The sequence below is a fragment of the Mugil cephalus genome, chromosome 1 (genome assembly GCF_022458985.1).
Source record: "Mugil cephalus isolate CIBA_MC_2020 chromosome 1, CIBA_Mcephalus_1.1, whole genome shotgun sequence".
Taxonomy (NCBI): domain Eukaryota; kingdom Metazoa; phylum Chordata; class Actinopteri; order Mugiliformes; family Mugilidae; genus Mugil; species Mugil cephalus.
The window spans coordinates 49634571-49893680 of record NC_061770.1 but is presented as its reverse complement, the minus strand read 5'-3'; the positions used below and the strand labels follow the sequence as shown (position 1 = coordinate 49893680).

General features: G+C 39.4%; 10 protein-coding genes and 1 long non-coding RNA gene across 18 annotated transcripts; 7 read left to right on the top strand and 4 right to left on the bottom strand.

The window, feature by feature from the left end:
- The first annotated feature begins 6203 nt into the window (after window positions 1-6203).
- LOC125018263 (macrophage mannose receptor 1-like) lies at window positions 6204-16696 on the top strand. Of its 3 annotated transcripts, XM_047602064.1 has the most exons (8): window positions 6204-6418; window positions 8285-8337; window positions 8432-8470; window positions 9421-9765; window positions 11636-11980; window positions 12066-12157; window positions 12347-12460; window positions 12837-13596. In XM_047602064.1, the coding sequence occupies exons 2-8, from the start codon at window positions 8304-8306 to the stop codon at window positions 12843-12845; spliced, it is 978 nt and encodes a 325-aa protein (XP_047458020.1). In that variant the 5' UTR covers window positions 6204-6418; window positions 8285-8303; the 3' UTR covers window positions 12846-13596. The 3 variants fall into 3 exon arrangements, with proteins under 3 accessions (XP_047458020.1, XP_047458029.1, XP_047458011.1); XM_047602073.1 differs by lacking the exons at window positions 6204-6418; window positions 12837-13596 and adding an exon at window positions 16624-16696 and having other exon boundaries at window positions 8175-8337; XM_047602055.1 differs by lacking the exon at window positions 6204-6418 and having other exon boundaries at window positions 8175-8337.
- Window positions 16697-20168: 3472 nt separating this feature from the next.
- LOC125018252 (sterile alpha motif domain-containing protein 9-like) lies at window positions 20169-23967 on the top strand. The gene is made up of 2 exons (XM_047602043.1): window positions 20169-20186; window positions 21421-23967. Exon 2 carries the CDS (start codon window positions 21463-21465, stop codon window positions 23638-23640), a length of 2178 nt encoding a protein of 725 aa, XP_047457999.1. The 5' UTR covers window positions 20169-20186; window positions 21421-21462; the 3' UTR covers window positions 23641-23967.
- A 10391-nt stretch (window positions 23968-34358) lies between these two features.
- Window positions 34359-57288, top strand: LOC125013905 (sterile alpha motif domain-containing protein 9-like). The gene is made up of 2 exons (XM_047594884.1): window positions 34359-36375; window positions 56667-57288. Exons 1-2 carry the CDS (start codon window positions 34515-34517, stop codon window positions 56978-56980), a joined length of 2175 nt encoding a protein of 724 aa, XP_047450840.1. The 5' UTR covers window positions 34359-34514; the 3' UTR covers window positions 56981-57288.
- An 18811-nt stretch (window positions 57289-76099) lies between these two features.
- LOC125013827 (sterile alpha motif domain-containing protein 9-like) lies at window positions 76100-77974 on the top strand. Its single transcript, XM_047594765.1, has one exon. The coding sequence runs from the start codon at window positions 76100-76102 to the stop codon at window positions 77972-77974; it is 1875 nt and encodes a 624-aa protein (XP_047450721.1).
- A 966-nt stretch (window positions 77975-78940) lies between these two features.
- On the top strand, window positions 78941-88541 carry zgc:92594 (uncharacterized protein LOC436996 homolog). Of its 3 annotated transcripts, none has more exons than XM_047577662.1 (8): window positions 78941-79746; window positions 81419-82066; window positions 83469-83577; window positions 84537-84632; window positions 85649-85882; window positions 86126-86148; window positions 86817-86965; window positions 87127-88541. In XM_047577662.1, the coding sequence occupies exons 2-8, from the start codon at window positions 81432-81434 to the stop codon at window positions 87426-87428; spliced, it is 1548 nt and encodes a 515-aa protein (XP_047433618.1). In that variant the 5' UTR covers window positions 78941-79746; window positions 81419-81431; the 3' UTR covers window positions 87429-88541. The 3 variants fall into 3 exon arrangements, with proteins under 3 accessions (XP_047433618.1, XP_047433709.1, XP_047433797.1); XM_047577753.1 differs by lacking the exon at window positions 78941-79746 and adding an exon at window positions 79776-80055; XM_047577841.1 differs by lacking the exon at window positions 78941-79746 and adding an exon at window positions 80749-81205.
- A 354-nt stretch (window positions 88542-88895) lies between these two features.
- mrpl48 (mitochondrial ribosomal protein L48) lies at window positions 88896-92245 on the top strand. Of its 2 annotated transcripts, none has more exons than XM_047568009.1 (8): window positions 88896-89069; window positions 89278-89330; window positions 89732-89763; window positions 89852-89937; window positions 90824-90993; window positions 91090-91197; window positions 91278-91362; window positions 92037-92245. In XM_047568009.1, the coding sequence occupies exons 1-8, from the start codon at window positions 89049-89051 to the stop codon at window positions 92124-92126; spliced, it is 645 nt and encodes a 214-aa protein (XP_047423965.1). In that variant the 5' UTR covers window positions 88896-89048; the 3' UTR covers window positions 92127-92245. The 2 variants fall into 2 exon arrangements, with proteins under 2 accessions (XP_047423965.1, XP_047423954.1); XM_047567998.1 differs by having other exon boundaries at window positions 88897-89069; window positions 91090-91192; window positions 91273-91362.
- An 881-nt stretch (window positions 92246-93126) lies between these two features.
- Window positions 93127-111839, bottom strand: LOC124995551 (sterile alpha motif domain-containing protein 9-like). The gene is made up of 10 exons (XM_047567984.1): window positions 111582-111839; window positions 97631-100434; window positions 96674-96702; window positions 96508-96572; window positions 96102-96310; window positions 95741-95991; window positions 95493-95618; window positions 94071-94209; window positions 93938-93973; window positions 93127-93838 (listed from the first exon to the last, which is right to left on the bottom strand). Exons 2-10 carry the CDS (start codon window positions 100407-100409, stop codon window positions 93804-93806), a joined length of 3669 nt encoding a protein of 1222 aa, XP_047423940.1. The 5' UTR covers window positions 100410-100434; window positions 111582-111839; the 3' UTR covers window positions 93127-93803.
- Window positions 111840-116980: 5141 nt separating this feature from the next.
- Window positions 116981-135337, bottom strand: LOC124999932. Of its 2 annotated transcripts, XR_007111258.1 has the most exons (5): window positions 135298-135337; window positions 122267-122352; window positions 120115-120200; window positions 118116-118201; window positions 116981-117968 (listed from the first exon to the last, which is right to left on the bottom strand). It is a non-coding gene; the product is annotated as an uncharacterized LOC124999932 (long non-coding RNA). The 2 variants fall into 2 exon arrangements; XR_007111252.1 differs by lacking the exon at window positions 135298-135337 and having other exon boundaries at window positions 122267-122722.
- Window positions 135338-153679: 18342 nt separating this feature from the next.
- LOC124999863 (sterile alpha motif domain-containing protein 9-like) lies at window positions 153680-160640 on the bottom strand. Its single transcript, XM_047575096.1, has 4 exons — window positions 160220-160640; window positions 158866-158950; window positions 156092-158726; window positions 153680-155708 (listed from the first exon to the last, which is right to left on the bottom strand). Exon 3 carries the CDS (start codon window positions 158707-158709, stop codon window positions 156100-156102), a length of 2610 nt encoding a protein of 869 aa, XP_047431052.1. The 5' UTR covers window positions 158710-158726; window positions 158866-158950; window positions 160220-160640; the 3' UTR covers window positions 153680-155708; window positions 156092-156099.
- Window positions 160641-162745: 2105 nt separating this feature from the next.
- LOC125003994 (astrocytic phosphoprotein PEA-15) lies at window positions 162746-212528 on the bottom strand. Its single transcript, XM_047578295.1, has 4 exons — window positions 212116-212528; window positions 172241-172415; window positions 171966-172121; window positions 162746-171028 (listed from the first exon to the last, which is right to left on the bottom strand). The coding sequence occupies exons 2-4, from the start codon at window positions 172410-172412 to the stop codon at window positions 170964-170966; spliced, it is 393 nt and encodes a 130-aa protein (XP_047434251.1). The 5' UTR covers window positions 172413-172415; window positions 212116-212528; the 3' UTR covers window positions 162746-170963.
- Window positions 212529-234650: 22122 nt separating this feature from the next.
- On the top strand, window positions 234651-255768 carry casq1b (calsequestrin 1b). 2 transcript variants are annotated; one of them, XM_047605442.1, is made up of 12 exons: window positions 234651-235073; window positions 248428-248460; window positions 250396-250489; window positions 251408-251508; window positions 251638-251749; window positions 253071-253144; window positions 253355-253485; window positions 253653-253698; window positions 253834-253888; window positions 254000-254100; window positions 254229-254303; window positions 254842-255768. In XM_047605442.1, exons 1-12 carry the CDS (start codon window positions 234837-234839, stop codon window positions 255181-255183), a joined length of 1401 nt encoding a protein of 466 aa, XP_047461398.1. In that variant the 5' UTR covers window positions 234651-234836; the 3' UTR covers window positions 255184-255768. The 2 variants fall into 2 exon arrangements, with proteins under 2 accessions (XP_047461398.1, XP_047461407.1); XM_047605451.1 differs by lacking the exon at window positions 248428-248460 and having other exon boundaries at window positions 234653-235073.
- Window positions 255769-259110: the final 3342 nt, after the last annotated feature.

Genomic DNA, 259110 nt, shown 5'->3' with positions numbered 1-259110 from the left:
TTGTTTTTTGTTTTTTATCAACATCAAGTATTGCAGTACACTCTGGAGATCTATTAAACCCCTTAGAAACATATTATTGGCATTAAACAAAATGTTTTCCACTTGCCTTTTACAGAACTAATATTGTCTTATTGATGTTTTCAAATCTTTTTGTCTTCACAAGAAAATGTGGCTTTGAGAGGTGTGGCTTTTCAATCTTCAGCGGGTAAAGCCAGCAGGGTCCTTGATGGCATTCACTCAACTTGCAGCATGACTGAAGACAAGCCCGGCCAGTGGGTAAAGGTAGATCTACTGGCTCCCTACAGTGTGAAAGTGATCCAGCTCGCCTTCAAGGAGGATTGCTGCTATAATATTGAGGTCTATATAGATGACACAAGGTATTCTCTTGCTCGACAAGGTTGAACTTGCCCAGTGTGTTGAATGTATGATCTAAAACGATTTTTGTGTTTATGTGACAAAGTAGGATTTTGAGCTGCTTACTCTTGAGGAAATAATATGGGCATCACACACTTCAAATATTAAGGAAAACTATTTTGTAATTCTTGCTAATTATCTAATTGTTTGACATGTCTGAAATGGCTTCCAAACATGCTATCATAATATCATGCTAAACATGAATGCATGTTCTGGGCTCTGAGTTTTAATCTGTCTTCAGGAGGTGTGCAAACCCATCTACCTAAGAAATGTCCTGAGTTCCTTCTTCTTTTTCTGTGTGTTAATCTCTTTTTCAGATGTTCCACTATGTTCAGTACTTCAAATTCTCTAGTGACCATGTATTGTGGTGGTACTGTGGGTCGCAGTGTGAAAGTAATCCACCCTGATAAACCACTGACTCTGTGTGAGGTAGAGGTCTACACCACCTGGGAGAATCCTCAGAATGTGTTCCCCCAGCTACCGCCCCCCCATGGTAAAAACTTTATGCAGTTTCACAAAATGATTCAGTGTAGACTTCCAGTTGAACAGGACAGGGTAGCCACATTTGTAGATGATGCTACCATTTACATTATTGTCTTGTAATGAATGGCGTAGCATTTCCAGGCATAAATGTTGATTTCTTTCAGTTTTCCAACAGTAATACTTGAACTGCACTTAATTCTTGGATACTTTTCCAATATTTAAATGGTCTTTGCTGATATTTTATTGTTTAAGCCTGAAGATTACATTCCACGTTGCCAAATACAATTATTATTGCATTTTCTCATTTCTACCAACAGAACACTGTTCCACTGATAAATGTAGCCGCAACTACATTATTGTTCATCATGAACCTATGACATGGTTTCAAGCTCAGACCTACTGCAGAGAGATGCACAGTGACCTAGCTTCCATCAACAACGCACAGGACATGAACACACTTGTTGATGAAATGTATGAACACAGCGTATACCAGTTCTGGATTGGGTTATATGAAGATGTCGTAACCTGGAGGTGGTCTCTGACAGACCACCGTTACTATCAAGCTGATGAAGCTGAGTTCAGGAACTGGGGCACTGGGGAACCCAACAACGTAGGGGGCATGGAGCACTGTGCAGGCATACGAGAGACGGGTCAATGGGAAGACCTGGATTGTGACTTACCTCACTACTTCATATGTTTTGACGGTAATACTATAGATCACCATTCATTTTTGTCAACAAAGCATCTGTAACTGATAAGCTGGTGTCTACAGTGTCAAAGAAACTTTGTTTAATAACTAATAAAATCCAAAAGCTGGAAAGCTCTTCAGTTTTAGATATTAGAAAGTCCTTTGGGCCACCAGCAGGGATTTTAAAAGTATTCCTACTGGCAATCATTTCAGTTTTAGACATGCTACTGATGACTGTTTAGTCCATGGCCACACTGAAATGCATCAACAATTTGTCAGGATGACAGTTTTGTATTTACACGCAGATTAAAGGACCACAAGGATTGTGGTGATTGAAGTGAACATAATAGATAACCACTGGATGGATTGCTGTATATGGTTCACACTCACTCATGTGAGTTGCTTATTTTTAAGTATGGAAATCCCTTAAATTAAAATCTCCATCATCATTTAACGACATTTTACGACTATGGTAAGCACATTGGCTTCCAAATGTCAGGAGGCAGAAATACTCAGAGGTATTTTCAAAGCACAAGTCTGCATGCATTCAATGACATCACAGGTTAACAGGCCAGAGGACTACTTGGAGAACTTGCTGTTGAATCTTTATTATTCTGATCATCACAGGTAGAACCGGTGCATCTCAAACCCAAATTCTCATAACCACACCAATGAGATGGGCTGATGCTCAGTGGTACTGCAGACGGACCTACACAGACCTGGTCAGTGTGAGGAGTCTTGCAGAAAACAAGGAGATCCAGAGCATGGTGCCTGCAGGGAAGCTGGCCTGGATTGGCCTGTTCGGAGACTCCTGGAAGTGGTCTGATGGAAGTAGCTCCTCATTCAGATTCTGGAAGGAACGGCAACCTGTCAGCTCAGGAGGCGGATCAAGATGTGCACACTTTAATGGTGAAACATGGAGCCCAACGCCCTGCGACACCAAATCTATGTTTGTCTGCTACAGTAAGTCCACCTTAGTCCTTAGGTGATGCCTTGACTAACTGAGGAACTCACTGATTAGAAGTCTGGTGATTCTAGGTTTTCATGATGATTTGCAACATTCATGTATTGGGTTTGATTAATAGAATGAGATTTTACATTTTTCTATTAATTATATTATTTTGTCTTTGATTGCAGCTAGCAGTCCTGCTACATTAAAAGTGCACATTTCTATGGGAAGTTAAAAATAAAACAAAATTGCTTTTATTTTTGGACATGAAAAAAGCTGATGCTAATTTTTATAGCATAATTAAATAAACTGAAATCAGGTTGCCTGGACTGTGAAATAATGTTTTCAGTCATCCTCAATCCATGTGCTAATAACTATGGTAATTCCCTTGAACTCATACCATTCAAATCCCACTCCGCCAGTTACGACAGCAACTATTTTTCAGGTTATAAGAGGAAATCTCTGGTGAAGATCAGCACTGACATTGATGTTAGGGACCCTGTGATCCAACAACAAATCCAGAAGAAGGTGAAGGAGAGAGGACTTTTATTAGCATTATTATTTCTTGATATGTTTTGTATGTGCATTTGTAGAGTTGACTCACTTTCATGTCTGGTGTTAAAGAAACTGGTGCGGTCACTTATAGAAGTTAGAATAAATAAATTTAGAGACTTTTTTGTTTGTCTTAGCTGGAGGCAGCGATGGAAAGAAAGGGCATCCGTGATTTCAATCTTCGCTGGAGGCGGAGTGGAGTTCTACACAAGGCAGCACAGTGAGACCTAAATTCTCTCTCTCTCTCTATTTTGTAGTTTTCATTTTTCAAGTTTCAAGTAATTTTCTCAGCCCTAGAGTGAGTTAAGATCCAAATGAAAACTGCTGTGCAAAGAAGTAGGATATCGCAGCTACTTATGATGATGTTGGGAACCTTGACGAACAGACATGTAAAACACATTGTTCTTTTTATTGGCAAGTGAAATGTGGGCTGCCTGTAACAGGTCAATCCAAAAGTACAGCGCATCTTTGCCCAGTTCACTTTCATATGTTTACATCTGGTTGAAGTCAGACCCCGAGTGCTTTGCTTCCTTTAACAGGTCTGTGACAACTAATGCAGAGAAAACAAGTGCTGAAGACGAATGCAAGGTGAACATCGTGGACTGATGTGAACTGGGTTTCAGGAAGGGAATGAATGGGGAACGAAGAGGAAGCTGGCAATGGATTATATTAATGTTTAACCATCTGATGCATAGTGGTCACTGCAATTCTTTTCTATGGTAGAACTGCATTGCGGCCTCTGGAGTGCTCTACGCTGCACCACTCCATTGTGGGTTATTCAGTGGTCAGTTGTTGTAGCCGTAAATTTAGTTTCTCTGAATCCATTATGGTCACCAGACAGCCACACTTGTTGACCATTGCTCGTATATCCTGGTCAGTCTCTCTATTCCTAAAGAATTATAGAGTTTAAAAAAAATGATGATGATGTACAGTAACATCCAAGTAATACTATTATTCTTTTATTTTAGGAAACTGTATTTTAGATACTCTAAGTAGTAAATTATGATAAACCACGTGTATGCTGAAGTGGATGTTCTACATCACCAAGTATATATATTTTTCAACACAATTCATGTAATTGCTTCATCTTTTCTTGTGATTGTTTTGGATATAGTACAGTGTAGTGTATTGGCTATTCATTTAAATATTCACTTTTGTGCAGATTAGCTGTATTCTGTGTGAGTAACAATTATTATTTTGTCATATTTTGTAGTCCTTTAGCTCAGCAAAAAATAGGAAAGCTAGAATAGTCTAAGAAATTCCTTCTGACTCCAGTGCTGATGAGCATAGTGACAGCAGAGGAGGGACCTCTGTGGATCATCCCACAGATACTTGATCCGTTTGGGATCTGGTGAATTTGGAAGCCACGTCAACATCTTGTGCCATTCTTCATGTTTTTTTGGGTTGTTCCTAAATTGTTTGTGTGCGTGTGTCTGCATCAGGCTGCATCCTGCTGGAGATGGCTTATAAATAATTTATTAAGGCTCAGTTAGCAGGAAATAAATACAAACACAAAACAGTGATACAGAACATGGGAGTATTCATTTCTACCTTAGATTCAACATACAATGAAAAAAATCATCTGCAATCTCATATAAAAATGACAGAAATATTAGACCAAAGAAAAAAATGTAATAAGTGTTTTACTTATTTTGTTCATTTTGAATATAATATAACTTATTTTGGTGTCGTCACAAGGTTTCTTGCAAGGGTAAATGTGGTGAACATTTGGCGCCAACAGTGAGATATCCCTAGTAAAATGTTTAAGCATGGCAAAATTCAAATGCATTCTGCATTCAAAATGGAAGACTCAACAAATATACTCAATACATACTCAACAAAACATGAGATTTGCATTCTATGGAAGCAAAGCAATGGGAAAACTGGGAGTTTTCCTCTCCCATTAATGCTTGCTGCAACAAAAATGATTACTCCTATTCAAGCAGTTTATTAAGTCAAATCTATTACTAAAGGTAACACATCTGCGGCCTCATTCCTAAAAATTCTTATTGCACAGAGTTGCTCCTAGTGGCCAAATTCTAGAATATCCCCCCTTTTCTGTAGGCTAATTGTGAAGTATAGCTTGCTATTCATTCAACAGAGATTTTCTTTTTATGTAAATTATTATTTACTATTACACAGTCTTCATAGAGATCAGATTCCAAGATTTACTCAGTCTATCGATTTGATGGTTCATCCTATGCATATTACGACCAAAACTGTATTTTTTATCTAGATTTTATGTGTCACAACACAGTGAGGTTTTGGTTTTGTTCCATTTTTGTCTCATGACTTCCGATTTCAGGTCTCTTGTTTCAGGTCACTTGTCCTTCCCTTGTGTGTCACCAGTCTGTCTTCCCTGATTTCTGATTGTTTCCACCTGTTCCCCATTTCCCCATTTGTGTATAGTCTGCATCTCCCCTTGTCCTGTGCATGAGTGTTTCGTCTGCCTTCATGCGATCACCCCAGCCATCCATTGTCCTCAAATTGTCACAGCTAAGTGCTAAGAGTTCTAGCCTGTTTTTCCTGTACCTTGCTTTCAGAGACTTTTGGTTCCCCTCCATTGGAGTGGGCTTGTTTTGAGATGTTTAGGCTGGGTTTTATTTGCATTTTTTCCACTCTATTGTTTTTTCCTCCATCAGGAGTGTATTTTTGTTATTTCAATAAAGTCGGCTTCAGCCATATCCCTTTCTTTGTGTTTGAGTTCTGTTCTGAGTCCTGGCCTGACATTAGGACCAACCAATCACACCTTTTGAAATGATGATTCATACCAAGTAACAGGGTCAACCACACCTCCCTGCTAAGATCAGAGATTCTGTCCATTTGTAAGCGAAGACTCCTTGCTAAGAATGTTTGGGCTAAGTTGGGAGCTCGCAGAGGACACCATTGCAGTCTGTTTGGATCATCAAGAGCAGCGGTGGGGGTGCCAGAGGCAAAATGGCGAAAATGGATCAATTTTTAGTATACTACCTCAAGTGAAAAAGAGACAGGACACAGAGTCTGGGACGAGCAGAAAATGGAGGAAGTGTGACACTGATTATTTAAAGTTTTGTAAAGTTTGGCTTTTTGATTTATTCATGGGTTTCATGTGACGTCACACCGTCTCAAAGGCGCCATCTTTAGGACCGTCAGATACCGGAAGTACGCTGTCAATATGCCGTCTATCTGCTGTGCAGTCGGCTGCGATAGAGCTAAGGCTAAAAATACAGGACTTACGTTTTACAATATCCCCAAAAACAATGAAAGAAGACAGAGGTGGGTCGCTGCCATTAAAAGGGATCACTGGACTCCCACAGAACACTCTAGACTCTGTGCTGACCACTTCATCTCAAGTAAGTTATGTTTACGTACGTAGCCAAGCGTTAGCATGCTAACAATCGCAATATTAGTTTTAATATTAATCAACGCTTCAGTATTGTTTCAGATAATTAAGATTACTTCTTTGTGAGAGAATGGCACTTCTCTTTGGCTTGGACTCATGATTCTCACTGTCCTGGAGCATCTGAAAGAATTTCTGGCGCCCCTCATACGATGGTCTAATGTCAGGACCAGGAGCTGGAATGTGTCAGGGCTCTTTAAGAGAAAAGCTGATGTTTCGAAGTTCTTCATAAGGAACCCCCTCTGACTTGACTGAGTCCATCACAGGGCTTCTGTGTGCAAGCCTGTCCATTTCTGATGTCAAGAGCAGCTAGGACTGAATACATGAGGGCTGCTGCACCAGAGCCCACCTCTCCAAAGCCTGCCTTACAGGGGTGTGTGGGGTCACGGTCAGGCTCTGTGAATGTTTTACCTGCAGTTTAAAAAAAAAAAAACACGAAACGTAGGCTTAGTATGTCAGCAAGAATACTACATTGCAATAACGATCCTTTCATTAAGCGCAGTGGGGTATTTTGCCATCAATTATAATGATGTTGGTTCGTTGATCTATTATAAGAACCATGGGTTGGTTAAAACGACCTCTCAACCTGTATCAATGATACACTGACACAGATACAATGACCTCGCAACCATTACTTTTACATAGCAGCCACATAGCAGCGAATATATTGGTAAATAAACACTTAGCTAGCCAAAAACAAGCTAGCAAATGTAACGTTTGTGGTAGTTTTAATCGGCCAGAAAGCTCGTAAAGTAGTAAATAAATACATAACTTACCTTTCCCATGATCACAATCACTTTTTGGTCCTCCAGGTGATAAAGTTTTACCTCGGTGACCAGGGGGGATTGAAGGGGAATTAGCATTCCAAGGGCAATTGAGTAGGGATCGAAAGCCAAAATACCAATTTTCTTTAAATAGCGTTGTTTTTTGGAAGGTGAAAGATGCGCATTTGCCGTTTGACTGGCCATTTTTCTCTGGGACCGGGTGGTGGCGCTAGGTCCTAAAGATGGCGGCCGCAACAAAAACGTGACGTCACTGAAACCATGAATACCCCTGTGGAATGCTGAGGAACCGTAGGACTGTGACATCATCAGTGACTTACTCATGGAATGTGACATCATCAGTGAGCGCTGAGAGGACTTAACTCCATTCTATTGTGAGATCTACATATCTACAGTGTCTATAGAATCAGGGCTTTATCCTACAGCAAGATAATGATCCAAAACTTTAGTCCAAGCTATACCAGAACGACCTCAGTATAAAAAGACGGAGGACACAGAGTCTGGGGCGAGCAAAAGTCGGAGGAAGATTGACCCTGACCCTGCAACAGAGAAAATTGAATAAATCCACACTAGGTGGATATATATAACCTGTCCACAACAATCCACAACCTATCCAGGGTGTTCGTCCCCAGTGGGGATAAGCGGTAGTAGAAGATGAGATGAGATATCTTTAGGCATTCACAGTATACAGTGAAATAATGTTATGCTGGTACCTTAGACGTTAGGAGGAAGCATGCCAAGCCTGGAAAAGCAGGGTTGCTGATAAGTGACGCAAAAACAAAGGTGGGCAACCAAATGAACTTGCCAGAAGACCACTGGACCATGGATAAGCAAATTTGGTAGCCCAACACCCCCCCCCCCCCCCCCCCCCCACATCCATCTTGCATAAGATGGAAAACTGTTTTTACATACACATAAACATGGACTGGGTTTAGGGTAAGGCTAAACAGACAAGGTGCGTGGTGTCATACAGATGAATTATTTTAATGCAAGTCTTTTTCTTACTTTCTACATGTGTCTTCTTTTCTTTTTTTTAGAATAACAATAACAGCATAAATGGTTCAGCAACAGAGAGTTTTTCCCTTCATTGGTAGGTGCAATTAAGAACTTACTAGAGTGGCAGTTTCTATAGTATTGACTTGAATGTCTTAAATGACATAAAACTAACAGCACTGACTTCACAGGGATTCTTCTTTGGTTTCTGAGGATCACTACTCAGCTGGGTAAGTACCCAAAATGAGTTAAGAGGTTTTTGTTAATGTTGTCTATTAAATCAGTCTCAGCGGAGCCAGTCTCTTACTTGTAAGAGTGAGCCCTGACATCACTTAAGCTTTAGATTTGATTCATGAAATGAAGTTCATAAAAAAATAAAAAATACCATTTTAAACAGAAGAACATACATGTACTTTGACCAATAATATTAGCTGACAGAACTGATTATTATTGTATGTTATATTATTAATTTTATTTGCACATTTAAACTAGACTTGACCAAAAAATACTTAGACTCTATGGAGGACCAAAGCTGTCCTAATAAAAAATGAATAAAAATAAAAAGTACACACACACAAAGTATATAAACAAATAAAAAATAATGACAATGCATCTGACAATTCTATGGTAACGTAAGTAAAGAAAGGAATTAAGGAAATGGTACATAAAAATAGAAACATGCGTTTACCAATTATTATAATTTAATGAATTTGTCTTCTATGTTTTAAAATTTTTGGTACACATAATGGTTCATATATTAATTAGTATGTGACGAAGCTCTTCTGAGGCTGTTAACTCCGACACTGAAGAAGATGACTTCAGTGGTTTCAGTGCGCAGGAGGAGGATGAATAAACCAATAACTTTTCTGTTTTGTTTGATCAGCACTTTTACTTTTATGTTACAGGCACCGTCCGGAAACTGATCAGTTCAGTTATGTTCAGTTAAACTCATCAGTTCAGTAGATATCAGTGGCTTATATATGTACATTTCCATTTAAAAAAAAACAACAAAACGGCTTATATTGAGGTGCGCCCTATAGTCCGGAAAATACGGGTATATATATATATATATATATATATATATATATTTTTTTTTTTTTTTTTTTTTTTTTTTTTTTTAAAGAAGATAGGCAAAACATTTTTATATACTGTAAATATATCGCAATGTCTTTTCCTAAAGCACCTGAGCAGTACCACCTCATCAATGAATCCTTAACCTGGTATGAGGCCCAGAGCTTCTGCAGACTTAAGTATACCGACCTGGCCACAGTGAACAACATGGATGATCAAAAAAGGCTGGTAAACACCCTGGGAAGTCATGTGACAAATACCTGGATCGGTCTTCAAAAAGGTGGCTATGCCAGATGGATGTGGTCCGATGGGAGCGGCTTGGCAGCGTTCATCAAGTGGAACCAAGATGAGCCCAACAACCACGGAGAGCAAGAACGGTGTGCGGAGATGAGCAACACGAGCTTGTGGAATGACGTTTCATGCCTAGACATACAAGATTTTGTGTGTTACGAACGTGAGTAATTTAAGGCTCAGGATTCAAATTTGACAGTTCTTATACACCGTCATTATTAATACAGGAAGCAAAGTCGAACTTTATTCAAACACATTGTCGAGGAGGATATTTTCCTCTCCTTCAGCCCAGGACCTTTATACCTTTTGGAAAGGATAGTCCATCTATGCACAAATCACGCAACAATTTGTCACATTTAGGTTATTTATTTGGTACACAGAGAATAGGTATTGATTCAGCGCTGAGACTAAAGCCTATCCTATTAATGGTAGAAAAAAACAAAGCCCTCATCCAATCAGACACAGTGACCTTGTTCTACCTAGGCTCCGCCCATACAAAAGGGAGGAGCGCTGCCTCGTCTGTGTCATGTGTAGCCAATTGGCTTTATCTGGCTTGTGTGTTATCTGGATGTGTCCTAGTCTGTGAGAAAGCTGCAGCAAAGCAGAAAGGCCTCACTTAACCCCTTAAAACCCAATAACATTTATTTATTTTATTATTTTATTTTTTTTAGCAATGCTAATATTGTAACTAACACTGAAATAGATGGACATACTTTATTTATCCTAGGGACATTCAGTGTCCAGTCACTTCATCACATATATAACCATAACAGGATTGGTGATCTTTTAACTCATACTAAATTCTTTCCTGAGGCTGATGTGGATGTCATGTCATTTTGTTATATTTGCTATGAGATTTATAGAAATTCACATGACCCAGAGATTGCATTCATTTCATTCATTCGTTCATTTCATTTCAATTTGATGCAGCCGGCAGAACTTTTTTCTCATGAGGTGTTCAACAACGATTCTGTGATTTGTCAGAAATTTCAGCTGGGCTTGTTAATGTGGAAAGGTTGCTAGGAGCCACTCTGTGAGCTCCCAGATGCTAACATTCACCATCGGACCGTTCGTTTTGATCAGTCATAAAAATGACATCCAAAAATAATAATAAAACTGCATCTAGTCATCTGTCTGCTCTGCTTTCTGCCTCTGGCTGCTTCTCCATCTCCACAATTTTTAAAATGATTTACTTGGATCAATAAAGATGGAACACATGAAGCGAAGGTTAACTGAGGAGGTTCAGAGATACAAACATTTGTACTTTTATTGAAATTTCTGCAGATATTGTTGAAAGTGAAGCAACAAGTAGAACGTGGAGCAGGAAGTAGAAACAACAATGAACCCAACTGGGAAAAAAAGACAGTATTAAATTAAATTAAAATTTTGAAAGACGGAATCGGGACTTCGGCTTGAATATTATTATTTCTTTGAAATTTAAATTATGCATTAGATATTATGTGGTTGTTTTCTCCAAACACTGGATTTTAAGTTAAAAAAAAAAAGTTTCATTCCTACTGTTCTTTCTTTCTTTAGTCATTAGATTTGGTGTAGGGTTAACATAGGCCTTTTAACATATGTGGTATGGGCATGAAAGACACAATCATTTAAACTGTTCACAGTTGTGCCCTGTGTCACTGTTATGGAAATTCTTTTATCAAGTACGACTGAGTCACTGGAGTCTGGAGCCAATACATGCACTACAGCAAGTACAGAATCGACTGACCATAGCGAGTTTGCTTTCAGTTTTATACAGTAGATTCTGTCCTAGAATGGAGAAAACCTTAGAGAGACAGGCTGTCAGCCTCATTGGAATTCAACTAGTCACAACAAAGGGGCTGTAGGTTGGATGCCTCTATGCCTTATCTGTGGGACCGTCCTCCTATTATTTGGTGAAGAGGATAAGAGAGGCTATCTTGCGAAACAGTAACCCTTCAAACTACAGCTACGTAACATAGGATGTTGTCTGTCTGCTTTCATGTTCCCTGTTTTTTATTTTATATTAATCTGTGAAATTCACCTATGTTTTTTAGGTCGGGATGGAAAGAAAAGATTTGTGTATTACACAAGCAAACGAAACTGGGTGGACAGTCAAGAGCTCTGCAGAGCCAAGTACATTGACCTGGCCTACATAGGGTCAGAGGGGGACAACTCACAAGTATTCAGCTTAGCCAAGTGGGTCGATGCCAGTATGACCACTACGTGGATTGGACTCTTTAAAGACTCCTGGTACTGGTCGGATGGAAGAGAAACCTCCTTCAGGTACTGGCTGACAGGGAGGCCTGGTCTGGGAAACTGTTCTGCGGTTGCATGGACTCAGCAGAAACGCTGGGTTGCAGCTGTTTGTGACAATAAGGTCACGTTTTTGTGTGAAGGAGGTGCGTTTCTGAAATGCCAAATTCTTTTTAAATGATATCGTTCTTTGTTTTAGTGACTCATTCTGACACTGTTTGGATTCCGCAGGCCTCAAATTAAGGAAGAAGTTTATAAGGGTAACGGTGCACTCTGATGTGGATCTCAATGATTTCACAGCCACTGATGTCCTGCTGACAAAGGTACAAAAATAATTGACAACGTGATTCATTCAAATCATTAAAACTAGAACTTCTATTATTAGTTTTTATTTTTATTTTTTAGAATAGTTTCATTTTCAGAATAATTTACACATTACACATGATGTTATATGCAACTGGAGAGTATGACAGTGATAATAAAAACAGAGTTGTCTTTTTGTTTGACCTAAGTTGGAGATAAACCTAAGACAACAGGGTGTGACTGATATCAAGCTTGGTTGGCAAGGGGACAAACATGGACTCATCTTCCAACGTCAGAAGCAGATGAGGGTCTCGGGAAGACAGGTAAGAGTAGCTCTGTCAAAATCAGGCCGCAAGTAGGTTATTGTATGTATAGATCTACATTGATCAGCCACAACATTAAAATCACAGGCCTCTAAAATCACTAGATCCCAAACTGATTAAGTATCTGTGGGATGATCCACAGAAGCCCCTTCCCTTAACTCATAGGACCCAAAGGTGCCCACTATTAACCCTCCATTCTCTGATGAGTCACAACTGTTTTGGAGGTACAAGGGCCTACACAATATTAGGGAGGTGGTCATAATTTTATGCCTGATCGTTATAGGTTCATCTCCTACTGACTCACATTACATGTACAGCCTTTTTTTTTTTATCAGAACAGTGATTTTCTCAAAGCTTTTGTTCTCTCTCCTCACAGGGTTGTTAAAGCCTGGTGTGGTACTTCTCAAAATTTGGATCTGGGTCGTGTTTCAATCGCTACAGAAAGAAATGCCAAAAAAAGAAAAAGTGTAGTGATAGGTAGAATCCACTCAGATAAGGATTGTGAGCATTTGTAATGAATCCTCTCTCACTATCATTTTTCCAAGTCCAAGGTTATTCAATAGATCCACAAAGTCTTCAAGAAAGGTCCTGGAGATAGGCAGAGTTTCAGTTTGAAGGGTTTCTTGAGCTGGAGGCAACTGAAGAAAATGCTCTGATCATCCCCCCTTTATTTCCAGACTTTTTCTATTCTCTGTTAGAAAAACTAAATAAAAATGAAGTCAGTTTTCCAAGTTTATTGGTGTATTTTTAGGGCCTTCCTATTCTTCACCTTCATCTTTTAACGGTGTCCCAGCTTCTGAAAATGAAAACCTGCCCAAACAATTTGATTGTCCTGCTAAAATATTTGCTGGGCATGATGAACTTTGGACAGAGTGACTCCATACTGAAATTCCCCCACAAAAATTTGGTTTACCAGGGAAACTTCAGGCTAAAATTAAATTACTGAGACTGCTCATATTATAGCTGTGCTGTATAAAGCAGTGTGTTTATTTATTTCGTATTCATGTCTATGCTTTCATTTATATTAACATATTATGTTCCATGATGTTTTCCATATTATATTCCATGCACACAATCTGCATCTACATGTACATTGTGTTTATTTATTATTAATATTAAACATTTATTCACCATAATATTAGTTATTTGTTCATTCTGTCTCCCACTCCACCCTCCTCAATTGCCTCTCTGACAACCTTGGTAAACAATTTCAGCTCTCAGCTGGTTTCAAGTCAAGACACAGTTCGTCACCCTCAACTACTTCAACTCCCAACCTATCCCAGTCAGTCAAGGTGTGCCTCAAGGCTCTGTCCTTGGACCTCTACTTCACCGTCTACTTGCCCCTCAGTCAGGTCATTCACCACCACGACTCAATTTCCACTGCTACGCTGATGATACTAAGCTATATCTCAGCACTACACCATCTACTCAGCTTCCACTCAGATCGCTGGTCATCTGCCTACATGTCACAAAATCATGGATGTCATCCAATCTGCTGAAACTCGCTTTTAAATGCCATTACTTCTTTGTATGGCAGGAATTTGCTCAATGATTTTGATGTGTTACATCGCTCCATTGTATAATGTTTCAGCAGTTTATTCTGCTCCCTGGTGGATGAACCTTTGCTCTCTTCAACACCTTGGATACTAACTATCAAATATTATCTTGTGACTATCCAGCTAACTGACTGTAATTGTGCTATCAATATTCTGCTAATTTGCTACACAGCACTACACAGTCAGGATAACACAATACAACAAATAGATAAAATATGGATCACAGTTCAGACAGCATAGAAATGATACAACAGCATTAGAACAACACAATAGGCAAATAATCATTCAAGTAAGTCTGGTCAGTGGTCACACTTTTGGCTAGTTTTAAGCCATTGTTTGAGGTTTCCTTTAAAACAAGAGTATGTAGGACACCTTTTTGTGGAGGGAAGACTGTTCCAGACCTTCTTGCTGCGAGGAATCAGTGCTAACCACCAAGCCACATTTAGACAACATGGAGGAGCAAATGCAACTGATAGAGAGCATTAGTAGAGAATGAAGGTGGAGAAGTGGGTGTGGTCTGACAGAAGCACTACCTCTTTCAGAAACTGAGATTAAACCAACCCTAATAATTAGGGAGGACTTAAGAAGTGAGAGCTTTCATCAGTGGATTGATGCTGAGTTTAAAAACAGACAGCCTTTTGTCTGTAACTGGTTTATCACAGATGGCGACAGAGGTTAAAACACAATACTTGGTGAGATGCTGTATATTTGGGGCACCTTTTATGAGAGAGACCCATAGTGTATTATAGGAAATGGGATTAGGGTTAGGAGGTTAGGTTCTATAACCTCATTTTCAGAGGGATTTTGACATTTTAGGATGCTGTTTTCTTATCAAGAGTTAGGTGAGAAGATTGATAACACAATGGGGAAGATCACACTATAGTAACAGGATAATAATTAATAGTTGGTATCCAAGGTGTTCAAGTGGGCAAAGGTTCATCCTGAAGGGAGCATAATAAACACAAACATTCAAATCTGCTCCTTAGAGTTTAAGATTTCTATTCTATTTCAAGTTCATATTTTATAAAAGTCAACGTACTCTGAAAAATGCAACGCACTGCTAATTCAAAAGTATCAATCAGTCAGTATATATTTCATAATTTTATCCCCTTCTGAGTCTAGTGTATATTGTTAGACGTAGAAAGACTGTATGTCATGAGCAAGAAGCAAAGTCAGTAGTGGATCTAACTTATGTGACAATGCTGTACTCGTCTTGAAATTTGAATCATGCAAAACAAGACCTGCTCGTAAAGAGTCTATTTACAGGAAAGCAGGCAGCACTTGGTTTTCATTTCTCAAGAAACAGTACATCAACACAACTGACACCCAAGATCAACAAGGAGGAACGACACCCAACACAATGAGACACTATGACTTATCCAAGATATAAGAATGAAAAGTATGTAGGAGGCGTGTCTCAAACAGCTTATAAATATGCTATCTGTTCTTTAGACAACCACAAACCTACTGAACTTAGGTACGTAATCAATTCAGACCCCTCCAGTCCATGGCCCTGCAATATCTCTCAGACCTCCTCCACCCACACACTCCATGCCTCCTAAGAGATACACATCGCCCCAACTTATCAAATTATCAATTATCTGAATGTTATCACAATTACAGTTATAGAAGGACAGACTCTGACAACCTTCAGTTGATATTGACGATGTAATGTCATTAATAAGTATTTGACAGAAAAAAGAAAAAGAAAAAAAAGAAAATATTATCTCTTCAATCCAAGCCCAAGTTGGAATTTTTGTGTGTGTGTGTGTCTATGAACATTGCAGTGTAATGAAATTTCCGTCCTGCCAGAAAGTCTGGAGTTCCACAGTACGTGTTGCAGTCCAAGGCCTGCAACAAACCCACCTCACCGTGTCAGTTTAGCATTCTGAGAATATAATTTATTCCTCACTGTTTGTGAGTTTTTTTTTTTGTTTTGTTTTGTTTTTTTGATATACTATGTTGACCCCCGAGAGGAAATTCTGTCCTGCTGTTTGACCCAGCCCACAGAGTTCTGTTGGTGTTTGGCAGCAGACCCACTACATCACAGCAGGTATGTTTAAAACTTAGTGCTGTTAATTGATAGAACATTATTATTTCTTTTCAGATTCCACCTTAATACACTTTTAACTTCATATTAAAAAGGGAGAACGCTGACGCTTTCTTGTACTTGTGCAGAGACAGACCATAATCACCATCTATCATTCATGCATCATTTAAATAATATATCTTTATAATCCACTACAATAATAATAATACACAAAACCAAGCAGAATTTGTATCGTGCATACATTAAGTAAGCGTGTGCGGTACAGTGTACAGTCACAGCACTTTTCTGTAATAAACCAGGTAAGAGAATTCAAAACACATATTCTACAGTAGTTCCTCCTTAAATCTCTGCATTTAAAGTTTTAAAAACTTTGCAACTGCACAGCGTAAATTTATCATTTTACAGGCACGACCAACACGAGACATATGACATGACTTTTTCCAGTAATCGTGAACATGGAGGACACATGAACAATAATTTAAGTGGAAATTTGACATAGTTACTTAAAGAAAATGTTAAAATCACATTTCTCTAATGGGCATCTGTTGTATTTTCAGAAGTAACCACCAGGAGTCACTGCTTCCACTCTGCCAATGCTCAGCTGTCCTATGGTGATGTTTGAGGCAGCGCTAGTCTCTCCAGGTGAGCTTTGAGCTGCAGTAGAAAACGAATAGTTAAGAGATACGATCAGAGTTAATTACATGTTGTTGACACTTGAACAGATTTTGTGCATGATAAGGCAACAAAGTTAAAATGGGTTTGGAAGTTGTGTAATCAGGGAAAAGAAGATTGAAATTAAACACAGAACACATGGGACAAAACCTGCAAACTGATCAATGTAGTCTTACACAATAATTACTTATTAATGGAATGTAACATAAATAGGGTGTGAAATATAAGAGAGTCAATTTCATACAGCTGATTTTAAAAAAAATCTATAAAAAATAATTGTCAAGTTTGGTGCAAACCAAGTTTGTCAATACTAGTCCTTGAATCCTAGCAGTGCATGGTTTACATCTTCATTTGGTGTAAAATTTGTTGTTATTGAATTGACTTGTGTGATTTCAGGGATGTATATACATTCTTATGTTGCCGATGGCTAATGAGAGTGTGTGTGTGCATGAGTTGGTGGGTTTTATACCATCAGATTAAGGACATTAGTGCAAAGTGAGGACCTCACTTGTCCAGTAGTGGTGTGTGTTGTGGGGTGGGGGGCGTGAAGAGTCCTTGGTTAGTGTGAGTTGGTGAGCAGCGGGGGGAGGGGGTCAGAGCAGGTAGAGAGTTCAGTTTTTCTGACAGCCTGGTGGATGAAGCTGTCCCTCAGTCTGCTGGTCCTGGCCCACAGACTCCACAGTCTCCTCCCTGATGGCAGCAGACTCAGGAAACTGTGTGACGGGTGGGTGACATCACCCACAATGCAGAGGGCTTTGTGTGTGAGTCGGCGGTTGTAAATGTCCTGGAGGGATGAGAGAGAGGCACAGATTATCCTTTCAGCTGCTCTCACTGTGCGCTGGAGGCTCTGTACCAAACAGTGATGCAGCTGGTCAGGATGCTCTCGATGGTGCCTCTGTAGACGTTGCACATGATGGGGGCTGGGGCTCTGGCTCTCCTCAGTTTGCGGAGGAAGTAGTCACGCTGTTGAGCCTTCTTGGCCAGTGATGCCGTGTTGGTATCCCAGGAGAGGTCCTCTGTGACGTGCACACCCAGGAACTTGGTGCTGCTCACCATCTCCACAGCAGCACCGTTGATGGACAGAGTCCACAACAATCATCCCCGTTGCTGATGAGACCCACTGAGATCAGGACATTTTATATTTTTTGAGGTCATGTTCCCTCCGTTTTTTTTTGAGGCGACAGGTGACAGGTGTGTTAATGAGGGAGACTTTGGTGATGAAGTTTATACAGTTAATACCAATGTTTACATCAGATCACTGCTCTGTGTGTGTATGTGCACACTGACTGATCGTCACTGGTCAGTGAAGTAAATGTAAATGAATGAATGAATGTAACTAACTTCACATTGTAAGGCTATGGTTCCCCTTTAATTTTCATAAACGGATTTTATAGTGTAAAACCCTTTGTTACACTTACTTGTCTTAGAGACAGAATGATAGTTGGTTGATTAGTATTTGTAGTTACTGCCAAGCATGTAAACAGAAGAGAAGATAAAAATAGCTTTCCGATAAAATTGTTTCGTCCCACTGAGCCAGTTGAAATTCAAATTTAAAACCCGAAGAACAAGGAAGTAGGGAAGGGCTGTACTCACGGTCTCCAGTTATCACAATTATGCATCGAAGTCCAGAGTGTTACTTCGTGAGACTGAAGAGATAATCAATACAGTAGCTCCATTATATAATCATACGGTTTGGTAACAGCATAGTGGAACTGGTAAAATTCTTGACATTGAATAGCATAAGACTGCATTCACATTATACTTTATCATTGAGGTTGTGGAGAGTTATCTGTTCATTGGTCACAAATAGTATGGTTTGTGTTTAGTATAATTCATGCAATTTGAAATCTATTTTATGTCAGGCCAATGTTTACTGAGTATCCACTTACTATCTTTTTATCGATTTTCTACTGTATCTTGCATCTTGTGCATTTTAGGATTTTATTTTTGAGGCTGCTTCCTATCTCAATGAAGATTTCACTAAAATGTTTACAGATATTAAAAGTGACTAGAGGGTCGATCTTAATGTTAAGTGGTTAACAACTTCTTTGCCATGAATTCTCTTGTGGTGTCAGTATGAGCACCTTTCTTTTTAATTTCTTAACATTTCTCAACATCTACTTTAGGTTTCACTAAAACAGCATGTAATGCACTGCCAATACAAACGCATCTATCCGTCAGTGTGTGTTTGATAATTTTATCTCCTTCTCAGTCTACCATGTATTGTTAGACTTAGAAAGACTGTATGTCATGAGCTAGAAGCAAAGTCAGTAGTGGATCTAACTTATGTGACAATGTTGTACTTGTCTTGAAATTTGAATCATGCAAAATAAGACCTGCTGGTAAAGAGCCCATTTACAGGAAAGCAGGCAGCCTTTGGTTTTCATTTCAGTACATCAACACAACTGACAACCAACACAATGAGACATTATGACTTATCCAAGATATAAGAATGAAAAGTATGTAGGAGACGTGTCTCAAACAGCTTATAAATATTCTATCTGTTCTTTAGACAACCACAAACCTACTGAACTTAGGTACGTAATCTATTCAGACCCCTCCAGTCCATGGCCCTGCAATATCTCTCAGACCCCCTCCACCCACACACTTCATGCCTCCTAAGAGATACACATCGCCCCAACTTATCAAATTATCAATTATCTGAATGTTATCACAATTACAGTTATAGAAGGACAGACTCTGACAACCTTCAGTTGATATTGACGATGTAATGTCATTAATAAGTATTTGACAGAAAAAAGAAAAAGAAAAAACAGAAAATATAATCTCTTCAATCCAAGCCCAAGTTTGAATTTTTGTGTGTGTGTGTGTCTATGAACATTGCAGTGTAATGAAATTTCCGTCCTGCCAGGAAGTCTGGAGTTCCACAGTACATGTTGCAGTCCAAGGCCTGCAACAAACCCACCTCACCGTGTCAGTTTAGCATTCTGAGAATATAATTTATTCCTCACTGTTTGTGAGGTTTTTTTTTGTTTTGTTTTTTTGATAACATTTCTCAACATCTACTTTAGGTTTCACTAAAACAGCATGTAATGCACTACCAATACAAACGCATCTATCCGTCAGTGTGTGTTTGATAATTTCATCTCCTTCTCAGTCTACCATGTATTGTTAGACTTAGAAAGACTGTATGTCATGAGCTAGAAGCAAAGTCAGAAGTGGATCTAACTTATGTGACAATGTTGTACTTGTCTTGAAATTTGAATCATGCAAAATAAGACCTGCTGGTAAAGAGCCCATTTACAGGAAAGCAGGCAGCCTTTGGTTTTCATTTCTCAAGAAACAGTACATCAACACAACTGACACCCAACACAATGAGACACTATGACTTATCCAAGATATAAGAATGAAAAGTATGTAGGAGGCGTGTCTCAAACAGCTTATAAATATTCTTTAGACGACCACAAACCTACTGAACTTCAAACAGGTAATCATTTCTTTCTATTACAAAATATGGATTTAATAATGTTGAATACAATGTGTTTAAGTATATGTGCAGTTACTTTACCAGACTACTGTTCATCACTATTACTAATAATAGTTTCTTTCTACTAAATTCATTGAATTGGCTGTTAATAGATCACTGTAATAATATTAACATAACATCACATAAGGAATAATTATGTGGACTGTTTCAGTTTATGGAGGCAAGGTTTGATTAGTTGTGATTTTTTGTCTGTTCATACGCTCTTGTGAACCTCTTGTTGTTAGTAATTTCTTTTCTTGGTCCTCAGGTTAGAAAGCCACATTGCATGAGAACTGAAATTATAGGTTAGCTACCATAAAAGTTTTGTTAGTCTTATGTAATGTTTTATTTAATAATACTTTAAAATCTGCAGTAAATAATGAGATGAATAATGAGAACAAGCGCTACTTTTTTAAATAACTGTTACTTATATTTTCTTATATTTCTGAAATTCTAACTATCAATAAGTAAATAAATGCTGAGAATAGTTTGTAATTACATTTGTAGATGTTGACAGAATAATCCCTATTGAGGTTGGCAGTTTGCAGCTAGGTCTTAAAATACATCCACAGGTTCACTGCTCGTTGATTCAAATGATAATCAGCAGAAGCTCCTAAAGCCATTTCCAGATCTCTGAGGACAGAGTCAGCTGAGTGTATGTAAACCTCTAACCCACTGGGATTAAATTCTAAATGACACAATCCATCTGTTACAAATGGACAACAAAGAAAAAAAAACACCTCTGGAAAAATCAACACTAAATCAGTAAGATTCATCCTCTGGATACATTGTATAAGTGAAACAAATTTTAGGGCAGTCTATCATAAATCCTACCTATCCTCCAGGAAAAAAGTGACAATCTCACAGTGACACTACAGGAAAATCACATGTCTTCAATAAACAACCCAGTCTCATGAGACTGGGTTGTAATAAAAGCCAAACCACGTCACACACCAATCTACACCACGGTTTAGGCCAATATATCCTAGTTAATGAAATATTTCACTGAAAACTTAACAATGGCTCTTCAGAAACAGTTAGCTACCACTAAAGTCCTCCTCTGGGTATTTGCACCACATTTACACTAATCTGTTTGGGGGAAAAAAAGACTGGATAAAAAAAGACAATATATAATGAAATGATAAATTCTTGAGATTAAGCGATGATCATCACACTCTTCTCCTCACCTTCTCAGGCATTTGGACACTGCTGAACAATCATTCATCTTCATATTGCAATGGAGCACAACTCAACACAAACTGTGACCCCAGATGATAGTGTTGTGAATGTTGAGGAAGAGTCAAGGATGGAATTTAATAGTTGTAAAGAAACACTTAAACAGTATATAAAAGATCATCGACAGGCCCCCAACACAAAACTCTTCTCGTTTCTGGCTCTCTTGAATGCGTACGTCCCTGACTCCTACATCACGATGGATGAGTGTCAACGCATCCTTGGACCACCTGATCCCATCCATGGAGGCCCCCCCTTTGAAGAAAGAATGAAGCCTTTTACTGTCTTCATCAAAATGTCTGGTCCACTCCCTGGAAGAGTTTGTATGATTCACCCAGAGATCGCAAAGAGCGCTGTGGAGCTACTGGCTGACTTGAATATTTCCAGGGGCCGTACAGCGAGGCAATTCTTCCGCTCATTTTGTAACAACGAGACCGAAGATATGGTCCAATTCATCAAAGATCTGTTAACAAAGAGAGAAATGGGAGAGCATGGTAAAGCCAAGTTCTCCAGTTTAATCCTTGATATATGTGAGAATCAGGACTTTCATCAGGCTCTTTCTGTCTTGGAAATGGCATCAGATACTTTCGGACAGAACCCAAATTTTCCACAAACCATTGCTCGTCTATATTATCTAGAGAGTGGTGACTATAACAAGACTGAAGAATGGGCACAGGAAGCTATCAGAAGAGCTCCAAACAACTCATATGTGGCTGACACTCTTGGACAAATTCATAAAAACAATTTATTGAGGAGAGTCAGTGATCAGAGGGATGTTGAGGAAATAGCAGAAAAGGCCTATTCAGCATTTAAAGATGTGGAGGAGAAAGCTGAGAGGGAAGAGGGCCCAGAGATGGAGGGCACACCTGGTGTTGTAAGCACTTCAGATTCCTTCAACAACAGAGGCCTTTTTGGCTTCATTCAAGTGGCAAAGATAGTCTTTAAAAAACTTGGTAAAACACGTGCTGCAGCTTCTTATCCAAACTTACAAAAGGAAGTAGAAGACAAGTTTGACTTCTTTGAATGGTACCTGACCTACTCCAAGCCTGATATGAAAACCTTTGAGCCAGATTACTTCTGGAGGGACGTTGCACTGTGTTATGAATATTACACTGGCAAAACAGCAGCTGAATCCACCAGCTTCCCAGGTCTTCTCAACTGTCTGGATCGTGGCCTTTTCTCCTCAAAGGGAAGCCGTGCTCGATTTCAGGAGACTGAGAACGATTTACAGCAAATCCGGGACGAGTTAAAAACTATGTATGAGACAAATGTTGATGATGTCAAAGTGGCAGAGAGGTACATCCTCTCCAACATCGTCTTGAGCAACAAGGAGCCTGATTCTGCTTCACTCAGTCCGGTCCAAGAACTCCAAACAGTCATTCACAAATTCCTGTGCGAGGTGGGGTGTAGAAGCCCTGAGTTTTACCTTTTGGTTCTGTTGTTGTTTTGGCCTGAAGAGCCTGTTGAGGTCAAGCAAGAAGAGGATGTTGAGGTCAAGCAAGAACCTGAACTAGAGGCCACAGAGGAGGACGGATCACAAGACAAAACCTGGGAGGATGTGAACACTGATGAGGACCAAGACACAGGAGGAGAGGCTGCACAGCCATCTCCTGATCTCATGTCTGACCCTGACCTACAAGATATTGTGACACTCATGAAGGAAGAATTTGCGAGGGCCAAGTATGCCAAGTACCTTCGGGGCCGTTACCTGTTGCCTCTGTTTTTTCTGGGAAAAGGCTCCGGACTGAGCAGATGGATTCACAAATCGAAGCTGGATGTGGTGGTGGAAACAATGGTTTTGGACAAGTTAGAAGCTCAAACTGATGAAGAAGATGAAAGAGAACAACTAAAGAAGGAGCTAGATACTCAAACAGATGAAGAGGAAAGTCAACAACAGAAGAAGAAAATGAGGCTGTTTCATGATATGTGGATCAAAGGGGAAGTGTGGCAGAACTCACAAATCAAAGAGATGCTTCTTCCAGTCCAGGTGGAGCCATGCAACTCTTCTATGACACTGGAGGAGCAGGAGGAAGTGTTTGTTTTGGCAGGAGGGAAGAAAATAAAGGCCAGAGTAGAGGACGAAGCAGATGAAAGACCACTGAGCACCATGCTTTACTACCTTGGCTTCACCATTCAGGGTCCTGTGGTCTTCAGAGTGGGGGCCCCTCACAGTGAACAATAATCATCCATGGACACCTTGGATAAAGGTGTAATAAAGACGCACTGGATATTAGCTTCATAGGTTTGGTACACTTACTGTGATAGTCATTTAAACAGATGCAAAGTTATATGTTATTTTTGGGCAGATAAGTATTTTTTTATTCACTTTGGATTTGGGACCTCTTGGATTATACAAATTTGTCTAAATGACAAAGTCTGTCTAAAAACTAAGTGCGCTCACAAGAAAATTTAGAGTTTTATGAAATTCTGTGGGTTGATGTTTGTGTGCCTGTAATCAATCAATCCAATGTATCCAATAGTTCTGGCAATAAATTTAAGTTTAATTATTTTCTTTGTGTTTTTTTGAAGATCTGAACGAAGGCTTGAAAGGACCAGATAATGTGCTGAGGTTTGCTGCCTTCATGTACAGTTGGAAATATCAGATCTAAAATGCGTCTACGCACTTGATGGGTGGGATGGGACAGGGAGGTCTTTTTTTTTTTTAATGTATGATATTTTATTCATCTCCCCAGGCATTGGTTATTTAAGTCTTTTTTTTCTTTTCTTTTTTACCCATTTTTTCCCAAATTTCCAAAATTACAGTTTTACAATGTGTTGGTTATAAGGTAAATAATTCAATGTTTCGAGAAAAATTATAATACTGTTTATTTAAGTATTTTTTTTTTTTTCCCAATTTTGCATGTACATTACAATTTTACAATGTTACAACGTGTTGGTTATAAGGGCAATGGGGCAATGTTTATTTTTTCTTAAAAAATTACGTCTATGAGTTATTTCGCTGGCATATGACAAACTAGGAATTAGACCTATGTTTATTTTTTCATTCTTTACACCTTCTGCTTGGTAAATGCATATATGTTGTATGGTACAAAAAATAAACAATAACTTAAAACACTACAGAATTGTCTTTCAATCATACCTAGCAGCCTACTGGAAGAAGTACATTGATTCTTTACTCGTAAGTAAAAGAGGCAATAAGGTTATGTAAAAATATTATACTATATTGGTATACAGTTCAGCACAGTGGTTCCCTTAAAGGGTCACAAGATGAATCTGAGAATCTGAGGGGAGATGACTTATGGAAGAAAAAGAAGAAATGAAAATAATAATAATAATAAGAAGAAGAAAATAACATGATTAATACTAGAATAAATACCTCTAAACTTAACCCAAATAAAAAGGATGGCATACATTCAATTTACTTCAAGACAGTTATTTTTCCATGTTGAAATTTGCTGCTTTACAGGGAGCTCATGTCTTTTTTGAGCTGAACTTCACTTTTAATTATGAACCCTTTTAACGACTATTAATACATTTTTGTAAATATACTTATTAGTTAAAATGCTAAAAATAGAATAGAATACTCATAGTATATAATGCATAATACACTGCATAATACATATGAGATAGAGATATATAGTTATAATGATATGTTAGGCTACCATCAGCAGGAGGATAACGTAGGGCTAGAGTCGAACCTAGTGTAAGGTTCGACTCTTGGAGCCATGTGAGGATTAATGAAACACAGGACACAGAACGGATGTTACTGGTATTATATTGAATATACAGCAGGTAAAATAAGTATTGAACACGTCACAATTTTTCATAGTAAACATATTTTGAAATTTTCACCAGGTGTTGGTAACAACCCAAGTAATCCATACACAGAAAGAAACCAAAACAAATAAGTTCAGAAATTAAGTTATATGTAATAATGTAAAATAACAGAGGGAAAAAGCATTGAACACACTTACTGATATTTAATACTTCGTACTAGGGGTGTAACGATTCGTTTAAACAACGATTCGATTCACGATTCATGGTTGCCGATACAATTCAAGGACGATTTTGGTTCATTTAGAATGATACGATCCGAAATGTTTCGGAAACGAAACGATTCAGTGACTTGAAATTGATTCCGTAACTTTTTAGCCAAAAATTAAACCAGTGTGACTGAAATAAATACCTACTCAGTGTTTACTCTACATCCATTTAGGAGTGTCGGGCCGCCAACAGATAACTATCTTGCTCAGTATCTATTCTTTGGGGCATTTAATCTACCGGTTACCGTCACTTTTTAAACTTCCTCAAGTGTCTCAATCCGCTGGAAGGCGCTCGGTTTATCAATAAAGAATGAGGTTATTATGGCCCAGAAGTTGAACACCACATGGCCGTTTCTGTTTATTATCTCATTTGAACGCTGACGTTCTCACTATTCAATTCAATTCAATTCAGTTTTATTTATATAGCGCCAATAACAATACAAATCGTCTCAAGACGCTTCACAAAAACCAGCCTGCAACCTCCAGAGCAAGCCTGAGGGCGACGGTGGCAAGGAAAAACTCCCTTTTAATAGAAAGAAACCTTGAGCAGAACCAAGCTCATATGGAGGGACCCATCTGCCGAAGGCCAGCTGGTTAGAAACAGAGAAGATAGAGACAAAAGAAGAGCAGGAGAAACAAGATAAACTTCTGTCATAGATACATACATCAAGCAGAAGGAAACATGTAGGGTCTAGTAATATAACACATAGCTGATGATCTGTGACAGTTTGTGAGTATAACAGGAATCATGGTCAGGTTGGTGAATTGTTCATCTAGGTAGGAGTGGACAACTGGAGGAGGCCATGATGACTGGGGCAGATGCAGTTTATGGAGCTCCACAGGTCTGATACACAGCACTCCAGACCATGAAGACTGGGCTGGTTGATGAGGCCACGGCAGCAGATGTAGCTTAAAACTCCACAGGTCAGATATTCAGCACTCCAGACCAGAGACCCTCACAAGATGATGGAGGGGAAGGGGAGAGGAGGGGAAAGAGTAAGACACAGTGGTTAGTAAATTATAAGAGATAGAAAATAAAATGATAAGATATTAGAGGACAGGAGCCAAAGAAGAAAGAGGAGAGGACATGTCCTCAGTGCATCGTCCCCCTGCAGCCTAGGCCAATAGCAGCATAACTAAGGGATGGTTAACTCCAGCCCTAACTATAAGCTTTGTCAAAAAGGAAAGTCTTAAGCCTGACCTTAAACGTGAAGACTGTGTCTGCCTCCCGAACCCAAACTGGGAGCTGGTTCCATAGGAGAGGAGCCTGATAGCTGAAAGCTCTACCTCCCATTCTACTTTTAGAAACTCTAGGAACCACAAGCAGACCTGCACTTAGAGATCGTAGTGATCTGTTGGGACAGTATGGTACTATGAGGTCTTTCATATATGATGGAGCTAGGCCTTTCAGGGCCTTGTATGTAAGGAGGAGGATTTTAAATTCAATTCTAGATTTTAAAGGGAGCCAATGAAGAGAAGCTAATACTGGAGTAATATGATCTCTCTTGCTAATTCCTGTCAGTGCTCTTGCTGCAGCGTTTTGAATCAATTGGAGGCTTTTTAAAGAGCTACTTGGACAGACAGTAACGAGTTACAATAATCCAGCCTGGAAGACACAAATGCATGAACTAGTTTTTCCGTATCACTCTGAGAAAGGATGCTCCTAATTTTGATGATATTACGAAGGTGAAAGAAAGCAGTCCTGGTCACCTGCTTTATGTGAGAATTAAAGGACATATCCTGGTCAAATATAACACCAAGGTTTTTCACAGTAGTACTGGAGGCCAAGGTAATGCCATCCAACAAAAGCAGGTGATTAGAAATGAATCTCTGACATGTTTAGAGCCAAATACAATAACTTCAGATTTGTCTGAGTTTAAAAGTAGAAAATTACAGGTCATCCAAGCCTTTATGTCTTTAAGGCATGCTTGGAGTTTAACTAGCGGATTAGTTTCATCTGGTTTCATGGATAAATATAGCTGGGTATCATCTGCGTAGCAATGGAAGTTTATGCCGTGCTTTCTAATAATATTGCCTAAGGGAAGCATGTATAATGTGAATAATATTGGTCCTAGCACAGAACCCTGAGGAACTCCATAGCTTACTTTGGTATATACAGAAGAGTTGTTGTTTACATGGACAAACTGGAATCTGTCTGACAGATATGATTCAAACCAGTCTAGTGCAGTTCCTGTAATTTTGATCACACTTTCAAGTCTCTGTAGTAGAATATTGTGATCAATAGTGTCAAATGCAGCACTGAGATCTAGCAGGACAAGTATAGAGACAAGTCCATTATCTGAAGCCATGAGGAGATCATTGGTAACTTTAACCAGAGCTGTTTCTGTGCTATGATGAGCTCTAAAACCTGACTGAAACTCTTCAAACAAACCATTCCTGTTTAAATGATCAAACAACTGATTGACAACAACACTTTCCAAAACTTTAGAGATAAAGGGAAGGTTGGAAATTGGCCTATAGTTGACTAAAACATCTGGGTCAAGAGTGGGTTTTTTAAGTAATGGTTTAATTACAGCAGTTTTAAAAGACTGGTGCACATATCCTGTTAATAAAGATAAGTTTATCTGATTACACTACACTACACTAGACTACACACTAGTCTGTTGACAATATCGCATGATGGTGGTGACAGATGCTGCATGTTAAATTATCCAACGTTTCATCAGGTTGTTTTCTTTTTGCTCAGGTCACTGTGTGTCACTGGTGGGACGAGGTGGGGAGGCGGTGAGGAGACGTGAACGCGAATGTTAGCATTAGCATATACATTCATTTTGACATATATGTTAGCCAGAAGCTAACGCATATTTGTATAACTGTGTTTTCGGTATATAAAACTAATTTGTAAATTTTATTTGTCCAGTTTTACAGTGTTTTTCAAGTAAATACGTTAAGCTGATCCTCTGACGTGCTTAATCCAATGCGTTATTTCCTAGTATGTTACAATCGATTGATTACCTTTTAAATCGATATTAGATCGATGTATGTCGTCCGGAAAACCAACTTGCCGAGCACAGATCGATGTAGTTTGATCGTAGGAAAATAAACTGATTCATCGATGTAGTGGATGAATCGTTACACCCCTACTTTGTACAAAAGCTTTCGTCGGTAATGACAGCTTCAAACGCCTCCTGTATGGAGAAACTAGTCTCATGCATTGTTCTGGTGTGATTTTAGTCCGTTCTTCCACACAAATAGTCTTTCCATAGTTCTTTCCATAGATTTTCAACTGGATTCAAGGCAGGTGATTGGCTGGGCCATTCTAGCATCTTTATTTTCTTTCTCTGAGTCCAGTTGAGAGTTCAATTATATGAGGTTTGCCAGTACCATATGCAGAAAAACGTGGTGTGTATTATGGCAACTAACGAGTTCAGTTTTGCTCTAATCTGACCAGACTTGACATGTTCTCCCAGTACTATACAGGCTTGTCCAAATGTTGTACAGCAAACTTTAAACGAGCTTCGACATGCTTTTTTTTTCAGACACGTCTTGTCTTGCGTGGTGAGTTTGCATACGGGTCGTGGCTTATTTTTCTCTTTGAAACAATTGTACCTGCTAATTCCAAGTCTTTCTGAAACTCTCCACAAGTGGTCCTGGACTCTTGGACAACTCTTCTGATAATTCTTTTCACTCCTCAGAAATCTTGGTCGTGATCAGTTTATGGTCTAATGATGTTCTTTTTACTTCAAGATTCTGGCCCCAACATTGCTCACTGGAGCATTCAGAAGTTTAGAAATCCTTCTGTAACCAATGCCATCAGAATGTTTACAACAATAAGGTTGGGAAGGTCTTGAGTTCTTTGCTTTTAGGCCATCAGTTTGGACTGAACCAGCTGATATATATTTGCACTGACAAGGGGGAGGATGACTTTCTGATCACTGATAGATTTCAGCTGGTGTCTTGGCTTTCCATGCCTTTTTCCACCTCCCTCTGCGTGTATTCAGTACTTTTCCCCTCTGTTATTTTACATTATTACACATAAGTTAATTTGTGAATTTATTTGTTTTGATTTCTTTGCTTTCTTCTTGGGTTGTATCCACCACCTGGTGAAAAATATGTTTACTATGAAAAATTGTGATGTGTTCAATACTTATTTTACCCGTTGTACATACAATAGAAAATACTTGAAGTCAAGGAAAACAATGAGCAAAATAATAAAGCAAAACAGTAACACAATTTCTACTGGTAGTGGTTCAATATAGTTTTTGTCAGTGTTCCTTTAAGTTCAGAATCTCAGAATAATAAAGTAAACAAATCCTACCACACCACTACACCACAAGGGATAAAGCTTTTACTTTTGAGGCCTGCCAAGGAGTGGATTGGGTGAAGGGGTGAATCTTCTCAGTTCAGTTCATCTTGGTTCTTCCAAACAGCAGCTCATTATCATCACCCTCATCACCTGTCTGTCTATATTAACATATTTACCCAATTTCGTGTCATGCGTATGCAGCAAAATGTTTGTCCCACAGCAGTGACACTTCAGCACATCCAGAAATCCAAGGCAGCAATAGAAATGTTTGGGCAGTGTTGGAGCAATAGCAGCTTCCAACTTGGTTAGGGTGATATTTGACTTCAAGGGGTGAATATAAAAGAAAAAAACATTTTCCTGCTTCCAGTTGGTTTAAGGTTTAAAGTGATTGTTTCCAGTATGCAGGTATCAAGTGGCTGCTGTGTGTGTGTGTGTGTGTGTGTGTGTGTGTGTGTGTGTGTGTGTGTGTGTGTGTGTTAAGGCTCCGCTTAAGGGCTCCATAGTTTTCCTCAGCTGCGATGGATGTAAGTGCAATAGACCTGTAATTTGATGGATTTGATGGGTCTTTCCCTGGTTTTGGTATTGGAATAATTACCAATTCCTTCCAATTTGCTGGTATTTTGCCCGTATCCCATATTCTACTGAACCATTTTAACACCACCCTCAGTGCTCTATCACTCATGTGTGCTAACATATAGGACATATGTCCTTCCCCGGTGATGTCTGTTTTGCATTAGCTATTCTTTCTATGTTATGCTTTCTTTAGCTCAAACAAATCAAATGATGTATCTATAACCTCCCCTAATGATGGTCTTCTGTTTCTTATTCCTGGATTATGTTCCATTGTCTTTTATCTACAATTCTTTGCTTTTGTAGATAAGTTTTCAGAACTATGAATCTTTACAAAAGCTTTTGCCAGAACCTCTGGTCTATCGGTACCAACTGCAGCTTAACTTCCTACCTGTAGCACTGGCATTACTTTTTAATCCATTCATTTTCCTTATCATTCCCCATATGTCTTTTAACTGTGTTTCTCTCCCTGTCTTACTGCAGTATTGCTTCCAGTGTGTGTTCTTTGCCAATCTTAGTTTTTCAGACTATTGCTTGTGCTTTTCTATACTGTATTAATGTATCTAGTGTATGATGTTTTTCAGCTGTCTGAATGCTCTATTTCTTCATTTTATTGCTTTGCTAATCCTCATTCCACCATCACTGATGACCCTGAATGCTTCCCAGTCAGCTCCTTCCAATTTCCACTTTGACAGTTTTTGTTCACTATCCTGACTTGGGTCAACTCCAAACGTACTGCCGTATAGTGATCACTCTCTAGTGCTGACTGATTTAACACTTCCTAAGTGCTCACTCTTGCCATTTCAGAACATGTAAGAGCTAAGTCAGTAACACTTTATATATTCAGTGAGTTATAATATCTTTTACCCCTTCCATCATTAATGCAGACCAACTCTCATACTCATACTCATAATATTTAAACGTGCATCTGTCCACTTGCCTCATTTAGATTGTCCTTGCTTAGTCTATTCCCAGTGTTATAATTATTAACTACAGCCACAATGCTCCTCCCTATCCCTATGTTGATTACAAATGATTCATGCTCTTTGCTTACTTTTTCCAAATTATAATTTATGTACTCTCCCTATCATTTCTCATAGCAACATAATCATTTATTCTAAAGTTCCACTGTGGCTTTAACCATGTCTCTTGGATACAAATTACATGTGGTGTTTCAGATAATTCTGACAAAAAGACCCCTGGCATGCCCCTGTAGGATGGTTAGGACCATGAGGAGTCACCAACCCACGCTTGATAGTTAGGAGTTTCTGCAGCTAACACTTCCTTGACAGTTTCCCAGCTCAGCCCCTTAATGCTAACATATGTCTACGCTGCCTTCACAGTGATTTCAGTCTTTTCCATTTTGTTTCTTGTTTGAGCCGAACAGTTGATCAATTCCACCTTGCGCAAGACAAAGTCATTCTTACTCACTATTAGAGCATCCTCCTTTATTTTTAACCATCACCCACATGATCTATTGCGACTCTCCACTCTCATTGTTTTGTAATCTTGCTAAGTTGTCCCCACTTTATTCACCGCTTCTGCATATGATACTCCCTGGGAGACTCTTGGCTATACTGCTGCAACCTTCTTACCTGCTTCACATCCTCTATAGGCCAAAGCATGCTATCCCCCACAATTGCAGTTCTTCAGTTTAGCTCCCTTTTCACAGTACCCGGCTGGCCTTCAGCAGATGGGTCCCTCCATATGAGCTGGGTTCTGCTCAAGGTTCCTTCCTGTTAAAAGGGAGTTTTTCCTTGCCACTGTCACCCTCAGGCTTGCTCTGGAGGTTGCAGGCTGGTTTTTGTAAAGTGTCTTGAGACAATTTGTATTGTTATTGGCGCTATATAAATAAAACTGAATTGAATTGAATTGACCTTTCCATACTCCAGATTCCCCGCACATCTTCCACCTCTTTGTTTTCTCTTGAAGAAACTGCCACTATATGTCCATACTTCTGGCATTTATAACATCTCATTGGTTGAGGGATGAATGGTCTAACTTCATAACTCATGTGCCCAGTATATCTATATTATTAAGTAGGTTCCTGAAAATGATTACTCTCAAACATGGTGCAGAAATTCAGGGTTCCCCATCAATGAATCTTCCTCACAGTAATAAACACATGACCTTTCTTCTAAGTCCACCATGTCATTTTTATTTTTAAGTATATCTCTTAAAAGGATGGGGTGCTGTAAAATTTGGGTCAGATTTTAGGTTTGCCAGAGGATGAATTTTAATGACTATAGTACCAAGATACCAAGAACCTACAAGCCACAAGCTCCTTATTTACCCACTAGGTACATACTGGTGTTGGCTTTCATTTGGATTTGTGATTGGAAACATGTCACAAACAGAATACTCACTCTAGTGCTGTTAATTTGTGCTCTAATAATTCCTGAAGGAACTATCAGATTATTTTGCCACTAAAGGCTGAAAACTAAGTTTGTTAGAGCAGTTATCATGAACTTAATCAGGAATCTGCTCTACATGTTGAGCAGAGTAATGATTCTCAGTTGATATATTACAACTGTACTTAAGTCACTGCTAATATTAAAGTATGTATCGGTCAGTGTGTGGTTGATAAATATATGATCCTTTGACACTACCATATGTTTTTAGACTTAGAAAAACTGTGACCTAGAATCTCATTAGCAATAAATATAACAAGTGTTATGTCAGAACTGTAAAAAGTGCTACTGAATAATAGTAGAAGAATATATATATTTAACATTACAAGCACAATCGTTGTTTTGGATCTGTGACAAAGCTGTACTCATCTTGAAATTTGAATCATGCAAAATAAGACCTGCTGGTAAAGAGCACATTTATAGGAAAACAGGCAGCACTTGGTTTTCATTTCTCAAGAAAGACTACATAACAACAAATGACGTCTAACATCACCAAGGAGAAACGACACCCAATGCAATGAGACACTAGGCTTATTCAAGATGTAAGAATGAAAAGTATGTAGGAGGCGTGTTTCTAACAGCTTATAAATATGCTATCTGTTCTTTAGACAACCACAAACCTACTGAACTTCAAACAGGTAATCATTTCTTTCTATTACTTACAAAATACGGAGTTAATAATGTTGAATATGAATGTGTTTGTTAAGAATATGTGCAGCCCCGTTTAGCTATGTGCAGCTACCCTCTTCACCCTAGTTAAAGTCCATCTGCATGCCATGATATTTTCACACATTTAAATTACTGTTTTAAAACGTGGACACACACAAAAGAAAGTACATTAAAACCTCAATCAAGGTTAATTCAAATCACATACATATAATATTTTTAAATGCTCTTGCCCCAACACCACTGAATGAATTCATCCAGAGGAAAAAAAAAAAAAAAAAAAAAAAAGAACAAGAGCTGTAACTAGAGGTGATTGAAATGTACCTTGGCACAGGACTAAATTTTCTTAAATGGTCGTATCAGTAAGAGGAACACATTCCTCCACCACTCACATCAGACCACTTACTCAAAAAACAATACATTGGTCAAAAATGAATCAGACATGTACTCATTTAGCTTAAATACTGTTCTTAATCTGATGCCTGTCCTGGGTTCTTGGTCCATTAATCTTTTTGTCTGTAATTTTTTTATTACTTTATTTTTTTGGTTTGTTTTTTTCATTTTCTATTGTATGATTTGATGATTTGTAGTTGTGAGGTCTTAAAGTCTTTTGTGTAAGTACCTGCTTTGGGACTACAACTGAGATTTAGCATTTGTGCTAAATCCAGTTTATTTACGTTGATGCCTTTTGCACCAATTCTGATTAAAGTGCATTGTCTCAATTCAATAAATTAATAAATGAAAAGAAACAAAAAGTGACAATCTCACAGTGACACTTAAGGAAAATGGCATGTCCTCAATAGAAGCATTAAGATTCATCCTCTGGGCACCCTGAATAACTACATCAAAATTTAGGCCAATATATCATAGTTAATGAAAACTTTCATGAAGAAACAAAACCTTCAACTTCGCAACGGTTCAGGTCTCACTGAAGTCAATCACATTTGTCTTCTGGGTTCCCTGAATATATGCAACATATTTAGAATAATCTGTTTAGGGTTAAAAACAAAACAAAAAAAACAACAAAAAACAAAAAAAGAATATATAATGGAATGATAAGTTGTTGGGAATTTAATTATGATCCTCATCTTCTCAGGCATTTGGACACTGCTGAACAATCATTCATCTTCATATTGCAATGGAGCACAACTCAACACAAACTGTGGCCTCAGACGCTGTGATTTTATTTGATAGCTGTCAAGTACAACTTTCACAGTATGTACAACAGCATCGCCTGGCCACAAACACAAAACTCTTCTCGTTTCTGGCTCTCTTGAACGCGTACGTTCCTGACTCCTACATCACGATGGATGACTGTCGACGCATCCTTGGACCACCTGATCCCATCCATGGAGGCCCCCCCTTTGAAGAAAGAATGGAGCCTTTTACTGTCTTGATCAAAACGTCCGGTCCAGTCCCTGGAAGTGTTTGTATGATTCACCCAGAGATCGCAAAGAGCGCTGTCAAGCTACTTGCTTGCATGAAAATTTCCAGGACTGATACAACGAAACAGTTCTTGTACTCACAATATAAGGCCCGGCCCTATATGGTAGAATTCATCAAAGATTTGTTAACAAAGAGAGAAATGGCAGAGCATGGTAAAGACATGTTCTCAAGATTGATCCATGATATATATGAAAGACAGGGCTTTAAGGAGTCTCGTTCTGTTAATAAGGAGCAGGAATTCAAGCAGGCTGATTCTGTTTATGAGAAAAAGAACTTTCATCAGGCTCTTTCTGTCTTGGAAATGGCATCATATAAATTCAGGCATAAGCGAAATTTTCCACAAACCATTGCTCGTCTATATTATCTAAAGAAACGTGACTATAACAAGGCTGAAGAATGGGCACAGGAAGCCATCGCAAGAGCTCCAAACAACTCATATGTGGCTGACACTCTTGGACAAATTCATAAAAACAATTTATTAAAGAAAGTCAAACAACAGAAGGATGTTGAGGAAATAGCAAAAAAGGCCTATTCAGCATTTAAAGATGTGGAGGAGAAAGCTGAGAGGGAAGAGGGCCCAGAGATGGAGGGCACACCTGGTGTTGTAAGCACTTCAGACTCCTTCAACAACAGAGGCCTTTTTGGCTTCATTCAAGTGGCAAAGATAGTCTTTGAAGAACTTGGTGAAACACGTGCTGCAGCTTCTTATCCAAACTTACAAATGGAAGTAGAAGACAAGTTTGACTTCTTTGAATGGTACCTGACCTACTCCAAGCCTGATATGAAAACCTTTGAACCACATTTCTTCTGGAGGGACGTTGCACTCTGTTATAAACAGTACACTGGCAAAACAGCAGCTGAATCCACCAGCTTCCCAGGTCTTCTCAACTGTCTGGATCATGGCCTTTTCTCCTCAAAGGGAAGCCGTGCTCGATTTGAGGAGCCTGAGAACGGTTTACAGCAAATCCGGGATGAGTTAAAAACTATGTATGAGACAAATGTTGATGATGTCAAAGTGGCAGAGAGGTACATCCTCTCCAACATCGTCTTGAGCAACAAGGAGCCTGATTCTGCTTCACTCAGTCCGGTCCAAGAACTCCAAGAAGTCATTCACAACTTCCTGCGCATAGACAGGAGACGTAGGAGTCCTGAGTTTTACCTTTTGGTTCTGTTGTTGTTTTGGCCTGAAGAACCTGATGAGGTCAAGCAAGAAGAGGATGTTGAGGTCAAGCAAGAACCTGAACTAGAGGCCACAGAGGAGGACGGATCACAAGATAAAACCTGGGAGGATGTGAACACTGATGAGGACCAAGACACAGGAGGAGAGGCTGCACAGCCATCTCCTGATCTCATGTCTGACCCTGACCTACAAGACATCGTGACACTCATGGAGAACTCATTTGAGAGAGCCAAGTATGCCAAGTACCTTCGGGGCCGTTACCTGTTGCCTCTGTTTTTTCTGGGAAAAGGCTCCGGACTGAGCAGATGGATTCACAAATCGAAGCTGGATGTGGTGGTGGAAACAATGGTTTTGGACAAGTTAGAAGCTCAAACTGATGAAGAAAACAAGAAAATGAGGATGTTTCATGATATGTGGATCAAAGGGGACGTGTGGCAGGACCAACAAATCAAAGAGATGCTTCTTCCAGTCCAGGTGGAGCCATGCAACTCTTCTATGACTGGAGGAGGAGCAGGAGGAAGTGTTTGTTTTGGCAGGAGGGAAGAAAATAAAAGCCAGAGTAGAGGAGAAAGTATATGGACAACCACTGAGCACCATGCTTTACTATCTTGGCTTCACCATTCAGGGTCCTGTGGTCTTCAGAGTGGGGGCCCCTCACAGTGAACAATAATCATCCATGTACACCTTGTATAAAGGTGTAATAAAGACGCACTGGATATTAGCTTCATAGGTTTGGTACACTTACTGTGATAGTCATTTAAACAGATGTAAAGTTATATATATATATATATATTTTTTTTTTGGCAGATAATGTGCTGAAGTTGCCTTCATGTACCATTGGAAATATCAGATCTAAAATACATCTATGAGTTATTTCACTTGAATATGTCAAACTAGGAATTAGGCCCATGTTTATTGTTTCATTATTACATCTTCTGTTTGGTAATTGCATATATGTTGTCCAAAAAAGAAAGAAATAAACTTATCACATTACAACATTGTCTTTAATTGTACCTAGCAGCCTACCGGAAGAAGTACTTTGATTCTTTAGTCATAAGTAAATATATTTTGTTGGTCCATAGTTCAGTGGTTCCCAAAGTAGGCTTAACTTAACTTTTAACTATGAATCTATATGTAATTTATCTAAACTATTTATTTATTTATTGTGCTAAAGTTGTGTGTACTACTGAGATAATATGGCTGGGGCTTAAGTAATTATGGTAGCTCTAAAGTGTAACAAATCACAATAATGAAAATAAAAACCAAACACAAAACCTCAGAAAGGTACATCCCATTTGCACCCCCAGGAGCTTAAATGTCTCCACTGGCTCCAGGATGATTTAAAATTAAGCTTAAGATCTTACAGATTCCTTTTAAAGCTCTTCACATCTGTGCCCCATGGCTATATTACCAGTGTTGGGCAAGTTACTTCCAAAATGTAATATATTTCATATTACAAGTTACTTGCATTTGAAAGTAATACGTTTCTTTACAATACTTTCTGTGTAGAGTAATAAGTTACTTATTACTTTTTAGTTACTTTCACTAAGATAAACATTTAGGACAAGGCATTACAAAATAAAGGCAATATTTTGTTATGGTGAATAGCCCGTTTAATATTTTCACCTTATTCTTTTAATCTACTACAAGTATATGAACTGCAATTTACATTGCAGTTTTAAAGGTTGTCTTCCGTGAATGATTTTTACTCAGACACAGAGACACAAATCTCTAGTGACTCATAACTTTATATATTTCTATCCATATTTTTTCTTAGTTAGAGCTTTGTTCATTACCACCCACAGTCTCATTTATGAGTACTGTAAAACATGTATTATTGTTACTGTTAAAGTATTCTGAGATGATGTGACAATAACAACCATGAAAATCCCTCTGCAAACACAACTGACTTAACAAATTAAAACAATTTTTAATCATTAAATCACCTCTAACACCACCTGCAGTGTCTCATCTTAAATGAACTATCTGTGGAAATGTGTTTATACCTTAACAATAGGACTATATCATTATAGATTTGTTTTTACCTTGTCACTTGATCGAACAGGGATTTTGCCGACAAGCTTTTGAAACGCCGGCGACTCAACTGTAGAAAGAGACAGCACATCATCCACGACCCACGCAGCCACCAGCCTCCTCACTGCTCCTGGGTCAAACATCTTCACCTCTGGTCTGGAGAAATACAACTTTCCTTGTTTAGATTTGCTCGCCCCGTCATCTTCCGTCTGTTTGCTAGCAAGAGGTCGTTTAGCCTCTAACTCCAGGGGTTTCTTCAGGTTACTTGTACTATTTTTAGCCATAGACAGTTCACTCAGCCTCTAACCAGCACATAAAGCTCAAATCGTGGCATTGGCAACTAGCTGTGACATTTCCGGTGGCATCCCCAGATGCCACGGCCGATGCCACTGTCAGGGTAGATGCCGCTGCTTCTGCTATTGGGATTTTAGTATTATTTTTCAGGGTTTTCCTGATTAACCATGAACCAGGTACCACCTTAATTGTACTGGCATTAATATTGCTTGAGACCCAAAATCCCCTTGCAGTTGCATTAAAAACAACTGATATTTGTTCTGCTATTTTTGCACAATGTTCTTAAACCTCTTCTGCCCTGTCCATACATTTTTTCATAATTTTGAGGCACTTAAGACTATATGTCAATGAAGCTTCATTGATTTGTGTGTGTATGAGTGAGTGAGTGACACTCTGTTGTTTACCAGATGTTGCTCTTTTCCCATTATGGGCATATGTATGAAATACTTGTCACTTCTTACATACAGATACAGAAAGTATCTGCAAAAACACTGAAGTAAATCTATTCCCACAGAAATTGTTTTTTCGCAACATTTATTATCAAATACAATCCTCAATCATACAGAGTCAAACTAAACAAACATTTCAATATTTGAATGAAAGAATCAAAAAAGGTGTGTGTGTGTCCGTATGAGGATCAATCACACTTCCTCAAATCTTGCAAATATTGTTAATTTTTTTTTTTTTTTTTTTGACCAGTTCCACATTGAACTTTTCAAAGTCCTTTTTTTCGAATGCAAAAGTCAGCAGTTCTGCTGGAGAAGACTCATCATTTTCTTCCTCCCAGCTGTCCAGTTCCTGGAGCACTTGTTTTTTCTCCTCCTCATCCATGGAAAGGACAGCAGGCAGTTTGAGTGCCCCCTCAAACTGTGTCTGGCGGCACCACTCAGCTGCAGCCGCAACATCTCTTAAATTCACGTTTTCCTGTAGTAAAGATGAAAAAAAAAATTGTATATTCATGTCATTCCTAATTGTTATTTTAAAAATGGGAAAGTATATTGTACACCATCATATTTTCTAAGAATGCTGTTTTTATGAATAATTGTGTCATTCTGCAACCTAAATTCAAATGTTCATTCACAGAAATAAAAAATGGACTGAAAATGTGACTGAATGAACACATAGCAAGACTAAGTGGGTCCCGTGATGTCTTCTCTGTTGTCCGGCGTGTTCCTTTTGTATGACTTCATTTCCTGTTTTATTGTGAAATCTACACCTTATGTCTACCACCTGTGTATTGTTGCTTCTGTATTTCAACCCTGTGTTTTCCCTCTGCCTTTCTCAGATGGTCTGTGCCTAGCAGTCCTGGTCTGTTTGTTTGTCTTCTGACTTCATCTACCAGGTTTGTATTCAGCTCCATTGTTATTTATTAACATGCATAAAGTATGAATCTTGCATAATCTTGCAAAATCTACCTATTTGAGTTTGATGTGATATCATTTAATATTAATTAATGTTTTGATGTTAGGAAATGTACTGTACGGCTTCCACCATCAGTGTGCTATGACATAAAAGTTGTGAATCAAGATTCTTATGCTATGCAATATGTATTTGTAGAGGCAATATGTATTTTAAGGTTTTTTGTTAAGTGCAACAATAAAGCAACTTGTTACCTCTTCCGTTTCTCTCATTTCACATAGTAGTAGATAGTAGTAGATAGTATGTAAATGGACAGGTGCACAACCACTATATGCCATGATAGCAGAATGAAAATTTTAATGCCACACATGGGCACGTACACCCACAATGCCAACAATGCTGAGTACCCTTTCTCTTCCTTGGCAGGTGTGCTCTCCAGAAGAACTGATTCAGCTCGATATCGGCACATGTCACCATTGTTTTGCAACCACTGAATCAATACCTGAAAAATAGTAGCAACGAGCAAGTGTGTAAGACAGTGAAAGCCTTAACCAATTTGAATTCATTCATGAATTATTCATGTTGTGCATATCCTCATTGGCTCACCTCTGGCAAAAGGACCTCCGTAATAAACAGCTGCTTGTCAGATGCTGTTCCAGGCATGGACAACAGTTTCTCCAAGCGCTGGATAATCTGGTCTGTCTGGGGTAACAAGTAGAGAAACATGAAAATATATATGCAGATAGTGGAGATTATTATTCAACTATTAAAGGCTTAAAAGCTGTGTGAAACTGGCATCCAGACAAATTGCAAACTGACAAGTTAACATTTTCTTTATCTGTTCCCTCCCCCCATCTAAAAAGCATGCATGAAAATTATATATATATATAATTATTGTCATCAACAAATTGTATATCTTGCTATACAAATGCTTCTCTTTTATTGTTTTGTTTTGAGGGGGATTAATTTTTATAATTGTATTTTTACATTTCATAATATATATATGTATATATATATATATATACACATATATATTTCAATGGCTGCAGTGGGTCTGACATGAGATTATGCTTACACATCTTGTGCAAGGTCACATCCACAAAAGAAATCTTTACACACCAGCACACTCAAAATGCAGCCAGTTTTTACGAACTGTGCATTGCACACATGAGTATGCCTTGACGTGGTCATGGTTTCAAATTTTGAAATGGATATAACCATAAGTGGCTTTAAAATAAATGAGCTGGTCAACTGTGTCATGTGCACAATACTATGGTGTCTTTTCTACATACCAGTTGCTCACTGAAACAAGCAAGATTTTAATTTTCAGGCCAGGCAATGGCTGCTGGAGTCTGACTCTTTGGCTCTGCTTTCTGCAGCTTTTTGTTCTACTTTTAACAACTCATCCTTTGTAGGTGGAAAGTCCTGAATAACAAAGACCTTTGATGTAATCATAGCGTTACTCTTATTAACAGTGAAGATTATGACATATTAAAACACCAGCTAGTCTAACCTCAGTCTTCAGGTTTTTGGATTTCTCAGAGGCATGGTGCAGACGCAGAGTCCTGCACTGGTTCAGGCTCAGGGCCTCCACAGTAACCTCCCAATTCTGAAATTAATTTTCAGCTGCCTAGAACAAAAACAATTTATACTTATGAACCCACAGACCACTCATGCACTGAAGAAAAAGAGAAGCAGGTCACACAAGTGGCAACTCACAGAACACACAAAAACACCACAGTTAACTGAGTCCTGCTGCTTCCACTGCGGAGGATACCCGACACTCCAACCTTAGAACCACCAGGTAATCGGAAGAAATTTCTAGACAAAGGTGGCAATATTTTAGTAATTACATTACTAATAGATGATAAAGCTACTCTCTGTTTACCTGAGGATGTCTATGTCATTGTCTTCCATACTTGTATAAAGGCAAGTGAATCATAGATCCTAATTTGTTTGACTTTGAAGTCAAACACCTATAGTAAAATCAATCTGTTATCACTACATAACATAACACATAACAAAGTAGCTCTACAGACATACGTGTATATGTACTTCGTGGGATTCACGGGTTTCATGTGACGTCACACATGAAAAAAAACAAACGGACACAATCCCAAAGGAGAAAGTGCCGTAAAGCCTAACGGGAACCTCCAGAAATGCGCCTCCACAGCATGTCACCTAACCCTGACAGGTGAACAAAAGACCTCTTGCTACTCTGTAACAAAACTCAAAACAAGGTAACGTAACCGAGACGCGGACGAGCCCCCATTTGTTACAACCTGGCTCAGGGGTTACAACAAAGCACATGGGAGGGACAAGAGGGGGAGCGAATTTACCAGTACTTTATTTAGCAGAAAATAATCGAATACCCAAAACATAACGAGTTAAACCAGTGGGATGTGAAAATCAGTGGAATCAGTAGTGAGGGTGTGGATGCCTGGGTAAATGTAATGTGTGCGAGTGTTGTAATGAAGAACAAAAGCATAGACGCTGGCTGTGAGTTGGGTTGGAGCAGGGAGAAGAGAAGAGAATGAGACCATCGGAGGCAAGGCTGAAGTAGCTGCGGAACACTGGGCCCAGGTGCTCCACATCAGGTGTCAATCAGTCACTCGGGTTCCATGGCAACCTTAGGGAAACACAGGTAGTGAGACACACCCACCATACGTCATTTCCACAATTCAGACGCCCACGAAAGGGGTCGTCACACAGATACAATGACCTTGCAACCATTACTTTTACGTTTTAAACACAGCAGTGAATACATAGGTAAATAAACACTTAGCTAACCAAAAACAAGCTAGCAAATGTAACGTTCGTGGTAGTTTTAATCGGCCAGAAAGCTCGTGAAGTAGTAAATAAATACATAACTTACCTTTCCCATGATCAAAAACATTTTGAGGTAGATTGAAGGGGAATTAGCATTTCAAGGGCAATTAAGTAGGGATCGAAACCCAAAATACCAATGTTCTTTAAATAGCGTTGTTTTTTGGAAGGTGAAAGATGCGCATTTGCAGTTTGACTGGCCTTTGGAGGCGCTAGGTCCAAAAGATGGCGGCCGCAACACTGTTTATTCCGCAACAAACGTGACGTCACTGAAACCCATGAATTGGTTGAAGCTTTTGGTGTTTCTGCATCATTTAATGTAGGCTGCTGAACAAAACCACTTCTGACAAAAATGTCACAATGACATATTCACCCATCCAAATTTATTAAAGTTAAACAATAAAATAAGACTTTTAAAGTTGTGGTGGCTCACCCAAAGAATGAAGTGGTTCCCTGTTTCTGGGGTTGAATGACACAAATAAAATTCAAACAAACAAACAAAAAGATGATCTTACAGGGGTGCACTTCATAACATGGTCACTGACAGCTCCACTGCTTTGCCATTCACGGTGCCACAAAATGAAGTCATACTAAGCCAAGGAGCTGCACTAAAACAGTAAACATTGCATTTATATATAAACAAACCTTGATTACACATTACAAATCATATTGGTAACGGAGAAAATTTAAATCTATTACCATGTGTCCTTGAGCCAGCTCTGACACTCAATAGTTTACAGACTTCAATTCAATGTACTTGTTAAAGTACATCTCTGAAGTTGTGATAAACATAAAGAAAAAAAAATAAACAAACACTGCTGTAACTGTCATATCATTGCAGTATGATTCATCTTCTCTTACATCATCAGTCAGCCATGGCATAAACAGTAAAGACTGTCCCAACAACTCCGGTGGGCACACACTGCAAAGGTCCCTTATAGACAATGGAAACCTCCTTGAGGCATGAGCCAGGGCTTGACTTTCATCCCGAGAGCCAGTGAATAGGTCCTTGAGTTTTGCCTTAATAGACACATTATAATGAAATTGGAATTGTTAACATTCATAATTTATGACTTTCTAAGATCAAAGAAAGTAAAACAGAGATTACCTTGTCATTATCCCAAACAGTATATGATTGTGCAACAAATGAGGATTCCAGATTGGGAATCAACAGAGGCAGACTGAAGACCTTCTCCTTAAAAAAACAAAACAAACAAAAAAAAAAACACATCAGCTGTACATTCTTAATATTTGCTCACTTTGTCTACTTTTATATTATCATAAATTAGTCTGCAATATCATATACTGACCAAACTTACCAGCTGGCTGGAGTCCCAGCATCCCATGCAGGCCAATACATAACTGGGTGTTGCACAAGGCCTCCATTTCCGCCTTAAAGCTCCTGTTGATTTTGTCATCGTGCAAGTCAATCAGTTTTCTTGCAGTCTGCTTGAAATGTACCTCTTTCATCTGGCACAATGAATATCTCACAGATGCAAGTTCACAATTGAGCTGTTCCACAACAAAAGAGTTCACTTCTCTTCGTAGGGTGGGGCAGATGTTGAGGCTTCTCAACTTCTCTTCTGCACGTTTTTGATTTTTCTGATGGAACCTATCATACAGGGAGTACCTATCACATGTCCCTGTGATTGGATGTCTTCTTGTGAATCTGACGCTGTCAGGCAGTCCCTGTAGTGGGTATGGGAACCGGAGGTTCTTAACCCACTCCATGTCAACCTTTAGTTCCTTCTGGGCTGCTAGTTTCATATTTTCAGAGGTTGGGGCACACAGTCTTCCATCATGTGGATGGAAAAACAACTGTTTGGTGCGGTTGTTTGTGTGTCGAGCAATGTGTGTCGAGTATATCTGAAATGTAACACATAGGAACGTTTTTGAAACTAAGCAGGCCGTCAGTGTGGTCTCTTGCTGACTCGATCCAAAAGAAAAAATTCAGATAGTACACAACACCGTGAAAAAAAAAACAAAAAAAACATGGAGCACCACATTAATGTTATTGGAACATAACAACAAAACAGCAAATTAATTAACCACGGTATGTCTTACCACCAGCTTTCTGTAGCTTCACGAAAAGCTTTGGATATACATCCTTGAAGTTTAACATTTCCTGAAGCCTGTTCATCAGATCAGCAATGGAACCCTCAGAGGACACACCCAGGGCATAACAAGCCTCCTGGAGTTCTTTTTTTTTTTTGAGGCTGCAAATTCACCATTTACATTAGATGAAGCAGCTATTACAGCATGTTGTAGTCAACACACACAAAAAAATAATTTAGTAGGACTGAACACTGCATGGAGTACGATGTCTATATAGTCAATGATACATAGACTACCATTATCCATACCTTCTTTGAGTCAATGATGTCTAATATTATGTCCTCATTAATCTTTCTTGTGGGTTGCTTTATGTCATCTGTCCTTTTTCTTAGTGCCTTTTTAACTTCAGTTTTAGGCAGAATATTTCCCACTCTGGTGTACTCTCCCATCCATGGTGCCAACGTGGAGTGGTCAACAGATGTGGAATATGGGTTGGTCAGAGATGCTCCTATTAGTTAAAAATATAATGTTGTAAATTTTTTTTTGAAGAAGAATTTAAGAATGTAGCATACATTTACCCAAAACTGTATGGTTGAGATCACTGATCCTTTTGCTCTATTACACATTTACGATAATCGAGATTACTAAGAAGTCCATACCTGATATAAGACCTTCTGCTATGAGTGACCTGTCCAGATCTGACCAGGCCTTGACTATGTCCACTTCAATGTCTTTATCTGTTATAGTTTCTGGATCAGGTCGTTTAAATGTCCCAACTACAAGTAAAATTTTTAACACTATTACAAAACCATAACAGCCACGCAAACTTTCACAAAGAAACATATTTACTGCCATCAATACTTAATTCCAACAAAGAAGTGGAGAATTCCATAACAAAATTAGAATAAGTTGTTAAATATTATATCATTGCCTCCCAAACTTATTTGACATGACTGCATGTTTTCATGTGTGCATCATTTATCACAATTAGCATCATTTATTCATTGGTAAAATACAGACTTACATATGGAAAAAAAAATACTTATGTGGGACATCGAAGGCTAATTTCCAATTTGCATCTCCTGACCACGGCTGGGTGGTATCCACATTCGTTACAGTAGAAGTTATATTAAAAATCGGTCAGGGACAAAAAATGGTGGAATGCCCTCCTCACTAACTGATGATGGTAGCGGTTGTCACTGAAGAATGACAGAGTGTCCAGCATGCGTCCATTGATTGTCTTGTTCTGTAGTTACACATATTTAATTGATATACGTAACAAAAAAAAATCATAGAAGCCCGATTTCCTCACATAATATATATAAGCGATTTTTTCCCATTATTAACTGTATTACACAAGGTTTTAATGGCTCTCTTACCGCCTAACCTCGCAGCAGAAGCTCACACAGTGGCAGTGTTAGGATCACACGGTTGTTGAAGTATGAAGATGAGTAAAACTGTATTACGTAAACAGAACACTGTTTAACATCTCATTGAAGTCATGTAATAACATGATGGATACAACCATGATAAACTATACAGTTTATACGTTTTTCATGAACTTACCTTTTATTGCGTAATTCATCCCATACACCGTTGCTTGGGTGGTCACCACTTTGTAGGGATTAAGTGCTGGAGGGGTGGGCCCTGGACAGTAGGGGCAGGTGTTCTCAGAGGGTACAAAACAGGGTGGTGTTTTTTCCTCCTTTGTTCTCAGCTTTGTCGGTAAGTCCTGCACGCATGGGATGCGCCTTTGTTTTTCAAGTAATCTGTCATTGTGCATATTTTTGGTGCATTCATGAGTTGTGGATCACAGGTGATGCTGCTTTCCACCATATGACTTTCTAAGTCATCAATGTCATCCACTTGGATGTCTGAGGTGGCCACTAGGGTGCTAGGAGACTCCTGGAAAATCCACCACATTCCCATCATACGATGGATGCAACGGTGGGATCTTCCAGTCGACCGACATGGACAGTTCCACTGCCCTGCCACTGAATCAAATGTAAGTCTTGTGCGCCCAAATTGACACCAGCTTCATTGGTGAAAACCGAGAAGAAGTACCAATGTTGAGGTGTTTCCTTATTTTCAAAAACAATAGGAAAAACACTGTCAACTCCACTGTTCATTGCAGCAGTGTTCAGTTCTGCACACTTTTCACCCCACTCAGATGACATCAACCCTTTGCTCAACATTTCCTGTAGTGAGCTACATGTGAGGACTGCAGGCTTGATGTATGGTTTTGCCTTGCTAGTCCTTTCCAGATGTGAGCACTCTCTTCCAGGGTTTCCAGATGACCACCCAATTTGCATAAATGTTCTGCATTTCTCTGCTTCACTGTCTATTTTCTGTAAACTTGTGGACTTTATGACATGAATGTGGAACACTGGACTGTGGTTATATTTGGGTGTGACATAAATTCTGTCCTTCCATCAACACATAACATTGGTGTGCAGTCAATGTCATGGACATCTCTGATGTGCCGTTTGAGGTTTTTCTGTGCACTTAACACAGCTGTGCAGTGCGGACAAGCAAAATCCCCAGGCTTGGACTTCTCTGTTGAGTTATCTGTCATGTTGTTGGCTTTTCTCTTCGTAGCAGTGCTTCTTCTCTCTGCAAAAAACAACAACAAAAACAAGAATAAACAACTGTTAGTGTAAAACAGGTTAACACTGAGAAAACAACAACAATGAAGCATTATTACAGCCATGTATTACCATGTCTCCTGTGTGATTCAATACCTGCAGGAGATAGACATTGTGAAAAAGCAGCACACATTAGGATTACATGACTATATAGGGTATACAACATTAAAATGTTTATAGATGCTAAAACAGAACACCTACCATGTATGCAGTTTAAATGTTTTATGAATACAATTGACCGTGTAAAAGCATTAAATCGACACAAGTGGCAATGGTAGTGGCCTCTGGATTTTTGCTTGCTGTCCTTGCAGAAACAGGCAGGCTATTCAAAATTAAATGCATATTGAAAAACAATGGAAATGCAGAAAAAAAGGCATATGGCACATTGTGTCAACTGGAATGGGTGTTGAGGTGAGGACCCAGATACAGGACTATTGATGAGACAGGGAGTTCCAAGGAAAAGGGGGTATTTAATAATTGACAAACAAAAGGCACTGCAAGCAAGGCAGGAAAATCCAAAATTCAAAAGAATCATGAAACATGGCATGGTAACATGAAACAAGACAGGGAAACATGGCGTGGAGACATTAAACGACGCGACCAGGAACAAAGGGAAAGGCAGGGCTATATATACACAAGAGGACTGAGGGATGAAAAGACACAGGTGAGACGCATGAGAACAATCAATGCAGGTAAGACAAATTAACAATCAAGAGACAAAGAGGCACAAGACAGGAAATCTGGAACTTAACAAAATAAAACAGGAAACACGACACAAACAGACAGACATGACAAAACCACAAGGAAACACGATGGACAGGAAACATGACAAAATAAAACAGGAAACTTCAAAACATGATCACAAAATAAAAGACAAACATAAAACCTTGACAAATTGTTGGTTAACCAAGTCTGTCTTTACACAAATTTTGAAGGAAAAAAAAAAATCAAATATGTCAACAGAACACTGTGAAACAAAATTACCATGCTCTTGTAACCTTAGCAACAAAAATGTCTGTCAGCCATGGCACAAAAAAAAAAATCATTCATTCCGCAAGGTTTTATTTATGAGAAAATGCTCAAATTTGTCATTTTTAGTATTCAACACTACAATCTGTCATTTCGCTGTTACAGGGCCAATGCAGAACATGTTTGTTATTTCTTTAGTTTCATTCGCAGTCTGTATGGATACATTATCAGTCATGATTTCTATTAGAGCAATTCATTTATTGTTTCCAAATGACATAATCTTAGTTTTCTTCAAATCAAAAGATAATTTAGAAACCTCTGCAGGGACTTTCTACAATTAAAAAAAATAAATAATAAGGACAAAATCGATTTTTATATACCTCAGCTGGACACCATACCTTGGTGTCCAGCAGCAAAATTGAATTGCTTGTTCAAGATGCTTTTTCTTGAGGTGTTCTTTATTTGCCAGTTCCTTTTTCTCACAGAACATACATTCAGAACCAGCACAGGCCAACAACGCGGCGACATCACAGAGCGAATGATGTACACCTGTGATGAATAGTAACAACGTCGGTTAATAAATCACCCCCCTCCCCCAACCCCCTGCCCCCGACTCCAACTTTGGAATTACCATTTAAAGTTAAAATCAGAGTCAGAATATCCTACAAGATTTATTACACATTTTCTTTCATTTGATTGTAAAGTAGGCCTATTGGTCCTTTCATCATCAGAATTAAAATGTGTGTAGCAATTCTTACCTTCCATTGTGAGAGTCAGACCAAGCCAATAACTCAAAACTCTGTGGATATATTAAAGGGAATGGTCAACAAGAAATTACATCAAATGAATGAATATCACTTGTCCTTTTACATAATCACGAATTATCCATGCATGTAGCAAAGTCATTATTTATTGTTTCTAGCAAATGTTTGTTACTGCACTGTGGTTAGATTTGAATTTGATTTCAAACATTTGGATTTTTTTAAAAACAAGAGAAAGGTTTTAACTTTTCCATGACATTTCTCTGCACAGTTGGCTGTACTGTGTAAAATTCTAAAACTTTTTCGTAATACATGATGCATAATGACAGTCGCCATTAGCCTGCTGTTGAACCTTCTCATACTAAACTATGTGTAGTGGACTTAAAGACTGCTGTTTTCGTGCAAACGTTGTTATAAATGAAAATGACTCTCTTCCTTTTAAACACCTGAGCAAAACCCGTAAGAGTGAGTAGCCTTGCTAGGTTCAATTGTGAATTGTAGCCTACTTAACTGTCTATTAAGTTGTGGAGAAATAATAATAATAATAATGATAAGACATTCTTTAAAAATGTTTAAATATATATATATAATAAAATAAAGGCAGACTTTGACTAAATCTGCTTACCTACCAAGGTTTCTCCAGTGGTTCTCCTGTCTTTCAGGTTTACAAATACACAGGACTAACCAATGTGTTGTAAAGGTTGATGTGACAAACTGTGGGCCAGTCATCACTCTGATTTGACGGCCTGCAGGGTTGCCAGGTGTGGTGGGTAAGGTTACGTAGACATATTGCCGCTACAATTCCGTGGTGGGTTATGTTATTGACATCGTGATTTGTTTACTATTTCCTAGTAATTTAGTACTTCCTTTTTATCATCAAAATCAGCCTATTTTCTTTTGTAGCACTATGCCAACATACACTGTGTTTATGAGTAATTCTCATCTAATATATAGACTACTTTCAAAATGTGACCTTTAATATCCCTTTGTGTCATGAAGTGTCATAAACTCTATGGTAAGTGTTGCCTCTGCAGTTGGTATTTTCAGTCAAACTGTAATGGATAAAGTAAGAGAAAATAAACATCACCCCTCATTTTTGTGTTAAGCATTCAATTACCCAAAGTAACAGGAAAAAAACAAACATGGCAACCAGTTACATATGTATTCTGTAAATGTAACCCTTTTAATCCCAAGCAGTTTCGGGACGTTTTTTGTTTCTGTCACATTTTTACTCACTGTGGTCTAATGTGTATGTGCGATTTTATTTTGTGAAGATTAAAAGAAATTATTAATTAGTGTATACTATACACTTAAGGTACCCTGAAGCCTAAGGAACATAGGAAAAAACATTGGTGATGTAACTACGTGAACACAAGACTTAGCATGAAAGACAAAAGAATTGGTGAACTAGAACTACATTATTACAACCTATTACACGAATTTAGTCTTTACAAAATACTATTTATACGAACACAAACAAATTTAGGCACTCAGGGTGCTTCTTCTCCATCTGTAATCCCACTGTTGTAAATCACTCAAACTCCGTCCCACTGCTGGACACTCATACAAGCCCCCTTCCCCCTCCAGCCACATACACACACCCTGACTTGCCTTTGGACATAAACATACATACTCACAACTCCTCCTGCGTTTCACAAATGATTAAGATTAAGCCATTTTGTGGTCATGGGATTGAATGTTCACTCTGACTGTACTGTTGTGCAGTACACATGCTGGTTTCTTGGCAAGAGTTAGATGAGATGATTGATAGTGCAATTACAGTGGCACAGTAAAAGCCACTAGCTAGCATCTAGGCATCAGTTAGCTTAACTAGTGTCAGTGTTCGAATCTTGATGAATGAAAGTAGCTCAACCTAATTTACCAAACAAAACAGCAACAATCACAAAACAGTACATATTAAAAGTCTCCTTTTGGTTTCAGAAGTGAAGCTCAAGAGATTTGTGGTGAAAGTGAAACTAAGTTCCTGCGTAAACCTGAGCCTTTTTACAGGCGGTGCTTCACTCCTGCAGCAGGTGAGAGGAAGAAAAACAAAATGATTCAGGGAAAATGCAACTAATCTTTATATATTCATACCTGCTTACAGTTTCACTTACTGTTATAGCACAGTGTGTCTTGTTTTACAATAAGCTGGCATGGTAATTATAAACCAATCTTTCATCATCAACAAAAACACAACGAGGGAACAAGTAAAACAGGTACGTTCAAGTTTGATCTCTTTAGCCGTAAACTCCACTTTTGTTACTTATGTTTTTCTAAACTAGTAGCTGGGTGGTGGAACCGGTTCGTATGTCATTCCTTACTCTTGACTGGTTGAGTAATGTATTTCATTTATCCTCTAATTCTAAATACGTATTAGTGAATGAAGGAAGCATTCAAAGATATATATAATGCGGTTGTGGAGAGTTATCTGTTCACTTGTGACAAATACTTGTAACATGGTTTGTGCTTAGTTTGTTTAATTCATATAATTTAAAAATCTATTTTATGTCAGGCCAGTGTTTACTGAGTATCCACTTACTACTTCTATACTGACTTTCTACTGTGTCTTGTTGATTTATTCATTTATTTATTTTTAAAATGGGACAGTTGATATTAATGATATGTTTACATGTAAATACAAGAGATTACAGCCATGCAGCTAATTTCCATCTCTAGTCCCAAGAACTTGACTGACCTGCACAGAGTCCTGACCTCAACCTGATAGAGCACATTTGCAATGAATTAGATAAGACTATGAGCCAGGCCTTGTCATTCAACATCAGTGTCTGACTGAATGGAAGAATTCTGGAAGAATCGTCAAAATTGACATCGTATTAAACCCTATGGATCAAGAATGGGACGACACTTAAGTTCAAATGTGTGTAAAGGAAGGTGAGCAAATACTTTTGGCAATATAGTGTATGCGGTTATCTCAAGACATTTCCTATAGTGCCACCATGTGGTTTGTCATTTCTCAGCAATGTAGAGAGATTTGACAGATTGTCCTAAACACTGGCATGGATATTCAGGGTGACCAGAGGATGAATCTTAATAACTTTAGCGACACCATCATTTCTCTTTTGGTGTCAAAATGTAGTTGCCGTTTTACTCAACATTTGGTTTAGGTTTCACTAAAATTTAGTACAGATACTAAGGCTTCTCAGAGGATGAATTCCTGTGTCAGCAGCAATCATGTGACTTCTCCTGTGTTTCAACTGTGATTCACATTTTTTCTTAAAACCCTTCCTGAAAACGATGGCTTACTCTCAAACATGGTGCAGAAATTCAGGGTTCCCCGTCGATGAATCTTCATCACAGTAACAAACACATGACCTTTCTTCTAGGTTGAACAGAGTAATGATTCTCAGTTGATACATTACAACAGTATTTAATTCACTGCTAATTTGAAAGTATCTTCTGGTCAGTATGTAACTGATAAATATATGTCCCTTTGACACTACCATATGTTTTTAGACTTAGATAAACTGTGACCTAGAATCTCATTAGCAATAAACACACCAAGTGTTATGTCAGAACTGTAAAAAGTGCTACTGAATAATAGTAGTAGAATATATATATTTAACATTACAAGCGCAATCGTTGTTTTGGATCTTTGATCTTTTTCATTCTGAAATTTGAATGATGCAAAATAAGACCTACTGGTAAAGAGCCTATTTACAGGAAAGCAGGCAGCACTTGGTTCTCATTTCTCAAGAAAGACTACATAACAACAAATGACGTCTAAGTTCACCAAGGAGGAATGACACCCAATGCAATGAGACACTAGGCTTATTCAAGATGTAAGAATGAAAAGTATGTAGGAGGCGTGTCTCTAACAGCTTATAAATATGCTATCTGTTCTTTAGACAACCACAAACCTACTGAACTTCAAACAGGTAATCATTTCTTTCTATTACAAAATATGGATTTAATAATGTTGAATACAATGTGTTAAGAATAAGTGCAGTTTGCTGTTTATCACTATTACTAATAATGTTGAATAATAATAATGTCAATAATGTTGACAACAATTAGTTAAAAAAAAAATCTGTGCAAAGGTTAAAAAAAAAACAAAACAAAAAAAAAAAAAAAAACAGTTTTTCATGATCTATAGATCAACCGTGTCGCTTATAATTTAATCCCAGTGGGTTTACATACACTCAGGTGACTCTGTCTTTAGAGATCTGGAAATTCCAGGAAAACAACGGCTTTAGAAGCTTCTGTTAATTATCATTTAACGTGCCTGCCTCACTTTGGATTATTACAATAACATTGGACATAACATTTGCTAAGTAATGGCCTATTCTCATCTTTTATCAATTTATTTAAAGTTTGAATTGAAAAAAAAAATATATAACAGTTATTAAAAATAAATGTTAGTAGTGATTGTTATCATTAAAGGATTACAGGATGGGCAGCAAAAATAGATGTTGAATGTATTGTTCTCAATATGACTGTTTCCCCTAAAATGTCTTTCACTAGGATATGTCTGTACCAACCTCTTTCTTCTAAAAATACATTTTATGATCATCTTAAAACCATCTTAAAATACAGCAATTTTAAAAGAGAAACTTATTGTATATTAGTGATTTTAATATTAACTTGAACAATAAATCTGACAGAAAAAAAACAGTGGAGGGAGATCAACCATCTGTAGGAGTCAACGGAGATAGTGTTGATGTAGTGGAAGAGTTTAAATATTTCAGAGTGACTTTTGACACAAAACTACAATTTAGAGGAAATGTTAAAAATACCATTAAATTCAGTCTGGCAAATTTCTTTTATATGAGACAAAACGCATAAATCACTGTTTTACAACATGGACACACAAAAGAAAGTACATTAAAACCTCAATCAAGTCTCTGTTTAAGAAGGTAGTTAAAATTTTGGACAAGATACCTCCTCATTTTCATTGTTGTAATATTTTTAAATGTCTTGCCCCAACACCACTGAATGAATTCATCCAGAGACAAAAAAAACAAAAGACGAAGAACGAGAGCTGTAACTAGAGGTGATTGAAATGTACCTTGGCACAGGACTAAATTTTCCTAAATGGTCGTATCAGTAAAAGGCACACATTCCTCCACCACACACTCCACATCAGAAACTATACAAATACTGACCTTTTAAAAAAAAATTTAATTAAGTTAAAAAAAAAAAAATAAACCTTGGTCAAAAATGAATCGGACATGTACTCATTTAGCCTAAATACTGTTCTTAATCTGATAGTCCTGGGTTCTTGGTTCATTAATCTTTTTTTTTTTATTATTTGGTTTGTTTTGACATTGTCTCTTGCATGATTTGTAGTTGTGAGGTCTTAAAGTCTTTTGTGTAAGTACCTGCTTTGGGACTACGACTGTGATTTAGCATTTGTGCTAAGTCCAGTTCATTTACACTGATGCCTGTTGCACCAATGCTGATTTACGTGCATTATCTCAATGCAATAAATTATTAAATGGAATTAAACAAAAAGTGACAATCTCACAATAACACTTAAGGAAAATGGCATGTCCTCAATAGAAGTATAGAATTAAGATTCATCCTCTGAGCACCCTGAATCAAATTTTAAGCCAATATATCCTAGTTAATGAAAACTTTCATGAAGAAACAAAACCAACTTCGCAACTGTTCAGGTCTCACTGAAGTCAGTCACAATTGTCTTTTGGGTTCCCTGAATATATGCAACATATTTAGGATAACCTGTTTAGGATTAAAAAACTACAACAACAAAAAAAGAAAGAATATATAATGGAATGATAAGTTGCTGTGAATTTAATTATGATCCTCATCTTCTTAGGCATTTGGACACTGCTGAACAATCTTTCATCTTCATATTGCAATGGAGCACAACTCAACACAAACTGTGGCCTCAGACGCTGTGACTTTATTTGATAGCCATAAAGAATTACTTTCACAGTATGTACAACAGTATCGACGGGCCAAAAACGCAAAACTCTTCTCTTTTCTGGCTCTCTTGAATGCGTACGTTCCTGACTCCTACATCACGATGGATGAGTGTCAACGCATCCTTGGGCCACCTGATCCCATCCATGGAGGCCCCCCCTTTGAAGAAAGAATGGAGCCTTTTACTGTCCTGATCAAAACGTCCGGTCCAGTCCCTGGAAGTGTTTGTATGATTCACCCAGAGATCGCAAAGAGCGCTGTGGAGCTACTGGCTGACTTGAATATTTCCAGGGGCCGTACAGCGAGGCAATTCTTCCGCTCATTTTGTGACAACATGACCGAAGATATGGTCCAATTCATCAAAGATCTGTTAACAAAGAGAGAAATGGGAGAGCATGGTAAAGCCAAGTTTTCAAGGTTCATCAGTGATATACTCTGTTGTGTTAAAAAGAAACAGGCCTTTTATCAGGCTCGCTCTGTCTTGAAATTGGCATCAGATACTTTCGGACAGAACCCGATTTTTCCACAAACCATTGCTCGTCTATATTATCTAGAGAGTAGTGACTATAAGAGGGCTGAAGAATGGGCACAGGAAGCCATCACAAGAGCTCCAAACAACTCATATGTGGCTGACACTCTTGGACAAATTCATAAAAACAATTTATTGAGGAAAGTCAAAAAACAGAGGGATGTGGAGGAAATATCAGTAAAAGCCTATTCAGCATTTAGAGATGAAGAGGAGAAAGCTGAGAGGGAAGAGGGCCCAGAGATGGAGGGCACACCTGGTGTTGTAAGCACTTCAGACTCCTTCAACAACAGAGGCCTTTTTGGCTTCATTCAAGTGGCAAAGATAGTCCTTAAAAAACTTGAACGTGAAACACGTGCTGCAGCTTCTTATCCAAACTTACAAAAGAAAGTAGAAGACAAGTTTGACTTCTTTGAATGGTACCTGACCTACTCCAAGCCTGATATCAAAACCGTCGAGCCACATTTCTTCTGGAAGGAAGTTGCACTGTGTTATAAAGATTACACTGGCAAAACAGCAGCTGAATCCACCAGCTTCCCAGGTCTTCTCAACTGTCTGGATCATGGCCTTTTCTCCTCAAAGGGAAGCCGTGCTCGATTTGAGGAGGATGAGAATGATTTACAGCAAATCCGGCATGATTTAAAAACTATGTATGAGACAAATGTTGATGATGTCAAAGTGGCAGAGAGGTACATCCTCTCCAACATCATCTTGAGTAACAAGGAGCCTGATTCTGCTTCACTTAGCCTGGTCAAAAAGCTCCAAACAGTCATTCGCAAATTCCTGTGCATAGACAGAAGACGTAGGAGTCCTGAGTTTTACCTTTTGGTTCTGTTGTTGTTTTGGCCTGAAGAGCCTGTTGAGGTCAAGCAAGAAGAGCCTGTTGAGGTCAAGCAAGAAGAGGATGTTGAGGTCAAGCAAGAACCTGAACTAGAGGCCACAGAGGAGGACGGATCACAAGACAAAACCTGGGAGGATGTGAACACTGATGAGGACCAAGACACAGGAGGAGAGGACAGTGCACAGTCATCTCCTGATCTCATGTTTGACCCTGACCTACAAGATATTGTGACACTCATGGAGGAAGAATTTGAGAGAGCCAAGTATGCCAAGTACCTTCGGGGCCGTTACCTGTTGCCTCTGTTTTTTCTGGGAAAAGGCTCTGGACTGAGCAGATGGATTCACAAATCGAGGCTGGATAAGAGGGTGGAAAGAATGGTTTTGGACAAGTTTGAAGCTCAAACTGATGAAGAAGAGGAAAGAGAACTAAATAAGGAGCTAGATACTCAAACAGATGAAGAAGAGGAAAAGGAACAACAAAAGAAGAAAATGAGGCTGTTTCATGATGTGTGGATCAAAGGGGAAGTGTGGCATCACCCACAAATCAAAGAGTTGCTTCTTCCAGTCCAGGTGGAGCCATGCAACTCTTCCATGACACTGGAGGAGCAGGAAGAAGTGTTTGTTTGTGTAGGAGAGAAGAAAATAAAGGCCAGAGTGGAAGAGAAAGTGGATGAAAGACCACTGAGCACCATTCTTTACTATCTTGGCTTCACCATTCAGGGTCCTGTGGTCTTCAGAGTGGGGGCCCCTCACAGTGAACAATAATCATCCATGGACACCTTGGATAAAAGGTGTAATAAAGATGCACCAGATATTAGCTTCATAGGTTTGGTACACTTAATATGATTTATACAGATACAAAGTTATGTTATTTTTTGGCAGATAATGTGCTGAGGTTTGCTGCCTTCATGTACCTTTGGAAATATCAGATCTAAAATACGTCTTTGAGTTATTTCACTGGAATATGACAAACTAGGAATTAGACCCATGTTTATTGTTTCATTATTACATCTTTTGTTTGGTAATTGCATATGTTGTCCAAAAAAGAAAGAAATAAACTTATCACATTACAACATTGTCTTTGATTCTACCTAGCAGTCTACTGAAAGAAGTACTTTGATTCTTTAGTCATAAGTAAAAATATTATGTTGGTCCATAGTTCAGTGGTTCCCAAAGTAGGCTTAACTTAACTTTTAACTATGAATCTATATGTAATCTATCTAAACTATTTATTTATTTATTGTGCTAAAGTTGTGTGTACTACTGAGATAATATGGCTGGGGCTTAAGTAATTATGGTAGCTCTAAAGTGTAACAAATCACAATAATGAAAATAAAAACCAAACACAAAACCTCAGAAAGGTACATCCCATTTGCACCCCCAGGAGCTTAAATGTCTCCACTGGCTCCAGGATGTTTTAGAATTAAGCTTAAGATCTTACAGATTCCTTTTAAAGCTCTTCACATCTGTGCCCCATGGCGATATCACCAGTGTTGGGCAAGTTACTTCCAAAATGTAATATATATTTCATATTACAAGTTACTTGCATTTGAAAGTAATACATTTCTTTACAATATTACCTTCTGTGTAGAGTAATAAGTTACTTATTACTTTTTAGTTACTTTCACCAAAATAAACATTTTGAACAAGGCATTACAAAATAAAGGCAATATTTTGTTATGGTGAATAGCCCATATATATATATATGATGTAGTTTTACAGTTAGATTACATCACTAGCCAGAATGGTATGAACAAACAGGAAATGTTATACCAAAAATAGTACTATTAATTGGAGAAAATGTACACTATATGTTATTATCATTATCTGTCCGTCAGAAAGAATGTCATCTGCTTCAGAGGACTTCAGAATGTTGTCTCTTTTTTAGACAAAGCATTGCCAAGATTTGATGGATAAATATTTATATTTTGTTTTACTTTAACAATATACACTTCAAATGACCAAATATATGAAATTGTTAATTGATAATATTGTCAGTATTTAAGTCTTAGTCAGTATTAGTCTGTTGTCTGATTATATGTTTCTAATAACCTTTTATGTGAGTAGCTTATTATGGCATCAAAAGGTATTTAATTGTTAATTTAGTTCTTTGAAATAATTTATGTTCTTTGCCAGAATACCTCCTCCTGTGAACCCACAATGAGTTTTTCCTTAACATTTAATGTAAAGGAAGTGAAAATGACTGGACACTTAAAGGTAAATTCCTCTTTAATCTTACTACTACGGAGTTATCCCATTGATTCAATGGCTGCGGTGGGTCTGACATGAGATTATGCTTACACATCTTGTGCAAGGTCACATGCACAAAAGAAATCTTTAGATGTCCAGTCGCCCTCCACACCAGCACACTCAAAATGCAGCCAGTTTTTACAAACTGTGCATTGCACCCATGAGTATGCCTTGCCGTGTTCATGGAAAACACTGGTGAAAAACAGAAGTGGGAAAGCTTCACCAATATTCCTCAAGACAAGATGTACAGTCAAGTTTATCCATTTCAAATTTTGCAAAAATTGTTCTTACCTATAACCATAAGTGGCTTAAAAATTAGCTTGTCAACTGTGTCATGTATACAATGCTATGGTGTCTTTTCTACATTACAGTTGCTCACTGAAACAAGCAAGATTTTAATTTCCAGTCTGGGCAATGGCTGCTGGAGTCTGACTCTTTTGCTTCTGCTTTCTGCAGCTTTGACTCTTTTTGTTTCACTTTTAACAACTCATCCTTTGTAGGTGGAAAGTCCTGAATAAGACCTTTGACGTAATCATAGCATTTCTCTCATTACCAGTATAGATTATGACATATTAAAACACCAGCTAGTCTAACCTCAGTCTTCAGGTTTTTGGACTTATGAGTGGCATGGTGCGGACGCAGAGTCCTGCACTGGTTCAGGCTCAGGGCCTCCACAGTAACCTCCTGATTCTGAAATTAATTTTCAGCTGCCTTGAACAAAAACAATTTATACTTATGAACGCAGAGACCACACCTGCACTGAAGAAAAAGAGAAGCAGGTCACAGAAGTGCCAACTCACAGAACACACACAGTTAACCGAGTCCTGCTGCTTCCACTGCGGAGGATACCCGACACTCCAACCTTACAACCACCAGGTAATGTGAAGACATTTCTAGACAAAGGTGGCAATATTTTAGTAATTACATTACTAATAGATAATAAAGCTACTCCCTGTTTACCTGAGAATGTCCATGTCATTGTCTTCGATACTTGTGTAAAGTGCAAGTGAGTCATAGATCCTAATTTGTTTGACTTTGAAGGCAAATACCTATAATAAAATCAATCTGTTATCACTACATAACATAACACATAACAAAGCAGGTCTGCAGACATACGTTTATATGTACCGTATTTTCCGGACTATAAGCCGCTACTTTTTCCCACGCTTTGAACCATGCGGCTTATGCAAAGATGCGGCTTTTCTGTGGATTTTTTTTTTTTTTTTTGCGATAAATCCTTCACAAAAACTGGCCGCATGCGAAAAGCATCATTTTCAGCCAGCTTTACCCCAGGATGACAGCGACACGGAGAGCAACACTGACATAGACAAAGAAAAGGTATGTGACGAAGCGACAGTGGTTTCAGTGCGTAGGAGGATGAATAAACCAATCAATAACTTTTCTGTTTTGTTTGATCAGCACTTTTACTTTTATGTTACAGGCACTGATTAAACTGAAACTGATCAGTTCGGTTATGTTCAGTTAAACTCATCAGTTCAGATATCAGTGGCTTATAGCCCGATGCGGTTTTCATATGTATATTTCCTTTTTTTTTTTTAAACTTCGTGGGTGCGGCTTATATTGAGGTGCGCTCTATAGTCCGGAAAATACCGGTACTTCGTGGTATTCATGGGTTTCATGTGACATCACATCGTCTCAACGGCGCCATCTTTAGGACCGTCAGATACCGGAAGTACGCTGTCAATATGCCGTCTATCTGCTGTGCGGTCGGCAGCGATAGAGCTAAAGCTACAAATACAGGACTTACGTTTTACAGTATCCCCAAAAACAATGAAAGAAGACAGAGGTGGGTCGCTGCCATTAAATGGATCACTGGACTCCCACAGAACACTCTAGACTCTGTGCTGACCACTTCATCTCAAGTAAATTATGTTTACGTACGTAGCCAAGCGTTAGCATGCTAAGAATCGCAATATTAGTCACAGAATAACAATAGCCGCGGTAAATCAACGCTTCTGTATTGTTTCAGAAAATTAAGATTACTTTGTTGTGTTTGATTCACATTGAATTACTAGTTAGTGTTGATGACCTTTCTGATGTCAACATCAGCCAGGACTGAATACACGAGGGCTGCTGCATGAGAGTGTAACAATTCACTTTTTCGGGTTGAAGTTACTTACACACAAGGGGGTTCTTTTCAGGATAATTATTTCCCTTTAAGTGAAATGAATAATATACAGAAAGTATAACCCAAACCTTTTCCATAAACCCATAGAAAAAAAAAACACAAAAATCCGTCATGGAATTATGGGGTCCCTCATTTAATTAACAGAAATAAGGTTTCGTTTTATAGTACGTATATTCAGGACAAATCACCATCTAACGAAAAAACTTAAATTCCCTTTTAACCCCTCTTGAATGTCTTTTAAATTATGTTAAATTAGTCCGACTCCGCGGCCGCCGATGCCGTATAATCCAATGGGCGCTGGTGTCCAGATGAAAAATAAGCAATAAGTTCGTTCCAAAAGGAACAGGAGAAAAACAAAAATGTGCGATCGATCGCTAGTGGTATGTCAGAACATAAAAGACAACAAAAGCCTTGATCTCACCCGGATCCAGACAGAGCGATAAATCCCTCCGGGTAAGGCTATCCCGTCCGCTCCTCGCTTGGCTCGCCGAGGGTCGGTCGGGTAGGGGGGGGAGAGACCCGCCGGAACGATCCAAAGTAGATGATGCCCGTAGCCCGCTCGCCAATGTCTTTTGTTAAGGTTACTTGAATTTTTTTCGGTTGGGCTTTCGCGGTCTCCCGCTTCTCCCCCCTACCGCCACGACACATCCTCCATATATAACCTTTCCGGTTATCACATAGACCAATTAAAGTACAATTACAATCAGACAAACCACCCATATAATACCTCGTCATATACAGTGAAAGTGTAATTCTTCATATGATAGAGAAAACACGCCGTTTTACTACAACTTCCATTTTATTGCTTTACGGGCTACACTTGATTAATTTTTTATTTATTTTGGTGACACCGTCTAAGCCTGCCTTACAGGTGCAGTGAGCCATGACAACTGTTCCATCCTCCTGCACTGTGATCCAGGGGTGTGGGGTGGTCACACTCAGGCTCTGTGAATGTTTAACTGCAGTTTTAAAAAAATCTGAAACGTAGGCTTAGTATGTCAGCAAGAATACTACCTTGCAATAACGATCCTTTCATTAGGCGCAGCGGGGTATTTTGCCATCAATTATAATGAGGTTGGTTCATGGATCTATTATAAGAACCACGGGTTGGTTAAAACGACCTCTCAACCTGTATCATTGATACAGTGACACAGATGTGACAACCCAGCTCAGGGGTTACAACAAAGCACATGGGAGGGACAAGAGCGGGAGCGAATTTACCAGTACCGGCACCAACACACAAGGAGATGCCCAGCTGGACGCAGATGGGACGGTAATACCAATTTTCAACATGTAATCTATTTCAGTGTTCAGATGTTCAAGTTTTTCAGGACTCATGTGGTAAAACCGCTGTCTGATCAGCTGCGCCTCTCCCACATCAATATCGTGCTCAATCCAAGATGTGCACGATGGAACATCCCCAAACAGCTGCGGAAATCTACCGACTAGCTCCAACAACTCAACACGCTGTTCTTCGGTCAGATGTAACAACCAGGAACGCAGATTACACAAAGACTCAGAATTCTTTAACCTACCACTCAACAGACTATCATCTGGCTCAGGAACGCCGTCTTTCTCCTGCACCATACCACAGGCGTCCACGGCGAGCGCTGGACCCACGTCACTTTTTACGCACTCACCTTGCCCCGAGCGCTGGTAATACGGCTTCAGTAGGTTTACATGATATAGCTGAGACGACTTCCTTCGACCTGGTGTAGCGACACAATAGTTAATATCAGAAACCTTTTCAGACACAGTATATGGGCCTGAAATGGCGATGTGACCAGCAGTGTCAGCGCGAGGACCTGGTCCCCAGGACTATACTCATGGCGCACCGTAGTCTGGTCATACCGGGCTTTCATTTTCACCTGAGCCTGCTCCAGTTTTTCTTTTGCCAACATACAAAGTCCTGGGAGGACGGTCTCCCCTGGACCGTCCTCCCAGTCTCGATCCAACTCTACAGTAAGCGCGCAGCAGGGATTTCAGCATCTGATGGAATCGTTCTAACGCACCCTGACCCTGAGTGGACTGATTGTGGCTCACCCCCAGCGTTTTTAACACTTTAGCAAACATATGCGAAGTAAAATTTGACCCCCGATCACTCTGTATGACCTTGGGTATTCCAAACACTGAAATAAACTGTGATGGTGATGGAACGAAGCGGATAAGCCGCTGGGTAACGAGTACACTGACACATTAAAGTCAACAGATACTTAGAACCTGACTTAGCATTAGGCAAAGGCCCCACACAGTCTATAATCTAGTATTCGAAGGGTTCCCTCACAACAGAGATGGGCTGCAATGGTGCCGACTTTAAGCGCTGGTTGGGTTTCCCCGTCAGCTGGCACACATGACACGTCTTAATATACCCAGCTACATCTTTCTTGGCCCGTGGCCAGAAAAATGTTTGAGCACCGACAGATAGGTTTTACGCACACCAAGGTGACCACTTTCATCATGTGCGGTTCTCAAAACTTGGGAACGAAAATCCCTTGGCACCACAACTTGAAACACAGGCGCTCCCACAACATCACCACAAGGCAACAACTTACGGAGCAAGACCCCATCCTGAACAAAGTAGCCCTGGGCTACCTCGCCAACCTGGTGATGCGGCACAACCTGCTCCCACAGGGAAAACAACGATTCATCAAACTTTTGTGCCTCAACCCACTCATCTCTGGACACAAGTGGAGGCATTTCAGGCAGCATAACAAGTTCCACTGAGGCCACAGCCTCCGATGACGCAGCTGCACATTTACTTTGAGCGTGCGTCATGGCACAAACAGGAACTTTCAGCGCCACACTGTCAGACGCCACCGCTAACGGTTTGGACACCACCATAGGCGGTGGGGGACTACCAGTCCAAACCCGGCCCACACAGATATCATTGCCCAGGATCATCGACACGCCCGGCAAAGGTAACTGGGGACGCACACCCACCGAAAACACACCTTTAGCCAGATCACAATCCAACACTACATTGTGGCGTGGCACGGGGACGAAACCAAGCTCCATCCCCCTCATCACAATGAAATCCCCGGTCTGCGCAGAAGAAAAGGAGAGCGCTGACTGCACAATAAAAGAACGCAACACTCTGACACAAACACGCTCAGCGCTGGCCACCAAAGACACCTGTGCGTCTATGATGAAAGGCTCAAACCCAGAACTGTCACTCATCTCTACCTCCAGTTCCAGTGGAAGCTGCAACAACTCTTTCTGCTGCTCAAACGTGAGCAAACTGTCCTGACCCGCAGACACCAGTGCTGACTCAGACTTGGCTGCCACCGCAGCCACCGGCTCAGTAACAGGCTCGTTCTCAAACACACCTCTCTTAGCCAACGTCAACAACACCAACATTTTTAACTCATCCTTAAGCAACCCCTCTTGTACCACAATCCCATAGTGCTGGGCAATTTCGACCAACTGATCCTTCTTACATCAGTCCAAAAACACCGCACAAGGCGCTTCGTAAAAAGAGAGAGCCGGATCGACACTGCTGGATGCACAAATGAGCAACAATGCCCCCCAGAGTGTTCCCTTAACTGCCTAACCCAGAATCTGACTAAACTCAATCCTGGTCTTCATGCGGTCTGCAGCAGGTCGATTAAGCACAAAACCAGCGGGACCGCCACAAGCAATCCCACGGAGTGCCCCAAGATGGTTGCTTGCGCAACCAACACTAGCTGCTCCCCACAACACTGAAAAAAAAAAAACAAACGGACACAATCCCAAAGGAGAAAGTGCCGTGAAGCCTAACGGGAACCTCCAGAAATGCGCCTCCACAGCATGTCACCTAACCCTGACAGGTGAACAAAAGACCTCTTGCTACTCTGTAACAAAACTCAAAACAAGGTAACGTAACCGAGACGCGGACGAGCCCCCATTTGTTACAACCTGGCTCAGGGGTTACAACAAAGCACATGGGAGGGACAAGAGGGGGAGCGAATTTACCAGTACTTTATTTAGCAGAAAATAATCGAATACCCAAAACATAACGAGTTAAACCGGTGGGATGTGAATATCAGTGGAATCAGTAGTGAGGGTGTGGATGCCTGGGTAAATGTAATGTGTGCGAGTGTTGTAACAAAGAACAAAAGCATAGACGCTGGCTGTGAGTTGGGTCGGAGCAGGGAGAAGAGAAGAGAATGAGACCATCGGAGGCAGGGCTGAAGTAGCTGCAGAACACCGGGCCCAGGTGCTCCACATCAGGTGTCAATCAGTCACTCGGGTTCCATGGCAACCTCAGGGAAACACAGGTAGTGAGACACACCCACCATACGTCATTTCCACAATTCAGACGCCCACGAAAGGGGTCGTCACACAGATACAATGACCTCGCAACCATTACTTTTACGTTTTAAACACAGCAGTGAATATATTGGTAAATAAACACTTAGCTAACCAAAAACAAGCTAGCAAATGTAACGTTCGTGGTAGTTTTAATCGGCCAGAAAGCTCGTGAAGTAGTAAATAAATACATAACTTACCTTTCCCATGATCAAAAACATTTTTTGGTCCTCCTGTAGGCCGGTAGGCTTCCGTGCTCTTGTAATTTTTCAGGGACTCGCCGGTATAGGGGGATTGATTATGAATTAGATAAATGTGCCAAATTTGGGGTAGATTGAAGGGGATTTAGCATTTCAAGGGCAATTAAGTAGGGATCGAAACCCAAAATACCAATGTTCTTTAAATAGCGTTGTTTTTTGGAAGGTGAAAGATGCACATTTGCAGTTTGACTGGCCATTTTTCTCCGGGACCGGGTGGTGGCGCTAGGTCCTAAAGATGGCGGCTGCAACACTGTTTATTCTGCAACAAACGTGACGTCACTGAAACCCATGAATTGTTTGAGGCTTTTGGTGTTTCTGCATCATTTAATGTAGGCTGCTGAACAAAACCACTTCTGACAAAAATGTCACAATGACATATTCACCTATCCAAATTTATTAAAGTCAAACAATAAAATAAGACTTTTAAAGTTGTGGTGGCTCACCCAAAGAATGAAGTGGTTCCCTGTTTCTGGGGTTGAATGACCCACTATTCTCGGAAGGAGGATCTTGTCTGCGACCTATAGCACAACAACAACATTAGGTGGGACAACACATTCCATGTTTAGAGCAGATGTGTTTTGTTAATTTTCTACAAAATCTCTTCTACCATGCCACACAAATAAAATTCAAACAAACAAACAAAAAGATGATCTTACAGGGATGCACTTCATAACATGGTCACTGACAGCTCCACTGCTTTGCCATTCACGGTGCCACAAAATGAAGTCATACTGAGCCAAGGAGCTGCACTAAAACAGTAAACATTGCATTTATATATTAGCAAACCTTGATTAGACATTACAAATCATATTGGTAACGGAGAAAATTTAAATCTATTACCATGTGTTCTTGAGCCAGCTGTGACACTAGATAGTTTACAGACTTCAATTCAATGTTAAAGTACATCTCTGAAGTTGTGATAAACATAAAGAAAAAAAAATAAACAAACACTGCTGTAACTGTCATATCAGTGCAGTATGATTCACCTTCTCTTACATCATTCGTCAGCCATGGCATAAACAGTAAAGACTGTCCCAACAACTTCGGTGGGCACACACTGCGAAGGTCCCTATAGACAATGGAAACCTCCTTGAGGCATGAGCCAGGGCTTGACTTTCATCCCGAGAGCCAGTGAATAGGTCCTTGAGTTTTGCCTTAATAGACACATTATAATGAAATTGGAATTGTTAACATTCATAATTTATGACTTTCTAAGATCAAAGAAAGTAAGACAGAGATTACCTTGTCATTATCCCAAACAGTATATGATTGTGCAACAAATGAGGATTCCAGATTGGGAATCAACAGAGGCAGACTGAAGACCTTCTCCTTAAAAAAAAACAAAAACAAACAAACAAACAAAAAAAAACACATCAGCTGTACATTCTTAATATTTGCTCACTTTGTCTACTTTTATATTATCATAAATTAGTCTGCAATATCATATACTGACCAAATTTACCAGCTGGCTGGAGTCCCAGCATCCCATGCAGACCAATACATAACTGGGTGTTGCACAAGGCCTCCATTTCCGCCTTGAAGCTCCTGTTGATTTTGTCATCGTGCAAGTCAATCAGTACTCTTGCAGTCTGCTTGAAATGTGCCTCTTTCATCTGGCACAATGAATATCTCACAGATGCAAGTTCACAATTGAGCTGTTCCACAACAAAAGAGTTCACTTCTCTTCGTAGGGTGGGGCAGATGTTGAGGTTTCTCAACTTCTCTTCTGCACGTTTTTGATTTTTCTGATGGAACCTATCATACAGGGAGTACCTATCACATGTCCCTGTGATTGGATGTCTTCTTGTGAATCTGACGCTGTCAGGCAGTCCCTGTAGTGGGTATGGGAACCGGAGGTTCTTAACCCACTTAACCTTTAGTTCCTTCTGGGCTGCTAGTTTCATATTTTCAGAGGTTGGGGCACACAGTCTTCCATCATGTGGATGGAAAAACAACTGTTTGGTGCGGTTATTTGTGTGTCGAGCAATGTGTGTCGAGTATATCTGAAATGTAACACATAGGAACGTTTTTGAAACTAAGCAGGCCGTCAGCGTGGTCTCTTGCTGACTCGGTCCAAAAGAGAAAATTCAGATAGTACACAACGCCGTGAAAAAAACAAACAAAAAAACATGGAGCACCACATTAATGTTATTGGAAGATAACAACAAAACAGCAAATGAATTAACCACGGTATGTCTTACCACCAGCTTTCTGTAGCTTCACGAAAAGCTTTGGATATACATCCTTGAAGTTTAACATTTCCTGAAGCCTGTTCATCAGATCAGCAATGGAACCCTCAGAGGACACACCCAGGGCATAACAAGGCTGCAAATTAACCATTTACATTAGATGAAGCAGCTATTACAGCATGTTGTAGTGAACACACACAAAAAAATAATTTAGTAGGACTGAACACTGCATGGAGTACGATGTCTATATAGTCAATGATACATAGACTACCATTATCCATACCTTCTTTGAGTCAATGATGTCTAATATTATGTCCTCATTAATTTTTCTTGTGGGTTGCTTTATGTCATCTGTCCTTTTTCTTAGTGCCTTTTTAACTTCAGTTTTAGGCAGAATATTTCCCACTCTGGTGTACTCTCCCATCCATGGTGCCAACGTGGAGTGGTCAACAGATGTGAAATATGGGTTGGTCAGAGATGCTCTTATTAGTAAAAAATATAATGTTGTAAATTTTTTTGAAGAAGAAGAATTTAAGAATGTAGCATACATTTACCCAAAACTGTATGGTTGAGATCACTGATCCTTTTGCTCTATTACACATTTACGATAAAGGAGATTACTAACAAGTCCATACCTGATATAAGACCTTCTGCTATGAGTGACCTGTCCAGATCTGACCAGGCCTTGACTATGTCCACTTCAATGTCTTTATCTGTTATAGTTTCTGGATCAGGTCGTTTAAATGTCCCAACTACAAGTAAAATTTTTAACACTATTACAAAACCATAATAGCCATGCAAACTTTCACAAAGAAACATATTTACTGCCATCAATACTTAATTCCAACAAAGAAGTGGAGAATTCCATAACAAAACTAGAATAAGTTGTTAAATATTATATCCTTGCCTCCCAAACTTATTTGACATGACTGCATGTTTTCATATGTGCATCATTCATTGGTAAAATACAGACTTACATATGGAAAAAAAAATACTTATGTGGGACATCGAAGGCCAATTTCCAATTTGCATCTCCTGGCACCACAGCTGGGTGGTATCCACATTCGTTACAGTAGAAGTTATATTAAAAATCAGTCAGGGACAAAAAATGGTGGAATGCCCTCCTCACTAACTGATGGTGGTAGCGGTTGTTACTTTTATTGCGTAATTCCTCCCATACACTGTTGCTTGGGTGGTCACCACTTTGTAGGGATTAAGTGCTGGAGGGGTGGGCCCTGGACAGTACAAAACAGGGTGGTGGTTGTTCCTCCTTTGTTCTCAGCTTTGTCGGTAAGTCCTGCATGCATGGGATGCGCCTTTGTTTTTCAAGTAATCTGTCATTGTGCATATTTTTGGTGCATTCATGAGATGTGGATCACAGGTGATGCTGCTTTCCACCATATGACTTTCCAAGTCATCAGTGTCGTCCACTTGGATGTCTGAGGTGGCCACTAGGGTGCTAGGAGACTCCTGGAAAATCCACCACATTCCCATCATACGATGGATGCAACGGTGGGATCTTCCAGTCCCCTGACATGGACAGTTCCACTGCCCTGCCACTGAATCAAGGGTAAGTCTTGTGCACCCAAATTGACACCAGCTGTCATTGGTGAAAACCGAGAAGAAGTACCAACATTGAGGTGTTTCCATATTTTCAAAAACAGTAGGAAAAACACTGTCAACTCCACTGTTCATTGCAGCAGTGTTCAGTTCTGCACACTTTTCACCCCACTCAGATGACATCAACCCTTTGCTCAACATTTCCTGTAGTGAGCTACATGTGAGGACTGCAGGCTTGATGTATGGTTTTGCCTTGCTAGTCCTTTCCAGATGTGAGCACTCTCTTCCAGGGTTTCCAGATGACCACCCAATTTGCATAAATGTTCTGCATTTCTCTGCTTTAATGTCTATTTTCTGTAAACTTGTGGATTTTATGAGATGAATGTGGAACACTGGACTGTGGTTATATTTGGGTCTGACATAAATTCTGTCCTTCCATTAACACATAACATTGGTGTGCAGTCAATGTCATGGACATCTCTGATGTGCCGTTTGAGGTTTTTCTGTGCACTTAACACAGCTGTGCAGTGCGGACAAGCAAAATCCCCAGGCTTGGACTTCTCTGTTGAGTCATCTGTCATGTTGTTGGCTTTTCTCTTTGTAGCAGTGCTTCTTCTCTCTGCAAAAAACAACAACAAAAACAAGAATAAACAGCTGTTAGTGTAAAACAGGTTAACACTGAGAAAAGTTAAAGCCATACCCAACCTACAGTATATGTTACATGTCTTGAGAATCAAAACAATTACAAAAAAGAAAAACAACCAACAACAATGAAGCATTATTACGGCCATGTATCACCTTGTCTCCTGTGTGATTCAATACCTGCAGGAGATAGACATTGTGAAAAAGCAGCACACATTAGGATTACATGACTATATAGGGTATACAAAATTAAAATGTTTATAGATGCCACAACAGAACACCTACCATGTATGCAGTTTAAATGTTTTATGAATACAATTGACCGTGTAAAAGCACTAAATCGACACAAGTGGCAATGGTAGTGGCCTCTGGATTTTTGCTTGCTGTCCTTGCAGAACCAGGCAGACTATTCAAAAGAAGAGAAAAGAATCAAATGCATATTGAAAAACAATGGAAATGCAGAAAAAAAGGCATACGGCACATTGTGTCAAGTGGAAAAAGTGTTGAGGTGAGGACTCAGATGCAGGACTATTGATGAGACAGGGAGTTCCAAGGAAAAGGGGGTATTTAATAATTGGCAAACAAAAGGCACTGCAAGCAAGGCAGGAAAATCCAAAATTCAAAAGAATCATGAAACATGGCATGGTGGCATGGTAGCATGGCAACATGAAACAAGACATGGAAACATGGCGTGGAGACATTAAACAACGCGACCTGGAACAAAGGGAAAGGCAGGGCTATATACACAAGAGGACTGAGGGATGAAAAGACACAGGTGAGACGCATGAGAACAATCAATGCAGGTGAGACAAATTAACAATCAAGAGACAAAGAGGCACAAAACAGGAAATCTGGAACTTAACAAAATAAAACAGGAAACACGACACAGACAGACATGACAAAACCACAAGGAAACACGATGGACAGGAAACATGACAAAATAAAACAGAAAACTTCAAAACATGATCACAAAATAAAAGACAAACATAAAACCTTGACAAATTGTTGGTTAACCAAGTCTGTCTTTACACAAATTTTGAAGGAAAAAAAAAAAGAAATTCAAATATGTCAACAGAACACTGTGAAACAAAATTACCATGCTCTTGTAACCTTAGCAACAAAAATGTCTGTCAGCCATGGCACAAAAAAAAATAATCATTCATTCCGCAAGGTTTTATTTATGAGAAAATGCTCAAATTTGTCTTTTTTAGTATTCAACACTACAATCTGTCATTTCGCTGTTACAGGGCCAATGCAGAACATGTTTGTTATTTCTTTAGTTTCATTCGCAGTCTGTATGGATACATTATCAGTCATGATTTCTATTAGAGCAATTCATTTATTGTTTCCAAATGACATAATCTTAGTTTTCTTCAAATCAAAAGATAATTTAGAAACCTCTGCAGGGACTTTCTACAATTAAGAAAAATAATAATAATAAGGACAAAATCGATTTTTATATCAGCTGGACACCATACCTTTGTTGTTTTCCAAAAATTGAATTGCTTGTTCAAGATGCTTTTTCTTGAGGTGTTCTTTATTTGCCAGTTCCTTTTTCTCACAGAACATACATTCAGAACCAGCACAGGCCAACAACGCGTCGACATCACAGAGCTAATGATGTGCACCTGTGATGAATTGTAACGTCGGTTAATAAATCACTTAAAGAATGCTGTTTTCGTGCAAATGTTGTTATAAATGAAAATGACTGTCTTCCTTTTTAACACGTGAGCAAAACCCGTTAGAGTGAGTAGCCTTGCTAGGTGCAATTGTGAATTCTAGCCTACTTAACTGTCTATTAAATTGTGGAGAAATAATAATAAGACATGCTTTAAAATGTATTAAAAAACATGAATAAAATAAAGGCAGACCTTTGACTAAATCTGCTTACCTACCAAGGTTTCTCCAGTTCTCCTGTCTTTCAGGTTTACAAATACACAGGACTAACCAATGTGTTGTAAGGGTTGATGTGACAAACTGTGGGCCAGTCATCACTCTGATTTGACGGCCTGCAGGGTTGCCAGGTGTGGTGGGTAAGGTTACGTAGACCTATTGCCGCTACAATTCCGTGGTGGGTTATGTTATTGACATCGTGATTTGTTTACTGTTTCCTAGTAATTTAGTACTTCCTTTTTATCATCAAAATCAGCCTATTTTCTTTTGTAGCACTATGCCAACATACACTGTGTCTCATCTAATATATAGACTACTTTCAAAATGTGACCTTTAATATCCCCTTGTGTCATGAAGTGTCATAAACTCTATGGTAAGTGTTGCCTCTGCAGTTGGTATTTTCAGTCAAACTGTAATGGATAAAGTAAGAGAAAATAAACATCACCCCTCTTTTTTGGGTTAAGCATTCAATTACCCAAAGTAACAGGAAAAAAACAAACATGGCAACCAGTTACATATGTATTCTGTAAATGTAACCCTTTTAATCCCAAGCAGTTTCGGGACGTTTTTTGTTTCTGTCACATTTTTACTCACTGTGGTCTAATGTGTATGTGCGATTTTATTTTGTGAAGATTAAAAAAATTAATGAATTAGTGCATACTATACACTTAAGGTACCCTGAGGAACAGGAAAAAAACACTGGTGATGTAACTACGTGCACACAAGACTTAGCATTAAAGACAAAAGAATTGGTGAACTAGACAAAATACTTATAAAAAATAAAAAATTTACAAAATTCTATTTATACAAACACAAACAAACTTAGGCACTCAGGGTGCTTCTTCTCCATCTGTAATCCCACTGCTGTAAATCACTCACGCTCCGTCCCACTGCTGGACACTCATACAAGCCCCCTTCCCCCTCCAGCCACATACACACACCCTGACTTGCCTTCGGACATAAACATACATCCTCACAACTCCTCCTGCGTTTCACACTTTGAATGAGGGAAGAAGTTTGAATTTGCACTGAAACAAGGCTGTAAGGCACATAGAGCCTGTTCATTGATACTGAGCAGCTCAGTGAATTGTCGAAGTGCTTTTATTCATCTAATTTAATTAATATAGAGCGAACGATATATTTTCTGCAAATTTCCGAGGACGACATTAGACTGTTCCAAATGCAGCTGATAGACACCATTAGCCCTGATGTGACGAGTCACCCTACTTATGTGCAAACAATTAAGATTAAGCCATTTTGTGGTCATGGGATTTAATGTTCACTCTGACTGGTTCACATGCTGGTTTCTTGGCAAGAGTTAGATGATTGATACTGCAATTACAGTGGCACAGTAAAAGCCACTAGCTAGCATCTAGGCATCAGTTAGCTTAACTAGTGTCAGTGTTCGAATCTTGATGAATGAAAGTAACTTAACCTAATTTACCGAACAAAACAGCAACAATCACAAAAGAGTACATATTAAAAGTCTCTTTTTGGTTTCAGAAGTAAAGCTCAAGAGATTTTCGGTGAAAGTGAAACTAAGCTCCTGCGTAAACCTGAGCCTTTTTACAGGCGGTGCTTCACTCCTGCATCAGGTGAGAGGAAGAAAAACAAAAAGATTCAGGGAAAATGCAACTAATCTTTATATATTCATACCTGCTTACAGTTTCACTTACTGTTATAGCACATTGTGTCTTGTTTTACAATAAGCTGGCATGGTAATTATAAACCAATCTTTCATCATCAACAAAAACACAACGAGGGAACAAGTAAAACAGGTACGTGCAAGTTTGATCTCTTTAGCCGTAAACTCCACTTTTGTTACTTATGTTTTTCTAAACTAGTAGCTGGGTGGTGGAACCGGTTTGTCTGTATGTCATTCCTTACTCTTGACTTGCTGAGTAATGTATTTCATTCATCTTTTAATTCTAAATGTATGTTGCTGAATGAAGGAAGCATTCAAAGAATCCCGTATAGTGAGGTTGTGGAGAGTTATCTGTTCACTTGTGACAAATACTTGTAACATGGTTTGTGCTTAGTTTGTTTAATTCATATATTTTGAAATCTATTTTATGTCAGGCCAGTGTTCACTGAGTATCCACTTACTATTTTTATTGATGACTTTCTATTGTGTCTTGTTGATTTATTGATTTATTTATTTTTAAAATGGGACAGTTCATTAATGTTACGTTTACATGTAAATATGAGAGATTAGGGAAGATTGTCAGGAGCTGGGTTTGGCCCCTTAGTCCCAGTGAAAGGAACTCTTCACAATGCCAAGAGATTTTGGACAATCGTATGCTCCAAACTTTGTGGGAACAGTTTTGGGATGACCCCTTCCTGTTCCAACATGACTGTGCACTAGTGCACAAAGAAAGGTCCATAAAGACACGGATGAGCCAGTTTGGTGTGGAAGAACTTGAATGGCCTGCACACTCCTGACTGTTATGTCTAAATATGCACTTAACAGCCGTGATGTCACGCTGTCGTAACTTTACATGCTGTGGCATACAGTCAGATGCTACACTGACTTCAACCCAATAACACCTTTGGGATGAATTAAATGATGACTGTGGGCCAGGCCTTCGTGGCCAACATTAGTGTCTGACCTCACAAATGTGCTTCTGGAAGAATAATAACTCCTGACAGAACTATCAGATTATTTTGCCACTAGAGGCTGAAAACTAAGTTTGCTAGAGCAGTGAGCATGAACTTAACCAGGAATCTGCTCTACATGTAGCAATGAATATAACAAGTGTTATATCAGAACTGTAAAAAAAAAACAAAAAAAAGGGCTACTGAATAATAGTCGTAGAATATATATATTTAACACGTGTAATATTACGTTGTGTTGGATTGGTGACAATGCTGTACTCATTTTGAAATTTGAATCATGCAAAATAAGACCTGCTGGTAAAGTGTCCATTTACAGGAAAGCAGGCAGCACTTGGTTTTCATTTCTCAAGAAAGACTACATCACAACAAGTGACGTCTAAGATCACCAAGGAGGAATGACACCCAATGCAATGACACACTATGGCTTATCCAAGATGTAAGAATGAAAAGTATGTAGGAGGCGTGTCTCAAACAGCTTATAAATATCCACCCGTTGTTTAGCCAACATCACACCTACTGAACTTCAAACAGGTAATCATTTCTTTCCATTACTTACAAAATATGGATTTAATAATGTTGACTACAAATGTGTTTGTTAAGAATATGTGCAGTTTACTGTTCATCACTAACAATGTAGATGTAGATGAACAAGGTTTTCTTTGATCTTTCCACTAAACTGATTTGACTGCTAACAGACAACTGAAGAACAACCTAATATCACATAGAATAATTATGTGTATATTCAGGGTGCCCTTAATGGGTGACTTTCCATCTAATTCATCAGGACTCTATTCTTGGGGGAAAAAAACTTGTATGCTGACTCCTCAGAGATCTGGAAATTCCAGGAAAACAATGGCTTTAGAAGCTTCTTTAAGCTTTGAATCAATTAGACCTGTACCTTTAATATCTTTGTTCGAGAGGCTTCAGACCACACTTCGTCCCCTCTGTGTCTGTCAAGTTCTGCCTTGTTTTACGCAGCTTCCCCACTTGAAAGGCATATGGTAGGTCTATGCGGAATTAAACTGGATTCCACTTGAATGACCAAACAGTTTCTTCTTTGCATCATCCATTTATTTTCAGTTTCAATAGTTTGACAATCTTGGTTGTGAAGCAGGTGAAAACCTTCAAACAAACCCACAAAGAGAAGAAAAGACATTATAAATAGTGTACATGTATTGTAATTGCAAAATCTTATATTACCCTTACTCGCAACAACAGAATAAATAAACAAATAAATACCTACAAATCCACAGTCCATCCCTTCCCCTGAGGGTGCTAAAATAAAAGTTTTGGTGCACTTAAAGTGAGCAGTTCATAATCATGTGTAGCAGACAATGTAACCAGCAAATATTTTAATTAATGATTTAAAAATTGCACTGTATTAAGATACTGTATATAGTTATTAAATGTCTGCATTTTAAATTTATATTCCATTCTTCCATTTACACTTCTTTAACCATCACCAGCTTACTTTAGATACATGAAATCATGAAATGTTTTTTAAATCACATACTTTAAACTGTATATTTTATTATATTTTTAACTATGTTCTAATGTAATTAAGTAAATTAGTAAATACTTATGATATGAAACATAATAAAGAAATAAAGTGTCACACTGAATTCGTCCATCTAGTGAGTGTAGGGGTCGGTGAATATAGTCCCATCAATCTCTAAGATGCATTTTCCTCATCCATTCTTGCTGAAATATGCTAAGGTTTAAGGTTTTTTAAAAAAAGAATATATAATGGAATGATAAGTTGTTGTAAATTAAATTATGATCCTCATCTTCTCAGGTATTTGGACACTGCTGAACAATCTTTCATCTTCATATTGCAATGGAGCACAACTCAACACAAACTGGGACCCCAGACACTAGGGTTGTGAAAGCTGACGAAAAGTCAAGAGCAAAGATTTTATTTGATATCTGTCAGGAATTACTTTCACAGTATGTACAAAACAATCAAGATGCCACAAACACCAAACTCTTCTCTTTTCTGGCTCTCTTGAATGCGTACGTCCCTGGTTCCTACATCACAATGGATGAGTGTCAGCGCATCCTTGGAGGCCCCCCCTTTGAAAAAAGAATGGAGCCTTTTACTGTCTTGATCAAAAAGTCCGGTCCAGTCCCTGAAAGAGTTTGTATGATTCACCCAGAGATCGCAAAGAGCGCTGTGGAGCTACTGGCTGACTTGAATATTTCCAGGAGTGATACAATGCGCCAGTTCTTGGACCAATGTGAGGCCAAACCCCATATGGTCAAATTGATCAAAAATTTGTTAACAAGGAGAAAAAAGGGAGAGCATGGTAAAGACAAGTTCTCCAGGTTGATCATTGATATATATGAGAATCAGGACTTTCATCAGGCTCTTTCTGTCTTGGAAATGGCATCAGATACATTCAGAAAGAACCCAATTTTTCCACAAACCACTGCTCGTCTATATTATCTAGAGGTACGTGACTATAACAGTGCTGAAGAATGGGCACAGGAAGCTATCACAAGAGCTCAAAACAACTCATATGTGGCTGACACTCTTGGACAAATTCATAAAAACAATTTATTGAGGAAAGCCAAAAAACAGAGGGATGTGGAGGAAATAGCAAAAAAGGGGTATTCAGCATTTAAACATGTAGAGAGGAAAGCTGAGAGGGAAGAGGGCCCAGAGAAGAAGGACACACTTGGTGTTGTAAGCACTCCAGACTCCTTCAACAACAGAGGCCTTTTTGGCTTCATTCAAGTGGCAAAGATAGTCTTTGAAAAACTTGGTAAAACACGTGCTGCAGCTTCTTATCCAAACTTACAAAAGGAAGTAAAAGACAAGTTTGACTTCTTTGAATGGTACCTGACCTACTCCAAGCCTGATATGAAAACCTTCGAGCCAGATTACTTCTGGAGGGACGTTGCAGTCTGTTATAAACATTACACTGGCAAAACAGCAGCTGAATCCACCAGCTTCCCAGGTCTTCTCAACTGTCTGGATCATGGCCTTTTCTCCTCAAAGGGAAGCCGTGCTCGATTTGAGGAGACTGAGAACGATTTACAGCGAATCCGGGACGAGTTAAAAACTACGTATAAGAAAAATGTTAATGATGTCAAAGTGGCAGAGAGGTACATCCTCTCCAACATCACCTTGAGCAACAAGGAGCCTGATTCTGCTTCACTCAGTCCGGTCAAAGAACTCCAAAAAGTAATTCGCAAATTCCTGTGTGAGGTGGAGTGTAGAAGCCCTGAATTTTACCTTTTGGTTCTGTTGTTGTTTTGGCCTGAAGAACCTGATGAGGTCAAGCAAGAAGAGGATGTTGAGGTCAAGCAAGAACCTGAACTAGAGGCCACAGAGGAGGACGGATCACAAGACAAAACCTGGGAGGATGTGAACACTGATGAGGACCAAGACACAGGAGGAGAGGCTGACAATGACCCTGACCCTGACCCACAAGCTATGGTGACACTCATGAAGGAAGAATTTGAGAGAGCCAAGTATGCCAAGTACCTTCGGGGCCGTTACCTGTTGCCTCTGTTTTTTCTGGGAAAAGGCTCCGGACTGAGCAGATGGATTCACAAATCGAAGCTGGATGTGGTGGTGGAAAGAATGGTTTTGGACAAGTTAAAAGCTCAAACAGACAAAAGAAACAAGAAAATGAGGATGTTTCATGATGTGTGGATCAAAGGGGAAGTGTGGCATCACCCACGAATCAGAGCAATGCTTCTTCCAGTCCAGGTGGAACCATGCAACTCTTCTACAACATCACAGAGGCATGAGGAAGTGTTTGTTTGTGTAGGAGAGAAGAAAATAAAGGCCAAAGTGGAGGAGAAAGTATATGGACCACCACTGAGCACCATGCTTTACTATCTTGGCTTCACCATTCAGGGTCCTGTGGTCTTCAGAGTGGGGGCTCCTCACAGTGAACAATAATCATCCATGGACACCTTGGATAAAGGTGTAATAAAGACGCACCAGATATTAGCTTAATAGGTTTGATACACTTACTATGATAGTCATTTAAACAGATGTAAAGGTATATGTCATTTTTGGGCAGATAAGTAAATTAATAAAATGTATTTTTACATCAGATTTTCATATAAATATACAAACTAAATGCACTTGCCTGCATGATAATTTGGTTTGGGTGGATTGATGTTTGAGTTCCTGTTATGAATCAATTCAGTGTACAGAATAGTTGTGGCACTAGACCCATGTTTATTGTTTCATTCATTACATCTTCTGTTTGGTAATTGCATATATGTTGTCCATAAAAGAAAAAGAAATAAACTTATAACATACCAGCAATGTCTTGAATCGTACCCGGCAGCCTACTGGAAGAATTACTTTGTTTCTTTAATCATAAGTAAAATACTATACATAGTACACAGTACACAGTGGTTCCCAACAATGGGGTCTTCTCCCCTGAAAGGATCACAAGACGAATCTCAGGTCTAATCTTTTGGAATCATAAATATCCTTAAACTAAACTTAAATAAAACATTGGTTTATTATATTATTTTTTTCCATTTTTTTTTAAATTAACATTTAACTATGAACAATGATTAACTTCTATTTCTTTTCTTTTTTAAATATTGTTATTACCTAAAAAGGCTAAAAAAATATTATTCTTGGTCTTTTGTTAAATTCATTTATTTGTTTAATCATAGTGCTAAAGTTGTTTGCATTACCAGGATCAAATGACGGGGGCTTAATTAGATTTAGACTTAGACAGATTAGATTTGAGAACATGAAACAAAACACAAATATCAACATTTCAAACTAAACACTGGTATTATTGAGTTTTGAAATTTTTCACACTTTTAAACAAGCTTGTCTGGTTTATAAATTCCTTCACGGTCTCGCACCCCCGCCCCTGGAGAAATTCATAAATTGCAGTTCAGACTAACTACCACAGGTCAAAACACCATGTCTGTCAAAGGTTGTCTGAGTTGGAATAGTCCCAAGTACTATTTGAGAAAGTTTGTCATTCCCTGTTTTTTACAGCTGCTTCACAACTGTGAACATCTGTGAAGTCTCATCAGCACTTCTATACTCTAAAAGTAGAAGCCCACTTTTAAGCAGTCTTTTATTTATTCTACTGAAATGTTATGTGTTGCTTTTTGTAAGTTATATGTATGTATGTTTATGTTATGTCTGAGGACTACGGGTGGAAATGAGCTTGTAGCTAAATCCGGCATATTTACACAAGGTCATACATTTGTAACAAGCGTTCATTAATTTAAATAAATAAAATAAATAAACACAAAGCATGTCAGAAAGGTAGGCTAATTTCCAGCAGCGCTCCCCAGTGGTTACATGTTGCAGTGATCGCAGAATATCATTACCAAATTTCCGAGGAGCCGTGAAGGCAGCGTTTTCCCCGCATTAACCTGCTCAGTTTCAGTCCTCGCTGCCTCCGTCTCTGTCGCGCAGGTGAGAGCGTTTCGACTCGTTTGTGTCACATACAGAAAACTCCAGATGGGAAACTGAAAGGCCCGCCACTGGAACATTTCCTCGGACGAGAGCGGACTGTCGGGGGACAAAAACCGGCCGAGCTAACGGCTGGTGACATGTTAGCCCCAGCACCACGACAGGTGCACCGCGGAGATTTGAGACGTTAGCCTCTTTGATAAACCGCCTCCACAGCCTGGAGATTTGGGGGTTTCAGCTCTGAACGAAGCCAGCCTGCATTTTAAATAAAGGTAAGAATGTATTTGTCGTGTTTCTTTTTAGCCTAACTCCGGAAACTCAGCCAGGAGGGGAGATTAGTGAAGCAGGCAAGTTAGCCAATTGTCCGTTGACCCCTTTCACCGAGAGTTCGTGAAGGCACCAGGAAGAAAAACACTACACACAAATTGAAGATGTATTGTTTTCTATCAAGTCTTTAAATAACACCGTTTCCAGCGCTGCTTTATAGGCCCGTGTGACAGGTCGAGGACGGGAAACAAGCGCTGACTACTCCTGATGTAAACAACCGACAGTAGATTGGCAGGTTTCCACGTTATCTCGAGGTCAGAGCCTTTAAACAAACTGTTTTCAAGTTGAAGCTTGTAGGGGAGACTCGGCGTGGGTGTCAGGCCTCCATACTTTCATATTTCAGCCTTTATTGAGGCACAGACAGGAAGAAGGAAGTGACACTGACACTGAGCAGTGTGATTATTCACACATGTGCTTCTTTAAATATTTGAAATGAGTCAAAGTAACAAGTGACAGAGCAGTTGGTTTCATCGCGCATGTCAGAAAACAGAAAAACAAGAAAAACGTACCCAGACAGTTCATTTTATCCAAACTATTAGTCCAAAAGCCAAAGAGATTTTATTTACTGTGACACGAGAAGTGGTAACTTTGCATGTAAGACACTTGGACTAGTAGATTGAAGCTTTTTTTTTATTATTATTTATTTTATTTATTTACTTTTAAAAAACAGTTTAAACTGGTGAAATTAAACAACGTGTGTTTGTTTTAAAAATATAAAGTGCAGCAACTAGTGATCTGTGTCCAACATTTAGGTGGTTTGTAGGATTATAGTTAAAGTGTAGCTTGTACCTTGGCTCCAAGAAAACCCATGTTCTCTACTCCAGAAATGTTCTGGTCATCCAACCCTGCTGTCATCTGCCTAACCCTTCGTCACCTTGACGCCGTCTCTTTTTTTTTTTGAAAAACGCAGCGTTCAGTGTTTGCCGTGGTTGTTTCGTTGCAGCTTTTCGTTGCAGGAAAAAGAATGACACAAGACACACAACTCAAAAAGTTTGTGTACCCCAGCTTCATTATCACAAGACAGCATCAGTTGAGGTTGGCTCACCACAGCCTAGTGCATTTTATGTGAAATAATTCAGTTATAAAACAGTTAAAAGTGATAATAGTAGGTGTCAAAATGTTCCTCGTCCTGAAGTGACATCGGTCTGAGACTCAAGCGATTTTTGATTTACTCTGAAACGTGGCAAAACCTCATTGGTTTTACACCGCGCCTTATCATAGACACTCAAAGTGCTTTACAATTGATTGCATTATTCGTCCGCTTGCACAGTCACACCCTGGTGGTGATGAACTACCTCAGTAGTTGCAACTGACAGAAACGTGGCTGCCAATCAACGCCTCCGGCCTCCGACCGCCACCGACGTCACTCACACCCAGTGAACAGCAGTTCACACTGGGAGCAAGGTGCGTTGTATGTCTTGCCTAAGTGCACAACAACAGACTAGGGATAGGACGGAATCAAGCCGCCAACCTTTTGGTTATTAGACGACCTCTCTACCTCCTAAGCTACTGCCTCAATCAATGCTCCAAACCAAGAAACCAAACTATCATGTTTATCCCTTTATTGCCGTTCACCTTCTCTTCCATCCCTAACCTCTTTCCTCCCTCTCCTCACAGTCTGAGCGGCGCCATGGCTTCGGCCCAGTCCGAGCGCTCCAGCGTCCTGCAGGAGGAGCTCACCTGCCCGGTGTGCTTGGACCTGTACCGCGACCCCCACCTGCTCCCCTGCGGCCACAACTTCTGTAAGACGTGCCTGGATCGGCTGAAGCGGCAAGCGGACCGAGGCCGCTTCCGCTGCCCCGAGTGCCGCGACAGCCACCGCTGCGGCACCAACTTCCAGAAGAACTTCAAACTGGCCAACATCGCTGACGATTACCGGCACAGGCGCAGAGCCACCTCCGCAGCGGCCACCGCTTTAAAGTCCAGGGAACTGCTGCCGTCTTCTCTGTCGCCGCACCAGGCCAGGAGCATGTTCGCAGTCCCGTGCGACTACTGCCCTCCGGCCGCGGCCGATGCGCCGGGCGTCAGCGCCGCCGGGGGTGAGTCCTCGGCTGCTTCCGACTCTCAGGAGCGAGGTGACAAGCAGGAAGCCCCCGCCGCTGCGCCGATGTTCGCCGTCAAGACGTGCCTGAAGTGTGAGGTGTCGATGTGCCAGGAGCACGTGAAGCCGCATCTGGAGCTGCCGGCGTTCCGCGAGCATCCCCTCACCGAGCCCATGAACGACTTCTGGAAGAGGAAGTGCCCCGACCATGACGAGATATTCAGGTAACGGAGGAACCCTGTCCCGTGAGGATCACTCATTAACTAATTAGTCCAGAGATAACTATACAAACATCTTTTCACCTCCTATCAGTTCAGGCACCTGCTGATGGAGGTTCCCAAATCTGTACATCATGTGAGAGGGACTGCTTGTTGTTATACTGGTTAGATGGTATTTTATCACTATAAACTGCAGATACAGAGTTAGACTCCACGAGGGCCACCCTTTCAGGTGCATTTTTCAAAAAAAAAAAAATTCTGTTATTTTTGTTTTTTGCAACTTTCATTTATCTTTATTGTCAGCTATTCTGTTGATTGCTTACAGTTGAGAAAAGTCCTGTTGATGTCACCATCAGTCCGAATCCCCAAATTCTTCAATTAACCGTCGCATGTGGGGAAAATAAAGAACTTACATCTGAATGTGTTAAAATCGTAGACTGGACAAATACGGACAACGTCTCCCCACTTCCTTGCATTGCACAAACTGGTGCTATTTTACCGGGATACGGGGGTCGCCATGTTGCGGGTTTGGAGCCAGAGTCTCTGCAGTACAGTCTGAGAGCGGGACTCTCATTATCGATGAGCCGCCCACACTTCCTACAGACTCACTTGCGTTTTCGTTTAATAATACTGCACTTTGCTCTACCTCCGCCACAAGGAAATGTTGGATTATACACTGCACTTTTTTTTATTTTTCTCACTGGTTCCACAGGACTGGTTCACTGAGCGGTTGGCATGGCAATAGCTGGTTGCCACTATGTGTCAAATAACTAAGACAAAACTTTTACAGAAAACCAGGAGGAGCTCTGCTCGCTTTGGCTTCACTTTTGAGGGACTGTTCCGCATCCATCTTTATACAGACTGTGGTTACAGACAGTACACAGACAGTTAAAAACGGCTTTATATATTTGAAATTTATTTGCAACTGCTTGGCTGCATTCATTCTTGTGTGAGATGACGTGAGGCCAGTGATTCCTGTGGCGTTTTAATGTAACGAACCGGTTTAACCTGTAATGCTATTGCTGTTTTATAATGCTTTTTGTACCAAATTACCTCTAGTGCTTCTTTTTTTACTTTTAACCTTTACAAATGAAATGGAGCAAATACTCGCTTTTTCAGTTTATTTGTCACCTCAGTGACAACAAATGCATTATAATTAAGAGCCACAAAGGTTCAGATACTCAGTGTTTCACCTGTGTGTCTAGTCATGAGCCCGTGGTTTATAGTGCTACTAGTGCTATTCTGTTGCAGGACTGTTACAATAGAATGCATTTGTCTTCACAAGGGTTTCTAATGATCAGTCAAGTGAGCGTCTTTTAACACGCTTTACTCTGAAAGTGGTCGTATCCGTTATTTCCTTAACGATTTGATCTGAACGCCCATGTTTTAATTTGGTGTGAATTTCCAGATACTACTGCATCGACGACAAGATGTGTGTGTGCAACGCCTGCACCATAGAGGGGGGACACTCGGGACACACAATCAAGACCCTGAAGAACACGATGAAGGATCTCAAGGTACACGTTTCACGGCAGACAAGCTTTCTTTATGGTCTGAATTAGGGCTGCGATGACTGGTAAAAATGTTGATTTGTGTCAAATACATATGCACAACGCAAAAAACCTTACTCAAATGTTGGGAAAACGGGTTTATTTTACAGAGGGCAGTGGCCTTTAAGATCCTAACCCTAATTCAATCCCTAACCTGTTGGAGGGTTTTAGCAATAGCTCTCTTAGCACAGTCATATGTTTTGTGTAGGAAAACAGAAATATGCACATTGAAGATACTGAAATAAATCTACTGGAGTTGAGAGTTGTGGTTCCTCTTCCACTCTGTTCCCCCGCCCTTTCTTTAGTTTTAGGCTTAGACACATTCCTGGGATGAATGTGGAATCCTGCTGAATGACTGCTGTCAGCTGTTCAGCTTTGTGGGAGACACATGACGCTGTGGCCTTTCCATAGGGGAGTTAAATCCACTTCCTGTTCTTTCAGTCTCCTGAACAGAGTGCAGCGTTGAGATGCTTCCAGTTCATTGCACGACCTGTTGAACAATGGACTGATGACCAGTGCCATTAGGTACATGAGTGAAAACACAATTATTCGCAGATAAATGTTATTGGAGCGTCTGGTGAACCCGGGTGAAGCTGTACTGTCGAAACTTTGGTGACACCACAAAGAGCTAGCTCTGTCCAAACAGTAGCTGTATCTTTATGCTCTGCTTGTTTCACAAGCAGGGACACACTTGGGTTGTGAAGTAAACAAAAGGGTTACCTAGGCAACCCGATCCTGAAACATCCACTGTCGGCTACAAAGAGATGGACCACGAGTAAATCCCGTCATATGTGGGCAGAGCTTTAGAAAGTGAATCAGAAAGTTAATCAGATCTGAGATCAAGTGTTGCTCCAGGTTGAATAATGGCAATAAAAAATAAAAAAAAACAATACAAATGTCAACGTTCATGTCTTCATGTTCCCCAGGTCACGCTGGATAAGCAGCTGTACAGGGTAGAGAGGAAGTACAGCATGGCAGAGAAAAAACTCCAGGAGCAGAGGGAAAAGGAGAGACAGAATAAGGTAAAATTACACATTTTGAAAACCGTTCCATATTTGCCCAAGTTTGATTTCGAGCTTCCTTCAGTGTGTAACATGTTCCATGTGGGGAAAAAAACTCAATGCATCCGTGTTATTAAGCATAACCTGCTTTCAATCAATCAGAGTGTTACACACCAATGAGCCACAACATAAAGCCATCGGTACGACAAGTAAATAACATTGACCGTGTTGTGACAATTTGTTCTGCTGAGAAACTTTTGGACCTGGTATTTACTCGTGTGAATGTTACATCTACCCCCCGACCCATAGCAATGACACTCCTTGATGGCAGCAGCCATCCCCAGCAGGATGCAGCCTGACACACACACACACACACACACACACACACACACACACACACACACACACACACAAACGCTTCAGGAACAACTCAGAAAACATGAAGAACAGCACCAGGTATTGACCTGGCCTCCAAATTCTCTAGACTAAAAACTGATCAAGTGACCGTGGGATGATCCACAGAGTCCCCTCCCCTCAACTCATAGGAACCAAAGACCCCCACTAACAACATTCAGTCTCAGGACCTGTTATATTCCTCTATGCACCAGTGAATGTGCATTTATTTTTTATAGCTTGTGTATTCTTTACGTATAAGAATGGCATGCAGTGATTTCCTGAAGCATTTCAGCACCATGGACAGCAACACGAGCTCGCTGCTGCTCTGCTTTAATAAAGACAGTTAAATATAAAAATGTTTTTAATGTTGCTTACTGGTTGCTACATGGCAACATTTATGGCCTCTGTTTAACCTGTAATTCATCAGGCTTCATGAGTCTCCTTGTTGTGTCACCCAGAGTTACTAAGAAAGTACTGTTATTTAAATAGTCTCAAGCCAGAGATGCCGAGGTTTACAACTTATTGTTGATAAACAATATACTTTTGTCATTACACTAAGTTCCTACATAGAATTTGGGAGTAACATTCGACGATCGTGCTGACTTTGCGTGTCCCCTCCACCTCCACCACCGCCCACCTAGAAGTTCATGGATGACTCTGAGCAGTGCTTGACCAGACTGGGAGAGGACATGAAGGCCAAAGTGCTGCGCTTCGTCATGAGATTGCGAGAATGTGCACGTGCTCACTACGACACCAACGGGTTGGCCATTCAGAAGAACACCTCCAAGATCTGTCAGGACAAGGCCCGTCTCCAGGAGGTCCGCCTCGGCATTGAACGCCTCATGGAGGAAAACGACCCTTTCCGCTTCATCGAGGTGAGATTGGTCACACAACACACCATGTGTTAATATGTGTGTCTTACATGTAACGGAGATATATGTTTGTACAGTTTATTTTTATTAATGCACTTATCATTTGTAGCACAATTTCTGAATAAATTCCTTCAGTCTTAACCTTTGTGCACAGGACTCCACCACAGAATCTTTATTTATCTCCATCCTAAAGATTAGGATCATTTGGGAGTTTTTTTTTATGTGTTTACTTTGTTCCATTTTCAGGCTTACAAGACAACAGGAAAACAGTAAGTACTGCTATTGGATTTATTCACTTGCATATATCATTTCTGAATATCAGTTAGAAAACCCATTCTTCACCTAGCAGACTAAAATCACCAACAACAACCACGGTAACTCTGTGCATGACAATACCAGTACAACAGAACATTCGCACATTTCTTTTAACGTGAAGAAGACATTTTTATGATTAGCAAGAAATAAGAACAACACAGATGAGAACAAGAACAATGATTTTTACATTTATAAATGATGTGAACTGAGTTACCACCAGAGTCTTAAAGGTCAATTTCTGGATTGATGCAACATATTTTTTGAGCATTTACTACCTTTGAGGTTATCCCAGACAATATTTTGACAGTGTTTAGTGTGGGAGGGTTTAATAATTATAATAATGATAATATTTTAATCAACTGGTATGAACGGTACAACAACATACCTCTTAGCACGTCTCTGACACACACAAGACTGATTTTAGCCATTTTAGCCTGATTTTTCTTCACTACAAATCAGATCAGGAGGAAGACGAACAGCAATTTAAATAAAAGGACAAAGAAACCGCATGCATGTTTTTCACGCTATACTATTAACTTGTTTGTGTGTACCAGTGGATCAAATTCACTCATGTACTGATTCCTCCAGATGTACTCTGACCCACTTCTTATGTGTGCTTTAGGTGTCGTAGGCAGCTGAGGAAAAACATGTTCTACCCCGAGTACGTCGACATGGAGACGGAGGTTCTGGGAGTGATGATGGAAGAGGAAATGAGAAAATTCCTTGACGAGGAGCTAGCGTGCCACATTGTTGCTACCATTAATTCCCTGTGTAAGACAGCTACATTCATACAGTCGTACACTCTGTCAGAAAACCTGTAGCTGCATGAGCTGTGAAGACGAACATCATGTCATTTTTGTTGGAGCATGAGAACATCTTTCACATAACACAAATCTGACAATAGGTAAATCTTTTTTTTTCCCTCTCATCAGGTCATATTTCTGATCTTGAGGAGGAGGAGGAGCAGGAAGACAATGAGGAGGAGGCCGGCGAGGAGGAGGAGGACGACGACGACGATGACGACCTGGATGACAGCAGTGAGGAGGAGATAAGGACTGAGGGGGAGGAGGAGGAGGAGGAGGAAGACGACGAGGATGAGGATGAAGACTTAAATGATCGGGACACTCTTTACAGTCCCAGGGATGAGGACGATGAGGACGAGGAGGAGGAGGACGAAGATGAGGAGGACGTGGAAGAGGAGGAGGAGGAGGACGAGGAGGAGAGAGGGGTTTGACCGAGGACTTGATTCGTACACATATAGTTTTACACACAATAAAGCACTTTGAACTGGATCCTTACCTGTGGACGCCTGTTTTAGCGTTGCACACATCGTCTCCTCCAGTGTCTCATGTACAGATAAGGACTGAGCCGCTGACACCTCCTGCCTCAAACCCACCATGATATTCAGAGACACACCGGTTACTGACGTTTGATTCAACTGGACCGAACTGCAACAAGAATTTTACAACGTGAATCTCATGCTAAACCTGTGTTGCATATTGCTAAATGTAATTAAGGTGCTTTATTTTCAAAGACATTTGCTGTATACAGAACATACTCATGTGAAAGTGAATGTATAAGACAGAACATTACTGGAAGGATTCAAACTTAATTTGGCAGTGTCTGTTTTTTCTTTTCTTTTTTTTTTTTTACCACTTTGCTAAAAACTTTTACAAACTGAGAAATTTAACCTGAGTTTTTGATACAACAAAAGGTGCAGAGAAAGAATGGCCGCAGACAGACCATTTCTGAGTGACCTCCCTTGAATTTAGATGAGATAGGAATTTGAAATCCCCTACATTTTCCCTTTTCACACAGAAAGCCTTTTGTGCAGAGTTCTCGATTTTGTCGGGATAGTTGACTTGGGAGACCCAGCAAATACACCAGGCCATTAACGGTCTACTTGAAATCCTGTGGGTAGGGTTGTGATTGTTTCATGCTAAAGTTAAACATTGCGAGCCAAAGAGAAAGGATGTGTGCATGGTTAATTTAAAAAAAAAAACAAAAAAAACAGCAACTTGCTTGGCATGATATTAGAAAAAGAAAAGCAATTTGTTAACATAACCCCACATAATGGCTTTGCTTTCCATAGCTGTGCTTTAAAAGCAGCTAATGCATTGTTTTAAAAAAAAAAATCCTATGCACATGTCATTGGTCTTAAAATATCGTTTTCAGGTGATGTGGAGTTTTGCACTTTACTACAAAAAAAAGAAGAAGAAGAAGAAGAAGAGAAGAAGCTGTGTCAGCCCAGAAATATTTGAATGTTGAAAGATAATTTTTATTTTGATACAGGTGATTCTGCAAGGGGCCAAACCGAAGTAAATAATAATAAAGCTTGTTGAATGCACACATTAATTGTCTTTGATGGAACTATTGAAATCATCTACACAGAAAGACAATGGGTTACAAGCTGCCCTGTAGCCTGATTGTCTAAGAAGATGGATAAACTAAATGGAAGTTTAAACTCTTAAAAAGTTTAAATCACAAACTGATGAAAACGACAACAAAAAGCATTCAAACGTTATTATAAATGCGTAGTGGTGTAAATTATTAGCTTTATTTATTATCGTTTTTTGTTTTGTAAATACTTTCTTTTTGTTTACCACAATATGTAGGATCTGAATGTCACTTGCGCTTTACATTTTCTGTCCCGGAACCTTTGTTTTTTTCCGCGTTTATTCAACGGACGTAATAGACGGACGCGCTAGTTTCCTGTGAACACTTCCGGGATCAGCAATTGCACAGTCCATGCGACATTTTTTTTGACATCATTTATCCTTGCTACATGGACTTTAGTTACTAAATCCCGCTTCGGCATATTGTGTGAATTTTATTTTCTTTAAAGAGGAAAACTATGAATCATATTTTGCGAAAGGTAACGTCACTTTATGCTCACAAAAATATTTGTGTTCGCCTCAGAGGTCACAGTAACGTACTGCCTTTGCGCTAAACCCACTATTCACTGCGTGTACTATATTGTACTATGTTAAAGTACGCGGCGGTGGTGTGCTTTACAATTTACGTTCCGTTTCTAATGTCGACAAACGTAATAGTTATGACCGTTGTGTCTTGTCCGGCTGCAGGTGTCGGTCGTGCGGCAGGCGGTTGTGTTGAATCAAGCTCTTACGTCATGCAGGTGAGTCTATGGATTTTATTTAAAGCTATAATTCACTCACAGTTCAGTAGGTGTTATTTACTTCTCCTGTCGCTGGTTTTAATGTTATGGCTGATCAGTGTGTAGTCATATAGTCAGTTATTCTAAAACAGAGTTATTATGTAGAGTCAAGGAACACATTCAGCAACAATTACTTTCATTGTCTGCCTTCAAGACTAAAATCTATTTTCTAAAAGAGACGTGGCCGAGATAGCAGCAGTACATGCAGGAAATAAAAACAATTAAAACAAGACAAAGACAAAGTCAAGTACAATTTGATAGCCAGGTTAAACTACCTATATTTCGCCATGAAATTGCAAGAATTTCTCCTCTCTTCCATAATATGTATGACTTTTTTAACCCTCTTCCTTTAATCTTTAAAGGGCCACACCATCCATCCAGCATCCTGTTTGGTGTAAGTATTTAAAGACCAGTGGTACTGCTGCCAGATTAGCTTGTAATGCTACACAAAATGTGTTTAAGCGGTTCATTGTTTCCTTCAGGCGCGGCATCCGTTAATGAAAGGCAGTACAGGAGCATGCCAACGCACGGGATCGGGAGGTGGAAGCATCTTTTAACTAAACGGCCGGTACGTTCCTAGAGACTGGACGACAGACGCACCTGTTGTTCGGGCTGCATTGATGAATGAGCTGGAAACATGTGACTTTGGTTCGACACAATGTGAGACTGTGATGTCGATGTGTGAAGACTAAAACTGATTAGACAAACTAAAATGCATGAGATCTCATTTAGATACCTGCAACATAGTATTTCTCATATGGGGCTGGATTTATCAAAAGCAATATATTCTGCAGGATTCTTCTTTTTTTTTTTCTACAGTAGCCTGAACTATGGTGCTGAAGAGAGCTCACGGCTCAAGAAAACACATGCAAATTCACGAAACACAAGCAAATATGGCAACACAAATAATCACAACTAGTGCAGGGTATCGTGGCGATTCAGTATCAGTTCAGTTAGAGGTATTTGGATATTGATATTGATATAATTATCAATCAACTAATTGTCAATCAGAATCAAGAAAATTGTTTTTTTTTTTAAACTTGCTCACAACACCAGCGAATACAAGCAAACTATGCCAGCAGCACAAACCTCAACGGTAATGCTAAAAAAGGATGAACCTGGCTGGTCGTTCAGAGCTTTAGGACTCTTGTACTTCACGGACGACTTACTTTGTTTGCATTTTGTCTATTTGCATTTGTTTTGAAGAGCATCAGCTCTCTCAGCTCTCCATAGTAACCATACCTTTAATCCCTCCAAATTAAAATATTAAGTGGGAGAATGAAAAATGGAATTTGCTGATATTTACTCTGCTGTTACCCATTTCACCCATCTGCTGTTAATCTGTTTTATAAATACCTTCCACACACCTTCACCACAGTTTGTCAGATCTGGACTTAAAGTATAAACGTCCAAGATTTAATACATGGATGTCTTGTGTTTTCTTTTTGTTTCAGCCAAGGAAAAAGAAAGGCCCGATCCAGATGAGACCAATCCTTCCTGCGACATCCCAGGCCTACGGGACTCTTAATGTGAAAGTGTCTGGTTATGACATGACACTGGTGGAGCATTACTACCAGTATGTCCACAACCTCTGCATCCGGCTCGGCATCAAAGTTGCATACAGGTGAAGATGAAAAGTTTTATTTTTATTATTTGGCATTTTAGCCCTTTACACCGCCCTGAAACGGTTATTTTTAATGTTTTCTTTCCCCAAATACAGCTATGCTTTACCAACCAAGAGCACAGAGGTCATGCTGATGCAAGAGCAAAGCAGCAAAATGTACATTGACTCCGTCCTGAAGACTCATGAACGAGTGGTCCAGGTAAAGCTCAGATTTTGCTGCTGGCTTTGTTGGAAGGTTGAAGATCAGTCCATTGAAGCTTGTCATTTACATTCGTCTAGTTGAGCCGTCTGAAAGCCACGACGTGTCCCATCTTCATAGAAGTTCTGTTAAAGAATCAACCAGAGGGGGTCCAACTGTCTGTGACGGAGGTGAGTTAGCATGAAGACACATCACAATGGCTGGGACTGTTACTTTTGAACTGAGATTTTTGTCTAGTAATGTCAAGAAAAACGGCTGTTATAATTTCCCATACACCAAGTGATGTCTTCGGATGTCCAAAATCCAAAATGTCCTCAGTTTACTCCTGTGTATGGGAAATAAATTCCTCTCTTTTCAGGAGCTGAAAATTGGCAAAACTTTATGATTTGCTTAAAAATAGTGTCTAAAACTATTGGAGCTGTGACCAACCAATAGGTCAAGAACTGACTTCAGGCTTTGAATAGCAGCCCCCTCTTTTGTATAACAGATTTAAAAAAAATTATAAATAAATAAACAATAAACTATTAAATGAATAAGGGAAAATAATACAAAGTTTAATAAAAACAGAACAAAATGAGAATTTTCACAATTAGTTTTATTTTGAAAAGCTTTAACATGTTCAGTAATCCGTCTCCCTCTTTGTTTTATTTTGAAAAGCTTTAACGTGTTCAGTTACCCGTCTCCCTCTTTGTTTTATTTTGAAAAGCTTTAACGTGTTCAGTAACCCGTCTCCCTCTTTGTTTTATTTTGAAAAGCTTTAACATGTTCAGTAACCCGTCTCTCTTTGTTTTATTTTGAAAAGCTTTAACGTGTTCAGTAACCCGTCTCCCTCTTTGTCTCTCAGCACACCGAAGCTGATTTCCACGCCCGCTTCAAGGTGCGTCCACAGCTGCAGGAACTCAGGGCTCAGATCACTTCCAAAGCTTCTCTGTGATCCCTAACTTTCCACCTCGCTAGCGACAAAATACCTGTTTGACTTTAATTATTGTCCAGCATTACTCAGTCAAATGCTGTTAAAGTTCATCATGTGAATTAAACAACTGTACATTCATATTCTTTTGTGGTCCTTCCTTTTTTCAGCTTAATACATTAATGCTTCAGTCCTTTATTATATCGATATGAAATTATGAAATAAAATACATTTAGATCATTTGGTGCTCACTTTATAAGCCCTAAGGTTTTAATGTAGTAAAGCAGCACAAAACACAACAAAAGGAATTTACATTATTTTTTCTTGTATTGCTGTATTAATGCTAGAAATGCAGTTTGCTGCGTCACATCCCTAAGAAATAATAACTGAACAAAATTTTCCAAAACACTGATGTATTTCTGTGCTCTAAGGTATATTATGCTGCATCTTCCTAAAAGCCAGTGTTTACACTACGTGATCATTCTCGATCGTCCCTTGTCAACAACTAAAAGTGAGGCTCTCTGCATGTACTCCCTTTATTCTTATTTTGGTGATTGGTGATCTGAAGAATCGCACAATGATAAAACAGAACCCCTCAGGTACCGTCTGCTTTTGATGATGTGAATTTCACACCATTTAGCTTTAAGAAGATAGGCTGGCGTAGTGACACTCCATTCACATTTAATTATGCAATGGCACCTGTTAATGAAATTTAACTGCATTGCGCTCAGGTGACAAGTGCAACTCCTTTTGCTGTTATTCGTCTGGCCATCGTCCAACGAGTTGATTGGTCAGGCAGGTCTTTGATGAAGCAGCATCAGTCCCCAAAAAGTCCCACCGTTGCCTTTGTGCCTGCTCTGTGGGTTTCAGGTCATGCACATAGGGGTCATAACGATCCCTTTTGCTTGGAAAAACTCTTAATGGATGAACCAGTTGTCAAAAAGTTGCTTGTTATTCCTCTTAATTGTTTCAGTTTTACTAAGTGCACAATTAACTCAGTTTGTAGATACATTATTTCAAAAACAACTTTTCATAGTTTAATGTTAAAAAGTAAAAGTCTTTTGTTCTTAATCACAGAGAAATTCACATTTACACCCACTTGCCAGCTCATTGAGTAATTAAACTTTTACATTCTAACTCTATGCTCTTGTAAATCCTCGTGACTCAAGAGGAATGGACCTTGTAGGGGTTTTGTATGTAGTGACGTACATTTTCGAGCCCCTCTTAAATTTTTTTCATTTTGAAATTGGCTTAAAATCGTCTATAAATGCACTATAATACTCACACTAAATACTCACATTGAAGAAAGAAAGAAAAAATATGAATTAATACAACAAAAGTAAAATACGCCTGCAGCGTTTGGCTGGGAGATACAACAGAAGCCATACTGCCAATAAGAGAAGCTCCAGTGACAATGTAGCCAAACACTCGTCTCCAGTCTTGCACTGAATAATGGGAACTGTTGTTCCAGAGATACCTCACAGTATCGTTTTTCTGCCTTGGTTAGCTGGCAATGCAAGCAGGATCTTTTTCTACAGACACAGTCACATATTTTATGTGTGGACTTCCTTGGAAATGTCTTCATTAAAGTTCACATGCACTTTTGTGCAGAGCATGACTTATTTCTTCCTCCTCTGTGAGCTGGGACGTCAGAAATCTCATGATCTTCGTCTCTTTGAGGATTGTGTAGGGAGCATCTTTTCACATGAGCAAGTGCATATCTGAGGCCATTGTCTCTGCGGATAAAAGGAATGGAAAGAAAACAACAGTAAAATACAAAACTGAGAAGTTGGCATTTGGCATTTTTACTTGCATACTGTGTCTATTTTTCTTACCTTGTCCATCATTGCTGCATGTGTTTTGATAGTCTCCTGAAATGAAATGCAGGCCCCAGGCTTGATTAGGATATATAAATATGGACGGATGGGTTTTCTGGCAATAAGCGTATAAATATAAAGTAACACTGACCTTTCCGTATAGTACAGGTCCACAGAGTGTCCTCTAGACTGTTTCTCTTTTCCTTTTCAAGTTTCAGGATAAAACTGTGGTCTGCATTCCTGATGAACATCTCAAAGTAGTTGGTCCATTCATGTCTTAGTTTTAATTTCTGTGAAGGAAAGATTGTGTTATTGGGCTTTAGATGCTATTTTTTTGCTTCTGGCTAATCAAAAGCAAAAAATAAGACATTTGGTCCTACCACTGAAACACACTAACTCGAACCCTGTTTTTTTTTTTTTTTTTTTTTTCCATTTCAGAGAGACAACACAGCAGCATCTAGATGCACTTTTGTGATGACAAAAACTGTAAAGCAAAGTGTAGTATTTGCCAGATTGCTATAGAAGTATAATGGAGAGCGTAGCTGCCTTCCAGAATTTACAAACTAGTAAGTATCTATCTAGAATTCATATTTCAGAATGATAAATGTCAGACTGCCCACCAACAGAACATATTTTGAGATAAGTTTGAACAATTCCTGCATAAAATAAGGGTTAGGGTAGGAAGGGTAGGAAAATAAACAAAAGTCAAAATGAGCCTGTCTTCTGGACGGCTCTATAATAGAACGGATCCTCAAGATCAGATGCGCTACTGACAAAATTCACAGTGTGGCACTCAGAGCTATGTTCAAAATTCGACTTTCTGACTACAGTCCTTGTCCCAGTTTACATGCAGCGCAAGAAAATCGAATAACTGTTCTCCTCTTCCACACTAGGTGGCGATACGTGTCTTTTCAGCGGGATAATACCACGTTAATACGGCCCGATTTCAGGTTGACCTATTACGTGATATAATAAACAAGAGACGTTGATGCAGCAGACCGGCATTTCAAACAACAACCATAGGGACAATACTACATTTTTTAATCTCGTATGTAATGTTCCCACTACTTCTGCTGCAGATAAGTTGCGCGATATCCTTCAAACGGTTATTCTGGCGGCTCTGTTTAGCTTCTTGTTCTGCGACTAAATGTTTTCGTGACGGGGTCACCACGCCAGCGCAGTGGTTGTGCAGCATGTGCACATGCATTATCTGATTGGAAAACTGCGGTTACCATATACATGTCGGAGAAAATCGAATTCCAATTGCATTATCTTGGTGTCTCAATCGGATAATGAGAATTCCGATCGGAGACGGACCTTTCCACACAAACTGACCCGTCCTGGGGAATTCTTTACTGCATTTTACCCAACCATACTGGGCATAGTTAGTAGATGCAGCCATAGATGCTCACTTATTTTACTTACCTATTTACTTTAAATGCAGTATTTTAAATTAATTTATATTACTGTACAAATTATTGTTAAAAGACCTAAAGGATGAGTATAGGATGGATACTTTTTATAGGCACTGTACTAATACTGAGCCAGATATTTTAAACTGTTAAAACCTCACATCAGGCTGAACGGCAGCAACCGGATCTGCCTTCAGGACAAAATGATCCCACATTTGCAGAGACTCGTTTGGGCTCAGTTTTGGGATTCTTATTGATCCATACGATTCCTCTTTTTTCTCCACTTTCTGTGAAATAAAATATACAATTAGCAGAAAGTACAATCAAAGTGGCTTTGGGGTCTCTTAAAAAGAATTGAGATCTTGGAGCATATCTGTTCCATCTTTCAATCATTAATGGAGGAACAAACCTGTTGTAAATCACGATCTGGTGGAACCAGGTACACACGCAATGTGAGGAAATCCTGTTTTGTCTTGAATATCAGCGCATCACAGTAAACCTTTAAACCCAGCTTCCTCTGGATTATGGCTCCTATTGGAGAGCGAGCTGGGTGGAGCAACTTGACGTGGGATGCTGTCACTTCAGACACAGATTCCACAGAATCACCACAGGTATCCACATGTAGAACTGCAAACATGTCTACACTTGTAGAGTCACAATCTGATTTAATGAAAATCAAAACAGACTTATTAAGTGATGAGACGAGGGTTGCATTTATTCAGTCAATCACACACACAAACTATTTTCATTATACCTGTGTGTCTACTCACCTATCCAGTGTGGCAGGTGCACCATGTCCAACTTTCCAGCCTTGACCGAAATCTTCAGTAGGGGTCCAGCTGGCATGTAATCCATGCATGCAGGACTCTCTCTATGTTCCTCCCAAGAGCAGAACTGGTACTCAATTCTGACCCTTTCCTTGCAAACCCAGCGCAGGGCAGACACACTGCATTCATAGCATCCTCTGCAAGACTGAAGGCTATGGAAGGAACAATGGACAGAAATGTTAACTAAACAACAAACAACTGGTTTGCTGAACTCCCTGATATAGGAAGATTAGTTCTAATAACCCAGACAGTAACATCTGTTCTTCTTCTGCGATAACATTAGCCATTATAAGATCCTTGTATGGTAATTGTTCCTCTATGCTCTGACATATAGTAATAACATCTTCACCTGTAGGTTTGGATGTCACCCTTAGTTTCGACCTCCGGAACAAGTTTAGTCCAGTGAGTGGATCCCTGTTTCAATAATACATGTTGTAATTGTTGTTGTAATTGTTGGTTATTTTAGAAAGGAGTGAAACAAACAATTAATGACAACCAATCAAACAAGCACTTACCACAACATCGACACAAGCTCCCAGCTTTCCTGAAGACACATTAGTGAACATTAAAACATGTTTAATTTGGGACAAAGTGGGATTAAAATTGGTACTTGTCAGTATTGGAAAACATGGCTGACTTACAAAAATCCTCAAATCCACATACAGCAAATGGACAATGTTGGTTGAAACAGAAATTTAACAAAATACTTTAAATGTTTTCACAGATTGCACTATATTTGTTTGGAGGGAAAAGTCAAAGAAACCAAACTGACTAAAGGGATAGTTTTGGTCAGCCACGTCATGTCCATGTCCATGGCCGAGGTGCCTCAAGCAAGTTCCTAACCCCCAAATGGCTCTCTGGGCCCACTACTGTATGAACAAATGGATGAGTGGATGGATTAAATGTGGAGAAAGAACTTCCCCATGAGGGATGAATACAGATTAGACTATACAATTGGTTTCATTTTGTAAATCCATGTGCACAGCAAGTGCCCACATTTCATCTGGTGCAGACAGGAATCTTCTGTCATGTAAAGCAACCATTTGTAGTTAAATATTTTAATTTAAAGTTGAAAATGTTAATGAACCTAACAACCACAGTAGTGTCTAGTGGTGTTAGCATGTTAATCATGTTGTCCTAGCCCATCATGTCTTCTAGTACTGCTTTATACCTGAAGAGGCAACAGCGAGCCTCTATACTCTAGGGCTATAAATGTGTCTTTTATGCAGTCCACGTTTCCAGTATTTATGACTATTAAAATGACTAAAACTGTTGCCATAACTGACTACCCTTACACTACTACACTAGTTTTTCATGTTGTGGATGGCCTGGAATTGTGTTTTGCTTTGTACTTACAGGTCGACCAGATTACTATTCAGTTTTCTTAAAGCCTGGCACTTTTGCTAGATTATAATAATGGCATTCTAGGACAGAAAATTAATCTTTGTTTGGGATAAAATCTACTTTCTTACCCTTAGTGGTAGTTCTCCTCTGGATGTCAAAAGCTACAGGTCCTCTGATAGTAAATCCGAGGTAAAAGGACACCTGACCTGATTTCCAGAGTCTGTCTCTTCGGTTGGCCTCAACCTCAATCTCTGTTCCTCCGAACATTGCATGTAGCCGGTAATTTTGCACCACTCCTTGAACTTTGAGAAGGTGCTCCTGAACAGTGGGATCTTTGAAAATACTCTCATTCCTCCAAATAGCATTCGACTCCTTTAGAGCGTCTTTAAGCCACCGGATTTCAAGCACCCGCCTGTGGACAAATCTGTTCAGGCCTTTCCCCGTTCCAATAAAAAACAGAGGACGAAGGTACCTTGACTGCAAGAGTCTCTTGTATTCATGTTCGTAGGATTGCTGAACATTTTTAATCAATCCGCAGAGGTCAGAGATACATCTGTCTTCATCAAATGTTGGCCAACACACAAGCAGGGCTAACATGTGAAACTCAGGTTGCGCCTCAGAGGCCAGATGGGTTTTCTCTTTAAAAGCACTTTGATAGTCAGGACTGGTTGGGGGTTCATTCATGTTTTCCAGCATGATGTTAGCAAGGATGTAGTTGGCTAAATCATGTTTAGAGGAATCCTTCCTTTGACAGATTTCTTTCCACCATGCGGCAATGTTTTTAACATCCAATATAGAACATCTTCTGTCGAGGCACGACAGCACTCCGGCTGAGGTGGCAGCCAATTTTTGTTTAAGTTTGTGAAGGGTTTGCGAGAGTTTGTCTTTTTGTTTGGGTGCTGAGTCTCCAACGTACTTTTTGTAGCATTCCGCTGTCTCGCTAGAAATGTAAGATTCATCGTCCTTTTTCATGACAGACTGTGAGTAAGTCAAAAAGGTATCAAAGAATTCAACTTTTTTCTCAACGGTGTCTCTGAGGCTGTTTATTAGATCATTAAACTTGCTCAGTTTGTTGTCGCCAAGTGATTCCAGGACAGAGCCCATGGACACATTCTTTGTGAGTACTTGCTTCCAAATTTCGCCGCGTTTGATAAGATGATTATACAAAAGGTTGCAAACCTGCAAATAACCAAAGTGCCCGCTGCTGTTAAAAGCTCGCAGCTCTTTTGTTTTCTTGTCTTCGTTCATACCTTTCCCATGCTCATATTCAGCAAGTTCTTCCTCATCTTCAAATGCTTTAATAGCCTTTTGGGCCAGCTGCAAAATTTCTCTTGGTGTGGTAGAAGGACCTTTGCTCTTTAGATGGTGCTTATGGACTTGGCCCAGCGTGTCAGCAATGAATGACTTTTTGGGATCTCTTTGCTTGGCTGTAATTGCCCACTTTTCAGCCTTGTTATAGTCTTTTAGTTCTCCATAGTAAAAACGAGCAAGTGCCTGAGGGAACACAGAGTTCTGGACAAATTTATTCGATGCAACTTTTAGTAGGGTTGCACTCTGCTTTTTCTCTTCCTTCTCCTTAATATCTAAAATCAGTCTGGAAAACTTCTCTTGAGTATCTTCTCTTCTCGGTCTTCCTTCAAACTTTTCTTCATTTTCCATGCTTTCCTCTTTTTTCATTTCTCTTTTGGTTAACATGTCTTTGATGAACCCAAATGTACATGGAGGGACTTCATCTTTGCAAAAACAGGTCAAGAATTGTATTGCTGTGTCACTTCTGGCCACTCCTGCTTCGTCTGCCATCAGTTCAGTACAACACTGTGCTATCAAAGGGTGAACCATGCGGACCTTTTTTTCAGCTCTTACATCTTGTTGGAAGGTGACAATGAGGTGAGTAAAAGGCTTCATCAGGTCTTCCAGTGGAAGGTATCCATAGATGTCGTCATCGTGTTCGAGGAGGTCTAGGCACTGAGACTCCAGGAGATATGAACCTGGGACATAGGCATTCAGCAGGGATAGGAAAGCAGCAAGCTGAGTCTGAGGTTTATTTGTTTTCTTGATTGTTTTAAAAATCTCACATGAATCCTGGATGTAATCCTGAGAGAAATTTGTTTGCAATATGTTAAAACCATGAAACAGTTTGCATCTATCACCATATCTTCTCCTAAGCTCCTCCTTCTTCTCATTGAACTGTTGCTTCTCTGTATCTGAGAGGGTTCTTTTGAGGATGACATATTTTCTTTCATTCCTCTTGAATTTTTGTTTCATTTCGTAAGACTGCTCTTTTTTAAGGATGACCTGCTCACTCGTTCGCACGCAGCTGAGAAAAACGACCACAGGGATATCGATCTCTATCTCCTGCTCAACAATCTCTTCCATAATGGCGTCCCGAAGTCTGTCTACAATGAAATCATCATTCAGTAACAGCAGCACAGTCTTTTGGTGGCCTCGACTGCCCGCTGTGAAAAGGCAGACCACCTGCTTTGCAACCTCTCGGATATCTAAGGTTGAGCCTGTCAAGACAGCACACATGAAGGTTTTCCTCAAGTCCCACAACACCTGCATAGCCAGCGTAGTGCCCCCACACCCTTGTTGGTGGAGCAATTTAATTGCTGATGTTCCAGGGCCTTCTCTTCGTCTGTGAATCTGTTGTACAAGTGTTTGATATCCATCTCGTTTAATAAAAGGAGTTCCAGTGCCATCTGCCTGGTGGCTAATGTGAAAGTTCAACCAGTTGGGTGGAGCTCCTCTGTAAAAGTTTTCCTCCGTCCGTTCAAGAGTTTCTTGACTGATGAATTCTCCTTCAAACTGATCTTCATAGACAACATCCAGAAGAGAAAGAGAATCTTTGATTTCATCCATGTAATATTTTCCAGCAGTGGCATAACAAGGAGTCGGTCTTCTGGCCATTTCAGACTTCCCGTGTTGTGAACTTCTGTAAAAATATAGAAATAAAATGGTAATGTTACACTGTATAAATGAGAATCACAAACATCACAACAGCTATAATCTTCACACCATTCATTCTCTGCACCCAGCGTCTTATTTCTTTTGGTTCTCAAAGCAGTTCCAGGTATTTATGCAAATATGCAAAACACAAGCAAATTAATCTTTCTAATATCAAAGTTGCACACACTGCAGGATACAATTTTGAATATCTTGCCAGATCAAGAACCACTGAACACAGCACCTCAAATGATCTCAAACCAAAACTGATCTGAACGAAACCGAGCTGGTTTGTCCATCCCAAACAAAACCCAAAAATAGGCCACAACAGAAGAAGAACTGAAAAAGAACAGAGCAGAAGGCTAACTGTGGATGAGAAAATGGTTACGGACACATTTTAACATCTGTCAACAGTAATATGCTAGCTCACGTAGGGGTGGGCGATATGACGATGATAAATCGTGAACGATTACAAAATGAAGACGATCTGTCAAACTGCAGAGATCGTAGGATTGTCTAGGGCACATTCTATAAATTGCAGTTCTATGCTGATGCACCGATGCACCAGACATATTACGTTGTCAACCTGACCCACCAATCATAGCGAATTAGGGGCAGTGACGTGCTTTCTTACCCGCCTCCTTCTTTATTTGTGTAGCAGTAGCCGCATGGAGAGCCATGGCTGTAAGGCAAATGGAGTTGGTCACTAAAAAAAAATCCAAAAACCCACTTCCATTATACGGAATAGGTTTGGATTTTCCTCAACTGATGAAGTGCAGGCAAATGTTCTGTGCAAAGTTTGCACAAACCAGGTTCGCACGTCAGGTGGCAACACGACAAACCTGTTCAATCATTTGAAGAGGAAGCACCCCAAACAATATACTGAGAGCCAAACAGCGAGGGGCCCGGCGGCACCAGCACTGCAGGCGGAGGCAGCAGCTAGTGTAAGACCAAAACAGTCAACATTAACACAGGCATTTAACAAAGGCACTCCGTATGACAAGTCAAGCAAGCGATAGAAAGAGGTAACAGAAGCAGTTATCTTTTATCTTGCAAAAGATATGGTACCATTCAAGACGGTAGAAAACGAGGGGTTCCAACGCCTGCTTGTAGTAGTTGGCCCACGGTAAGAGCTGCCCAACCGAAAATACTTCTCCAACACTGCCATGCCACGTCTCCTAAACTTGATTGTTTGCACATGCAGGCAAACTGTGACTATTTAAAATAAAATCGGTTAAGAAAGGTTCTTTGGACTAAATTGTCTGTTTTTCATTTTTCAATTTAACGTCATCAACTGCTCTGTCTTTTAAGGGCTGCTTTTGCTCATTGCTTATTGTGGAAGTACTGATGTAGTCATAGAAACCTTAAGTCCAATTAATCTGGACATCACAGACTGGTGTGCTATCGGTTTAGGAGCTTTAATAATGGGTCTGTTAACCCTCACACACCAGAACTTACCTGAACTTCAGAAGAGAGCGAGGTAAAGACATATAAGCATTTCTAGGCAGATTGTTTAGAGGGATCAATGCAGGGATAAATTGGATCAAAACTTCTGACATTATACCTAATGCCTGGCTAATGCCTGGCATTAGGTATGTCCTAATGTGTCCATCTCAGGCGTTTTCTTTGACTGTAAGTAACTAGGGAGTGCATCACCTAACCACTTCATTCAAAAATATTATTCCACGCTGCATACAGGCTTTATTCCCATGACTAAAACATAATGACATGATAGCAACAAACACATCTACGTTCAATATCCAGCTAATCTACTCTCACAAATGAACTGTCTTTGTTGTGGTAACAGACTGAGAAATGTGAGAAAGGAAATACAAAAGCAGAACTGAAACCTAAATCAGACATTTGTTGGTATTCATTGAATCTCCTTTCGCATTGTTCTATTCATTAATTCTACCAATGAAGTAAGGCCAATAATGACAAGGCAAATAATTGGAGAAGACCGGGCTCTCTGAATAAGGATGAAATGTGTGCTTGGCACAAAAGCTACCCATAAGTAAAAGTACTGCAAAGCTGTACTTTGTTTTCTTTGTGCACTAAGTCAAGAAAAGTATTGATTTACAGAAGCTATATGGTGCAAACTAAAATCTAAATTGTAATTATTTGCTGGTAATTACTTTTAATGAAAATATAGACACTTGAAATATGAATGTCTGGGTAGCAGTCATTTAACTGTAATATAAACTTACATATCATGTACTTAGCTCAGTGTAACATTCCACACAAAAATGTTTCTTACCTTTCTGGAAACGTCTCTGACTACAGTCTGTATCTAAATCAGGTGAGTGGAGATGGGGGTCGATTCAGTTAAAGATAGTTTCCATAGGTACACAGGCATAGGGAGTGTCAGACAGTTTGAGATCATCACTGCAATCACAGAGGGAGTGATTTGATAAAGTAAACTGAAACAGGCTCAGCAAGGTTACAAGTCAGGTCGTGACACACCATGTGATGACACGTCATGCCCAGGATAAGTCAATACCTGTTTTGTATTTATCACATTTGCAAAACAAATTCCGTTCCATTCATTTTTGTTTTTCATTAAACCTTTATTTAAAGAGTGGCAACTGACAGCTGTCAACCTTTTACAAGGACAACTAGACTAAAGCACTTTTAAGTAAGCACATATACCAAACAGGCCAAGGGCAGGATTGTATGCACTGCACAGAGACAATAAAAGGAATCTTCATCTTGATCTAATATAAAAGACAAAGTCCAGACAAGATAAACTGCTCTGCATCAGTCTAAAAAGTTTCAAGTACAGTATTCTAAAAAAAACAACATTAATATTAACATGTAGACCATGTTTAGTTGATGTCTCATACTGTATATTTAGCAATATATGTATAATATAAAAAAACAAACAACATTGAACCAAACAATATAATAGAGAAAACAATCAAGATAATAATACACAGCCATAACATTATGACAGGAGACATGGATAAGACTGATTATTTTGGCAGCAAGTCAACATTTTGTTCCCAAAGTAAAATTGACAAATGCAAAACATTTGAGCGACTTGGACAGAGGCCAAATTGTGATGGCTGGAAGACTGGGTTGGAACATTTCCAAAAAGACTGAAGCCATGGAATGCTCTTGGTAATGTCGGCTGTTCTGTGAGAAAAACACCTTGATACTGTTTCTTCTTTTTAGAATAACTGCAGCTCTCTCGAAAGACATGAATCCACCTCACAGAGATCAGTGATCAGAGCCTGAATAGCTGTTAAACCTTTTCTTCGCACCATGTCGATCACCTCCCTGGCTTTATCTGACGTTGACATGGTTGCAGGAAACTCGATTTCATTATCATTCATCAAACCACGTTCTAGGAGTTTATCCAGCAGTTGATCTAGAACAGCCTTAGACACTTTTTTGACAAACTGAGCCCGAACAGACATCAGCTTTGTTTCTGCTAAGACACTGGTAGTCTCTCTCACCTGGAAGATGAAACAAGACAAGCATTTTTTAATAACCGTGTTGTTATTGAATGAGCTAAAAGAACTTAGTTCGTTCAACCTTTCACACTCTTAACCCTCAGGCATCATTAGGGACATTTCTGCCTGCATTTTTGTAAAGTAAACTATTATTACTATTATTTTCTTGTTTTGATAGCTGCAAGCAAACATAGTAAAAAATAATTTCCCTGGTGTAATCAATACATTTTTCTGATTAAAAACTCATACATTTGATTTCTGAAGCATGTGCAGTACGTTTATTTAATGGCACACATACGTGTGCATATCTGACTACTTAAAGGGGACTATCAACTGCATTTGGCATTTGGTCCCTAACCCAACCCAAGCTTAGGCTACAGCTTAATCCATATCCTTGCAGTCAGTCTATGTGGAGCCTATGTCAAAGGGGCCTACACCAGTGAAAGGATTTATATCTGTGTACTGTATGTCAGCAATGTTCTGTAAAACACTAGGAAGCAACTAGTCAACTGTGATGAGTTTCACTCTGTAGGCGTAGTCTGTGTATATAATGGCACACATATAATTGTACACATCAAACTATCTTTGTGGGGACTATCATTGGCATAATGCATTACTTGGTTCCTAACCCTAAAGGCCAACACTGAGTTGACCATTTTCAGGTATGGGCTGGTGAACATCTCTGACACTTGTTTTGTCTATCTCTGTGAGATAGATCACTTTGATTAGCTGTTTGTGCAGCAGAAGAAGAAGGGAAGTCACGAAGTGAACAAAATAACAAAGCTAAAAAGGGAACAGAGAAGGTGATGTTTAGTCTAAACATTTAATATGAATATATGTGATGTGAATATTCAACATCATGATCATCTACAATGAATAAACTGTAGACCAACTGATCAGTATGATTAACAGCTCCGTCCATCGGTTTGTAGCTGTGAATCTTCTTAGTTTCCTAGCCTCCCAGCTAATAATAGGGTTTTCAGTTTCCCATTTTGAACCACTGCCACCTGATGATATGAAGAGTAATTCCCTTTCATTCATCCACTGGCTGTAGTCTTTGTGATGTGTGCAAGTGCAGCATTTTCGTCCACACAGAGGATGCGAGTTTGTTGATAGACCTTTTTGATATCAGTTTGGTGTGTCCGTATAGCAGTATAGCTCATAAGACCCACCTCCATGTTAGTGGATGGCACTTCCGCTAAACAAAACTCTAAGCTACATGTCTAATCTTTTGTTTTTTTTTGCACGAAAATGGCCTCCCAAAAAAATGTCAACCATTTGTAGTAAGTCTTTATAAAGTCTGAATTCATAAAGGTGCTTTCATTAAAAAAAATAAGTGGGCCATTGAGCCTCTTTCTATCATGTTAAAATCATTTTCAGAAATAAATGGAATTTCTAGATGGAGATGGGAACACAAGGTAGCTCTATATGCCGATGACTTACTGTTGTATGTGTCTGACCCGGTGCGGTGTGTTTCCTACATAGCTCAGTTGTTGCATAGGTTTGGTATCTTTTCGGGATATAAGACTAATCTTACGAAAAGTGAATGCTTTCCAGTAAACAACCTAGCTCTTGCAATCCCACAAAGGGATTTCACAAAAAAAAATTCAAATTTCACAAAATTGGTCACAATTTCGAAACCACTTCAGTTTAACAGACTTCTCTTTTCTGGCCCCTATCTGTAACAACCACCTTTTTGTCCCATCTAGATTAGACAACATGTTTACCCTGTGGAAAAGACTTGGCCTGTCCAAATTTAAAGATCTCCACAGCGATGGTGTCTTCTCCACCTTTGGTCGTCTCCTCCCTGGCTCTAGTCATTTTCAATATTTCCAGGTCCGATATTTTATGCAAAATCTACTTCCAAACTTCCCCAATGTACCTCACCTTACTGCTATGGATGATATCCTCCAAATTCCCTCCAATCTTACAGGCTTCATTTTGAGAATCGATTCCAACGTATCACCTCTCAGAGACATCTCTCTCAATAAAATTAATGAGAAATCGGAGGAGGAACAGGAGAACTTGACCTTTGACTGGATTTGTGTTGTTCCAAAACCTCTTTATCTTCAGTGGCTCTAGGATGCTCATTCCATCATCAGAGATGTGGACAACAGACAGAAGTCCTTCACAGAACAGAGCTATAAAAACACAATCAGTTGACATCTGTCTTACTCAGTGCGTTTACATGCAGGGCTTTATCGAGCTATGCTCAAAATTCGACTTTCTGACTACAGTCCTTGTCCCAGTTTGCATGCAGCACAAGAAAATCGAATAACTGTTCTCCTCTTCCACACCAGGTGGCGATATGTGTCTTTCAGCGGGTTAATACCACGTTAATACGACCCGATTTCCGGGTTGACCTTTTAGGCGGTATAATAAACTAGAGTCGTTCATGCAGCAATTTTTTAATTTTGTACGGAATGTTGGCGCTACTTCTGGTGCAGGTAAGATCCGTGCTATCCCTCAGACGGCTCCGTTTCTCTTCTTCTTCTGCAACCGACTTTCTTGGACGTTTTTGTTCTGGGGTCACATGCCAGTGCAGCGGTCGTGGAGTATGCACAACACGCATTATCCGATTGAAAACTCAGATTCAATTGCATTATCTGGGTGTCTCAAACGGATAATGAGAACTCTGATTTTAATCGAAGCAACGTGTGTACATGCACTTAAGTTCTCCTGTTATAGTCCGATTAAGGCAATAATTCGTTTTTTTCACGTGCATGTAAACGCACTGACTGACTGACAACAATCTCTCAGCTCTCTTTCCAGCTGATTGAAGGAGGCGCTCATCCCACTGGATTGTCCTGTATAGCAGCTCTCTCTTCTGAGCCATATCAAACACCAGTCCAGTCAGAGAACACTCAAAGAAAACCTGGACCAGGATTCCTGAAGCTGTACGACACAGACGTGATGAATAACAACAATTGTTAAGTCGTACAATTAAAGTTTCAGACAGACAGAATGAGTATCCTGCTCAGATCATATTTACTAAAATGATCCAAAAATGATGCAGAGATGGAACTCCCAACGGCTAACAGCTAGCTACAACTTTATATATTAAACATATATAGTACAGCGCACAATTAGGTCCATATCAATCATGAAACCCAGACGCTCTGGAAAGTTTATCTGGGAAGATGGGGGACGGTGTGCAAAATGGTTATAATTCCCTACACCATTCTTACAGCTGTGGATTGTGGAGATGTGTAACCCCCCAAATTTAAGCTAGTAATCACTTGTCAACTCTGCAAGGACAGACAGACTGAAAACTGTACAAACTGTGATTTGATTACCTGTATGAGATTTGTGCAGTTTTATTTTGGGCCTCAGGTGTGAAGCTTGATGGAGACTGGAAGTCAGAGAGGAACATTTACTGTGTTATGACAGTATTCAGTGAATAAAATAAATCTTACACTGTCCAGATATTAAAATTGAAGCACAATGTACATGTTAGTTGAAAGATGCTTTTTGGATTTTACCACCACTTGTTGTAGCATATATGTAATTGATTTTCCTACACAATTAGTGGTATACTGAGTTGCATTAATATTCTGGCTTGAGATAGGGTCAAATTCTCTGCCAAAATTATTGTTTCAGTCCTTCTTAAGAGGCCTCCAGTGTGCACAATTCCTGTCATGTATCAGATACTCCAAAAACAAAGTAAACAAATGGCTTAAAAATGTGAGTAAAATTATGTATTGAAAATAAATAGAAATAATTATTGCACAGGGACATACAATGGGTGTGTGGTTTCAAGCTGCAAGGTTGATGTAACCAGCTAATATTAAACTTACAGATGCATCTATGACTGTAAAAATCTTTGAGTACCAATATGTAGAAAAGCGCCATAAAAAAGCAAATAAAGGCAAGACCATTTATACAGTATGCTAAAGCTTTGTTATCGGTTCTGTCATAAAGCGTTCAAGTAGTTGTTTCCCTCACCTTCAGTTTGGTGTCATCCAGGTACAAACCAGACTTTGTGCTTTTTGAGTTTGGTTCCAGTTTGGCGCCTAACGACGGAAGACAAATGTCATAAAACTAAGTTCCTTTCTTTATCAGATCTGAATTGTGAAAATGCAAAACTGGCGAAATTGTATCTGACAGCAGCAGACACATGGGAATCTCTGCTACTGTTTCATCTTAATCCTGTGTAATCCTTTTTAACTTCAGTTGTTTATAGGTGCCTTTGCTGAGTGCTATTGTGACATTCTGCAACTAAAGAAACATCTTGTACTAAAGATGTGTACTGAACTTAAGAGTTGGTGACAACAAGTAGCTACAGAGCTACCAATTATACAACATCAACATAGAATATATGGTGGGCAAAATTAATGTTTTGTGCTAACTCACATAGTAACTAATGTACATTTTCCATCTTGACATGCAAATACAAAGAGCAAATGTAATGAAAAAAGGAAATAACAATTAAACCTAGGACAGTTGACTGTATTTAATTTTCTGCCATGTATATATTTAATGATGGTTAAGAAACAGTATCTTACCACTGTATTCAGTTGTGGTCTGGATGCCAAAGGCCACAGGACCTCCGATGGTAAATCCATCTTGCCGTGGTTTCCAGAGACTGTTGCAGGTTGACATTCACCTCGATCTCTGTGCCACCAACAGTTGCATACACTCTGTAATTTCGTACCACCCCTTCAACAGTGAGAAGGTGCTCCTGGATCCTGGGATTTTTGAAAATTTTCTCACTCCTCCAGTTATTGGTCCAATCTGCTTTTTCTTGACTTCGTTCAAAAAACAATTCTTCAAGGACTTTTCTGTGAACAGTCCTATTCAGACCTTGACCTTTTCCAATGAAAAACAGAGGGCAAAGATACCTTGAACGAAGGTATGTCTGGTATGTATGTTCATAAGACTGATGCATTTGCTGAATTAACTGATTCAGGTCAAAGGTACATTTCTCTTCTTTGTCAGGCCAGTACAGGAGGAGGGCTAACATGTGCTGCTCAGGTGGATCCTTTGGACATTTTCTCTCTAAATGCTGTTAATAAACTGGATTTAAGAGGAAGGTTCACTCCTGTGTTCATTAACATGATATGAGCAAAGATGTAGTTGACCAGAACTGTTCCTGAATCTTTGCTACAGATTTCTCCATGCCATTTAATGATTTCCACTAGCTCTGGTTCAGAGTATTCTCTATCAAGACATGACAGTACTCCCAACGAAAGGGTAAACCAGGGATTGTTTAAGCTTCTGGATGATTTCAGCACCTTTTTGTTTAATGTCCTTCAGTGGTGACTCTCCAACGTACTTCCTGTAGCAGTCAGAGGTGTCTTTAGAAATGTATTCAGGATCCTCTTTCTCCATGCTAAGCGTTGAGTAAGTCAGATATTTGTCAAAAAAAAACACATTTTCTCTCTACGTCATCTCTCAGGCTGTTTATTAGAGTGTTAAATCCGTAGAGTTTCTTGTCTCCAACTGATTCCAAGACAGAGATCATAGACACTTTCTTTGTGAGAACTTCTCCCCATGTTATGTTTTGACTGACAAGTTTGTCATACAGAATGTTGCAAACCTGCAGGTAACCAAACTGTCCTCTGGAGTTATAAAAATGTGAGACTTTAGTTTGGCGATCGTCTTTCATTTCTTCTCCAAGTTCTACTTCAGCAAGTTGCTCTTCATGTTTGAATGCTTCAGTTGCCTTTTTGGCCAGTTCTAAGATTTCTGTAGGTTGGATCGAAAGCTCTTTGCTCTTCAGGTGGTTCTTATGGACGTGGCCCAGTGTATCAGCAACAAATGAACTTTGAGGATCTCTTTGCTTTGCTCTCTTTGCCCACATTTCTTTGATGCCACCTTTAAAACTGATGCACTCTGGATATTTCCTTCCAGAATCAGCCTAGAAAACCTTTCTTTGTCCTCTTTAATGTCTGTACCGCCGACTGGGTTCTCTTCTTTTTTTCATGACTCTTTTGTTTAGCATGTCTTTGACAAAACCAAGCAACTATGGAGGAACCCAGGTCCCAGGGTGAAAAAGAAATATATGGAGCCTATGCGGTTCCTTCTGGAACTCCTTTCCATTCCCATATCCAGAACATTAACTCCCTCACCACATTCAAAACCACCTTAAAGACCCATCTATTCACGTTGGCCTTTTTTCATTGTAAAGTGACCTTGAGGTTCCGAAAGGTGCTTATAAATGAAATGTATTAATATTATTATAATATCATTATTATTATTATTAATAATATTTGTGTAGAATATAAAAACGTCTTTTTCTTCTGGCATGTGCTCTCTACCCACACACTGATACCTGTGCACACAACAGCAGGCCTGTCAGTCACAACTTCACAGGAGAATGAAAGAGAATTAAAGAAGCACACAGAAGACAGAAAACGAAACTTTTTTCATAAAGTGATTAGGTGTCCAGGTTGGCCTGTTGTGCCATCTCCTGGTGCAGAGTCTCAAGGCGTGGAGATTGGGGGGCTACTGACTACTCATCTCACTAAGGTCACAGGGACCATGACAGAGACAGACAACTGCCACTCACACTCACTCACCCAGGGTCAATTTAGAATCACCAAACAATCTAACCTAAACCGAGTCTTTGGAGGGGAGGCATCAGTGCTAACCACAGAGCCACTCTGCTGCCCTCTACTGGCTACTTAGAAGGAGTTTATCACAGCACACCAAGGTGATCTAACACTTTCAAAGAGTCACACTGATTTTGTTGACTGGGGGAGGCCTAGAGGAAGAAGATCGTCAAAAGCAATCCAAAGGGTGTTGCCAAGCTCGAAAGCTGGCCTGCTCTTTGACTGGGGACTCCCTGACCTCTGCTCAAGTGCAAGAACAAGTTAACACTACGAAAAGAGAAGTACAGTTTAATGTGTTTTGGCTAGGTAACACTGCTTAAATCTGGTTCCTTGTCACCTGCTGTATAGTTATATATTAAAGTATGATTCCAGACACTTTGTTTGGACTTGTAAGAGTGGGGCGTGTCAGACTGTGGCAGCATATTTCATTTGTTTCTCTCTCCCTCACTGCTAAAATACAGTCAGTACACAGTCAACACAAGTCACACACGTCTTAATAAAAATATGTATAGTGTATGTGTGTATATGTATTTAAATGTACTTGACTTTATGTATTCACCTCAATTATATTTGAATTGTGTTAACTGCACATTTCCATTCAATGCCAAATATATTTTCTGAGCATTATAACTATGGCAGGCTCTATGGACCCTAACTTAAAATTGATGTATCTTAAAAGTGGAGTAAAATGTACTTGAAGTTGAAACCAAGCACATCTGTAAAAAGTGCACTCTGTATCGTCACAGTGATGTCACAAAATACAGTCAAGTACACTTATTGCAACTTAATTATATCTTAAGTGATATATGACATGCGCTAGCAGATAAAGGGCATTATTAGCATAGCAAAAGTAGAAAACTTTAGTACTTTCATCAGCATTTAAGTATAAGCAGGGAAATATATAGATATTACATAACAAATGATAATAAATCATCCCAGAATTCCCAGTAAGGAGTCACAAGTGTTCAGAGCACCGGAATTTACTACAGACCTGACACCTGCCATCAACACCAGGAGAATCACGCCCTTCCTGGTTCTTGCTGCGTTTGTTAAAATCAAATCTTCACACGAGTCGTAACAGGAATACAAATAATAATGAAGGTATAGCTCTGTCTTTGTTTACTTACTTTCACCGTGGATTCTCTAAATCATCATGGTCTCCAATACGTGCTGCAGCTACTTTGTTAAAATACCGACTCACATCCACTATTCACTCTCATTTCAAAACTGAAGGAAACGAAACCAAAATGCACTTTCATGTTGTAACGGCCAGTTGCCTCGAGGTGTTACCGTTATACTACACAACACCGCCACCTTTTGACCACAGTTAGTTACATCAGGTACAATGGTGACTGTTTACACTGTGCATCACATGAAAACCAATAATCTGCCCCAAAACAGTAACATTTCATCGAAAATAATAATATTATTCTTTACTACCATCTAGGAGAAAACTAAACCTCTCAAAGTGTGAAGTTCTAGTGCCAATTTCAACATTGTAATTTTTAATGGTTGTCATGCATGTAAAGAGTTCATCATCCTCACAGATAATGGAACAAGGAACAAGTACACAGGGTTAGATTAAATTGTCTAGGCTATGATGAATAGTGACACCCTCACATTTATTTATTTATTTATTTATTAATTTTTGCCCATGTAATTAAGATAAAATAAATAAATGAAAATAGAAGAAAAGTCTTTAAAGGGTTGTGAACACACTTTATTCTATTGGTTTAAAATAGAATTCTGCTTAGAGCAGGACATCCTCACAAACCCAGTGACTGTGTAAGAATAAAACTAGTGAGGGAGACCACCAAGACATCTATAACTGCTCAGGATGGACTATAGATCTTTAGGTGTTGAGATGAAAGAGACTTTACACGCTCTTCAGGCAAAGGCATATTACATTTCTATCAGAGATCCCCCAAAAGCATGTGATAAACTCCAAGGTTGGCTTGAATAGACCAAAATGGTGTCATGGTGCTGTTTGGTCACCAGACAAGACAATTATGTGTGTGTTTGTGATGGACATTCCCACAAACGCACTATTCCCACCTTTGGGTTTGGGTTGGAGCATGATGTTGTGGAGATGCTCTTCTGCAGCAGGCCCTGGACAACTTGTAAAAGTGGAAGTTATAGTGAATGGAGCAAACATAACTGGAAATCCTGGAGGACAATCCAAGTATGTCTGAAAAAAGAACTATGATGTGGGAGAAGATTTATTGTCCAGTCCAACATTACTCAAAATATTCAGGGAAAGTCAAAGCCCAGAAATTGATTGAATAGAACATTTGTGGCTGAATGGGCCAAGGCGGCCAAAGGTGCAAAAATACTTATGAATTCAAGTATTTTATATTAATGATGTTTAATTAAGCATCATCGTATGAATATGCTTTCACTTTGACATTGGAACCCCACTCTTGTAAATGCTTTGTCAAAAAAGCCAAATGACTTTGACAGAAAACACCAGGGACCACAGGTTGGGTTAACACATTTATTTTAATACATAATATTTATATTCATTTTAGCACAATGACAAACTGGCATGATTTCAGTACAAATCAAAAATGAATTTTCTTTCATTCTTTTCTGCTATTTCATTAGTATTTCAAAGTCCCTCCACCATTGAGATATATATTTATAGATGTAATATAGAGCACTGAAACATAATTAGACTTTTCAATTGCTGTCTGACACCTCTGCAAAAACCTCACACCTACACACCCATGCAGGCTAGCTGTAATTGTCTCGAGGAACGTATAACTGTATAAACAACATGTAACAATCTTCCTGTGGTAGTTAAAAAGACTAAAAATAACTCATCGCTGCACAATTTCAGTGGAATTGATTAACAAAACATTCAGCATTCCCAACGTTACCAGTAACCCTTTTATCAACTGCATCTCACCATTGTACAGCATTCTTGTGCCACAATCGAAATAGTGAACTGCAACTAAATGTAGATGTGAAAACACTTCTCAAAGTATGAATAAAAGTACGGAACCTCAAGTGTTTAATACCCAAAGACCTTTACCAGGGAGGGGTGTTTAGCTCACTCAAATGAGCAACCCCATGTGCTGTTTGGTTCGAATCCCGCAGCAGGTGCCCTTTCCTGCATGTCTCTCCTCCTCTCTCTGCCTCCTGTTTTCTGTCCATCTCCTCACTTTCAATAAAGGCTAAAAAAGTGCCTTTAAACAATACCTTTACCAATAGCCTACATAAAAAACAAACAAAATCAAAATCTGCTACATTACTTTCATTAGCTAGAGTAAAAATGTATTCTAACTGAACTAAGCTCAATATGAACACATAAACAGTAGCTAAACAAGGCTGCACATGCTACCTACATGCTAGCTTGCTAAGAAGCTTGGTTGTTTAGCAGTGTTAGCTAGAACCTTGTGGTTAGGCCCACCACTACTACTAGCTGTAAATCTGGATAGATGTGTAGCATGTGTAGCTTTATTGAAGTAAATTAAAAGTTACTGAGTCCATCTGTTTGACAATTTGTTCTTGTTAATATTTATTTTACAATTCCGTATTTATTCATGTAATATTGATGCTCACTGATTCGATGACGGTTATCAGTTGCATTTTCCCCATAGGGTAAAGTGTTTTCAGTGAGTGTAAGTAGAAATGATCACTCTAGTAAAACAAACTATATATATATATATATATATACATATTCCCAAATTATTTTCATAAGACTGCAATCCACAAATTATCGGTCAACATTTCATGATTTTGAACATGCACCGCTCTTGTTCTTCGTGCAACGTGCAAGTGACAACATGTCTCATATGAACAAGATGGCTCATTTTTGTGACTGCTTTCCTCACACAACACAGTAAAACATGGTATGCCACATTTCAGTAAATACAGTTAAATGAGTATCACTTCTTTGTTTTGGGAAAACCATCACTCAGAGCTGAAACAACAAAACATAAAAGAATAACATAAACTAGAACATATCGATGCATGGTATGAGCTAATAACGATGGTGTCATCCCCTTGATTTCACTTAAAATACAAAATGAAGTAGTACTTTTGTCAAATGGCTGCTTGCAAACTATTCTAAAACTACTACATATTTGCTAACACAAGTGAGTCCACTGCCGTCTAAAATTCTGAGAGAGATAAAATAAAATAAATGTCACTTGGTAACGTACATCAGCATTCTCAAGCTGATGTTCAGTCAGCACTTAAAAGAAAAAGAAACAAAAATAAAATATGCTAATCCTTTAATGAAACCATCTTAACTTTTGGTCAAATTACCAAACTTATGCAATAATGCTCCTTTAACACTTTGAAAGGACATGTACAAAATATACATAGTCATCTTCCTTTGCTATAAAATGCTCCTGGTTACAGCTTGTGATTGATGAGTGACCCATGTGTTTAATAGCTAAATTTAGGAGTGCAGCACCTATTCTGCCTACCTGCTTTGACACTGAGTAAAATGACCCAAAACTTAAAATCGTTTTATATGATGAAATGTCTCCATTGATGATTATTAATATGAGTTAAATGCAATATTATGAATGGAAAACAAAGACTTGTACTATTGGATCTGTGCAACATAAAAAATACAAAACAAACTCAAGGAAAAAATTCATGTTGCAGTCAACAAATGTAGAAATATTTTACTGCCTTAATATTTGATCAATGTAAAGTAAGATGATGTATTAGTATTGAACAATTTCGTGAGCACTAGAGAAACTAACTAATCAGCAAAGTTATGATTAAAAACCCATCTTGAGTGAATCATGGATCTCTGTACCAACTTTGATGTCAAAACTTTTGATCATCTATTTGATTTTAAGTAATTTAGAATTTAGAAGAATTATTGTACCTTTTCATCAAGAATGAACAAATTTAAATGAGAGACCAATTTTAAATTAGCTAATATCAAATTGTTTATTCTGCCATGTATATATTTAATGAGATTTAGAAACAGTATTACCTTATGTTCAGTTTATTTCTGGATGCCAAGGCCAACAGGACCTCTGATGGTAAATCCAGTAGAAGAACACTTGCCGTGTTTCCAAGGCTATTTTGTAGTTGACATTCAACTCTTTCTTTGTGATACACCAACAGTTCATACACTCTTAAGTTTAACCATACTTCACTCGAAAGCCTCTATCGGGATTTTGAAAATATGCTCATTCTTACAGGTTTCTATCTGGATACAGTTTCTGACTTCTCAACTAATTGTTCAGAACTTTCTGGACATTCTATTCTGACTTAACCTTTTCAATGAAAATAGAGGCGAAGATACTTGACGTATCTGTATGTATGTTCAAAGAACTGATCATTTGCTGAAAACTGATAGGCAAATTTAAATTTCTTCTATTGTCAGCCTAAGGAGGAGGGCTAACATGTTGTCAGGTGGATCTTGGATAGGCATTTCTCTTAAATGTGTTATAAATTCAAGTGAAGGTTCCACTTATGTTCATTATGATTATGAGCAAAGATGTATTGACCAAGAACGTCCTGAATATTGTGAAAGATTCTCCATACATGTAGGATTTCCTGTAGCGCGATGTGTATTCTCTGTCAAGACAGGACTACTCCACAGAATTCTGGGATTGTTAAGCTTGATGATTCAGCACCTTTTGTTCATCTTTGTGTACTTTCCAACGTAGTCCCTTACAGTCAGAGTGTTTAGTAATGTACTTCAGATCTCTTTCCAGCGTAAGCATTGAGTAAGTCCAGATTTTATAAAAAATCATTTTCTCTCTACTCATCTCTCAGGCTGTTATTGAGGTTAAATCTGTAAGTTTCTTGCTTCAAATGATTCCAGTACAGAGATCATAGACACTTTCTTTGTGAACTCTCTATTCAACTTACTTTTTCTTTTGAAAAAGGTTTTCATAAGATATTTGACAAACCTGATGGTAACAGAACTGTCTCTGATTAAAAAGGTGTGAGACTTAGTTTGGCTCGTCTTTCATTCTTCTTCAAGCTCCTCCTCAGCAAGTTCTCTTCATGTTTTGATGCTTCAATGCCTTTGGCTAGTTGAAGATTTCTAGGTTGGGTTAACGTCTTGTCTTCAGGTGGTTCTTATGGACTTGGCCCAGTGTATCAGCAACAAATGAACTTTGAGGATCTCTTTTCTTTGCTCTCTTTGCCCACATTTCTGCCAGATTGTAGTGTCTGAGTTCGATGTAATAAAAACGAGCAAGTGCTTGTGGAAAAAAAGCATTTTCATGAAATTTATTTGACGCCACCTTTAAAACCGATGCACTCTGTGGTTCTCCCTCACTTTGAAATGTCAAGATCAGCCTGAAAACTTTCTTTATCGTCTTTAATGTGGGATTTTCTTCTTTTTTCATCACTCTTTTGGTTAGCATGTCTTTGACGAAACCAAGCAACCACGGAGGAACCTCATCTTTGCAAAAACAGGTCAAGAAGTTTCTTGCTGTGTCACTTCTAGTCACACCTGCTTTGTCCATCAGTTCAATACAATACTGTGCTATCAAAGGGTGAACCATGCGGACTATTTTCAGATCTTATTTTTGCTGAAGGTGACGATGAGGTGAGTAAAAGGCTTCATTAGTGTTCCAGTGAACGGTATCCATGATGTCGTCATTGGTTAAGGAAGTCTAGGCACTGAGACTCAGGAGATATGAACTGGACATAGGCATTCAGCAGGGATAGGAAGGCAGCAAGCTGAGTCTTCAGAGGTTTATTTCTTTTGTTGATTGTTATAAATATCTCACATGCCTCTTGGATGTAATCATGAGAAAAATTTGTTTGCAATATGTTAAAACCATGGAACATTTTGCATCTATCACCGTATCTCCTGCTAAGTTCTTCCTTTTTCTCATTGAATTGTTGCTTCTCTTTGTCTGAGAGTACCTTCTGTAGTACGACATGGTTGCTCCCTAGAACTGCATCTTTTCTCACACAGCTGAGTAAAACCACCACAGGCCAGTAGGTGACTAACGTCTGTTGAGCAGTTATCATCATCATAATGCTGTGTTGGAGATCATCCAAGATCTGCTCATCATCCAGTAACAGTAGCACAGTGTTCTGGTGGCCTTGATTTCCTGCTGTGAAAAGGTAAATAACCTCCTCTGCAACATTTGTAATGTCTGGGGCTGAACCTCTTAAAACAGCACACCTCAAGGTTTTCCTCAAGTCCCACAACACCTGCATGGCCATTGTAGTTCCTCCACATCCTGGTTGGTGAAACAGTTTAACAGCTGATATTCAGGACTTTGCTTTTTTCTGAATTTCTTCCTTGAGCGCTTGATATCCATCTCGTTTAATGAAAGGGCCATTTGACGCTGCCTGTTCACTAAAGTGAAAGTTTAACCAGTTGGGGGGAGCTCCTCTGTAAAAGTTTTCCTCTGTTTCCTCAGCAAGTTTTTTATCAAACTTCCCTTCATACTCATTTGCATGAAGAACATCCAACAGTGAGAAGGAATCTCTGAATGTGCTGCCCACATATTTTTCCCCACCGTTAGCAGAGGACAGGGCTGGTCCGTTTACCATCTCAGGTTGTTAGTGTCCTTAAACATTAAAAAACAGAAAAAATAAAAAGTCATTTTGTACTGTGCTAATAGAGAGTATAAGTCCCGGCCCTCCAGTGAACACCACAGAACCTTTGCTGTCCTCCTTTTACATATTGTTCACAGACAGAAACAGAATCATCTTACCTTTTTCCATATGATACAGATGTCTCTGAAGATTTGTTAAGATTTGATCATTTCCGTAGTGGTGACTTGTAACTATGTGGTGTACCCTGAAAGACAAGTGGAGTTTAAGCCACAGATGGTGTGTTTCGAACCTTAGAACCTTAACTGAGAGTGAAGCCAAACAATATCAGCAGTTCATGATTCAAGTCCCACACATTACAGTAATTTTGTACTGTGCCAATAGAGTAGTAAGTCCCGCTCTCCAAGTGCGACACCACAGAACTTTGCTGTTTCAACTGACTCGTGAAGGCAAACTTTTGGTGTATAACATCAGTGTTGAGGAAACACAGAGGTACTGAGATGCTATCAATGCTAATGGTTTAGGCTATGACTGGTAACTAATGTGAAATGCAAATGGAATTACAAGAAAACCTAAGGGCTTCCAATATATAGCTATAGATCACTGCATGGTATAACTTTAATTCACTGTGTATCTTTATTTCACACAAATGAAGACTGAAACTCAGGGACTATTTTTTACGTTAACTGAATGACGCATGATAAACATAAAGTTATCCATGTGAACATTCACAAGATGTTAAAATTAAATAGGGAGTATGAGACTTTCTCTGATTACTTGATTTTAGTAAATATTAGAGGATGCCATAGTCAGAGAGTGGTGGAATTATTGGATTATGAAATATTGTTGATAATGTAAAAACAAACTTTCAGTTACTCAACATTGTATCTTTCTTCCTAAAGCAATTAAAGGCTGACTATGAAATTAAATTGTTTTATATTGTTAATACACTGCTGCAACAATAGGTGGCATACATAAAGGATGTTGTTAGGGTTAAAAAGGGAGTGGAAGAAAAATGGATTATGGAGATGTGCAGAAAGTATAACCGCTGTCAAGTTTTACTAAATATGTTGACTGTGTTAGTAAACGTATTACTACTACCATTAACTGACTGTTTTCATCACAGTTTACATTGCACAAACACAAACACTATTTTAATCATGATGCAAGTGAAGTTATCTTTGTGTGGAAACCTAACAATGCACTCCTCCTCACAGATTAAAGGCTAACCTGTTTGCAGGTTCCATCAGAGGGGGATTAAATGATAGTATCTGTTACGGAAATTGTTGTAAAATAGAAACTGAGAATTCATCAAAGGTTTCCTGAGTTTTATTCATGCAAGAGGAGGGTTCAACAGTTGTAATAGTGTACACATGATAGCATTAAAGTAAAGTCCTCAGTGATACATGGAATTCAATGAATCATGAAACGGCTGTTAGCACAAAATGAACTGAGCAAAATTGTATAAATTACGGATAAAAATGGACTCAACTTTATTTTTTGTATAACTTTCCTTTGTCTTTTAATTAGTCTCCTTTTATAAAACTTGACATAATTGGATCATAATTCACTCATGAATCACTTCATATTGACTACATATCTTTTCTAAATAACATTCTAACAATGAATCTGGAAGGAATGGTACATATCCTTTCTCTCACATATCTTAACTTAGATTGTCAATTAAGTCACTTTATTAATGTGATACACATATTACATATGTATACACATCGCTGGATGCAATGAGTTTAATTCGTTAACGTTTTTCTTTGAGAAAATGTCGCTGTTTGTTTTAATGTGGACCCCAGGAAGAATAGTCTTCATTTCAACTGATGTGAATCCAAAAGATACAATAAACAATAAACTGTAAATGTAAGAGATGTCAATAGTCAGAGGGTGTTAGTTTATTGGTTTAGAAATATTGGCAATAAGAGGCTATGCAAAAATAATAGTATTAAATTGTATCTTTCTTACTATTAGGAAATCTTAAGGCTGACTATGAAATTAAACAGTTTTATGGTTGTATTACACTGCTGCACAATAGGTACACTACAGTAAAGGATGTTAGGTTTAGGCTGCATGGCATGAGTTAAGCTGTAAAACTTCTCAATCCTAACTCCTTTTACATATTGTTCACAGACAGAAACAGAATCATCTTACCTTTTTCCATATGATAGAGATGTCTCTGAAGTCTTGTTAAGATTTGATCATTTCCGTAGTGGTGACTTGTAACTATGTGGTGTACCCTGAAAGATAAGTGGAGTTTATAAAGCCACAGATGGGTGTGTTTCCATACCTGTATGAAACCTGTTTAACTGTAGACTGTGAATGCCAAAACAATATGCCAGCAGTTCATGATTTCAAGTCCCACACATTTACAGTACATTTTGTACTGTGCCAATAGAGTAGTAGAGTCCCGCCTCTTCAATGGACACCACAGAAACTTTGCTGTCTTCAACTGGGACTCGTGAAGACAAACTTTCCGGTGTTATAACATCAGTCGTATGTCAGGAGAACACAGAGGCTACTGTAGAAGCTATCAATGCTAATGGTTTAGGAGGCTAATGACTGGGTAACTTAATGTTGAAATGCAAATGGAAATTACAAAGAAAACTACTTAAGGGCATTCCAGTATATCAGCTATAGATCACTGCATGGTATGACTTTAATTTCACTGTGTATCTTTATTTCACACAAATCAAGGCTTGAAAAACTTCAGGGACTATTGTTTTGACCCGTTTAAACTGAATGATGCATGATAAAACATTAAAGTAAATCCATTGTGTAGATTTCACAAGAATGTTATAAGAATATTAAAATAGGGAGTATGAGACTTTCTCTGAGTACTTGTATTTTACTGTAAATGTATAAGAGGATGTCCATAGTCAGAGAGTGGTGTGAGTTTATTGGATTTATGAAATATTGTTGATAATATAAAAAAAAAATATCTTCTTACAGTTACTTCAATGTTGTATCTTTCTTCCTATAAAGCAATATAAAGGCTGACTATGAAATTAAACTGTTTTATAATTGATATTACACTGCTGAAACAATAGGTGGCACTACAATAATCGATGTTCGTGTTAGGGTTAAAAAAGGGAGTGAGAAGAAAAATGGATTATGGAGGATGTGACAGAAAGATTATAACTGCCGTCAAGTTTTACTAAATATGTTGACCCGTGTTCAGAAAACAGTATTACTACTACCATTAACTGACTCAGTTTTCATCACCAGTTTACATTGCACAAACACACAAACAACTATTTTAATCATGATGCAAGTGAAGTTATCTTTGTGTGGAAACCTAACAATGCACTCCTTCCTCACAGATTTAAAGGCTAACCTGTTTGTCAGGTTCCATCAGAGGTGGATTAAACTGATAGTATCTGTTACGGAAATTTTTGTAAAATAGAAACTGAGAATTCATCAGAAGGTTTCCTGTAGTTTTATTCATGCAAGAAGGGAGGAGTTCAACAGGTGTGTAATAGTGTACACATTATAGCATTAAAGTAAAGTCACTCAGTGGATACATGGAATTCAATGAATCATGAGACTGGCTGTTAGCACAAAATGAACTGGAGCAAACATTGTATAAAATACGGATAAAAATGGACTCAACTTTATTTTTTGTATAACTTTCCTTTTGTTCTTTTAATTAGTCTCCTTTTATAAAACTTGACATAATTGGATCAATAATTCACTTCATGAATCACTTCATAATTGACTACATATCTTTTCTAAAATAACATTCTACAATGGAATCTGGAAGGAATGGTACATATCCTTTCTCTCACATATCTTAAATTAGATTGTCAATTTAAGTTCACTTTATTTAATGTGATACACATATTACATATGTATACACATCGCTGGATGGCATGAGTTTAATTTCGTTAACGTTTTTCTTTGAGAAAATGTCGCTGTTTGTTTTAATGTGGACCCCAGGAAGAATAGTCTTCATTTCAACTGATGTGAATCCAAAAGATACAATAAACAATAAACTGTAAATGTATAAGAGGATGTCAATAGTCAGAGAGGGGTGTTAGTTTATTGGATTTATGAAATATTGGCAATAAGAGGCTATGCAAATAATAATAGTATTAACATTGTATCTTTCTTACTATTAGGAAATCTTAAGGCTGACTATGAAATTAAACAGTTTTATGGTTGTTATTACACTGCTGCAACAATAGGTAGCACTACAGTAAAGGATGTTAGGTGTTAGGCTGCATGGCATGAGTTTAATGCTGTAAAACTTCTCAATCCTAAATCTTTTACATATTGTTCACAGACAGAAACAGAATCATCTTACCTTTTTCCATATGATAGAGATGTCTCTGAAGTCTTGTTAAGATTTGATCATTTCCGTAGTGGTGACTTGTAACTATGTGGTGTACCCTGAAAGATAAGTGGAGTTTATAAAGCCACAGATGGGTGTGTTTCCATACCTGTATGAAACCTGTTTAACTGTAGACTGTGAATGCCAAAACAATATGCCAGCAGTTCATGATTTCAAGTCCCACACATTTACAGTACATTTTGTACTGTGCCAATAGAGTAGTAGAGTCCCGCCTCTTCAATGGACACCACAGAAACTTTGCTGTCTTCAACTGGGACTCGTGAAGGCAAACTTTCTGGTGTTATAACATCAGTCGTATGTCATGAGAACACAGAGGCTACTGTAGAAGCTATCAATGCTAATGGTTTAGGAGGCTAATGACTGGGTAACTTAATGTTGAAATGCAAATGGAAATTACAAAGAAAACTACTTAAGGGCATTCCAATATATCAACTATAGATCACTGCATGGCATGAGTCACTAAAATCCAGAATCAATATTAGAGGTTCCTTTTCAGAATAAAGAGGAAAAACTATGTGACACAGTGAGTAGAGGGAATGTAACTGCTTCACCTGCTTTCTTCATTGTAGAAAAAATGTACAGGGGTTAAATACTTTTGTGTTCACTTATTTTATATCATAGATTTTTATAAACAATACATAGCTTGTATGCAACTACTTTCACTTTGACAGAGTTTTTTTTTGCAAATGCTTTTCCACAAAAGCCAAATGACTGTGACAGAAAATACCAGGGACCACAGGTTAGGTTAGCAAATATATTTTGATATATAATATTTATATTCATTTTAGCACAATGACGAAATGGCATAATTTCAGTACAGTCTCATCAGACAGTTTGTGATCATCACTGCAATCACAGAGGGAGTGATTTGATGAAGTAAACATAAACAGGCTCAGCAAGGTTACAAGTCAGGTCGTGACACGTCATGCCCAGGATAAGTCTATACCTGTTTTGTATTTATCACATTTGCAAAACAAATTCCGTTCCATTCGTTTTTGTTTTTCATTAAACCTTTATTTAAAGTGGCAACTGACAGCTGTCAACCTTTTACAAGGACAACTAGGCTAAAGCACTTTAAAGTAAGCACACATACCAAACAGGCCAAGGGCAGGATTGTATGCATTGCACAGAGACAATAAAAGGAATCTTCTCAGTACTCCAAATAACAAAGTAAACAAATGTTGAGTAAAATATGTATTGAAAATAAATACAATAATTATTGCACAGGTAACATACAATGGGTGTGTGATTTCAAGCTGTAGAAAAGCGCCTATAAAAGCATAAAAGGCAAGACCATTTAATCAGTATGCTGAAGCTTTGTTATCAGTTTCTGTCATACAGCGTATCAAGTAGTTGTTCCCTCCCTTCAGTTGGTTCATCCAGATACGAACCAGACTTTGTGCTTTTTGAGTTTGGTTCCAGTTTGGCGCCTAACGACGGAAGGCAAATGTCATAAACTAAGTTCCTTTCTTTATCAGATCTGAATTGTGAAAATTGCAAAACTGTCGAAATTGTATCTGACAGCAGCAGACACATGGGAATCTCTGCTACTGTTTATCTTAATCTGTTAATCCTTTTTAACTTCAGTTGTTTATAAGTGCCTTTGCTGAATGCTATTGTGACATTTGCAACTAAGAAACATCTGTGTAAAATGTGTACTGAACTTGAGAGTCTGTACAACAAGTAGCTACAGAGCTACCAATTATACATCATTAACATGAATGTTTTGTGCTAACCACATAGTAACTAATGTACATTTTCTATTGACATGCAAATACAAAGAGCAAATGTAATGAAAAAAGACCAAATTAAATTAAACCTAGGACAGTTTACTGTATTTAAATTTCTGCCATGTATATATTTGATGATGATTAAGAAACAGTATCTTCATTAGTGTTCAGTTGTGGTCTGGATGCCAAAGGCCACAGGACCTCTGATGGTAAATCCAAGGAGAAGAACTTGCCGTGGTTTCCAGATGAATGTTTTGCAGGTTGACATTCACCTCGATCTCTGTTCACCAACATTGCATACACTCTGTAGTTTCGTACCACTCCCTTCAAAGTGAGAAGGTGCTCCTGGATCTGGATTTTTGAAATTTTCTCACATCCTCCAGTTATTGGCCAATCAGCTTTTTCTTGACTTTGTTCTAAAAGCAATTGTTCGAGGACTTTTCTGTGATATTCTATTCAGACTTGACCTTTCCAATGAAAAACAGAGGGCGAGATACTTGAACGAAGGTATGTTGGTATGTATGTTCATAAGACTGATGCATTTGCTGAATTAACTGATTCAGGTCAAAGTACATTCTCTTCTTTGTCAGGCCAGTACAGGAGGAGGGCTAACATGTGTGCTCAGGTGGATCCTTTGACATATTCTCTCTAAATGCTGTTAAATAACTGGATTCAAGAGGAATGTTCATCCTGTGTCATTAACATGATATGAGCAAAATGTAGTTGACCAGAACTGTTCTGAATATTTGCTTGAAACAGATTTCTCCATACCATGTAGTGATTTCCTGTACGCGGATTCAGTGTATTCTCTGTCAAGACAGGACAGTACTCCTACAGAAGTCTAAGCTGGATTGTTTAAGCTTCTGGATGATTTCAGCACCTTTTTGTTCATGTGCATGGTGGTGACTCTCCAACGTACTTCCTGTAGCAGTCCAAGGTGTCTCTAGTAATGTATTTCGGATCCTCTTCTCCATGCTAAGCTTTGAGTAAGTCAGATATTTATCAAAAAAATCACATTTTCTCTCTACTATCATCTGTGAGCTGTTTATTAGGGTGTTAAATCTGTAGAGTTTCTTGTCTCCAATGTGATTCCAAGACAGAGATCATAGACACTTTCTTTGTGATAACTACTCCCATGTTATGTTTTGACTGACAAGTTTGTCATAAGAATATGCAACCTGCAGGTAACAGAACAGTCCCCTGGAGTTAAAAAAATGTGAGACTTTAGTTTGACGATCGTCTTTCATTATGTTACTTCCAAGTTCTTCTTCAGCAAGTAGCTCTTCATGTTTGAATGCTTCAGTGCCTTTTTGCCAGTTGTAAGATTTCGGGATTTGTAACGAAAGCTCTTTGTTCTTCAGGTGTTCTATATGACGTGGCCAGTGTATCAGCAACAAATGAACTTGAGGATCTCTTTGCTTTGCTCCTTTGCCACATTTCTTGATGCCACCTGTTAAAACTGATGCACTCTGGAATATTTCTATGAAATCAACCTAGAAAACCTTTCTTTGTCCTCTTTAATGTCGTACCGCCGACTGGGTTCTCTTCTTTTTTCATGACTCTTTGGTTAGCATGTCTTTGACAAAACCAAGCAACTATGGAGGAACCAGGTCCAGGGTGAAAAGAAATATATGGAGCCTATGCGGTTCCTTCTGGAACCCCTTCCATTCCATACCAGAACATAACTCCCTCACCACATTCAAACCACCTTAAAGACCATCTATTCACTTTGGCCTTTTTTCATTGTAAGTGACCTTGAGGTTCCGAAAGGTGCTTATAAATTAAAGTATTAATATTATTATAATATCATTATTATTATTATTATTAATATTTGTGTAGGATATAAAAACGGCTTTTTTCTGGCTATTGCTCTCTACCCACACACTGATTACTGTGCACACAGCTGCAGCCTGTCAGTCAACAACTTCACAGGAGAATGAAAGAAGCAACACAGAAGACGAAGTAACGAAACTTTTTTCATAAAGTGATTAGGTGTGTCATCTCCTGGTGCAGTGTCCAAGGCTGGAGAATGGGGAGCTATTGGCTACTCATCTCACTAAGGTCACAGGGACCATTCACAGAGACAGACAACTACCAACACTCATCACCCAGGGTCAATTTAGAATCACCAACAACCTAACCTAAACCAGTCTTGGAGGGGAGGCATCATGCTAACCACAGAGCCACTCTGCTGCCCTCTATGGCTACTTAGAAGGAGTTATATCCAGCACACCATGTATCTAACACTTTCAAAGAGTCACACTGATTTTGTTGACTGGGGGGAGGCCTGGAGGAAGAAGATAGTCAAAAGCAATCCAAAGGTGTTGCAAGCTCAAAAGCTGGCCTGCTCTTTGACAGGGGACTCCCTGACTTGCTCAAGTGCAAGATAAATTAACACTACGAAAAGAGAAGTACAGTTTAACATGTTTTTGGCTAGGTAAACACTGCTTGAAATTGTTCCTTGTCACCTGCTGTATATTATATATAAAGTATGATCCAGACACTTTGTTTGGACTTGTAGGTGGGGTGTCAGACTGTGGCAGCATATTTCATTAAGTTTTGTCTCCCTCACTACTAAAATCAGTCGGTACACAGTCAACACAAGTCACACACGTCTTAATAAAAATAGTTAGTGTATTGTGTATATGTATTTAAATGTACTTGACTTCATGTATTCATCTAAATTATATTTGGAATGTGTTAACTGCGCATTCCATTCAATGCCAATATATTTCTGAGCATTTAACTATCGCAGGCTATATGGACCGTAAGCAAGTAAAAACTTAAGTACTTTCATCAGCATTTAAGTATAAGCAGAGGAATATATATATATTACATAACAAATGATAATAAATATCCAGAATTCCGTACAGGAGTCACAAGTGTTCAGAGCACCGAATTTACTATAGACCTGACACCTGCCATCACCCGGAAATCACGCCCTCCTGGTTCTTGCTGCGTTTGTTAAATCAAATCTCACACGAGTCGTAACAGGAATACCAATATAATGAAGGCTCTGTCTTTGTTTACTTACTTCACGTGGATTCTCTAAATCATCATGGTCCCAATACGTGCTGCAGCTACTTGTTAAAATACCGACTCACATCCACTATTCACTCTCATTCAAAACTGAAGGAAACGAACCAAAATGCACTTTCATGTTGTAACGGCCAGTTGCCTCGAGTAGTTACCGTTATACTAACAACACCGCCACCTTTTGACCACAGTTAGTTACATCAGTACAATGTGACTGTTTACACTGTGCATCACATGAAACCCTATAATCTGCCCATAACATTAACATTTCATCGAATATTAATATTATTCTGTACTACCATCTAGGAGAAAACTAAACTCTCAAAATGTGACAGTTCTAGTGCAATTTCAACATTGTAATTTTAATGGTTGTCATGCATGTAAAGATTTCATCATCCTCACAGATAATAGAACAAGGAACAAGTACACAGGGTTAGATTAAATATGTCTACGCTATGATGAATAGTGACACCCTCACATTTATTTATTTATTTATTTATTATTTATTATTTTAGCCCATGTAATTAAGATAAAATAAATAAATGAAAATAGAAGAAAAGTCTTAAAGGGTTGTGAACACACTATATTCTATTGGTTTAAAATAGAATTCTGCTTAGAGAGGACATCCTCACAAACCCAGTGACTGTGTAGGAATAAAACTATGAGGGAGACACCAAGCATCTATAACATCAGGATGGAGTATAGATCTTTAGGTGTTGAGTGAAAGACTTTACACGCTCTTCAGGCAAAGGCATATACATTTCTATCAGAGATCCCCCAAAAGCATGTGATAAACTCCAAGGTTGCTTGAATAGACCAAATTGGCGTCCTGTGCTGTTTGGTCACCAGACAAGACAATTATATGTGCGTTTGTGATGGACATTCCCACAACGCACTATTCCCACCTTTGGGTTTGGGTTGGAGCATGATGTTGTGGAGATGTCTCTTCTACAGCAGGCCTGGACAACTTTTAAAAGTGAAGTTATAGTGAATGGAGCAAACATAACTGGAAATCCTGGAGGACAATCCAAGTTGTCTGAAAAAAGAACTATTATGTGGGAGAAGATTTATTGTCCAGCCCAACATTACTCAAATATTCAGGAAGTCAAAGCCCAGAAATTGATTGAATTAGAACATTTGTGGCTGAATCTAAAAAGGGTCTGTTGACCATGATTCCCTGTGAAACTGGACAGTTTCTAAATTGCAGCATCCAGGTGTCTGATTGAGACATCCCCACAAAGGCCAAAAGTGCAAAAATACTTATGAATCAAGTATTTTATATTAATGATGTTTAATTAAGCATCATCGTATGAATATACTTTCACTTGACATTGGAGCCCCACTCTTGTAAATACTTTTGTCAAAAAAGCCAAATGACTTTGACAGAAACCACCAGGGACCACAGGTTGGTTACATATTTATTTTAATACATAATATTTATATTCATTTTAGCACAATGACAACTGCATGATTATAAGTACAAATCAAAATGAATTTCTTTCATTCTTTCTGTTATTTCATTAGTATTTCAAAGTCCCTCCACCATTGAGATATATATTAATAGATGTAATATAGAGCACTGAAACATAATTAGACTTTTCAATTGCTCCTCTGCAAAAACCTCACACCTACACACCCATGCATGCTAGCTCTAATCGTCTTGAGGAATGTATAACTGTATAAACATACGTAACAATCTTCCTGTGGTAGTTAAAAAGACTTAAAATAATTAATCGCTGCACAATTTCAGCGGAATTGATTAACAAAACATTCAGTATTCCCAGCGTTACCAGTAACCCTTTGTCAACTGCATCTCACCATTGTACAGCATTCTTCTGCAACATCAAAAAAGTGCCTGTAACTAAATGTAGATGTGAAAGTATGAACCTACATATTTGCTCCACTCACATGTCTACATTTTGTCTTACCCTAAAATTATTTTTCACTACTTAACACTACTCTACCCAGCACTCATGAAATAGCGTCTCAATCTATCACTTCCTCCTTTGTTCATTAAACAATGGAAAATAAATAAAAGTAGAGAGCCTCAAGTGTTTGATATTAAAAGACTTTTACATTAAAAACCAGTACATTAAAAATAAAAAAAAATAAAAAATTCTGCCATTCATAAGCTAACAAAATCATCATCTGCTACAAGATTTAGCAATTTAGCTTATATTAGCAAGGGCAAAACAATGACAAATGTTTTCTAATTGAACTATTAAACTCAATAAGCCCACCTCTACTGCTAACTGTAAAACGGATAGATGTGAGCATGTGTAGCTTTATTGAAGTAAATAAAAAGTTACTGAGTCATTTGTGCAGGAGATTATTTGAACCAATTCATTCTAGTTAATATTTATTTTCATTGCATATTTATTCATGTAATATTGATGCTTACCATCCAATGATGGTTATCAGTTGCATTTTCCCCATAGGATAAAGGATTTTCAGTGAGTGTAATTAAATTACCACTCTGGTAAAACAAACAAAGAAACAACTCTATATATATATACACACACATTCTGAAATTTGTTTTATAAGGCTACAATCCACAAATTATGGGTCAACGTTCATGATTTTGGTGCAATGTGCAAGCGACAGCATGTCTCATATGAAGAAAATGACAGATTTATGACGGCTTTCCGCTTTTGAAAGTCTGAATAAAATCATGTTACAAGTAGTGGTCACAACTCTGGGTGGGTGTTGCTCAGTGAGTAGGGCACCTGTCCCATGTACTAAGACTACAGTCCCACTGCAGGTGGCCCTGATTCGAATCCCGCACGAAATGCCCTTTTTTAATGAGAAAAAAAAAAAAAAAGCAGAGACACGTTGATCAAATACGACATAGTATGTCACATTTCAGTTAATACAATTATATGATATCTTCTTTTAATTTGTGAAATACATCACCCAGAGCTGAAAAAACATAAAAGAAAACATGAACTAGAACATATCGATGCATCGTATTAGCTAACAATGGTACCAATGGTATCATCCATTGATTGTTCGAAAAAAATAATAAAAAACTAACATCAAGCAGTTGTAAGTTTGTCAAACACTACTTCCAAACTACCATACATTTGCTAACACAGTGAGTCCACTGCCTTCTAAAACTTTAAGAGAAAAAAGTAAAATAAAAGTCACTTGGTCACATACAACAGCATTCTCAAGCGATGTTCAAGAAGCACTTGAAATAAAAGAACAAAACAGAAAAACAAAAATTAAATCCCAAAATTCTGTGAGTACATCTGCCTCCTTTGCCTGATAAAATGCTCCTGGTTTGTGATTGATGCCATGGTCCCACTGTGTGTTTAATAGCTAAAGCTGTAGGAGGGCAGCCACCGCTTCACTGGGGTCTGGCCTAGCGCAGACTGGTCTGGACACTGAGGAGAAAATAAACAATGTCAATGTTGCAGTTAAATAAATGGTACAAAATATTTCATCTGGCTTATGTTTGTCAATGTAAAGTTGAGGATGATAGTATGAACAAACCTTTTGATCTTTCTTTAATCCAAAATGTTAATCTCACATTGGTGTTATAAATCATGGGATCACCAGTATCATCATTATTCTTAAAAAACAGGTTGTAAGATATTGCATGAGTGAAAAAAAAAATTAATTTAGAAAAATTATAGTACCTTTTCATAGAGAATGAACAGATTTAAATGACAGACCAATTTAAATTAGCTTTAAGACTCGAGAATTGCTTTAATTTTCTGCCATGTATATATTTAATGATGGTTAAGAAACAGTATCTTACCATTGTGTTCAGTTTTGGTCTGGATGCGAAAGGCCACAGGACCTCTGATGGTAAATCCAAGGTAGAAGAACACTTGCCGTGGTTTCCAGAGGCTGTTTTGCAGGTTGACATTCACCTCGATCTCTGTGTCACCAACAGTTGCATACACTCTGTAGTTTCGTACCACCCCTTCAACAGTGAGAAGGTGCTCCTGGACCTTGGGATTTTTGAAGATATCCTCATTCTTCCAGGTACTGCTCCAATCTGGTACAGTTTGCTGACTTTGCTCACATAATTGTTCGAGAACTTTTCTGTGAACAGTCCTATTCAGATCTCGATCTTTTCCAATGAAAAACAGAGGGCGAAGATACCTGAACAAAAGTATTTCTGGTATGTATGTTCATAAGACTGATGCATTTGCTGAATTAACTGATTCAGGTCAAAGGTACATTTCTCGTCTTTGTCAGGCCAGTACAGGAGGAGGGCTAACATGTGCTGCTCAGGGGGATCCTTTGGACTCAGGGGCATTTTCTTTCCAAATCCCTTTGGCAACCTACATTCAGAGGAAGTTGAAGCTGTTCCTGAATCTTTGCTTGAACAGATTTCTCCATACGCGTTATGATTCCTTTAGCTCTGATTTAGTGTATTCTCTGTCAAGACAGGACAGTACTCCCACAGCACCTCTCGCGTTGGTGGTGACTCTCCAACATAATTCCTGTAGCAGTCCAAGGTGTCTCTAGTAATGTATTCAGGATCCTCTTTCTCCATGCTAAGCTTTGAGTAAGTCAGATATTATCAAAAAAATCACATTTTCTCTCTACCTCATCTCTCAGCTGTTTATTAGAGTGTTAAATCTGTAGAGTTTCTTGTGTCCAAGTGATTCCAAGACAGAGATCATAGACACTTTCTTCGTGAGAACTTCTCTCCATGTTATGTTTCTTCTACAAGTTTGTCATACAGAGCATTGCAAACCTGAAGGTAACCAACTGTCCTCTGGAGTTATAAAGATGGAGACTTAGTTTGGTGATCATTGTTCAGTTTTACTCAGCTTCTTCTCAGCAAGTTCCTCTTCATGTTTGAATGCTGCAATTGCCTTTTCGGCCAGTTGCAAGATTTCGAGTTGGGTAGAAGGCGCATTGTTATTCAGGTGGTTCTTTGGACTTGGCCCAGTGTATCAGCAACAAATGAACTTTGGGGATCTCTTTGTTTTGCTCTCTTTGCCCACATTTCTGCCAGATTGTAGTCTTTCAGTTCGATGTAATAAAAACGAGCTAGTGCTTGTGGAAAAAAAGCATTTTGATCAAATCTCTTTGACGCCACCTTTAAAACTGATGCGCTCTGGATATTTTCTTCCATCTTTTGAATGTCTAGAATCAGCGTAGAAAACCTTTCTTGTTCCTCTTTAATGTGGGTTTTCTTCTTTTTTCATCACTCTTTTGGTTAGCATGTCTTTGACAAAACCAAGCAACCACGGAGGAACCTCATCTTTGCAAAACAGGTCAAGAAGTTTCTTGCTGTGTCACTTCTAGTCACTCCTGCTTGTCCATCATATCAATACAACACTGTGCTATCAAAGGTGAACCATGCGGACAATTCTTTCAGATCTTATATCTTGCTGGAAGGTGACGATGAGGTGAGTAAAAGGCTTCATTAGGTGTTCCAGTGAAAGGTATCGATCGATGTTGTCATGGTGTTTGAGGAAGTCTCGCACTGAGACTCAGGAGATATGAACCTGGGACATAGCATTCAAAGGGATAGGAAGGCAGCAAGCTGAGTCTTCAGTGGTTTATTTGTTTTCCTGATTGTGATAAATATCTCACATGCCTTTTCGATGTAATCCTGGAGAAATTTGTTGCAATATGTTAAAACCATGAAATAGTTTGCATCTTTCACCGTATCTTCTGCTAAGTTCTTCCTTTTTCTCATTGAATTGTTGCTTCTCTTTGTCTGAGGTACCTTCTGTAGTACGACATGGTCACTCTCTAGAACTGCATCTTTTCTCACACAGCTGAGTAAACACCACAGGCCTGTAGGTGACTAACTTCTGTTGAGCAGTTATCATCATCATAATGCTGTGTTGGAGATCATCCAAGATCTGCTCATCATCCAGTAACAGTAACACGGTGTTCTGGTGGCCTTGATTCCGCTGTGAAAAGAAGGACCACATCTTTGGCAACATTTGTAATGTCTGGGGCTGAACCTCTTAAAACAGCACACCTCAAGGTTTTCCTCAGTCCACAGCACATGCATGGCTGTTGTAGTTCCTCCACATCTGTTGGTGAAACAGTTTAACAGCTGATATTCCAGGGAACTTTGCTTTTTCTGAATTTCTTCCTTGAGCGCTTGATATCCATCTCGTTTAATGAAAGGGTTCCAGTGCATTTGACGCTGCCTGTTCACTAAGTGAAAGTTAACCATTGGGGGGAGCTCCTCTGTAAAAGTTTGCCTGTGTTTCCTCAACAAAGTTTGGATCATATAACTTTCCTTCAAACTCATTTGCATGAAGAACATCCAACAGTGAGAAGGAATCTCTGAATGTGCTGCCCACATATATTTCCCCACGTTTAGCAGTGGACAGGGCTGGTCCGTTTGCCATCTCAGGTTGTTAGTGTCCTTAATAAACATTAAAAAACAAAAAAGAAAAAGTCATTTTGTACTTTGCTAATAGAGTATAAGTCCCGCCCCTCCAGTGAACACCACAGAACCTTTGCTGTCCTCCTTTTACATGTTGTTTACAGACAGAAACAGAATCGTCTTACCTTTTTCCATATGATACAGATGTCTCTGAAGTCTTGTAAAGATTTGATATCTCTGTATTGGTGATTTGTACTATGTGGTATGCCCTGAAAGATAAGTGGAGTTTATAAAGCCACTGATGGGTGTGATTCCCTACCTGAGTGATTCCATTCCTGTCAGAAAGTCTGTCATTTTGTATTGGCTAAAAAGAGTATAAGTCCATCTCTTCAGTGACACCACAGACCTTTGCTTCTTCAACTGGACTTGTGAAGACTTAATGGATGTGTTCAGGTGTAACATCAACTGTACGTCATGAGAACACAGAGGCTCTGTAGAAGCTATCAGGCTAATGATTGAGTAACTTCATCTTGGAAATGCAAATAGAGACAAAGACAATTATTCAAGGGCATTCCAATATATCAACTAAAGATCGCTGCATGGCATGATTTTAATTTCACTGTGTATATTTATTTCACGTAAATCAGAATAAAAAAATAGGGCTATTGTTTACACTTTAAACTGAATGACGCATGCTAAAACATCAGGAAGAAGCGGTAATGAAAATGTATGGAATGTGACAGAAAGAGTTTAACTCTGCTGTCAAGTTTTACTGAATACGTTGAGCCGTGTACGTACAGTACAGCATTATACTACTATTAACGACTTGGTTTTCATTACCAGTTTACATTGCACAAACACATAAACAACTATTTGAATCATAATGCAAGTAAAGTTATCTTTGTGTGGAAACCTAACAATGCATCCTTCTCACAGATTTAAAGGCTAACCTGTTTGTCAGGTTCCATCAGAGGTGATTAAACTGGTAGTATCTGTTATGGAAATTGTTGTAAAATAAAACTGAGAATTCATCAGAAGGTTTCCTGTAGTTTTTTCATGCAAGAAGGGAGGAGTTCAACAGGTGTGTAATAGTGTACACATATAGCATAAAGTAAAGTCACTCAGTGGATACATGGAATTCAATGAATCATGAGACTGGCTGTTAGCACAAAATGAACTGGAGCAAACATTGTATAAAATACGGATAAAAATGGACTCAACTTTATTTTTTGTATAACTTTCCCTTTGTTCTTTTAATTAGTCTCCTTTTATAAAACTTGACATAATTGGATCAATAATTCACTTCATGAATCACTTCATAATTGACTACATATCTTTTCTAAAATAACATTCTACAATGGAATCTGGAAGGAATGGTACATATCCTTTCTCTCACATATCTTAAATTAGATTGTCAATTTAAGTTCACTTTATTTAATGTGATACACAATACATATGTATACACATCGCTGGATGGCATGAGTTTAATTTCGTTAACGTTTCTTTGAGAAAATGTCGCTGTTTGTTTTAATGTGGACCCCAGGAAGAATAGTCTTCATTTCACTGATGTGAATCCAAAAGATACAATAAACATAAACTGTAAATGTATAAGAGGATGTCAATAGTCAGAGAGGGGTGTTAGTTTATTGGATTTATGAATATTGGCAATAGAGGCTATGCAAATAATAATAGTATTAACATTGTATCTTTCTTACTATAGGAAATCTTAAGGCTGACTATGAAATTAAACAGTTTATGTTGTTATTACACTGCTGCAACAATAGGTAGCACTACAGTAAAGGATGTTAGTGTTAGGCTGCATGGCATGAGTTTAATGCTGTAAAACTTCTCAATCCTAAATCTTTTACATATTGTTCACAGACAGAACAGAATCATCTTACCTTTTTCCATATGATAGAGATGTCTCTGAAGTCTTGTTAAATTGATCATTTCCGTAGTGGTGACTTGTAACTATTGGTTACCCTGAAAGATAAGTGGAGTTTATAAAGCCACAGATGGTGTGTTTCCATACCTGTATGAAACCTGTTTAACTGTAGACTGTGAATGCCAAAACAATATGCCAGCAGTTCATGATTCAAGTCCCACACATTTACAGTACATTTTGTACTGTGCCAATAGAGTAGTAGAGTCCCGCCTCTTCAATGGACACCACAGAAACTTTGCTGTCTTCAACTGGGACTCGTGAAGACAAACTTTCGGTGTTATAACATCAGTCGTATGTCAGGAGAACACAGAGGCTACGTAGAGCTATCAATGCTAATGGTTTAGGAGGCTAATGACTGGGTAACTTAATGTTGAAATGCAAATGGAAATTACAAAGAAAACTACTTAAGGGCATTCCAGTATATCAGCTATAGATCACTGCATGGTATGACTTTAATTCATGTGTATCTTTATTTCACACAAATCAAGGCTGAAAACTTCAGGACTATGTTTTGACCCTTTAAACTGAATGATGCATGATAAAACATTAAAGTAAATCCATTGTGTAGATTTCACAAGAATATTGAAATAGGGAGTATGAGACTTTCTCTAGCAATTGTATTTTTCTGTAAATGTATAAGAGGATGTCCATGTCGAGAGTGGTGTAGTTTATTGGATTTATAAATATTGTTGATAATAAAAAAAAAAATATCTTCTTACAGTTACTTCATGTTGTATCTTTCTTCCTATAAAGCAATATAAAGGCTGACTATGAAATTAACTGTTTTATAATTGATATACACTGCTGAAACAATAGGTGGCACTACAATAATCGATGTTCGTGTTAGGTTAAAAAGGAGTGAGAAGAAAAATGGATTATGGAGGATGTGACAGAAAGATTAAACTGCCGTCAAGTTTTACTAAATATGTTGACCCGTGTTCAGAAAACAGTATTACTACTACCATTAACTGACTCAGTTTTCATCACCAGTTTACATTGCACAAACACACAAACAACTATTTTAATCATGTGCAAGTGAATTATCTTTGTGTGGAAACCTAACAATGCACTCCTTCCTCACAGATTTAAAGCTAACCTGTTTGTCAGGTTCCATCAGAGGGATTAACTGATAGTATCTGTTACGGAAATTTTGTAAAATAGAAACTGAGAATTCATCAGAAGGTTTCCTGTAGTTTATTCTGCAAGAAGGGAGGATTCAACAGGTTGTAATAGTGTACACATATAGCATAAAGTAAAGTCACTCAGTGGATACATGGAATTCATGAATCATGAGACTGGCTGTTAGCACAAAATGAACTGGAGCAAACATTGTATAAAATACGGATAAAAATGGACTCAACTTATTTTTTGTATAACTTTCCTTTTGTTCTTTTAATTAGTCTCCTTTTATAAAACTTGACATAATTGATCAATAATTCACTTCATGAATCACTTCATAATTGACTACATATCTTTTCTAAAATAACATTCTACAATGGAATCTGGAAGGAATGGTACATATCCTTCTCTCACATATCTTAAATTAGATTGTCAATTTAAGTTCACTTATTTAATGTGATACACATATTACATATGTACACATCGCTGGATGGCATGAGTTTAATTTCGTTAACGTTTTTCTTTGAGAAAATGTCGCTGTTTGTTTTAATGTGGACCCCAGGAAGAATAGTCTTCATTTCAACTGATGTGATCCAAAGATACAATAAACAATAAACTGTAAATGTAAGAGGATGTCAATAGTCAGAGAGGTGTTAGTTTATTGGATTTATGAATATTGGCAATAAGAGGCTATGCAAATAATAATAGTATTAACATTGTATCTTTCTTACTATTAGGAAATCTAAGGCTGACTATGAAATTAAACAGTTTTATGGTTTTATTACACTGCTGCAACAATAGGTAGCACTACAGTAAAGGATGTTAGGTGTTAGGCTGCATGGCATGATTTAATGCTGTAAACTTCTCAATCCTAAATCTTTTACATATTGTTCACAGACAGAAACAGAATCATCTACCTTTTTCCATATGAAGAGATGTCTCTGAGTCTTGTTAAGATTTGATCATTTCCGTAGTGGTGACTTGTAACTATGTGGTGTACCCTGAAAGATAAGTGGAGTTATAAAGCCACAGATGGGTGTGTTTCCATACTGTATGAATCCTGTTTAACCGTAGACTGTGAATGCCAAAACAATATGCAAGCAGTTCATGATTTCAAGTCCCACACATTTACAGTACATTTTGTACTGTGCAAATAGAGTAGTACAGTCCCGCCTCTCCAAAGGACACCACAGAAACTTTGCTGTCTTCAACTGGGACTCGTGAAGACAAACTTTCTGGTGTCATGAGAACACAGAGGCTACTGTAGAAGCTATCAAGGCTAATGGTTTAGGAGGCTAATGACTGGATAACTTAATGTTGAAATGCAATGAAATTACAAAAACTACTTAAGGGCATTCCAATATATCAACTATAGATCACTGCATGGCATGAGTCACTAAAATCCAGAATCAATATAGAGGTTCCTTTTCAGAATAAAGAGGAAAAACTATGTGACACAGTGAGTAGAGGGAATGTAACTGCTTCACCTGCTTTCTTCATTGTAGAAAAAATGTACAGGGGTTAAATACTTTTGTGTTCACTTATTTTATATCATAGATTTTTGATTAAACAACATTAGCTTGTATGCATCTACTTTCACTTTGACAGAGTTTTTTTTATTGCAAATGCTTTTCCACAAAAGCCAAATGACTGTGACAGAAAATACCAGGGACCACAGGTTAGGTTAGCAAATATATTTTGATATATAATATTTATATTCATTTTAGCACAATGACGAAATGGCATAATTTCAGTACAGTCTCATCAGACAGTTTGTGATCATCACTGCAATCACAGAGGGAGTGATTTGATGAAGTAAACATAAACAGGCTCAGCAAGGTTACAAGTCAGGTCGTGACACGTCATGCCCAGGATAAGTCTATACCTGTTTTGTATTTATCACATTTGCAAAACAAATTCCGTTCCATTCGTTTTTGTTTTTCATTAAACCTTTATTTAAAGTGGCAACTGACAGCTGTCAACCTTTTACAAGGACAACTAGGCTAAAGCACTTTAAAGTAAGCACACATACCAAACAGGCCAAGGGCAGGATTGTATGCATTGCACAGAGACAATAAAAGGAATCTTCTCAGATACTCCAAAAACAAAGTAAACAAATGTGAGTAAAATTATGTATTGAAAATAAATACAAATAATTATTGCACAGGAACATACAATGGGTGTGTGATTTCAAGCTGTAGAAAAGCGCCATATAAAAGCATATAAAGGCAAGACCATTTATACAGTATGCTGAAGCTTTGTTATCAGTTCTCATACAGCGTTCAAGTAGTTGTTTCCCTCACCTTCATTGGTGTCATCCAGATACGAACCAGACTTTGTGCTTTTTGAGTTTGTTCCAGTTTGGCGCCTAACGACGGAAGGCAAATGTCATAAACTAAGTTCCTTTCTTTATCAGATCTGAATTGTGAAAATTGCAAAACTGTCGAAATTGTATCTGACAGCGCAGACACATGGGAATCTCTGCTACTGTTTCATCTTAACCTGGTAATCCTTTTAACTTCAGTTGTTATAAGTGCCTTTGCTGAATGCTATTGTGACATTTTGCAACTAAAGAAACATCTTGTAGTAAAGATGTGTACTGAACTTGAGAGTCTGTGACAACAAGTGCTACAAGCTACCAATTATACATCATTACATGAATGTTTGTGCAACTCACATAGTAACTAATGTACATTTTCTATCTGACATGCAAATACAAAGAGCAAATGTAATGAAAAAAGCAAATTACAATTAAACCTAGGACAGTTTACTGTATTTAATTTCTGCCAGTATATATTTAATGATGGTTAAGAAACATATCTTACCATTGTGTTCAGTTGTGGTTGGATGCCAAAGCACAGGACCTCTGATGGTAAATCCAAGGTAGAAGAACTTGCGTGGTTCCAAGACTGTTTTGCAGGTTGACATTCACCTCGATCTCTGTGCACCAACAGTTGCATACACTCTGTATTTCGTACCACCCCTTCAACAGTGAGAAGGTGCTCCTGGATCCTGGGATTTGAAAATTCCACTCCCATATTCGTTGGATGACATCCACAAACGCATTCCCCCTTTGGGTTGGGTTGAGCATGTTTGTGAGTCTCTTCACAGCGCCTGACACTTTTAAAGTGAAGTATAGTGAGAGCAAATAATGGAAATCTGGAGGACAACAAGTATGTTAAAAAAGAACTATGATTGGAGAGATTTATGTCACCCACATACTCAAATTTAGGAATCAACCAGAAATGTTGAATAGAATTTGTGGCTGAATCTAAAGGCTGTTGACACATGATCCTGTGAAATGACAGTTTTCTAATTGAGATCCAGTGCTGATTGAGACATCCCCACACAAAGTGCCAAGTGCAAAAATATATGAATTCAGTATTTATTTAATATGTTATTAAATCATCGTAAATATCTTTCCTTTGACATGAGCCCCACTCTGTAAATACTTGTCAAAGCCAATGACTTGCAGAAACCACAGGGACCACAGTTGGTTAACATTTTTATACATATATTTATATTCATTTAGCACAGACAAACTGCATATTTAAGTAAAATCAAAAATGAATTTTCTTTCATTCTTTCTGTTATTTTGTATATTTCAAGTCCATCCACCATTGAAAATTTATAATGTATAAGAGTACTGAACATAATAGACATTCATTGCTGTCTGACACTCTGCAAAAACCTCACACCTACAACCCGTGCATGCTACTTATGTCTTGCAGACGTATAACTGTATAAACATGCGAACATCTCTGTGGTATTAAAGACAAAAATTCATACGCAAACTTCGTCTGAATTGATTAACAAAACATTCAGATTCCCAACGTTACCAAACCTTTTGTCACTGCATCTCACATGTACACATCTCTGCAACATCAAAAATGCGCTGTAACTAAATGTATGGAAAGTATGAACCTACATATTTTGCTCCACTCAATGCTACATTTGTCTACCTAAATTTTTCACTACTAACATACTCTACCACCATGACATGGTCTCATCATCACTCCTCTTTGTTCATTAAAATTGAAAATAAATAAAAGTAGAGAGCTCATGTTGATTTAAAAGACTTTACATTAAAAACCAGTACATTAAAATAAAAAAAATAAAAAATTCTGCCATTCATACTAACAAACATTCGCTACAAGATTAGCAATTAGCTTATATTAGAAGGCAAAACATGACAATGTTTTATTGATAATTAAACTCAATAAGCCCACCTCTCTGCTAACGTAACTGATGATGAGCATGTGCTTTATTGAGTAATAAAAAGTATGATCATTTGTGCGAATATTTGAACAATCATTCTAGTTAATATTATTTTTCAATGCATATTTATTCATTAATTTATGCTTACCTATCAATATGGTTACATGCATTTCCCAGGATAAAGGATTTTCAAGTGTATAGAATTACCTTGTAACAAAAGAAACAAACCTATAATATATACACCACATTGAATTGTTTATAAGGTACAATCCACAATTAGTCAACGTTATGATTTGGTGCAATGTCAGCGACAGCATGTCTTGAGAAAATGACAGATTTATGACGCTTCCCTTTTGAAAGTCTGATAATCATGTTACAATTGTACAATCTGGGTGGTTGTTGCTCAGTGAGTAGGGACTGTCCCAGTATAAACTACAGTCCTCACTGCGTGCCCTGATTCGAATCCCCACGAAATCCCTTTTTTAATGAGAAAAAAAAAAAAAAAAGCGAGACAGTTATCAAATACACATATATTCACATTTCGTATACAATTATAGATATTTCTTAATTTGTGAAATACATACCCGGCTGAAAAAAAAAAAGAATACATGACTAAATATCGATGCATCGATTGCTAACAATGGTACAATGGTTCATCCCATGTTAGTTCGAAAAAAATAATAAAACTACATAACAGTTGTAAGTTTGCAAAGCTACTTCCAAATACCTACATTTGAACCAGTGGCACTGCCTTTAAACTTTAAGAGAGAAAAAGTAAAAAAAAGTCACTGGCACATACAACAGCATCTCAGCTGAGTTCAAGAAGATTGAAATAAAAGAACAAAACAAAAAACAAAAATTAACCCAAATTCTTGATACATTGCCCCCTTGCTGATAAAATGCTCCTGTTTGGTGATGCCATGTCCACTGTGTTTAATAGCTAAAGCTGTAGGAGGCACCACGCTTCACTTGGTGCCTAGCAGATGGTTGACTGGGAAATAAACATGCATGTTCAGTTAATAAATGTACAAAATATTCATCTGCTTTGTTGTCAATGTAAAGTGAGATAATATGAACAACTTAACTTTGATCTTCTTTACAAAATGTTATCTCACATTGGTTTATAATCATGGGTACCATATCATCATTATTCTAAAAACAGTTGTAGTATGCATATGAAAAAAAAAATTAATTTAGAAGATTATAGTACTTTCATTGAAATGAACGATTTAATGACAGACCATTTAAATTACTTAAGATCAGAATTGCTTATTTCTGCCATGTATTTAATGATGGTTAAGAAACTATCTTACATTGTGTTCATTTGGTCTGTGCGAAAGCCACAGACCTCTGATGTAATCAAGGTAGAAGAACATTGCCTGGTTCCAGAGGCTGTTTGCAGTTGACATTCACCTCGATCTCTGTGTCACAACGTTGCATACACCTTGTTTCTACACCCTTCACAGTGAGAAGGTGCTCCTGACCCGGATTTTTGAAATTGCCATCTTCAGTGTTGCTCCAATCTGTACAGTTTTCTGACTTTGCTCACACAGTTGTTCGAGATTTGTGAACATATCTGATCTGTCCTTTTCAATGAAACGAGGAAAACTGAACAAAGTATTTCTTGAGTTCAAAGATGATGCATTTCTGATTAATGATTCGGTCAAAGGTAATTCTCTTCTTGTCGCCATACAGGAGAGGTACATGTGCGCTCAGGATCCTTTGGATCACGCATTTTCTCCAAATCCCTTTGCACCTACATTTCAGAGGAGTTGGCTGTTCCTAATCTTTGTTGAACATTTCTCCATACCGCGTTATGATTTCTTTATCTGATTTAGTTATTCTCTGTCAAGACAGAAGTACTCCCACAGACCTTCTGCGTTGGTGTGATCTCCACATAATTCTGTCATCCAAGGTTCCTTAGTTTGATCCTCTTTCTCATGCTAAGCTTGAGTAAGTCGAATATAAAAATCACATTTTCTCTCTACTATCTTCGGCTTTTATTAGAGTGTAAATCTGTAAGTTTTTGTGTCCAAGTGATTCAAGACAGAGATCATAGACACTTTCTCGTGAGAACTTCCTCATGTATTTTCTCTACAAGTTTGTCATACAGAGCATTGCAAACCTGAGTAACAAACTGTCCTGAGTATAAGATGTGAGACTTTGTTGGTGATCATTGTTCAGTTTTACCTCACTTCCTTTCACAGTTCTCTCTGTTTGAATGCTGAATTGCCTTTTCCAGTTGCAAATTCGAGTTGGGTAGAAGGCATTGTACAGGTGTTCTTATGACTGCCAGTGTACACAACAAATGAACTTTGGGGATCCTTTGTTTTCTGTCTTTGCCCCGTTTCTGCCAGATGTAGTCTTGAGTTCGTAATAAAAACGAGCAAGTGTTGTGGAAAAAGCATTTGATCAATTCTTGATCATCTTAAACTGTGCACTCTGTGTTCCCTCATCTTTGAGCAAAACCTGAAACTTTCTTATCCTCTTTAATTGGATTTCTTTTTTTTCATTACTCTTTGGTTAGAGTCTTTGACAAAACAAGCCACAGACTCATCTTGCAAACAGTCAGAATTTGCTGTGTCACTTCTAGTCACCTGCTTGTACATTCATAAACATGTGCTACAAAGGTGAACCATGGGACAATTCTTCAGATCTATACTTGCTGGAAGTGACGTGAGTGGTAAAAGGCTATTAGTTCAGTGAAGTACGACGGTTGTCTGGTGTTTGAGAAGTCTCTGCACTGAGCCCAGAGTTAACCTGGAATGCATCAGAGGGATAGGAAGCACAAGCGATCTCAGTGGTTTTTTGTTTCCTGTTGTGATAATTCTCACATCCTTCGATGTAATCGGAGAATTGTTTGCAATATGTTAAACATGAAATTTTGATTTTACGTATCTCTGCAAGTTCTTTCTCATTGAATGTTGTTCTCTTGTTGAGAGTACCTTCTTAGTAACAGTCACTCTCTGAACTGCATCTTTTCTCCACAGTATAAAACCACCACGCTGTAGGGACTAACTTGTGAGCATTTCATCATCTATCTGTGTTGGAGATCATCCAATTGCTATCACAGAACAGTAACACGTGTCTGGCCTGATTTCTGTGTGAAAGAAGGACCACACTTTGGCAACATTTGTAATGCTGGCTGAACTTAAAACGCACACCTCAGTTCCCAAGTCCACAGACTGCAGGCTGTTGTAGTTAATCGTGGTGAACGTTTAACAGCTGATATAGGGATTTGTTTTTCTGATTTTCTTGAGCGCTTGATTCCATCTGTTATGAAGGTCATCCATTGACGCTGCCTGTACTAAGTGAAAGTTAACCATGGGGACCCTCTGTAAAAGTTTGCCTGTCTTCTCACAAATTGATAATAACCTCTTCAACTCATTTGCATGAGACACTAACTGAGAAGGAATCTAATGTCTGCCCACATATATTCCCCACCGTCACAGTGACGGTGTCGTTTGCATCTCAGTTCGTCTTATAAACATTAAAAACAGAAAAGTCATTGTATTGCAATAAGAGTATAGTCCCCTACATGATCACCACAGATTATCTGCTTCATTTTTGTAAGACAGAAATATACCTTTTCCATATGTACAGATCCTAGTCTTGTAAAGATTATATCTCTGTATTGTGATTTTAACTAGTGTAGCCCTGAAATAATGAGTTATAAACCACTGATGTTATTCCTACCTGATGATTCCATTCTGTCAGAAAGTCTTATTTTGTATTGTATAAGATAAGTCATCTTCATGACACCACAGACCTTGCTGTCTTCAACTGGATGTGAAGATTATGATGTGTTGGTTGAATCCTTACTCATGAGACACAGGGCTATAGAACTACAAGGCATGATGAGTACTATCTTGAAATGAAATAGAACAAAGAAATTATTCAGGCATCCAATATCACAAGATCGCTGCAGGCATGATTTTATTTCACTGTGTAATTTATTTCAGAAAAAGAATAAAAAAAGGGGATTGTTTTACACTTTTAACGAATACAGCAAACATCAGAAGAAGCTGGAGAATGTATGAATGTACAGAGATTTAATTGCTGTCATTTGAATACGTTGAGCCGTGACGTCTACGCTTATATATTTACTGACTTGGTTTCATTACATTACATGCACAAACACATAAAACATTAATCAAAGCAAGAAAGTTATCTTTGTGTGGAACCTAACATGCATTCCTTCTCAGTTTAAGCTAACCGTTGTCAGGTTCCTCAAGTGATAAACTGGATATCTGTTAGAATTGTTGTAAAAAAAACTGAGAATTCATCAAGTTTCCTGTATTTTATTCATGCAAGAGGGAGAGTTCAACAGTGTGTAATAGTGTACACATATAGCATTAAAGTAAAGTCACAGTGGATACATGGAATTCAATGAATCAACTGGCTGTTAGACAAAATGACTGGACAACATGTATAATAGGATAAAAATGGATCAACTTATTTTTTATAACTTCCCTTTGTCTTATAGTCCCTTTATAAAACTTGACATAATTGGATCATAATTACTCATGAATCACTTTATGATAATATCTTTCTAAAATAACATTCTACAATGGAATTGAAGGAATGGTACATTCCTTTCTCTCAAATCTAAATTAATGTCAATTAAGTCACTTTATTAATGTGATACATATTAATATGTACACATCGTGGATGGCTGATTAATTTCGTTACGTTTTTCTTAAAAATGTCGTTGTTTTAAGTGGCCGAAGATATCTTCATTTCAACTGATGTGAATCAAGATACAAAACAAAACTGTAATGTATAAGGTGTCATATCGAGGGGGTGTTATTTTTGGTTTATGAATATGGCAATAGAGCTATCAATATAATAGTATTAACATTGATTTCTACATTAGGAATCTTAGCGCTATGAAATTAAAGTTTTAGGTTGTTATTCTGCTGCAACATATAGCACTACATAAAGGTGTAGGTGTTGGCATGTGGTTAATGCTGTAAATTTCATCCAATCTTTTACATATTGTTCACGACAGAAACAAATCATCTACTTTTCCATATGATAAAGTCTCGAATCTTGTTAAATTTGATCATTCTAGTGGTGATTAACTATTGTTACCTAAAGATAATGAGTTTATAAGCCACAGATGGGTGTGTTCCATACCTGTATGAACCTGTTAACTGTAACGTGATGCAAAATATGCAGCGTTCATGATTTCAATCCCACACATTACAGTAATTTTGTACTGTCAATGAGTATAGAGTCCGCTCTTCATGACACCAAGAACTTGCTGTCTTCAACTGGATCGTGAGACAAACTTCCGGTTATAACATCAGTCGTATGTCGAGAACACAAGGCTACTGTAGAAGTATCATCGGTTAGGAGGCTAATACTGGGTACTTAAGTAAATGCAATGAAATACAAGAAACTACTTAAGGGCATTCCTAATCAGCTATAGTCACTGCATGGTATGACTTATTCACTGTGTATCTTATTCCACAACAGCTGAAAACTTCAGGATATTGTTTGACCCTTAAACTGAATGATGTATAAAACATAAGTAAATCCATTGTGTGATTTCACAAATGTATAATATTAAAATAGGAGTATGAACTTTCTCTGAGTACTTGTATTTTAGTAAATGTTAGAGGTGTCTAGTCAGAGATGGGTGGTTTATGGATTATGAAATTTGTGTAATATAAAAAAAAATTTCTTACAGTACTTCAATTTGTATCTTTTCCTATAAGCAATATAAAGGCTGACTATGAATTAATGTTTTATAATGATATACACTGCTGAAACAATAGGTGGACTACAATAATCGATGTTCGTGTTAGGTTAAAAAAAGTGAGAAAAAAATGGATTATGGAGGTGTGACAGAAGATTAACTCGTCATTTACTAAATAGTTGACCCTGTTCAAAAACATATTACTACTACCATAACGACTCAGTTTCATCCCAGTTTACATGCACAAACACAAACAACTATTTAATCATATGCAAGTGAAGTTATTTTGTTGGAACCAACAATGCACTCCTTCTCAAGATTTAAAGACTTGTCAGGTTCCATCAAGGGATTAAATGATAGTATCTGTACGAAATTTTTGTAAATAAATGAGAATTCAAAGGTTCTGTATTTTTTATGAAGAAGGAGGAGTTCAACATTGAATAGTGTACACATTAGCATAAAGTAAAGTCACTCAGTGGATACATGGATTCATGACATGAGACTGCTGTAGACAAAAACTGACAAACATGTAAAAATACGGAAAAAATGGATCACTTTATTTTGTATAACTTTCCTTTTGTCTTTTAATTAGTCTCCTTTATAAAACTGAATATGATCAATAATTATTCATGAACACTATAATTGACTAATCTTTCTAAAAACATTCTACAATGATCTGGAAGGAAGGTAAATCTTCTCTCACATATCTTAATTAGATTGTCATTAATTCACTTATTTAATGTATACATTTACTATGTATACACATCGCTGATGGCATGATTTAATTTTTAGTTTTTCTTAGAAAATGTCCTGTTTGTTTAATGTGGACCCAGAAGAATATTCATTTCAACTATTGAATCAAAAGATACAATAAACAAAAACTGTAAATTATAAGAGGATGTCAAGCAAGGGTGTTAGTTATTGATTTATAAATATTGGCAAAGAGGCTATGCAATAAATATATTAACATTGTATCTTCTTACATTAGAAACTAAGTGCTATGAATTAAACAGTTTTATGTTTATTACACTGCGCAAAAGTGCCTACAGTAAAGATTTAGTGTTGCTCATGGCATGAGTTTATGCGTAAAACTTTCATCCTAAATTTTTACATATTGTCACAGCAGAACAGATCATCTACTTTTTCTATGATAGAGATCTCGAATCTGTTAAGATTTGATCATTTCGTATGGTGTTGTACTATTGTGTACCCGAAGATAAGTGGATTTAAAAGCACAGTGGTGGTTTCCATACTGTATGAAACTTTACTGTGACTGTGAAGCAAACAATATGCAAGTTCTGATTAAGTCCCACACATTTACAGTACATTTACTGTGCCATAGAGTAGAGTCCGCTTTCAAGGACACACAGAAACTTTGCTGTCTCAACTGGGACTCGTGAAGGCAACTTCTGGTTACATCAGTCGTAGTCATGAACACAGGTGTAGAAGCTACATGCATGGTTTAGGGCAATGCTGGTACTAATGTTGAAATGCAAATGAAATTCAAGAAAACTACTTAAGGCTTCAATATATCACTAGTCATGCATGCAGAGTCACAATCCAGAATCAATATTAAGGTTCCTTCAGATAAAGAGAAACTAGTGACACAGTGAGTGGGGAATGTATGCTTCACTGCTTTCTTCATTGTAGAAAAAGTACAGGTAAATACTTGTGTTCACTTATTTTATCATAGATTTTGATTAAAACATTACCTTGTATGCATCTACTTTCACTTTGACAGAGTTTTTTATTGCAATGTTCACAAAGCAAATGACTGTGAAAAATACAGGACCACGGTATTAGAATATATTTGATATATAATATTATTTCATTTTAGCACAATGACAAATGGCTAATTTCAGTACAGTTCACAGACGTTTGATCATCCTGCAATCAAGAGGGAGTGATTGATGAGTAACATAAACAGCTCACAGGTACAATAGGTGTGACACTCAGCGATAAGTTATACTGTTTTGTATTAATTGCAAACAATTCGTTCATTCGTTTTTGTTTCTTAACTTTATTAAGTGGCAACTGACGCTTCAACCTTCAAGACACTAGCTAAACACTTAAAGTAAGCACACATACAACAGGCAAGGGAGGATTTATGCTGCACAGAGACATAAAGAATCTTCTCAATATCCAAAACAAGTAAAAATGGATAAATTATGTATTGAAAATAAATACAAATAATTATTGCACAGGAACATACAATGGGTGTGTGATTTCAAGCTGTAGAAAAGCGCCATATAAAAGCATATAAAGGCAAGACCATTTATACAGTATGCTGAAGCTTTGTTATCAGTTCTGTCATACAGCGTTCAAGTAGTTGTTTCCCTCACCTTCAGTTGGTGTCATCCAGATACGAACCAGACTTTGTGCTTTTTGAGTTTGGTTCCAGTTTGGCGCCTAACGACGGAAGGCAAATGTCATAAAACTAAGTTCCTTTCTTTATCAGATCTGAATTGTGAAAATTGCAAAACTGTCGAAATTGTATCTGACAGCAGCAGACACATGGGAATCTCTGCTACTGTTTCATCTTAATCCTGTGTAATCCTTTTTAACTTCAGTTGTTTATAAGTGCCTTTGCTGAATGCTATTGTGACATTTTGCAACTAAAGAAACATCTTGTAGTAAAGATGTGTACTGAACTTGAGAGTCTGTGACAACAAGTAGCTACAGAGCTACCAATTATACATCATTAACATGAATGTTTTGTGCTAACTCACATAGTAACTAATGTACATTTTCTATCTTGACATGCAAATACAAAGAGCAAATGTAATGAAAAAAGCAAATTACAATTAAACCTAGGACAGTTTACTGTATTTAATTTTCTGCCATGTATATATTTAATGATGGTTAAGAAACAGTATCTTACCATTGTGTTCAGTTGTGGTCTGGATGCCAAAGGCCACAGGACCTCTGATGGTAAATCCAAGGTAGAAGAACTTGCCGTGGTTTCCAGAGACTGTTTTGCAGGTTGACATTCACCTCGATCTCTGTGTCACCAACAGTTGCATACACTCTGTAGTTTCGTACCACCCCTTCAACAGTGAGAAGGTGCTCCTGGATCCTGGGATTTTTGAAAATTTTCTCACTCCTCCAGTTATTGGTCCAATCAGCTTTTTCTTGACTTTGTTCAAAAAGCAATTGTTCGAGGACTTTTCTGTGAACTATTCTATTCAGACCTTGACCTTTTCCAATGAAAAACAGAGGGCGAAGATACCTTGAACGAAGGTATGTCTGGTATGTATGTTCATAAGACTGATGCATTTGCTGAATTAACTGATTCAGGTCAAAGGTACATTCCTCTTCTTTGTCAGGCCAGTACAGGAGGAGGGCTAACATGTGCTGCTCAGGTGGATCCTTTGGACATTTTCTCTCTAAATGCTGTTAATAGACTGGATTCAAGAGGAATGTTCACTCCTGTGTTCATTAACATGATATGAGCAAAGATGTAGTTGACCAGAACTGTTCCTGAATATTTGCTTGAACAGATTTCTCCATACCATGTAGTGATTTCCTGTAGCGCGGATTCAGTGTATTCTCTGTCAAGACAGGACAGTACTCCCACAGAAGTCTAAGCCTGGGATTGTTTAAGCTTCTGGATGATTTCAGCACCTTTTTGTTTCATGTGCTTTGGTGGTGACTCTCCAACGTACTTCCTGTAGCAGTCCAAGGTGTCTCTAGTAATGTATTCAGGATCCTCTTTCTCCATGCTAAGCTTTGAGTAAGTCAGATATTTATCAAAAAAATCACATTTTCTCTCTACCTCATCTCTGAGGCTGTTTATTAGAGTGTTAAATCTGTAGAGTTTCTTGTCTCCAAGTGATTCCAAGACAGAGATCATAGACACTTTCTTTGTGATAACTACTCTCCATGTTATGTTTTGACTGACAAGTTTGTCATACAGAATAATGCAAACCTGCAGGTAACAGAACAGTCCTCTGGAGTTAAAAAAATGTGAGACTTTAGTTTGACGATCGTCTTTCATTTGTTCTCCAAGTTCTTCTTCAGCAAGTAGCTCTTCATGTTTGAATGCTTCAGTTGCCTTTTTGGCCAGTTGTAAGATTTCTGTATGTTGTAACGAAAGCTCTTTGTTCTTCAGGTGGTTCTTATGGACGTGGCCCAGTGTATCAGCAACAAATGAACTTTGAGGATCTCTTTGCTTTGCTCTCTTTGCCCACATTTCTTTGATGCCACCTTTAAAACTGATGCACTCTGGATATTTCCTTTTAGAATCAACCTAGAAAACCTTTCTTTGTCCTCTTTAATGTCTGTACCGCCGACTGGGTTCTCTTCTTTTTTCATGACTCTTTTGGTTAGCATGTCTTTGACAAAACCAAGCAACTATGGAGGAACCCAGGTCCCAGGGTGAAAAAGAAATATATGGAGCCTATGCGGTTCCTTCTGGAACTCCCTTCCATTCCCATATCCAGAACATTAACTCCCTCACCACATTCAAAACCACCTTAAAGACCCATCTATTCACTTTGGCCTTTTTTCATTGTAAAGTGACCTTGAGGTTCCGAAAGGTGCTTATAAATTAAATGTATTAATATTATTATAATATCATTATTATTATTATTATTAATATTTGTGTAGGATATAAAAACGGCTTTTTCTTCTGGCTATTGCTCTCTACCCACACACTGATACCTGTGCACACAGCTGCAGGCCTGTCAGTCACAACTTCACAGGAGAATGAAAGAAGCACACAGAAGACAGAAAACGAAACTTTTTTCATAAAGTGATTAGGTGTGTCATCTCCTGGTGCAGTGTCTCAAGGCGTGGAGATTGGGGAGCTATTGGCTACTCATCTCACTAAGGTCACAGGGACCATCACAGAGACAGACAACTACCAACACTCACTCACCCAGGGTCAATTTAGAATCACCAAACAACCTAACCTAAACCGAGTCTTTGGAGGGGAGGCATCAGTGCTAACCACAGAGCCACTCTGCTGCCCTCTACTGGCTACTTAGAAGGAGTTTATCACAGCACACCAATGTGATCTAACACTTTCAAAGAGTCACACTGATTTTGTTGACTGGGGGGAGGCCTGGAGGAAGAAGATAGTCAAAAGCAATCCAAAGGGTGTTGCCAAGCTCAAAAGCTGGCCTGCTCTTTGACAGGGGACTCCCTGACCTCTGCTCAAGTGCAAGAATAAATTAACACTACGAAAAGAGAAGTACAGTTTAACATGTGTTTTGGCTAGGTAACACTGCTTGAATCTGGTTCCTTGTCACCTGCTGTATAGTTATATATTAAAGTATGATTCCAGACACTTTGTTTGGACTTGTAAGAGTGGGGCGTGTCAGACTGTGGCAGCATATTTCATTTGTTTTGTCTCTCCCTCACTACTAAAATACAGTCGGTACACAGTCAACACAAGTCACACACGTCTTAATAAAAATATGTATAGTGTATGTGTGTATATGTATTTAAATGTACTTGACTTCATGTATTCATCTAAATTATATTTGGAATGTGTTAACTGCGCATTTCCATTCAATGCCAAATATATTTTCTGAGCATTATAACTATCGCAGGCTATATGGACCGTAAGCAAAAGTAGAAAACTTAAGTACTTTCATCAGCATTTAAGTATAAGCAGGGGAATATATATATATTACATAACAAATGATAATAAATCATCCCAGAATTCCCAGTAAGGAGTCACAAGTGTTCAGAGCACCGGAATTTACTATAGACCTGACACCTGCCATCAACACCAGGAGAATCACGCCCTTCCTGGTTCTTGCTGCGTTTGTTAAAATCAAATCTTCACACGAGTCGTAACAGGAATACAAATAATAATGAAGGCTCTGTCTTTGTTTACTTACTTTCACCGTGGATTCTCTAAATCATCATGGTCTCCAATACGTGCTGCAGCTACTTTGTTAAAATACCGACTCACATCCACTATTCACTCTCATTTCAAAACTGAAGGAAACGAAACCAAAATGCACTTTCATGTTGTAACGGCCAGTTGCCTCGAGGTGTTACCGTTATACTACACAACACCGCCACCTTTTGACCACAGTTAGTTACATCAGGTACAATGGTGACTGTTTACACTGTGCATCACATGAAACCCAATAATCTGCCCCAAAACATTAACATTTCATCGAAAATAATAATATTATTCTTTACTACCATCTAGGAGAAAACTAAACCTCTCAAAATGTGAAGTTCTAGTGCCAATTTCAACATTGTAATTTTTAATGGTTGTCATGCATGTAAAGATTTCATCATCCTCACAGATAATAGAACAAGGAACAAGTACACAGGGTTAGATTAAATTGTCTACGCTATGATGAATAGTGACACCCTCACATTTATTTATTTATTTATTTATTTATTTATTATTTTTAGCCCATGTAATTAAGATAAAATAAATAAATGAAAATAGAAGAAAAGTCTTTAAAGGGTTGTGAACACACTATATTCTATTGGTTTAAAATAGAATTCTGCTTAGAGAGGACATCCTCACAAACCCAGTGACTGTGTAGGAATAAAACTAGTGAGGGAGACCACCAAGACATCTATAACTACTCAGGATGGAGTATAGATCTTTAGGTGTTGAGATGAAAAAGACTTTACACGCTCTTCAGGCAAAGGCATATTACATTTCTATCAGAGATCCCCCAAAAGCATGTGATAAACTCCAAGGTTGGCTTGAATAGACCAAAATGGCGTCATGGTGCTGTTTGGTCACCAGACAAGACAATTATATGTGCGTTTGTGATGGACATTCCCACAAACGCACTATTCCCACCTTTGGGTTTGGGTTGGAGCATGATGTTGTGGAGATGCTCTTCTACAGCAGGCCCTGGACAACTTTTAAAAGTGGAAGTTATAGTGAATGGAGCAAACATAACTGGAAATCCTGGAGGACAATCCAAGTATGTCTGAAAAAAGAACTATGATGTGGGAGAAGATTTATTGTCCAGCCCAACATTACTCAAAATATTCAGGGAAAGTCAAAGCCCAGAAATTGATTGAATAGAACATTTGTGGCTGAATCTAAAAAGGGCTGTTGACACATGATCCCTGTGAAACTGGACAGTTTTCCTAAAATTGCAGCATCCAGGTGTCTGATTGAGACATCCCCACACAAAGGTGGCCAAAAGTGCAAAAATACTTATGAATTCAAGTATTTTATATTAATGATGTTTAATTAAGCATCATCGTATGAATATACTTTCACTTTGACATTGGAGCCCCACTCTTGTAAATACTTTGTCAAAAAAGCCAAATGACTTTGACAGAAACCACCAGGGACCACAGGTTGGGTTAACATATTTATTTTAATACATAATATTTATATTCATTTTAGCACAATGACAAACTGGCATGATTTAAGTACAAATCAAAAATGAATTTTCTTTCATTCTTTTCTGTTATTTTGTTAGTATTTCAAAGTCCATCCACCATTGAGATATATATTTATAGATGTAATATAGAGTACTGAAACATAATTAGACATTTCAATTGCTGTCTGACACCTCTGCAAAAACCTCACACCTACACACCCGTGCATGCTAGCTCTAATTGTCTTGCAGAACGTATAACTGTATAAACAATGCGTAACAATCTTCCTGTGGTAGTTAAAAAGACTAAAAATAATTCATCACTGCACAACTTCGTCTGAATTGATTAACAAAACATTCAGCATTCCCAACGTTACCAGTAACCCTTTTGTCAACTGCATCTCACCATTGTACAGCATTCTTCTGCAACATTCAAAAAAGTGCGCTGTAACTAAATGTAGATGTGAAAGTATGAACCTACATATTTTGCTCCACTCACATGTCTACATTTTGTCTTACCCCTAAAATTATTTTTCACTACTTAACACTACTCTACCCAGCACTCATGACAATAGCGTCTCAATCTATCACTTCCTCCTTTGTTCATTAAACAATTGGAAAATAAATAAAAGTAGAGAGCCTCAAGTGTTTGATATTAAAAGACTTTTACATTAAAAACCAGTACATTAAAAATAAAAAAAAATAAAAAATTCTGCCATTCATAAGCTAACAAAATCATCATCTGCTACAAGATTTAGCAATTTAGCTTATATTAGCAAGGGCAAAACAATGACAAATGTTTTCTAATTGAACTAATTAAACTCAATAAGCCCACCTCTACTGCTAACTGTAAAACTGGATAGATGTGTAGCATGTGTAGCTTTATTGAAGTAAATAAAAAGTTACTGAGTCATTTGTGCAGGAGATTATTTGAACCAATTCATTCTAGTTAATATTTATTTTTCAATTGCATATTTATTCATGTAATATTGATGCTTACCTATCCAATGATGGTTATCAGTTGCATTTTCCCCATAGGATAAAGGATTTTCAGTGAGTGTAATTAGAAATTACCACTCTGGTAAAACAAACAAAGAAACAAACTCTATATATATATACACACACATTCTGAAATTTGTTTTATAAGGCTACAATCCACAAATTATGGGTCAACGTTTCATGATTTTGGTGCAATGTGCAAGCGACAGCATGTCTCATATGAAGAAAATGACAGATTTTTATGACGGCTTTCCGCTTTTGAAAGTCTGAATAAAATCATGTTACAAGTAGTGGTCACAACTCTGGGTGGTGTGTTGCTCAGTGAGTAGGGCACCTGTCCCATGTACTAAGACTACAGTCCTCACTGCAGGTGGCCCTGATTCGAATCCCGCACGAAATGCCCTTTTTTAATGAGAAAAAAAAAAAAAAAGCAGAGACACGTCTGATCAAATACGACATAGTATGTCACATTTCAGTTAATACAATTATATGAATATCTTCTTTTAATTTGTGAAATACATCACCCAGAGCTGAAAAAACATAAAAGAATAACATGAACTAGAACATATCGATGCATCGTATTAGCTAACAATGGTACCAATGGTATCATCCCATTGATTAGTTCGAAAAAAATAATAAAAAACTAACATCAAGCAGTTGTAAGTTTGTCAAACAGCTACTTCCAAACTACCATACATTTGCTAACACAGTGAGTCCACTGCCTTCTAAAACTTTAAGAGAGAAAAAGTAAAATAAAAGTCACTTGGTCACATACAACAGCATTCTCAAGCTGATGTTCAAGAAGCACTTGAAATAAAAAGAAACAAAACAGAAAAACAAAAATTAAATCCCAAAATTCTGTGAGTACATCTGCCTCCCTTTGCCTGATAAAATGCTCCTGGTTTGTGATTGATGCCATGGTCCCACTGTGTGTTTAATAGGCTAAAGCTGTAGGAGGGCAGCCACCGCTTCACTTGGGGTCTGGCCTAGCGCAGACTGGTCTGGACACTGAGGAGAAAATAAACAATGTCAATGTTGCAGTTAAATAAATGGTACAAAATATTTCATCTGGCTTATGTTTGTCAATGTAAAGTTGAGGATGATAGTATGAACAAACTTAAACCTTTTGATCTTTCTTTAATCCAAAATGTTAATCTCACATTGGTGTTATAAATCATGGGATCACCAGTATCATCATTATTCTTAAAAAACAGGTTGTAAGATATTGCATGAGTGAAAAAAAAAATTAATTTAGAAGAATTATAGTACCTTTTCATTGAGAATGAACGGATTTAAATGACAGACCAATTTAAATTAGCTTTAAGATTCAAGAATTGCTTTAATTTTCTGCCATGTATATATCTAATGATGGTTAAGAAACAGTATCTTACCATTGTGTTCAGTTTTTGGTCTGGATGCGAAAGGCCACAGGACCTCTGATGGTAAATCCAAGGTAGAAGAACACTTGCCGTGGTTTCCAGAGGCTGTTTTGCAGGTTGACATTCACCTCGATCTCTGTGTCACCAACAGTTGCATACACTCTGTAGTTTCGTACCACCCCTTCAACAGTGAGAAGGTGCTCCTGGACCCGGGGATTTTTGAAAATATGCTCATTCTTCCAGGTGTTGCTCCAATCTGGTACAGTTTTCTGACTTTGCTCACACAGTTGTTCGAGAACTTTTCTGTGAACAATTAGGTTCTGATCTGGTCCTTTTCCAATGAAAAACAGAGGGCGAAGATACCTTGAACAAAAGTATTTCTTGTATGTATGTTCATAAGACTGATGCATTTGCTGAATTAACTGATTCAGGTCAAAGGTACATTTCTCTTCTTTGTCAGGCCAGTACAGGAGGAGGGCTAACATGTGCTGCTCAGGTGGATCCTTTGGACTCATCGGCATTTTCTCTCCAAATCCCTTTGGCAACCTACATTTCAGAGGGAAGTTGAGAGCTGTTCCTGAATCTTTGCTTGAACAGATTTCTCCATACCGCGTTATGATTTCCTTTAGCTCTGATTTAGTGTATTCTCTGTCAAGACAGGACAGTACTCCCACAGCACCTTCTCGCGTTGGTGGTGACTCTCCAACATAATTCCTGTAGCAGTCCAAGGTGTCTCTAGTAATGTATTCAGGATCCTCTTTCTCCATGCTAAGCTTTGAGTAAGTCAGATATTTATCAAAAAAATCACATTTTCTCTCTACCTCATCTCTCAGGCTGTTTATTAGAGTGTTAAATCTGTAGAGTTTCTTGTGTCCAAGTGATTCCAAGACAGAGATCATAGACACTTTCTTCGTGAGAACTTCTCTCCATGTTATGTTTTCTTCTACAAGTTTGTCATACAGAGCATTGCAAACCTGAAGGTAACCAAACTGTCCTCTGGAGTTATAAAGATGTGAGACTTTAGTTTGGTGATCATTGTTCAGTTTTACCTCAGCTTCCTTCTCAGCAAGTTCCTCTTCATGTTTGAATGCTGCAATTGCCTTTTCGGCCAGTTGCAAGATTTCGAGTTGGGTAGAAGGCGCATTGTTATTCAGGTGGTTCTTATGGACTTGGCCCAGTGTATCAGCAACAAATGAACTTTGGGGATCTCTTTGTTTTGCTGTCTTTGCCCACGTTTCTGCCAGATTGTAGTCTTTGAGTTCGATGTAATAAAAACGAGCAAGTGCTTGTGGAAAAAAAGCATTTTGATCAAATCTCTTTGATGCCATCTTTAAAACTGATGCACTCTGTGGTTCTCCCTCCATCTTTTGAATGTCAAGAATCAGCCTAGAAAACCTTTCTTTATCCTCTTTAATGTTGGGATTTTCTTCTTTTTTCATTACTCTTTTGGTTAGCATGTCTTTGACAAAACCAAGCAACCACGGAGGAACCTCATCTTTGCAAAAACAGGTCAAGAAGTTTCTTGCTGTGTCACTTCTAGTCACTCCTGCTTTGTCCATCATATCAATACAACACTGTGCTATCAAAGGGTGAACCATGCGGACAATTCTTTCAGATCTTATATCTTGCTGGAAGGTGACGATGAGGTGAGTAAAAGGCTTCATTAGGTGTTCCAGTGAAAGGTATCGATCGATGTTGTCATGGTGTTTGAGGAAGTCTCTGCACTGAGACTCCAGGAGATATGAACCTGGGACATAGGCATTCAGAAGGGATAGGAAGGCAGCAAGCTGAGTCTTCAGTGGTTTATTTGTTTTCCTGATTGTGATAAATATCTCACATGCCTTTTCGATGTAATCCTGGGAGAAATTTGTTTGCAATATGTTAAAACCATGAAATAGTTTGCATCTTTCACCGTATCTTCTGCTAAGTTCTTCCTTTTTCTCATTGAATTGTTGCTTCTCTTTGTCTGAGAGTACCTTCTGTAGTACGACATGGTCACTCTCTAGAACTGCATCTTTTCTCACACAGCTGAGTAAAACCACCACAGGCCTGTAGGTGACTAACTTCTGTTGAGCAGTTATCATCATCATAATGCTGTGTTGGAGATCATCCAAGATCTGCTCATCATCCAGTAACAGTAACACGGTGTTCTGGTGGCCTTGATTTCCTGCTGTGAAAAGAAGGACCACATCTTTGGCAACATTTGTAATGTCTGGGGCTGAACCTCTTAAAACAGCACACCTCAAGGTTTTCCTCAAGTCCCACAGCACATGCATGGCTGTTGTAGTTCCTCCACATCCTGGTTGGTGAAACAGTTTAACAGCTGATATTCCAGGGAACTTTGCTTTTTCCTGAATTTCTTCCTTGAGCGCTTGATATCCATCTCGTTTAATGAAAGGGGTTCCAGTGCCATTTGACGCTGCCTGTTCACTAAAGTGAAAGTTTAACCAGTTGGGGGGAGCTCCTCTGTAAAAGTTTGCCTGTCTTTCCTCAACAAAGTTTGGATCATATAACTCTCCTTCAAACTCATTTGCATGAAGAACATCTAACGATGAGAAGGAATCTCTGAATGTCCTGCCCACATATATTTCCCCACCGTCAACAGTGGACAGGGCTGGTCCGTTTGCCATCTCAGGTTGTCAGTGTCCTTAATAAACATTAAAAAACAGAAAAGGTCATTTTGTACTTTGCTAATAGAGAGTATAAGTCCCGCCCCTACAGTGATCACCACAGATCTAATTCTGTCTTCCTATTACATGTTGTGTATAGACAGAAAAATACCTTACCTTTTTCCATATGATACAGATGTCTCTGAAGTCTTGTAAAGATTTGATATCTCTGTATTGGTGATTTGTAACTATGTGGTATGCCCTGAAAGATAAGTGGAGTTTATAAAGCCACTGATGGGTGTGATTCCCTACCTGAGTGATTCCATTCCTGTCAGGAAAGTCTGTCATTTTGTATTGTGCTAATAAAGAGTATAAGTCCCATCTCTTCAGTGGACACCACAGACCTTTGCTGTCTTCAACTGGGACTTGTGAAGACTTAATGGATGGTGTTCAGGTTGTAACATCAACTGTACGTCATGAGAACACAGAGGCTACTGTAGAAGCTATCAAGGCTAATGATTGAGTAACTTCATCTTGGAAATGCAAATAGAGACAAAGACAATTATTCAAGGGCATTCCAATATATCAACTAAAGATCGCTGCATGGCATGATTTTAATTTCACTGTGTATATTTATTTCACGTAAATCAAGAATTAAAAAAAAATAGGGGCTATTGTTTTACACTTTTAAACTGAATGACGCATGCTAAAACATCAGGAAGAAGCTGGTAATGAAAATGTATGGAATGTGACAGAAAGAGTTTAACTCTGCTGTCAAGTTTTACTGAATACGTTGAGCCGTGTACGGTACAGTACAGCATTACTACTACTATTAACTGACTTGGTTTTCATTACCAGTTTACATTGCACAAACACATAAACAACTATTTGAATCATAATGCAAGTAAAGTTATCTTTGTGTGGAAACCTAACAATGCATTCCTTTCTCACAGATTTAAAGGCTAACCTGTTTGTCAGGTTCCATCAGAGGTGGATTAAACTGGTAGTATCTGTTATGGAAATTGTTGTAAAATAGAAACTGAGAATTCATCAGAAGGTTTCCTGTAGTTTTACTCATGCAAGAAGAGAGGAGTGTAATAGTGTACACATTATAGCATTAAAGTAAAGTCACTCAGTGGATACATAGAATTGATTGAATCATGAGACTGGCTGTTAGCACAAAATGAACTGGAGCAGTCTCCTTTTATAAAACTTGACATAATTGGATCAATAAATCACTTCATAACTGACTACATATCTTCTCTAAAATAACACTCTACAGTGGTATCTGAAAGGAATGGTACGTTTCCTTTCTGACATCGTAAATTAGAATCTTTGTAGATTGTCAGTTTAAATTCACTTTATTTAAAGTGATACACATATTAAATACACATCACTGCATGGCATGAGTTTAATGTAACTGTGTATGGCACTCTCTGTGTGAAGATAAACATTTACAGCATTAAGTGTAGAACAGACATGCTGTAAAACTTCTACATGATGTTTACAGACAAAAACAGAATGATCTTACCTTTTTCCATATCATACAGATGTCTCTTGTTAAGATTTGATATCTCCGTAGTGGTGACTTGTAACTATGTGGTGTACCGTGAAAGATAAGTGGAGTTTATAAAGCCACAGATGGGCGTGATTCCATATCTGTACGAAACCTGTGTAACTGTGAATGACAAAACAACACTGGGGCAGGCAGTTCAATCACCAAGGTGGGAATCTTGACAGGAAGACGGGCATGAGACCAAACTTCAAAATAAAACAGGAAGTGAAAAGAACACAAGGACACACAACACGGGTACTGCCAGTTAGCACACATCTAAATAAAAAATAATCCCAACAACAGCAAAGGTTCTGTGGTGTCAACTGAAGGGGCGAGACTTATACTTTATTAGCACAGCACAAAATGTGGACTCCAAAGCATTAAGTGCTTGTATGTGTTCCACCTGTGTCTCCCTCCACCCTGGGTATATAAGCTAATTTCTGTTTTTCTTCTTCTGAGACAGCCCAGTGATTTTGTACCTCTGTCTGTTTTTTGTTTTTTTATTTTGGACTGAATAAACGAACACTGTTTTTGCCTGAAACCTGACTCTTTACCTATGTGTCCAAACATCTGATTAGGAGCCTGATGCTAGTAGAGAAACTAGTAGAGATCTCTTAGATTCTACTTACAAGTGAGGATATTAACATTAAACACTTAGATGTGTTGCATGTGTAGAACCAATAATTATATAATCAAATTTACTAACACTCATGTAACCAACAAGAATGAAGTCTCATGATAGTGATGAGGTTGGAAGTATCAATCATATTTTTTGTGAAAATTAAGCTACACAGCAAACTGAGAAGAGATGAATAATTTGTGTTAAACTAGACATACACTAGTAGAGTTAATTGTACTTTGGGTAGAGTTAATCCATAATAATTAACTCTCAGTCAATAAATAGTTGTTGTAAAAACTGAGTGTAAAAAGGAAGTGTCACTAAATCAAACCCCAAACAAAGTGTAAACGTTTAAATAATAACTCAGAACTTCTCACTCTAAACTCTGATGTTGTATTTAACACCTCAAGTGTTAAATAAGGAGGAGAAGGAGGAGCAGCCACCAGCAATCAGGGAAGTAATGCTGCACAGAGCATGACATTCATATCCAGATCTGACGGGACTTGACAAAACTATAACACTAAACTCAAATGAGTTTAGCACCGATGGAAAGCAGAACTAGAACGCATGTGGATTTGTCAAGGAAACGAAGAGGCGCCAGCATTTCAGGCCTCTCATTGAATGGATGAGCAGAGTCATGATGATTTTTGTTCCCTTTCCCTCTGCTGAGACTTTTTACAGTGAAATTGGAGGTTTCTGCAGCTACTGCTGTGGAGGGCCAGGACATATACTGCTGACCCATCATCCAAGTCACCTGAGTAAAGCAGAGTTAAAATACAGGGAGGCTGGCGTGGGTGTGGTGGCTGGCGGGGACGAGGAGGACGGGGAGGAGGCAGACAGGGCGATCTGGAAGCTTCCCTCGTTGAGGCCACGATGGTGGAGTATCAGCAGGACTGACCACCCCAACAACAGGTCATGCACTCACGCACATGCACAGTGATGATCACATGCACACAGACAGAGGATCAGATCATGACCACAGAAAATATAACCCACATATACAGAGAGGAGTGTTAAACTTAAGTAGTGTTGATCTGTTGCTACATGCAGAAGGAGAATAAGATTTTATCACTCCGAATGTATGTAGTCAAGGGGACAGTGTTCCTTTGTTATTTGGGATCATGCAAAACTGTACTATGAACAGACACATGGCTTGCAAATTTCAAATGATAGGATGATAAGTCTGTTATCAACTGGAAATAGTCATTGAGTTCTCACAGAACATGCAAAGCTGTATGATTTAATTACTGGTTTCACCATTGAACTAGAAATGACATTTTCCTTCTGTTGTATTATCAACCTTTGTGCTTTGAGTTCAGGTCATGTTGTGAACAAAGTGTGAACAAATCGACCTTCAGGGAGGGCAAGTACCCCAACAGTCTATTAACTCTGTTGTTTTATTGAGTCATGGACTTCGACATGTCTCAAAAGGAGGGAGAGTAGCTATGATAAATAAAGTGATAACTGTGTATGGTTTTTCAAACTACTCTAATACACACACACAAAACATGTGTGTATTTTTACAACAAAATATGTGCAGAACATATCTCAAAAGTTAATATGAGACCTAAGAGAGGACAGTTTACAAAACCACCAGACCATGAAAGAAACTAGAAAGAACTTATACTGTTTGCCACCAGTAACATTAAAAATGCATATTACCCCAATATCATCAGGGCTAAAACCATTTTAAATGATGTAAGGCAGACCATACCAAATTCCTCAGCTAAAACCATTCAAGAAGAATAAAGAGAATAAAATGTTGCTGACTGCATGGTACAAATGCTAACAAATCAAAAAATTACTTGTAATACATTTTTTTATTGTAAATGCTTTGTCAAAAAAGCCAAATGACTTTGACAGAAAACACCAGGGACCACAGGTTAGGTTAGCAAATATATTTTAATATATAATATTTATATTCATTTTAGCACAATGACAAAATGGCATAATTTCAGTACAGTCTCATTTAAATCATGACAAAAAGCCACACCTTTATATTAGTTTGAATACCTCAGACCATGTTTTGTTGCAGTCACTGCAATAGAAATCCTGAAGTACTTGTTCCACCTTAGCAAAAGTTTCTAACAGCATTGAGCCCGTGGCACCCAGCCAGGTTATGGTGTGAGCTGAATGTGAAAATAGAATGGATGTAATGACACTCATTGCATTGTTGAGCAACGTCACACCCTCAAAACCTATTTTGTTTTATTGTCGCTGGGACAAAACTGGATCAGTTTACCATCTCAAACCTTTCTGACTGTGTACAATATCTAACAGGTGTAAATCCACATTGTCACATTTAGCCATAAGTAACACGATGGACATGTTGGACTCTGTGAAACAACCACATCTGTCACTTGCTACACCATTAAAGAACTACCGTATACACTTTACGAAACAACAGACTAGCAGAAGATGAGAGGAAACATTCCACTGACTGACTCTCAAGGCAGTGACACACAAGGCAAATCTCAGAATGAAACGCAGCAAGGTTACATCAGTGAAAATGTTTGAATTCATAGCTGTTCTTGTGAATGCTTTCCGCCTGAACTCATTGAACACAACTGCCAATAATCGAGTTAACAGCAGAAAATGAAGAATTTCAAATCAAAAACGAATTTTGTCTGTCACTACGTTAGTATTTCAAAGACCATCCACCGCCAAGAGTATTGAGATAATTCATAGAGCACTGAAACATAATTAGACTTTTCAATTGCTGCCTGCAAAACCTTCCTCACACCTACACAGCCCTGCATGCTAGCTCAAATTGTCAGATGCTTACAAAACCTAAACCACAACACAAAGGAATGTTTTTAGTTAACCCTGCACCCACTGTCACAGATCACACCACTCCGGTTAGAATGATCATATGATGCACGTCACTTCAACACAGCCTCTATAGTCTGCTACCGCAAAACACAAACACCTCAGAAGAAGCTCTGGTCTGGCCACACATGTCGATGTGACCGTCCGAAGAAACGATTGTTCACCACAAACATCTTGGCAAGTTGCTAAATTTCGAGAACGTCATGATTTTCAAGCCCACCACACCCCAGTAGTTTGCAACTGAATCCACTTGGCACTTTTATCTATGATGTGAAAGCTTGCTTTTTAACGCAAGAAATGTAAACTTTATTTGTCACAAAGAAAAGAAAAACACAGTTTTTTTTTTTTTTTTTTTTTGCAGCGCAGCTCAACAGAAACGTGGTTAAGTGCATGTGGTTAAAAAGCTTGCACAATACTGAGGAACGTACAACTGTATAAATAATACGTAACAAGCTTCCCGTGGTAGTTAAAGACAGAAAATAACTCATCGTTGCGCAACTTCAGACATTCAGCATTCCCAACGTTAACAGTAACCCTATTATCAACTCCATCTCACCATTGTACAGCATTCTTGTGCCACATTCAGAATAGTACACTGCAACTACATGTAGATGTGAAAACACTTCCCAAACTATGAACCTACATATTTTGCTCTGCTCACACGTCTACATTTTATCTTTCACAGCTACAAACCCCTAAAACTATTCCTCACTACTTCACACTACTCTGCCCAGCACTCATGACATTAGCGCCTCAATCTATCACTTCATCCTTTGTTCATTAAACAAATAGCAAATAAAAGTACGGAGCCTCAAGTGTTTAATATTAAACTATCTTTACCTTACGTTAAAGAATAAATAAGAATATCAACTCAATTCAACAACATTATTAAATTATTTTGTTTTTAATAAAAACTCAATTCTGCTGTTCATAAGCTAATAAAATCAAAGACTGCTACAAGATTTAGCAATTTAGCTTGTATCAGCTAGAGCAAAACAATAACAAATATATTCTAACTGAAGTAATGAAGCTCAATATGAACACATGCACAGTAACTAACCTTTCAATTAGCCAAACAAGGCAGCACATGCTACCTACATGCTAGCTTCCTAAGAAGCTTGGTTGTTTAGCAGTGTTAGCTAGAACCTTGTGGTTAGGCCCACCACTACTACTAGCTGTAAATCTGGATAGATGTGTAGCATGTTATTGAAGTAAATTAAAAGTTACTGAGTCCATCTGTTTGGAGGATCTACCACAAGACCGTTGAATAAGAATTACTTTGACATTACTGTAGCTAAAATGAGCTAAGTGGCTAATTGCAGTAGCAGTTGAGGAGGTTTTGTGTTACACATTTGCGTAAAAGATTATTTTAGACAATTAATCCTTGTTACAATTTCTTTTACAATTATGTATTTTATTCATGTAATACTGAACACTTTGGGCTTCCGTAGTCTGACTGTGTATTGAGCTGATGATGGTTATCAGTTTCCTGTTTTTCCACAATGTTTTTTTTTTTTTTTTTTTTTTTTTCTCAGCGAGTGTAATTAGAAAATACCACTCTGGTAAAACAAAAATCCATTCATGATTTTGTACATGCACCTACCCAGCCTTACATTTTAAGACTCTCTTAAAATGTCTTGTTCTTGGTGCAACGTGCAAGTGACAACATGTCTCTACGAACAAGATGGCAGACTCTTGTGACTGCTTTCTTCTTTTGTCATGATTTGGAAACTCTCTGAATAAAATCATGTTACAAGCAGTGACCACAACACGTCTGATCAAATACGACACAGTAAAACGTAATATGTCACATATCAGTAAATACAATTAAATGAGTATCGCTTCTTTTTTTTTTTTTCCTGTAAAAACCATCACCCAAAGTCGAAACAACAAACACAAAAGAAGAGAATAACATAAATTAGAAAGTATCGATGCATGGTATAAGCTAAGAACAATGTTTCATCCCCTTGATTTGTTTGAAATGAGTAAAACAAAGTCGGGACATGTAAAAACAAGAATATATAGGCATTAAATAAATTAATCAATTTAAAAACAAACAAGTGATATATATTCAAAATACATATTTACAGCATAATAAAATGAAAAAAAAAAACAACAACAAAAAAACAAACAGCAAAAGCAAAACCACAGTCCCTAAGCAAAAACATTACTTGTTTGAATTTGAATTGACTGTTAACATTACATGCTGAATACCTTCACAAAATGTCTGCCTCTTCATCGACACTCATGAATTGGTTACAATTATGTATTTACCACAAATACGTGTGTATGTTAGTTGGCTTATACTTTTGCAGCATTTAATAAGTTGATATGTACTGGGTACATGAAAAGAAATCCAAATTTGACATCATTCGTGATGATATGTTAATATATTATGTGCCGGTGGCTACAGAGGAAACAGCTAAGCAATGCCAGACATAATCTGCCAGGTGATGAAGCCAGATGGACTGTGCCACGTGTGAACAATCATGGGACTTGACTTCAGACAAGTAGGAAGGAAGAAGTTGGGGAGGGGACACACAAAAAAAAGTTGCAGCACAGCCACATTTCGATGATGACAGTGATTAACGTTATTAACTGATTTAACTTAAGCTTTAATCAGGAGCTTCTATAACATCAGGCAGTTGGATTTTTTCTAAAACTACCACTCATTTGCTAAGTCCATTGCCTCGTGAATTTCTACTGAAATTCTTAAAGTGAGAAAAACTAAAATAAAAAAAAAGTCCCTTGGTCACATACGTCACAATTCACAAGCTGCTTTTCAAGAAGCACTTCAAATAAAAAGGAACAAAAATAATTTCAGTGGCCCCAATCCTCCTTTGCTGATATATATATATATATATATGTATTTTTTTGTTTGTTTGTTTGTCTACTATAATGGAAACGCATGCTGAGTTTTGCAAAGAAAAAGTTTTGGTGTGTTAAATTACCAAAGCTCTTCACAGGAATCATAAGTGGCAATCCAACATTCATGGGCAATGACTGCATCCATTTTAACACTGGGAAAGACCATTACCCACAGGTCATAGCAGTGAGCTCATCTGCCTCCCTTTGCCTGATAAAATGCTCCTGGTTTGGCTTTGTGATTGATGCAGTGGTCCCACTCTGTGTTTAATAGGCTAAAGTTGTAGGAGGGCAGCCACCGCTTCACTTGGGGTCTGGCCTAGCGCAGGCTGGTCTGGACACTGAGGAGAAACTTCAACACTGTTATATATAAACCACCTGAAAAGATCCGTGCATGTGTCAGGATGGGCCTTATGATCACTATGCTCATCTTGCAGTTGAATTTGAACGACCCAATTCCTTACTGGCTGATGCTGTGGTCAACTACAGTTTGGCACATTTTCAGATCTTTGCTAAACACCAATTGATATCTTGGGTTTGTGGGAATGAACAAAACTTTGATCCACATGATGGCCCTATTTATATAAAATAAATATAAAATAAGGCAAACCACCAGAGTTATTAAAATCCACCCAGAGTGGATGGTGATACATTTCATAGTTGCTCAAACAGCTATGAATCGAGGTTAAGAAAACTCAGGGGATCACTGAAATCTTCGTGATCCATCCTCTGGGCGCCGTGAATGTGTGCACGTATTTTCAGTCAATCAACTTGGTATGTGTTGATATATTTAAGTCCGGAAGCGGCTGGTAGGCCACTCTGTGGAGGACTCCAACAAGAACAGATTCAGTTCAGTTAACTTTTATATAATAGTGTTCAAGTATTTAAGGGTGAGCTATTTCTAAGTATTATAAAAAGCTTGATCAAGCCTTTATTAACTGGATGTATGATGCAAACTATTGCACTGATTAAACTACTAAATGTTAAGACTTTGCTTTCAAAAGAGCAGAATGTGAGTTGAACAGTATAGTTGGTCTAGTTGTTTATTTCCCCCAGTTTCAAACAATGAATATTGGGTAACAAGCACTTATTTCTTTCCTGAAACCGCACACTTTTGTAAGTGTCACTCCATCCAGCATCATGCAAACTGAATACAAGAACATCAGGATCTTGGCAAACGCCCCGACACGGTTAAAGAGCTCAGTTCGTAAGATTAAGTGATTTTTGGGAGGATATGTTACAGTGCAGAGTTTTCCTACAGACATAAATGCATAGGATACAAATCAGTCCAACACTACAATACACGTCGAGCAATACGAAAAAGAAAACAAGTGATCCCAACAACTGCGATCAAAATAAAAGTCTTGGTCGTTGGCACTGGGGTGGGGAGGGGAGAGCGGCGGCAAAGGGGAACGTAGTGGGGAAGCAGCGGAGCGGGGCTCAATAACTAGTCATACACTGACAAATTTTTATACTGTTGCCTCATTCTTTTTGATCCTACAGCTTTGAGGACAACAAAGACGGGTGCAGAAACAGACCACAGACATTGTGTACACACCAACACTGAAGTCCTTAGCAAATTTTCGGAATAAAAGCTGGTCTCTTTAAAAAGTGAGAGCCATTTTGATTGACTAGACGTGCGCGTACGCCTTCCTCCGCTCCACACGAAGACCTCTCACAGTTCTAAAAACTTTTTGGGGCGAACGCAAAGTCTGCTAAGGCTTCATCGCGGGGAAAAAGATACACAGTGTTCAAAAGAGCAGTTATTATAGTTTAGTTTCAACAGTCTTGCTAGGTATTGTGTCGGTGCATGGCAGGAATGGCATAGTCAGAGGGTTATGAGCTGCTGTGTGCATTAGAGTTCAGCGTCACAATCTACTGTAATCTAATGTAGTATTTATTAAGAACGTGTTTTGGTATCACGTGCTGTGTGTTCTCTTTCTTCTCGTGTTTTCTACCATCCTGCACTTTGATCTGAGGCTTTTTTTTTTTCATTCAAAAGGTAATTACATACTTGTCAGTTATTCTCTATGCAACAAATGAAATGGAGACAAAGGGATAAAAAAAAAGGTTTAGTTTCCATATTTTTATATATCATGCAATATTTTTGCACAGTAAATATTATAGCCAATACCATCTCAAAATATATTTTTATATTTTCTAATATAGCCCAAAGTTAGTTTTTGTTCTCAGTTTGTTTCGGATTAGACATAGTTAGCATGAGAGTCTTTAGTTGCCAGACAGATGTAAAACTGCACGTGCAGAGGAAATTTGCTGTCCGGGCCAATGTCCTTGCAACAAAATATAAAGCTGCAGGTCAATATATTATTTTAACTACATTTTTCTTTTAATATATTATTTGTATATTTACATGTCTGCAGCTCATACTAAAGACTTTCACACTAACTGGTGCCCATCATAAAAAAATCTAAGGACAGGGAACTTCTGTAAGTAAATCTAAATATTTTCTTTAAATATCTCTTGCTATGAGCTAAAGGCAAATATTGGCTTTTCCTGCGAAAATCTATTTTAAATATCTTCCTCTAGAATATTTGACTTTTTTATCCTCTAGAAACATGATATAATTATCTATGTCAGAGTAAAGGGAATGCATGTAGAATCTCAAGCTGAGGAATAGAGACTGTCTCGTCCTTTAAGTTTGACTCAACGTTTTAAACAGAATGACTTCATGGTAAATGGTAACTTTTTTTCACTCTGAACTAACTATGAAATGAATAGCTAGACATGTGAGCAAACATATTTTTTTCTATTTTTTTTTGTTTTCTGAGAGTCTGATGCGAAGATTATTACCGCACTCATGTCTGCAATTAGTTAAATTAGCTTAGCTTATCATTAGTAAAAAAAAACTGCTGCAATGACTCTGTCAACAATATCCATTTTCCAGCATCCCATTAAATAAGAAAAAACAGAGCTGTCAGCATTGGGTTAGTTTACCTTAGCTCATTACGTGGGGAAAACAGCCAAGAAACAAAATCCACCTATACCGGCATCTCATTTATTTAATCTGCACGAAATAACCAGAGCATACGCTGACGCTATTGCCGGGCTAGCTGTTCCCCCTGTCCATGCTAAAGCTAAGTATAATGTTCACATTACAAATGCGCCAATTATCGTTGTTTCCTGTGCAACTGACCATTTAAATAGGGCATTAAAAAAAAAACTTTAAACAGAATAAAATTATTATCATGTCAGAGTGTCATAAATGCAACAGGAACGTGTTTATTTAGCTTTTGTTCTAGAAAGTTTGATGAGAAGATTGTTTTCTGCAGGCAGGTACGTTAGCTTAGCTTATCATAAAGGGGAAACTGCTAGCATAAATCTGTCAAAAATAAAAATAAAAATCCACCTTACCACCATCTCATTTATTTAATCTGAACAGGTAGCTTCACTGATTACACAAAGTTAGGGTGAATCTACAACATCCACCAAGTTAAATCTTATTTATTCTTATTTACGAAATATCAGGAGAAACAAATGAGGCTACAGCCAGGCTAGCTGTTATCCCGTCAATGCTAAAGCTAACCCTCTGAGTGCAGACATGAGTGTGGCTTCAATACTATTTCTTTCACGTTACTAACATACCTGAACAATTATGCAGCAACACACAAAAGCACTATCAGCAATGAAGTGGAAATTTAGACTTGTTTAGATTTTCTACTGTGTTAGCTGCGGTTTTGTTTTTAAATGGATCGTTGGTCCTGTAAACTATGTATTTTACTTTCATAGTTTTAGTTAATAGTTTCTATATTTTGGCTATATTGCACATTCAAAATAGGTGAGAGAAACAGGAGGACATTTAAGCATTGCTGAGTAATGTTAGTCATAGTTATGTATCACTGTACACGACATACAATGCATCAGAATTACTATGAGGGTTACTTGTAAGAATTTCTTAAAAAATAGCCATTTCATTTCATTATATCATTTGGAGGTGGGGTTTGTAATGTCTGCCTCGCTCCTGGTTGGTGAATATAGGTTGCAATGTACCAACCTTGACTAACAAGTCAAGTCACACACACAGACGGTTGCATAAACACAGTATCACAGTAACACTCATTATCAACTGACCCACTCAGAATCGAGGTGGCGCTCTCCTCACCACACACACTCTTCAGATTTCTTCTTGCAGTGTCTGTTTGTCTTCCCATCTCGTCTGACTTTGGGAACAGGCTGCGTCGCTACGGTCTGATTGGTTGCTCTGAGGGTGTCGGCCTGCGCGGTACTGCGTCACGGGCATGTGGGGCTGCAGGGAGGAAGGTTGTGGGTGCACGTGTGTGAGAGGGGTGCGGTGGAGGAGGGATGGGGTCGGTCAGAAATGGTCGGTCGGTTGATTGGAGTGCCAGGGGTGACGAAATCAAGGTGCAAAGATCAGGGCTGGGGGTCGTCTCACACTTTTTTGGGCGGAGGGGCCAGCTTGATGATCTCATCTTCAGATGGCTGGCGGATGATGTCTTATTTTACCAGTGGGGAGGCGGGGCCAAAAAAAGAAATACACAGAGAGAGAGATATCATGAACACTGTACTTTCAAAGACCGTTTATGAAAATAGATGAAACCTTTATGGCGTCACTCAAAGGCTTCCTGACTCCGCCTACCTTTGGCTAATTCAAAAAAATGGTCAAAAGGGATAAGCCTAATTATCTTGGTATGCTATAAACAGGTGAGCTGTATAATATTCACCCAGGGCTTTTTGTGTACCACGCTATAAACCTGTTAAGAATGAAATTAAATTACTTTCATTGTATTTTTTGACCAAGTCTAATTTTAGTCAAAAGCTTCATGCTATAAATTTTTGATTTTAGAATGAATCCAATTTTTATTTATAGAACATGTCTCATACAGGATGCACAAAGTGCTCACTGGGATGAGAAAGACAAAAACACAGGGAGCCTTGAAACAACAGCAGGAAAGACATCAAGCTAATATTAATATGACATGGGGGAAAGTTACAAAACTAAAGTTGAAGTACAAAATTAAACAAGATTAAAGGTAAAACTAGAAGTAAGAAATAAAACTTAATTCCTTATCTCAGATCCAGGATAAACCTGAGTATGAAACTATATTTCCCTTGTAAGGTACAAGGTTTTGGCAGCAAACAGGAGGCAGAGAAGGTAACCAGGCAGCTCTTTTCTTTTGTCACTAGAGGGCAGAACTTGACCGGCTTTGGTGTGTAACTTATTTCACTATTGGGGTGCACTGACACATTTCTATTATTCTATTTTCTATTTTCACACTAATTCAGTGATTCAATTCACTTCAATCAACAACAAACCTGCATCCACCAAAATGATCGTATAGTTGGATTACCACCTTTCTGACACTGCTCCACTAGTGTACCTAGGGTTTTGCCAGGTGATGTTTTATATGTTAGACCTATGGGATGCGTTACCTTTGTATTTCTTGGCTGAGGGGATGCGCGTGAGCTTGGTGTCGATCTCGTCATCCTCAGAAATCTTCAGCACAGTCGTGCGGTACTCGATCACCCTCGTCAGCAGGTCCGGTCGCCGCGAAATCTCAAAGATGTGCTCGATGTACGAAAGGTTATCTGCAAGTCAGACGGTTTGTTCATGTTCAAGACCTCAAGCTAATATCAGACATCACTTGCCAAACACATGCCAAATGTGAAGAGGTAACGATAAAGATTTAAGCGGTATGATCTCTCACCCTGGGCCAGCTTGTCGTTCTTCTCCAGGTAGCTGAACCACTCCTTGGAGGAGGTGATGTTGTTGCTCTGGTCTTCGGGGATGTCCTCCTTGCAGGCCGACTTAAGCTGCTCCAAATCCTCGTTGGTGATGTTTTCAGACAGGTCGCTGAGCAGAGAGCTGTACTCCGCCATGGTCTGCTCAGAGGCAAAGACAAGACAAAGGGAAGACAGTTAGATGGACGCCATAAAAAAAGGATCACTTACACTCATAAAGACATCAAAGCCAGGTAGCAGAAACAGCATGGAGGAAAAAGACGAGGAACAGTGTCTGCAATTACCCTGATGTTCTTAAACTGCTCAGTGTGCGCAGCAGCCCACCTACTTCCCAGACGCCACGGTGGAAAACACTTAGGAAATCTTAGCTAATGACAATAGCATACCGTCAGAGTGGGACGTGAAAGCACAAAACCACTGAGCCCGATCCCTTTGAAATCCCATTTGTTCCCAGGTTTTGTATTTAGCATACAGCTTAAAGAGGTGACTAAAAATATTTAAAAAAACAAACAAAAACACTGTGACACCTAACACTGGCTTGAAACATTATGCTTAAAGTCCCAAAGAGCAGATCTATTCACTCAGGGAAGAATCTTGAATTCTGACTTAAAATAAGACTAGCTATATATACTCTATTTTATTTATGTGTATTATTTTTGTATGCAATTTCAGTCCAGCCCCAACAACACTACAGAGCAATTACTGCATTGGAATCCAGGTTTCTGATACTATTAAAAATAGTATTTCTTCCTTCAACATCATACACTTGCTGTAAAACTAGTGTGCCAAATGTCTGTCAATCCATGGCTGACAAACATCCCCCAAAAATGGGTATCGTGCTACTGTTTGAGCAAAAACAAAGGAATTGTATTGTGTATTTCTGAGCTTTCGTTTTATCTAAATAATAATAATAATAATGAAATAATATCTTTCATCAATAGAAATCAACGGGGATAGGCCTGAGGGACTCACAGACACATTTATAAATGTCCAGAAAAATACTGAATAACATCGCAGTGATTTTTTTAACCCTTCAGATAGACCAACAAGTATCTTCAGACAGGACTTTGACTACCAGAATAGGTACCAAGAAGTGAAAGACACATTATGAGTTACCCAAACTCTATTGTGGTTCTCTGTCTCCCCCTAGTGAAATGACTGAAGAAGAGCATTTCTCAGGCTAAAATCACATAAGCAGGTCTTATGTCTGTGCTTGTCGCATCACTCTACACAATCGTTACATGATCAGTTAAATTCATTAAGGCCACAGGTTCAGCTTTAGAGCCTCAACAAGGCCATATAAATCTAAATGATTCCACAGTTTAAAACTGGGAAAAAGACCACAGAATACAGAATATAGTCAGTTTTGTTTAATAGGGATATTCTTGTATATCTAATGCATACTAACTAGTATAGATAACCATGCATATATTTATGGTTCAGTTATGTTTTATCTTAGCGATTCTATAGACACCATCGTTTTATAGTTAAAAAGACCAGTTTGAATAATTGCTTTTAGAAGGGTGCGCTGAATACGTGTACCTTTTTATAAGAAAAAGTTCAGGCCACATTTTCCGATGGTTACAGTGGTTGGAGGGCCACAAGAATTAAGGAATGGGCGTTGTTAGGATTGCGGGGTTGTGGTTATCATCACAAAGAATGGGATATTTATCTGTGTGAGTAAGTAAGAGTGTGTGTGCGTTGGCAGGAGAACCACTGTTCAGAAGCAGGCAGCCAGTGAGTGAAAAAAAAAAGAAGAAAAAAACACAGAAAAACAACAGAAAAGCAGGCTGAGTGATTCAGACATCTTGTGAAGCCGTCTGCTGCGTTCAGCTGGGTCAGTTCAGAAGAAGCAAAATTAAAAAACTCACGAGACACAAACGCAGGCTGTAGCTAATATCTTGGTTATTAGCATATTTGAGTCAAGCTATTCCCACAAACTTCCATATATGGATGGTTGTTGTAGTTACACTGATCCGGCATAACATTAAGACCACTGACAGGACAAGGATACTTAGACATTATTTACACCCCACGCCATAGCAATGACACTTGATGGCAGCAGCCATCCCCAGCAGGATGCAGCCTGACACAGACACACAAAAAAACATTAAGGAACAACTAAAAAAGAAGAACAGCACAAGGTGTTGACCTGGCCTCCAAATTCACTAGCTCAGAAACTGATCAAGTATCTGTGGGATGATCCACAGAGGCCTCTCCCTTCAATCCATAGGACTCAAAGGCCCCCACTAACAACATTCTGTTACCAGACACCATAGGACACCACCAGAAGGCCCGTTTCCATTCTCTGATGAGTCACAACTTTCTTGGAGGCACAAGAGAGATATGTGATAAGTAACAATGATAAAGGAAATACATTTGTTGATGATCACTGTTCAAATTTATTGTGAAACCAAACTTAACGCCCTATCCGTAGACAACTCAATGTAGTTGCCTACAAATAGAACAAATCTTTGGCTTGTGTTGCCATCTAGTGGTTATGAGTTATATTGCTACTTGACTTTAACACCAAGACACTGCTGATTTTCAGTCTAACAAAATCTAGCTAACTTGATGTTAATTTACCTTTTCTACACAGCAGTTATCCTTTTAAGAGATTTGGTAGGAGGTGGTTTTGTTTTGTTTTTTTTGTTCTGCTTTGTATTAGTTTGCAAGTTGGCAGAGTTACATATCTTTTATTTAAAACCAACAATCTAAAACTCAAAGGCGTCCAGGTCACCTGATATTTGACCAAAAAAGGCTTTTCGTTCTATGAAAACAGCAATCAAAGTACATTTTGGCTTTCAAAATTGCTAAAGAGATTAAGTGAGGGATGATAAATGAGGTTCGCCTCCTGCCCTCTCCATGACTGTTGGTGCCCTGAGCGAACACCTAACCCCCGGGCGCAACCCACCACTCCTCCAACTGTACACTCTAACTGTGTGAACAAATGGATGGGTCAAACAGCAGGAACAAATTTCCCCATTGTTGGACAATTAGGGGTTACAATTTGAAAAATGTAATATATAAATAACCATGGTTCCTGTAATAATATATTGCAATCAAATCTAACAACGGCTCAAAATGAATCAGTAATTAAAGCGCGCAGCTAACAACAAGTCTGGAGGCGGTTAGTCTTATGAAATCCAAACATAAAAGGAGATACACATAGTGGCAGTGCCAGTGTTTTCAAAAATTTTAACCAATCAAATGGTCGCTCAGGATTTCCACAGTCCCGGTGAGACTTCCCCAGCCTTTACCAAGTTTAATGAGGCAGCAGATTAGCTTAGAGATGATTAAGGTCAACTAAAAACTGCTGCATTTGAGCTGGCGTGGGATCAGGTGTCCTGCTCAGTGACACTTAGTTACAGCAGGGCCGCATCCCTTCCATCCAGCCCTGTATTAGCTTTCCTTACTGTTCATGTTATTTCTGTCACATACAGCAGCCTTAGCTCTCCCGGTATCTGCCATCCATGCAGATAGCAATAGGCTGCCTTGCCTCTCTGTGCTGCGCATCATGGGCACTGGCACGAAACTCTGTCTGCCTCTGATCCTCTCAGTCTCATCACAGATAAACACCACGTACCGAGGGCCCAGAAGAGCTCTGTGACTGGCGGCGTGACCTATATAACTAAGCTGTTGTTACCAGCTGCAACCACCAGGGGCCGCCAATTCGCTGTGGAGCATGTAGAGGCAGCCCGAGCAGCTCACCATGCAGCAGCAGTGCTCTCTTTACTTAATCGCTTAAGCCTTTTTCACAAGGGCATATGGATAGGAGTTGATGCTTTACAGATGAGCAGCAGAAACCGAGACGCACAAAATGCGTCTCATTCAAAATTCTATTACATCTGACAGGAAAAAAAAAAAATCCCTTCCAGTTAATAAGTGATGACTAAATGAAACACTGTGCTGACAAAGAGTGAGTACAAATCAGCATATGGATGATGTGGAGGACTATGCGGAACACCGGAGCAGATATGATGATAATTGTCCTAGAGGCTGATTTAGGGTCAGATTTGTTTGTCTGTTCTCTAATGGCTAATGGTGGCATTTTGTTTGGTTTGTCTGAACCACGATCTCAGCCTCAGGGCCAGAGCACAATGATGACAGGGCACTTTTACTTTGGCTCTGTGTGTGTGTGTGTGTGTGCGTGTGTGTGTGTGTGAGAGAGAGAGCAAGTGTGTGTTATTTCACTCTTAAATGTCACATTCATGTCTTCTCTAACCAGAGCAACTTGCTCAGACAACACAAAGCTCTGAGTGGGACAGAGGAGGGACGTGCACCTTAACTCCACTGGATGCAACGAGGGTCTGAATACTGTGTGTGTGTGTGTGTCTCTTGTCTGCGCAAATATCTGTGACTGCAAACTGCGCGTGCACGTTTGCATGCATGTGCATGTGCGCAAGTGAATATGCGCTTGCACGCTTCAACTCAGGAGCTTGTGAATTGTGTCTATCACAGAGAGAAGCTGAAAGAATGAATGCGCGCGAACGTGTGCGCGTGTGTGTGTGTGTGTGTGTGTGTCTGTGTGTGCGCTTGTTCCCGAGCCTCCTCTCTTGACCCAGGTCTCCCTGCCTGCTCTCTGTTTTGCACCACAATGGACCGGCGCTGCTTTTGTGTACTTTTAAAGTAGAAAGAGGGAGAGAAAAAAAAACAATGGATGGAGTGGCTACATTTGGTGTTTCTGTCCCACCACCTCCTTCATGTTGCTCCCTCTCCAAACCCTTAACTCTTTGTCAGCCGTCAACTAAAGATGTTTGTTTTTATTGGAAATATGCAATTTTGCCCACGCTTCAAAGTCGTGCAATCTATTGAACTCATTGTTGTATTTGTTTATAACTTTTTTCCCTAAATGGCTCATTTGTGTTGGTTTCCAGCTCTGTCTCATTATCTAGTCGTTGTCTCTTTGAAAAAGTAAGCACTAAATACCCAGATAAATCATGAAGTGTCTTAAAAATAGATAATTTGCCATTTTACAAGCTGAAAATCACTTAGTGACTATTTGTTGCATTTCTTCCCATTACACAATTGCAAAAGGGATATTTGTTCACTTAATGTATGGACACTGTAGTTTGGGACTATGAGGATGCTTCAGAAATAAGCACAAGGCTTTATTGAACATTGAACTGTCTGCTGCATTTTAACTTATTTAAATGTTTGTCGGGAGATCCCATCCTGTAACTAAAAATGAAATGTCACATGTCTAACAGACTGTCGCAAACAAACATCCTTTTAATCCAGTGTTCTCTTTGGCATTTTCTTATTGTTGGATGAGTTAAACACATCTAAATTAAGATTGAGCAGAAAAATATTTGACATGTGACAGAAGCACCATAATTGTACGATCTGCTATGATAAAACAAGTGATGTTAGAGAGGGGTAGGACACCAAAAATAAGCTAACTGCTGCCGCTGACAAGAAAAACAACAATTTCTTTAAGATTCTTTAACTTTGTGAATCAACAATTTGAAAATGTCTATAACATCCAATCACAGGTTTGGATGGGAAAAAAAGGCAGAAACGAAGATGCATTTTAAAAATGATTTGCAACACTGCAGTCGTGCTCTAAGGAAAAGAGTCTGTGAAATCGCCCGTCTCCCTCCCTCCCTCCCTCCCTCCTCCCGGGTCTCTCTGGGACGAGCCTGACACTGCTTCCATACATAGAGACCCACTGTGCTTCACATTCTCATGAACACAAACATGCTTTTGTCCGCTCGATCCTCTGTCTCTGCTGTCTTGGTGTGTGCGTCTGTGTGAGTGTGTGAGAGAGCGGCAGAAAGAGCTGTCACTGAAGTTATACTGACAAAGCCAAGTAGCTCATTCTATTTGTTATAGCTAATTGTTCAAGAGGCATAAACGTAGCTTAGAATAATTTTAAACAGGCCTCAGGAGCTAAAGCGAAGCAGATAAAAATGGATGTTGCTTTTAGTTGTCTAAATGTCCATAAATATATGCCATTAATGTTGCACGTGTTGATGCTCAGTTTGAAACTTCTGCTTCTGACTGACTTTGAGGATTCTGGTAACGTTAGCAATATCTGGGTTTACAGGTAAATACAGGGGTATATGGTATTGTATTGTTATAACATGAGTTCATATCATTGCAAGTATGTGTCGGTGGAACAGCTCCACAAAATTGAAGCCAAAGGAAGTAGAGCTCCCCCTGGTGTCTGGCTGCAGTATAGGTCATAAGCTCCACCTCCTCCATGTTAGTAGATGGGACTCGCGCCAAACTAAAACACTAAAATATATGTCATATACATTTATTAAGGGATAGTTTTTGTTATTTTAGATACTTAACATAATACTGATGCGTACTCAGCTGTCCATTTTTCTGATAAGTTTCATTTTAGTTAGTTACTAGATGCTATAGAAACAGGATGTGACATCATGATGACTACAAGTTAGGGAAGAAAATAATAATTCCAGTGTATAATCCAACATTTCTTTGTTACTGGTGGAGGTAGAGCAGAGTGTAGTATTAGTTAAACAAAAACACAAGAGAATCTGGTGGAAGTATAGGCAGGTCATCGATAATGCGGATCCAATAACGTAGCTCCACTCTTGGACCGCACTACCCCAGTCTGGTTCCAAAAATTGCCTATATTTTTTAATACTAAAAAAAGTAAAGAAAAAAGTAACAGAAATTTAGATAAAAGCCTCGAGACACCGATCTTAACATCATCTGACATCTGAAGATGTTGCCTCAATTCTAAAAAGTTGCACTTGAACACACCGCAAAGACTGCAGCAAATGGCAAAGGTAATGACTCCTTTCACCAGCAGGAGTCTGTATTGAAAGTAAAACAGGAAGCGCAACTAATGGTTGGGAAGCTTGGAATTTAGGAAGAGCTACAACTTGTTGTACAGAGCCGACCTCTCGTAAATCATGCTGATCAGTTGGTCTGCAGTCGGCTTTTCATTCTAGATGATCAGGTCTTTGACAGCAGTTTGACTTGTGTCAATGGTGCAGTCACAGATGTTTGTCCACTGCCGGTGAGCCCTTATAGACTGACATCATCTGAGCTTAGCTTAGATTAGTTTAGCAAGGCCTATAAACAATGGGAAATGACTAGAATGGCACTTTGCACAGATACAGGAATCTGTGTATGAGCACCTTGCCAAGTCATTGCAGTGCTTACCCTGTCTGCAGTCTTTATGTTAAGCTATGTTAACCACTCCCTGGTTCTTTTCTTCTTCTTCATCTTCTTTTTTTTTTTTCAAAACTCAAATATAGTGTTTTGCATTTAAGTCTAGACAAGAAAGCGAACTCTATTTCTAAAAACTATTCATCGCTGGAGTGCAGTCACAGTCAGCAGACGGGATTTAAGAGGATCCACTAGAGATGATTATGTTTAGCATGTGTGGAGTCATCCAATAAGTCGTACAAAGGAAACGCTTGAGCTCAGTCCCGTCTATAGAGACATACACTTACAGAAAAGGGCAAAACCACATAAGTCAGCCGTTGCTGAATTTTGCTTGACTTTCAAAATGTAATTGTTTGAATATTGGTGCTGATTTGCTGGTTGTATTGCTGCATCTAAACCCTGAAGAAAAGGAAGACACACTTCTCTTTTAAGAAGAATGTCTAAGCAGCCGAGCTTTGTGAGGCATTACATTTTTTATTTGCACCGATTCAGTATTTTTGTCGTTACTACGCCTCCATAGCTCTCAGCGTAAATGGAGGCCAAGCAGTCTTCTTCCTCTCCATGACTAAACTGTTGACCCCCAACCCCCACCTCCTATAGTCTGCTGCTTTACATTGTTCAATCAGACCATTATCCACGCAGACACGACTCGCTGCTTCTCCTTCTACTGCTACTTTCCCCTCATCTCTGCCGTCTAAACCTCCTCTATTACTCCTGTGTTTAAGAAATGTGCAATGAGGAGTTGATGCGGCAGCAGCCAATCCATACTTTCTATTAAATACATGAATGCAGTCCCGAGGGCAGCGTGTGTGTGCAGCTGAGGATATGTCAGGAACAAATGGAGAAGACCTTGGTCTGAAAGAGCACCGAGTCACTCAACAGATTTTCCAATAGACGCCTCATATTTCACTCCTGTCTTTCCATTTTCACTTGCAACGGTGCTCAGCCTGCTGGGAGTTCATCTTTGTTGAGGACGCGCGCACACACGGCTGAGACGAAAAACATATACACAAACATATACTATGTGTACCACGACTACCAAAACTCCATTCACCCTCCACACCAATGACGTTACCATGGAGACCAGGCCTGGCTTTGCCTTTAGGCCTGGAGACTGTTACCTAGCGACAGGGCAGAGACCCCCCCACCACCACCACCATCACCCATCAAAAAACCTCCCCCATTCCTTTACCTCATCTCACACCCTGCCTGCCCCTTTCAGAATAAAAGCCCCCACACGAGGATGACTGACACACAAGGAAAAACAAAGAACAAAAAAAAACAGTTGTTTACAATTTGTTTGAAGTCAACAACAATATAGAGACACTTAATTTAATCAGTTAGAAGACTATGGCTTCACACACACACACACACACACACTCAAAAGAGGGAGCACAAAGAGGCAACAGGAGGATGTTGATCTCTGACTGTGACATTGTGATCATATCTCATAATCAACAGGCACGATCCCAGCCTTTGGCCGTCTCTTCGTCCCTCCTTTTATCAAAGACTCACAAACATACATTCTCCCTTCAAACACACACACACAGTGGCAGCCAACTGTGCTGGATTTCAGCAGGAGACAAGCCTACAGATTTTACCATGGCAACCAAAGCACCAGGAAAGCAGTTCAAAATTTCTCTGACAGAGATCTGGAACGAGAAACTACTGTTTTCTCCACTCTACATCCAACCTGCATCTCTGCCTGTGTCTCCCCTCAACAGTTTTGTATTTATTGCTGTTGGTGTTGCATCCAGACTTAGCTACTTGAATTCACAGTTTATTGCCACATGGTCCCTATCAAAGCAACGGAAGGGAAATAGTGGAAACACATCGATCTAAAACAAAATCACGGCGCACTCTTACTCACGTTATGCTTTAGCCATCAAATGTTTCTCCTGGTGATGTGCCTTAGTCAGGAAGGTGTATGAGGCTAAGGAGAAATGAGGCGGCGGCTATGAACGACTCAACTGTCAGCTTTTGATTTTGCTTGTGTAGTTACATTTAAAGGTGCCTCACAACTACATCATGCGTGTTTTGGACTGATATTTAAAACGCATCATAAATCACTGTAAAAAAAATTTTTTTTTTACGATGATTAGAAAATATAGCATATAGCATCTCAATATTTTTATATGCTGTTACTTCATTGTTTCTTTTTTACTTCAGCTCTAAATGACTTTTAAGTTTAATTTTAAGTGTAAGCTCTTAAGTGTATTTTTGTGTTTTTTATGTGCCTGTTTTATAAATTACTTTTCTTTTTTTCTGTCATTTACACACCAGAATCTGCCAAACCCCAAAGAAACATGGTGAATACCAACGTGTATCTGAACTATTTACATGTACCTTTGTTAGGACTCAACACAGCTAGCTGGTTTTAGTATTTAGGCTAAGCTAAGCTAAGCTAAGCTAAGCTAACTGGCTTTAGTTTTACAAAAAAAAATAAATCTTTTCATCAAACCTTTGGCAAAATCGATCAGTCATTCAACACACAATGCCACATGAATAACTGAGTTTTCCTCACCTCTGGTTAGTAATGTTTGCAATTGTCAACCAATTGTCAACATTTGGGGCCACATCTCCCATAAACCCTCTCTCCTTTTCAATATTGCTGCCTTCAGGTGATGTCGTGTTCACATCACCTCTTTTGGTATGCACAGTGTAAAATGGACAGCTTAGATAAATTTAGAGTTCATGAGATGTGATGTTGTCAGAATGGGATGGTACAGTACGATAATATATTTTAAATTAAAATATATTACTGTACTGTACCGCATCCTTACGGAACATAACTAAAATAACAGTGTTTCTCTTTTGAATTCATGATATGTCTGGGGAAAATATTAATTCTGATTATTTTCAATGACAGTTTTTCCTTTTACATTTTCCGCATTAAGCTACCTGATCGTTAGCTTGCTAAACTGTTAGCCTCGTCGGCTTCCAGGCGCCATTTTGTAACCACAGGCACCATTTGAAGGCAGCAAATGTTGCAAGTCATTCCCGCTCCGACTTTTAGCACGTTCTTCCCGGTTTGTACTCTACAGCAACGCACCAAACAGTAATCATAGCACAGAGGCCAACCAAAACAAACATGACATTAAACACAACGCCACATCTCTCCCTCCCTTCTCCTTCTCTCTGTCGGCACCTGTCCTGCTCCTTCATGTTTTACTCAGGGAGAAAGCAGCTAGTCTCTATCTTGTTCAATAAATCGCTCATTAAATACACCCTGACCTTTCTGAACCTCCCCTCATCTCTTTCACTCCCTCAGTATATTTTTTTTTCACTCAGATGGACCGAGAGGCAGAGAGTAGGAGTCCCGCCCACTCTCCATCTTTAAAATGAACGTCTTCACAAAAATCCAGCCCTCTCTCTGTGCATGGCAGCGCCTATTCCAAAACTGCATCGTTTTTTTTTATTCCCAAAAAATATTACATAATTTCCTGACGTAATCTTTCTCTAATTTGGGCAATGCTTCTTAAAAGCACACTACTATTTGAGTTCTGAGTGACCCAGAACCTCTTTCTTTTGCGTTCTCTTTCATTCCACCTGTCAGTCTCAGAGCCGTAAATGCTCTCCCTCTCCAGGAGAATACATCTTCACCCTTGCAGGAGTGGGAGGCAGAGGAGCTCGCAGTTGCAGGTCGAAACAAATGTCCGCCTCCGAAATCCTTACTTCTCGGGTCACAAGTCTCTCCCACCCAGCAGCAGATAAGGATTTGCATCTCTGAGTGCGGAACCAATTGTCTTTTCTTTGAAGCATCACACTTCAGCCCACTTGCTATGCTGATTTTTTTTTTTTTTTTTAACATACAGCATTTATGCTGGCTTATTACAAAACCCTGAAAAATATTGCTCAGCAAATGAATGGGTCTAAAATGGTCGTTCCTGGTGTTAAGTTTAGATTGGATTTATATCCACATTTGTCCCTCATCCTTATGGTACTACTGGCCTTCTGCCTAATGCAGCACAGCTTTATGTAAAGGAGCCTCGACGTGCATTACCCACAATAAGTCCTCACAGTTTACAAGTACATTTGAAGCATTCAAGCATACATTTATCAACACTGTAATGCAGTAGCGCCAGGCCGCTAGGTTCCACTGATTCATGTTGAATCAATAAGTGTCACATTTTATAACATCAGAGCGCATCTGGATGTGAAAGTAGATGAGAAGGCTGCAGCAAAACAGTGAGGACACTGTCGAGTAGAAAGAGGTCGCTAGATTCTGTACACTTTCAGACCCTAAGGCAGCCACGACAATATTTGTAATGGCCATGGCAACCAGTCTAACGTGAGGAAACAAATGGTCAAACAAAAAAAGCCTGAATTAATTTCACATAAAAGCTTAGAAGTATTTGATCCCCTGCGCTAGCCAGCACCAAAAAAGTTGATCTTTCAGGCTACCGAACTTCAATACACTTCTAGTACCGGCCAAAATGCTCCTATCCTATGCTACATCTTATCAAATATCAAAAAATAAATTAACTTTAGGTGCCAAATTCTGATATCTAAAAAAGTAAATTTTAGCCATTGCGAGCCACAACATTCATTTAGCCATTTTTGAAGTGAGATGTTTTGTCGGATGTTCTCTGTTTCAACATACACTGACCCAAAAGTAGAGGCATTGACCACGTGACTAAAAGCCTTGATGAAACCCGAGTCACTCAGAATATGACATCAAACAGTGACAACTAAACATACTGCATATAAACCACTACGGTATCTACCTGGCTCTCAACTCTCAACGATAGGCCGTTCATCAGCGCTCAATACCACAGGCGCTAAAGTGAGCTAGCCTGCCTCCCTGCAGGTTTCTTACCCAATATCAAACAACAAACAGATGCCCCCTGCAGACTGCAATTGAGGAGGAGGAAACGCTGTTCAGCCACTGCAGGGATTGACTGGCCCACACACCACCTCATCATGTTGCAGCTTTATCCACCACTGCCACACCGCAGCATCTGACTGGGCTACACAATGGCAGCACGCTGTTAGCATGCAGCTGTGCCTCCTTTTTCATTCTTGTTGGGGTAGTTTTAATGCTCTGTCTGCACTTATTTTGGAAGTCTAATAGTGTGTTGAAATGCTGTGGATTATCCTGCAATAGTGAAGAATGCTGCCAAGAAAGCAATCTGGTTGACTACATGGCCATGAAGGACTTAGGAGAGTTAAGATGTGTTAGGTCCTGTATTTTTTTGTGTCAGGATTCCTGTTAACATGTCTGTGAAGGTTCTCAGTCATCCAGGTCATGGTAATCCAAAAGGCATGGAATAAAGGCAACTGAAGAACTGAAGCTACTCGGATGAGTGGCGAAACGTCTTCAAGAAATTCTACAAGTCCAGTAGCCTCAATGCCTTTTGGATTCTTGAAATATGGGTATACCTGAAGTGAAGGTGTTTGAAGGCATCCAACCAAACAGAAGTCTCTCCAATGGACTGCAACTGCGCACTAAATTAAGGGCTTGAGGCCTTTATTGTGAGAAATTGTGGATTGTTTTTTTTGTTTTTTGTTTTTTTCCAAAGCTCTCTGGAACCATAGGATCAGGCTTGTAGGGTTAATTGCCTAGAGGTTCACAGAGGAAAATATCTATCTAAGAAATCTAAGTTGTATGAATGATATCTTAAAGAAATGTCTGGTGATGTAGCATTTTAAAGAGCCACTCTGCCGCCTGAGTTGATAGTATATAGCAAAAGAAGATGACCAAAGATGGACCCATGATTTCGACATCGCTGCTCACACTGATTCCAGGTTTTTTTTCATTTTTTCAAGCATTTGTTGAGCAGCTGTTTGCAGACAAAGCCAACATATCTGACTCAAGGAAACACAAAAGCTTAAAAGTGCTTCATTTTCTACGGTAGCCACAGCTAACATTAGGGAGTTGAACCTTATGAACGAGGAATTGACAACTACATCAGTGTCTTCAAGTAGCTAGTTAGCTTGCTGGATAAGCCTATGGTTGAAGATAACTGGCCTTTTTTTTTCTTTTGACTGTTATTCAACGTTAGTTTGGCAAACACTGGAAGCCTGAAAGCCAAATGCCCCCAGAAATCCAGTCACAATGTTATATATTATGATATGTGTAAAGAGGTTCTTTGATGGACAAGATCAAGGTTTTCAACTTTGTTGTCTTTGTTCATCTTGCCTTTGTTTCACCACCACGGTACAAGTTTAGTTGAAATGTATCAAAAACTAAAGCATACTGTGCACCTTACATGGAACATGGAAAAACATGAAGTATCTCAAATTTGCATTTAAGCAAGTTAACAATTGTCATCATACTCATGGTTAATTTAGCACTGTACTATAAAGATCAGCAAATATTGTTCTGCTGACACAGTTTATAATCATGACTCAAAAATATGATATGGGTTCAGTAATGGACATACTATGATTTATTCATAACAGCTTTCAGCTAAGTTTAGTCCATTAATGTTGAAGGTCTTAGTAAGTTTATTTTCTGCTGACAGCAAATGTGTCATTTTTAAGTAGGGTGGATTTTAAGATGACATTTACGCTGCTTGTACAGAATGTCGCTTCTGACGCCCTGGCGTAGCCCTGCCATCTGGTACATGCATTCACGCACACATAGACACGCAGTCAAATTAAAATACGATGGTGCCGTTGAAAGGTCAAACACAGTGTTTCTGAGGTTGTGCCAGCAGTCACCTCTCTGCCTCCACATCATACTTAACTAGTGCTTCTTCTTCCTCCTTCTCCTCGGCTCAGTCATAGAATCGCCACACTGCCATGAATTTTCTCTTTAATTCTTCTTCCTTCAGCCTCCTTGTGCTTTTCATGGCACACACACACACACACACACACAATGGGCTTTTAAGGCTCCATCATTGCAGTAGCATCTTGCTGCTGGGAAACATTGCAATTGATTTCTGACCATTAATCTTACTTTGATGTCTCTCTTGCTGGGAACATTGCCTATGTACTCCCACCAAATAAAGCACCTTGAGTAACACCATCACTTCTATGTTTTCCCGTTGTTCAAATGCTTGCCTGTTTTCTATTCCTCGTCCTCTTTCTTTTAGTCCCACTGTATCGCTCATGTCCTGTTTGCATGCTTTGGAGCAGATTCCCTGCACTTTACCAAAGGATTAATCCGTGTCAGGTCAGTTGCGTTCCCTCATCCACACCAAGGGCTTGGACAGTTGAGAGAGGGATATTGCACACAGACTTATGGGACGAGAAAGGGGGAAAAAAACTGATACGGAGGCACAGTCATTTTCCTTACAGACGGTCTCGTGTCCAATGAAGCAGCGAGCACTGCCAGCACTTATCAGTTCAAAAGCCCAGAGCAAGAGAGTGGGAGAAAGGGAGGGAGAGAAACGGAGGAAAGGAGGAAGCGCTAATCTGGGGAGAAGCAGCGAAGCGCCAGAGAATATAGGCCACTGGCCCATTTTTCATTGAGGAGAAAAGAAGATTTGCAGCGTGCAAAAATAGTGCGGTTGATTCATACATCCTCAGCTTCAGTCATATTTTTTAACAATTCATTCCCTTCTAATTTGATTCTCTCGAAGTATTTCAGCCATCAGCAGCAGCATTTCGCTCTGAAGGCTCATCACTGATCTCAAGAAAAGAAACTCACATACTGTAGAGTAACTGGAGAATTTGATGGATTCCCATGCTGGGAATTGGCTGCCAAGGTGAGGAAAGCAAGTAACCTACAACCCAACTGTTTGTTAGTCCATGTTTGCTGGTGATGGGACGTATGTTTATGACCCAAGGCCGTTAGCACTAGCTAGACCCCCGTCACCTGCCTCCATTCAGCATTTTTGTAGCTCTTCCTAGCTTCCTAGTTCCCCAGCTAATTCTAGCTCCTCTAGCTATAGTCTATGCTGTGGACAAACACAGGTAACCTGAGGTGACGCCACAGTAGTACAGTTCTTTGTTGTCTATTGTGTCAGTACCTTAAGAATTCTACAGTTATGCTAGCAGCTGTGAGGCTATACTTGAGAACAGCCATGCTCTGAGGTAGCCAATGCTAGCACGACAGCATCAGCCCCAAATGTGGATCTTGTGTTGGCAGTATAGAGGAAAAGCCAAGGTTCATCAGCTTAGAAAGAGACCATGTGAATCATTAATGTCCATACATAATAATACCTCAGTCTTGACCAATGCGACGAACCGCCTTCGAGCTCCATTGTTCGCAAGAATGCACTACTAAAAAATGTGGATTACTGTTATAAATGAAACTAGTTCCCAACAAATACAAGATTTACTCCTGTTTGAATCATGTTTGCTGAAACCGAATGTGCCCAAGAAGTCTAACCTTTGCTTTAAAGCAAGTAGTGACTGTGTGTGACCTTAAATATGTTAATTTTCAGCAGCTATTATGAGTTTGGATCTGTTAAACACAGCATAAAACAGTAGAGTGAGTTAGAAACTTTCAACTTTTAGTCCAACATTGACGACAATGTTGGACAAAGTTGAAAGTTTTAAAGTATCCTTAAAGGGAGATGAAAATAATGGGAGTCTTAAACATCTCTGTGATAGCTGGCCTACTACATCTGATTAGAAGTAGTTTTTTTTTACAAAGTCAAATATATAGGATAATGTTAGCCCTATCCTTTTAATCCCATCAGTTTCTGTTACTACGCAACTGGTCTCTACTGTGAGTCAATAATAATGATTTTTAGGCGCCTTAATCTAAGGCAAACTTCAAACAATAAATTCTTTGATTAAACTGGGTTGGTCAATCAAACCTTCAAATAATCCCTTGTTTAGTCTGAATGAAACTTGATGGGAAGCTAAATGTGAAGCTTATTAAAGCTTTGTGTTTCCTGAAGAGGACTGATGGTTAAACCTGCTGGACTGAAGTCAAACCTGTTCATTTTACAGTAGTAGCAGGGTTTTATCTGAGTTTGAGTATACTGAAGACTGTTAGTTCAGCCAAATTAAAAAGGAAGAAATATCTGGTGATGTCAAGATGTTTAGTTTTTATTCATCTAGACTGTGAGATATTTATAGCACCATTCTTTGCTACTCAAGTACAATTGAACATGTTTCCACTGGAAACACAGCAAACCGTGGGTGAACTAATCCTTTAATCTCCCAGCTGCTATCACAGAAATAATCACATTTTATTTTAATTGTTTCACTAAATAATGAGGCTGATTTACTGTTGCACTTGTGTGGTGCAGGCACCCATATGGACACAGCATCCGACCGAGATTCTTCAAAAATTTATTTTGTCTCTACACTTAAACAACCTTCATGCACATATGCATTTGTAACTGCATATTTATGTGTCTGCATGCATTACTACACCTCCGTCTTTATTTCTCTATGCTATACAAGAACAGCAGCAGGGAGGAGTTTGTGTAGGCAGAGCCAACAATCAGTCGTCCCAAAAGGCCACACAAACACGAAAACACACAACACGAACGCACACATACTGTGGGCACCGTGTGGATGTGTCCTGCATACAGATACTTCTTGGTTTTTAGCAAAAGCTTGCGTGAAGCCAGAGGCCAAAGGTCACCAAAAGAGAGAGAAAAGAAGACTTTCAGCAAATAAACCGAAGTGTTCTGCTACGTGGACAGTGGAGTTCATTCAGAGACGGTAGAGTTTAAGTGGAAATTAATGTTCGAGAATGAAAAGAGTTGTGAAATAGGCCGAAAACATTCATTAGTAAAACCAGACGATGCCTTTCTCAAACACACATTTGCACGACATGTATCTGACTAAATAATTAAATACATACTACTACTAACTAAATACATACTAATGAGACTTTCCTCCAACCAAAGCGAGAATAACGTGGGATCGGATCGAAAATGAACATGAGAACGCAACAGAGGTTACAGAGATGCACCAGTCAATACGTCTTAAGGGCTTCGTCAAATAAGAAAAGAAGATATTTGAAAGAGCTGTAGACAGCGTTGCACGCCGTGGAGACCTGGCTGCAACTGACCAGCAAGAGGCTTTGCTTCCTGCCGTCGCCATGGACACACTTCCTGGCCCCGGGTTTAGGGCAGCGGAAAAAACAGCAGCCGCCAAGGGAGAGAGACAGACCGACGAAAAGAAGAAAGAGAGAGAAAGAGAAGGGATGTCAGGAGGAGGGGGGAGGTGGGGCAGCAGCAGCTGGACTCTCCATCGGAATTAAAACCAGGGCTAATCCCTTCTGCTTTGTACAACGCAACTGTTTTCCTCGTGTCAGTGCTTCATGTGGAGGGACAATTTTAAGGCAGTGGTTCTTGTTTGTCAAAACTTACTTTCAGGATTAAGTTTAGGAAGCACTTTGGAATTTGGCTTTGTTAACACCCCCGACTTGATTTATTATTTACAATTTGAGAAGACTTTATGAGATGGGTAGGCTTCAGATGAGCCTTTATTTCAAATACACAGAACCTTTACAGTCCTTTTTATTACAGTAAAGGCTGTAAATACCATAACTGTTGCCGTAAAGGCAGCATAGTCTATATGACACTCAATAGCTGTATGTATGTATGAATAGCTGTATGAATGTGAACAGCTGCAGGTGGGTGCCTGAGTGCGAGAGACATAGAAAGAAAATGAGGCAAGAGAGTCCCTGGAGCTGCCCTTTCCTTAATCTACATTCGAAATGGCAAGCTCCTCATTGTGGCTGCAGGAAAAGACCAGATGGTCATAAAACCAGAGGCAGAGAGAGAGAGAGGTCCAGATGTGGTGAGTAGAGATGCATGCAGATGATGTGGAGGAGATGAAGCTAAAAGGCATTTCCAGAACTATTCCTGACAGCACCCATAAACACCCACACGTCCTAGGGACTTCCTCCAATCCTCCAAGACGAACATCACGACTCACGAGTGACCTCGCAGTGACAGCGGCCGGCCGGAACAAGGCGACAGCAGCGTGCAGTCACGGCGGCGAGAACCACCGTCAGGTCTGACTCTCTAATCCATTAAAATCCTACATTCATGTGGCTAAGCCACCAACTCTGTAACCTTCAGCACCTGATAAGCTGGTACAGTCAACAGTCATTGGGAGCCGAGTGTAGTTTTAAGCTGCCGTTACTAATGTTATTTGCTTTTGTTTTGACGTTGCAGTTAATGGCATGGTATGGAATAGTCACCAAGGACTGTGGATTTTGGCATAAAATGGTGCATTTACTGCCCTCTTATAAAGCAGTGACAACGGAACAAAAAGAAATATTAGCTCATGCTCACGCATTTCTTGCATAAAACCATGAACTTTGAAGAGAATGATTTTGAATCCTATGACAGAGCAATAAATGATAGTTCATCATACATACCAACATGTGTGCAACTCATGTTGTTTACAACTTATTTAAAGATGTTCTGTGAATGTTCTGGAGAGGCTAAGTCTAAACCCACTAGACTTAAATCGGTTAAGAGAATGTGTGGCTGGACTTGGAGAGCGCTGTTCACGCCTGATCTGTGTTCACCCTGACAGAGCTTGAGCAGTTTTGCAAAGAAGAATGGAGTCAAACTGCAACATTGAGACGTTCAACCCTGACTGAGACCCCTGCACACAGATCCAGCGCTTTGTTTGTGGCCAAAGGTGCATCCACTAAATACTGACTTGAGGGGGGTAAACACTAACGCAATCATTTTACATTATATATCTTATTCATTCACTGACATTGCTTTGAAGATATCGGTTTTTAATTACACTGTTAAGAGTTTTGTCGAATTACATTGACCATGAATCCATTCAAAGGGGATGAATAGTTTTTATAGGCGCTGTAAATGTTTCCTCTCTGATGGTTCCCTTTGTGATAAAGCTTATTGTTAGGGCTGGCACAGATAACCCTGGAACATCCCTCAACTATGCTGCTATAGGCCTAGGGTGCTGGGGGGCTTACAATAATATGCAGACCACTTGTCCTCTACTCTGTCCTTTCTAACTATCGACGCATTCTTGTCATTGACTCTATCTCTCTTTCTCTTGCCACCCTAAGAGTCTTCCATCCCACATGCGTCTTTTTCTGCTAGCTTGGGTTCCCTGTTAAGTGTGGTTTATACTTTATACTGTGGGATGGCATAACCTACGCACATAGCCTACGATGTGGGTCATTTACATACTCAGCCTGGCTCGCTGTGTAAAGACACCTCCCAAACACTAGTCGGCGCTGGGTCTTTTTTGCCAGAGAGATTCATTTTTGTTTCTACTTCAAGCTTCACTTTAAACCCAAACACCTAAACATGAAATTTTTAATTACTGTTACTCACCAATGGACAAAATTCAAAAGTGTGGCTGAACACTGAGGAAAAAAAGCTGCCATTACGGTAATGATGGCACATTGCTACTGTTGGCTGCAGGTTGGGGGGCGACGCAAGACCGGGGAGATCCTCAAAGGGAGAGTTGTTAGGACGAATTTGTTGGTAAAAATGAAGTTAATTCTACCTCTGAGATGTCATGAAGGTCTTCCAGACAAAAAGCTCCACTTCCCAGTGTTTAGCCACACTTTGAATTTTGTCAGTAGCAAAAACTATCGTGAGTTACGGTAATTCAAAAACCGTCACTGACGACACTTTCGGTCCTAAAGCGTTTTAAACAACAGCAACTGAAACGTTCCCTGAGTACTACAAATATTTGTACCTCCGAACCTCCTCAGTTAACCTTTCCTCAACGTGTTCCATTTTTACTGATCCAAAACAACCAATTAGAAACTTGCAGAGATGGACGAGCGGCCACAAAAGTGGGAACATGCTACGACCAAGCAGACCAATCACAGCCACCACCAATCATAACCGCGATGAGTACTTACATTTCCGGTTAGGTTCACATCGGGCTACGGCGTTAGGGTCTGGGCTGACACGGTAGCGTCACGACATGGCATCAAATTGACACAGAAGCATAAACCACGCATTAACCTTGGTTCTGGTGACCATGAATCTGCTCACCTTAGTGCCTGCCCTGGGGATTTCATGCTCTGGATTGTTATTAACTCTATATAACTGAAATGTGGAACTCAGTAAATTCAATTGAATTCAGCCTATTACAAAAAATGTCTCAATCAAAGTGTCATACTATCATGTTGGAAAAGCTATGGGTCTTGTTTTGTGACATTGTTGCTCATTTATAAATGGACTGGACATAACTGGAACTGTCCCACTTCACTGCCTCTCAGCTAAATGAGGTTTTAATACAGAACACAAGATTGAACGCCTATTTGAAAATGTACAATTATCACAGAACTACGGCCAACACGACTCCCGGTAATCTTGACTCTCACGCGCTGTGACAGTTTGTGTTCACAACAGCAGACGCTGATGCTGCGGTGTGTCACAGCAGCGGCGGTGGCAGCCAGATATGAGGAATAATGGAAATGTATTTGTGTCGTCGATGCTTCATTAGCGTTTGGGTTTTTATGAGAGATAAAAATATCCCTGTGCCTCTGGGAGGAGAGAGGGCGAGGAGAGGAGGGGCTGTGTGTGCATGGATGTCTGCGGAGATGAAACGAGGGTGCAATTTAGTTTTTTCTCCTTCGCCGTGCGTGCGTCTGATTTGTGGAGATTGTGAGATTGCCGTCGTGTCGCCTTTGAGCCAAACTTCCAGGCAAAATGTGACAAAAGGTGCAAATCAAGAGCTGACGTCAGCCTCTTCAGACACTGTGAAGTCAAAAATATCTCTTCTCCTCATCTGTGCCACCTTTCCTCCGACTCTCTTCCTCGCCTCTTCGTCCTTCATCAAAACCCCACTGCAGGCTTTGGAGGCATGTATGCAGAAAAACGCCTTTTTTACCACAGAAGAAACACAAAAACATGTCCACTTCTATACATGTTTCACCCAAATTTATATGAAGCCAGTTTAAAAAGCACATCCACTCTGACTCATCAAAAATAGTAAACCACTGTGTGACAATCACCTTTCTGACCCGCTCTGAATAAATGAAAGACTAAATTGAGCATCATTATTCTAAATTGCACTAATTTCACATCCATTTGTTTCGCCATGACCTGCAGGAAATTACAGAGCATATTTTTAACAGCCAGTTTTTGTGTTCAAACTGAAGAGGCACAAAATGCAGGACTAGTTCAGCCTGAAAAAACACGCCCACGGTAAAAAAATTCACCCGCGTTACATCAAATTAGACCAACACAAAGACATCACGGATGTCAACAAAGCCGAACCTCGGCTGTATAGAAAGTGAATGAACTCTCCCTGTTTCAGTTCAATTTCATTTTAAGTCATATAGTGTCAGAGCAAGAAAATTTGTCTCTACACAGAATCCCAAGCCCCAAACCCCCAGAGCAAGCCCCAATGTGATGAGGCAAGAAAAAAAAACGCCCTGTGAGTGAAGCTATCCATATGTTTCTGGAAAAATGGTTTGGAAGCTCAGTGTGGTATCTCCGGTGGTCGCCATCTTGGCAACGTCTGACTCCACCTAATGTCCGGCTAATTCACAAAGGGGACAATGTGTTTGGCCGGCAATACATTTAATTCAGCTGTGAAGTTGTACATTTTAACATGCAGACTAATTCACATCTATCTATCTATCTATCTATCTATCTATCTATCTATCTATCTAGATAGAAGCTGAACTTTAGAATAAATATGTAAATACATTTAAAAAGAAGAGAATATGCGAAAAGCGCATTAGTATTAAGTGCAGTTCTTGGGTTTTATTAAAATGAATGGAGAAAAAAAAATCTCAAGTAAGTGAAGTGCAGGAGGTTTCAATTAGAACATTATATTGGTCGATATTAGCTCATTAGACTGCTAATCAATCCGAACATGCTGCTCCAAGTCCAACATTTGAAATTCGGCCAAATCCTGAGTCCCATAATATTAAACAGGATTATGAATTCTGCCCCAAAACGTGCAGCTCTTGCTCCGAGACAGCCAGTGAAACAGGTGGCAAGGTAGTCAAGCAGGAAATCTAATTAAATGCCAAAAACATTCACGCACAGTCAGCCTGCAGCGAAACACTGTCAGCCGTTTTGATCGGGTGTCCAGTAATCAAGAAAACCAGACAGGAGTCTGGCTGCTTTGTTACGATCACATGAAGACATGTGGGGCCTTGCATGAAAAGCCTCTGTACGGAATTAAAAAGACGAGCGGTGGGAGAGGACGAGGAGGAGGAGGAGGAGGAAGAGGGAAGAGGCAGCGCTGCTGATTTGTGTACACGTTTCCAACACCGTCTTCATGAGAGGATGAGAGCCAGATGGCATCTCATTTCCTCCAGGGGTTAAAGTTCACAGCATGAACTCAGCAAGAGCTGGAAGAAGAAAGAGGTGAAGGAGAACTAAGGCAGCAAGGACAGGAAGCAGTAAAGGAAGATTCATTTTCACTCAAAAAATACACCCACAGAACAGAATTAATGATTAAAAGAATTAACGAGATGCTGAAACATTCATTTGTAATGTGACGCTGGAAATAGGGTGGTAACTTAAAATACATGGTGCTGCGGTGGTTACACATCACGGAGCACCTCTTTCTTTGAGGAGAGCAAAACCAGCCCCGACGAAAAAGTCACACGGACACGTTCCTCATTCTCTATTCTCACATCGTCACCTCCTCCAACACCTTTTTTCTTTGCCACCACCTTCCCCTCATCTTGCTGCTTCCTCCATTCAACCCTGTTCCTCCTCCTCCTCCTCTCATTCACTCCATCGTCACATTTTTTTCCCCCGCCGCGCCGCTCACGTCATGTCGCGCGTTCTATTTTTTCCCTCGTTCAGACACTCGACATCTTCCAGTCCGTTGAAAGGGAAGCATTCCGTCCTTTGATGCTGATATCTTGTGTCTTTTATCTAACTTTAACAGTCCTCATATTCTGAGAATACAAGTGCTGTTGAAATCTGGATAAAAACGTATGTTTCAGATTCAACGTATATGGTCAGGTAATCGGAGAAGGGGCTTGGACGTCAATTTCAGCTTCAAACGTTCCCCAAACGTATCTGTTGTGATTCTACAGAAAAAACTTCCTGATATCTGGAGTCGTCCTCAGGCAGGATTGGGTTAGTACAGGCCCTCAGCCCACACCGTGGTTTCTTGTGCTTTCTATTTTCCTCCATTTCAAGTCTTTGGGTTCATCTGAACCTTTGCTGGCTGTAGCTTCATTTTTACTATAGAGACATGCGAGGGCTGTTGATCTTTACATCTAGAAGTAATTTCCTCAAACCATTTTGTAAGTAATTCAATGTCATATGTCCTTAATTCAGCAATTAAGTGTTGAACTTCAAAGTTTTGTACATGCTACACTTGACCAGAGAAGCACAGGAAGCACATCGGGACAATCTTCATTTACTTAAGTGCCTTTAGTGCCATCTGCCATCTATAACCGCTTCCTCCTGTGGATGGCCGAGGGGATCAGGAGCCTATCCCAGGTGGCATTAGGCGATAAGAAAAGGAAGGTACACTCAGTCCTCACGTGAAGGCAAACAACTACCCACATGAATACAGCCTCACTATTTCATCAAATGTACATGTATAAAGCTTTTTACATACGCCACGAGAAGTGAGAAATTTACTCTTGGTCTCAAGGTGAGCAATAAGAACAGTTTGTTCTGGTCAGGTCATTCACACTTCACGAGAAACTCAAGTGCCGAATTCCAGAGAAGTCCTCATGTGGCCTCCGACTGCAGTATAAGTCACACATCGTAAGAATAGTGGGAGATGAATGGCGAGACACTTTTCGGAAGTGGGCCAGTCGTTTTGACGTCCACGTCCGTCGGATCACGGTGTTCGTTCAGCATGCACCCACACACAGTACGCCCATCGCTACATCCCTAGCTTTTCTGCATTGACCATACCTTGAGCAATTTCTGATCCCAGGGTAGTTCTCCAGAGAAAAAAGTTCTGCCCGGTTGATGTGTCGAGAACAAAGCTGCTAGAACTCCCAAAAAAGGGATGCAAGGACAGATTTCTGGCTTATCCTGGAGTATGTAACAGCCTTAAAGAGGAAGCCTGAGTGCCCATGTGAGCATAGTAAGAACATGGCCCACATGGCTGAAAGGTTTAAGCTAAGAACCTTCTTGGTGCGAGGTGTTCATGCTAACCTGCAATACACCACTGTGCCGACTACTGTGGTGCTGATTTAACTGTAAAAAATGTCTGGCTGTCTATAGCTCAAAAATTAGAGGAGGTTATCCATAGACTGGAGGGCTAGCGTCTCGATCCGCAGTATATGGCCCACATGCCGAAGTGTACCTGAGCGAGGCATCAAACCCTGAGTTGGTCCTAAAGCCTGGCACTGCTATGTACAAGAACTTTTACCATTTGCCTCTAAGAGCACAGGCAGTTGGTGGTTTAGCTTAGCATAAAAAGTGAAAAACAAGGGGAAACAGGTGTACAGTGTGCAGAAGGTGATATTTTTACACCTTTTAAAATGTGTAAAATTACTGGTTTCAGGTTTATGGGAGGTTGTTGACTCATTTTAGCCAACAATTTTGTGGAATTAAAACATCAACCTTGTACTCACGTTGGCTCTGAGCTCCTGAAACCTTGAGAAACAGAAACATTCATGTCTGTCTGCCGAGAGAGTCACTTTATCCCTGTATCCCACATGATCTAGAACAAGACTGAATGGGATTCCTGCTCTGACACTCCCCTGGTGGAGGCCTCCTAAGCAGCAACAGACATTCTGACTGTAGCAGATAAAGGACAGTCCACAGTTGGCCACTGGGTGTCTTTCCTACCCTTAAAACAGCACGAGCACCACGCATATGTTACACTTCCTCCCCCTCTCTCTCAGCAATATGCAAACGAGGGCAATGAAAATAGTGCCGTGCCAAGCGACACACGCACACACACTGGGTCAAAATCACTTACGTAGACATGCAAAGCACTGCTGATAAAAGGCCACCTTTGACTTTGATGGTGCAGGCTGCGTACCCTTTGCATAAATAACTTCAAGCTGCAGACTGAAAAAGAAAATCAGTTCCTGTTTGGCCGTTGCCTCATGCCAGATGGAGAATCGGCTAAAGAGAAACACAGACAAGAGAAAGAGAAACTTCTAGTTCACAGTTTTGTGAGTTTAGCCGTGTTTAACTTGCTGAAAGAGTTTTATTTTGAAGCACCAAACCACATGCAGGTGGTCTCCAGCTACCATCCTCCACTTTATATTGTCATACTGTGTGGGTGTGTTTGTGTGAGTCTGTATTTGATGGACACCTGGGAAAAAAAAAAAAAAAAAAAAAAAACACATTCTCACCTTTTCGAAGCTGATATCAACATGTGAACAATGTGCAGAATGTTTGCTTTCTTTCCTGCTGGTGGTCTGTGGTATTTAGGAGCGTGGAGCATATGCGGAGCGTTAGCACGAGTGTTAGCCTGCGTTTGTCCACTCTGCTTTATCGCTTCCTCTGCAGCAGCTGCTGTTTCACCTGTCAGGGTGGAGATGGAAAATAGCTGCACAGAGGCGACGGAGGTGCGAATCCAAACACATGCGCGTTTTTGCTACAAGACATTTTCGTCAACTCCAGTAACTTGAGCTCAAAATTAGATATCGAAATCGGCACGTACAATTTCACAAAAAGTCCGATATAAATAAGAATAAAGTGCTTTTGTAAACAGCTGTAAATAGATGCGAAGCAGAAACCGGTGCGGAACATTCATCAAATTTTGACCCTTATTTTACACCAGAACTGCTGTGGTGACAATCCAAAGTTAGGGCGGAGTCAAACTATCCAACCAGAAGGTAGACAGCTTTGATGGGCTTTATTTCCACTGCAATTATAGGACCCTGACTGAAAGGTGTTTTTAGGCCCAGACACACTGGTCTAAAACCAGCTCCGACACCTAAGACCCGTGTCTTGACCACAATGTTGTCCTTGGACCCACTGCAATGACTGGAGCCACTGGGTGGTAAAGTAACTCTTTCCACCAGGTGGCAGTAGATCGTATCCTTCATTCAAAAGAGAAAAAAGGAAGTTAAGACATTTAGCCCTCATAGTTACAACACACGTGCACCACATTGGTATAATCATAAATCACAGCTTGGGATATTTTAGTAATTCTGTTGGAGATCCTATTCTCTGCGCTACAAACACACACAAACACACAGTTACACAGCAGGCCTTGGTCCGGATGCCGGCATTCTCCACAGTGATAATGGGGCTGTATCCCACTGTAATGCACAGTTCACTGAGGCTGGCTCCGCTCCAGATGGAGAGGCAGCGAGGAAAAGGAACAGGATGCCATAACCTCGCCTCACACAGTGGACAAGAGCCACAGCTGCAGACACACACACACACACACACACACACACACTAACACAAGGATAAACAGGCCACGGTCAACCCACACGAATGCTTGCATGTGCAGAACAACAGCCAACATGCGAATTCAACGGTATATTAAACAAAGAAACACACATGTGCTCGGAGACCCGGAGCAAAACCTGGTCTCGGTACACGCCGACATCACACCCTTACATAAGGAACCCTTCACAAAGAGCGTCGGCTGTAATCACGCAGCTCCACTGTCTGACAAGAGGAGAAGGCAAAGGTGGCGGAGGAGTTGGAAGAAGCGGAGAAGTGGGAGGAGGAGAAGCTGCCTTTTGTTGTAGTTTACTGAGCAACAAAGAAAAGCAGAGGAGAGGATCTTTCGGCGAATAGTAAGGACGTTATTTCGCCCCTTACTGACCTGTCTAGAGGAGGAAGCCAAAAGGCCTCGGCCCTGAACCGCAGCTGGTTCACTCCTTCTAAAGCACAGCGGGGAAGATACAGAGGTCCTAATAAGATATTCTCAGTGTGCAATTATTTACTTGAACTTGCAGCGTTAGTATTTGCATTCTGGGTCCTGCTTTTCTTCCTGGAGACGCCGTACATAACTGTACAGCTCAAACATTTGCATGACTAAGGTCTTTTCTGGTGGATTTAATGTTGGCGCTGACCAGCAGGCACAAGCATGCTAATATACCTCTTCGTTTGTGTCATTTTCTGCACAAAGTTTAATGGCTGAAGCATACTTTACTTAATTAGATCATGTCTTCATGGAGTGCAGTACCCAGTAACACTCAAATTTGGATAAAACTAATGAAATATTGTTGGGACATCATTAAAAAATAAAGATAACAGAAGACAAGAAGAGAGGTTAGGTTACACTGTTAGAGTAGTGGAGGTTTGCGAATTGACAACCTATCAGCAACCAAGGAATGAAGCCAATGCAAAAATGCCAAAATCTACAGTTCCTAAAGTGTTGATTCTTGAGGCTGGCTCCAAAATAGAGTCAATCCTAATAGACATCCATGTTAAATTAGTACATCTTCATAGCAGAAATAAACACTGCCACCTAGTTTGTTGAATCTTGCCTTGGCTCCACTCAAGCTCCCTCTATTTCCAACTGGCCGGGAGTTAGGACGGATCGGGCACTGCCAAGATGGCAAAGGACAAAGACACTCCACTAAGCTTCACAACCATCCTTTACCAATCCCATGAGACATCACAAAAGGTTGGTCCCTCTTGGCACAACAATTGGTGTCATCGACAAAACAAAATACAGAAAAAGAAGACACAAAACCAATGGCTTCGCTACTTTTTAAATTTTAAAACTGAGATTACAAGAGAGAAAAGTTTATTATACTTACATGTCTGATGATATCGGCCATGTTTCACGCTTCCCAGACACAAATGTGCTGACAGGCACGGTACACATGAGAGAGACTCTTGTTTCTCTTTTTATTTTGACATTACACTCCTGCACACACAGCATACCAGGCATCTGAATTTCAATATTCAAACTAATATATAAACCAAACAAAAACAAAACATTCGGTACACAAGTGGACTGGAATGCATCATCATATACTATACTAAACCCTCCTTCATCCCTCTTCCAATGTTCAGTTTATTGTTAAATCCACAGAAAGTGAACTCTAGTCTCTTATCTCCATTATTTCATTTTTGTTCTTCTATAAACGTCTTGTTGGAAGCTTTTCTCTGTGTCAATCACCAGCGAAGAAACTCGTGCATTAGTCCGTAAAAAGCATTTCAATTGAGGAATTTAGGATTACTCCCGATGTGAAACTGTCGCAGTTTTTGAAATTGTGAAAAGATGTGGGCGGTGAAGCGCCTCTACACCCTATAATTCTTAATCTACTATAACTATAAGAGCTGCTGCTGCTGCTGAGAAAAGCCGGGATGGAGAGAACGAAGGATAAAGGAGGGAGAGCAGGAGGATGAGGGAAAGGTGGCGGGAGGAGAGGGGGAGGGCGGAGGGTACTGTGAGTCATCGTCAGTTACAACCATCATCTGAGCCAAAGGGGGAGAGGACACACATGGACGCACAAACTTGTGTTTCTATCTCTGTGAAGACCTTCTACTGACATAAAGCCTTCCCTAGCCCCTTACCCTAAACGGTACCATTACCTAATTGTAAAATTTGCCCTGAAAACAGGTCTTAACAGGTTTAAACCATTAAAAAGTTGTGGGGCCCTGTAATGTTGACCCACAACATTAGAATTTCATTAAACTCTGCCCACAACACGATGAAAACACACACACACACACAAACGGGAGACGCAATCTTTAATGGCAGCTACCCTTTCTCCATCTCTAACGGGGACGTGGAGTCAAACGGTCAGAGACTGTGGGGAATGGCTGTCTATAATGGAGCCACTGACCCCTCAGACACACACAAAAACACACACATACACACAAAACACATGCAAGTGGGCTAGATTTCCCAAACAGTCCATTAGAGATTAAACAAGTGGTTAAGTCCACGTTTCCGACTCCAGGCGTGACTCAAAATTTCAGATTACTCTCGCAATTTGTCTGCCTCCTCTCCTCTCCCTCGCCTCTTTATTTCTTTCCTTTTTCCCCCAGTCCTCTTCTATTACAGTCTCTGTCTCCCGTTCTGTCGCTCTGCCCTCTCTATTCTTCCATTAGTGGATTAAGCACTCCCGTACCGGGGAGGAAGATAGGTGCAATTCAGAGCAAATTAAACTCAGTCCATCACCTTGCACTGGGGTGGGGTGGAGGGCTGAGGGGGGCATTTAACTAGTGCAGTTTACCTGCCTGGCTTTCATCGCCTCCACACATCAGGGCTCTATTGTGGATTTCACTGACTCAACGGTAGATTAATTCACCGCGGGATTTCATGTACACTCCTGCGATTTTCTCCTCCACATTATTGAAGTAATAAATCAAGGTTAAATGACTGTTCCCGTTGGCAAAGCACGACTAGGGCGACATTTATAGTCATGTTGCGCATGCAGCCTGTTGAGGAAAGTTTCGTGTTGTTGAGCAGGACAAGCCATGAGAGGAGTTTTACAGGGATGGATGAAAAGCCCGGAGGACATGATTTGATTTCATCCTCAGGGGACCATAATCGTTTCTGCAATATTCCCACCATTATTTGCTGAGAAGAATAGAATGGAGCGACCAGTCACTTTAGAAGAGCTCCTTCTTTTGCCATTTAGTGATGTTCCATAAAGAGCAGCCGGCAAAGTGTCCACAATTACAAAGGAGAACCTTGTAGGTACTGCTGCCTTTTCACCACGCCATCACAAGCACATGTTACCTACAATAAATACTGATTGTGGCATTATGAAACGTTGCACATTAGTTCCTTGGTTACCCAGCCATCTGCCTTAGCAACCAGCAAAGCTCTCACCTCTGTCAGCAATTATCAGCATGGCTGAAATGTTACTTTCATCTCCTAAAGATTAGTTGGATTCAATCACTGCTTATGTAACACAACCATTAAAGTACCATTTGGTCCATTACAAACGAGTGTAGATCTAATGTGAGGTCTTTGAAATCAAGGACTGTACCAGGTTAGTGTTCTTGTGTCATTGTGGCGATGCTTTCACTGACATTGATCCTTTGGCAACGTTCCGTCTGCGCTTTGCCTTGCAAGTAAAACTGACTTACGGGCTTCATAGTTGCCCAAACTTTAAGAAATTGTGCACAATGTGAGCAACAGCGCATGACCAGCGATGACTAAAAGGTTTTTTTTGTAATAATGGAGAGCACATTCAATAGAGTTTGAGTCAGGTACTGTCCTGAAACACTCAACTGCAGTTGGAGGCCAGCTGTAAAATCGCTCCAGCTGTGAACGATGATCAACCAATGCTGAGTCACACTACAATGTCATCATGGCATTTGGTGAAAGGTAAAAAACAAGTGAAAAAAACCCCAAAAAACAGTATTTTGGGTGATGTATGAGCTTTATTTTTTCTTTAAAACAATGATGTAAGGGACTTAAAGAGATTTAAAAGGGGTTTCTTTAAACCAAACTGTCGCTAACTGAAATATTATTATCAGTGAGTATTGGGTTGTTAAAAGACCATAGTCATGTAGTCAGGTGGGCACCACCCACAGATGCTCCTAATACAACTCCCCACCACTTGGATGATGGTGAAACATCTTCAAGGAAACTCAAACAAGCTCAGTTTACTCTCTTTTGGCGTTGTTTTAGATATACATGATCAGTGTACACCTATACTTCATTGTGGCCCTCCAAGGAGAGAGTAGAGAAGCCAAGCAAAGAACTGCTGTTGGACAGGGTCCCATTATCCACTCAAAACAATGCCCACCTAATATATACATTCATGTTCAAATATCATCATCACTTTTCTGATGAGGAACTGAAACAATTATATCCATCTATGCTCTTTGAAATCAAGGGTCGTCTGTGAAGGTTGTCAGACATCCAGGTTATGATACATCTGAAAACACCACCAAAGCAAAGCCAACTGAATTTGTCAGAGTTTTCTTGAAGGCGTATCGGCACTCATCCAAGTGTCTACTTTGAGACAACTCCAACCCAACCTTGTATAAGCTTTGTTTTCAGGCAGCACTCAGGTTGCTAGTCTACTCCTGCAAGGAACAAGTTCAGGTCCAATCAAAGTGCCAAACTCACACAGCAATAAAACCATGAACTTCTCTGTTCTTTGGGGTTATATTTCCGTTTTTTGTGAATGGAATTTTGTGGTTTTGAAGAGAGAGCACTGAGTGAAGTAGACACTGCAGAAAAAGGAAGCCTGAAAGACAGTAGAGAGAAAGACAGTATATGCTGCTTCTGAGCAGTTCACATGGTAGCTTCCGTGAAGGTACTCCTCTGTGCTTTAAACTTGAGGCACGGTGAATATCATCTACTGACCGGGACTGGCATTTGTCCATCTCATCATCTATTCTTGACTTGTGCTGCTGTAGCATTTGAATTTCCCCAATGGGGATTAATAAAGTATTATCTTATTACGACAAATACCTGTATTTACCAGGCAGTCAAAATGACACAATGACACTTTTATGCATCAGGGTCACCAAACTGTAGCCAATTTATTCCTTCCAACATGTTACAATATAAGAGCAAACTGCAAGAATTTAATGTAGGCAAAGTTTTACCAGGGGATAAAAGACATGACGGAAGATTGTACATAAAATCAATAGTTAAAGGCCAAAGAACTCAAACTAGGGTCACTGGAAATGGAAATTTGCAGAAGATGGGTATCATTAAGGCTTTATCCAAACCAGTACTTCTGAAACGGTGAGATGTTTAATCAAATTCCATGTGTTACCTCCCTTGTTGCAGGTTGCCGAGTCCACATCGTTTGAAGCGAAGTACAGTCAAACTTTTGACCATTTCTCCTTACGTATTTTGAAGGTTCACTTCCATCCATGGCGGTGAAAGACTGACGTGATGTCATGGGTATTGTTGGCACCGCAATAGAGCCAAGGCGCAAATTAAAAATTCAGTGGCACTGAAATGAAGCACTGAAATCTGCGTTGCTTTATGGTCTTGTTAGTACCGTTTGCGGCAGCACCGGTGCCATTACGGTACCGAGTATCGGTGCTCATCCCTACCTCTGATGAATGTCACTGAGAAGACGTAGGTGTACTAAAATTAATAATCAGATGTGGGACAAGACTAAAACCAAACAACCAACCAGGGCAGATGTGGCATGTGGGCTGCTCGTTGCCTACCTCGTGTTGAGTTTCTCCAAAAAAACTCGGCAAAAAAGGTATTACATAAAAGCTCCTAGCCGGCTCTTTGTGTAACGGTACAATGCATTAGTGCGAGGCGCAATACCTCCAGCACACAGGTTCCCAAGAGGGTTACATAAACAGCATGCACAGAACAAGCTTGACGCCTGCATCGCATTTTGCAGTTTGAGTTTAAGTGGTGTGCGTGTGTGTTTGTGTGTGTGCATGTGAATTTTTCATCTCTGTGGCATGGAGGTTAACCCAATCCCCAAGGCTTATTCTAGCACACGTACAGTACATGAATGTGTGCACACATTAATGAACACACGCATATGGTTCAATAAGGGGACTGAGGTAAGAACATTCAAACACACGTCCATCATTTTAACTGATGAATTCAGGAGCCACACATTCTTTTAGAGACATGTGCGGATGCTCACAGTTAGTAAATAAATAAGTGTTTTGAACTATTCCCTTGATGAAATCACTTTGTTGTGCTTTCGTCCAACTCAGGGCGGCATAAAAAAGCGTCCGCGGCTCTGAGCCACCTCAGCAACACAAAGTGTCTCATCAAGGCGCTCAACGGCTCATCAGTGCAACTGTTACACACCCGTGCTTTCCGCCCACGCCGCAAGCTTCTTTGTCTTGCGCACACACAAACACACAAAGCTCCAATCACCGTCCAACGAGCAGACGAAGGAGTGCAAATACACACCAGACCCCCCGACGGGCACTGCCAGCTTCTCCGCGGCGCGACAGGCTGACTCGTCGTCTGTCGCAAGACAAAAACAAGCCAAAAGTTTGCTACTTGCCCCATACACAAACGCACAAATGCTACACAGGGGTTGGTACAGTTTAGGACTCAATTCAATTAGCTTTCAGGTATTTCTAATGAGGAAGTGACACAAGTTACTTCATATCATAATGGGATGTGGTTTGGTCATGCCAAACCAACATCCAAGAACTCCCACAGCAAAGGGCGACTGTAACATCACCTCACTTTATCTGTGTCTAACCAAGAAGTTGCACTTGAACGCAACCCAAAGACTACAGGGAATGGGCAAGCTGGCACATAAATTTAGCACCTACATGAAAAAAAATATTCTTCATACCAGCAGGTGGCAGTAGTCAGTATTTGTCTTTCAACAGGGGAAAACAGAAGAGATACTGCTAGCTGGGAGGCCAAGAGGATAAGCAGAGCTACAAAGCTCATGCATGAATCACGTTCATTAGTTGGTCTACAGCTCATTCATTATAGACGATCAAGTCGTTGTGGAAATATACGTGTGTTTGACTTATCAGATGAGATAAAGATGTCAGACGTCTCTGACCAAGTCATTCTGTTACCGACTCAACATGTTCAATTTTCTGAAGAACTGCTCAAATGACTGGTGCCAACAATGAAGGACGCACTCTCAAATTTAGGTCAGGTTATTTCCCCTTTAATGCGTCAAGTAGCCATAGCTTTTAAATGGAAGGTTGGTACATTCCATTACGCGTTTTATTGGTTAAATGCAAATAAATGGAAAGGCAGATTGAGGATAGAATAAACTTTAGATAATGGACACTGCACCCAAAGGCACCACATACTGTTGATAAATTTTCTTTTTCTTAATGAAATTAGTGGAACCTTACGGCTGAGTGGAAGGTACTGTAGGAAGTCAAGGTCTGCTGTGCATAAACGGCTTAGTTTGTATAGATGAGAGCGCCATGTGAAATGCATTAGCCCGAAAGCACCAAGAGGGACCCAAGGGCCTGTGCTGAGCAGCTGACTCCAGCACATTCTGCCTCATGACGTTTCCTAGTCGACTCCAGCTCCGATCAAACGAAGGCGGCGGAGAGTTCGGCGCGATCAAACACACTGGATGCACACGCTGACAAGGCGAGGGTGGCAAAGGGAGGCAGGAACATTTTCACTGTCAATTTCATGATTAAAACTGATGTGTGTGTGTGTGTGTGTGTGTGTGTGTGTGAGAGAGAGAGGGAGAGACAAAGACAGGCCAACGGAAACAAAGCCAACACTTTGAGGTGACCTTTGACAGAATATCCTGTATCACCTGAAACGCACACAGTACACAACTGTATTCACTTCCCTCTCCTTCTGCTTCAAGTCTTATCACATCCAATCAGAGCCACTGAGGCGTTTCATGCAGCTGCACGGTAGGTAAATGCACACGAACAAATACATATATACATAGATAGAGGCGTGTGTGTGTGTGTGTTCATGTAGAACACAGTGAAATGGAGTGTTTGCGCTTGGCCACATGTTTGTGCATGTGTGCTCTTCAGTCAGTCTGTTGCTGTTGTGTAGCTCTGTCCATCTGTGCAGGCTTAGGTTTACTGCGTGTGTGTGTGTGTTCGTTGAGTTCATCCACTATCCTGCCCTATATGAAACACAGCCATTCAGACAGATTGGGCTTATGAAACGCTTCCACAGCTGTGTCAAAGCAGGTAACACCCCCTCCCTTCTCCTTGCATCAATAAAAAAATCAACAGAACCTCTCCACTGTAACTCGCAGTTCCTACGTCCTTGCTACCTTGATGGCGTGATTCTGAGTCATCTGTCCAAAAGAGGAAATCTGAAATCTGTGTGACGCGCTGCATTTGCATGGATTCATTTGCAATTTGCAACGCAGCGCAGTGTAGGAGATACAAATAGGCTGCAGCGAAAGTGGAAGCAAGCATCAAAAAGTAGCTTTTGTTCTGGTGTAGGCGTCACTAGTAGCACAACAAGCAACCAAGCATGCAACCAAGCAGTTGTTGGAAGGATTAAACCTGTGTGTGTGCATCCAGGGAGGGGAAGGCTTAACCTATGTAGCACTGAGAATTTTTAAATAAATCATTACACAGGCTTCAGATACACAAAACAAGCAAAGTCAATGTACATTTCTCCTTCAGACTGAACGAATGATAACTGCATGCAACTATAGGGGTTTTATGCTATGTTGCACATACACATCAACAACCATCTACCAGCCCTAATCCTAACCCAAACCCTAACCGGCAAATGAAATTGTACTTACTCATATACTGGAGGCAAGTGGGTGGATTCAGATAACTTAAAACAATCCTCTGTGATGGCTCTAGAATATAATACGGAGCGGCACGGGAATAAGCAGTCACATATGGTGATGTAAGTACAAAAGTGGACTTCCCCTGTGAGGCATCACTTCCTGTTTGGCCAAGACCAGAGGGTCCAAAGCTCTGAGCAAGTGGGGGAGGTACGCAGGGCTCTTTGTGATGGTTTCATTCTCAGCCACACCTACTCAGCCCTGCTGGCAGTATCACTTCCTGTGAACCTTGCAGCCTGAGCCATCAGACAAAGATTTGCATACTATTTAACAACTTAATGTTAAACAGTGGTACAGCAAGTATACAGTCGCTTCACTTGAGGTGCCAGTTGCCCCTGGTCCGAGGGAGAAAGAAAGGGACTTCTTCTATCAGTTACAGTGACTGTCAATGTTGTAGACTGTTCCTGTTTCTCTGAGTACAGTCCAATCAGCGTCGGGCTGTGTTCCGTACAGTACTGCTGCTCTGCCCCTGTGATTTCAATATGGCTTCAAATTGCCCAGACTGTTGTGATGTCAAGGTTGCTGTTTTTCAAACTGCAGACACTGCACTGCAATCCAACATGACTTCCAGGAGCCATAACTCTTACATAACCCGTTGTTTTTCTTTTTCCATCACTGCCGCAGCCAGTTAGCTGGATTCACCAGTCATGGCTTAAACAGAGGGTATCTGCAATGCAGATGACGAAAAAAAAAAAAAAAAATCCAAATAAAGAAGTTGCGATTCTTGTGTATGAAAAGTTCGTCCTCAGTGACAGATTCCGACAGGATCCGTCGCTGATCGACAGATGTCGGATGTGTTTTGTGAGGTTCACATCAGGTTTCTATTCAGCCGATTCAAAAGAGGACACAAGATTTACTAACAGCAAAAGTGGCGGACGGAAATGAGTGAAGGATGACGCAGGTTAACATAGTGCTGTGATTCAATTAAGGTTCAGTTTGGGGGCTTCAAGTGATGAGTCAACCTGTGTGTGTTTAGGTGGCAGCGTTTATTTTTTTTAAAATCCAGTTAGGGTCAATCCTCTGAGACGATTAGTCAATTAAACATGAAGGATTTATGGATTCAACCTTTATTTGTAATTCGCTCTTTCATTGCCTATTAACAGTTTATAGAAAAACACAGGAACTGACATTCATTAGTAGAGAAGAATTACAGGATTTACTAGATTATTTTTAGAGTGTCGCTTTAAAGCGTGCTCTGGCATAATGTGGAGTAATTCCCTCCATCACTTCAGGTGTCCAGTTCCGAATCATTTGCTTCCCCTCTGAACAACCTACCTTGTTTGTATACTTAAAGATATGTGGTCATGTGGAGTTAGAAAGTTGCATCTGCTCCAGCAGTTTAGTCTATAAATGGAAACCTAGGGCGCAGCCGAGAAAGGCAGGCGGCAAGACGATTGCAGCCGTAAGTGCAGATTACAGACGGTGATGTAACATGACATACTGACACTGGCCCTCTGTAACTCATAGCTTCCTGAGAGACCAGTGTACGCATGGTGAAAATAAACAGATGCACAGCAGGGGTGAGGGCGGTGGAGGCATGGGAAACAAAAGCAGGGACGGCTTGACAGTGACATATCCGTTCCCTCCGTGTACAGGGATGCATGTCAGAGGATCCGCCGCTGCGGGAAGCGATCCTGTCAGACGGGCTGTTCGTCACGACATCCGAGTCCGCACTTTAAGACCACACGCTTTTGTTTTCAGCGTGACGCGGTCTTAATTACCCAGCATGCAAACCCAGCAATTGTTGTCAAATCAGACTGAGACGGGGTTTTAGTAAATGTCGAATGCCGGCGGCGTCAACTCGGGGAAAGGATCTTAGGCTTTGTTGTACTGATATAACAGTTTTTTTCATAGACCTGTCTATTGGTAACGCCTCAGGGAAATTAGTGACTACATACTACTGCTTAAAATACAAAAACTAGGACAGAGGAGGATCAAAGGTTTGGTTCAAAATAAAAAGTTCTATTAACGCTGCCAATGCTAGATTGGTGGCCTAGCTCCATATCTTATGTTCCTGACGTGCAGCCTCCTTGGAACTACATGTGGCGGCAATGCAGACTGCAACAATGGCGACTGGTCCAAAATGCAGTTCCTCATCCGCGTTTCTCAGTGGCCGAACAAGCAAAGAAAATTACAATTTGGCGATCATACAAACCGCCTACATGGGCGTCTTTTCTCTTTTGCGGGTTGCGGTAACTTCCGTAAAAGTACAAAGTTGTCGCTCCTGACTAGCTGAGTTAGTAGCGTAATTCCAAATGGATGCTAAGACACCGGTGCACAAATATAAACGCTTACCGGGATGGCCCTCTGTGGATCCGTTGCAGACGCGTAAATCTCGCTGAAATGTTGCCATTTTCGGCATAGCTGGCTTAGTAATTGGTTGTAATGGTTGGCTAAGTTCGCCATCTTGCCTACTGAATGTGTCCATGGTGACGCCAGCGTCCGCGTTGTGTAGGTGTGTTAGTATTGCAGTATGAATGTTTGCACACGCAAGTTGAGGAAAATAAAGCTGTGATCGGATTAGCTAGCATTTGACGAAGATAGAGACAAAGATAAAGTCAGGACACGATTCATTGCACTGTGTAGTGTTTCATATCAAGAGGAGTGGGGGCGGCGAGAGGAAACAGCTCAGATGTCGATTGAGTCCAGTTGTGTCTGAGGTAAGTTTCGATTCCTCATTTCCTGTGGTTGCTGAAGTAACCATGCTCGACATTGTGCTTTCATTATGGGCAAAATGGAGTGACTATATTAGTTTCAGCTTGCGGTGAAGCAATCTTCTTTCCGTGCACACTAAAAATAACACATCCTTTTCACGAGTCGCTTGTCGGCTGAAAACAGTAGCTTTAGTCCATGCTGATATCTGTTGTTGGATGTCTGGAGCGTGTGACAGCGAAAGAGAGTCGGGAAAGAAACAACAACAACAACAACAAAAAACTACAAAAAAAAAAGTCACGTTTCTTCTTTTGTTTTGACTGTTTCAAGTTCCACCAGTTTAACACTGATCTTTCCCGAAAACTGTGTTTGACTCGGCGCCTGCAAACAGTCAACCACAAACATTCCCCTGGCGGCGGAAGGCCGACAATCGACACCACAGACACACACACACACACAAACACACAGAGGAAGTGAACCTGAGAGGGGAAGCACATTTCTGCTGTGCTACCCAGATTTATTTTTTTTTTCTTCTCTATCCAAGATCAATATGCATCACAGAGGAGAGGAGACGGGCTCCCAAAAAGCTGAGTCAAGCCTCACACTCTCAAGTTTTACTTCTGCACTTGTGAGGACCCAACAGCTCTATCCACTTAGGCTGCAGCCTAGCTTTAGCCTAAAGCTAGAAAAAACTCCGAGGGCCTGCTATTATTCAACACACGGGAACGCTTTACTGCTTGTAAACAACGCACACTGCTCTGGGATAACATGAATGGAATGCAGCCTCACAGGAAGTGGACTGACAGCTGTCACGCTGTACAGGAGCGACACACTCTTCACCGTATTGTACTGCACATGTGTGTCACACGAGGTCAGGACGCGAGAGAGGGGCGGTGACTTGACGGAAAACTTAAATAACTTAGATGATTTCAGCACAAAACAGGCTGACATTGTCCCTTATGCTTCTGCCTCCTTCCCGGCACTTTGACAAAAAAAAAAAAAAGGGGGAAAAAAAGACATTGCAGTCCTGAGAAAACGGTCAGAACGGCCCTTCTGTGACGCCAGCGGGAGACTGAAAACAGACATAGGTATTTTAAGGTGAGATAAACCAGTTGTTGGCGAGGGAGAAGAAGGAAAAATCCTCCCCAGACCGCTCCTAGCACACATAAATGTTGGCCGTCCAGACACATTCATTCATAAAAGACCCACCCCTTCCCCATCCACTCAGACACACACACACACGCACACACACATACACGCAAACAAGCATCCGGGACAGTCACAGGCGGCAACCAGTTGTTTGTTAATAATAATAATAATAATATGCAGGGCAGTGATTAGAGACGTCCCAGGAAACACAGGAGTCCCACCTATTAAAGGCTTTTATACACAATTTAAGCTCATGTGATCGCGAAAGGAGGACGTACGGCAATATCACATTCAAGGGTGTCCACGGGAGGACTGCGAGGACACTTGGCAGGGGAGTAATGAAAAGGGACACTGGATACAAGGATGTCCACAGCCACACTAAACCAAATCCAATTAGTGTAATCAATGGTGTGTCGAACGCCCTCTCGGGGATGGGAGAACTCCCCGACTGGCCACTCCAAAGTCAAGTTTATGAATGAGTTGGGCCAAATGAACAAGGCACTACACGCCTCAAATGGCTCACACAGCTTTTTTTTTTTTTTTTTTTTCAATCACAGATTTAAAGATGCAAAAGAAAGTGTGTGCAAACACCCATATGTTGTTGGTCATTTTTAACTTTTGTATTCCCTTACAGACACGTTAAACACTCCTTGGCGCTTTGAACGCACCACTTATTTATTCATTTATTTATTTATTTTTTACCCAAATCTGTGCATTTGTCGCCAAAAAACAAAAACAAAATAGAAACTACATTTTCCAGGCGGCTGTGAAGTAGGCGCGTCCCTCACACAGTCACCATGTAACGGTATGTACCGACATCACCCGACTCTCTGTCCGTGGAAGGAGCCGGACTCTCTGACTCCCGGCTCGGTCAAACATGACACTCCGCCGGCGATTAGTCAACACTTCCATAAAGGAGGAGACGTGCGTTTGAAATGCTTCAGCAAACAAAAAGAGGAGGAGAGTTTAAAGAAGAGACGTACTCACCCCGGACGCAGCAAAATGAGTCAGCTACAGACAAGGCAAGAGGAGAGACGGAGAGATGCGGGAGTCTGCGGGGAAGATGATAATTCCCTCAGCTCCGTGGGAATGTGCTGTCGGGGGCTGTGCAGGAAATAACGACCAAAAATAAAAATAAAAAAAACCCCTCCAACAATAACAACAAAAAAAAGTCCGGACTCGGGTCACTTTGTTACGATGTCAAGTCGTTCAGTGATGATTCTGAGTCACTTTCGCCAACGTGGGGAACGCGGCCGTGGAGGGGACACGGGTTCAGATGGACTGTAAGTCGGAGTGTGTGGAGAATAAAAGAGAAATGCTGGTTTTAGGACGGTCGTGACTCCTCTCCCTCTCGGTCCTACTGCCTCTGTGTCCGCTGCTCTGTAACCGGCGGCTGAAACGTGGAAACGCCTTTTCTCTCTCTCTCTCTCTCCCTCTCTCTCTCTCTCCCTCTCTCTCTCTCTCTCGGTCACGGTTAAGCACGTTGTCTGATTCGTGCACAGATCGTCTATTGAGCACGACAGCTCACTCTCTCTGAAGAAAAATGAAGCTCGGTGGTCCACGCACGTAAAATAAAAGAAAATAAGCTACCTTTGCTGAGTTTCCAGACAACATTTCTCGAATAGCTCCTTATATTCTAGATCAGAGGTGTCTTTATGAGAGGGCGACAGTAGCTTAGGCGGTAGGGCGGTAGTCCAATAATCGAAAGGTATCCCTAGTCTGTCCGTTGCGTCCTTGGGCAAGACACATAACCCACCTTGCTCCCAGTGTGAACTCCACTGGTGTATGATTGTAATGTTTAGTGGTAATGTTTGGTGGTGGTGGCAGTAGAGAGGCCGTAGGCAGCCACGTTTCTGTAAATCTGTCCCAGGGCAACGGTGAGTACTGAGGTAGTTTACCACCACCAGGGTTTAACTGTGTGAGCGAATGAATAATGCATTCAACTGTAAGCGCTTTGAGCATCTAATGGAAAAGCGCTATATAAAACCAAAGCATTAAGACTAGCTGGGCTACTCAGGTGACTCAGCAAATAAATGTAGGTAGTTCATACTAGAAGTATGATAATGCTAGTACTTATATAAAATCTACTTTTGGGCTCGTTGTTTTCTGAAGGATTGGACTGAAGGATGGTTGGCAGCAGGGCAGGAGATGTGAAGGACATCCCAGAGCTGGCTGTTGGTCACTCCGCTTTTGTCAGCTTCCTCTCAGTACATCGGCGTGTCTTTGTGTCTTCACCATGCTAACATGATTGTATGCATGCCTGCATCCGAGAAAGGTTTGCTGTGTCGGGCAGTGTGTTAAGGACCTGGAAGCTGGTTATTTTCCCTTTTTTTGTGGGCATGGATGGACTGCAGCATTAAAAACTCTAGCGCAGCACACTTTTAAAATTAAGTAAAACATATTCCATTATATGTTTAAAATTTACTGCAGGCCACTTAAAGATGGACCATCCAGTATTTGGCCCCTAGGTCTTAATTTGGATGCCCTTGTTGGACCCATTGACTGCACAAAAAAGTGGACGCTATGACAGCTCGTCAAAAGTGAATCCAAAGCATGTGTTTTTTGCCTGGTGTCTAAAAATAAATCTCTCAGTGCTTTGAATCAGCTTGTCCTCCTCCAACACACCTTCTTAAAATACATGAGATAAGCTCTTACACTGCTAAATGTTGGTTGGTAACCCAGTCATTATTCTGGTTGGTGCTGAGCAGGGTCACACAGTGTTTCTTTTTCACTGAAAACAGCTCAGTGTCCCAGACAACAATGTCACTAGGGGAGTGGTGATATTACTTTTACTTTATGTTTCCTGTTACTAAGGTGTTCACTGTAGACTATAAAAAATGAAAAAGTAGAAGCCTTGACAGGTTCTCTAAAGTGAAGCCAAAGCAAGTAGAGCTCCCCCTGGTGTCTGGCTGCAGTATAAGTCACAAGTCCCACCTCCTCCATGTTAGTGGATGAAACTTGGGCCAAACTAATAATTTTTTTTTTCAAAGATGTCTTCCATCATTTTAAGTAGCCCATATAATGGAGATGCATGTTGAAGTATTTTCAGAGAAGTTTCATTTTAGGTAGTTACTGGACTCTATAGAAACAGGATGTGACATCATGATGACTATAAGTTGATAATGACAAAGTCAATTTAACGTTTGAAATGTACTAAATGAGTAGCTGTGCTGTAAACTGTGCTAGCTGACCTTAAGGATCTGAGGGATGTTCCCATTTTTTTCAGTAAGTTAAACATTTGTGGTGAGATTGTACGTGCATTAATGTAATTATCTAGCTAGCCACGCCAACGTAAAAAGCTGGCAGTCAATAATTAACATGTGAGAATCCTGAATCAATGATGGCGCTTGTATGGGTGGGTCATCCCCTCACAGACAGTACTGCGCAGACTTTGGCTTTGAACTCTTAAGATATCCCCTGGGACTCTAGCCTCCAGCCCCATTTACATGAAGCCAGGTTTCTCTCTAAACGGTAAAATATTTTATCATTTAAGCATTCCTTCTTAACAGAGCAGGCATTTTCAGAGCCTGAAACCGCACATTTTTGAAATCGCTTCCAGAGTGGGAAAGTTTGAAAACACCTCCCCATGTGGTTTGTCTGAATTCTAAGTGCTAGGTTTGGTATCTTTACAGTTCCACATAAGGGCTGGCATAAGCACTGCAGTGGTTTCAGTGGTTTACTTAACTTATTTAATACTTTAAGGTTATAACCTCTATTATTTTCTCTTTGTTTCTGTGTTCATTAATAACTTATATTGTATTTTATTTTTACGTTGCCTAGGTTAAATATTTGCATTTTACTGAATGACTGATTTGTGAGATTTTGTACCGATGATGTGATGAAGAATTTTTAAACAACTGGTAGAGGAACAAAATGCATATGTATGTGGACTGAAGGAGAAAAGAATGTGAGGTGAAGATTCAAACGGTTAAGGTTGCTTTCAAATGAGAGGATTTTAAACACAAAAGCACATTTTTTTTGTGATTTCTCTGGTTTTCAGTAAAAGGAGCAGAGTGAGCGCTCTTTCTGTCCTGGCATTTGGTTCCACACAGACTCACATGCACACACACATTTTTCAAAGCTGATGTCACCAAGCTATCCGGTCTGCAAATCCCTCCTCCTGTTTCTTTCTCTCCATCACAACACCATCCAAAACACCAACCGCCTCCCTCCAGCTCCAGCCCCAGCTCTATTCTTTTAAAAGTGACAGCGAGCCAACAGGAGTTGTGCTGCTGGGTGTTGATCCCTCAAATGAAGTTAAATCATTCATTAGTTTCTCTCCTCTGGCCTCATGAAAGAAAGGTTGCCACGAAGCACGATTAAAGTGGATACAAGTGGGAAATCAGGCCTTTATTATTTCGAAATAGAGGTCTCTATTTCACATTTCTAAGAGGCGAAATAGAACACATGCACTGCAGCAGAAAATATCTTTTAAAAAATTAGTAGTAGTTTATTCTTTGGACGGAAATTAGGTTTCAGTAATTTAGTCCAAAACATGCTTAGGTGCGTGAACTGATACCAGGGTGAAATTAACTATTATGTTCGGAATGTAAAAGTGTAAAATAAGAATAAAACGTCATTATCTTGTAAATAAATCCCATCAAATCCCCATCAGTACATGTTGTATGTTTGTGTTCAAGTGAAGCGCCCTCTAGTGGCTCCAGCAATCGTTTCTTGATTATAAAGTCTGCAGTTGGAGAGGAGGTCGGGGTAGATGGATGGGTAAACATGGCTGGGGTTTTCCTTACAGTTTTAAAATGATTGTCAGTGTGGTTTATTTTTGCCTGAATCGTATGTATTTATAGTACAACAATGACAAGTAAACTCAACCTATCATTTAAACCAAACTTGGTTACCTGGGATGGAACGCTTGCCACATTGAACAGAAAGACTGACGGTGTTTCCTGTTTAAAGAAGGCTGGTTAAAACCCAGAGATAAAAATTTACCATAATGCAATTCAAAAAACAAAGGTTGGTCGGGATGCGTTATGCAGGTAGTAGTGTTGCCAGGAGTAACCTCATGTCATTCACCCTGATTTCTTTATTTTAGGACTTTCAGGCAGCTCTACCTCAGTTTGCTTAATTCACAATTACATCATAAATCATTTATTTTGATGAATACAATGAATGAGGTTCCCCTTTAACATGACTGAGCGTTAAAAAAATACCGTCCTTTCCCCTCAACTTTTGACCTATGTTGAGTTTTCAGTTTGTTTAAATGTGTAGTTGTAACTTCAAATTTTGTTTGACTCCAATGAGTCAAACAAAATCACGCGTTCGATGGAAACACCTTAATGTGCGAATGTCGCATTTTCTGTTTTTGAGACGCAAACGACAACATCATTCCAGATTTTCTTCCTCTAGAGGCCAAATTCTGTTCAGAAAAATGTGTGCGCGTGTGGGTGTAGAAACCACAGCTGCTTTAGCTGTTGTAAAGTGTAACTTAAGCCCAGATACTCACAGGTGTTGAAGAGAAAAGAGGCCACAACCGCACATGAAGCCACGGAAAGACGTAGTTCTGCTGGCAACAAAGGCGAGTGCCTTCTAATGGTTTCACATACCTCAGGTGTGTGTGAATGTGTGTGTTTTGACTTAAAAATTCAATGAGACTAAGATCAGACGAGCCCTAACATAAGATAAGCACAATTGTTAAAAAGTATAGTCTAGTAGTCTCTTGGTCCCTTTTCAATAACATTTCCCTTCCATTCATATCTGCATGGTTTAAAACGTGAGTCACTGTGAGTACTGCTCCAAAGATTTTTCCAAAGACTTTGCTGAGCATCTCATGACCTTCACTTTTTCTAACTGTGCTGTTATTCATCCTCAGAAAAAAAAAGTGGCTTTCGGTGTGTAACTCATGATGAGGAGGATTATCCAATCTCCAGATGAATGAAACTTTTGTTGTGAGGTCTTTGACCCGCAGGCAGCGATGAAGTCCCCTTCCATAAGAGCACGCAAGCACTGGAATATACGCACTGCTCTAGAGCACCTTGTTTAGTATGATATATTTCGTTTCAGTTGATACTACTGCAGTTCAGACAGAGTCAGGGCCAGTGTATATCAGAGATTAGATGAAGCTGGGTTTATGTTTCTTTTAACGAGATAACAACAGCATAGCAACATCTGCCACTGTTTCGACACCAGACACTGATACCTTTCATAACAGGATAATAGGCCTCTGGTCTCACTTTAAATATATTATGACCAGTTATTGTGTGCAGTGTCTCTTTGTGATAAAAGCCGATGGAGGGTTGTGCACTTCCATTTGTCTGCTTACAGAACACTGTGATCACTATGTTCACGTTCTTCCAGCCACTTGTCTACGTGCACATTTTTAATTTGTGCACAAGGATTAGTTCAGTGGAAACAACGAAGCTTGAAAAATGTGAAAATGACAGAAAAAAAAACTGTCATATATGTATTTCATGTATATATCGTAGATTTACACTTGTACATCATACCCTATACATTTATATCCGTATACAATGTATATACGTTTGCTATTACCCTGTTTTCATATTGTGTCTAGTATATAGTATAATATACTGTATGCACGTGTATACATATTGTATATCCTTATATATCTATCGCTGAAGAGATATTAGACTGATGAGGACAATGCCATATTTTGTCCTGACCTCCACATGTGCCATGTTTTAAGGTTTAAATGTCACTCTCAATCATTTCATCATCTTGTGCTCTCATCCAATAAACCCACATCACATGTGTTTCATGTGAACACTGCCTTCTATTGCCTTTATTACATTTTCTGGAAAGAAATAATAGGTATGAGCTTCATTTTGATGGAAATGTGATTAAGACACACTAATCATTTTAGTGATATATTTATTTATTTATTTTTTAACTTGCAGACTTGAAAATGCCCAGTAGCATCAGAACAAGTGAAGGATCCAGGACAACCGGTTACAGGTGTCTCTGTCTTGAACAGATTCTACTGAATCCCATTCACAAAAAAGAAATGAAAGTTTATGCATACACACGTAGAGACTTAAAAGAGAGGTACAGGGTCACTGAGTGGCCTCTTTTACTTAATTTTATGGACAAATAAAACCTAAATAAAAGCTACAACTTGAACTTTAACAAACCAAAAACAACAGTTGGAGTAGAAAATAAATCACCAACAGCAAAACTGAGGTCAGAGGTCTATATGTTTTAAAATGAAGATATTTAATGATATATTCTCCTGTAGCTGAACAGACATAACACAATGATTGTCAAACAAAGGCTTCATACCATCCTCTACCTGTCACCACCTAAATGAAATGTCCCTTCTCCGGCTGGTTTCACTAAAACAATAGGCATACTGTCGTTAATGTATGCATTTCAGCTCACGGTCATTTACAACGAAGAAAAAGAAAATGCTCTTTGGAGTGATGCCGATACACATGCTTCTATTATTGTTCTTTCCAAGGCTTATACCAACATCTCCTAGGCTTATACCAACATTACACCAACAAGAGACAAGTGACAAACAAGAATCTCTCATACTCCACATGTCAGCAATTGAAATAGCTCTCAGTGGGTGATGGATGAGTCAGCTGATGATCTTTGGTTGTGTTGGAGGCCATATGTTGATTAGCACACTAGGATTTATGGGAATGTTCTCAACATAACAGACAACAGCTCCCCAACTTTGTCTTGTCACAGTAGAGCAAAGAATTAACGTTTCAATCATTCCCTTGTCAAGAGTTCTCTTCTACATTTTCTGAATTATTATAACATGTGAAATATGTCGGAGAGTTACTTTTAGTACAAATTTCAACAGGTATAAACAGACATATCAGCGCTACTATATCTGTTCAGACTTTCCTTGGTAACAAAACACTTTGATGTGGATTTTGAACTAAGGAAAAAAATGTATAAAGTATAAAAAGGGCCTCAACACTGCAGTGATAAAAACACGGCTGCAGCATGGAGCATTATTCCATTAGCCAGACTTTAACCTTTACTGAATGTAGGCTGGTCAATACAAAGTGATGCTTAGCAGTCATTTATTCAAACCAAATCGAATTATATAAAGTTTCCAAATATAACAGATTTCTCACGTCAAAGTTTGTGCTAATCTCTATAAAATCAAGCAAAAGACTTGGGCAGTTATACAGCACAGTTAAAAATATGGAGTCATAAATCTGACAAACAGAATGTCAATAAATAAAAACCTAAACTATTGTAAACTGTGCAAATTTAACAGATTTGTCAGCCGTAAAGTTTAAAATAATGTTCACAAAATGTCACATGGCACCTAGTTACTATTAACAGTGATGTATAGTTCAGAATTATGCAGTTCAAATGTGCCAAAAATGCATAAAATATATTTATATATTCATTCAATAAAATGCAAAATGAAAAAAATAATAATAAGAATATAACAGATTTGTCACACTAATGTTTGTGGTAAAATGTACAAAATAAAGAAGTAGTAATGATGTAATTAGTAATGTTGTGTAGAGTCATATATCTGTCAAAATAGAGAAAATGCACAAAACAGAATATATCAATAAATAAAAACTTAACCAGATGTAAAACTTACAAATATAACACAACTGACAGCCTAAGTTTTGGGGCACTTGTTACAAAATGAGGACAAACTATAGTCACTGCCATATTACATGATATAGCACAGATATTTTTCAGTGTTGGTGAAATGCTGTCCCATGTTCAAACAGCTCATGTCTTGGAATTTGAAACTTTTTACATGGAATGGTTTATTATTCCACCAGTTGGACCAGTTGCAATTATTGATTGCATCCCTACGTGTGTGTGCATCCTGGGGATATGGAAGTGGCTGTCCAAAGAGACAAACAGGATCCAGAACAAATACAACGCCAGTCTCTCTTTTTCTTTCTCACCTAAATAAGAGTTTGGATTAAAACTCATTTTGATTGAAGACATGTAGTTATTTGGGCCTGGGCTGAATGGTGTGCGTTCGTCTGTGCGTGTGTGATTAGCCCCGAGAATTTAAAATAGGGAAGTGCTTGTTTCCCATCACAAGACCAGCTCATTTATTAGAAGAAAGAGCCATAGAGAGGAAGTTCTTCCAAACAAAACAACTCTAAGGACTGAGACTTTGAAAGGGGAAGGGCGTAAGGAAGGAAGGAAGGAAGGGAAAGAGAAAGAAAAAACCACAAAAGAGAAGGATGGAGGAAAGACAGAAAGAAAACAAGGAGAGAGAGGGAGTAAAAGAGAAGGACAGTTGTGTGGCTGTGTGTGAATGTGCTCATTGAGAGGGATGAGTCAGTGGACAAAGAAACAATGAAAATGCAGAGTCACTGCACCCCTTTTATTCAGATCCCTCAGTCTGATGCTTTTACCTTCTCTAATTCCATTTTGCCCATCTTTTTAAAGGTCTCATGAAAATAGTAATAAATCTGATGTGTGTTTTTATACAATAAGTGCCTCTATACCGTACGTCACCTAAACAGCAGGCACCTATCCAGTAGTGATACATTTTTTTGTTGATTAATTTTTTTTTTTTTTGTTCAAAGATTTTAATTTCCTGAAAAACGTTTCAGAAATGCTTAGGACTCATCCAGCTTTGAGGAGCGTGCGCTAGTTTGCCTTCCAATGAAATGCTTTCTTGTATTTCCATGTCCCTCCCTACCTCTGTGCCTCTTCTTCACCAGTAGCACAGCCAGCTCCGGTGACCAGATCCGGCGCTTCCAGATGATGTTTTTGGCCTGTTTGTTCGGCTACCTTCAGCTCAGACTGCGAGATCAGTTCGTGGTTAGACAAGACGGGTTTAATTTACTTTTCACAATATGTTTGGAAGAAATAGCTCAATAAAGTTTTTTTTATTTATAATTGCAAATTTTCCACAAAACAAAAAATATGATGACAGCACATCATTCGGAAAATATAAGGTAATAAAATGTCAAAATAATTTGAGTTCAATCCATTCATTTGTATAGTAGGCGCAATAAGATTTAAGAAATTTTTATCCTGAAAAAGGTTAAATAAAAATACAACTTAAATTTATCCAAAGAATAAAAGGAAAAAACAAAACCGCAAAGTTGCTCTGCTTCAACAACAACCGCTAAAACTGCTAACCTCTCTCCCGCTTTCGCTTCTTCCTGTTGTCCAACCAATTATAAAACGCGATGTCAACATCCCCTACATCGTGACGTCATCTGGAAGCGCCAGATACTCACCCAAGCAGATCTGGTACCTACACCGGCTATCAGCACAAAAAAAGGAAACAGGAGGTGACCAATTAGAATTTATTCCTTTGTTCTCTTTAGCTTTGGGTTTTTACGAAAAAACAAAACAAAACAAAACACGTAAATACGTGGAATCACGAAGAGCTTTTCATTTCCTAGGGCCTTTAAATGCTCTGCTGACACCGTAGTTGTAAGCTTTCTCATTTGGATCTGTTTTACAGTCATCAAAATGCAATGCTGAGCATTCAGTTGCTGTTTTAAGTTATTTTAGTAATGCTAATAGTGGCTAATGCAGCCTCACTCCACCAGCCTCAAGCAGAGATGTGAAGCACGTTACAAATATCTGGCACACTCACAAAACTATTTTTCTCTATAAGGACATGCACAGTGGTGATGTTAAGTAAACATGGTGTGCTGTTAACTATGAGTTAACTATGTAGCTTCTTTAGTTTTACTTTTGTTCATTTGTCTCCCAGCTGGTGTATTTATCTTCCTGACATCTCACCTGCCTGCACCCATCACTCACTGTCCCTCTGCGCTTCTTAAATCCTCCTTTGTAGACACTTTTCCCTCCATGCACACAAACCTGGAAATCGTTCATCTGTATCTTCTTCTTCATCTTTGTTCAGCGTCTTTCCTCGTTTAACCCCCCCTCCTGTTTTCACCTCTCGTCTTCTCGCCCGTCCACATGACTCTGCGGCAGAAATTAAAGGACGCGCTCCAGCAACACTAAGTGCATTCACGCAGCCCAGGGCATCAGATTCCATTATAAACACAGAGAGAGCCAGCTCGGAGCGGTAATGACAAAGCAGCCGGTTGATAACAAACAGACAAGCCTGCCCTCCCCGGTTAAGCCGTGACCATTTAATGCTTTCCGCTGTGCTCTCTTCTGTGATTAAATAATAACACTAAGAGCACTACTATTACTTCCATGAACAATTCAAAAATAATAGTCATTATTATGCCCCTTTAAGCTGTTACACTTATCTTTGCAATTACCAGACAACAAGTGTGAACTTGGTGCTTTCTGGTGCTTTCTGCTCATGGTTTTGAATGTAAATACAGTTATAGTTCTCAGTTAAAAGATACACTGAGTAGATTTTTTTGTGCTTTTTTAGTTTTCAAACATCAGTGTTGTACTAACCAAATTAGCAGTTAACAACCGAGAACAAAACAATAATGTGAGCTTCTGTAATCGTACCATCTAGTAAAAAAAATTAAATAACAAATGTCCTGTAGATTCCTAGAAGATTTCACTCTCAGTGACTATCTGGTAAAAACAGTGTAGCATTTAGTTATTGAAACACCACATGTTTCTATCTGAAGTTGGTGGAGACCAAAAAAGAGGTAAAGGTGAATATTGGACAGTACGTAACCTCTAGAGGATTGATTTGTAACGTAAAGATATACTGTGACAGATGACGAGATGGAGGTAGAAGATGATGCCCCTTGTGGTGATAATTGATTGACAACAATGACGGGACTCCCGATGTCCTGTCTCAGTTGAGAACTGGAAATACAGCGATGATGCTAAACAGAAACAGGCAAGAAGCTCCGGCCGCGTGACAGTTGACTGTGAGCTGGTGAACACAGTGGAGCATTTGTTCCTTTGAAGACAGTGGAAACCAAAACTGATGTAAAAGTCAGAACCCAAATGTCTACCCTTAACCATAAACACTCAAACCCATGAAGGCACTACAATACTCCTCAACCTCCCCGTACTTTCTAACAAATTTCACTAGTTTCACTTCTCAGGATTGCTAAAATAAAGGCAAGAAGTAGCATGAGCAGTCAGAAAATGACACAGTATCGTTGGCCTTGCATCGCCGCCCACCCACAGCCAGCAGTAGCTGTGCATCATTGTTACCGTAATGGCAACTTTTTTTTTTTCCAGAAAGTGCAACTTCCCAATATTGAGCCACACTTGGAATTTTATCCATCTGTGAGTTACGGTAATTCAAATACCGCAAGCTTTTTTTTTTTATGCGCAGGTGGATGTTCAGGTCTTAAGGGTTAAAGTAACAGGCCCATTTTGTGATTCCCTTGCTGACAACTGGAATAGTAGATCATAATCAGAATCAGAAATCAGAAAAAACAATCAGAAAAAATTTGGATGTTGTTTCTAAGTTCCACTGCATTTTTTTAAGACATGTTATTAAACCGGTTTTAAGGCAAAATCCATATCAGATTGTAGCTTTAAAGAAAATGTCAGTGTTATGTCATATGGCCTACAATGTTCCCTTCGATTCCCCTAAACAGTACGTAGGTGAAAAAAAAAAGTTTACCTTTCTCTCACATAAAAATATATACATTAAAAATCTAAATGACAAGGAAAACGCAAGATGAAAACAGATACAAAATAGACATTCTGGATTGAGAAACATATATAGTAAATAAATAAAATCAACCTATATACATTAGTGCATTGTATGGTTACAGCTTGAGCTTTACACAGTAGGGTAAAAAGAAGTAAACACCAAAATGAATGAATGCTTAGAATGTCTTAGCTATTTTTGAGGAGTTTACAACGTAGACAAATTAATTTGCGAAGTCATGACATGAGGATAAGGTTTTGCTTTTAATTGTGGATGCAGCACCACTGAATTATTAGATTTTAAGACAACCTCCACGAATCAAGATCCAAAACCTCCTCAGGCCGACTTGAATCATTCAGCTTTGTTCCCACATCTCCTGAAATACTCCAGCGTCGTCTAACAGCGTCTGGATGTTACAGATGGTCGTGACTCCTAAGTACAGTCTGTTAATTGCATCTCACGTCGGCCCGTGCTGCCATGACTAATGCGGCTTGTGCAAACCAAAGGATTTTTATTTTTGCCACACAATGGACTCATCACACATGACATTTTACTACTGCGTGACACATAATATTAACATGAAAAAGAGGAGCATACCGGGGGTCTCTCTTTCATCACATACAATCGGCTCCGAGGAACTTTGGCTCTTTTATTTTCAAAGTGCATTCTATTGTGTCAGATTTGTCACACAAAAACAAATCTGTAAACAGTGTCAGCTGAAAAGCAGACAAAAAAAAAAAAAATTTTCTTCTCTGTGAGTGATTTCAGTATTTATGTCTTTTGTGTGTCTGCTGGCAGCGTCCCTCCACTTTTAGACACAGGTACATTCGGCCAGGTCTGGGTTAGACAACCGTGCCACAGTAACTGCTCTCCATTACCAGCAGTCCTCTTAATTATACCATCCCCACAAGGCCTGTTAGCCGAGGCACAATTACAATTTCCAATTATGGGTTAAAAGGGTTGTCACTTTAGAAACCTGCAGACATATTGATTTCAGCTCATTACTCACAGCACAAAGTGGCTGCTTTGTAGCCGTGTTAGAAAAAAAAAAGAAAAAAGGTTGAGATAAAATGATGCGTGTTTATTTACCTCGCTCCTAAAAACGCACAAAAACAAATGGATGTCTTCCACCAACGTGAAGCACATGACTGTGTCAGTGGAATTGGCTTGGCAGGCTGCGTAAGGGCTTGAGGGGATTTTAGGGAAAAGAATCTCAGTATGAACTCTAAATGAAGGCGTGCTTTGTTAGTGAACTAACAATCAAAGAAAAAAAAAAAGTTCCCAACAAACAAATTAAAGCATCTGTGTAAATTCATTAAAATTCTGGTCATGTGCTTTTCAAAAAAACATGTTCCATCAAGTCCAAAAACAAATTTAATTCCTGACTAGGGCTTTGAAGACAGTGAAGCCAGAAAGAGGAAAATGGAAGTAGTTTATGCAATAGGCGCCCTCCATTCACATACAGTGTTTGTAGAGCTTTGACAGTTTGACAAACTAGTGCTAACCAGAGCCATATATCAGAGAGAGTCTGGTTAGTTCGGTACATTGGAGGGAAGATTCTACAGTGTAACTCTATGGGCTACGTTGAAATAAATGTCTTATTTTCGCCATTAATAATAAATGTTATCACAAACATCAGTCAATATGTAAAAGGCCCTCACTTAAATATCCGAGCGTCTGCTTACTATAAATACCTTAAATGAGCCTGTAAAATGCTTTGTAGCCCAATCACCTCATCAGTCATGGAGCTGTTTACCCCCGTTTTCATCCATCACTGTTAAAAGTTTGAAATTACTCAGAAAAATTATAAATACTCAGAAATAGTGAAAATTAAACTAGTCTTTCTGTTATTTAGTATTATCATTACAACATTAGCACGCTAGCCATGATATACAATAATAGTGAGAAATCAGATGACATCCACTTCTTCTGCTCCCATAACTTTCTCTGTTTTTGTTAACTGGGGAAGCAGTGGAGATTCCTCCTTGTTTTGCTGGTCCTGTACTGAAGCAGTAGGCTGGGGACTGTGGCACATTTTAACTTATTGCCACTTCTCTGTTGGTGAATATTAGTTAGATGTATCTAACATGGCGCCCAGGAAACACGTGACCAGCTCAGAACCAATCAGACGGTCCATTCCCTAGTTGGCCAGACTCTCTCTAATATACGACTCTGGTGCTAGCTAGCACTAGCCTTGTTAGCCTCCATGCTTCAAATAGCCTCCATAAGCACACGACAATCCCCGCACAAGATATGAAGGACAAGGTCCCACTGACAGTACGCCTGAATAATCTTAGAAACGACAGAAAACACATAACAATGGGTAAAAAACCTGCTTGATGTGCCACGGGTCGCCACACAAGCACCTTATGCTGTTCTTCATGTTTTTTGAGTTGTTCCTAAAGCGTTTTTGTGTGTGTCTGTGTCAAGGAGTGTCATTGCTACGGGTTGGGGGGGGGTCTGGTCTAGGTGGGCGCTACATGTCTAAATAACATCCACCTGAATGAATGCCAGGTCTAAGCCAACGGTTCCCAGCACAGTCAATATTATTTACTTCTTCTGTCAGTGGTCATAATGCTGTGGCTGATTACTGTGTTTATTTATGAGTTTTATGAATGCGCGTTGGAGAAGGACCAGTTGATTACAAGGAACAATCTTTACAGCCAAAGACCTTCATCAGACCCTTTGCAATTTGCAGGAGTGTTATTGCAACAGTTGGTAAACTAAAAACAGAGCTTCCAAAGAGTGAATATTGGATTTACATGTGCCAGGTGGTTACAAACATGACTCATGAGAATGAATCATAATGTTGCCGCGGAACTACTTGATGCGCACACTGAAGCAACAGACCGATGATTGCCACATTATGCCTTGATGGCACTGGCAACTCAAACGCTCCTTACAGTAAAAGGGGGTAAAAGATTGAACGACCATCTGCTTCAGTGTCTTGATTCCAAGGTGTTCACACTGTAAACAAGTTAAACCCAGTGGCTCTGCTTCAAACATTTGCGATGTATTCGTTCACTACAGCATGCCAACATTCGAGTCTGAAGCTCCATCACTTAGTCTGTCAGGTTTTCAGTTACTTAGCAACATCTCATCTGTAAGTCGTCCGCCAACTGTCAAAGACTGTCTGCATGCTGACATTTCTTGACAGAGACTAAATGGTCTCACAGTTCAGGGATGAACAAACACACTGAAGCCAGAAATGAACTTCTGCTCGAGCAGAGATGCCCTCAGATATTCATAAAATGAGCAGTAAAAGCCCAGAAGTGTTCCTAATTAGACTTTCTCAACATTTTGCTACGTTCACATTTTATTCACTGACCAAATATTCACGGTGAATATAAATGCTGCGGGCCAGCGTGGGTTGATGACTGGAGAATTCTGTGCTTTTTGGGCGACAAAAAGTGGCACAAACCCAAGTGTACTGACAAACAAAGCGAGCAGTGCCAAGCTAAAACTAGCTACACAAGAAATTGACTAAAACATGGAAGCCTTCTTTGAAATGTAAAATAAAATGTGTCAAAGTAAACATTTGATCTTTTGTTATTACATAATAGTTTTGATTTGCATCAGCAGCAGTTTTGTGACATTTTTCTTTCATAAAGATGGACGAGTGCTCAAATGGGACTGGCCAAGGCCAAGGACTGCAAACAGAAACCAGAATATACAGTACTTTATCGCCTGCCCACAGACTCTGGACAATTATGCACAAGTATCTGATTACATTAATGCTTATTGCTCATGTCTGTCAAAATGCAGAGATGGAAATGGATGCCATGGGTTAGAACCATAGACGGTATAAAGGTGGACTGGGTGTAGTATAGGTCGTAAGCTCCACCCTCCATCCCATGTTAGTGGATGAGATTTGGGACAAATCAAAGGATCAAAGGTTTTCAAGGATGGTTTCAGTCATTTTACGTAATTAATGTAATCCTAATGCGCAATTAAGTGTCCATTTTTATGAGATACAGTTATTTGATGTTATAGAAACAGGATGTAACATATATTTCTTTGTAACTGGTGGAGGTACAGCAGAGTTTATTTATAATTTTTCATTTTGCACAAAAAATCTGATGACAGCACATTATTAAAAAAAAAAAATGAAGTAATAAAATGACAAAATAATTTGAGTTCAATCCATTCATTTGTATATTAGGTGCAAAAGTACTTAAGATGTTTTATCCTGAAAAAGATTAAATAAAAATACAGCTTTTATCAATTTATCCAAAGCAAAACAAAGGCGCTCTGCCTCAATAACAACCGCTTCCACTTCTTCCTGTTTTCCAAGATTGAACGACGATAAAAACGATAAAAAAAATAATGGTAGGCGTCACCTTGCAGCACCACAATTACTTTTTTTGCTAGGGTGCTGTTTATTAGCTTGTGGGGTTAGTGAAGTTGCTCTAAGTATTGAGTCTTAGAAGTCCAACTGCGCTCTCGTTGTCTTCACAGGCACCCAGGAAGACAGGTGACGTCTGACAACCATTCACAGTGTCTCACCTGAAAGACAGGTTTTGTTGAACTGTGAAAAATTTGGCTCATTTACACCTGCTGCACTCGGCTTTTCCCTTTTCTTCTGGAAATGTCAAGGCCTTAACTGCTAATAATATAAAATTGCACATCAAAGAAGCTCTCCTCATATGTGTCATTGCTGTAGTGTTTCTAGGCTCTGTGGTTGCTTGGACACCAGTACTGAAAAAGCTGGCCAGTGTTTCACACAGAGCGCCAACCCACCACTTTACCAAGGGACGCATGTGTGTGTGTGTGTGTGTGTGTTTGTGTTTGTGGTTGAGTGTTTCCTTCGGCGTGTTTGTATATCTGTCTGTGCATTTGAATATGTGCGCAAGTTCTATTGTGAAATTTGCTTGTTTGTTCATCTCCAAATTTCTTGAAGTTTGAGCATGTTAGTGTGCGTTTGGAGCGAGTGTGTCGTCTCCCTGGTGAGATGCTTAGCAACATTTACGCCAGCATACGGATCGTGGGTGTGCGACATACATGGAGCGGGTACCAGGGCCAGACCGGTCCTGGTGGGTGGTGGCACTGCGTGTGTGGAGGGTTGTGACTTTAGTCTGATTTAGAATATTATTCATGTCTAAATGAAAAAATCTTTTATTAAACTTGACAAATCTCAGTCGCGCTCAGCTGCTGTTGCAGATTGGATCAGAAGTGAAAAAATCAGCCACAAATCAAATGACAGTCTCGAAATAGTCAAAACTCACCCCTAAATCACAGAGATTTGCACTGGATTAGTTTAAGCGGAGGGCCTCTGTGTTGCGAGCATTAGGTAGGTCATTTGTGGCGTAATTTTTACTTTACAAATCACAGACATGGCTAATTTGCACGGGATTAACCCTTTGGAGTCGACGGACATGCCGGTGCGTCTGTTGACTCAACAGAGAGTTAGCCAGCTTCAAATACTCGAAAGCTAAAAACACAAAACAAAACAACAAAACAAAACATGACAGCCTTTTTCACATTGGTGGAAAAATTAATTACATCAGCCAATGATGTGCCAGTGGTTGCTAAGGAGGAGGGAAAAGTTGTGGGAGTGGCTAAATTCAGTTTATGGAGTGACTGCAGCTTTTCAGATTTGGGACTTGTAGATATTATTACTTGTTGTTACTCCTTTTTGCTAGCCTGTCTGTTATGCGAGTGAGTGACGTTCGCCGGTGGTCGGAGAGAGGCCATAGGCGCGGATTGGCAGCCATGTTTCTGTCAGTCTGCCCCAAGGCAGCTGTGACTACTGAGGTGGTTTACCACCACTAGTTTGTGACTGTGCGAGCCCTTTGAGCCTCTAATGAAAAAGCGCCAAATAAAATGAAAATATTATTATTTCCTGACAGTTTTGTAAATGGTCGTAAATAGTCAAAAAAATAGTCACAAAAATGCATGACGCATTTCCTGCATGTTAATGTAGATAGTTATATCTACAGTATATATCACAGATATCCTCCGTGATTATTACCAGTTACCGGAGGTCCCCAGGTAAAACTAGTCCCGTGCGCTTAGGTCTAATGTCTCTGAGAGTATCTTAGGTTTTTAAGTATTAGCTGTCATTTTCCTAGACTTGTCCAGTGTCTTATGAACAGACCATTTGTTGATTTGCAAAGGAAACATAGTGCTCTTACTAATGCCCATTTTGCAGTTTTCAGGTGATTATCTCGCATCTTATCATACACATTAATTAGTGCCTCGTTAGTAGTCCCACAAGCACGTTTCCTTATTGAATTTCTCTTCCATCTTCCTTGTCTTTGTCCCTTGCTCTCTCGCCTAATTTTTTCTTCTCCCATTACACCTTTTACCTCCTTGCCTCCCTCCTGTCTCCCTGTGATAGAGCCTTTAGATCTCATTAGCGCCCCAACTCAGACGTGTCACATTCTCACCCGCTGCCACTGTGGAGGAGGCGCCGTACAATATGGAGGACGGACATGCGCTGCGGGTCTCCCACCAGAACAAATTCGATTCATTACTGCGGAGGACAAAGCAGTACAGGCTGCGTTCATCGCGGCGCATGTCTTAACTGGTGCACTAATGTCTTTTAAGCCTGAAAGAGCAATAAAGTGACGCGCGCCTTTCACTTTTCACTCGCTTCAGCATCAAATTTACTTTTTAATGACACTCATCGCCACAAAAAAACATCAGCCTGGATTAATTGGGACTGACAGATCTGCCACATCAAATCCTGCACACATTTTTCAGACACATTTGTAGTGCATTGTCCTTTTTATCCGACAAACACAAGCTGTTTGAGTCAGCCTACCTGTCACCGTAGCAACAGCACACACACACACACACAGTTTAATGACCTCGGCACAAAGCATACGGACGTTTTTGTTTATATTACTCATCTTGCTCGATTTGAAGAGTGTGAAGGAGGAATGAGAGAGAGAGATGGACTTGTAATCAGGCAGGAGCACAGAGGTCTGTGGGGGCAGCAGCCAGAGGAGGGAGCTGTTTACCTCGGAGGTGCAACAGTTAAGAGGACCCGGCCACTGTAAATAAAGGAGGCAGCTCTTACACACCTGTTAATATTTAAGGGGAAATGTCAGCTCTCAGCGGCAGTGAGAGTCTCATTAAACCTTCCTGTTGGCAATTCTCCACGATGATAGATTAGGAGGCAGAATAGAAAAGGGATATGTGTGCTCCGTGTCACCTCTGTCAGCGTGTTCCCTCATGAGCCTTTGAAAAATGTCAGATCCTGTCGCTGTCTTCATCCATCGCCCGCGACTGTCTCTCCGGCGGTTTCAAAATATTTAGCACAGAGCTGAAAGCGTTTCAGTCGGCTTGTCAGTAGACCATTGTTGCATTTCTCTGGATGGAAAAAAAGGAAGAAATTGTAATCCGGCGCATTCGGTTTGCTGAAGCACCTCCAAAATAAGGGTTGGTTTTGGGTATTTATAACAAAGGTCTTTGGAATTGTTATTTTTTCATGTAGATGTCTGTCTTCTTGGGTTTTATTTCATTTTTTTGTATGCATTTTGACCTTTTTCCTAGAAAAAGAAGAGTAGTCTTTATCGTGGTTGCGGGACACAAGTTGTACAGTGCAAATGAGATTTAGTTTCAGCAAGATACCAGTACAAACAGTAAAAACGGCATAAAAAACTGTAGGAAAAATGTAATCTGAATCTGGATTAGAGGGGAATAGAATATAAATATGAGTAAAAGTGTAAATCTAAATATAAATAGAAATCTGACTGTGGAATAGAGAATATGGCTATTGACTATACAGATATTATGTACAGGGTTGTGCACATTGTCATTCGAGATGATCATTCTTTCATTTTCTGTAACTGTTGGTCCTCTGGATGGTCATGTAGGGACTGGAGCCTGTCCCAGCTGTCACTGGACGAGAGGCGGGGTACACCCTGGACAGGTCTCCAATCTATCACAGTACTAACAGAGAGACAAACAGCCATCCACACTCACACCTATGCCCAATTTAGGATCACAAATGAATGACCATGTCTTTGGAGGGTGAGGGGAACTTGGAGTACCCTGGGAGAACCTACTCAGACACAGGGAGAACATGTAAACCCCACACAGAAAGGCCCCAGGCTGATGGATTCAAAGCCACCACTGTGCCGCCCTGTCTTCCACTATAGATAACATACATAGCAGCTGCATGGTTATAATGTAAACTGTTGGCGTTGGTTGTGTGTCAGGCAGAGAGTTTCATGGACTGATTTAGTTGGTTGGTTGTATGCGTACAGAGGGCTTTATGACGTCTACATGATGGCAGCAGTTCAAACACGGATAGCACATGTGCTAGGCGCTTTCCTGAGGCTACTAAAAGTGCCACGGCTTGCAGAGCATCAGCAGGACTGTTGAAAGGTATTGCTCAGTTGAGGGCTAAGAAATTCCAAGGTACCAGACATTATACAGTGGGGAAAAAAGTGAGGACAGACATCAAAAAAATGTGACACAACTGTGACAATGTCAAGAACAGGACGTACCTCCAAGTTAGATGACAAAACAAACAGAACACTGGCCAGGCCACTCTGTCCTGACCCTGTTGCACCACTCCAGGGCCCACGATAGTCCTCAGCCCTTATTCCCTTAATTGTATCTTTACTTTTATACTCTATTGTTTGCTTATTTCTGTGTGTGTGTGTGTGTATGTGTGTGTGTGTATGTGTGCTTTATGGCTCTTGCCTATTCTCTGTTTTTGCTACTGTCCCTAGAGGTCAACGGGACATGCAAAAAAGGACGAGACTTGCGACAATTTGCAATTCTTCCTCAGCTTTGAGGCGGCCACCTTATGTCTGGTCAACATGTGATGCAAACACAGAGGTCTTCAAATACTGAAGAAGCAAGAAGTGCTAGATTTAGAAATGGGTTCTTCTTGTTCACTTGAAAATTTGGGCTGGGAAATATAACAGGGGTTGCAAAGGAAACCCCTTGTATATGGGCCTTCTGAGGGCCCATGTCCGTTCTCACAAGGGAGACCTACACAATATTAGGACGGTGACTAATTGGTGTATACTACTATTTCAGTCAAATTGTTACATACAATTACAATAGTGTAACATCCAAGGACATCCAGTGTTTTGCACATACAGTGTGTAGTCAAACATTGCCATGATGCCACATTCGTACCCAGCTCCCCCACGCCTGTCACTGGCATCTGAATAAGCACGCACATACTGCCTGACCCACCATGCTGGCAGGGAGGAGAAGGCTGATCATATTACACACTGTTATTAATAGCCACCTCTCCCCTTTCTCATTGTAAACTTATAGCCGACATAATCTTACACTGTCTCTGAGCCTCTCTGTTACATCTCTCGTTTTCCTCCATCTCTTTTCTCTCACACAAATAAAATATACTCTGCATACTGTATGTACCTGACCAGTGTTAACGCTGTTTTCAGTCAGACACAGAAAGCTTCACAGTTTATTGACGTCAGAGTGGAATTTACTGTATCTGGTAAATACTGTATCTGGATAGCACTGAGTATGAACATGTTTTTGTAATAAGTGAGCAATTTCCTGCTAAGGTTGAAACAGTGTGTATTGAAACTAAGCAGTCGCGTGAAGCTTTAGCTGTAAAATTCTCTCTTTTTACTCCCAGACAAACTGAACCATTGTGGAATGTTACAGTCATTTCAAAGAGGGCACAAGTCATAAAAGGTGGCCGAAACAACAGCCACAACAATATAGTAAGAGGATTTTGGGTTGAAGAATTGACCTAAACAAGCAATATATTTATTGATATGAGACTTTAACGTACCATTTTAAAACAATAAAAACAACATAAAATGACTGACACGCTCCTCTGCACCTGCACTGGACTTGCAATACAAGTGGCTGCTGGTGGTACATCATAACCAGCTGCACCTGAGAAGGTGCAAGACACGGCTGGGGTGGCCACAGGGAGTCACCACTGTGTTGCTGCCAACACTTGCTGTGGGCGTTTTTAAAAGTGTCTTGTCTGTACTTCTGTTCTTGTGTCATTTGTTGCTGCTTCAAAATACGACCTGACCATGTACAGTCCAATTAACAGACATACGCTTACCCAGCTTGATCTCTCATGGCATCCCAGGATGCATTTTTGGGCATCATCAAATACATTGCTGCCCTCTTATCTCATCTTATCTTGTACAACCACTTACCCTCACTAGGGTCGGGGTACATACTGGACAGGTTGCCAGTCCAGGCAGGGCTAACACAAACACAAACAACCATTCACACTCACTCACACACAATTTAGAATTGCTAGTTAACCTTAAACGCATGTCTTTAGAGGGTGTTAGGAAACCAGAGTACCCAGAGAAAACCCACATGGACACAGGGAGAACATGCAAAATCCACCCAGAAAGGCCAGAATCAAACTCGCACCTAGACCTTCTTGCTGGGAGGCATCAGTGCTTATTCATATATTATTTTAAATAAATTGCCCTCAATTCAAAAACAATTATAATTTTATGCAGATTTACCACAAGTCAGACAAAATGTCATCATTTGCTTTAAATGTGAAGATAAGCAAGTGTGTGCAAGACTGTGTCTCCTTTTCTCCCCATCAGTCAGAGCACATCTACCCTTTGACCCTGTACGTGGACTCCTTGGATGCCATCTTGTCCAGTGTTGTTATTATTTTTAGCAAGAGACTGGCTCCCCTGCAAAACTTAATATGGCAATGGCATCTTGGAGCTCCTTTTTCTACCCGCTCTACTCATACATCCGTCCATACCTTTGGTCCTCCAAGACACTGAGCTAGTATCTGTAGCCCTCCAAACACCCAGCACAAACATCGCCCCTTTTCATAGCCATGGCTTCAAACAGGTGGCTGGGTGGCCTAAGCATGACTCCTCCCATGTTACCACCCATTTGGCAATTTTCTGACCACTACTAGGGAGTCCACCTCCACCCCCACCACTCTCATTCTGACTTTTTTGGCAGCCCCATGACATGTGGAAGAGCAGGGTCAGTGTTGTACCTCCTAGTTTTGCACCTCCCAGAAAGGTCCCACCCCCTTTTCCTTGGCCATTGGCGTCAGCAAAACCACGTGTATCTCTTTTTTAAAGAGAGGGTGACAAGGTTAGACCGGCTCTTCTCTAGCCAGTGGGGACAGGAAGCGGACTGTTCCTAACTCTCCCTGCTTGACACCAACTTGCGTTAGGAACTACGTTAAACCTCTTGAGTGTATTGTACCCCACTATCAACAGGCTTTGAGAAGAGGTGTTCTTGCAACCACCTGGTGACAATAGCCATGAAGTGGGGCTGGGTGTTTTTAGGGGTCTTCCTCTCTTTGGGGACCTTGTCCTGGGGGGAGAAGGGCTTGGAGGTCCCCGAGTACGATGGCAAAGATCGCGTCCATACTCTCACGGCCAAGAACTACAAGTCCATCATGAAGAAATATGATGTGATGGTGATCTACTACCACAAAAATGTGGATGGGAATCGCAGTGCCATGAAGCAGTTTCAGATAGAGGAGCTGGCTTTGGAGGTGGGTCTCCGCCAAAGCATGTTACTGGATGATTATGTGGAGCATGGATAAGAAGGGTCAGGACACATGGAGTATGTGGCTCCAGATGGAAATTCCTCGAAGCACTTGTGGTTTTTGCATTTAAGATTTTAAATGAGCGGGATTAGTCAGTTGACAGGTGAGCAGGAAGACAAAGACAACAGGTGCCGATTATTCAGTGATGTCAGCTTGAGAGATTCCAGATCGTTTCAGGTGTGGAAAGCTGCCAAGTATGACTGAATAGATGCTGACAGGAAAAAGGCAGATTGGTGAATGTGGGGACTGGAGAAACAGGGTGGAAGGAAGTACTGATATGGAACGATACACCGGGATGCATGTGCGATGGTTTAAGATGTTCAATCACTTGATGACTAATTCTTTTTAAACCAGATTATCTGTGAATCACAACCACTTCACAAAATTTACATTTTGTCACAACAAATTTCTTAAAATTGCGTTCATAAAGATGACTTTGAATGCTTTCAGTGCACTTTATTCTCCCATATACAATTCATTTAATCTTACCATTCCAACACATTTACTCTTGATCAGCTGACTGTTTGGGAGACCTAGAGACCAAGAATTGTACATAAGCCCCCATGCTAGTCATATGAGCCCATTTTCTATAGTTATGTTATACTAAATGTTAAACACCAACAATGCACCAAACAACAAGAAGGATCTAATATCCTGTTATATTCATGAGGTTCTTGGTTTCCACTGAATTGTGGGATCTGGAAAAGGGTCACTGTGTCTCTGAATACAGCCAATCCATGCTAACCCATGTAAGTCTACATTAAGCACTGTGAACTTTCACCATACGTCCAAAGGTACCATACACACCACAGATGTATACTCAACTTAAATGGTCTTATCACCAGTCACATTTGTTGTCAAATCAAAAGCTTAGAGTCACTGTAGAAATAATATAGTAGTAAGTGCATAAATAGATCAGACATCTCTTATATCTTATAAACAGAGCTTTTTTAAACAACTAGGTCGATATTCATGTATTTCTGCAGGAAAGATGTCAGCAATTAAATGTTAGCAATCGAAATTAGCAAGTAAATTAGTCTTTGCTTCTTAAGTAGCTGTTCAGGCTCTTACTCTTAGCTGATAGTAGAAAGAGAGCATGTGTGTACTGGGGACTCTTATTGGATAAATAAATCTAAAGCACTCTTGACCAGCCCACAGTGGATGCACCTGGGGCCTGCTGTCAGGTAGTGTATTCACCACAGCAACCCTGAGCCTGTCAGAGCAGCAGTGTCTTCTTACACACGCACAGTGTCCCTTACACTAGCCTGCATAAGTCACCTCTGTAAATAGCCTGAGACAGCACTGCATGCTTAGCAAGAGGCTAAAGGCCCTCGTGGGACAAACATAGAGTTTAGGGCCATATTTCACATCAACTACGGCTCCCACAGCTCTCTCACTGTTCTGTTTTGTATTACTGCATAGCGCTGTGGGTGTAGGCTGTAGTCCTAAGCCATCATTTACACACCCAAGTCACTAGATCTGATCAATTTCCTATCTGTCCTGCCAAGTGGTGCATCTTGGCTTGTAAAAAAAGATGCTTACACGAGCATGTCCCCGCAGGACTATTACTCAATTACTGATTTCCTGACGCTTGTGACCATTCAACCAATCAGGAAAGGGCACTTGAGGTGCTCAGAGGGTATGCTTAAAATAGCTGGTCATTAGCACCTACGAATGTGAAAGCATCAATTATTAAGACGCAGAATTCAGGGACTCATATCTTAATTACCTTTGGCCATAGTAATCTATTAACCAGATCTGTCTTCTGTCTGTGTGTTTTTTATTTCTTTGAGACAAAGTACCAAACCTTTGGTTTTATGAAAACATGATGCCAGTATATGATAGGAAATGCCACATGAGACCATTGACTAAGGATGATGGTTAAGGATTCTTTCTCTTTTTTGCCATTTTTCTGCCTGAATATGGTCGCTCATGATGTTGGTGCAGCAAGCATTCTAGATTTTAGTATACACCCCGTGTATAACTGGAGTAAAACTTAACTAACTGTGTTAGACCTATAACCCAACATATCTTCTGTATATGACGTAGCTATGACATGAACCTCTCCAGAAATGAAACGACAAATCATGGTTCAATATGCATTTCTCCAACCAGGCCTCTCTGTGGCTGGACAAGCACAAACATCTCGCCCTAAGCGTTGATTCAGTGGTTTTAAACACCAGGTCCTCCAACATCTTCCTTCTTTCCTGTATAGCAGTGATTTTATTTTTTTTAGTACCAGTTGCCACTGCCTGAAATAACAGAAGTTATCCAAAATAAACTCAGCAGACAGCGGAATGGAAAAAACAAAGACTAGCATTTTGATAGAAAAATCACAGAGTTATGCAGACACTACAGCATACAAGTATAAATCCTTAAGCCAGAACAATATTGAATCAGAGTTCAAGCATAAACCAAGCTGTTGAAATATTCTCCATATTCTCCTGTATTCTCCAAGTTGCAAGACTTGATTTTGTTGACAATATGGGTGGACACCATTGTGCCCAAGAAGCACAGTTAATTTAAAATTGCTAGGTTATGCTACCATTGTGTGATGTCTTTGTGTGCTGCAAAGAAGATACAAATGTTGACCTGTAACCTGGTGACAGGAAAGCATGTCAAATTTCAAAGTCTTGAAGTACAGGCTCCAAACCCTTGGTCACCCTTGGTCAAACATGCCAAAGTTAGGGACACTGTTACACAAACAAACTCAGCATTTTCAATGAAAAAGTCTTGTGTACTGGAAAGAGTTACCCTATCGCTCTGGAAGTATGTCCAGCATGTCACCTTTGACCACAGTTGGACTCATTTTAGTCTATGAAAAATAATCCCCACAGCTGTGGCTTGCACAGTAAGTGACACCTCGGACTCCTCTGTAGTGGCCAAAATGGTGCAACGGCTCCGCAATACTCAATCAAAGGAGTCTATGCAGTATCACTTAGTGTCACTATTGGTTGTTTGGGAAACGAGCTTTGTAATGAATGATTGTGGACAGCGATGATGTTTTGTCTGTTTTTGTCCATGTTCTGTTAATCTGATTACAATGTGATTTATTGGCCACTTAAATAGCTACTTGCTGGCTCCAAAATGCGTCAAATAGCCTGGTACTTAAACGGTTTTGGTCTAATGACAGCTGTGTGGAGCTGAATGGTTTGTCTAACTCACTTGTTTCAATTAGGTTTAATGAAACAACAACTCAGGAAAGACTTTTCGTGCACAGGTTGTTGAGTTGTTTTCATATGCACAATACCATGACAGATAAGTAACCCAAACTTGGCAAATGTTACAAATTTGTTTGGCACAAGTCACATGTCCATCTCTTCCAAGTAAATTTTATGATTAAAATTGGCTTTTTAAATGAATCACACCTCTTTATTGTCGCACAAATTCTTGAAACAGCTATTAATGTGTAGCTGTTAATAGAGCCTAAGGAAACAAGTTAAAGAAACACACATTTTTTTCTTGTTTTGTTGCGTCCATGATCATTTCTCTGTATTCACTTCATTGGGAACTGCTTATTCTCCGGCAAAGATCTGTCTCAACAAGCAAATTGTTTGAGCAGGTTTATACAGTGATGGAAAAAAATAGTACCAGCAACGTAGTCATACATATCGTCTGAGCGCTATCCAGCTGAATTTGGGACTCTGACTGGTTATAGAAGTACACAATTTCGCCCCACACTGAAATACTATTAATATTTTTCAAGAGTCACATTCTAGTAGGAGTTGAGGGCAGAAAAACGACTTACCAACTCAGGCGGACCAATCTGAGAAGCACCCCTTTGTAAAAAATTTGGATTTGCAGCTTTACACATAAAGGCAGTATATTTGCTTGACTTTGCACGCTTGCGCTAGCTGTATATACAGCACGTTATCAGATTTAAATGGAGATGTGAGTGGCAACAGGAATCTGTGTGTTCCCCTTCAACGTGTTGATATGGTGGTGATAAAAAAGCGACTATTTGACTACGAGCTGAGCTTGGCAACAGGTTTTAATGTAACTCCCGTGTGCAATCATTCACTTCCACATATCATTTCAGAGGGTAATTGCAGATGTGCAACAGCAATTCGTTTGGTGAAGTGGATGCAAATTCATCAGACAGGGTGGATTTGACCGTCATGATCAGCCCCCGCAGCTGCAGCACTTAAGCTATGAACATTTGTTTATTATGATGGAGACCAAAACACAGAGGCCATGGAAAGACTTACATGAATATTCCGAACGCAGTGACTAAATGAGTCAGGGTTACTCTGGTTAAAACACATTTGAATATAAAATTCTGAAATACTGTATGTACCCTGGTACTGATTCAACTCTATTTCCATTGTCTGTGTATTCGTCCTCTCTCTCAGTTTGGCACGCTACAAACTGTGCACATACTCATCCAACACGGCTCTCCTTCTTTACCAAAACACCACCGCTCTCCCCTTTCAACACACACATACACACACATATACTGTATGTATATACTTAGATTTAGTCTTAGACTTAGAGTTTATTGAACCACAATTTGGTCAGAGTTGCAAACAAAAAAATAAATAAATTCTTGATAGCCACTGGTAAAAAGAGAAATGGAAGAAAGATAGATAAGAAATGTGTGATGTAATATCAAAATATCAAAATGTATTTGATATTTAGTATAGTATAGTAGTATAAGCAAAAATATACAAGATTTGCATATGTACAGATGTACAAGGATTACAAATAGAAGTAAATATACAGTATATACTGTACATAAGGAGGATAAATGATAAGGTGCAATCATCAAAGATTATAGTTAGACATTTGAGATCATTTTACCCCTTAGAAATCTGCAACCAATGGAGAAAAAGTCACAGTATAAGAACCTGAAACTCTGATTTTAATAAAGTAGCCATATACAGTACATTTGAAGTAACTGAGATATTCTTCTTCATAACGCTTGATCTGTTTAAATGATCACACATCACTCAGCTTTCTATTTATTTTTTGATGTAATTTTTTAACCAATAAACATCTCTGTGAATATGGCTTGTCCTCAATGATGAGCTTAAATGCAAATAAACATGAGGAAGAAACATTAAAATAAATTATTTGCTTAATGTAAAAAAAAAAACAAAAAAACAAAACAAATCAGCAAATAATGGTTTGGTGGTGATGTAAACTGAAAAGGGCATACTGTAAATATCAAGTGTTTTTAGGTATGAACTCTGCTGGAGTTTAGCTTTACATTAAACAACTTTGTGGAAGCTGTGTTCTGCACTTCAGAGGTATTTTCCGAATGACAACAAGGCTCTGGGGATGTTTCACCATCCTTGTACGAGTGGTCATGATTTCCAGGTGGCTGGAACAGTGATTGTTGTATTTCTAAACCATGTGCCTGGCACAAACACAAACAGTTGGAGTTACAGCATTCCTGTAAGAGAAGCAGTAAAGTAAAAAACAGTGTTTTTTCCTGGGCTGCATAAAAGAGCCGACATACTGTAGGTAGAAAAAAGTTAAAACATACTGTCATGAGATTCAGGATATGGGTTGATTATTGCTTCTGCCTAATGTTCTCCCATCGACTTCACAGAGATCTAGGAAAAGGTCAGATGGTCGCTGTGGTTACCGTTATTCAAACTCACTGCTGGAGCCCTCCGTCTTCAGCCAGCACCATGAATTTCAAATTCAATTTCTCATTGAGGGTGGCATTGATGGAGAGAGACATACGGAAACATATGGAAACATGATTTTGGTTCCTTCCACCAAGGTGCTGGAGAAAGAGGGTGACGTCTCCTGGACAGGCAACGTCTCCGCTGTCATAAAGAACGTTTTACATTTTACCGCTGCTGCTATAAAAATGTATTTTTATGATTTTGTATATTTTCAATATTTCTCAGCTTTTAATATTTTAACCCTCTCTCGTAAATCTCTTCTTGTCAGTGGTAACTTGATATCAAACAGAGATCTGTACATGGAGCAGCAATATTTTCATGTTCTGCTTGTTTCACTTGGAAACATTTTTGGTGGAAAATATACAAGACGGTTACCTAGGCAAGCAGCTTGGAACACCTACCAGCAACTAATGGATGAGGTTTAGGATATACCTATTTCTACGGCAGCCTGGAAGCCACACAAGCTTTCCTGCCCGCATTTTTTTTTTTTTTACAGCAGAAAGTCACCAGACCCATATTCTAACAAGGATTGAGTCTGGAATTGAGGCTAGGCTACTTATTCTGCATATAAAGTGACAGTGTAGAACGGACAATACCTTTATTGTTTTAAAATTGTCTTTGTTTATTTTTAATAGACTTTGAAATTGCTATAACCCTACATCGCGTTTACATTAATCAAATGCACGTTTAACTTACACCCTTATTGAGATAACTATTTCTACTTAACCAATCTGAGTGTTTTAAATCTTGCTTATTCTGGGGTAAGCAGAGGAAAACTAAGCTTGTTCCCTAATTTTCAGTGGACACAGTGTAATTACTCTAAGTCTGTTTCAGTATAAATATGACCTCCCCACACAACAACCTGTGAACCTGACAGGCAGCCCGCCGACTATAACTGACCCTGATTTTAAGTAACAGACACTGACACCCCACATGCAGAATGTATAAGTCTGATGTCATTACCACAAGTCCCTATGGCACCCTTTACCCCATGAACCTCAGATGATTTAATCTCGCGGCCACTTGATTTTTTCCAGCCTGTCTGTCTGCCTGCATTTTAAAGAGTTTCCCACGCAACCAGCGTTAAGTTGCCGACACCGAAACGCCATTCAGAAGAGGATCTTTGAGCTTGTTTCGCAAATTCTGAGTCACTTTGCTCCGTTGTGTGAGTGCCACATGGCTCCCCGGTGGTTCTCCTCTTACCCTCTTTCCTCGACCCCCCAATTAGCGCTGTGAAAGAGGCACTAAATTAAGAACTAGTTTGTCAGATGTGATGTCATTAAACACGGCAGGAGTTATGTTTGGATAAAGTGTCCTTCTCTGGTGACACCTCATCAGTGTTAAATGTGTTCGCCAGCCAGACTGGCGATCTGGCCGGCCTTTTTTATTCCATGTCAAAAGCCACCTGTCGTTTGTTATTTTTGGATTAATAATAGAGATGAGTTTATTTAGAGCTTCCCAGCTGTAAACTATACATATTTGACTCACATTCACTCATCCAAACATAATTTCTGCCTTTTGAAATAGAAGCCCATATTATTCACAGGCATGACTGTGCATCTCTATGGTAAGTAATGCATATGACCTGACGATATACAGTACAATATGATACTTGGATACTGGGTTTTTTTGTCTATTCAGGAGAGGCTTTTTGTCCAGTGAATATGATGAACTGCACTGCTCAACTTGATTGAAGTGAAACCCTACCAGGCGTGAACTTATCCGTCTTTTTCTGAGGCATTTCAAGTGACATATTATTAGAGTTTAATCGTAGTAGAACCATGCCCCTCTCCGCACATGAAGTGTACTGTAAACAGATTAAGTTGACATACGCTGATGACATTTAGACATTTATTTAGCATCAGTCATGTCTCTGGGAATGGGTGTAGATACACTGGACTTTTAAAAAAATAAATAAATAAATTTACCCAATATAATCTGCCCCAGAGACTGTTTTTTAGTAAAACTTGGGGAAATATACTCAGCCACTGGTCAAGAATTACATGCCAGTGGTGCAAACATTTTGAGAAAACTGCTTATTCAACATTGCCTATTACGTTTATGGCCAAACATTTTCTCACTCAATGGTCACCTGCCCCCCTTGGTGCATGGGGACTTTAGGAAGATATGTTCTAATATGTCTTTGGGATCTTGAAGAAGGTGTGCAGCACATCTTCAGTCTGGCAGAAACTGAGCCCAACAATAAATCCTAATAAACGTGAAAAAAATTAAACGGCTGAAGGACACATAGCTTTGGTTTGCAAAATGCATTCATGCAAAGAAATTCGAGCTGAAGCAGCTTGTAGTTCTTCAGACAAACAATGACTCTGTATTTTAGGACAACAGAAGCTGAGCCATAGAGACACAGAAGAAATTAACCTGTTGTCCATATAACAACAGTTGACTTTACTCGCACCTACCACTTTAGTTTTCACACAAGGTAAAACTAAGGATGTGGAGCTGTACTAACTTGGAACTTTAAGTTTAGCAAGATTATGTTTATTCATAGTTTGGACTAAAAATCATTAGATAAAACTTGTGCATAACTAGTTACTGGTAATACCTCTATGCTCCAATGGCAATGACAGTCTGAAAAAGGTAATCTCAAATCACTGAAACAATTATGTGTGTGGGTGTTGGATGTGTCTCTTTTGACTGTGTGTGTTGTGTACATCTGTGTTGTTTGTGGGTGCGTAACAAGAAAAAAACAGGGATGTCCCATGAGATTAAGGAGGTAAATACATAAAAAAAAAAAATCTAAATCACGTGCAACCTCCACACAAATGTACAATCTCTGTACATGTCTCTTGACATCTCTTTATATTGTAAGCTGATTTGTCACCAGGAGCTTACCACTACTCCATGAAGTTTGTGGGGTTGTCCCCGAGGACGATAGGAACGCCTCTGAGCACCTGTGTCCACATCGCAGCTGGTTCTGTAATCTTTCGGGGATTAAATGAAATACCCAAAAGTTATGAAGCGAAAATGAAAAACAAATAATGATCTATAAGAAACCTGAACAAACTAAGCAATGTTTGGATTAAGTTACACGACTAACAGACTAGCACTGTGATATAATGTTTTTACAAAACCTGTGTAAAACAATGGCAAGTACAATAATGTGTATGGACTGCACACACATTCTTGGTACTCACCCCATTTACTTTACATTACTACAATTGTTCCTTTGTCTTCCAACTATCCTATAGCACAGAGCTGCTCCTTAGCCCATTTTCACTGGGAAGACATTGTGTCTTGTCGTAACGAGAACATAGAAACACAAAGATGTTAATAAGTTGGTCAGTGGCTTAAATCCACCAGTAATCTATATACCTTCACAATAAACCAGCCTGCACAATCAAAAGATGCTAAAACTGAAACAGCAGCACTTTATTATTAGCATCTGTGGTTTTCTTCTGTGGGTCTTTATTATGGAAGACCCTGACCCATCAAATCTAAATCACTTCACTCAAATAACACTGCTGCTTGTCCTTGGAAACCTTTTTTTTTTTCTAACACCTGCAGGCTTTCATGCATCTTAACAAAAGCTGCTTGACAAATGCAAGCGAGTGGTCCCGAGTTCATTAGCAAAGGCTGCTATGTGACATGTTAGTGATGTATTGCTGTCAAAGTGAGTCATTCACAGATGGTCCCAGACACTTCTGCCCTCACAGTTTGTTGTAGTGAATCAGCTTGTGTGCCTGTGAGCTTTATAAAAAACTTCTTTTTTTATGTGTTGTAATGTATCTCCGACGAGACCATGCTCTGAAAATATAATCTCAGATTAGGAAAGTTAAAAACAAAATAAAAAATCAGAAAAAGATTTCTTTTTAGGTTTACAGTAACTGAAAAGACACCTTCCAAAACGCATGAGCTCTGTCTCCTTCCAGAAAATGCAGTTAAACTCGCCAGTGGCGAGTGAGAGTGTGTGTTTTATTCGCTGTTGTGTCTGAATCTTTCATGAGCACCCAGTCGCAGTGTTATCTAACAGCCTGGTGTAGAACGTCCTGATGTGTTACAGCAGCCATTACTAATTTAGCATGTGGCTGAGCCAAACGTCTAATTTTACCCAGATCCCAGGACACTTGCTTTTTCTAGGAGATGGAAAACCCTCCTGCTTTTTAATGTTCCTTTATTATTTTTTGGAGGTGGCAGATCAGAAATTTAAGAACATTTCGAAAAGATTCCAGTGTGACTTGACTTTCTCATTTGGTACATGATCTACACATGTGCATAACATTACCTATTTACCATTATACTCCAGTATAGTGTAGAGTTTGGGTTTCTTGAATGCTTTTACCAGATTGTACAGTAGCTCTATATGGAAGAACATACAAACAAAGTTTGATTTTTAGTGACAAGTATTTTTAAGGTTTGAGTAAATCATTTTCAAGAGTGTTGGAGTTGGAAGTTGGACTTGGGTTTGGTTGAGGCACTAGAAGCATGGTTTGGTTTAGGAGAAGATCAGGGTTTGGGTTAAAATGGACTCTTTCCAAAAAAAAAAAAATACTTTCTATAGTTGGAGATTATAGGGGCCTGTACATTTCTGCAAACCCAGAAAGACAATTCAAATCAGTGCTTCTCATTTATCAATCAAAAATCTCCAATGATTTGTGGGTCAACATTTGGTGTAAGCAAACCAACCAGACCCCCATTTTTGAGTTCTACTTAATCATCCTGTAACAAAACAGCTTTCTGTGAGGTTTCTTAGGGTGCAAAGATTAGCACACCTTCTAAGAAATGACAACTAACAGAATTTTTTTTTTTCCGCATAACAAAGCACAAACAGAAGTGTGGTCAAAAGCTCAGATTTACACCAAAGGGAACAGTACAGCAAGGTCTTCTGAATCTATGGTTCATTCAGGCCTTTTCATGAACTGATTCTAGAGGAGGTGAATGGGTGCACAGTTTAATAAATGAATCCAAACAGGGCTTACGTCGAATGGTGTATTTTTCCTGGAATGGTTCATATATACGGTCTCCAATGACCTCCCACGTCTCTATCGAAATACATTCTAAAAGATCTCAAGGTTCAACATTTTCATATTTTCAGGCTTCATAAGTAGCATGTGTACCAGTCAGGCAATGATTAGTTCAGTCTATGAAGAAATAATAGTTATTCAATTCATTCCTACCTCTGTTGTTCATTAGCCAAAGCAGTACAAACAAAAGAAGTAATTCCTCATGTGTAGGGTGTGACCAGTTTACAGTAAGTGGTAGTGTGGTAGTCTCAGTAATGGTAGTGAATTTATGATGGCTTGTGGGGAGATTACTTGTTTTGCACGTACAGATGTATAGTGTGCAAATTAATGTCCGGCCTTATCATTTGTATGTGAATAAAAAGGAAAGAAATGAAGTGGATTGTGGTTTTGCTGGTTTAATCATAGAAATCAACTTATTTTGAAGGTTACATTTTTGAGTGAGTGACCTTAAAATAAAAGTAGCAAATAGTTTTGTCAAATGGAACAGTTTGTTTTTTTTGTTTTTCTTTTTACGTTTGCTTTGAAACACTCTCACTTAACATTTTTTTTCTTAAACTTTCTACGTATCAGGTGAAATTTGTAACATTTTACTGGCGTGTTCAGTGGATTGTGATGGAACTCCTGAAAGATCATAGCATCAGTCTTTTTGACGACAGCTTTTTGCTAGGTAATGGAAAATGTTTGGAAGAACTTTACATTACGACATTCTTCTCACTGGGATTGTGGCTTTGGTTGTTTTTAATCTAGCTTCATATTGGCAGTAACACTTTATTTTATTATTTGTTGAACTCTGGTTGTTGGTTGGTGACTCACCTGTCATCGAAGCACTACAGACTTAAAAAGTCAGAGCTGAGAATTTCCACAGTGTCTTACACTGAACCAGAGAAGCAGCAAGATTTGCATCTGGACGCTATCAGAGACCAGCCTTTTCGCATAATGCAGCAAAACAAAAATAGTCTTGAAAAATTTTTGCCTGACCTTTCGCATGGGCTCTGAAGAATGTTGAGGCAGCTCTTAAAGGATTCTTCTTGATCTGCTGTGGCTTGGGGCGCTCCTTGTTAATACCCCCATTAACACAATACCTTGTGAAAAAAAATAAAAATCATTGAGAATCCAAGAAGCATTCAGAGACACCATACCATTGAGGTACGACCAGCAGAGTGTTTCTTCAAGTCCAGCCTCTGCAGCAAAGACAGATCAAACCAGAGAGTGGTAGTTTTATGACTCCCATCAAAACTTTACTTGCTCTTCACATATTGTAGACACTTGTTACTCAAATCCAGTTAACCCGTAGCACCCAGTAGTTAGGCTAAGCTGCATAAAGCAGTGCAGACTAAGCAGGAGACAGTTACATTAAAAGAAATGTGACTCCCCTGCTGCACTGTGAACCCACTGCTCTCCCCTAACTCATCATTTAGTGCCAGAGCCAAGTCCAGCGGGGAGTCAGAGCACGTTTCTGACAACTCATCATGGTGCTCTGCCTTCACCTCGGTCACCTGACAAGCTGACAGTGACTGGGCATCTGGAGACGGAGCCAAGCGATTACACTACTGACCTCTTGCTTGGCTCCATGCAGTCAGACTTCTGGATGGGTCCAGTAATAGCAAAGGAACAGATGAGGAAGGGCAAAGAGGGGCGTCAGAGAACACTGGGTTTGGAAAAATATCCAGCGAGAGAGAAACAGAGAGAGAGAGAGCAGAAGAGAAATCAAAAGAAATGAGAGACGCTTGAGTGAGGACAAATCGGTTGAGCATGATTGATATGAGTGTTAGCTTGTGTGTCAGGTGTCTTCTTCCATTCATCAGCGCTGCCGCCTTCTCCCCTCCACTTTCCACACTAATTTCTAGATGTAACAGATCTTGGCCTCCTTTTTTTGTGCTCCTGGACAAGCTTCCTTACATGACCTTATATAGTTGTGGGGCTCCCTGCTTTGCTTCACAGCAATGACGTCCCTTCTTATTAATACCCCAGTGTTGCTAATATGGCTGCTTTGACAGAGAAGAAAAAGTATGTATTAGTATAAGGAATAGTTTCAGACAACTTAAATCGATCTGGCAAATTGATGTCTTATTGTGTTAGGGTTAGGGTTAGAAAACATTGATGACATGCGTCTGCTATGTACAGTTTTTACCATGCGGTTATTGCAGACTGGTCAATGGTAGAGTCTCTCTACAGCTTGAGACTCTTCTGCTTACAGGCAGTGGTTGAAAAAATGATGCCCTACACTAAATATGTTTTCATAATTATAATTTTTTTTTTTATTATTGCTAGTGCTAACCCATATTACATTCAGGTACCATTACCCCAGGACCTTATCTAATTACAGACTGCTGATACTGTCTAAAACATAGCTTGTTTAAATTAAACTTAATGTGATATACAATTATTTCCTGTTTTCTTCTATATTTCTACTATTTTTGCGATCCAAATATATAATATTTTGTCAAATGACCATTATGTGTATAAAATATGACATTTGTACAAATTTCACACATGTTAAATTTGTACAGAAAGTCCTCAGGCAATGATAATTCCATGTGAATGTAGCTTTAATGATGCTAGTGAAAGCCCAGTGTTTAAGTTTGGACCTGTTTTGTCTCCTGTGAAGGCCACTCCGATTTGTTGTAAACCTGGACGCTGTGACTATTGTGCTTTGCCCTAAAGCATTACCTCTTCTTGCAGTTGATCACAAGCGAAGCAGCAATTATCTTTCAGGTATGTTAAGGTCTGCCTCTTGTGTCAAGTCTTTCAAAGCTGGGCTGTGAAATACAGATTCTTCTGCTGCTATAGTCTCTGTTGATTGTTCCACTTCCTCCACTTCTTGACTGCAGTTTAGTTTATATATATATAAAAAAAAAAATAGAAAAATTACATTCATCGGAGAACGATGAAGACTGAACTGCTTTCAAATTTCAGCAGCAGCAGCTTGGGCTGTGCCAGTGTAACATTTGCGAAAACGAAAAGTAAAAATATATAGTCTGAAAAATCCTCCGTCTAATCAATTACTCAAATTCTAACATGTCCACTCTCCTCCATTCATTCATCCATGCAATCATGAATGATTAGAAAGGGCCACTTCCCCTAAAACATGTTTTCTGGTTCAATTTTTTTTTCTCTTTTTAACTTTCCATCACACTAACAGTGGAGGTCAATGGATGAAAAATCTATTAAAAAAAAAAAGCAAATCCAATTAACTGCCTATTTTAATTAATATCTGTTTGTTTTGATGGTTGTGCTTGATAGAGACAAATCAAATCAAAGTTTAAATGAAAACAGTACACATGAAGGCCAATTGTGTTAAACTGAAGTCAATGGAATTCAGTTTGTTTTGCCAAAGATAATTTTTGCCAAAACAAACTATAGTCCTTTGACTTCCATCATATATCGGTGGGACTGAAGTCAGAGAAATGGATATCTTAAATGAAACATTTGACCATTTAGAATGGGAAATTAGTCAATCCTAAAAGAGATGAAGTTGATATCACTCACATATCTGTCAACATTAAGCCAGAAGGTATCGCATCATTAGCTTAGTTTCCTTAAACAGGACATTTACAAAGATAACAAAATGCTGAAACTTCAATTTACATTTTGTTTGTTTTTTTTTTCCATACAAAAAGTAAAGTGTAAAGATGGCACTTTACTGCCACTGTACAATGGTATTTCTTAGCTGCTAGAACTGATTTTAGCAGAAATCGAGTCTTTCGTGGTTCTTTTTCATTTATTTTTGTGTGAGGTTAGCCTTTGAAATAGAAAGAAATGGTTAAAAAACCACAAACAGTTGTTCAACAATTTAATCTAACAAAAAGGAAAAAAAAGGCCCTCATTTCAGTAATACGCTAACATGTCCAAAATGAATGGATGGCTTTAGAGACTGTCTGCAAAGAGCCACTCATATGCTACACCACAGCGAACATCGTGTACAGCTATTTGTGCTGGTGCTTTGGGGCATTTGCTCATGAATGTTATCCATTTTGCAACACTGCTTCGCAAGCTGCTACATAATGCTTTTGACTCACTTCATACGAAGTGTAACCTCACATTCAGTCATCATTTTTAGTCCCAAATGATGTGGCAAATGAAGTGAAGTGAGAACAAATTAAAAAACTGAGCTAGTTTGGTCAACTGAGCTAGTTTATCAGAGAGAAGGAGTATGCTCTAGTCTGTATGTTTACAGTATGTGTGCGCATGTATGCTTTACTTTGACCAAGTGTGAGCTCCTCTCCTTTCCACCACACCTGTCGCGGCATCTCTTCCCTTCAACATAGTTGGCTCAAGTTCTGCCCCTCTTGTTCTTCTGGAAACCCTGCAGTCCGTCCTCCTCTCACGCCGCCTCTGAGGGCTGTCAATTGTTGGCTTCAGTTTCACTTCAGATTTAGAAAGTGCAAGGCAGCAGTCCAGAGCTTTTGCCTTCAAGGCCTTGAAATTGAGATGAAATGTCAGGGGTTTACTTGTGTAAATTAAACTGGAGGAATGCTTTTAATGCCATTCTGTGATTAGGAAATGTCCATTGTGGACAGAGATCTGAGTCATTAATAACAGCTAAATAAAATCAGCACACGACACTGAACACAAGTTGCACTATTCTGCCTCTTGTCTTAACTCTCCGGTCTTCTCTCTGTTTCTACTTCTCTTCATCCTTCTATTCAGCTCGCAGCCCAAGTGCTGGACGATCTTGATGATGAGGACATTGGATTCGCCCTGGTGAATGAAAAGAAGGACCCCGCTGTTGCCAAGAAGCTGGGTGAGCTTGAGGGAGACATTACTCGCCAAACCATAAACTCCTTTAGTTCAATGTTAAGTGTTTCAGAGTCTCAAGAGTTTTTACTAAATGCTACAGCACATCTCATAAAGTCGCTAAAAGGGTATAACATTTAACAAGGCAGCAAAGACAAATTAAATAGGGCTACAATCTGATCATGCGTCATTATAGAAAAGAAAAAAAATATGGACTATGACCATAAAAAATATTTTAGTTATGAATAGATTTTAAGTTAAAGTTAAGTTAAACAGTAAATGACTGTTAGGAAATGGCTTGTGTATGAAGTCTAGAAATCATATGACGCAACTCTGCCCTCAAGTGTTCACCCAAGATACCACACCTCATTAGTCAGGCAGCTTCTATGAGTACACCAATCAGCCACAACATTAAAACAGAGGCTCCTCCCCTCAACCCATAGGACCCAAAGACCAGCAGTAACAATATTCTGTTACCAGACACCACACAACACCCTCAAAAAGACCATGTCCATTCTCTGATGAGATATAACTGTTTTAGAGGCACAAGGGAGACATACATAATATTAAGAAGGTGGTCCTAAAGTTATGCCTGATTGGTGTACGTCTTGTGTATAAAGTACACAATCCATTTAATACCTTTAAAAATGAAATAAATAAATAAAAAAAAACAACTCTTGGTCTGTTGTGCTTCTAGAAACAGCTTGATCTTTTCAAGTAAATATGTGTATGTACGTGTATATCTGCTTCTCTTACAAAAATGCTTGTTCATCTTAACCAGTGCCTACACCGGTTCTTATTATCCTTTACATATCAGGTAAATAAAATACTGCTAGTAAGTGTTAGGGGTTAGGGGTTAGGGGTTAGGGCTGGGTGTCTTGTATTCTACTTGTGTGGTACTGATAAAACACTTTTCTCTCACCAGGTCTCGATGAGGTGGAGAGCATCTACATCTTTGCCGACAATGAAATCATTGAGTACGATGGAGAGCTGGCCGCCGACACCCTGGTTGAGTTCCTCTATGATGTAAGTGATTCATGAGGGATGGTGCTAAGAACCTGTTGTTCATGCAGGTCAATCAGTGTCAGTCTTTGCTGTGTTAGGAAATGGCTCTACCCAGCAACACTTGGATATTCATCACATTTGCTTTTTCAGGTGATGGAGGATCCCGTGGAGATCATTGACAACGAGCGTGAGCTGAAGGGTTTCTACAACATGGACGAGGTTATCAGGCTGGTCGGCTATTTCAAGAGCGAGAGATCCCCTCGTATGTTAAAGAGCGTCATCTAAAGAGCTTCAAACTAACTACATGATGCTACTTAAAGTGTCAATCTTGAGGATTTTTGCTTAAGTCTGTGGTCATATGAGGTAACAAGATGATGACTGAGCTTGTGGCCCAGTGAACCAATCAAATCCTTGAGTTTACAGCACAATATCACAAGCCACATGCAGTTCTTCTGGGCTCAGAATACAAGAGTTTTGGGCTGATAAACCCCAGAGTTTAACCCTCTAAACCAAAACACGAATCTGGACTTGATAATGTGACAGCTTACAGATCTTTTGTTAAATAGTTTGAACTGCATGAACAGGCATTTGGAACTGCCCAGATAAATTGGATGGTTACGTCAGTACTTTCAGAACAGCCAGTGAGAAAATTGTGTCTACAAGGACACGAGGAAGTTCAAGGTGTTGTCTCATTTTAGTTTCCTGGACTTATGTTAGCTACGGACGCAGAATACACAGTTAGAATTCAGTTCTTGGTGAAGATCATCCAGTCTCCTATTTGATTTTTCTTCACTGCAAAACATTATACTTTACAGCAGGTTTATAATGCTCCTTTATCTTTTGGTTTCACCTGACCAACGGGTTTGAATTTTTATTGCATAGACCAGAAAATATGGTCAGTGTGTTGCCACTTCCCTGTGTTGGCCAAACTAACTATATTTTCCTGGAGATACAGGCAGTGCCATCTTATGAGTTATGCAGTATGGCCCACGAGTGGAGCCACGTGGAGTCACGATAAAGATGACCCAGACCCACACTTACACCAGACTCACTTGTGTTTTCATTTGATTAATACAACACTCTGCTCTACCTCCACCAGATATGTAGAAATGTTGGATTATGCACCATACTATTATTTATTTATTTATTTATCTGTATTTAAATCAAGTCTCCATTTATGGCTACTTCCCTGCAAAATCACATAACATGGTTAACTCAACGCTCACTGGTCTGGCTCAAAAATCTTGGTGATTTCCTCTAAGTGCGAGTTGCGCTATTATTCTTAAATTTTGTAGTGTGTGCCACACAAGTTTGATATTAGAGAGAAGATTAACTGTTAAGTTTTACCTGAAGGGAGCCTGATTTCAAAATTTAGATATTAAAACTCCTGTAGTCTGAGCCTAGATTTGGCCATAATCCTTCTGTAAGAGACAGTAGATGGCGCTAGCATTGTTGCTACACATGCACCAATTTGATGTCTGGGACGTTACTGCCACAGGTGCCACCAAAGAGAACAAAACATGTACCTAAGAACTGTCGTTATGAACTTGAAAATAAAGTTTTTCCTCATTTTCTCCATGCAGATTTCATTGAGTATGATGACGCTGCCGAGGAGTTTCACCCCTTTGTCAAATTCTTCGCCACATTCGACCCCAAGGTATACATTTCTGGAGCGTTTGTGTGGTTTTGCTTGTGAATTCTTGTGAATTTTTTGCATGAACATCAGAAGTGACAAATTAAGAGTTGCAAGACAATGCAGACTTCATTTTAAATTGGCTGTAGGCTTTTTGTGTAGTGCATATTCTGAAATACTTCCTAAAAAGTGCTCTGCTACTTTTAACTTTGTATTTTCACTTCTCTTTTTCAGATCGCCAAGAAGCTGAAACTGAAGCTGAATGAAGTTGATTTCTATGAGCCATTCATGGAGGAACCTGTCACCATTCCAGGAAAGCCCTACATTGAATCTGAGATTGTTGAATACATTGAGCAGCATGACAGGTGACCATTTCATCTACTATTTTATTTGTGTTGTAAACATATTGAGATATTAGTGATGTGAGAAAACACTCAAACTGTGTAGTACAGCTCAATAAAACAAGTTTCTTAAAACAAATGTATTGCATAAAGTCCTATAGTATAACAGTTTGGTTATTTTAATGTTTCAGGCCCACTCTAAGGAAGCTTGAGCCTCACAGCATGTATGAGATCTGGGTAAGAGATCTGAAATCCCTCTATAATTCATAAAATATGATCAATCCTCTTCCATTAAAGTTCAGTCTCTTGTGAGTCAGTCCAAAGTAGAAACATTCTGAAGGAAATTCTTTATGATTGTTTCTATGTTCACAGGAGGATGACATTGATGGAGAGCACATTGTTGCCTTTGCTGAGGAAGATGACCCAGGTAAGTATTTTTTATTCAGCATTTATATGACATATGCAGTGATTAGGTCAATCACAAAGTCAAATATCAAGCTAATACTTCCTGCTACTTGAACTTCTAACCATTCCCTAGATGGTTTTGAATTTCTCGAAATCCTGAAGGAGGTGGCACGCGAGAACACAGACAACCCCAACCTCAGTATCATCTGGATCGACCCAGACAACTTCCCCCTGGTATGAGTATTCCTCACTTACATTTCACATCAACCAGGGGCCAATTGTATTTATTGTTAATTACATTATTACAATTTCTTTTGTCAATATCATTCGAGTAAAAAAGAAAACACTTTTCTCACTTTCAGCTGGTTCCATACTGGGAGAAAACCTTCCGCATCGACCTCACTTCTCCTCAAATTGGTGTAGTAGACGTGGAGGATGTAAGCAAACCTTTCTGTACCTTGAAAATGTTGGAAAGGAACAGGTGGCAATCTTAAAAGACGATCCAAATAGTTGTTTAGAGTATTAGTAAGGGAACGATATGCTTTCAATAGATCAGAAAACATCTCAATACTGTGTGTGGTGTTCTCTCACCACTAAGGTTTCTACATTACGTGATACTGCAGAACAACCCTTAAAACACAGATAGCTAAGGGATATATACACATGAAGACACTTGAAAGACACTTAGAAAGCAAGTTGATGATGACAGGCACAAAGAAAGTTTAGCAGTGAAGTGAACAGGCGTAAAATTGAACTAAAATGCAAGAGAACAAATGTGAACGACAAAGCGATTAACAAGTGAATAGTATTATAGGTGGCGGGGGTTTAGCATCAGTTGTAGTGGAGGAGACCAAAATGGAGCTAAAACTGATTAACTCAAAGTCATCAAGGGACCAAGTTGCTGCAGGAAATCAGTCCCCTTTAGGTTAGATGCGTAGATGTTTTTGTCAGTTTTGTTGCTTCCGTCCTTGGCAGGCTGACAGCGTGTGGATGGAAATCGACGACCAGGATGACATGCCCACAGCTGACGAACTCGAGCAGTGGATTGAGGATGTTCTTTCCGGAAAGATTGATCCAGATGATGATGATGAGGATGAAGATGATGACGACGACGATGATGATGATGATGACGATGATGATGACGATGATGATGATGACGATGATGATGATGATGATGATGACGATGATGACGACGACGACGACGATGATGACGATGACGATGATGACGATGACGATGATGACGACGATGATGACGATGATGACGATGATGATGACGACGATGATGATGATGATGACGATGATGATGACGATGAATAAATGTATTCTGTCATCTTTCAGTTCTTTTAGCCAGTAATGGCAAACCCCAAATGTAATACTTTTTTATTTCATCTTTCAGCAAACACACTCAGTGTCTGTTTGCTTCCTGCTCAGTTTCCTGTGAGGGACTAAGATAACGACCTTATGGGAAACGTTTACTGACAGATAGAGGAGGCGATTTTCAGAGAAGAGGAGGATTTCCATCTCTGTTTATGTGCAGGGTTGCAGCTTAAATGTTTGTGTTAGATCTCTCACCTCTGACGTTCACAATGGACGTGAGCAAAGAGGCTAACAGAGGCTACAACAACTCCCCCAACCTTTTTCTACCTTCCGTCACTGACCAGGATTCACCCTTTGCTCATTTTCTCAAATTTTCTGTAGTCCTGTTTCAATGACCTGTTTTCTACTTGATGAAGAGAAGAAACACTTTCTTGAATACTTTTTAAAGAAAACCTACGTAAACTCACTGGACAGTCTTAAGATCATCGCAGTCTTGGAAAATGAATACACTGAGAAATAAAACTAAGAAAAAATATATGTTTCTGGTCTCATATTAAAAGTGAACAACAATACGTTTAAAACCCAGTTCTTGTTGTTCTCATTCTTGTTGTTGTCATATTGAGAAGAATTTGATGTGTATGTGTGGGTGGTCGGCAGGTAGCGTAGGAGGAGGTCTAAATGTACTTTTTACTTTGTATTATTTAGTCATGAAATTTAATTCAACAAGGAGAAACCAGGCACCAGTGAAGACACAACATAAATAACACTCATAAAGGCAAGTTCATTGTCTTGATGTGGTAACTACAACACACATGGAAAAATAAAAACAGAGGAAGTTATTCCAACACTCTCCTTATACATGTTTTCTCATCTCCAGAAACTCCACAATTGTAAAGTAATTAAATTAAAAGAGACCTTGACCCCTCACATCATATATTTTACAGTCGACAGATGGTATGGACATGTGAAGGAAGGAAACATTACTTGGTAACAGTAAATGCACTGATGTCACTGGATGCATTTACCAAACAGGTCCACATGCCCTGGGAGCCGTGAAAGTGGAGTATATTTGATTATACAGAGCAATTATTATCAGTGGTAATGTTGTTATAGACAGTTAGTAAGTAACCTTTTAACCTCTGAACGCTGCAAAGTTAGACATCTTATCGTGGAGGTCTATGGAGACTGAATCACTTTGAACTCAGTCAAGATTGAAGAATTGCAGCCCAGAAATTGCATCTTTTCCTGAACAAAGGTGTAACACAGTGTTGATTAGTGTGTTTCCTGATATTCTTGTCAGAATATATACAAGGATGACAAGAACAACTGAAAGAAACTAACGTACCTTTAGTTTTTCGACAGCTGATTTATTGTTAGCATAAGGAATATGATTTAAAGTGGGTTAAAGCATTTATTCAGCAATCAGAACATATATGATACAATATAAATGCTCAGTTACAATACCATTAGTCATAGCGATCATACACTTTTTTTATCGAGGCTGTAAAGCTAAAGCAAACAGTGTACATCACGGTCACAGACACAATTAAATGTGTGACATAAAACATATCATCCAGATCAAAAAAATTTAATTTTGATTTGATCATGCTCATCTCAATTAATGTTGAGGGACCAGGTAGAAAGATGAATGAAGTGTAGCATAAGAGCAAAAGCACAAGTCAGTATTACCTCATGAGCTTGACAGAGGTTTTAGACGGCAGGGCCCTTAGGCTTGCAGAGTGCTGCATTTTGATCTGGGCGTTGGTTCATGTATTTTTGAAAGTGAACAGGAAGGCAACGTTTACCAACTTTGTTACAAGCCACAATCACAGGTTTTGTAGTTTTATTCACACTTTGGACACTGCAATCATTGCCAACTGTGAGGTCAAACACCATCATGGATGAGTCGCTGATGCATAAGTTGCTTCGATCCAGGCGCCGGCCAGAACCATTACAGATCTGCACAACACTTTCTTTACTTTCCATGAAGGACTGGAGAGGTCTGTTGCAGAGTCGTTTTTTTTTCAAGTACCTGAGGAATGAGATCTGTGTTCAAAGGTACTGAAAATGAAACACAAATGCATAAATAAGAAGTAAAATGACGTAAGTGAGAAAATTATTAAACCATATATTGTAATATAATAATAAAATCTAGTAGTAAAATAAGTGCTCTTTTTGGCAGGAAAAGTTAAATAAATGGCGCCCCTGACAGTCAGGAGCCCTTGGAATTGTCCTAACAATCATACCAATCTGAAGACACTTCTCACCAAATTTTATAAAAATATAGACATGGTTACAGGAAAGGAAGAACATTCAGATCTGCGCATCAAAAAAAAAAAAAAAAAGATTTAAAAAAAAAATCTTGTGGCTTGTGTGCAATGACAATTTAAGTTCTTAAAAGTTCTTAAAGTATTGTACGTTATGAAAATAAACATAAATGTATCTGCAGCTGCTGTTTTTTTGATGTCATTGCTCTGTGTTGCTAGAACACCCTCCTACTTGTCTACATAGCAAAAAGTTTTTTTTGTTGTTTTTTTTCAAAGTGTGCTGAGAAGGGATTGGTTGGAATCACATGGAGTTACTATTTAACATAGAGTTCCTGGCTTGGATATTTCTCACCTGCTCCACGCCTCTCCAGAATTTCTGTCAAAGATCTCACGAAGGATGTGTCGTTTGACAAAATTTTTGTATTTGGTAATGTTGCTCTCCTGCGAACAGGGCACTATGTCCTCGTGGGTGAGGGCTACACTGAAGATGAAGGCTGTCAGGAGGATGATGTTCATTTTGCCTGCAGTGAAGGAAGGAAGGGAATACATTGTGTGAGTTATAGATAAAGAGGTAGATTGATAGATAGAGATGGAAATTCTCTTACTGTTCTCTTCTGTTGTGCTGACGTTCAGGGGAAAGATACCAGCTGGTGCTTAGCTTCAGTTTCTGTAAATGAAGAAGTTCCCTCAGGTTGGGTCGCTGCATGCATACCAAAAAACAAGCACCAAGGGCAGGGCTTGGGTAGGTGCTAAATGACTTCACACGATCTGCAACAGATCTGAGCATTTATGCATAATTAGCACATGTTAACACAAGTCCTGAAAGCAGCCCAGTCCAACAAATGAAACTTTAATGCTTAACCTTACTTAAAATTAATTGCTTCAATACTTGTGCTGTTATTTATTCAAGAAGATTAATCATTGTCCATGTCTGTGAGTTGCAAAGTAGGAATACTAGCCTAGGGTTACTAGCCTCAGACAGAACCACTTCAGTGTTGAGATATTCGGTTTCTCAACTGCTCGAGTCAGGTACATGTACCGCATCTCATTCAGGTCAGGATCTTGGCTTGGCTGTTCCTAAATAAAAATGAAGTTCTAACCAGTCTTTCGTGGAACAATTTGTGTTCTTCAGTTCATTGTCTGACTGCATGACCTGACTTTTCTTTCTTTTTTTTTTCTTTTATGTTAAAAAAAGTCCTGAGTTTTCTTCTGGATTTCTCTGGCAGATAATTTGAGTCATTTTTAAGAAGGGATATGGAAAAGGCCGCACAAGCCTTTAAGTATATAGAAAAGTCTGTGTAACTTTGAGTTGCTTCTTGGCCTTGCAAAAAACAAACATGGGTGCTGCATGTTTACAGAAAATGACACTGAAACGGTCACAAATGCAGTTCCTCATCACACTGGGTGTAATTAACAGGATCACCAACACCTCTTTTTCACACGACATGAGCGAGAGAAGTGGGAGTGCTAACACAATAAGTTCAAGAAACACAAATGGAAGTACAAGCGAGAGGATTAAAATGCTATAGAATATTGATTCTAGTAATCATGATTATTTCTGGTGGTACTTACGTTGAATATAAAAATAGTGATCAGGCTCTGCAGCTCTTTTAATGCCTGTTGTTTGCCTCTTGACAGCCTCCCTCTGTGTGTCTTCTCA

What these genes read in the sequence shown, in the direction of transcription:
- LOC125018263 (XM_047602064.1), top strand. Translation starts at nt 8,304, where the DNA reads ATGGTTCAGCAACAGAGAGTTTTTCCCTTCATTG. An exon ending in AGATTTTGTGTGTTACGAAC is followed by an intron (nt 9,766 to 11,635) that starts GTGAGTAATTTA and finishes TATGTTTTTTAG; the next exon opens with GTCGGGATGGAAAGAAAAGA. An exon ending in CACGTTTTTGTGTGAAGGAG is followed by an intron (nt 11,981 to 12,065) that starts GTGCGTTTCTGA and finishes TGGATTCCGCAG; the next exon opens with GCCTCAAATTAAGGAAGAAG.
- LOC125018252 (XM_047602043.1), top strand. Translation starts at nt 21,463, where the DNA reads ATGGAGCACAACTCAACACAAACTGTGACCCCAGATGATAGTGTTGTG.
- LOC125013905 (XM_047594884.1), top strand. Translation starts at nt 34,515, where the DNA reads ATGGAGCACAACTCAACACAAACTGTGGCCTCAGACGCTGTGATTTTA. An exon ending in GGACAAGTTAGAAGCTCAAA is followed by an intron (nt 36,376 to 56,666) that starts CTGATGAAGAAA and finishes TAGATACTCAAA; the next exon opens with CAGATGAAGAAGAGGAAAAG.
- LOC125013827 (XM_047594765.1), top strand. Translation starts at nt 76,100, where the DNA reads ATGGATGAGTGTCAGCGCATCCTTGGAGGCCCCCCCTTTGAAAAAAGA.
- zgc:92594 (XM_047577662.1), top strand. Translation starts at nt 81,432, where the DNA reads ATGGCTTCGGCCCAGTCCGAGCGCTCCAGCGTCCTGCAGGAGGAGCTC. An exon ending in AAAAGGAGAGACAGAATAAG is followed by an intron (nt 84,633 to 85,648) that starts GTAAAATTACAC and finishes CCGCCCACCTAG; the next exon opens with AAGTTCATGGATGACTCTGA. An exon ending in TACAAGACAACAGGAAAACA is followed by an intron (nt 86,149 to 86,816) that starts GTAAGTACTGCT and finishes TGTGTGCTTTAG; the next exon opens with GTGTCGTAGGCAGCTGAGGA.
- mrpl48 (XM_047568009.1), top strand. Translation starts at nt 89,049, where the DNA reads ATGAATCATATTTTGCGAAAG. An exon ending in ATCTTTTAACTAAACGGCCG is followed by an intron (nt 89,938 to 90,823) that starts GTACGTTCCTAG and finishes TTTTTGTTTCAG; the next exon opens with CCAAGGAAAAAGAAAGGCCC. An exon ending in TCCAACTGTCTGTGACGGAG is followed by an intron (nt 91,363 to 92,036) that starts GTGAGTTAGCAT and finishes TTTGTCTCTCAG; the next exon opens with CACACCGAAGCTGATTTCCA.
- LOC124995551 (XM_047567984.1), bottom strand. Translation starts at nt 100,409, where the DNA reads ATGGCCAGAAGACCGACTCCTTGTTATGCCACTGCTGGAAAATATTAC. An exon ending in GAGGAGAACTACCACTAAGG is followed by an intron (nt 96,703 to 97,630) that starts GTAAGAAAGTAG and finishes ATGTGTCTTCAG; the next exon opens with GAAAGCTGGGAGCTTGTGTC. An exon ending in GCACCTGCCACACTGGATAG is followed by an intron (nt 95,992 to 96,101) that starts GTGAGTAGACAC and finishes TCATTAAATCAG; the next exon opens with ATTGTGACTCTACAAGTGTA.
- LOC124999863 (XM_047575096.1), bottom strand. Translation starts at nt 158,709, where the DNA reads ATGGCAAACGGACCAGCCCTGTCCACTGTTGACGGTGGGGAAATATAT.
- LOC125003994 (XM_047578295.1), bottom strand. Translation starts at nt 172,412, where the DNA reads ATGGCGGAGTACAGCTCTCTGCTCAGCGACCTGTCTGAAAACATCACC. An exon ending in GAACGACAAGCTGGCCCAGG is followed by an intron (nt 172,122 to 172,240) that starts GTGAGAGATCAT and finishes TCTGACTTGCAG; the next exon opens with ATAACCTTTCGTACATCGAG. An exon ending in CTCAGCCAAGAAATACAAAG is followed by an intron (nt 171,029 to 171,965) that starts GTAACGCATCCC and finishes TGGTAAAATAAG; the next exon opens with ACATCATCCGCCAGCCATCT.
- casq1b (XM_047605442.1), top strand. Translation starts at nt 234,837, where the DNA reads ATGAAGTGGGGCTGGGTGTTTTTAGGGGTCTTCCTCTCTTTGGGGACC. An exon ending in TAGAGGAGCTGGCTTTGGAG is followed by an intron (nt 235,074 to 248,427) that starts GTGGGTCTCCGC and finishes CTCTTCTTGCAG; the next exon opens with TTGATCACAAGCGAAGCAGC. An exon ending in AAGCAGCAATTATCTTTCAG is followed by an intron (nt 248,461 to 250,395) that starts GTATGTTAAGGT and finishes CCTTCTATTCAG; the next exon opens with CTCGCAGCCCAAGTGCTGGA.